At 36.4% G+C, this 288,358-nt stretch overlaps 3 protein-coding genes across 3 annotated transcripts; 1 reads left to right on the top strand and 2 right to left on the bottom strand.

Moving 5' to 3' along the window:
• Positions 1–78,932: 78,932 nt before the first annotated feature.
• LOC149090241 (uncharacterized) lies at positions 78,933–82,901 on the bottom strand. Its single transcript, XM_089247017.1, has 2 exons — positions 81,585–82,901; positions 78,933–79,079 (listed from the first exon to the last, which is right to left on the bottom strand). Exons 1-2 carry the CDS (start codon positions 82,899–82,901, stop codon positions 78,933–78,935), a joined length of 1,464 nt encoding a protein of 487 aa, XP_089103143.1.
• A 151-nt stretch (positions 82,902–83,052) lies between these two features.
• LOC149090240 (uncharacterized) lies at positions 83,053–99,057 on the top strand. Its single transcript, XM_089246040.1, has 3 exons — positions 83,053–83,080; positions 83,191–84,795; positions 98,999–99,057. Exons 1-3 carry the CDS (start codon positions 83,053–83,055, stop codon positions 99,055–99,057), a joined length of 1,692 nt encoding a protein of 563 aa, XP_089102166.1.
• A 10,417-nt stretch (positions 99,058–109,474) lies between these two features.
• LOC149090239 (RNA binding protein fox-1 homolog 1-like) lies at positions 109,475–268,036 on the bottom strand. The gene is made up of 13 exons (XM_089245298.1): positions 267,982–268,036; positions 266,760–267,052; positions 159,304–159,459; positions 156,599–156,619; positions 145,434–145,643; positions 142,261–142,314; positions 140,425–140,517; positions 131,439–131,493; positions 129,556–129,691; positions 129,370–129,442; positions 125,232–125,335; positions 117,019–117,103; positions 109,475–110,976 (listed from the first exon to the last, which is right to left on the bottom strand). Exons 1-13 carry the CDS (start codon positions 268,034–268,036, stop codon positions 110,932–110,934), a joined length of 1,380 nt encoding a protein of 459 aa, XP_089101424.1. The 3' UTR covers positions 109,475–110,931.
• Between the last annotated feature and the right edge of the window lie 20,322 nt (positions 268,037–288,358).

Raw genomic sequence — 288,358 nt, 5'->3', positions numbered from 1 at the left:
AAATATAATTTCCTAGAATGTCAAGCTCTTCAGTTTGATACTTGGAATCTTTCACTGAAAAACGCATGATCCGTAAACGTAGATTTCTTTTTTCCCCTCCCAATGAATGTACAATTGATTGAATTTTTCATTTTACATGAAACGCTATTGTAATATTGTATTATTGTAATGGTTGAATCTTTCATTTTGCATGAAACGATTCAGTGATGTTCAAAGAGAAGTGGAGGTACATCTAAGAAAAGATTCCGAAGTGAGCATGAGTTAATCGGGCTTGAATGACAATAATTCTGATGTTGATTGGTGCGAAAGCGTGTATTTCAGAAAATTGAAAATGCTAAGGAAGTGGACATGAATTTAAATAGTTGTTCATAATACAGAAGAAATCGGAAAATTGGATGAAACTATTTATCTCTAACAAAAAGATACGAGTGGTATATATAAAATTTCCAGACAAATAGAAGTACGCACGCACTGGAAATTCGACAGTTGTTTGGGACTGTAGTCTGTTTCAGAAGTAAGAGAGACGTTTTCGGCACATCACTTAATAATAACTTCTAGTGGAGAAGTTGCCACACGTACAACCCTTTCTGTTCAGCTTACGTAGAATGGCAAGTATTTGTTGCGACTGGTAATTAAACGCGCATTTGCAATTGAAGCTGAGCTCTCTCTCTCTCGGACGTCGCTTCCGCCACATCTTGTCATTCTGTCAACTATGCGTGAAATAATGAATTAGTCTTCAAGCAGTTGTTCAATGGCCGCTTCTGAAACTACTACTACCACTACCATCATGCATCCGTGCACAAACAGACTTCATTTTGTGTGCGAGAGAGAGAAGCAACATTTACCCGACAGCAAACTAAAACTTTTGAATATTTTTCGACATCTTCGTTAATTTTGTGACATGTTGATCACGGTTCTCTTGAAGGAATTCGCGGGAGCATGAATTCCTCAAACTCCACCCTCAACGATTTCAATAACTGAGATACATACGTCTCTTTATGAGGAGCAGGAGCGACACGTTTTCAAAACATCCAAATAAATGAATTATAAGCTCAGCTGAAAATGATTCATGAGACGTCCATTTAAATGGACGACGATGAATTGCGAGTGAATCGTGTCGCAAAGTATAGAGACACTTACTTGCACGAGTACAGCAAATAGAATTCGAGTTGTTGGTGACACTTCTGAATTATTTGGCGTTAACGCAAGACGTTCCGTTGTACGGTTGAAAGATACACGGGCTTCCGAAAGTTACGGCCCCGACGGCTTATATAACATAACGACAGCATTTTAAACGTGTCACTCTGGATTGGACGGTTAGTGGAACAATTACACGTGTTACCCGGGCGTTCAGTCACTTCAGGTAGAGCTTCCGGCGCACAGTACTGGCAGATATTGTGACGCTGCAACCATGAATGCAACAGTTGTGGAGGTTGCTCGTCGATTCCGTTTGGCTACTACGGGAATGTACCGATTATGGAAACAATTCCAAACAAGTCAAACAGCTGTCAGGAGACCTACGTCCGGTCAACCGGGTGGTGGAGGGGGGCATGAATTGTTCTTGCACCATGGTGTATCAATCTGCTTAGGGGGCGTTCAAGTATTACGTCATCATCGATTGGGGGGGGGAGGGGGTTTCCGATTTGCTGACTTTTGATGACAAGAGGGGAGGGGGGGGGGTTTGGATAATGCTTCCGTCATCAACAACCCTTTATGAAAATATGAGTTAGGAATCAGAGGGGCAGAGCTGATGACGAAATTTTACTGACAAGGGGGGGGGGAGTGTCAGCGTTTTGCTGACTTTTGCTGACAAGGGGAGGGAGGGGGTCAAAAATGGCTAAAACTTTGCTTACGTAATACTTGAACGGCCTCTTAAGTCCACTTAAGGACAGAGCGGGGATCATGTCCTTGTCTGGTTGTGGTCGTCAACCCTTTGAGTTTTTTTTTTATCTAACTGCTATGACCCGTCCCTTACTATCAGTAAAATATAAAAAATTTCTTCGTTTATTTCTTTAGCACGAGTCCGGTCAATTCAGGGCTGTTCTTATGAAAAGTGGGGACCCGTATGAAAACGATTGAGGGAGATCCCTTCGTCATACATTTGTTTGATTTCTCACATTATTTAGATTTTTAGAAACGTTTTCATAATTGAAGAGCAGTTTGTTTTGTTCTAACTAAAGAAGAAAAATATTATTCATTTTTTGGCCTCTTCTATTAAAGCTAGTGTGGTGCCTGTTACTGCCACGACAACCTAAGGGTGGCTCTGGGAATAATCACAGTCAATTTCGGTTATAATACCATCGAACATTCTACGAAATTTCGTCGTTACGATCGAGGTTAACATGTCCTTTTAGGTATGAAGAATATAATCACATGCAGTAAAATATTAGGCAAAGAGTTATTATATCACTATGGTTAGGGTGACTGTATTTTATTTAGAAATTACTGAAGATTGGGATCATAAATTGGGATGTTGTCAGTTCTCGACAAAACTGTTACCATTTGTTGACAGAAACGTCACTAAACATGTCGTCCTTAACACTTTAACAACTCTTCTCCGATTTTTGAATTCGAATATCTCGACGAATATCGCATTTAGAAAATTTAAACTTTTTTTGTTGACCATAGGGGAGACACGGCAACAACTTTTCAATTGGAATTTAGAAGACAAGAGGACCATATAAATATACAGAGTTTTTATTTTGTTACACACTGTATTTTCACTCTCAAAACTGGTACAGGGTAGTTTTTGTACGTCTTTCAGCATTTGGAGAATTGAAACACTATATTTCTACTAATGACGGTTGATGAGATGAAGGTCGCATTAGCACCCCCCCCCCCACCGTGCATATACGAAAAAATACGGGAATGTCCCGTATTTGCAAGAACAACACTCCCAACAAAAAATTGGGAGTTGTCAAGCATGTACTAAGATGTCCTTTTCTTTATAGTTAGTTATTAACAGAACAACAGGCAAATATTGCCTCAATCTGATGATTCTCTGATTCTAAATTCAAGGTGCTCTGATTCTAAAAATTTCTTGGGAAAACATCATGAAACCGGACGCAGAATAGTTGAAAAAGTGTTACATCCGAGGTTGTCTGCGTTTACATCGACGTTACATGCAAAGTTCATTAATAATATTATCTATAGGAATTTATCCCAACCACCAACTATTGATGTTATAGCCCAGGTATCTACAACCATGGCCATTTTCTCGCATGGGTAAAGAAGGTACGCTTCCCAAGTCCCCGAAATTGGCTACCTTTCAAATTCCAGGTACAGCCCACATGACTCCATCCTCCTGCGTATGCTTCTGCCTAGAAGAACACTGTATATAAGGGGCAACAAAAATTTATATTTTCCCAGGGCCAGAAACCATGAACAGGCTCTGGTTACAACCGAGGCCGTTATAACCGAGTTTGACTGTATTGGTGGGTAGTGTATGTTATATAATCAGCACTATTTTCAAGGGGAATTGGGAAAAGAAAAAAAAACTGGCAAACATACATTTTCAGTTCTTCAAGTATTCGAATGTCTTAAATATTTAGAATAAGAAATGAAACAAAAAAAAAGAGGAATATTTCCCATTTCGCAAACATATGCAAACATAAAAATGTACATCAGATACGTTTTTCTCCTCTGTTCGACTTAAAAGCCTGCCCTGCATTTCTGAATGCAGGCGAATATTTTGTATTTCCTTATTTTTCGTAAAAACACCTCGTTTACGTAGAAGAAGAAAAAAAATGCTTTGAAACATATTTCCCGAAGGACAGAAGATGCCTATGAGGTACGTTATGCCTTTCCTAGTGAAGATTTCCAGGAACAAATGCCATGCCATTTCCAGATGCGCACATATCTTTGCATCTGAATTCAAACTGATCAGATTCCAGAATGAAAAAAAAGAAAGTTTCCACCCTTGTCCAACGAGCGTCGTGATTTGCAAGAACATAAGAGATGAGATTCGTCGTATATGTATTATGTGTTCCGCGGGGTTTTTCACATTATTTGAGGCTGCACTCGAATGCATTGCCCTGAATGTAATATAACAAATTGTTCTCTTCAGACGGAGAGAAACTTTTTCCCTGGTATTAGGTTTCGTCGTTGGCTCTTGTATATGGTGCAATCCTCGGGGGAAATTGGACTCATGAAGAAAATTGCCTTGTTTCAAACCGTAATTGTCCAGCCTTAGAAAATTGTCTAACCGATGCAGAGACTCACAGACACGAACATTTACGTTTTCCTGTTCCGTTTCACCTTCTTTATTGTTTTACATCCTTTATTATGTAAATAGCTGTAGAGTGCATCAAATAACAATTTGCAATCATTTTGCAGAATTTTCACATAGACGTCATAATCATTATAACTAGGGGGGTAGGATTTTTATGACCTAAAAATCGACAGAATATGCTCCAAGTTCGAAAATTTCTCTAGTAACCCTACTTTAACGCTTTCTCCTGCATATTGGCACGTCAATAATAAATGAAGAGTGCGTCACATTGGAACTTTGGCAAATATTGAAATATAAAAAATATTTGAAATACAAAAATAATAAACATCAGCCAGCTTTGAAATGCCTTCCGAGCCGAATAAAAATTTCTATTTCGGTGGTACCCCAGGGGCGTACGTAGGATTGACCTTTAGGAGGGGCACGATGAATTTCTTCCAGAGAATTCTCTGCATATAATTGCATTTTTCTATGAATGTTTTTATCATTTTACAAATATATTTAAACGTATTTTCAGCTTTTGACCGTCTTACGGGGGGGGGGGGGGGCATGAACCACCTGCGTCCTTACTTGCGTACGGCTCTGTAACTAGGGTCTTTTTTTTTTCAGATAACATTTCCTTTGGACACTGCGTTGCATAGTGCCAAAGGCGGCTCAGTTCCACTTTAGTAAGATGACACTCTTATACCTTAGCCTGGAAGATGAGGACCCTTCGTAGTCCTACGAACTTCCGCCGCCTGATAGCTCTTGTCAGGTTTCTGGAGCAGAACTTGCATCAAATGCACGACAAAACCAGAGGGGCACGCGAATCGAGAGGTGGCACCGACCCGACGTATGTGCCATCAAGGGAGTTCAGGAGTCAGGTGAGGGAGTACGACTTGCGGCCAAGACTGAGAGGAGTTACTGACGTCACATACCCCTGCCCTCGCGAGAGTGCAGCAGTCAGGGACCGTGCTCTGTGACCATAATCCACCTTCCACAAAAAGGGCAAGTTTCGTAAGACAGGGACTGTCGCAGTCCTAAAGCAGATTCAATTATTTCGATGTGAATTTATTAATCTAACGTTAATACGTTACTTACACCACATAAAATTTAAATATAGTGTGTTATGCATGAGATATTCACAGAGTCCTGCGATAAATTTATAAATTTATATACGAACGTATGTTTGAAATGAAATTGGATTTTCGGATAAAGAGCACAGACAAAAAAAAAAAAATAGTTGGAAGTCTTTAATACTTATATTACAGCAGAGAGAGCATCTCCACAGAAAGAGCATCTAAATGCAAATTTGGAATTTTTCCTGTTAACTTGGAGAATCCCCCCGTAGAAAAGGAAAGAGAACAGTTCCTATACCGAACAAAGATTTCAGTGTAAGTTTATAGTTATTTTCTATAACATGATGGAAAAAACATTCGTATGAATCTTATAGAATTTCAAATAAAATCCTAACGAAAGCTCATTCAGTTGTTTCTACGCAGTCGAGTCACATTAATGTAATCATCAGCTTATATGTAGAAAAAGGGTTTTGCGCAGTCCTGGCGGAAATAAGATTGTCTGGGAGTGGCACCGTATAATGCTGGAAGGTATATCACATTCATCTAGACCTGTGATTCCCAACGTAGGCGTTAACGCCCCCTTGGGGACGATGGAATGTTCCGGGGTAGGGCGGTGGAAGCTACAGGTTCAACATAGGATCCTATGGGTTAGATTGCGTTCGGGGGAGGGGGGGGGGGTGATGGAAGGAAAAAATTTCTGAAGAACGGGGCGATGGGACAAAAAAGGTTGGGAAACTATGATCTAGAGTCTAGATCATAGTCTCCCAAACTTTTTGCTCCATCGCCCCCTTCATCAGAAATTTTTTCCTCTCATCGCCCCCCAACTCAAGTAAACCCATAGGATCCTATAAGTAGGTTCACCTTCCTATAAGTAGGAACCTACCAAGTAGGTTCTATCGCCCCTTGTACCAGTCCATCGCCCACCAGCAGGCGGTATTGCCCACTTTGGGAAACACTGATCTAGATCATAGTTTCCCAACCTTTTTTGACTCGCAGAGCCCTTTTAAGTAAAAAAATTCTATGTCGGAGCCCCATAGGCCAATTTTTTATTATTCATCAAAGTTACTGACTTATTTTTACTGTTTGAAAATATTTATAATTATTTTTTTTTAAATGTTTCTGTTTTTCTTAATTTCCCTCGAGCGGCCGCAGAGCCCCTGGAGAGTGCACAAGGAACCCCAAGAGCTCCGCGGAGTACCGGTTGAGAACCACTGATCTAGACCGTAGTTTCCCAACCTGTTTTGTCCCATCGCTCCCTTCTTCAGAAATTGTTTTCTCCCATCGCCCCCCACCGTAATCTAACTCATAGGATCCTATGTTATACCCGCAGCTTCTACCGCCCCCCTGGAACTTTCCATCGCCCCCAAGGAGGCGTTAACGCCAGCGTGGGAATCAGTGATCTAGACTATACAGACTGTTTACTACTACGTACCTATACATGCAACTCGCGAACATTCGACTGGTGGGGAATTTCTAACGAGTTGGTTACATGCAGGAACGTGTTGCGTGTATGTAAAGCATGTGACCCCCAACGTATATTAATGTTATTAGAGGTATGAAAATTTCGTATTATTACTCGTGCTGCCATCTGCCATTTATATTATTCAATGAATATGGAAAATGCTTGAATTTTCGGCTCATAGTCCTCAGCTCATTCAATAGCCGCTATGCGGTCACGTGGTCATAGTGAGAATTCAAGTTCGAACACCGTTGGCGGCACAGTGGTGGTCAGCTGAAGTTGGTTTTCTATGGTTATCCAACTTCGAGGAGTGAATGAAAGGTCTTCATTTTGAAAAAGTCCGTCCGCAGAGAACAGCCAGACATCCAACATGATACTTACGTAATAACAAAATTCAAGCACTTATCATTTTTACTTGAAAATGTGGAAGCCAGTTGGCAGCACCAGTATAACACGGAATAAGCATAACTCCGACAACAAAGATACGGATGGGGCTATGTATATAATATGACAAATGTAAGATAACAGATGTGAGATGGCATGGACCCCCCCCCGTTTCTAGTGCACGACAGTCTCCTCTCTTTTCTATACAATGGAATCAGTCTTGGGAATAGACAACTGCGCGTGACATGTTTATCGTCTCAATTGGCTTCCAGTGGACGACTGGGCTGGAACATTCTCAGAATTTATATCTGTATATGTGCATCAAGTCAGCTCTCGTGTTTGTTCTTGTTTCAAATGTTGCATCCAGTTCATGTCAAAAACAGGAAACTGTCTCGACAATGTGATTCGACGGTGTAGATATTTCTATAAGATAAATTGATCTCTAATCAAACGCGAGTTACAGTGGAGTATCTGCGCCATCATGCACATATAAGCTGCCTATAAAACCGAGAATTCGTATTGATTATTAATTATCGGTATTCAATAATATACGATATAGTTATCGGAAATAACGATCTAGAACCAAGGTAAACAAATTATTTAGTCGATTTCCGTATAAAATAAGGAAAAAAAAAGACTATTTTTGACGAATTTACAAGATTCGAGGGTGGGGGGGGGGATTACATTCTCTGCAGATAAGCGTGAAAAGTGAAGTTCTTCCCCGGAAAGTGAAATCGCGATGGGAAAAATTGATCCGTTGGTTCGTCTGAAAGTGCACAACTCATTAGATGATGGATTGTTTATCCAGATCACGAAGAGAGAGAGAAGAGCTTGAATCCCGCTTCTGGAAAAGTTCTCGAACGAACGAGATGTTTTTGGTTGATTTCGTCATTTATATCGTAATTAGCAAATTAATGACTCGAGATTTCCATAAGTGACTTGAAGTTGGCTTCGATGATCAAGAACTTAATTATAAATACCCTTGAGACGCGAGGTTTTCCCATGAAGAAATATTTTCCTTATTTTTCTAGCGTGGAAATTATTCTTCAAATATTGATCCTTTGAAGAGTTCAACATGTGCATAAATTTACTATATTACGGAAATTACTGAAAATTGCGGAATAATAATAAATCAAAATTAACTGGAGATTTAACTTTTCTTTCCCGAGAAGTGAGACAGAAAGTCGTTAAAAGTCGTTTCGGTGGACTTAGTCGTGGTAAAAGTTATGATATAATTTATATAAATTGAACTTACTTCAGCTGAAGCGCTACTTCATTTCAACATTTACTCTCGAAGATATAAATTGTATTGATGGTAGAATGGCATTACTTCACTACTATGTATATATTCCGTTTCTTCTCACATTTTCTACAATTTAAGAAAATAATTACCCTCGATCATTCATGCTCAACCCATGGCCCGCGGGCCAAATGTGGCCCTCGGAGTAATCTGATGTGGACCGCGACCTCAAACTTAATTTTATGAAAACGAACTACGCAGCTCATAATCACACTCACTTAAGTGACCCGCGGCACATTTGCAGCTCACTTAATAGGCTTGCGGCACATATCCAGATCATCACTTGAGTGGCCCGTGGTATGATCCCAGATAACTTCCCAGCCAGCGTAACCTTTACAGATCACTCAAGGTCTCCAACCAAAGAAGTGACCATCCAACCGAAGTTGAGCAGCCTTGGCTTAGACCATATATGATCAATCCATAACCCGTGGGCCAAATAAGGTTCTCGGAATTACTTGATGTGACCGATGACCTCAAACCTAATTATGTAAAAAGGAACTCATTACCAGATCACTTAAGTGGCCCGCAGCAGAATAGAACGATTCCAGATCACTCGAGCAACTTACGACGAACTTACAGATCACGTAGTGACCGACGCCACATTTACAGATCGGATAAGCAATGTTCCACATCACTTAAATGGCACGCGGTACACTCACGCTTCAATTAAGTGGTTGGCGGCACATTTCTTGATCACATAGGTAGACCGCGACGAATCTATAGGTCACTTTAATTCGAATATCTCAGCGAATATTGAACTTGTAAGGTAACTTTTTTTCGACAGGACAACAACTTTCTTATTCGGTTTTTGAGGACAGAGTGTCCGTATAAAAAGTTAAATTTAATATTTTATTAGCCGTTCAAATTATCTTCCAACATGAAAGACGTACGCGCGTTCTGCACGAAATTTGGACACATTTTCTAATTGGAAGTATTCCTCTAAGACTGCGGTACCCAACCTAATTTCCTTCCCGCACCCCCAAAGCAATGCGATTTACCTTTCTGCACCCAGTTTGATAATAAGTTTTTTATTTGCTGGAAAAATTAGTTTTTTTTTCTGCAATTGATTACATTAATTATCCAATAATTAATTTATGTGAATTATTTTACTTATTGTTTAATGTCTTTTCAACTACGGCCAATATTTTATTTTGGCTTCATTTTTTTTTTTTGAAAAGTAATTCAGAAACGGAGCTAAAAAAATCCACTATATTTTAACAATTTTTTTGAGATTTGGAAAAAAAAAAGATTCTCATTTATTAGTTCGTCACTTATTGATTCCAGCCGCAACAACTATAAATTAATGTTTCTTCGACAATTGACTGAATTTTTTGACGTTTTTTATGAGTCACGTGCACACTACAGTACCAAATCTAAGCACAGTATGTGCTGGTAACACGAGGTACGAATGTAAACAAACCACGAAATAATTTAGGTAGGCTAAATAATGGTATTTTTTCTCAACCGAAATGAAAAATAAGTACAATAGCCAATCGAAAAAGAAACTTTCGCAACGCAAAATTTGTACGTCACATTTATGCGAGCAGAAGTCAGAATATTGGCATGATTCATATTTTTTTATGAATGAGAAAATTCAATTTTTACCATCATTTTAACTTCCGTGAATGGTTATTCAACATGTTGTAATTTTTTCCCCCATCTCGCACAGCCAAAAATGTCTCCCGCAACCCCGATTGGAAACCACTGCTCTAGGATCAACGGTTGGCAAGTAAAATGCGGCAGGGTGAAACTATGGAATCACCCTGTATATGAGAGGACATATATCCGCATGCATGAATCTCTGTATTTCGAATGAAAGTCAAAGTTGGAGCATGTGTTAAATGCGAAATTCTGCAAAATAACAAAAGAAAAGAAAACTATCAGTTGTAAACACATCTGCAGAATAAAAAACTTTAATTACAAAAGCTAAATAAATCCAGAGACAGGTAGAATAACGAATATAAGAAAAGACGACTCTTTTTAATCCAAAAGAACGAACGTAAACCCGGTTGATTAACAGAGATGTTAATCCGCCATTTTCTTCCGATAAAACACCCGTTAAATGACGTTGGAGCTTTAACAGGCAATTAAGTGAGGATCTATGAGACCAATTTTATTTTATTCATTTGGATTTTTTTCTTTCGGACCCTCCCCTTCTTTTATGCTTCTACTGCGATGGAAACAACAATTAGAAAAAAAAAGGGAAATAAAACCTTTAACGGAATAAACAGTTGTCTCACAGGAGATTAAAATACGCGTATATAATTCAATTTCAAATAATTTTCTCTTCAATGGGGAAAACGAAATTGATGAGGTTCTTAAGAATTGAAGTTCCTCATACATTTATATAAAAGTTGGATGCCAAACACTAAATGTATTTGAACGATTGCTTATCATCATTCTTCTCAGCAGAACTTTAAAAAAATGTTTCGCCAGTTTATAAGGAAACTACAGACCCTAGAACTTGTTGTTTTAGGGACTTGGACGGTTTTTTTCCCCTCAACTCAATACATCAAGAAAATGGGTATTATGCCGGTGTGAACTCTGAAAGAAAAGTCATCTGGTCTCCTTCTTGAATCGAATCCATATCCTCTTGCAAACCGGACTATGACTATCATGCTACTATATACACCACTACTACAACTAAATCACACATACACCTCTTCCATATTCTTCTGCGGAACTTCTAACGAATTGGCCATATACGCCACTGGAGACACGACGTTACCTTTCTTATTTCACGCAGTATAGCGTTAAAAGGGCTATACAATAAGGGCTGTTTCATCTATTTGGTGATGAGTTTGCCACCTTGGCTGAGACAGCCCTTGTCATATGGCAATGGGCTTGAGCTGCTGAAGTAGGAGCATTATGGCCCTGGGCGTGAGGTGCTGAAGTAGACGCATTAGTAGCCACTCTCAACTTCAGCAAATGACCTTCTGATGGAACGATGGTAGAGAGGGTTAGTCCCTATAAAAAGGGTTGAAGAAACATCCGCTGAGCAAACACTTTGGCACATCCTGTATAAATGAACGTAAGATTTTCAGCAACAAAAATCAACATGTGAGATGATTATAAAAATATCCAAAGTGAAACAATGTAAAGGGAAAATATAAATGAATGGGATAGAAAATAGTTCAGATAAATATATGATAATATTAAAAATGAATATAAAATAAACGAATATATAAGATAGAAAATGCAAGTATATCAAATGAATACATGATCTTCAAGAAAAGTTGCAATATATCAGATGAATATGAAAAATAAATTAAAAATGATTAAAATAAATGAATAAAATAGATGATATTCAGATGAACATGAAAAATATTAAGAATGAATAAAAATGAATTATGGGCTAGTCCAATTATGGGCTATAGTGAGGGTCACTAATGTGAACTTCATATAAAATTTGAATACAATCATTTTTATTATGAAATAACTTATGCATATATATTGTGACAATCATGCCTTCTATTGTGACAATCATTGGAGTGAGACTTGTTTTTTTACATGAGATTGTTAAAGACATCCCTACAATTATTACCGTATTTACTCGCGTACAGGAAGGGGTTTTATTCAATTTTCATTGTTTCAAAAACCTAAAGTTATCTTAACAACGAAGCTCTAACAAAAAAAAAAAAAAAATGCCACTAAAAGGTAAAAAAATTAATAAGTGAATGGGCGTGTGTGTGTGTATGTGCATGAGCGAAAAATATTGGGATTAACTTAAGAAATCCCTCCAGAACACTAATGATAGTTCTGACCGACAATGATATGATCGATGACAAAATGATAATTCGGGATTTCATAAGTTCTGATAAGTCAGAATCTGGGAGTCATATAATTGAAAATCAATTAATAAAATAATCGGAAATTCATGATTCGAGAAATACTTCCAGAATTAATGAAAATTTATCAAACAGATAATTTCAGAATTTGTGAAAGCTTCCAATACTTTTGGGGCCCCCTGTTTGATCCAGGGAGCCTGGACCAGATATAAGTTGCCCAACAGTGGGGTCTGTGGGAAGCAGTGGGTGTCAAAGTATCTAGTATTTTGTAACACCATTCTGAATGCCCCAGAATTTATTCAGAAATCCCCCATAGAATAATACCCGAACTTACGTCACCCTACATTTATCGTCTCGCTTCGAAAATCTTATGCTATTATCTGTGAATAAACAAATAAGGAGTGAAGTAAAAAAAATCTATTTTTTCTTGTTTTGTTCTCTAAAATCATACCTCGTCCAATAGGCGAGACCATCCTATATTCAAGTAAATACGGTATTTTTGCTTTGAATTCCTGAGACAGTTGAGAAGAAGAGGAATCGGAAGACTAACAGCTAAAAAATATATAATTCAAAAGCTTTCAAAATAATACACGAAAACTTTCATTTTTCCTCTTCTCTTGAAACAAACGATTCAAGAATTGCAGAAAGAAAGATAAACAAGAGCTTCTTTTCTAACTGAAGCATCATCTTTTCGTTTCAATACTTGAGCAATCATTCGTCCCTTTTTTTTTTTTTGCCTTCTTTTATTCGCAAAAACATACAAAAATGCGAAAAACAAGAAACTCATTCAAAATCAAGGGGAGAATTTACTTGAAGATTTTAAATAATTTCGGTTGAGAGGAAGAAAAAAAAATGGCATCCGAACAATGTTATGGTTCGAACAAAAATCCTTGTTCATCGCTATTCTTCTGATGCATCAAGTGGAAAAGGAAAAGGATGTCGTGGATACAAAAGAAAAGTGCCTATCCTTTGAAAAGCCATCGAGGAAAAAAAAAACAGATAAAATAAACTCTTTTCCTGCTATTTCTTCATCGAGAGTATTTATTCCTAAAAAAAAACATCTTATTTTCGATGAAGTTTTGCTTAAATTCATATGAAAGAGCCCCAGTTTTTGTTTTGAATTTTTCTATTTGAAATATCTTTCTAATAAATTTCTATCATCATAGTTGATACAGAAAACCTCTTATCATATAGTTTAACTGTAATACCTATTATTATAAGAATTAGAAAAAAGACAATGCAATGGTTTTCTTTTTAGTTGTTGATATTTGTGTATTTAGTCCGCTGGGGCATGCTGGAGAAAAATATCTTTTAGTTATGATTTAAAATTGGAAAAAAATCAAAAAGACATGATTTTCTTTTTCTCAAGAAGAAAGCAATTTTTACACGCATGCGTTTATAATGTTGAAGACTACTGTGTGTTTTCAGACACGTCGGTATTTTGCACGAAAATAGACGCTAGTTTGAATAACGTCGACAGTGCATGCTATTTTGTGTCGGACAGTGGAAATGTGTAAGAAACGCCATCTGGAGATGCATTTTTGAGAGAAATACTGTCCTAATATTTAAACCAAAGGAAATTTATCAAAAAGAATATGTTCACACAACATAGAATTTTGAATTTTAAAACGTTTTTACGGTTTTCTAAAAACTTAAAAATATGAAGCACATCCCATTTTTGCAGCAAACCATTCAATTATCATTTAAAGTTGTATTTATGCTATTAAATTGACAATTTCAAATCACAAACTGTGATTCATAGTTTCGATTGTGGACCACAATCATCCGTGTTCTTTGGCTATATCTAGCACTCTTGTAGTAAGTTCTCAGAAAAAGATCTTCACTTCATTCACACTGTTGATAAAGTCCCTTTAGTGTAAACAGACTAATCTTTTCTAAAATATCCAAGAGACCGAATCTAGATCATGCTTCATACAACAAAATTTCTGTATCAAGGCTAGTATCCACATCACATACACTCGACTAAAACGGGTGCAGAAAAATCCATTTCAGTGTTTCATTACAATAGAAAATATATATATACATTTTAGACATTCTTTTCTTACTACGGGCCTCCACACAGCCTGGCCCTAAAATAAAACTTTTTTTTCAGGTCTGACTTGTCCCTTTATTCATTTTTTGGAATTTTCAAAATGTTTTCCATTTTTGACACAAAAAATACATTAAAACATAAATGTTATCAAATCTTAATTTTTACAATTTTTTTGCAAAGAAATAATTCACTTCGTTCAAAATGTTTCAACCAAGATGATGTAGGGTATATTGATCCTTCACATGCAACCTTTTCCCCAGAATTTTATTACTAAATCTCATGTAATAAATCATACTTTTCCCAGAGAGGCATATTCTCCCAAAAGTCATCTTAAAAACCCTCTGAAAAATCAACTTCAAGCGTTGCCCCTCTGGTGAAAGATCGCTAAAGTTCATAATCACCATATTTCTAACTCATACAACCCTTTAGCAACACTAATACAGTCTCTTTTTTAGTCCTTCACAGGCCTTCATGAACAGTTCTTATGCTGACAGTCGGACCAGAGGGCTGGTCATCGGCTCCAACTTTGATTGTGGTCTAGTCTGGTGAGGTTTAAAAAAACACGTTCTGCAGTGAGAAAAAAAAACAACCACCACATTTGTGCATGCAAAGCCAGAAAGAACTATAGTAAACACGCTAATCCTTTCAGAACCATCCAAGAAACACCGAATCTAGATCATGTTCCATACAACAAAATTGCTGTATCAAGACCATTATCGGCCCGATATCCACTCGGCTAAAATGGCTACAGGAAAAATCCATTTCATGAAACGGTGGAAAATAGAAAAAAAAAAAAAAAAACATTTTTGAGATTCTTTTTCCACACTGGACGCTCAGCGTGACCCTGAAACAAAACCCGTTTACTTCGAGTCTGACTTATTGGTGATGCGGAGAATCAATACGAAAGGGTAAAAGGAAGTGTAAGCTAAAAGAGAAATTAATTAATCACTTTTTTTTTTGTTCAGTGACAAACTTCTAGACGATTTCACGAGAAACGTAGCACCTGTTCAAACAAAAGCGTGCACACACACACACACACCCTGAAATGTGTTAATTGAAGACAGAGGGGAAAAAAAAAATTGAAACGCTTGAATTTGTGACGGCAAATGCAAGAAAAGTAAGTAAAAAAATCTAGGCGATGACGTGAGAGAAAAAGACTAAAAGAGATTAAAAGAAAACAAAAAAGAGTCTCCAGAATTTGTTAAACTTTAATTTGCAGCCTTTCATTAACGTGACGGAAATCTCTTCGGGGACCGAACCGAAAAAAAAAGAAGAAAATAAAATGGACCGTCAAAGCAAACAAGGACCTAAACGAATGAGAAGGACCTTTTTAAATTCCGTGCATTCTTCCCCCTCTTCTATTGTCTCTCACGTGTCACTTACATTAACGTCACGTCATTGGATTTTTATTCAAATTGCCGGTGGATGTATTCACAGTATTTTGGTGTTCGTAATTCTCTGTAAAATAGTGATGGAAACACACGAATGAGTATGCGAGAGCGCCTTTACTCCTATGTGTGCTTATTGTAATTCCATACCAAAAAAAACAAAAAAAAACAGTTGTAATATTCATTAGAGGATGCTTTTGAGATAATGCATGTGTCTTTGTAGTACAAAAATTAAACGTGTAGCTTAAGAATTTGCAAAATATTAGCACTAAGGATGAATATATATTTCATAGATGGCAAAAAAAATGGGTCTTCGAGTCCAAAACGATTTTGGACCATTCACTTAGCAGAAATACAAATACAAATACAACGCCACAACAGGCAAATTGCCCAACGAGGTGGCTGACTTAAGAACATCATGGATCCCCGAGCCATTTTTTGGAGGCCCTACCTACTACTGCTACACCACACTTGCACCCCGCCCACACCCCCAACCCCCCCGCGGAACCCCCAACGAATCGGTACATGCAGGAATGTGCGTGTACGTGTAGTGAAACCTGACGTGAAGTTTTTTGTTTCTCGGTAATGCTTGTTATGTGTAGTGCTGCTATCTGCCACCAGTTTTTCTAACTATGAGTGAAGTGTTATGAATGAATGATTTATCGTTGTAGGACTGTTGCTCTCTGTGGCGAGACTTTTTAACGGGGAGATCGGCTCGCATTTGCGCCTTGAAGTTGGGAACCACAGAAAACCAACTTCAGCCGACCACCACTGTGGGGTTCGAACCCGGATACCCTTATAGCCATTGGATATTCTGCTATACACTAGAACCCCTGGATAACAGACACCCATGAGACCAAACATTTTGTCTGCTGGGGAGGGAGGGAGAGATACAGCGTAACCCCGTTTATATGACTTTTACATTTATTCGACGTTTGGCTTCGGTCTCAATTGAAACCTATACATTCAATGTTAAAGTGTATAAAATGTTACTGTAAAAATATACTGTGTTGGTTATGTAAAATCATCAATCGTCTCGATGTGTGTGAAGAACATTTGATTAAACTTTACTATATTTATCACTTTTGGCGGCGATTATGCATAATTCCCAAATAAATTTGGAAAGTCTGATAAATACGGGAAAAATTTCTAACCTACCTCCTCCTCATTAAACCCATTAATTATTTTTAGCATTACATGATACGTGCACTACACATATTTTGCAATAAAAATTAAATTAAGTTGAAATAAATGTGAAGAACATAAAAACACATTTTTTATCAGTCTTGTAATGTTGGCTTTCTTCCCCCGTATTTCAACAAACAAAAAGACCACACATACACACACACGTAGAGGTATATAATATACGAGAAAATACCCATGCATGGGACACTTATTTCAAACTGTTGCGCAAAATAATAAATTTCATTATTTAGACATCATAATTTTTCTTAGTTTATTGATAATTAAGTTAGTGTGATCTTTCCATTTCAAGTCGACGAGATAACTAATCCAAGATATTCATAATTTATAATTGTCTCTATGTTTATAAGCAAAATTCTATACGTCTATAAGCCGAATTACAAATAGTAACAGGATGAAAATCCCCACATTCATGAAATTTAATTTCAGTTGTCTGTGCATTTAGATTTATTAAATTAAAATGCATCCATTTGGTTTTACTTGCGTTAAACTGTTGTCGGAGACTTTTAATTCTTTTATTTATGGTGTGAATGTCATTTTCTAAATTTTTTTATTAAATCTTTAGTTGTGTCAGCAGCATAATTTTATTTTATTCATTCATTTATTTCTGCAATTCTGAAATTATTCCTTCTCTGTATTTTGAAATTATCTCCTCAATATATCTTGGCATTATTTGATTTAAAAAATCTTGAAATTCTGTCTTTCTTTTTTATTTCTTGAAATTGTCTTGGAATTATTTCTGTCAGTCTTGAAATTTTTCATTTCAATTAATCTTGCAATTATTTTTTACAATAATGGTTAGTGGTCAGCAGGCTCAATAAAAAATTATTATTATTACTTTAATTTGATCGTATTTAAATATTATTAGCCTTTTTCTTCCGTTTTGTTATTAAATAAATTTCCAGGTGCACCCATCCGTCGGGAACGCTTCGACGTCAATCCGTGATGTGCAGCAGGGTGTCTCCAGTCTTTCTATGTTCAAAAAAAATTTGAAAATTATTTTTGGGCCACACGTTGCCAGCAGGTTTATGCGCTAAAAACCCCTGCATTATAAACTATTATTCCCTTTTTATTGTAAATGATCAATTATTTTTGGCATTAGTAACTTCATGAGTATACTGAAAGGATGGAGCTGATCGTGACAAAAGCTGCAAGTATATCGATTTTGTTATCCTTTTTTTTGTTTCACGCTCAAAATCACAAAAAACGTGGATAAAAAAAAGATGTGAATAATGGTAATAATAGGAAAGTATAATATATATTTTGCCACATAATCTTTGCCAACAGCAAACATATTTGGCAATGCGCCAACCAACTGGAAAGTTTCGAGTCTATTGATGAAACTCTATCGCCATGATCTATCTGTGATGATCAACACGAGCAACTCACAGTCTTTTATACCAGCTTGGAGCGACAATCATTATTATCATTTTTATTTTTTTGGCTCACGGTATATATATATATATATATATATACACAATATGTATATACTGCACTGTAATGGGGGAAAGTGAAATTCTATCATGGGTCGATCGATCGATCGTTTTTCTCCTCCTTCCCTCAACGCAAACCTTATCGTAATTTCCAGGATGGAAGAAAATGATGATTGATTATGACTCGGTGTATCTGGGGGTAATATTTCTAATATTTTTACCTGGGATCACGGTGACATGATACACGGCATTTGAGGCCCCTTTGACAGTGAGTGGCGTGTGTGTGAGCTGTGCATTTTTCTAACTTCCTCTTTTCTTTTGGTACTAGGGGCAATAAAACTCTAATATTTTTCGGTGACTCTTTCTCTCAACCTGGATGAACTGGTGGATTAACATACGTCGATGAAGGAAACAGCACGTGTGATGTATTATTATGTGTAGTTTGGGTACCATTCAAAATAAATCATTAGCATAACGTGATTTCTTTACTAGCAGAAATACCGAGCGCTGCCCGGACTTACTCTATATTCTCGGAGCATTAAATAAGTGACAAATAATTTCAAAGAGGTAAACGCGTTTGAAACGCATAATTCAAGAACAATTTTAACCAAAGTGAAAATTCGCAGCAAAAATCATTACTGATTCCAAAAAAAAACATTCTTAAGGCCACTACACACTACTCTGACATCCGAATTCACCCCGTCACTGATATGATGAATTATGATGACGTGGTCTCACGTCACGTCTGCTACAAAGTAGTGGCCTTTAACTCTTAATTGGCAATTAGAAATATCCACGAGAGCAGAAAGTTTTAGGGGGTTATATTAAGCAAATCAGAGGTACCCTGAATATCATTTCATGACAGAAAAAAAATTAGTTTTAGTATTTTAAAAAAATATGGTGTATTGCATTTTAAGCAACACACTGCATTTATATGATTTTCATATACTTGAATGATAGATATAAAAATGTCGTTTATTGTTTGCCAACTTACTTTTCTATTATTGTTGAAGTATCTTGCACAGCAATATTTATCCTCCACACGATATTTCCCTCCAGTATGCAAGGGTGAAAAATCGTTCTTGCTGGGCTTGTCAAGAAATAGGCGTGTGTACATTTGAGCCATTCTGCTGGTAATTATAGAAACTTGATAAACAGCTCACAAGTAAAATCGAAAGTTTAGAAGTTGCCTAGAAGCATCAATGCCGAAACGAGCTCAAAATATATAATTTCTTCATTTGAAAAATTCAGGAAAATCACGCTGTGCTTGTGAGAGCAACATTGCCAAATAAGGGCTTACGGGCATTTGTAACCATTTCTGACTTTGAATAACTCTGAAAAGATTTATATGCAGCCTATTGTTCATCAAGTTTAGTGCTGTTTGATCAATACAAAATTTTTGCAGATTCCGCAATTCTAGATTTCTACTGAGAACATACACAGAGAGACAGAAAATCAATTTTATATAGTTTGATAGATACCGTACAAGTATTTTTCTCGTATATTCCTTGTTGAACCTGAAGAAATACAATGCAAGCAGTTTAAGCATATTGTGAGTGTATTTCACTAAGGTATGAGACAAATTTTTTTATCCTGTTACGAAAATTACGTAAATAGTCATTATTTGTCGTTATTGTGTCATTTTTCACCTGTAAATAAACATTAATGCATTTCCGTCTAAATCTCGTCAAATTGACGACATACTTGGCACGTTTGGCAACAGCACCGATAAGTTGGCGACGTCACGACGCCAAGGAAAAGAATGGGAGCACACGAGAACACGATAGAACTCTCTCGAACCTTTCTTCGCCTGTATGTAAGCACCACCACCGGAGAACTAAAAACAGAATTTTGTTGAGATGTATTATTTGTAGGTCACTCTATGTTTTTAGCGTGCTTTGTCGAAATCACTGCTTGCGAATACGTGTAATAGTTATACTGTAAAATAAATCAGTGTTGTACGTGATAATGCTTCGCGCTTTGCCATCTTGCGAGAGACATTACCCGGAACAATATGTATCTTCTCATTACAACCTGAGCAGGGACTAAGCGAGGTGTGAAATCAGATCCTTATGCACCCTTTACCTTTTTAATCGTTAGCGATAGAAACATGCTGAAAATTGACAAGATCTCGAATCTATTATAAGCATTTTAATTCGGATACGTGATCAGAATCCTCACGTGACCAAGTGCTCTAGCTTCCAGGACTCAAGCAACCGACTCTACAGGCTGTCCCAAATTGTTTGTACAGTGGATGTCTCTGCATCCTTTGACTTTAGAAATATACTTCCGATTGAAAAAACGTTTTGATATGACATGCAGTTACTCTAAATTTCAAATTTTTCTCGAGAGGTCGTATGCATAAAAAAACAAAGAAATTAACTTTTAATATACAGTTCCAGTGTGCTAAAAGAAAGATTTAATAACAAAAACACAAGTTACATTTTTGACCACCAGATGAAAAGGTGGAAGTTTTTTTATCGAAGTTATCTTTTCCCCTAATGATCTTAACATACCAAGTTTCAATGAAATACGCACTCCATAGGTCGGAGTAGTGGCAGTATAATAAAGCTGAGTAGTGTTTCTACGTTGTGGGTGGATGTGCTTCATTGAAATTTGGTATGTATGTTATTTAGACAATGGGGAGAGGAAGATATCTTCGATAATAAAGTGCCACTTTTTCACCTGGTGGTCAAAAATTGAACTTTTCTTATTGAATCTTTATTTTCAACGATGGTCCATATATCGTATATACCAACTACTATCAAAATACTCCATCAGAAAGAGTGCTGCATACGTCTTAGTATGGTTTCAATTTTTAACCATCCTGTATTACATGTATAAAATCACTATGTTTTGGCAACTTGTCGCTGTGTTGGCAAGTTTTCATTGGCTCAAAAGTTTTCATTCATAAGGACTGTACAGAAAGAGAGAGAGAGAGAGAGAGAGAGAGAATGATCTTAATCATTTTATTTTTTTATTCACAATAAAGAGAAAATACATTTTTTTCACAAATCCAGACTTTTCAGGACTTTGCATTTAATTTACGAGTCACACGTTATGAACCACACAACAAATGCTAAAAACTTCAAAGTCAAATACCTTCGCAAATATTGCATTTAAAAACATGCAATTTTTTTCTAAATGACCTCTCAGAACTGCATTTTCGTCTCACTATCCAGAAGTTTAAGCACACATGGTATACTTAAAAAGTGTTTTTCTATTTTTCCTTGGGAAATTTAAGATATAATCATACGTCATTTGAAAACTTGTAATCGAAATCATGTTCCCAAAGTAAACGGCTGCAGAGATATATCTGCTGCACAAACAATTTCGTGTGACAGCCTGTAAATAAAATTCTATGAAAATCCGATTTCTTTGAATATCGTCACCGGCTGAACACTTTTAGTCCTATTCTGATAGCTTGGGCAGCGTATGTCGACCACCCGTAATACTTTCTCGAAATATCTATATCTATATGATGCCAGAGCTTGCAATACGACTTGCTCCACATAATATTTCATCTGACCACCCGTTCTCTATAACACGATATATACTTAAACCGATATACAGAGTAACAACATCCCCGGAAAAATAAAACCGAATATATGCGTTGGTCACATGGAAATGCGTTTTATTCCGTCTCCATCGGCATATGAAAAATCCAAAAAAAAAAACTTGCAAAAGAAGTATCGGGAATCCTATTTTCGAATGGGAATTTCCTGGTGAACCGAATTTAAAAATAACATTTTTTTCCTGTTTTTCGATTTCTTTTGTATCAGTAAATATATCCACGGTGATATTTGCATATACATTTTGTTCTTTTTTGACGAATACGTTTTACATCCCCCTTTTTTCCGTTGCAAAACAAATAAGCAACTGTCAAAACACTTTTTTTTGTTATATTTTATAAAAGAGAATATTATATAATGTATTTCTTTTTTGTTCCTTTCAAATAAGAATATTTTCAGCGAGTGATTTTACGGAGGTTCGTTTCTGCGAGAAAGATAAAAAGACGACAAAATACGTTCAGGAACGACAAGGAACTTTATTGCCTATCTTTGGGAAGTTTGTCTTAAGGAAGTAAAAATGGATTTCACACGCACCAGCGGAACGGATTCCGCTTCAGTTAAACGACAAAGAACCATCCTTAAATTATTCGCCCCCCTCTTTTATGCAATCCCAATATGTCACAATACGATATTTTAAGGAAATTTAATGCCCCGGCGGGTGAAATATCGGAAGAACATTCCGCATAAGAATAAACACATTCAGTATGCAAATTTGAGCGAATTGCTCGTGGCTAGAGTAAAATTACCGAGACAAATTTATACGACAGAGATAGATTCGAGTGGTTAAAAATTTTCATCAAGAGAGAAAGATCGATTTTGTATGAATATGTTGCATATAATATTGCGACTCGTTGTACGTGATATTCTGTTGAGCTCGGAGTTCGAGTCGGGTGAAATGTTTTGGAGAGACAGACGAATGTTCTGATTGAAACGAGTTGCATCCCAAGAATTTGGTAAATTAAATTGAAAGGGTTCGTGTATAAGCTCTTATCTGGAAAAGTCTATGGAGTGCGATACATTTTTACTATGGTTTTTTGGGTCTCACGCGAACATCGGACAGATAATTATGCAAATTTTTCTGAACCATTGTATCCGATGTACAGCCAATACAATGACATTCGGTCATAATGGCATTCAAGCGGCTACGAAATCGTGCCATTAAAATCGCGGTTTTAAGATGCTCTCCCTAACTAGAACATGGCCCGCCGCGCTGTCTCAACGAAGAGATATAAGGAGATGGTAGGTTTGAAGACACTGGTGTGAAATACGTAATCAAATGCCATAATACTATTGGTCATTTCACCTCTTGATATAAATAACGTAGAAATAAACAAACAGCATTACCATCACGGCCTTCGTATTAAAGCAGAGGGTTATTAACCAATCTATTTGCTTCGTGCTTTTACTCTGTGAAGCACATGAATATGAGCATACAATTTTAAGTGATTATTTTCATCATTAATTGGTAGCCAAGGAGTACGTCGCCCTATCCGCAGTATCGGTCACATTTGCTGTAAGTATTACAGGAAAAAATTAGGGCTGGGATTGGATTAAAATTTGTAACTGGTTAATCAATTTTTTTTAATCGATTAATTGACTTATTAATCGAATTTTAATCTAATATTTTTCGGAACCACAATAATCTTAATTGATGCTATAAAATACATTTTATTCATTTCATGCACCTATTCTCCCGATGTAAACAAATGTAGTAATACAATCGACGCTCGTTCTAACGACCCCGCGTTATAGCAAGCATTCCATTACAACGACTGGTAGGATAAGTCCCAAATATTTTCATAAAACGATTATCATAAGAGGGATTCACATCCATAGTAGACCATGCCCATTCATCTTTATCATGGTCACTAACACTTTAAAGTTTTTATAAAAGCCCTGCGCTTTTAAAAACTTTGTAAAAGCAGGGCACTAGAAAATGATAGTTTTAACTAAACTTTGACATATTTAATTTCTTCACATCACTTGAACTGAATTATTTATTTATTATTATTATCCATAACAAAGATAAATGGTTGCGAACCCCTCATATCTGTTTTGCTTTCGATATTACGACCTTTCCAATATAACGCCTGTTCTTGACGGGAAAACGGGGGGGGGGGTCGTTATATCGAGTGTCCACTGTAGAATATGAAATTAGGGCAGCTCAGTCAAAGCCATTGAATATATGCTAAACATATTTTCGTCAAAACCTAATTTTTTTTCATTTGGATCTTTCAGGTTAGTATTTCAGGTTAGTCACTAAAACTACTTCCGAATATACTGTTTTGCTTATCCTCCTAGAAACTCCTCCCAAATGGTAGGCTACTTGTTAGAAAAAAGAGCTCATGCTTCCAAGAATACGGAAAACTATTTATAGAGGAGACAATAAAATTTGGTCTTATCTTCTAAAACTCCCATCAAACTCCATTTGAAGCTGAAATCACCAGTTGCCGTTAAATCCACTTGTATATCCTCATACTGAAAAATTTGAACAAAATATTGATTCAAATATTTTGAAATATGGTCACTTATGAATACGTACTTTATTTAAAACATCTATCGATTTTGCTGAAAAAATTACAATAAATTGCAAACTTTTAACGGATTTTTTAATCCGATTAATCGAGTCGATTATCGCAACTAAAGTTTTTGATTGCGATTAATTAACAACTGATCGATTAACCAACCCGATTAATCAATATATCGGACCGGGCTTAGAGAAAAATTGGAAATTCAAAAAGTAAAAACTTGCCACTTATAGGAGGCTCCGTCTCCTCTACATATAAATAGAGATCCTCGGTGATAACAAAATATGCTCCTATGAACAACTGATGGAAACTTTGACGATCGTGCAAAATCCTATTCTTATTGTTATAGTTATCGATAGAAAATAAAGACAAGCATTTCATCAATGCGTTGAGCTAAGATTCTGAGAATCCTATTGGAGAATGACACAAAAGTGCTGGTAAGTGTGTCGTTATATCGTTGACGTTTAAAACGAGATTCTTTACAATTTTATTCATAAAGAATCAACCAAGACTGCGGGTCATGGCTAAGTTTGATTGTACTTGTGTCTCAGAAAACATTCTTGGAAGAAAATATAAAGTTTTAAAAAAGGCATCCCCACAGAGAGCGTATCGATTTTGTGGAATCGTGTGCCGTTCACAAGCCTATTAAAACAGCAGTTATGTACATATTAGAAGTAGTTGTTGTCTCGAGTGATGCGACTGATGATGGTGTCAGGTAGGGGAAAAAAAGCGTAAAGAGCCCAAATTTCTTGACAGCTGAGAATGTTCTTGTTGCAAACAAAAATGTAAATGATGATGATGATACAGCCCATCAATTATCTTCGAAGGCAAAGAAAAGACGTTCCGAAAGGGGAGAAACTGACAGCATTTCCATTTTTTTCTCACCGTCTCCATTGCATGACAAAGTGAAAAATAATATAGTAAGCGTTATTTATGAATGAGAGGGTAGAAATCTACTTTAGCGAGAGACTGGTTATAATCAAAACTGTCAGGGTCCATTCATTTTATTTAGTTAGTGTTCGTATAGCCCGTATAGAATGTGGATTCTGAAGTGATTGATAGAATCATCAGTGACGTCGAATTTCCTGTGTAAACTTATCTGTATTTGCTTACACTGGGGAAATTAGAAATTGGGTCTGTATTATGTGATTTATGTTACGCAGAGTGACGCGTATTGTATCTTTTAATTTGAATTAGCAACATTGTTGGAAAGCGCGTGCTAATGCGAGGTATATTTACATCCGTTGATAGTTGAGAAATCAGCATACCAATGACTTTGAGTCTCAAGAACCAATTACATTTGGATTCTTATCTCCCAAGAGATATCAAACAATTCTCTAAATATAACGTGGACCGTGAAAATTACATCAACATTCGCATTAAAACCCTCACAGACGAGACAAAAGGTCAAACATATGTAAAAAGGTTTACCTTAGTTTATGTGAATGATACTCTATCCCTTCATTTGACTGTACATGTCAACCAATATAGTGTGAAGTTTACAGAATTCACTCATTCCAGAATTGTGGGAAAATGGTGGATACCAATTGGTTCCAACAGGACACGAATTAGACTTTTCTGATTTCCCTCTTTGGTGGTTCGACTAGTATAGCGTTTCTCAACCTATGGTTCGCTTAAGTGGTCCTGAGGAAAAATTTCAAAGTTAATGAAAAATTATTCAATCATATACCGCAAATATTAATCATATTGGCATATGTTGAAATAACAAATTTAGTTACATACGCTTTAATTTGGTGGTCTTCCGAAGAGTTCTCATTTTATTGGTATATTCAGGTTCAGAAAGGCTAATAAATGCTGCAGTAAAACTCATTATACTTTTCAGACTAATCAGACATGGATTACCTCCTCCGAGGTTAGATGGAAGATAGATTCATTGCAAGTTGTTTGCACTGGCTGTCAACTTAAAGATTGCCTTAAGTTGTTGCAAAACGCTCTATATACCGAAAATAGAACATTCAACGTGCATTAATGTCTGTATTGTCTATATTATAGGTTTTGATTATCCATTTGCGCAATATTTTAAAGTCATATACATAAATTTATGACAAGCATAGCCGTATCAACACCCTCGTGTGACTGCAGCTCGAGAAGAATAGTTTTGTGACTCCCAGTAATTGCCTAAAAATTCCAACCTACCAATTTGCATACAGTATACTTGCTTTCTAGAATCATACCGAAAAAAATGCATTATCGTGGAGCTTTATTACTCGTTAAAGTCTCGTGAACTATGCTTGGATGAGCTCCGCGCCTTAAGACGGCACTGGCGGCACTACCTCATCGCCTTTCTGTTTTCATTTGAATTCTGTGGATGTGTAGAGGATATAGGTACCCTCTATATTTGAGGATTTTCACTCATTCAATCAGTATTTGCACCAGCTGAAAGTCCGCTACAGACTACTCGGAAATTGCATACACTCCCGATCATGGGAGTTCAATGGATGCGACTTTGTTGATAAAATCCGCGCAACCCTATAAAAAACAAGTTTAAGTTTAAGGCAAATAAAGTGATAACACTACCCGAATGATAACATTTCCCGTGATTGTAATAAGCTGTGTCGACTGTAGTTTGAATTTCACGTTTGTTCTTGCTGCTATGGATGAGGATATATTGCAGACGTCGGATACTAGCATATTCGTTGACGTAGATTATACATACAGTAGATGAGCCAAAAAAAAAAAAAAAAACTGGTGGACTGCGAAGTGCAGTCGGCCCCGCATAATCGGATATCCACGATTCCAGCATTTAATACCCGATTAAGCGGGGTGTCCGATCATACAGGGGACAATTCAATTGCCATTTCACAACGTTTGTATAGTTTGCATATTAAATAGTGAAGAAGGAACAATATTAATAAAGCTTCTCGATTAAATCATTAAATCAGACATCGAAAATGAAATGAAAATATTGAATTCCGCTACACCTAAGATTTTTTAATTTTGATTATAAAATTAGCGCTCTCTATTGACTCAACATAGAACAAAAAAGAAAATAATTAAATTCACGTATTTTAGATAACTTGAATATTTGGGGGGGAAGCTGATACCTATTCTAAAATGCATTTATCTTAGCCTATGTAACATGTTTTGCATTAATTCCAAACGTTTCATTGAATAAAAACATTATGTGTGTAGTGGTTGATGTGCATTAACCGTTGACGTGTGAAGCGCAATATCCGATCAAGCTGGGAAAAGTTGAAATTATCATATTAATCTAAGAACTTTATCATTGTCTCTATGGGAGAAATTTTGGGGCCGGAGGAGATTATACGTTTTAGTGGGGTATCCGTTTATTAAATTAAGCTGATCATTCAGTTTAATTATCCAATTAAGCTGACTGACTATAAAACTGGTGTCACACTTTCGCTCGAAGGTGGTGGATAAATCAGTCTGGGGTTTCAAGCAGTTTTATACGATTGCGACACTGGTCGTGCTCGGTTTATCCAGCTTAGTCTTACGATTGATTGCAGCACCAATACTGTTGTCAAATCTTTGCTTAAATATGCGGATGAGTTAATCCAGGGGGTTTCAAGGAACTTTAGTTTCTCTCTCACATATCGACATTGACTCCTTAACATTCAGGGACGAATCCCTGTGTATATGGAAGAAATACATTCCCTGAATTCTCTCGAGTCTCTACATTGGTCCACCTTTTAAACGGTAATTATTTTATTCCATTTTACATCAGCAATAACTTTCATATTCTATCTTTCCGGTGAAACAAAGTTGTTTTTTTCAAATTTGAAATCCCCATTTCTCTATGTACGTTTACTTAATCGAAAGCAGTGGTTCTCTTAATCGGGAGTTTTCGGTGAAACTTCGGGGGGGGGGGGAGTGTCTGTGAGATTGGATGGCAAAAAATTATCTCATTGTTTTTAAATTGCTATACAAAGAACATACATCATATTTTTAAGGGATTTCGTGGACTTCGATTTACTTCCTTTTATTGGCACAGGGGTTCCGTAGAGTTTATCTCACCGGCACAAATGTTCAGTTGAACACAAAACAGTATTTGAACCACAGTTCACAGAACAGAACACAAAACCACAGTTTGCCGCTGTGGTGGTCGAGTGGTTATAGTGCCGGACTCGTGATGCGAGGATCCGGGTTCGAACCCCACAGTGGTGGTCGGCTGAAGTTGGTTTTCTGTGGTTCCCAACTTCAAGGCGCAAATGCGAGCCGATCTCCCCGTTAAAAAAGTCTCGCCACAGAGAGCAACAGTCCTACAACGGTAAATCATTCAACCATAACACTTCACTCATAGTTAGAAAATTTGGGGGCAGATGACAGCACTACACATAACAAGCATTACACCGAAACAAACTTTACGTCAGGTTGCACTACACGTACACGCACATTCCCGCATGTACCGATTCGTTGGGGGGTTCCGCGGGGGGGGGGTTGCATGTGGGGTGTAGCAGTAGTAGGTAGGGACTCCAAAAAATGGGTTGGGGATCCATGATGTTCTTAAGTCAACCACCTCGTTGGGCAATTTGCCTGTTGTGGCGTTGTATTTGTATCAAGTAAGAACCCTTAGTCAAAGCCGTTCCATTGAAAGAGAAATAAAAAGGGAAGAAGTCATCAAGACATCGTTCAAAAATTAAAAATTTGAACTGATAGAAAAAAATGAAGGGAGTTCAGAATGTTCATAGCAAAAGTCAAATTGCCCCCCTTAAAAATCGAATTGCTCTGACGTGGGCCATGGGCCCCACGTTGGGAATTACCGGTCTATACGTAAAAAAGACAGCAGACTGAAACGTCTAGCCAAATAAGTTCAAGTACCCTGACTGCGCACGTGCGGCTGCTTCGGTCATACACGATCTTATTTTAGTCCTCAAAAATTAATTTCACTCCGCCACACTCAACTCCATGAATGATATAGATATTCCAGACACATGCGGTATGATATTTCAACTCAAAAACTTAGTACAACATCTCACTTGACATACCAGTTATCGATCAAAATAAAGTCACTATAAAAATGCGATATCATAATTGTAAATTAAAATATCGATAATTTCACGGCGTTGGGGCTTTGATAGGTGTAAATGAGCGCCGATGAATATGTATTATGCATTATACCTCATTATCCTGTCTTATCATATTTACGAAACCATACGAGGCGAAATACATAATTTGGACGCGCAATTAGCCATTAAAAAAAGCAGTATCTAATATTTTCACTCGATGCGTGAATTTACGTAATTAGTGACGAAAAGGACATGAGATTTTGAAGTTTTTATCCTTAGTGGAAGGGGGGTGATGGATTTTATGATAAATAATAATAATTATGTAACGGAACAAGAACCAAATGCCAAAAAAAGAGAACTAATAAGGGAATAACCAATTAGTGGAGACAGAGAATGACGTCATCACCTAATCACTGGAATAACAGATTTTTCACTGATTAAAATATCAGCGAAAAGCAAAAATTAAACACACACACACACACACGCACACACACACACACACACACACACACACATAATATTATACTTCCATTAAAAGAATAGAAAAGTTTTAGGACATTAATTTTTAAATGTTACGTCTTTTACTTGGAAATCCATTTCAATTTTTTCGTGATAACAAACGCTATTTTTGTGAAAAAAAAACATGTTTTGTTGGCCATTAAATTTTTGCTTTTTTTACTGTTTTATTTATTAATAATCGTCCAATGACCGTAGATGCTCCATTTTGCGTCGATCATTACGGCTATTATGATATTGATTGTTTCTCCAGGAACTGGATATTTGAGATGTGACCTTTGCTGTGAGTTTTATAGAAAATTCAGGAAAGTCAATTTGATGAAGAATTAGGAGGGGGAATATGGGGGGGGGGTGGAAACGATGTCTCTCTTGGATAATTGGTAATTTTAGATTATGTTCGGATTAATATTGACGTCAATGGATGATTTCCACTTGCATTTTGAATCGCTTATTTATGGGATTTAACGAGAGAATTCGTTTTAAAAAGACGAATTTTCTATGGAAAGCGATGTAACTGAGAGAAATAATCGTTAATTTTCTAGTATGTTATCATGTTATCACGCAGCTAGGAAAATTTATTAACGGCTGGAGTGTAATGGTAGCAAATTTCCTCAATGAATCTGTTCACGAACAGGGGTGAGAAATCTCGACCTGGATCTGATGGAAAAAATACATTCGAGGTCTCGCTTCTCTCTTTTTCTCGTATCGAGGCGCTTCATTGGTTAATCCCGTAAGAGAATTGTCGTTGTTTTTTTGGAAATGTTTTTTTCCAATTTACTCAGTATTATAATTATTTTTCCCCTTTTTTCTCTCTCGCTATGGTTTGACGAGTAAGAAAAAAAATTATGGTATTACATACAGTATAGGGCTCTTTGAAACCCTAGGGTGGGGCTTAAATCACACTTCGCTCAAAGATGGGGGTGAAATGTAACACCAGTAACATTGTCATAGCCAATCGCTGTTTCTTATTAACGTTTACAGGACGTAAGTGATACGGCGATACAGGCAATTCAGTCATCAAACTTCAACTCTATATTTCTTACCTACTAATGAGAAGAAGAACTAGAAGCTCTAGTTCATAGTCTCCCAAACTTTTTGTTACCCATCGCCCCCTTCATCGAAAATGCTTTCCTCTCATCGCCCCCCAACCCAACTAAACCCATAGGATCCTATGTTAAATCAGTAGGTTCTACCTCCCCCTTGGACCATTCCATCTCCCCCAAGGAGGCGATATTGCCCACTTTGGGAAACACTGCTCTAGTTCATGAATGTCCTCTTCCGTTTCACCAGGAAAATACAAGTTGCAGAAAGGATGTTTTTTTTTGTTTTTTTTTTTCAAATTCTTTATGCATTAGAGGAGAGGATTCCCTTATTTCCGAATTTACGTGTAATTTACCGGACACCCAGGGCCATCTAAACACTCGAGTCCCATCCATCCACACGAGTCCTACTGTGTAGACACCTTCAACAGAGTAACATTAAGCATCGAAAATCAAAAAATTCAAAAATCTTGAATGCAATTTTATTTATTCATCTCCAAAAGGCGACGGCACACTTTTTTTTTTCCTTAACAAAAGCTGAATATTCTTTTGTTTTCTCGTCGCATGATCTTCCTCGTTGTTATCTCTAAAGCTCATACAATCCTAGAAGATACATGACTCGAAGAGTAAAGAGATCTCCGGGGCACCTTCAAACAAGTGCTTGCGACAAAGTGTTTCGAAATCTACCTTCTTCATGTACATGCACGCGGCGAAAACTCAAAGATACACATGGATGAAAAAATAAATAAATAAATAAAACCAAAATCCGAGGGGGATATAACATAGGAAAATCTCCGTAAAACTTGCGAGAGATAAAATGCAAGGCATATACTATTTATTTACATACATCTTTTCCGGAAGAAATACACACGCGTTTTGAAGCAGAAAAAAACATGATAATAAGAAACAAATGTGGATCAAAATTGGATCGTGTGATGTCCCTGGAGCACGAGAATCGCATTCAGGGATATTCTCCAGTGACGTCGCAAATCACACGGAATAACACATATTTTTAGTTCAATAAATTTTGTGCAATATGCATACGATTATGTTTTAGTTTTTAAATGTTTTAACAATTTTTGAAGTATTCGATTGACTTTTGTGAATATCATGTTATATTACTTTGACCTAACACGTATTAGGCGACATAGAGAGGAGACCACAGTGGCCCATGAAACGTCGACCTAATGTGCCAGAGGGTGATTTGAGGTTTAAAGAATTCGATTGATTCGCACGTTTATTCACAGACGCCCATTGAAACGTTTATTCACAGAAGTTCGTCAAGACAACCGTTCATAACCGTTTGATTCATACGTTTATTTTCAGCAGTGATTTATTTCATTCTTTTTCCATACGTTGATTCATATGTTTATTCACCCAAAAGTTAATTTATTAATTTGTAATTCACAAACGATGATTTCATTTTTTTTCACAAATGTTGATTTGCACGTGCATTCATTTAGAAGCTTATTTCTTCATTTTTTTATTGACGTTTTTCCACAGACACTGAGATTAATCATTTTTTTCCATTGCATTGATTGATTTCCACGTTATTTTAAACCCAAACAGTGGTTCACGCTTTTTTAATACACAAAACTGATTCCGTTTTTTTTTATACTCAAACTGATTCACACGCTTCTTCATACGCAAACTGATTCACATGTACTCATTTTTCTTAAATGTTTATCTACTCATTTTTTTAATGTTTATTCATTCATTTTTCTCAAATATTTCTTTATTATTTATTTTTCGCATTTTCATAGTACATTTTGATTCAGACGTATTTTCAGGCGTTTATTAAGGGTGGATTCATGTCTACAGACACTCATCACGTCGTGTTAGATACGGCAAACATTCTTTACCGCAAAAATGTCTGCCTGTGCGTGCACAGCCACGATAAGATAGATATGAATTCGTTGATTGGTTTAACGTTAAAGAATGTGTTCGCCTTGTCTCACACAACACGGTGAGTGTCTGTAGACATGAATACACCCTAACACGTTCTTTTTATAACGTTGATTCATCCGCATTGTAATAGGCATCGGTTCACACGTTTTGTTTCACAGATGTTCGATACACAGCCCAATTCCTCTGGAGGAAGCGACAACCAAAAATACATATAACTACTGAAAGAAGAGTGTTTACCACACAAACGTTTTAGCGAAGGAATAACAAAGATTCCGAACGTATTACAAACTCCATTTTGCAGTCTAATAAAACCTCTCGTGCTCAAAAATACCCCATTGGGACAAAAATAATCTCTAGCGACTATAAAATATAAGTATTCCCAAAACTTTCACCGTCCATGGCACACTTGGGAATGCTATTGTAATATGTGTATAGTATTTTGCAGAGCCCATGCTTCATAGTGAGTCACTTCGACGGCACCACCCTAAAGTGTCGTGACACACGGGATCCGGAAATTTCGCCCCTACATACCCTGGTTGTATGAGTGACCGAGTTAGTGACCAAGTAAGTGATTTACTATGTGAGTATCCGTATGAATGGCCATATGAATGGGTGAGTGACCGTATGAGTGACCGTATGAGTAACCAACAGCGTGACCGTTGAGTAACCAAGCGAGTGATCGTATGGATAAGTGTGAGTGGTTGCATGAGTGACTAAGCAAGTGACCGCATCAGTGATGGAATTGGTGACCGTATCAGTGACCAAATGAGTGATCACATCACATGAGTGACTAAGTGAACGACAGTTTCCGTTGTCAAGTTACTGACCATATGAGTGGCCGCACTTCTCTCACAACGTCACATACTGTCACTCACTCATACAGTCATCCACCCACTCACTTGTTAAGTAATATGGTCCCTCACCCCTTCAGTTAGTCACTCATACGGTGGCGCAACCACTCACATCTGGTCGCTTACCCACTCACTCGCCCACTGATACGGTCGTTCACTGGGTCATTCACACAATCACGCACTTCGTCACTCATGCTATCATTAACTCGATCACTCACACAGACATTCACTTGGTCACCCCCCCACCCACTTGATTAGTCTTACGGTCATTCACTCGTACAGTCACTCACCCACTCATACTGTGACTTATTTGGTCACCCACCCACTCACTTCGTCCCTCACACGGTCAGGGCAGGCGAAATGTCAGGATTGCTATGGCAGGGGGCGAAGTGCACCCTAAAGTGCTAAATATTTAACCGAGAGTAATTTCAATGTTGTGGGCGTATATAATTTTCATAACTTTCCATTTTCTGAAATAGATCAAGGAAGGAAACAACTTGCTTCCTCAGTCCTCCAAGAGGGATTCCAAACTCATTGTCGAGCTTGGTAACAATTATTGTAGGGAAAAGAAATATCCCATCGATAATATTGTTTCTTCCATTTATAAAACTTTTTTTTATTATAAGTCCAAAAAAGATTTTGTTCCATTTTTTTTCCCTATAAGGTCAGTATGAGATATACGATGGTCATTTTCTATTTTATTTCAGAAATAAAAGACGTTGGTCATCTCGAGAGGGAATAGATAAAATAGAAATGTTTCCTCATCCGAGTTGATTGCTGTTTCCCTGAAAAATGACTCAAAAAAAGGGAGAGAAAAGTTAAGGATTTTCTGAGAATTCCTGCTGACATATGAGGCAAGAGAGAAATTTATAAATCTGTAGGATTTTTCAAACGGTATTACATAAAACTATTTCTTGTTTCGAAATAATTCCAGCCGGTTCTAGTATTTTTTTTTAGCCTCGAAATATCGTAATCTCGGCCATATTATACTTCTCTACTGTTAGGCGTGGCACCTTTTTTCCCACATGGACAAACGCAATTTCGATTACTCGGAAGAATCACCAACGAAATAGGCAAATACAAAACTCCTAATGCATTTCGACACGCTATGGGTGTCGTGTTTAGAGGATGAGAAATGCTGAACGAGGATCCCACTAGGATTGGTTAGCAAATCTTAATTCTCGGTTGCTCAGCGGGAAGAAAATAACTGTACGCCTGTGCAGACCAGAATCAAAAGTTTACACCCCCCCCCCCATGCCGAGCACGATGGCCGATTATGGGATTACGAACAGGCCCAGGTAGGCCTGTGAAAATATACGTCTGTCCAAGTCAAACGTCGTGATCAGAGTGAAGCTGAGCACCTGCGTGTGTCTTCTAGAACGCCTTGATTGGTTGCTTGCAAAATGGAGCTATCTCATTGGTTTATTCGAGTTTTCTTACAATTCAGGAACTTCAGTCACGGAGCTGCGATCGGTGGTGTTTATTTTTTTTCGTTTATTAATTTATTTTTGAAGGCCCGATTACAGTAAAACCCTTCTTAACGACCACTCCACAGATGCGGTCATCCTTCTTTTACGGCCAAATAATAATTTCCCCTGGTATAATAAAAGTTTTCATTTCAAACCACTGATTGTCGTGGTCACCCTCTTTCACGGACGATTTTTTTTGTTCCGCCGATGTCTTTAAAACAGAGGTTTTACTGTACATGCGCGGGTGCGGTAGTCCAAGTCGATGAGATACTAGTGGTGCATAAAATAAAGTAGCATTATTGTACTTTATTTTGTACACCACAGGTGTGTTGTAATCATGCTGTCAAATAAATGTTTTTTCTACTTACAGTATTATTGGCCTTTTTTCCCCACTTGATGTCACCCCCTTCATAGGTATTTTTGCGATCTTCACCGTGGTTTTATAAACGTGGTTTGCGATACCATGCTCTATGGCAATGTTTGTTCCTTTTGATTCCTAACATCACCCCTCTGAGTTTTTCGGCGATTTATGGCAATACCCTGCATATATGATGTTAAAGTCCAAGTGGCGGAACCTGGTCCGACGGCAAAGAACAGAGAACTGAGGGTCCAACCGGACCATAGTAAAGTCCCCGTGGCATTAAAAAAAAAAAGTAGTGATTTTATTGCCCGTTATCGGGGATTGTAATACACTAAAACCTTATTCAGCGGGACCGGGGATCAGAAAAGTGTTCGTTAACGGAGAATGTCCATTCCGAGCGGTTATACACACACTGTATTATTTTTATAGCTCACGTAGAAAAATAATAAAAAAGACCCTGAAAATATATATTTAAAATGACATCGAAAATGTGGATCATGTCGTCGTAAATGAGGATGTCGGATAACCTTATAACAAGCGCCACACAGTTTATTAGGAGAGAACCGTAATCAAGCGTTGCACAAACACAACAGGTCGGAAAAAAATATATATATATACAACAGATGGTGCCACCTCCATTAAAATCCTTTAGGTTCACTCTCCGAAAATAGATACAACAAACACATTAGATCTTCAGGTTTATCGAGCGGAGAACATTAAAAAGACAATCAAGCGTCTTCTTGATAATAAATTACGGCTATTACACATTTATGAAATCATTTACCCATCCCAGCCAATCTACAAAAAAAAAAAAAAAAAATGATGACCACAACTGCCATTAATGAAAGAAAAAAAAATCGATCGCCAGGAAAATTCGGATGTTAAAAATTGTAAGTGATTAAAAACTAGTAATGGTTTCCTCAATAACACAAAAGGATACGTATGATTAGATAAATGAAGAAAACGAGCAACACACGCAAAACAATTATCGTTAAAAACCTCTCAGACGAGGTTTCGGATTCCTTGAATTCCGATTCCATTCCATCGATGAATGGAAAATACCGAATTTTATTCTCCGAGTGAAGAAAAAGGGGGGGGGGAAATTCCCAAAAAGACTTATTTTTCTTTTATCGTTTCTTAGCTTCTTCCCGAATTTCATGGTTGATTTATTATCTCAGGATATAACGAATGCGATTTCTAAGAAGAAAGAATCAGAAATGAGAGAGAGAGAGGGAGACAGAGATAGAATCACATATATGTGAGGGCGTTGTTTACTTCTCTCCAACATCATGATGGATTTTTTATATTCCACTAAACCTTTTCGTCGTTCAATTTCCCCCAATTCTGATTACTTTTACATGAAAAATGATTATTTCCGTGCCGATACGATTTCCCGAGTGTTTTTAGAGAAAAACATAACTAATACCCAGCTCTCAATATCACTGAGTATAAAAATTAATTGGTTCCTTTCAAGTAATTGGTTTTGCAACCAGCTGATTGATTAACTCTATGTCAGTGTATTCAAGGTTTTTTATTACTTATGTCATGAAGAAGAGAGATGTGTTTTTACAAGTTTTCCTAGAGAGACTGGTTATTTTTGGATATGATGTCCCCACGAGGACTCGAACCCGGGTCTCTCGTATGCCGGACGAGCGCCCTAACTAAGCTATGGAAACAGATCGAATGTGTCTCCTTTGAAGCGTATATACTGTATATGTAGAAAGGCTCCGTTGATAAACGGCGGCAGCAATCAACTAATAGCTCTCAGTTTTTTAGTCTAATAGTTTTTTTTTGTTGGTTTTGATTTATCTTTGTTATCCCTAAACTAAACGAACCGATTACGACCAGTCTCTGTCACACCAGCGATATAAGCTCTGTACTCCGGAGGACACGGTCGTGTCGGAAAAACTCCAGCACCTAATCCCACCGTTCAAGCGAGTGAACAGGAAGAGAAGAAGAAAGAAAAAGGAAATAATAATACGAAATAATAGAAAATAATTGTAAAAAATAATAGAAAATAATTGTAAAAAATAATAGAAAATAATTGTAAAAAATAATAGAAAATAATTGTAAAAAATAATAGAAAATAATTGTAAAAAATAATAGAAAATAATAGTAAAAAATAATAATAATGTGTATATATGAAATTGGTTTTGTGTGTGTGTATATGCTCTATATACAAATCTACAATTTTAGACCTATCGTCGTCAAAGTTTGCGTATATACCAAATGGAACCCGACTTGAACGACAAGCTGCTTTAAAAGTTCGTCAGAGCAGGGCAAATGTCCAAAATGGGCGGAAAAACTGTCGGGCAACAATGGTTTTTGGTTAACAATCACTTTCGGAACGTTTACTTTGGTTATCGTGGTTCCACAGCAATGCTTTCCTGACATGCGTATGCCTTTATAATGGCTCGCCATTACTTTAATACTTCCAGTATTACGCATGCCAGTTCATGCTTTTGTAATGTCACTTTTTCACTGCTCTATTGAAAAGTTAATGCAATTGAAGGAAATCCGGGCAGCGCCGGGTATTATAGCTAGTAATAAATAATAAGAAAATAATAATGTAGGGCTAGCTGTGGGCTATTGGCCTTGTTGCAGCTAGTAAGCTTTTAGCCTCTTTTCCCTTTTCGTATGATACAACCGGATCATGGGCTCTCGGCCACTATTGCTGTTCTGTCGTATGGGCTCGTCGTTTTGAGCAAATTAAGCTAACTGGTGGGTGATTATAACCGTAATGGCCAGCGGGCTTCATGGACAGTTTTACTTTGACCGATCTGAAACTTTGAAGACACTGGTGTAAAGACTTTTTTCGCATTATCCCCATTTTTCTCAAATTCTCCAACAATAAGATTGGACTTTATAACAACCATTGATATTGTTTTGGGGATTTTTAAACTATTATGGGGGATGGGGGGAAGATAGAGTAGAATTATCCGAGATCTCTAATAAGATGTCTTTGCTCGAATCAGTTTCATGACCGTGGCTTCAAAGTCAATCTCTCGTAAGGACTACAAGGTGATTTAATTGGATGCCAAAATAGTGCTGTGGGCACTGAATCTGAGAAGTTTGATGCGATGCCACTATACTGATAGCTTCAATCTTTACTTCTCAACGATCAATGACGAGATATCTCGAGTAAATGCAAATGGAAGAAATTCATTCATGCTTTCCTTTTTATTTTTTAACTCGTCCCTCGTCATCATAAAGCTTCATTGGCTATAACTCTAAACAAGAATGATTTTGGCTCGTTTGAACCCCTTTTTGAACCTAAATTTATTATCGTGCGAGTCAATCGGCGAAACAATGGGTGAAATAATCAAGTTAAGTAAAATTTACATAAATATATATAAATAATACAACTATATATAAATCCCTCTGACAAAAAGTTATTCCAATAAAATTATAACAACACTATTAGAATAAAGTTTTATTTTTAAATTTCCATTCCAAATAAAAGAAATGATTATAATTGAAAGAATATTAACCAAGAACTAATAAGTATAAAATGATGATAACGTAAACGTTATCTCTTAACTGTAAAAAAGTATTTTTATGCCATTCTTTATCATTAAATCGAATGGAATCGTGAAAAATTTCGAATAAAAAGTGAAAATTTCCTTGAAAATCGAGTCTTGAGAGAATTTTCATTAATTTAAAATTTTTTTTGTTAAAAAAAAAAGTATTTTTTCATTCTCTAAAGTTGATAATTTGCTGAAATTAGAAACATTAGCTTCCTCTTGGAACTCTTTTTCCTGTTGAAAACATTTGATTTTTTTTTTCAGTTTCGATCAATTTTTCAACGTCAATTTCAATAATTACTTTAACTCTGGAACCAGAAGAAAAAAAAAATGTAAGAAATCGAATATTCATTACACTAAGTATAATGATACCGACTATATAAATTCGATGTTTCTCCGCGATAAAAAAAAAATCGAAAGAAAGAGTTCATTCCGACTTTTTGTATAAAAATCAAGATAAGGAACTCTTATATCTTGTATTTTTCTCTTCAATAACGAAAGGGATTTTAAAGATATTCAATTTCTTTGAGATATTGCTATTTTTTTGATATTATCTTCGATAGATTTCGTTTCTGATTTTCAGAAAAAAAATAGAATAAATATTTCTTTTTTGGAAGCATCAGTGACAAATGAAGCTAATTAATAGAATGGAAGTGGCTTTGATTGATCAATTATTATGCTTTTCTTCTTGTTGCGTTGATTGTGAGTTACCGTGAACTGGGGTGACTTTGGGCAGTTTTAAAAAAAATTGAAATAAAATATTTTTATTTAATCCGTTGGTTAAAAGTGGAATTTTTTTTTATGTTTGGCTCATGGTTCGCAGATATGATTTATGTAGTTTTAATTTTAATGGGTCCCCCCCATTTCTTTAAGAAAAAATTAAAACAGGGTTGACAAATTCACCCGGAATAATGGGTCGATTTTGCCCACCATACAAGGATGTGAGTGCATTTAAGGGAATATGACCAACACCAGGTGTCAAGAGAGGAATTGCAATAACAACAATAATAATGCAAAAATGTAATGAAATTTTATTTTCAAAACATATGACTATACGAAAAGGATGTAAACTTTCTAGAAAAAAAAAGAATTTAAAATTCGAATTTCGAAGAGAACGAAGGAGAAATAAGGAAATGTCAACTGAACCGATAGTTTCGCTGCAATATCAGTTAACTAACGCAGAAAACAACTTGACATAGTTCAAAGCTCCAAGCATATACTATTTATAGAAAATACGTAAAATCTGATATTGAAAGAGTTAAAAAAAACTCAGGAACCACAAAATGAAAACTTACTAGTTCAAAGCAGTAAAAGTTACAGGATGAATGGTTCCCACAGAAACTTCATGAGTCCGGCCTGAAACAAATCATGAATAAAGTCAAGCTATTTTCTCTTTACATTTGTTCTCATAAGAGTGAATCTCGTGTTTAAATAAACTTCTGTTTTTTTCGGTTACTAAATAGTTTAAATTAATTTTTACGTTATAATATTTTATCCTGCATTTATACCTTTCAAGTTAGTACCCGGGACGATAGTCCAGGCCGATAAGATATTCTCCTAAAGTAAAGGATGTTTAGAGGTGTCGCATGTTTGATACCCGGTTCATCCTTGCCAAAACTTTCCTGACACAGGGGTACAACAGGACCACAGAAAAAGATTTGCTTTGCTATCGCAGGGAAACCCACATCGCTTTGTTAGCGCACCAGCCTCTCGGTGAGTATTGCCAAAAAAGCTGCCGTACTCGGCATTGACAATAAATTATAGGTCCCGGTCTAATCAGCCCTCGTGTGCAAAAAATCACCATGGTGCGACAAAGAGGATCAAAATGATAAGTTGGCACTCTGATACAAAATAACGATTAGAAAGTGACCAAAGATACCGCGAATTTCCTATGCCATCTAGGGTGACACATTGTCCACTGAAATAAAAATCTTCCGGTAAGGAACAAAACCAAAACACACAAATTGCTTTATAATCTTCATTGCATCTCTTCACCCCTCAATCCCGGAGATTTGAATGAATCCTATCTCGTAAGTCGGAGGACATTAAAGTGGAATCGCCGCCTTCTGCAGATTTTTAGTTAAAAAATTGTAACTTTTAAACCAATCATTGAATTATTTTGATTTTTTTGTTAATAAAATAACGTCTTATCTATAATCTTATATAGTATCACCTGTATATATATTATTTAATTTTTTTTTATTTTTTCTTTTTTGTAATATTGTTTATTTTTGTACCACGACCCAAAAGTCAGATTTATAACTCAGCCTCGTTGCTGTAACAAAGAACTGCTAACTCAATTATACAGGGCGTTTTAGCTCAACGGGCTAAAACATGCTCTTTACAGTAATATCTCGGATCCTCACGTGTTAAACAGCAAATGCCCATCCCTCACAATAAAATATGAAAAGTGAAAATAACATAATGATCACATGATTGTACAAAGCCTCATTATTTCTCTTTCGAATAATACCAAACATACCGGGATGGTGAAATAATGGATTAAAAAATTGTAAGATAATCAGTTGGCCGCCTCTGGAATATGAAGTCCGGGCCTGACGTACAGAGTACGCCGCTCGACGTTGAGGGGTTAGTAATGATAATGAACCGATGGGACTCGCGTGGTTATCAAAAGGCTGCACAAATGAAAGGGTCTTCAATTTTTTTCTCGATATTGAACCTCATCGAAAAAAGGGTTATTCGCGATATCATTTATCAGCATACCCCCCCCCAAACCTCAGATCTTCTCATTTACATGTAAAGCAACTGCCTTGATGACTGCAGCACCACAAACGATCAACCAAGAAAATTTTACACCACCAAAAAACAATTTGTTTTTTAAAACTGATCAAAGTCACCCAAGTTTACGGTATTTTTTTTTTCTGTGAATCATTGACTCGTTTAATATTAAGTCGTGTGTGATGATGAAAAATATTGAAGCAAAGTTTTTAGAAATTAAATATTATTGGAATGATTTTAATTGATGATCGTAATAAAATGGATGATTAAAGCAAAGCTGCGACGCTCTTGTTGAAAGAACTTTGAGACGAGTATTTCCATAGGAAAAATAAAGTTGACACCATCAGAAGCAAGAAAATTTCGAACTATCCCTGTTTACTATATTGGTGGAAAAGACTATGGGGGGGGGGGGAACCAGGTGAAAAATTGTTATTTAAAAATAAGTAACGGTCAGACATTTTTTACAGAGATGATGACCACGATGAGAAATAATAATTATCTTAAAAATTATTCCTAAATTCGCAACTTTTGTTTAGAAATTTTTTTTCTCTCGCTAATCCACCCTATTGCAGTTGGAAAAAAACTGCAGCCGAACTATATTAATTCTCTCGAAGTCTGAAGTGTTACTGGGAAAAAGTTCAAACTATAAAAAAATTCAAATTATCCAATTAATATATCGCAGATCTGTAAAATGGCTACAAACTGCAACTTAATCAGCAGCATTCACATGAGGGGGGGGGGGATAATAATTATCACACACAATTTGTTTTCACATTTTATCATTAACTACGAAACTTTAGAAAATTTTAATAATTTATAATTGCAATAATCTCGATCTTAGCTTCTATATTACTTTAGTGTTCTGGAATCAGAAACCTTTTGACCATGTTCAAATCCTGATTTGCGGAAATAGTTCATGATCATCCGTTATGAAACTGTTTTACAAATTTTACTTATCATTTTTATGCTATCAAAAAAATATACTTCCATTAACGTATTATAATCTGCTCTCCGATACTTTCCGTTCTCCTCATGACGACAAAAAAGATTCAGATTTAAACGTTACACCATTACTATGGGCTAAAAAGCATAAGGTATTAAGTGATGCACAGTCTCAATGCATTCCAGCTGAACAATGTTAAAATGGACGTTAAATTATCAAAAAACCAGCAGAAAAAACATAATCTTCAAACTTTTATTTAGTGTTTTTTTTTTGTTTTAACAACTTGATCGATAAAAGCAAAATCTGGCATCTTGTAGAATTTTTCCAAACTAAATGTGCAAAAATCAGTATTTTCTTCCTTCAAGTTTGAATTATCCAAAAAATTCGAAAAAATTCGAATCAAACAAGATATTTTAACACTTAATTAGATAAAAACACTCCAGGGGAGTTGTAAAACGTTCGAATTCTCCAAAATTCGAACTAACCAAGTTTTACTGTATAAGGTCAAAACCGTTTTCTCGCGTCACATATTTTATTTGCATATCCTTATGGCTAGACATCATTTGTAAGAGTTTCTTGAATAATTTGCATTCTTAGTATTCAGAAGCTCAATTCATAAAGAAGGGATAAGGCAAAAGGCAATCTCTTACATAAAAAGTTAAGATTCTCGTTTCAAAAAAGTGTGGATTAATTTAGCGAGAAGATGGATAGAATATCAATATGCCTAAGGCCGCCATTACACTATAAAAGTTCGAAAAAAGTTATTTTATAAAACTTGAAAATGCAACCAAATAAGATCACCAGCTGCATTTTCTCGAATGTAACCGATATGCTTATTGATTGGATTTCCTCAAGTTTTATAAAAGAGCTTTTATTAAACTGAAAAGACTATACATTTTTCCGTTCACCCCTCTTAAATTAAGTACTTTTTAGCAAATTCTAATCTAAACACTGTGCACTCGTATGGGATGGTAATTAAAGGCAGTCTTTTCACTTTCAAACACACTGTATGTGGATCCACTTATTTTCTATTGTGGACATTTCTACTGGTACAAGAGAGTTTTAAATCATTCACAGTTTTCTCTGAGGACGTTTTTCTGTTCATATCTCGAATTATTACTATATTCTCCTCTGCCAATCTGTTGAAGAAGATGGCCTGACCGTACCTTAGTATTCAGAATAAAATTATCTGTTCGTCAAGACATTGTTAACCGGTATCGCAGGCATATTAATATTCCATTCAGTTTCTCTAGACGTTAATCTACAGTTTAAAACAAGAATCTTACATTTTTCTACAAGAGGTATAGTCTTTTGCCTCTTCCTGTCTTCATCGCAATGTGATTTGACTCATGTTCGCGAAGGACACTTTCCCCTAATGCTTAGAAGACATTGCACTAAGACTGCGGCACAAACGTTGTAGTTCATTTTATAAACCGGTGCATTTAAAATTCGCGTGCCCATTGAAATGAACCACTGGAATCATTGGAATATGAAAGAAACCACTTCTTTCATATTCCTATCTATCACTGTTTCAAAGTTACGCCATTTGAAAGGTGGGGGAGGGGGGGGGGAGTCCTTTTTGAAACACCCTTTACTATATGATTCAATTGCCATTCGGAATGAAAGATAATAAGATAACGCGTGAAAATGTAATTTGTTGGAAGAATGTTTTCAACAGCTACAAAAATAGAAATCCTCAAACGAAAAACATCTTAAATGAATGTGATTTTGGAGGGAAGTCAACGCCAAAGAAAATGCTTCCATCAAGAAGACAGAGCTCATTCCAGAATTTATCCGTGAAAGTGAAATGAGATTTGGTGAATCTTTTAACAATTAAGAGCGGAAATTAATGTTATAAATTCCAACGGCAAATTAAATACCGAGAATACTGATTATTGTGTGGCATTCCTAGTCCTCTTCTTCTCCACTTTTCTCCCTGTGTATTCCTTTGTGTTTAAGGTGGCGGAAAATTAAATCAGCACGGCGACGTCACCTGCTGGTTGCTTCTTTTGATCATCCATTGAACTAAGAATTAGATTGAGAAGTTCGTCGACGACGTTCCGAACTCGAACCTGATTTTAAAAGAGCCATTCACACAAACACGCGGAAACATCAATCCCGAAAAGAAGGTCCGGAATTTTTGCTGTGCATTTTTATAAAGATGTTTCTCTCCTTTTAAATGCATTTTCGCATTGAAAGTAATTCATAAACAATTCCATGTCGAATGGTTTTCAAATAATCAAGTTCGATGTGAATGACAATGCAATAATAAATTAGACGATAAATTTAACAAAATCGAATTTCCGGTGAATGGTGCGTATACTTTTATTTCACCGGAGCTTGTTCAAGATTTCATATTATTTCTGGATTTTTAATAATATTCACGCATGATTTTCCAAAAGCAATTGCAATTAGAAAATCACTAGGAAGTTCTAGTATCTTGTTTTTAAGAAACGCTACCCGTTTCTGATTCGTTGTGTGCCTTATTGGTTATGGTTTAGCTACATACCGAATTTTATGAGTTTTCAAAATAAAATTTTTCGCATTTGAAATATATATCGTGTGCAAGGTTGATTCCTTTCAAACATTTTAACTTTTAAACCATGCATCACAGAAACGTACTTCCTATTAGAAAATCTATCCAAATAACGCGTAGTTTTTAAATGTGATATTAATTTTCCAAGTGTTCGCACTGTATACATACCGTAATACCTCGAAGTTACGTGGTAGGCGCGACTGACAATGACAAATTTCACTCGAGGTGAAACTTTGTATACAAATACATTAAATATCAGTTAACTGGAACCAATATATTCAAAAATCATCACTTTATATGTAGTTGAAAAGATTACGTAATTTTGGTAAAACTACTCCGAAATATATACAAACGAACATCATATGTGAAGTATAGATGAGTGTATACCAAGCAAAGATAACTGGAAATAAAAGTCACGTTCCTCTGTGGGGAATCGAATTACCAACCTCGTACTTTCTGCCCGCGTGCGCTACCATTCTATCGTGCAGCCCCGTTCAGCACAAACGAGAGAACACAGTGTTTTTAAGAAAGAAAATATCTGTCCTCTCTGTAGCTTAATTAATGGTAGAGCACGCGCGGAAAGTACGAGGTTTTGATATGGTTCTATTCCCCCCCACAGAGGAACGCGACTTTTCTTTCCAATTATACTTCGCTTCGTATTCAGTCATCTGTACTTCGTATATTAGCGAAGAGGTTCGTCGCGTTTCGAACACATTATGATGTGCTGCCATGTTTTCAATGTAGTTCTCAAGTCTCAAATCAATTTCAAAATTCCTGGCATGGTTTAGATCTCAATTGTTTTTCGGCGTTAAGGTTTTTGTATTTCCGGTTTCTATTTTTAGCACGTTAAAAAAAAATCTGCACAGAGGTTGGCTACATTTGTTATTGTGAATGAATGGACAATTTTCTCCCATCTGATTATAATTTCGTAATTAAAATATTGTTTTGATCCCAGCTGTATACCCAGCCCCAGAGTGGCATAGTGGTAAGATGCTCGTCTTCCACCGTGAGGGTTTCCACCACGGTCCCAGATTTGAACCTGGGGAGAATAAAGACAAGATATAGGCCTATATATACAAGGCGGGCAAAAAGTCCGTAGGAACTTTAAAACTGAATAAAAACCGGAAAAATAACAGAAATAAAAAATAAAAACTGTTTGCAGAGTTAGTACCGCTAGGTCACGGGAATTTTTTTGAAAAAACCTCAAACAGCCGATAGGTCGCGCTGACGTATACAAGTAGAAGAAAAGAGCAGAATGACTCCAAATCGACTTTTTGCCCGCCCTGTATATAACGAGGTTGAGGCGACCACCGATAGATGGTACCTTCGTTTCCAACCCAACTCATTAATGGCAGTAAATTCCAATGTAGGGTCAGAGTTGGTGTTTGGTAAAGTAGCTATAGATCCATAATGTTAACGAATTCTGATTATTTAAGAACTATACATTTTTTTACGGATTGTTCTGCACGAAGAAAGATATAATTTATTCCTTGCTTCTCATGTTGACAGATTCTTTGTCATCGTTTTCGTCGGCGTCACTGAAACGAGTGGGAAGATTTTCTGGAGGGAATCTGTGCTGTTTATACCATGGCACAAACGGCGATATCTCATTTTACGCGCGCAGTCACAAAATTGTTGGTTGCTCATAGAGGTCGTTCGTTCATAAGATCATTTTTCGGGTATTTTATGCATGATAACGTTTTACGTTTAGTACAGAGCTTTTTCTTGTTTTCGAATTGGAAACGGCACCCATGAGTGCCGAAACATATATCGATGTCTTGAAATTTATCATTTTCCTAATACATGGTGTACGTCCTTTTGTATTTTCTTCACTAGTCTCCGTTATTGATTGCAATCACCACCGTCTGATTGGTAAAGGCTAAACATTTTTCAGCAGTTAAAAACCCTTCTATGAAGATATGATCAGAGGTTTGCGAGTCATGCACGGTTTTTATAATTCAATCAGTTTGAACATGCATATCTTAATTATCTCACGGAATGTCCAAAGATGTCTCTAGGGCTTTCATGTCGATGTCATTCGATAAACTAAATCCTAGTAAAATATTACACACACGCACCTTTACTTTTTTTTCTTTCATAAATAATAACTCTCGAGATTGACTTAAAAAAACAGCGCAAACTGTTAAAATATATACGTCGATTTCGTTCAAAGGTTCGGGCTAATTGATAAAATCCAATCAAGCTCAAAAAAAGAAAAGAATTCACATAAATTAGTACTAAATCCTAATGGCACGTGCGTGTGTATGAACAAAGCTATCCATAACCCAGGGTTTCCAATTACAGACTCATACGGATATCAAATTGAAGGAAATTCAGATTTCGTCCTTCATTCTTTTCACGAATTCCGCACGAACAAAGAGATAATTCATTCGTGGCTTCTCATCCGAGAGGTTCTTTGTCATCGTCGTCACTAAAACGAGTGGAAAAATTTTCAAGAAGGATTCTGTTAGTGCTGTTTATACCACGGCACGAGCGGCGATATCTGATTTTACACGCGCAGTCACAAAATTGTTTGTTGCTCGAAGAGCTTGTCCGTTCGTACCATGATTTTTCGAGTAGGATGAAGACGAGGAGGTAGAGACATATGCATTGCCATGATGCATTAGTTCAGCTTCAAGGGAGGCGAAAGTTCCTTTTTCATCGCATTTTCGAGTTCACTACCACCACCACCACCATCTTGCTCTTCCTCAGCGAGTTAATGAGTCCGGTTTTGTTTCGCTGCCGCCTTGCAATTAAGTAATTGCTATTCGCGTTGTTAATGATCTTGGAATTCTTTTTCCTTTTTTTTTTTCAGTTGCGAAGAGAGTTCCATCTTCTTCTTATGGTGGACTTATTTTAATTAAACGAGTTTTGTTGTTGATGGCGGCGGCGGTGGTGGTTCTTCTTCGTCCTCCCACTTTATCTTTTCGCCATCATCAGCTTCTACTCTTTCCAGCGGTAGTCATTTTTAAGCTTGTATCTCTCTGTTAAAAAAAATGACATTTATTTTTTTTTTTTTTTGAACTCGTTTCAGAAGGCAATTGACTTTTATCTTCGTTTCTTGCTACATACTTACTGACAAAAATAGTATTTTCCTAGTTTTTAATTAATTTTCTACAGTTTCTTTAGATATCTTGTAACGTTTGTCGAGAATTAATGAGAAAAATTGAACATGCTTTTCCTAAATCAGTGTTTCGTAACACTTTTTCGTGCATTGCCCCCTTTGGACAGTGTTTTCTTCTCGTGTCCACCTTGTCTTATCAAAGGACTTCCCTACCTTTATCCATTTGATGAATTGGATTTAGTCAAAACTAAATTAATAATGTATGAAAATTTTACCTATCAGATCAATCTCTGGAACCCTTGAGCCACTCATTGATCCAAAAGCGGGGTAATCATCCCTCTCAAAAACCGTATTATATGAGAAGAATAGATCTGTGTAAAATACGGGGCGATCTCCAACAAACCTATACTATAAATCGTTCCTCATGACAAATCACGCTGTGTCTGCGCCAACCCACGTCGAGAGTTTAAAGTTTCCTTCTTGTGTGGGTTCTATGCATGGCCGTCTCAACATCATGGGTCGCCGGCAAAATCATGCTCTGGAACCGCATACTTAGCTGGAAGTAACAGCTTGCATACTTACATACATGTGCTTGCACTTGAAAATCATCGTTAGAGATTTAATCATGTTGGCTCTCCTATGGATATAAGACGTAAAACAGTCCTGGTTCTATGGGTATCTTTCCTGGATTCTGAAATTAGTCACATTTTTTTTCTGCCCTATTTCATAATGAAGCTTTATTACTTCTCACTTCTCCTGTGGCACCCCTTTCATCTTATTTTCACCCGTGGTTCAAAAGAACATTCGAGAACCGCTGGGGAGGGGGAGGTGGTTGATGTGAAGACCAACGATTGAAAACCACTGTTCTACATGACCACTCTCTCTAATACATCATTTTATTATTCAAGTTGCAGAGATTATTTATCCATTGGTAACTTGATTGTTGAATGACATGAACATATAGGACAATAAAATAATGATTTTGTGAAAGTTTATGTCACGGCACAGTTTAACCCTTTCGGACCGGGCCATTCATTTTTTTTTTTGCAATTTTGCGATGGTTTTTGCATTTTTGATACTCAAAAAATACGTTAAAAATATAAAATGTCAGCAAATCTATATTTTTGTCCTTAAATTTTCAATTGTTTTTCTTGAACTTTTGGTGATATTTTTGTAAGCAAATAGTTCAACTCAATTGAAATTTTTTCAGCCAAGATGATGCAAGGTATACTCATCTTCAAATACAATTTTTTCCAGAATTTAATTGCTAAATTTTTTGCAATGAATTGCACTTTTCCCGGAGACACTTACATATTCTCAAATTCAAACGCATTTTACTCCAATACACTAAAACATACATACAAATTTGAATATATGTTACACAGATAAAACATTTAATACACAAATGCAAACTTATAATACATATAATATACAAATAAAGGGTGGCCTGTAAGTCATAAGGCGGCCTTTATCTCATCAACCGTTTGTCGTAGAGGTAGGTTCAAAAATGCTCACAATGTGTTCCAAAATTTACCTGTACTTGTTTTGAGAGTAAAAACACAGTGTGTAAAAAATTTAAAAAATATATAAATTTTTATACGTTCCTCTTGTTCTCTAACTTCAAATAAGAAAGTTGTCCCGTATTTCTTGGGGCCAACAGAAAAAAACTCCACGCGTCCAAGTGCAATATTCGCTGAGATATTCGAATTCCAAAAATCGGAGAAAAGGTGAGCAAGGAAGGGCAGCATAAATGAGAAAGAGGAGCGTTGTCCGTTTGTTTTTGCTGTTCTTTCATAACTTTTCTCCGATTTTTGAATTCAAATATCTTAGCGAATATTGCACATTTGGAAACATGGAAATTTAACTGTTGGCCTTAGAAGATACAGGGCAACAACTTCCTAATTTGGAGTTAGAGGACAAAGGGAACGTATTAACATTTCGATTTCTTTTTGTTACACACTGTATTCTCACTCTGAAAACTAGTACAGGGTAATTTTTGAATGCCTTTTGATCATTTTTTAAATTAGAATCATACCTTCTAAGACGGGCAGTTGATGAAATAAAGGCCGCATTAGCACTTACATGGCACTCTGTATAATACACAAATACACACATACTCATAATACAAACATACACTTCGTAGCCTCAAGGAACTTGAAAATCCTTCCAGCAGGTCTAAAGGAATTGACTTTTGAATATTTTTTTAGCACAACAGCATTATATTAATTATATATGTTTCAATGTATTTTCATTTATATATTTAAAAAAAATAGAAATTATCATGCATGATTTCTATTTTTTTTTTTAACTTTTAAAATTCACAAAATTTTAACAAATGATCCAATCTCACTCAAAACTTACACGATCCTTCAAACTAACTGAGGTAAAAAAAAAAATATTATACATTGAGGAAAAGCAACTAGTACATTTCTGTACGCAGGATCTGAAAGGGTTTGGGGGTGTTTTGTTCTAAGGCTTCAAAAAGTGAATTTTTAAAAAAAGACTTCAAAAAATATTTCACTTAATCGCAAATCAAATGCAAAATATTTCGTGTCAATCGCTTAGTTACTTGTTCATTCAAAATAAAACAAGATGTGAATGAATGATACTGTGTTAAAATATTCAAATAACAAATGCTCGATGTTATACATGAATAAGCCTTTACAGTCACTTATAGATTCTCGATATACACATTCGAGGTTCATTTTAATCCCTCATGTCGTACAAATATTCCTACAAAATTCCAGAAATTTCGGTGCTGTAATTTGTTTTTAATCTTACGATTAAGCAGCAGAATGTCGAAAGTCCTTCACTCGGATACGTTCACACTATCAGTCATTTATGCTTTGATTTATTTTGAGAGAAACAACCAATTGACACAACGTTTTTTGCATTTGATTTGAAATGAAATGAAAAAAAAAGTGAAATACATTTGCGAAAAATTTTAGGAGCCACCAGAGTTTGTGACAACCTTAACACTGAGGTTTGCATCTATCTTTTCTTCGAAAGTTTGGCGTAAATCCCCAGAAAGTATGATTCTTAATTATTTTCACAAATTGCATTGAAAATAATAATTATATAATTCATTCAATAATTTCCTTCCAGTAACTTCAATTAATTTTCTAAACAGAAATTTTTTTTTTTTGAAAGGAAACGAATAACATGGGTAAATGTACAAAACGAGCTCAACTTAACATCATGCAAAATAGCTGTGGAAAAGCTTTTTTTTTTAATGCGAAAAGTCTCTTCAAAAAGCTCAACATCAACATTAATGCCAAAACCATTAAAGTACGCATTGAGAAAAGAAAAAAGGAATGCAATGAAAAACTTGTTTTTTGGATACACATTTAACGTTTTTTTTCTTTTTTCCAACTTTTCTGGAAGATTTTCCTTTTCTCATTCCAAGTTTTAAAAATTTTCTCGAATATTCACGTTTTTGTTGAAAGTTTACTTTGAGAACGGAAAAATAAACTTATATATTCGTTTCATTCCTTTTATGTACCTTACATAGAAATGAACAGCTAGAGAAAAGAAACAAAATATTTATATAGTGTTTGAACCATTAAAATAATGAAATACAAGCACAAAAAAAATGGGATTTCTGCATAAGAAAAGCGTACCACATATTTGCCAACGGTGCCACCATTTTTTAGACAATGGCTAAAAACATAAAAAAGACGACCAACATTGATCCCATAGAATGTTATATTGTACCACCACCGGTGTTATACACCATTGAGTGTAGAAAGTCATAATATATATACTTCACGGCCAGGGCCCAGTATGACCGCATCTGCAACACGACCATGAAGCGTCTCTGGTCAATTCAATCGAATACTAAATATCTAAATTTACTTCCCATGGCTGTTCGCAGTGGATTTGTGGTGTAAAAAAAATTAAATTTGCCTCTCAACTCCTGGGTGAGACAAGACGTTAACCTATACAACTCATGAGACGTTGAATGGAGATACAAATTTCCAAGCTCAAAACATTTATGAAGTTTTAGAAAATGTAACAGTTGAAACCGAAAACCGTAGGTGGAACGGGGTTCCAATGGATAGTTATAATCCATCAAACCCCCTTCATCATGACTGCCAATTCCTGCGCAGTAGTGCGCTTTGCAATGATAGTTAGATTCTAATAAGGTGGGTAAAGACGTAGGTTCACCTGAGACCCAAGGGTTTTTTTTTCAAATGTTCATAGACCTGGCAACACAATTCGAGGCATGTGTAGAACATTTTTTGGTCTTTTTAATCGTGCTTTGTGTCTACTGTCGTATGATGAAATCTCCGCAAGGTGTGGAAATTCAGAATCGTTCAATTTATCAAATAAGTTCCTTGCCAGTTTCTTTGCATATGACGTTACATCAGCCACTCCGGAATCACGTCTGATATTAACGTTTCTAACGTACCAAGGTAGTCCGGTGTATCTCCTCAGAGTCTTGTTCTGAAATCTCTCCAGAGCGATGATATTCATTTTCTTCGAGAACAACCAGACAGGCGCAGCATACAGAAGAATCGGTCTAATTGCCATCTTATACAGAATAATTTTATTTCGAATTGAAAGACTTGAGTGTGGCTTAGTCTGTTGAGCATGACCGAGGCCACGGTCGCCCTACGGATGGCATCAACACACTGCCGGGAGAAACTGAATCTCTTGTCCATTATCACCCCCAAATATTTATTGTGAATGACTGGGTTGATTATAACTCCTTGTACCTCTATGTGTGCTTGTTGTGGTAATGAGGACTTGTTAGTGAACCACATGAATTTGGTTTTATCTGCATTCAGTTCAACACGGGTTCGCGCACACCAGCGCTCGACCCTTATCTGTGCAACAAAGGGCACTATTGTCGGCTTAGAGAGCGGTCAAACCCTTAGGGGCAACTGAGAAGTCACTCATACGAAAATTGTGTAGGAGAGTTACACATGAAGTTGCCTTTTTCCCAATTATTCATTCCATTATACTCTATAAGTGAAACAACCACTTACAATAAGGTCCGAATATTGCAAATATTGTGCCGGAAATGACATATTTCTTTTAAACTCATGTACCTAAAAAAGCGATACATGATTAAAAATGAATTTTGAGATTAAAAATCGCGTGTTTTTCAGACAGCCTGAGAGGTTTTAATTACCGGTTTTGATGGAATCATGTAGTGATAACTTTCGACAACAGATGGCAATACAATCCTCTTGCCTTCGTCTTTATTTTCGTAGGTTGATGTATCAGCTCAGCACCGGATCAGTTACGGGTGCAAACAGTGCGCGCGTTTCCGATTCTCGAAATCTTCATTGGTGATCAGTTGAAAATCCGAATTTCACTTTATTTTTTGTTTTCAGGTTCCGGACGATTAACTGAAAAAATTTCTTGATGTTTCCGATATTCCGGCGATAGGACCAATCGGAATGGGTGAAACGCTCCGTTCATTTGCATAGCGTGTCGCCGCTTTGAGCGAGGTGGGTACGAGAAGCCGAAACGATTCCGCGCGTGTCGAACCATTATTTGAACTATATGCATAGATATAAGCGATATATATATATATTCTATATGTATATATATATATATAGAATATATATAGAAACTGATTTATTGTATAACATAAACTGATATTTATGATATTTATCTAGGGTGACCATACGTCCCGTATTTCCCGGGACAGTCCCGGTATTTTCTGTTTTTTTGGCTGTCCCGACTTTTTAGCAAAAGTGTCCCGGTTTTTCCCGTATTTTGCACGAAGCCTACTTGAATTTTTATTCTTTATTGAAATCGAAGATTTAAATTATTTTCAACTTATAAATTATATTATGATAACTGCAACTATAAATGAGTATATGAATCTCCCACATTTGTCTTGGTGAACGTTTTTTTTCGTGGAATTCTTTTCAATCCACAGCAATTTGCAGTAATGCTGCATTTCCCGCCATTGTGATTTCTCGTTATTTCAACAATATTTGGTGACTTTGTTCGGTTTTGGCGTCATTTTTGGCGATAATTGGCGATGTCCCGCATTTTCCCGTATTTGGAATCCCAATGTCCCGTATTTCTCTCGAGGAAATATGGTCAGCCTATATTTATCAATATTTTCAAATTTGATAAATTTGAAAATATAGAAAGAATCGTTGAACGTCAGTTAGTAGTTAAAAGAAAAGGCGATATACATCAGAGGTATTTTTTATTGGTTAAGGAGAATACAAATACAACGCCACAACAGGCAAAATGCCCAACGAGGTGGCTAATAAAAAGATGCCCATAAAAATATGGATGTCATGTTTCAAAAATACAGCAACCCCATTAAAAATGCAATTAACACAAATTATAAACAATATATACACATGATAAAATATTATACAACGCCCATAAAGAATACTTATGGTTGTCTTATTCTAAGAATGGATAGCTTCTCGATTTACCCCAACATGTTTATCGTATTTCTTTTTAAACGTGTCAATTGTGTTACAATTTACTACCTCCGGGGGTAAGCTATTCCATTTATTAACAACCCTATTGGAGAAAAATTCCCTGCGACACCATAGCCTTGCATTGTCCCTCACCAATCGATACTGGTGTCCCCTTGTAAAAGCAGTTGATTGGCGGTGTACTAAAAGTTCGTGGTCCATCCTATCCATCCCATTGAAAATCTCATGAAAACTCAATCGAAACATATTATAGTTGTGAAATGTATATACTATTTGGTTTTTCCAAAGATGGTAAAACCCATCAAATGTAAACATCATACCAACCCAACAATTCACATGCATCCATTTTCTGATCAGAAGGGATTTTCAATCCTCCAGATCCATCCAACAGACTGATTATTAACTATAAATATTATTAATTAGCGAATAAAAAACTGATTATATTAACTTAATTATTATTATTTATTTAACTGAATCTCTTCCCGAGCAAAGTTTACTGAGCCCAGAGTGGATGGGGGAAATAATAAATTTTTTTGAGCTTTTTCTCTCTTCCCTATTTCATACTTTATGGCAGGGGTGGTCAACGATTAAATTCAATTTTCCGACAAATAATCCCGGCAAATCGTCTAAGCACAATTTACTGCCGAATACTTTTGCGGGGAGGGGGGGGGGGAGCTAATGCGAGTTTGTCTTTTATTGTATATAAAAATATTTACAGAAAAATACAAAACAAAATATATATGTTACTACCAAAACCCGAAGTGTGCGGCCAATTCACGACGGGGCCGGCCACTTCGCGAATTGGCCAAGAGTTTCGGTCAAAGTTCGAATGGCAGAAATGATTCGGACTTTGGCCGGCCATCTCGCGAAGTGGCCGGAGATTTCTTGTAAAAGCTCGATGCAGTATAGCCTGGTAGGACTCAAATCCATTTTTTTAATCGCCAACATGCCCATATATAATGTATACAGCAACTGTATTGGATTAACTCTATGTACCAGAGAAAAAAGGTGAAATTTGAGGGAAAAAGATTTTGGAGAAAAAAATAATTACCGTATCGTGACTGCAGTTTAATAGATTTGTATAACTAACGTGGACATAATTATCACGAAAAAATACGCCAACTTGACGATGATCCCGAATCATCGGACTTTAGCCAGAGATAACCGACCACTTCGCGAACTGTTCGGCCAGTGTGTGAATTTTGGACATTGGGTGGGCATTTTTTTAACTAAATTGGCCAATTCACGAAGTGCCTGCGACCTGTCGCAAATTGGCCAATTCCGAACTTTGGTAGTAACATATACCTAAAGACACGTTGCAGCTATGTAAACGAACGGTATTTGTACGTATTCATATCATAGGGGTGACCCAACAGCTAGCTAACCCTTGGGCCCCCGACAAGGTAAAAATAAATTATCAAATTTAAATTAATAATTAGCAAGGTGTTAAGTCAGAAAATGATCATTGTTGGAGCTATTCTCGTGCTCAACATCCTTTGTGACAAGTCTTTAAAGAGGCCATTCGTCCGCATAATTTGTGCACATTTCTTTGTGAAGCCTTTATTAAAACTCTCAACTTTTCCTGATGGTCAAAGGATAAAAAAAGAGAAAAAAAAAGAGAGAAATAAGTCAATATGGACAGTATCCAATACCATCCGGTGCAATTTATAGGCCACACATATTACCGCTGCCTGCCTGCACGACCCAGCTATTTACGTCGGGATGTATTACGCCACTGGGCAGAACATTTGTCACGAAAAAATAAAATGAGAGTAGCAGGAAAATATTGAGTTAACGGGTCGTCGGTTTTTAGTTCCGTGCAGATGGCAACCGATCGCTGACCCAATAGACCATAACGAATGGGTGGTGGAATGAAACATGTATTTTTAGACGCTTCTCACACACACAGACATTACGCTTACTGAGAGAGAGAGAGAACACTAAAAAACAGATATCAGGTTCTCTTGTGGAAGTGTTGGCACACTTTTTTGACAGTTAAGGAGACGAAGAGTTTTTCGGGTGAGAGGTCAGCTGACCATTAAAAGAGTTAAGACGTCGTCAACTGAATGCTGAGTCAGGCCGATTCTTTCCTACATTTCTTCCGAATGGACATTTTTGTCGAACAAAGAAAAGAAAGTATTTAGTATCGGAAATAAAATGGGGACTAAGCATTAAAGCACATACACTGCTATTTTGCAAGTAGGGATTTCGAGTGACTTAACAGAGGACATGATAATATGCAGTTAAAGAATGCAGTTAAATAATTTCTTTGTGCGTAATTCTGTGGTGTTTGGTCAGAACATGATATCTCCAAAAAATGACTTCTTGACGTAAAAGTAAGTCTTGCTAATTATAACTAATTGGAAGTGAGATAAATGCACAAATATGTGCGTATGGCTAAACAACATGCTGATGTATGATATTTTCATTTGTATTTGTGTGTATGCTTTATTTTTGATTCTTAAATGACAATGAGAGAAAATGTTTATATCTCAAAAATGTGATTTTGGAGTTATCATGTTCTGACCAAACACCACAGAATTTTTCTTTTTGAGGGGCTTTCTACCTTTTGACGTAGTGAGAAATTTTCTTATGCAGAAATATTATTTATCCATTGATTTATGTATATTGTAATATTACAATTATCAATAATTATAATATTGCATAAATAAATAAATAAATACATTTATTTCTAATTTTTACCGCATATATTTGATTGCATATGCTATCCTGTGCCAGTACAACAATTTCACATATCTCTAATACTTAATATTTTACAAATTCTCGAAGAAATGCATTAAAAACAGCTCGTGTGTATGATTAAATAAGTATTAGTGGTACAGTGATTCCTCAGCTTCGGCTTACGAATTTTCCGGTGAACGAAGATTGTTTTGGTGATTTTTCTGCCTCGGATAACGAGTACGGATATGGCCAACGGACAGTTTAGTTGTTTAGTTGATATGGATGCACGCGCTAACATAAAACAGCCGCATCGTGAGATGAATTTTAGCACCAATTATCATCAGAATTATTCTCACTCTCTATTCTGATTAACTCACGTCCTTCTCAGAATTTTTTTCCAGGTTTAATTTCCTTTCCCTTTTTGAAAGTTTTTGAACCACTTCATGTGAAATGAAAAATTCATTTATAAAATAGAAACTGCATTGAAAAGAAAGAGCCCTTATTTTCAGAGCACGCGTTATTTCAGTGCGATAACTGAACCGTTTGAACATTATAGGAGGTTATCTTTTCCATGCAGCAGATACAGAAATTAGCTGAGTAAATCAGAAATGTGGATGGGGATACCTACGAACTCAACTAGGTTATGTTAGCAAAAGCCGTTAGTGGAGATAGTTCGAGTGGGTTAGTGGTACGATGCTCTTCTACAACAGTGGAAATTGAAGTCGGGTTCAAGGTTCGAATCGGGGGAAGAATGTAGATAACAAGATAAATTCCCCAACGAGCTTTAGGCGACCACCAGTAGATGGTGCCTTCATTTCCAACTCGTTGACTGTAGTGAATTACAGCATAGCGATGTAGTTGGTGTGTGGTGAAGTAGCCTTTACTAGACTAAAGCTGGTGTTGGTTGCGTACACAGCCTGAAATAAAAAGATCTCAATTATCTTATATTCTTTTAAATTGTCATTTATCCAAATTTGAAGCTGTTCATTTCAGCCAACAGTCAGTTTTTGTCTTTTTTATAGCGCTCTTTGGTGTTTTGATAAACTCATCTTTTTAAATTTTGGGCAGTAAGCGAAACGAATCAAATGACTTTCCATAGAAACGTTTAGAAAATAACGTTTCGGCTAACGAAGATTTCGGCAAACGAACGTAATTCCGGAACGAATTGTGTTCGTTAGTCGAGGTATCACTGTACTTCTCTTTTACATTCATTTATCTGATCAAGAAGAGAGTAATACAGTATTTTCTACTCCAAGTCCAGGATTACACTATAAAAGTTGCAACCAATAAGAGCATCGGTAACATTCAAGCAAATGCAATCGATCACCTTATTGGTTGTATTTTTCGAGTTTTATAAATGAAACTTTTATAGTGCGATTGGCCTGCCTAAGGCAAGATGGTGGTTCGTCTTGATTTGACACTGCCTGTAGAGGAGTCAGACAAAATCACGGTATGAAAGAAACTCTCAGTTTTTGATTTTAGTCCTTGAAGAAACTTATAAATACGGAATAGAACAACATACAAATCCACGGGAATAGAATCGCTTAAAAACGTGTACCAAACACAGAATTTTCTGACACATTCAAAACTTCAAGCGATTCCCAGCATAAAAAATATGATTAAAAAGAAACACTTTCTTCTTTTATTGCGGAACATTTGGCAGTGACATTTATATCGAAAACTTCGTTGTTGCTATCAATGTTGCCAAAGTCAGAATCTTTATCAATACGAGTTTTCTCATTTTATACGGAGATGTAAGAAAAAAAAAAGGGCGGCAGATGGCGAAAAAATGAAATATATCCTCACGAAGATCAAGCCGAAACTATTCGTCATCACGAAAACTATTCGTTTCTTTACGATCAGCATCTGAGCCCCAGGATAAATTTATTTTCCCCACGCATCCTCGAATACGTATGGTGATGAAGATGGTTCTTCCCATTGTGTGATAAGACTAATCTATTTGTTATTGACGCATCAGTAAACAGTTACCATTACAGGAAGAAAAACGTTTAGATTTACTTCACTTGATACTTAATACTTGGCGTCTGTGATACTAATCTCATACAATTTCTCATTTGTTACGGTGAGAGGATTTTGAGACGCTATGTATGTATACTGTCAAATCTCATTCACATCTACAGATAACTTCGATTGTAATTTGAACGGATAAACATGGTAGGGAATCTACATTTTTATGGAAAATCTCACTTAAGAGAAAAAGGACCGAGTTTAAAAAAATGTAAAAAAACCAAAACCAAATACATTCGTTTTATTCAAAATTGATTTAAAAAAAAATACACCGAAGCCAGGCAATCGCCTTAAACCGTTGAGCTTTTTCTTGAGCAAACTGATAATGGCGAGATGCACTCGCCAGGAATTATTAACTGTTGAAACTTTTCAAGAGAGAAGTATATGTAAGTCGTGACGAGTTTATTGCTTTGGTACATTTGTTTGCATGCTTCTAGTAACAGTTTGAAAACTTTCATAAAAGATGCAAACGATGCCACAAATAGCACTGCATCTTCCGGAGCGTTTTGAGAAGTATCATGCACTTGATGTTTATTAGTATTTTAAAATAAACCCGAACATAGGTGAGGATTAATATATATGTTTATATTGTTTGAATTTGTTGCAAATATATTAGCATTATGTTGAAACACGTACTTTTCCCATTAAAAGACTAGAACTGTGATATTTTTGTTAAACATTATTAAGGAATATTTCGACACTAATTATGATCCATTACATATATATAACAACAAACATTCATGTAAATGTATGAAGCAAATATTATTTCTTTCTAATTGAAAATTATTTTAGCAACAAAACCGTAAGTTTCTATATCAGTCCCTCCTTTTAAAACGAATAAAATCAAATTGTCTGTGTGAGCAGCGCTGTCCGAAAATAAATTGCAGTTCAAGGGGTTAGGTCTAATTCAGATAAATATCTTGTAAACTGTTGGCTATAGAAACACACTCTCCATTAGAATAAATATCCAAATAACGTGCCCATTTTAGGTATGTAATTTTTTATTACTAAGGGCATATGCACAGAATTTAAGGTTTTAATACGGTCCTCTCCTGCTCTTTAACTTCTTTAGGAAGCCATTAGACTTTCTCCATGTTTCTAGATGCAATATAAACCGAAATATTCTGATTCCAAAAAGAACTCTGTCCTTAAGTGGTCTTTCCTCTTTTCAGGGGCTTAGTTCGTCCTGGACTGGAATATTGCCATTGTGTTTACGAGTCCATACCTACAAAGGGACAAAGACTTGGTTTAGGGGGTGCAGGGAAGAGCCATGAGCGTTCGAGCACGATGGGGGACTTGATTTTGAGAATATGTTTACATTGGAAGAAGGCAAATGTCGTGGGATATGATCGAGAGAGAGAGAGAGAAGTGTTTGAAATTTTCAACGGGAGCGATAAAATGGACCATGAAATATTTATACACCGTCAATCGACTACTTCGACAAGGCTATACCATCGTTTAGGTAAGGGACAATTACAGGTTGTGGTCCAGGAAGGGTGGGCTAGAGAAATGCTCCAGGAATGTATCAAAATTCAAAGTTTCCAGAATAGTTAGAAAAATCCAAATAATGAATAGAAAAACACATATGCTTTCAGTATAAACTACACACACTAGAACCTCTCGATAACGGACACCAAACTGAGGATGAGGTTTTGCGATTCTTTTATTCTGCTATCAGAAATTGATGTCTTTGAATTTGAACGAATGTCTGTCGCATATTTTTGAGTGATTTTTAATGGAAATGTGGCCGTTCTGGACTAATACTGTACAGTAGAACCTTCCGTAATGGACACACCCCCGTTAACGGAAACTTTTCTGCTCCCCGACCCCCCGGAAAGCTTTTCTTCTCTTCATTAAACCAAATAATTATTTTTACCCATGCACTGTATGTGCACTATACGTAACATGTATCATTAAAAACAAAAATAAATAGCTACCGTTTAATAAATACGTACAGTTTAAATTAAGTTAAAATAAGTGTGAAAAGATATGAAGATATGAAAAGATATGAAGATATGAAAAGATATGAAGATATGAAAAGATATGAAGATATGAAAAGATATGAAGATATGAAAAGATATGAAGATATGAAAAGATATGAAGATATGAAACATAAAAACCATTATCAGTCTTGTATTGTCGGCTTTTTTTTCACACGCATCAGGATGTGCAAACAAAACTAACATTACCATTCGTGTCCGCTAAAGGGGAGTGAAATTCATTGAAGCCTTATTCCGCGGGGCCGGGGAACAGAAAAAGTTTCCGTTAACGGGGTGTCCATTAGTGGAGGTTCTGCTATACAGTATTTTAGTCCAGAACAGCCACATTTCCATTAAAAAGCACTCAAAAATATGCGACAGACACTCGTTCAAATTCAAAGACATCGATTTCTGACAGCAGAATAAAAGTATCGCAAAACCTCATCGTCAGCTAAATATGACAAAAGCACTCGTCGAGTCGATGTCCGTCATCGACATGGATGGTACTTTCGGAGGGTGTTGTCGTCATCTAGAGAGAGAGGAAAATGAATCACCTGATAATGGCGGACGGACGATGGCTTGATTACCACAGGAAGCTCATCATTAATGCAAACATAGACGAGCAAAAGAAAAAAGTAGTAAATAATAATTTTTTCCTCCTCTCCATTTACTAGATATCGTCTAACGCTGATGAAGTAGAGCCGAGGATGGCATGGAATCGAGAGAGAGAGATCAAGAGGCGGACATAAGTGAGAGCAAATGTAATATCCGGTCACCTAGGCGGAAATTACTTCGCTTATTGCCTGTGGGTTACGGAACACATACGTACGTAGGCACTTTTAGGCAAGGCAGTACTGAATAAGAAGTAATAAACGAACCATAGGTCAAAAAGTAAAAATAAGTAAATGGAGGTAAATCGTAGATGTCGGATTCCGAGAAAATTTTGTTATGAAGATGCTGTTTCGGTTTTGTTTTTTTTTCTGAGGAGAAAAGCGTTACGAGAGAAATTTCTGTAATAAATAAAATGTGATTTTTGTGCCTTTGGGGCAATGAATAAGTCCCTTTTTTTCCCGTTAGAAGATGTCATTGGGAAATAATATTATTGAAAATCCTCCTTCTCTCGATATTCGCTACATACGAGAAAAAACGAGTACACGGCTCTCTCAATTATGAGAAGAACGTTCCATGTCATTTGAAAAATCTCAAAGAGACGACATCGACAAGGCAAACAGCAATTTAATTACACGAAATGACAATTACATGTCTTAATGACACTCACTTGTGAGAACTTAATATGTGAACTCGTATTTACGAATTTATTTTCTTAAAATCTATCTTGGATTAGACAAATTCTAATTCTGTTGAAGTGTGAAAAGTCACATTTTCTCTCTCTAATGACAGATTATTTTTCATATAGAAGTCTGTAATTTAATGTTTTTATTGCGAAATATATTCCTCAAAAATATAAAATTAGTAAATATTAAAATTTTAAACATTGATCATAAGTATAATTTCTGTAAGGGGTGGTCATAGAGAGGATGGACGCTCTAATATTTTAATATTCAATTAAAAGGATTATTACTATTATTATTGTCGGAAGGGGAATTGCAAGTAGTATTTAGTTTCATGGATTATTATCATGTATTTTTGATTTTTGGAGTAAATAATGCTGCTCAAAACAATTAGGGGAAAAGCAGTTTTTATTTTAATTGTGATTTTTAAACATTCTTATTGGTGAAATATTGACAAAGAACATTGGTAAGTGTTCACAAAGAGTTACAAGAAGTAATCAACTAAATTCTAATACAATTAAATAAATACGTTTAATTAAGTTTGAATAAAAACTACCTCCTAATTATTTTGAAGAGTGTATAATTATCGCATATGTGAATTCTCAGTCAGCAGGCCGATACTGATGTGATAATCCACTTCTTGCCTAAAACAGTTGTTATGAGAATTACTCGCAAAAGACTTCCCCTCGAATCTTCTCTTACTCTATCAATAATTCTCTGATCAACGAGGTTTCCTATTATAAATATCTAGGTGTAAATATTTCTGCCGACCTCCGTTGGAACCTCCATGTTGATTACGTCTTTCATAAGTATCTCCAAAAACTCTTTTTTTCTTCGTCGAAACCTTAAAAACATCAGACATCTCAGCTTCCAAACCTATATCCTTCCTGTACTCTCATATGCCTGTGAAAAATCTCGGACCCCCATACTCTCTCTCTCCAATATAGGCAAACTAGAATCTATTCAAAATAAATCCGCCCGCTTCATTTTAAACTGTTGGTTATCCTTCGTCTGCGTTACTGAATTGAATTGCCAATTCAATATCCAACCGCCTTCCACCCATAGACATATCTCTCGATTAACTTTCCTTTTCAAAATCCTTCACAGTCTTTTTCATATCGACACTTTCAATTTTCCAACTCCAGCCTCATACTTTCCCAATAGAATTAACCATTCCCATAAATTGAAACCCATCTTTGCATCCAGAGATTGTTTCAAATTTAGTTTTTCTCCTCGAACAATAACCGATTGGAACAACCTCCCATAAACATTATTGATTGCACAACAATTTCCGATTTCTTTTGTAACATCAACCGTCTGTTATGCCAAACTTCACCACCGCATTCCCTTGTATAGTCCCCGGCCAAGCAATATTGAATAAATAAATAATAAACATTAGAATGAGATAAACTATGAGCAGTTTAAGAACCCGAAATTCCAATTGCATTCTTAATGACACTCGCTTGTGAGAACTTAATATGTGAACTCGTGTTTAAGACAATTAAAAAAAAATCTTTCTTAAAGCAAACTAATTCTAATTCCGTCGAAATGTGAAATGTCACATGCACTTCACTTCCGAAGTGCTTCTATTTAATCTACTGATTTCGGTGATAATTATCGTGAGTTTATTAACTAAACTATCTCTTTCAAGTGACAGATTATTTTAAAAATAGAATTCTGTGATTTAAATTGAATAATTTCTTTGCGAGACTTCTTGTGAAAACGCACAGCAAAAATATAGAATTGGATGATATTCTGGAACTTCAAGCAATTTCTGTAAGGAGTGATCACAAAGGGACTGGATGCTCTCAATATCTCATACAAAATGAATATTACAGTTTTATGCCGATTTTTGATTTCTTTGGGAGTAAATTATAAATACTATACACGTGAATTCTTAGTCAGCAGGCCGATACTGATGTGATAGTCCACTTCATGCCAAATACACTAGAATGAGATTAATTAAGTTCACTTTAAATCAATCCAATAAAAGTTAAATAACGCATGTGATTCGACTGAAATGGATTCGAACAAAATATCCTTAGTGGGCGTTACCTCATAAGCTACGGCAAAATTTCTTATTTTAAATGTTTAAATGGTAGAACGAAGCAAGCCCAAAAATATACGAATACTAATAACGATAATCAAAAACAGGTAATTTTTCAATAAATAATCAATAAAATTTATTTTATTGATTATTATTATTAATTATTATTAATTTATTAGGGGGGGATAATCAACATCCTCCACACGACTCGCGCAAGTGCATTGCGCCAGGCTATGGTTCACCCTGATTCCAATGGTGGCACTACTTAACCACTGGATTTTCTGTGGAAGAGACATCGCTTTATCTTTTCTTCTCCAAGCATCAGATTTCAAGGCCGGATATTGTCCATTTCTTTGCAAAAAATAAAAAAAAACCCAATGTTTAGCCAAGTTCGGTCCTTTTAATGGATTAAATGATATTTACTTGTCGTTATATTGTATAAAATAAAAAATGGCAGAAATATAGGAAAAAAATTGGGACCGTTGGTAATGGTCGTTATAAAGGATGTTACAATGGACGTAATAATGGTCGCCATGACGAGTGTTGACTGCATTATCAAGAAAAAACTGTCAGCAGCCTCGTTCTCCTATTATAGGAAACGATGAGAGTGCCTGTTCCTGTGCTTATTTTTAAATGTATTTCATAGGAAAAGAAATAAATCAAATTGAAGATACACATAAACTAAGTTCTTTCCTTTTTTCTTACGATACCTGAAATCGTTCCATGAAAAGTATGTGTATATATTTCTACGTTTTCTTTCGGATCGTGTATCACTGTATACTGTACGTATATCCTGACGTCAAATTATACTTTGACTTGACAGAAGAATCTTCTAATCCACGTGAGGATTTCCTCGCGTTTTTTTTCCTACACATTTTTCTAACGTCTTGCGTTACTTTACGTCGTCGTCGACGTCTTTTCAGTAGTAAGAGATATTGTCTCTCTCTCTCTCCCTCTCTCTGTGTCTTAACATTTTTTCTCCTCTCTCTCTCTTACTTCGGTCTTGAATTATTCATGGCCGTTTGATATTTTGTTTTGAAAACTTCGCAGTGTATACTTCACAGATATCTCGTATATTTATATATTTTTCATTTCTCTCCTCTTTGTCTTTGGGACAGTATTCTTCGCGTATCCCCCTATTTAGATAATTCTCTTCTCTCTCCCCCCCCCCCTAGAAAAATCTCGACCGCCTTTATTTCTGAAGTGACATTTTTAAGTGGTAAAATTCACAGAGAGGAGGAGGAGAGAATTCTTCATTTCAACAACGAGTAGCGCCTGAAATTTTTCAGGAGTTGCTTGAAGAAGAAATTAGCGCAGGTATGACTGAATTTAAGATTAAATGTTGTTGAAAAAAATATTTAATTATTCTTTTTGAATCGTAGCTGCTAAGCACACATACAGTCTCGCGAACCAACTTTGAGAAGATCGTAGTTTGAGGAAATTACCAAGTGACTTTTAAATCGTATTTAAATGCTTTAACCTTTTAAACGACATTGACGAGACATTACGTCTCCTTAAAAGACTCTTTATAAAGCATTGACAAGCCCAGACATTTTACAAAGTTGATTTTTGTTAATAGAATAAACTTTCCCACACTCCTTACTTTACACCTGCTGAAAATTGGAAGAAAGCCTATTTAAATTGAAAAAAAACGAACAAACAGTGAAATGTGAGTATAACAATACTGTGCGTAACTATATATTTTTTGGGTCCTGGAGGAATTTATATTTAATAGGAAATAACGCAAATGCTCAAACTGTCTACAACGATAGGTTTTCTAGGCCCCTACTACTAAACCTCGTCCGTATTCCTCTGCGAACTTCTAACGAATTCGCACATGTTGGAATGTGCGTGTACATGTTTCGAACCTAACGTGAAGTTTGTTTCCGTGTAATACTGCTGCCATCTGCCATCAATTTTTCTAACTATGACTGAAGTGCGATGATGGAACAATCGTATCGTTGTAAGCATGTTGGTCTTCGTGGCGAGACTTTTTAACGGGGAGATGGACCCGCATTTGCTTCTCGAAGCGGGGAAACCACAAAAAACCAACTTCAGCCGGCCACTACTATGACGAGGTTTGAACCCGGGTCCTCGCGATGCCTGTCCGTCACTATAACCACTCGACCATCAGAGCGGCAGACGGTTTTACTGTATGTGGCATTTTATTGGGGGGGGGGGTTTAGTGATTTTAGTTATACTGCTTAAGAGTTAAAAGAATACGTCTTTATAGAACTGCATACGCTGCTCTTTGACGGAAAACCGACTAACATAAAAAATAGGCAAATTTTCATTCTTAAACACCTGTATTTATGACCCATTTTTTGTTCATGGCCTCTTTTCGACAACATTTTTGTTGTGGTCCCTTGTGTTACCCGGGGAATCTAGGAGTTAGACTCTCTCTAGTTAGATAAGGCAATTTAATTTATTCATTTAATCACAGAAATACACGCACACAACTTTGCGGGACTAAGCTGGCTTGTGAGCCCCAGTAATAAATTGATAATTGAACAAATTTATAGCGTATAAACATTTCATAAATAAGGTGGAGAGAGAGAGAGAGAGAGGTTCGGACCTCTACCCTGTATACCCACATGTTGATACTCAACGGCCTGTGTCATCTATACCAGTATACGGGAAATTACTAATACCTATGACCAGTGTTTCTCAACTTTCCTGAAAACAAGGACCAGTCTGAAAGAATTTGACGGACCACTTGTGTCCCATATTACAGGACATACCTGTAATTATTTTTTTTGCCTACTTTTAGCAATGTTTTTGATGGTAATTAGAGATGTCCCGTATTTTACGGATTATTATTTAAGATCCCACTTAACCGTATTTTTCCATAATCGTCAGATCATCTGAATATTTCGGAACTTCTGGAGATACTGTATATTTTTATTGAATACGAGTTTTAACAGCCCTTTATTGCCACACACCTTCGGTAATTTTAGCAGTGATTAGCAAATTGCATTTAAAGAAACAAATTGCAATTTTTGACAAAACTTAGTGATATCCCATATTCCAGACAATAATTTCCTGAATTGTCCTCCATGATGTGCGGTGAACCCGAGCATGCAGGTTTAGTTTTATTAGAACCCATATAGATAATATAAATTACAACGGGTGAATAATTCTATGAACTCTGTCCGTGGACCATAGGTTGAGATACGCTGCTACAGACTTGTTGATATTCAATATTTGGATAATTGCAAAGAGCCTAAAGTAGACTCGATCGATCATTATGCTAGTCATTATACAAATCATTATCAGCCATCTATTTTGAACGATACTGATCATAACTTATTGTTAAAATAATATTATTAACCACAGTTATACACTGTAATTTGATGGTTAAGAAAAGGAAAAAATAGCTCGTAATTCATTCTTTAGTATAGTTGTAACATGATTTTAATGATGGTCTTTGGTCTTGATGGCCGCAAGCTAACCGTGGGCGTTGCTACTTTTTTCCCAGTCTGCTGTAAAAAAAAAAAAAAAAAATCTTTATTGCACTTGTTTCCATTTTCATCCATCGTCTCCTACAGGATATATTACGTATATGTAACAAGAAGGAGAAGAGAGGGAATAGAAGACGGGGGAGGGGGGGGGGGATAGACAGAGAAATGAAATATACCCAAGAGAACTTGCACAAGTACCTGCCAGGAGCCATTCATTTCTGCTGCCATCAACGTCTTGGGCGGTTTCTTCAGTTAGAGCTGTCATGAAGTAAAAATTGCAAAAAAAAAAAAAAAAAAAAATTAAAAAGGAAAAAAAGCTACAGGGGTTATTTCTACTCCTTTTTATGACAAACGACTTTTTTCCTTGGTGGTAAAAAAAATAATGTTAATACTGCTGGAATAGGAATGGATAGGAATGGAGGGAGTTGAGAGAGAGAGAGAGACAGAGAGAGTACTAAACCGAATGGAAAAAAATGAATTTTCCACAAAAATGTTAGGTAGTTCCCGTTCCGAAAATTAGATCGAGATGTATAAAAAAAAACCTGTTAGACGTACATTTTTTTATTCTTTTCTGGAAAGTGATTTTCCATATCTGAACCTTATTCCGTTTTTTTTTTCTGATCTGGCGGAAAGGAGGAAAAAAAAATGTTCCGGGATTTTTCTCCCGCAGGATAAATTATTCGGTAATCCCCGTATATTTATCTATCGCATCAGTCGATTCCATATTCAAATATTTTCTGTTGAAGAACGTAGTTAATACATAATAAATGCGTACAGGGTGATACAAAACTACTGCCAAACTTTTAGGTTGTTGGTGATAAAGCATACCTGGAAAATCGGTTTTTTACGTGCAGGAGGAGTTTAGGAGTTCGAATGGAAGTCTCGTGTAGACTCCGCACTCATCGCACTCTTCTGATGTCCACACGGAAAGTTCGGGAAACGCTCTTGTGTTTTTAGATTCATGACGTTCATGGGTAAGTGCAATACAGGCTGTGCCAAACAGTTTGCACAGAAGATATCTCTGCAACCGTTGGCTTCATAAGTATACTTTCAAGTACAAAAGGTTTTCATATGACGTGCGTTTTCGCAATATGTCTTAAATTTCCCAAGGGGTCGTATGCTGTGAAAAATTACCTTTTCATGTTGACTCTGTGTGCCAAAACTTCCAATTATTGAAATATAAATGCGGATCGGAGAAAATATTCACAAGAAATTCCATACGTATAAAATGCAATATTAACGGAGATATTTGACTTTTCAGCATTTATCACCAATGATTGGGGTGGGGGGGGGGCGTGGGTCCAAAAATTACGAAACGTAAATTAAATTTAAAGTTGTAAAAATTCTGCGATTTTCAAAATAATTTTCAAAAAATGTAACTGCTATTGATTGCGAATAAAAAAAAAAATTAATGAAAAATGGTTGAGTTCTTTCTATTTGTGTACAGTCCCTAAAAATTACAACTTTTGAGCCAATGAAAACTTACTAACGCAGTGATGGATGAGCTGCCAAAACATAATGGTTTCATATATTTAATTTTTCATTATCGATAAATATTTCATTTTAAATATGAAGTTTCTACCGAATAACTTTTCACCGCGGGTATTAAGTGTTCAATAAATTAGAATTTTTAGCAAAATAGGACAGTATAACAATTAAATTTCCTCAATTTTGTATGTATAAAACCTCTTCCTCCAGACCAATCCCTCGAACAATTTCACCCCTCCCTCTCCCGCACCCACACTTCCCCCATTCAATAAACATAAAATGGCATATCAAGTACATAGATATGAGGGAACATGGGCAGGTGCACAGATGCTAATAACCTGCAGGCCACGAGTGGGGCCCACGAAAAACTAGTTATACATATACAACCTTCCAAATAAATTCTGGAGATTTCAAGTAAGTGAACATTATATTCGAAAACCTTTTTTTGTAATTGAAATTTTCTCAATTTCTTTCTAATGTCTGTCAACAGTTAAAAAGACGTTCTCTATGCAAACAATTGGGGAAAGCTGTATAATACAAGGAGATAATGCCTCTTTGCTGCTACAAAACGAAAAAAAAAAATTGTAAAAATTTGTGTGCGTCTTAATATTTTTGTAATCTTTTTGAATAAATTCTGATGTTTTTTACTCTCAATTCTCACTGAAATCAATGGGATTGAATTGGATTGTCACAAGATAAAAAAAAAAATTGGGGCCAGAATATTACAGATTTGTGCGGGAATCTTTATTTCGCACCTTATGCACCTACTGTATTTGCTTATAAATGGAGTATCGTTTACTATAAAAGACCTATCCGTAGAACGCCACTAGTTCCTATCTAGAGAGTAATTACTGATATTTTTGTGTTAAGGAAAAAAGACGGTGGGACTTATGTTAGGATGATCAGATTTCAATGCGTGAAACGGAGCATCTTGCTGATAACGAACATCTTAGCGTTGCATGTAGCTAATTATAACTAATTAGAAGTGAGATAAATGCACAAATACGTGCGTACGGCTAAACAACATGCTGATGTATGATATTTTGACCTGTATTTTTTGTGTATATGCTTTATTTTTGAGTTTTAAATGACAATGGAAATGCTTATATCTCAAAAATGTGATTTTGGAGTTATCATGCTCTGACCAAACACCACAGATTTAACCAAATATTTGCGATTTTTGCAAATACAGGTGGTCCCGCATGAACTGATTAACGATTCCCGCACACAACATCCGACTATGCGGGGAGCAATTCAATTGCAATTTTACAATATAAGTATAGCTTGTATATTGAAAACTGATGGAAAGGATCAGTACTAATAAAGCTCCTCGAATAAATCAGACATCAAAAATGAAATGAAAATTCTATTTAATTACAATGGTCAAATTACCTAAGATTGTTACTTTCCATTAGAAAAGTCAGCGCTCTCTATTGGCACAACAGAGAACAAAATAAAATAATTAACTATACGAATTGACAAATTGAATACTTGGAGGCTGTACCTACTCCAAATGAATTTTTTTGTTAAATCTTAAATTAGTGACATATTTTTAATTAATTTCAAATGTTTCATTCAATAACAACATTATGTCTCTGTAGTGGTTTATGTGCATTGACAGTTCAGGTGTGAAGCGTGATGTTCGATTAAGGAGTTGAAATTTTCATTGAAAATTCGTTGAAATTTTCATATTAACGGGGAACTTCAAACATTGTGTGGGAGAAACTTTGGTACCGGAGGATTTTATCTGTTTAACGGGCTATCCGTTCAACCGTTATCCGATCAAGCGGGGCCAACTAAATTACCTAATTACGATCAGTCGAACAAAATTTTAGTTTCCTCACAGGACATCTCAGAAACCGTCCGGGACACTGTCATACGCCCTTAAAGACAGACTTACGGTAAAAAACCGGGCACTATTGCAACAATCAAACTTGAAATACTATTCGCATGAATTGGTTATTGTGGGATTCCTAACAAGATCTGTCCTTTGATATTACTGATAGAGTAATACCAGAAATTAGTTGCAGCGTCTTCCTTTTTTGACCTAACTTTTGAAGTGGAAACTCTATTTTCTGTAGCACATTCAGTCTGATACCTGAACTGGAAGATGGTAATCTGCATGGAAAGTCATCGGTTGTGATTCTTCACACAAGGATATCTTCCTATGTATTTAACTGCTGAACAACCTGTGGAGAAGGGTCACTAGTCCCGACGTCGACGCCTGTTCAGTGAGATTTCATGGTCCGTTTTTTCTCAAAACTATTTTTTGTATTTCTACTTTAAGACTACGTCCATTGTATGGCGAAACGTACTCAAGCACATGTATTTAAAATTAAAAAAAAAAAAAAAAATTTTTAAATTTGCTGTTTTCGTCATTCTTCGTGTTCCGAACGTTTAAAAAACGTTAATGGAAAGTTTGGCATAAATTATGTTAAGGTTTAGAAGTTTAGCAAAACCAGGTTTAGGAAGAACCACAATATGAGTTTAGGCAATTCAATGATTTTTCGAATAAAGATATTCGAGAATTTTCCAGAATCTCTCTGTTACTTGAATTTCTCGGCATGCGGCAAAATACGGGTATTTCCAAGCATGGTCTTCCTCGCTGTTTCCGGCCTGCCTAATGGAGGACGGGGGGGGGGGGGTTACGGCATATGCGATTTTATGTTCTTGAGACATAGAAAGACATATGGGAACAATTCGCTTAAAAAGTTTACAATTTCTAGCTAAATACATTCAAACTCAATTGATACGATTTAGATTCAGTATTAATAATAATTCAACGCACTTGTAATATAGATTTAACACTTCACGTAAACTGTACGTACTCGTACTTATACACGTTCGCATTTATGGAACTGGTTTATATGAATGGTTGTGTTTGTATAATATTAATTTAACAGAGCGTAATAGAGTCGTTTCACGGCGAATGACGATTACGGTGGTCTCTCTCTCTAACACAGAGAAAGGCTCTATGTCATATTCAAATGACGATTATACAGAAATTAATGTTAACGCGGCCGTGTAGTAGTAGTAGTTAGTGCATAGAAGTGTATGTGTGTGTGAATACCTTTCTCATTTTCTCGGAGTGTACGTTATTTTGCTCTACGAAATAGGCAACGTGATATTCAATTTATGCATACATACACACACACACACACACACACACACACACATATATATATATATATATATATATACCGTGTATATAAATGTATATGCATTCAACATGCTGGATGCAGCGACAAGTACCCGGATGAGAAGATTAAGTCCAACAGTAGACGTAAATGGTCGAACGATTCACTATTAGGATCGATTACGAGAACAACATATTTAAGTACAGTCAAAACTGGGTTATAACGACACTATTACTACTACAGTCGAATCCCATTTTAACGAACATTTTTTGTAGGAGACGAAATTTCCGGATCCCCATTATTTCCTGCGTTTCATTTTGGGAAAACCTTATTCACCTTTTCAATCAGTTGAGACACTTCCCTATTACAAAGTGTTTTCTCTCTCTAAATTGTAGTGCTCACACTTTTACAGCTTTCAAACCGGATACAACTCCGGTCAATCACCATGGGCAATTTACTACCGAATGAGTTGGGTCGGAAGTGATCATGTATACATAACAGTTTGGGTGCGTAGTTAGTGTTGCGTGTGAAATTTTAGTGCCGCCATCTATTTTTCAAACCATGAGGGAAGTGCGATGTTTGAATATGTGCGTAGACTAGTAGAGTCTGTTGCTCTCTGTGGCGAGACTTTTTGACGGGGAGTTGGATTTGCGAATGCGAGACTGAGAAGTTGGGTACGAAAAATTTTACTAAAAAAAATTCTAATGACCATATTTCATTGATCATTTTTGTGACACCACTGTCATTTTCTTCACACGAGAGCTAATTAGACCGGGACCTACAATTTATTGCCGACTCCAGGCTTGTTTTTTATACTCATCGAGAGGTTGGTGCGCTAACTCCTCGATGGGGGAACTCCCTGAGGTAGCGATTTTTTCTGTGGTGATGTCGCCGTTTCTGTTGTACTCCTGTGTCAGGAACATTTTCTGACAAGGACGAAGTGGGTATCGAACTCGCGACACCTCTAAACATCCTTTGGTACTTTAGGCGAGTATCTTATCGACCTGGGCTACCGCGCCCGACCATATTTCGCATCGAAAAATGAGCGGCATTGGAATCCTAAATGTGGTAAAAAAAAGAGGACCGCCAATTTTGTCATCGTTGCCATAAATCACTAAAATCCCAAATTGTAGTTAAAATCCCTGAAATATCGAAGGAAAAACTTTGACCCTGACAAATATTTGGGATGAATATTTGCATTTATATAGCCATGAGTATCAAGAAAGTTATGAAAAACGCTGTTTATTCATTATTTTAGCAAACGTTACAAGTTCAAATAAGCATAGTTGGCAAAACGGGACAAATGTATTAAAAACTTCGCACACTTAAAAATTAAAAACACTTAAAAATACAGGAATGTCCCGTAAAACGGAAAAACGAGTGCTCCGTAGAATTATTTCAGATATTTTACTGGTTTTTTGGGTTCAGAAAGGTTGAGAAACACTCAAACGGCAATTATAAACATTTTAGCGGAGGTGGCATTTACAACCAAGATCGTTATATCCGAGTTCGACTGTATTTTCCCTCAATTACTTAGAAAATATGTTTTTTTTTTTCTAGCCGTATGACTGATTCCATATTAGCTAGTAGAATGAAATCGATCGACTAAATATAAGATAAATAAAGAAAAAAGTTCAATACACAACGACCGAATAATAAGCTTCAGTTGAGATTCTTAGAGAACGTGATCGGTTAAAAGGCACCAGCGATTGATCGATCGTCGTCGCCGCTATGTTTTAAAAGGTAGAGACGACGACGACGGTATCATCCAGGAAATGACCAGTCATGCGATGCCTTCATTAAATTTTCCTTTCAGCAGTTAAATTAGTTCTTGCTGCTCACGTCAAGCTTTAATTGGTATTTATCTGCGATTTATTGCTACGAATAACGGTTTTGTGCAAAACGATCGCAGATTTTAACGAGACGATCTCTCCCTCCCAACTCTCTCTCAACACATATACAGTACACATATTCCTTGTTCTGTGTTATTATTATTAACAGGTCGAACGTAGAACTTTTTATTTAATTTTTTTTAATGACTGTTATTATTATGATCATTGGAGAGGAGAGAAGTGTCATGGGAGGAAAAATCGTGAGAACACAGTGAGTAGTGTTTTTACTGATTTCTTTTTCTCCTTGTTAATAAACGGTATCTGGAATGTTTTTAATAGCATTTAAAGCATCGCGATTAAATTCTCACTTAATTTTGTCTAACGATTTATATTCGCGTCGAATTTCTAATGTTGTTTCTGGTGGTGTTTTGTTTGGAGCTTCGCGTTTCCTTTTAATTGGTTAACGTTAAGGTGAAAAATTTCATTAATTCGTTTTTTTCTGGTTTTTTTCCTGTTTTCTTGAAGACGTACGAAACGATTAAGGCTCGTATTAACACGATGTTGAGAAAAGACAGGTTATCGAAATGTATCAGTTAAACTGGAAGAAGTAACGTTTTTTAAACGTTGACGCTATTTCAGTCTTTTCAAGTGATTTCGAAAACTTGAACACATGCGTCGTCTTCGAATTGAGTGTAAGGCCGGTATTACAGTATAAAAGTTTTTTAAAAGTCCTTTTATAAAACTTGAAAAATTCAACCAGTAAGCTTATTTGTTGCATTTGCTCGAATGTAACCTAAGAGCTTTATTGGTTGGATTTTTTTGAGTTTTATAAAAGGGATTTTATCAAACTTTTATAGTGTAATACCGGCCTAAGAGGATTTTATGGATGTTTGGAATATTAAAAACGAGTGTGTGTGTGCTATAACTGTTAAGCCACGACCAAACGCGTGTCCAGACTATCCCAATATATTCTAAGTATGGTCATGGGAGAGTGGTGTGTTCTCTCTATCACTAGCAATGATCGTCAAATGATAGAGACTACTACTAAACCACACATTGTACATCTTGCACTCATTCCTCTGCGGAACTTCTAATAAATTGGTACATATGGGAATGTGTTGTGAACCTAACGTTAAATTAAATTTTTGTGTGATGCTTCTTATAGTGCTGCTATTTATTTTGAGATCTATGAGTGAAGTGTAATGATTGCATATTTGTAACGTTGCAGGCCGGTTGTTCTCTGTGGCGAGACTTTATAACTGAGAGATTGGCTCGCATCCACGCCTCGAAGTGGGAAATGTTGGAGGCTCGAAGTAATTGGAAGGCAGGTCGAAGTAATTGGAAGGCAGGTCGAAGAGAACGTTTCAGCTTCAAGTCAGAGAGAGAGAGAGAGAGAGAGAGAGCCTCCTTCCTTCCCGATTTTCCAATTAATCTGGCCACACATTGGTCGAAGAATGCCAGCGGTCACAACACGCGTTGGGGTATTAAATTGTTCTGGAAGAAATTATTTGCCAGGGAACATTGAGCCAGGCTGTGTGTAGCCAGCATATGCCGCCGCCGCTTCTTTGCATCAGGGGAAGGCAAACATTGGAAGCAAAATATTGGAAGCAAAACATTTGCGAATGACTATCGGGCTAGGCTTGACATGAGTGTGGCAGTGGCTTTGCGGAAATAAATATGTGATTTATGATCCCATGTATAATGCACTGTGGTTAACTAGTGCCATCACTGGAAATGAGGGGTGGTGTCCTATTTTATTGAACGTCCGCGATTATACGAAAATCGCGGATAGCGAGGGCTGACTGTAATTTCAGAATCAATGAAGATCCACATTTAATGAAAAAAATAATTTCCGAATTAAAGAAATTCATATCGAATGAAAAAAAAAATTCACAAATTATTGAAATGTCATATTTACGGATGAAATAATTGAAGTATCAATCAAAATTCACATTTAATGGAAAACGGATCTAGAATAAGTAAATTTATCCAATAATTTAAGGAAGCCCTATTTGCCCACGTATTATATTCTTCCTATTGTATCACCTACATATTCTCATCCACGTGGATTCTCGGGTGGGTTTGGGGGGGGCGAACATGCTAATTTAGGGTTTCGGAGTACAGAGAGAATCTGTGCGAAGAAATGTCGAGTTTTTAATCTTCAAAAAGACTTTTTAGAAGATTAGAATTTGTTTTTCAATATGTTGCATTTTTTGTCTTCAATTTTCGATTATCTTGGGGAGCATATCCCCCCCCCCACTTGTGTGTGCCATTTATGGGGGGAATCAGGATTTTGCAAGATGCTTACGTGGAGAGTTACCACCCCCATGGGGGAGATGGAATTTTCCGGGGGTGTGGTAGAAGCTGCGGGTATAATATAAGATCTTATGGGTTAGATTGCGTTGGAGGGCGATGGGCGAAAAAAATTTCATTTCTGAAGAATTAAGTAAAATTTTAATTAAAATTTCTGAAGAATTGGGGTGATGTAGGACAAAGAAGGTTGAAAAACTATGATTTAGCGAAAGAAGAACCGATGTGTTCAATATACTGCATACATTTCGTATCCATTTCGCAAATCAAACAGGTTCAAACTCTATTTTTTGAAGTGAGGTCAAATGACTAAATGTTATTGATGCCTTGAATGAATCGCCAAGGAATTAGTGCAGATGATCGACGCCCATGCTGTTATCTTCCATCTTCAAGATAACAAACTCTCTAAATGCATCGAATCGATTCTTAATGCTTGGCTAATGCACGGATCACACCCTCTCGGGAAATATAGCGCGTACATATTTTACAGGGTATCATACCTCTTCTCCCCATCGTTCCGCTTAAACATACTTTAACGAATATTAATATAAACGTCCAGATACGGACGTTGGTATTGTTCAGAGATGTCGTTTGCCCTTCCTCTTTCGCTCTGTTGCCGTCCCATTTAGATGATGGCGTGGCGCGATTCTCAAGGGTCATGCATAGTATTGAAGAGAGAGAGAGAGAGACGGAGGCAATTCCCAAGAGACAAGGATGGGTGCAGTCTCGCCTCTCCTGAACCAGAGTATGGAAGATCTGATATCTCTTATCCGTTGACGGTGACTTGATGCCTGGATGGGCACATAGAAAAAGTGGCTAAAAGTCATTGCCACCATTAGGATTTTCCCAAATCCTGGAGGAAATAAGCTCACCACCGCACATTATACGATATATGTTTACCGGTATATACGAGATTCTGCTTTTTATTTTTCCACTTGCTATACGTCAAGTGATATTATTATTACAAGTCAAAGTCATATATCAGAAATATAAAAGTTTCAACAAATATAACTATTTTTATAGTGAAAAAAAATGTCTTACTTAAAATATAATTCAGTCTTTCTATAAAAATTGCATGGATATGCCGTTCAAATTATTTGAATGTTCACTTTTTCTGTTTCTTTTGAATCACTTAGTAGATGGCAGTGATGAACGACTGTTGTGTTCGGTAAAAGCAGAAGTCAGCACCGTTTTAAAAGCATCACTTCTCTACCTGTTGAAAAACTATTTAAAAGTCCATTGACTGGAGTCCACGCCTTTTATTCACCGTGACAAAGATTTGCGTACAGGTTACATTTTCAAACATGCATGGTGTTCTTTTTCTACCGATAAATTTAAACAGGAATGCCGTTTTAACGTTTGTGGAGCGGCCGTTTCGAAACACGCTTGTGTTTCACGTTAGACCATGACAATTATTTATATTAGTGTGTATTATCACCTCAAACTTTTCCCAATCGCCTTGTATATCCAAACTATATCAAAAATACAGAAACCCAATAAGGGGAATGACAAACAAATAATTATGATGAAAAATAAATACACATACTGCCCATAAAAAATTATGGTTGTCTCACCTAAGTATGAGTAGCTTCTCGATTTATCCCACTATGGTTATCGAACTTCTTCTTAAACGTGTCAATTGTGTTAGAATTCATGACCCCCGGAAGTGAGCTATTCCATTTATTAACAACCCTATTAGGAAAAACTTCTTTCGACACCACAGTTTGGAGCTGTCCCCTACCAATTGTTACCAGTATCCCCTTGCCGAAGCTGTTGACTGGCAGTATATTAATAACTCATGGTCCATTTTATCCATCCCATTAAAAAAAACCACTTCGCTCATATCGCTCGACACCTGCGCTCAACCAATCTAAACATTTTCCAAAAATCAAGTCTCACCTCATATCTTAAGACCCGTGTGCCATCAGTAGCACGCGTCTCTTAGCACCACCTCGACCAAATCAATGTTCCTCTGTAAGTATGGTCTCCAAACGCTAACTGCATACTCCAATCCAGGATGAACTAATCCCCAGAAAAGTGAAAGGATCACTTCGGGAGAACGCAAAGAGATCTTTTTGAGAATAAAACCGAGCATTCTGTTCCCATTTTTAACAACTGCTAAACACTGTTCAGAATACCTAAGCCACTCGTCAATGAGGATTTTCCATTTGCATCAGGAATGATACCACCATTCAACTCGTATGTGAAACGTGGGTTGTCTGAACGAAAATGAGCGACCGTGCACTTATCAACACAAAAAGTCATGCTCCATCATTCATTATTACATACTGCAATCATATTCAAGTTTGTTTGGAACAAAAGGAAAAATATCATCTGGTCCTGGTGCTTTGCTTGCACATGCATTTTTTGGAAGTTTTAGGACTTCTACAACTTCCACTTGAACTTCGTTGAAGACTGTGTCACTCCATGACACACAGGTACTTTGAATATCACCTTCACTATTAAAAATTGACGTGAAAAAGCACTACGCATGCCTATACTGCTCTCGACCCTAGACCCTCCTATCGAGAGGAACAATTATTGACGTACCTGAAAAATGGTTTTGGGTAAGAGCCAATGTTATCTGCTAACCTCGATTCAATTTTCATTTTTACTTTGCCTAATCACCCTTTTCAATTCCCTTCTTTTTTCAGTAAAAGTTGACAGGTCACATGTTCCACTTTTGTATTTAATGAATGCCATTTTTTTTCTTCTCAAGATAAAGATTACGCGCATTATGAGTGAACCAGTGGGGGTGCAACAAACAAGCGCGCTTTTTACGAACAAAGGGGTATGATGTCAGGAAAAACAGATGATAGTTTTGTCCTAAATTCTTATCACTGACGTACCACACCCACTGAGTCCAAACGGTCTCTTTGAAGACTGCCGCTAACCTTTCTCTCAGAGCATCAAAGTTGGTTCTTCGAAAACAAGGAACCAGTCTTTTGTTATCAACGTTACCAGAAGAAAAGTTACAGAGAAAACTAATGACACGATGATCGCTAGAAGAAAACTCGCTAGTTTTCCGAAACATGCTCAACAGGATCCTCGGAACTAATGTGAACTAAATCCAAAATAGAAGTGCCCTCTAGTGGCTTACTTCTGATACCTGCCGATGCCAAAAAAATTATCGAGCACCTACTTAAGAAAGCCTTTGTGCAATACAAAGCACTAGTACTTTTCTCAAAGAATAGTTATGTTCCATCAACAAAATTGCATACGAAAGGAATTCTATAGCCATCGAAATTCCCTTACGTATACTTTCATCAAATAATCATAGGACGTACTTGTATATAATCGAGATGCATATAGCTTCACGTGCGTTCTGTGTTATAAAGGTAAGGTATGTGTGCACACTAAAAACTATATTTGGTACTCAGAGTACATACATATACAATCAGGTGAGTGCTTTTATCTTGACTACAACAAGGAGGAAGAGGCCAATATCGATGCCATCGAGCGTCTCGGAAAACATCAAACGAATGTATTCACGGGTCCAATGCCGTCTCCGACGGACGATGAAAACTCGTCCGTGTAATTTTTTTATCATCATCAAAATAATGCAAATAATGTAGGGAAAATGTAAGAGAAGCAAAAAGAAAAGAATTTAAAAAAATTCTACAAAAAAGAAAATTTTTTTTCTTGACTTTAACATGTGAAAGTGCCTTTACATCCAAGACTTTCATTCTTTATTCTGTAAATATATACATACGTATATATCCACAAAGAGCTGTATTTGATGACTTTGAATCCGGGAATTTTGAATTATTCATAATGTTACTTTAAACATGAAAAAAGAGAGAGAGAGTGATTTTTCCCCCTTAAAAATTGGGATTCGGACAGTGTTACTTTTTTTTGTAGAAGTATCTTATCAGAATTGAATACGAAAAAAAACTTATTGAAAACGCATAAACAGAATTTTCGAAGAGAATTTATCTCATTCTTTTTTCCATTATTTATACTGACATAAATAATACATAGATTTCTGAAATTTTCATACAGGAATGTAAATATTTCATAGGCACCGTCCGTGTATATATATATATATTATTTATTGATTTATTGCATCTATGATGACAGATGGAAACCATAAATAACTTCGTAAACACTTCTACTTAAATGTATAGGGTACAGAATATAATTTTTAATACGCACATTTGTAGTGCCATAAAAGCCTCTGAATTATGGGACTTTTTCGTTATGGGTTATATATATTATATATAAATCTTAGTGAGTATTACCTATTTATTTTTTTAAAGTTCTCTTAGAACCCTTTCAAGATATTCAGTCTAGTCACATTAGTGCAAATACCCGCTACAGTCTAACGTCCGTTATAACGAATCCCCCTTTGTTCTCCGGATAACGGGTGTTATTATTTGGAAATAGTTCTATCGAACGACTTGCAAACGGTTTCCGGGTTATTAGGCCATGGTCTAGGAGATTTTCTTCCTGACGTTTCGCCCACATCTGTGGCAGGCATCATCTGAGGTCAATCCGACGTAAGTCTCCGCGGCAAGCGAGAAAGGCTTCGTACATCTACTGTCATCGACTTGTTCTCTATATGCATTTCTGAGACTTGATCGGCCGCAGAAGAACCGCATTGGTTGGCTTGTGTGGATGTGTTGTGCGCCGATTGGCTGCAAGTGGTGTCTGGCGACGATTGGCTGTCGAGGTCATTTTCTCTCTGGCATTCATCGGGGGCACATCTCAACTCTCTGCGGCGCTGAAGTACCGGGACCCAAGTGGGATGCACCTTCATCGTCTCCTCCTTTCGATTCATGTTGTGGTGCTTGAATATTTCAATGGCTTCTCTATGAAGACGAGCATGGTAGTGCACCTCCGACGATATTACCTCGGTCTTTTCAAATTTAATTTTGTGGCCGGTTTCCCACATATGTTCTGCAACGGCTGAACTTTCCGTTTTACCCAGGCGGCAGCTCCTCTGGTGTTCTTTTATTCTTGTAGCAGTACTTCTTTTTGTTGTTCCTATGTATACTTTTTCACACGAGCATGGAATCCTGTAGACACCTGCCATGCACAGCGGGTCTCTCGGATCTTTTGCCGAGCGTAGCGATTGTGCTAAATTTCTGGTGGGTTTGAAAATGGGCTTGACGTTGAACTTTTCCAAAACTTTACCGATTCGATCGGTGACCTTCCAGATGTAAGGTAAGTAGGCTTTGGCTCGGGGTTCCCGATTTCCTTCGTTACTATTGTTGTTACTTTCCAGGCGCGGTCGTATGGCTCTTTGAAACTCTTTTACCGAATAACCGTTAGCTTTGAAGGCCTTCCGTAGATGGATCAGTTCTGTGTCGAGATGTTGCGGCTCACAGATACGGTTAGCACGGTTTACCAGTGTCTTTATCACGCCTCTCTTCTGTCTCTGATGGTGGTTGGAGTTTTTGTGGAGGTACCGGTCGGTATGCGTCGGTTTCCTAAAAACGCTATGCCCTAAGCGGTTGTCGTCAGTTCTGTTCACCGGAACATCCAGAAACGCTAGTTGTGAATTTTTCTCCGTTTCCATTGTGAACTTTATAGCTGGGTGAATGCTGTTGAGATGTTCCATGAATCTTTGTAGTTCGAGGTCCCCATGCTGCCATAACACAAATGTATCGTCTACGTAACGAAGCCATACCAAAGGGGTTAGTGGGGCAGACCGTAAGGCTTCAGCTTCAAATCTCTCCATGAATAAATTGGCCACCACCGGACTGAGGGGGCTGCCCATTGCTACACCATCAAGTTGTTCATATATACTGCCATTCCAGATGAAGTAGGATGACGTGAGGCAGTGGCGAAACAGGTTCGCTATATCATGTGGGAACATGTCATTGATATGTGAGATGACGTCCTTGAGAGGGACTTTTGTGAAGAGCGACACCACATCGAAGCTGACCATACGGGTTGATGGAGAAAATTGGAGATCCTTTATTTTCTGGATGAAATGTGATGAATCTCTGATGTGCGAAGAAGTGTTGCCCACAAGGGGTTGAAGTAGAGTGGCTAGATGTTTGGCCAGAGTGTGAGTAGCCGATCCTATTGCACTGACGATGGGACGCAGCGGTACATCTACTTTGTGTATCTTGGGGAGCCCATAATCAAGTCTTTAAGTAGCTTCTTGTAGGTGTTGGGCTCAAGCAGTTGCTCGATCTTTCCAGAGATCTTTCTCGATCTTTTCCTTTCTAAAGACCCGACTGCAGGACTAGTACGCCGTACTAACGACTTGATTAAAAAATCGGCCTTAGACAATGAGATCAAATTGCGCTTGAGACAGTCTGAAGCCTTGCCACCTCGACTTTATGGGCTCCCCAAGATACACAAAGTAGATGTACCGCTGCGTCCCATCGTCAGTGCAATAGGATCGGCTACTCACACTCTGGCCAAACATCTAGCCACTCTACTTCAACCCCTTGTGGGCAACACTTCTTCGCACATCAGAGATTCATCACATTTCATCCAGAAAATAAAGGATCTCCAATTTTCTCCATCAACCCGTATGGTCAGCTTCGATGTGGTGTCGCTCTTCACAAAAGTCCCTCTCAAGGACGTCATCTCACATATCAATGACATGTTCCCACATGATATAGCGAACCTGTTTCGCCACTGCCTCACGTCATCCTACTTCATCTGGAATGGCAGTATATATGAACAACTTGATGGTGTAGCAATGGGCAGCCCCCTCAGTCCGGTGGTGGCCAATTTATTCATGGAGAGATTTGAAGCTGAAGCCTTACGGTCTGCCCCACTAACCCCTTTGGTATGGCTTCGTTACGTAGACGATACATTTGTGTTATGGCAGCATGGGGACCTCGAACTACAAAGATTCATGGAACATCTCAACAGCATTCACCCAGCTATAAAGTTCACAATGGAAACGGAGAAAAATTCACAACTAGCGTTTCTGGATGTTCTGGTGAACAGAACTGACGACAACCGCTTAGGGCATAGCGTTTTTAGGAAACCGACGCATACCGACCGGTACCTCCACAAAAACTCCAACCACCATCCGAGACAGAAGAGAGGCGTGATAAAGACACTGGTAAACCGTGCTAACCGTATCTGTGAGCCGCAACATCTCGACACAGAACTGATCCATCTACGGAAGGCCTTCAAAGCTAACGGTTATTCGGTAAAAGAGTTTCAAAGAGCCATACGACCGCGCCTGGAAAGTAACAACAATAGTAACGAAGGAAATCGGGAACCCCGAGCCAAAGCCTACTTACCTTACATCTGGAAGGTCACCGATCGAATCGGTAAAGTTTTGGAAAAGTTCAACGTCAAGCCCATTTTCAAACCCACCAGAAATTTAGCACAATCGCTACGCTCGGCAAAAGATCCGAGAGACCCGCTGTGCATGGCAGGTGTCTACAGGATTCCATGCTCGTGTGAAAAAGTATACATAGGAACAACAAAAAGAAGTACTGCTACAAGAATAAAAGAACACCAGAGGAGCTGCCGCCTGGGTAAAACGGAAAGTTCAGCCGTTGCAGAACATATGTGGGAAACCGGCCACAAAATTAAATTTGAAAAGACCGAGGTAATATCGTCGGAGGTGCACTACCATGCTCGTCTTCATAGAGAAGCCATTGAAATATTCAAGCACCACAACATGAATCGAAAGGAGGAGACGATGAAGGTGCATCCCACTTGGGTCCCGGTACTTCAGCGCCGCAGAGAGTTGAGATGTGCCCCCGATGAATGCCAGAGAGAAAATGACCTCGACAGCCAATCGTCGCCAGACACCACTTGCAGCCAATCGGCGCACAACACATCCACACAAGCCAACCAATGCGGTTCTTCTGCGGCCGATCAAGTCTCAGAAATGCATATAGAGAACAAGTCGATGACAGTAGATGTACGAAGCCTTTCTCGCTTGCCGCGGAGACTTACGTCGGATTGACCTCAGATGATGCCTGCCACAGATGTGGGCGAAACGTCAGGAAGAAAATCTCCTAGACCATGGCCTAATAACCCGGAAACCGTTTGCAAGTCATTTAACGCCGGCCATGAAAGCCTCAGACAGTTCTATCGAACGTTTTCAAAAAATCAGAAAATTAATCTTGTCTGCTTTATTATCCCAACTGTTGGAATCTCCTTTCCTGTGATCGAAGAAGGGAACACAAACTATTCTACTTCCATAACTCAATCACGGTTTTTAATTACGGGTGAACAAAGTCAGGGCTGTATATTAAGGGGGGTTGTCCATCTTTTTCTTTAAATGTGCTCTCCGCCTTGGCTCAGATGGGCGTGGTCTCGAAGTCTCTACTGCGTGATTTCACTGCTCAAACACTTTGTCTCGTAGACGACATCAGAGCAAAGGAACGCACTGTATTGAAGATTATCTTAAATTTCAGTTGCTTATTTTACTGTTTCAAGTGACCGATCTCTCGTTTATGGTGTTGTTTTAGTATCACGGGTAGGCGCTTGTGTTGTTTTAATATTTTTTTGTGATTCTTGAGAAAATGAGTGACGAACAAATGAATTGTTATGTGATCGCAACGTGTAAGAACTATACTCGGAGGACAAAGATACATATATAGGATTCAACTTACTTATCATACTTTCCTTAAAGACCCAGAGACTAGAAAAATATGGGTGTTCAAATGTAAAGATCGATGACGTGAACTGTTGAACTGTTAAGTACGCTCATACTTAGACTCATGAATAAATACTTCATGCTGTGATGGATTAACAATGTCGTGTATGTCGGAGACATGGAGAAGAACGGTCAATATCATCGAAAGAGTTTTTAAATCTCTCCATGGGGTGATCAGGAGGCATTCAATCACCAAAAACGTATCATAAAAGAGTTGAAAGAGAGCCTTATATACGAAGGAGTTCTCTCATGCACAAGCTATACACATTTATTCAAGGATAAGCACTTTCATAAGTATTAAAAGTTTGAATAGGAATAAAAAGTGCCAGCCAATAAATATACAAATACTAATGACGATAATCGAAAAGATAATTTTGGAAAGAATTCAATAAAATGAGCAGTACAGCGATTGCGAACTATCGTAATTAAGAGGGCAGCAAAGCGGGCGCACTCTCGGTTCTGCTTGAGCAATGACGTCAGCTGGTACCGACGCCAGCGTCTCATATGAGACAGCTCTTATTATATAGCCGCTGTGGTGATCGAATGGTCATAATGACGGACTCGCATCGCAAGGACTCTGAGCCGTCCACATCGCGAGTACCCACAGTTGTGATCGGCCGAAGTTGCTTTTCGTGGTTCTGGACTTCGAGGCGTGAATGCGAGCCGATCTCCCCGTTAAAAAACCTCGCCATACAGAGCAACAGGCCTACAACGTTAAATCGTCAATCATTACACTTCACTGATGAAAAAATTGGTGGCAGTTGGAAGCACTACACATAACACACGCATTACTCAGAAATAATTTTACGAAGGACTTTCGCAACGAGGACACGCACATTCCAACATGTACACACCTCGAAGTCGAGAATCACAGAAAACCAACTTTAGCCGACCACAACAGTGGGTCCTCGCAATGGGAGGGTCATGGCCGGTATATATTCATTAGAAATTCCGCAGAGGAATATGGACGAGGTGCATGTGTGGTTAAGTAGCAGTAGTAACCCTTATCATACACTTAGGGGAAATGGTAACGACTGCTAAATTTTCAGAATGTTTGCAACTCACCCCTTACACATTCGACGACAAAAAAGCCCCCACCCCATATTTCCGTCGAAAGCGGACTACGTATCGGATGGTGGTGGTTGTTATATTGAAAGGAAATAAAAACAAAATGAATTGTCTCTATATGAGTATGTTTAGGACGTATCGTACCGGTCGTTACAACGAATAACTATAACCCATGGTCGTTATAACAAGCATCAATCGTGCTCAGATTAGGCAAGCTCATGGTACGTGTTTCATCTCATTAACTACATGTAGTTGCAAATGCCTGTGAGTCCTACTACAGCGAGAAGCAAACACGCAACATTTAATCACACGCTAGAGCGGGGTGGGGAGGGGACTTCAAAGCATGGCCCATGTCCATATCTGGTGATAGGAGCTTTCCGCCTTCGCTTGCCGATCATATAAGGGAAATAGATAAAAAACACTGAAAGGCGATTAAAACAAGAAAATAATGTCCCTTATTGACACTGTAATGCACAGTGTGCGTATGACTCATTACTAAGGCAGCCTTGGGGTGGGGAAGTCGGATCCCGAACACTATTTGCGGGCCTTAAGTGCGGGGCCCTTTTAATATATCTAGAGAAAGAGCTCGTCATCCAGGAAAACATACATTTCTGCACAATTTGCAGAAATGCTTGGAAACCCTCAAATAAAAAAAAAAGTAATTCTATAATTTTTGAAAGAAGTAATTTCAGAATTAATTTCAGAAATATTTTCAGAAATATTTTCAGAATTATTTTCAGAATTAATTTTAGAATTAATTTCAGAAATATTTTCCGAATTAATTTCTAAATAATTTTCTAATAATTAAAACATTTAAAAATTATTGAAAGAAAACATTTAAAAATTATTAAAACAAATAATTTCGAGAAATATTGAAAGAAATAATTTCACAATCATGTAAAATGTGTTTCAGAATTGATGAAAGTAATAATTATCAAAAAAAAAAAAAAAAATTGTACTTTCAAAATTGGGGAAAGAAATGATTTCAGAATAAACAAACTCTCGAATTATTAGCGAACTCCCCTTCTGTTTTAACTCAGGGGCGTGTTATACAATCCATTAAGACACCACTGTACTCTCAAGTCCTTGAAAATCTTATGTGTATCTTTAAATGGGTTCTCTAGCAATTATAAATGCTGCAATTATGATTTTATATGGTTCGTGGGCTTCATATAAAGTTTAAATTTGGAACTTAGTAGCTCTCCCAAAGGTTGAAGACCCCCTTTGCGAGAGAGCATTCACTCATTCAATTAGTCAGTTTCTTACTTCTGATTTTGAAACAGGACGGCTGCACTTCCTGGACACACATACATGCGGAACTAATAATTCACAAAATTTCGACAAAACCCACCTCCAGAGGTAAAAATGGTAGTAAATTTATGGTAGACCAGAATTGGGGGACGTTTAGTGAAGTGCATCCGCATCAACCAGCTTTTCGAAACCTTCGTATTGAAGTGTAGTCACAATTGTTACAGCTGCTAACAATAATGTGACTCGACTGTGTATATACGCGGCAACTTCATCGAAGCCGAAAATAACACCGAATTCCAAAAAAATGTTCTCTAGGAAAGACAAGACTTCGATACTCATTACGGAACTAAAATATTCGAGGAATCTAAGGTATGATAATGATAACAATAGCGATCAAATCAACCGTGAACTAATACTTCGATACAACAATTTTCTTCCAGAAACAATGCACATCATTAAGGAGTTATTATTTTATTTCATATTTTTGTCGGATATCCTTCAAGGCTTGTAAAACACGCGATAGATCATCGTCAAATTTTTTTTTTTTTAACATAATGTGTTCCGCTGTGCATAAATTCCTTGAAGCCAAGTTCCCCATCATCACTTTAACGCTCGGATGCGTTACTTTTATCATCGTTTCACGCAACGACGCGTCCTTGCGAAGTCTCAGAAACGCGAACAATCTTAATATCTACGTAAGGAACAGTCCGGATGATTATATGGTGCCTTTATCCAGGTGGAAGGAGTGTTGTTACCTTTACCTCGTGAGAGAGCGAGAGCTAACTCTTTTAACACGTGTCTCTCCAGATCTCCAGAGGAATTAACTGTGAAATGAGATTATCGAGGTTACACACCCCCAGCACTATTTTGTTTTCTCCTTGACGTTCCCGATCTCTTTAATTGCTGCGACGCCGCCGTCATCGGTATTTTCGACGCCGTATCTGATAATTGGAGAGTATAAAAATTGTGGGTTTTTCGTTTCGTGAAGAGATTCAAGCTTATTATCGTTGTAATGAAACCGTGAACTTGAGACCAGTGTCTTTGAGAGAGGAAAGGTAAATTTCTGTTATTTTTGGATAGAGATGTGACAACCGAGTTGTATATAAACGACTCTAGTGATAATTCCTCATTTTTAATAAGTTCACAGTAAATACATGAATTACGCTAATGGAAATGTAACAGCCACATGGCTACTTCGAAAATAGAAGTCATTTAAAAGTAGGAGCCCATTTGAAATAAGATTCGTGATGGTGGCATCATATGTGCCAGTCAAGTGGACATCATATTGACTTAAAAAGCCTGGGTTTGAACCCCCACGACCATCATAGAGGTCGTCGGCTGAAACTGGTTTTTTAACATCGAGACGCGAATGCCAGCCGGTTCCACCACAGCGATAGGCACACACCCGTAACATTCAATTAAACGTAAAATAATATTTGATTTCCTAGTTTTTCATTAAGAATTTCGTAGGCAGATGGAAACACTTCACGGACACATACATGCATTTTACAAACAACCGGGACTGTTAGTTTCCACAATTCCGGCACAGAGTCAACCTCTTTTCAGAGGTTGAATGGTATTTATTTATAACGAATTTATAACGGTATTTATTTATAACGAATTTATAACGGTATTTATTTATAACGAATTTATAACGGTATTTATTTATAACGAATTTATAACGGTATTTATTTATAACGAATTTATAACGGTATTAATTTATAATGAATTTATAATGGTATTAACTTATAATGAATTTATAATTTCATTTTTTATTATAATTTTTTTAATAATTAATTGTTTCTATGATAGAGTAAACTGGAGTTGTCGACAGCGTCCTTCCGAGAGTGAGTAAAGTATGAGTACGAACATAATGCACGCTGGTTTGCAGTTCTGCGAGTCGGCACCATTACTGACTGGTTAAAAACCTGAATGAGAGTACGAACACATAGTCCACGCTGGTTTTCGATTACGCGAGTCTGCGCCGTAACGGATTGATAAAATCAGCAATGGTGTCGACTCGCAGAATCGGAAACCAGCGTGCACTATGTTTACACCATAAGAGGGGAATGCGAGCACGTCTCCCATTCAAAAGAAATCTCTCCGAAGAAAGCAGGCAGACATTATTTTATTTATACATTGATAAAATGAAGTTTAAAGAGCTCTCCTACCTTTTAACATGGTGAAAAACTTTTCTCTAGTAGAAAATCATCAAAAATATTATTTAACCACTCATTTATTTCAAATTTCTTACACGTATTTTTGATTGTATGTGGTATCCTACACCAAAATAATATTTTACTTAGGTTCAATATTTTGTTTTCCGCAAAATTAAAAAAAAATTGCATTGTTAACACCTTGTGCGCATGGTAAAATAGCATGACATCAACATAATTGAATTAAAATTGATTCAAAATAAAGGAAACTGTTCAGTTCATAAAATTACGAAAAATATCCGAGATTCATTCATAAATGCTTAGGTATTAAAAAAATATCTAATATTTTTCAGCTCTGAAATTTAATTTTACATGGGACTGAGAGGCAATGAAATCTTAGTATTTTTCATCATTCTAAGAACGCGAGATGCTTCTCTTCATTTTGAATCAATTTTTATTCAATCACATTGATTTCATGCTGTTTTATCAAGCGCGCAAGATGCTAATAGTTAACTCTTTTTTTTGGAAAATTTGCATGAAAAAAAGGATTGGAGATGAGATTATATTGGCATTGCGTAGTATATACCCATAAATGTACCATATTAGAAAAAAAAATGAATGATTAAATAATATTTTAATGATATTCCTTTTATAGTTTTTCACCATGTTAAAAAGGTAGGAGATCTCCCTTAATGGCTGAAGGTAATTTCCGACATAAGTTCACCACGAAATACAATAGCACGGCGACGGAATGTGGATACTCATCGGCATTTCGCAAAAGTTTAAAATAAACGAAAATTATTTTTACGATAAATCTCATTCCCATCGCGTAAATCGATGGCAATGTACTCACTATTCGCTTCATTCAACATGCCATGCGGTTCAATGACTGATTTCGTACAACTTAGCTATTCAAATTTAGTATTTTGTAATTGATTTATCATCTTGCTTCCCCCGTCTATTTTCTAAAACAGGAAATTTGGAATACCAGCGATGGAAGATTTAAACTCATAACGACGTTACGCCATCGATCGATCACATCATGCCAATAACATCAAAATCGCCAAATAATAATAAAAAAAATCAATTTTTTTCGTTATTTTTCCTCCATTTGGCCAGCGGAGTGTATCCAGTAAATGGTTTCGGGCTCATTAATGATGCACGACAAAAAAAAATATCATTATGGTTTCTTCATAGAAGAATTGACTAAAGCACTTATCAATGAGATGTGAACATTCATGCATACAAAATCGATAAATAATGTCATTTAAACTGTTACCAAATTCGAAATTTTGACGTCAATACGTCTTTTAAATCGCCTGACGATACCGGGAGCATTCACAAAAAGTTGCGTGACGAGATTTTTAACCCTTTCAGGCACGTTAACATTTAAATTTGGAGTTTTACCAAGAAAATTTGTAGGCAGTCTATTCGGGCCTAGAGGAGTATGCAGGTATAATTTTGTAAAGTTTGCACTTACCGTTTCAATTTCGTGGGTGTGCCCAACCTTGAATTCGGGACTCGATTTTAGTTCAGCTTTGAATTTAAAAAGTTAAAGCAATTTTTAACTCTTTAAAAAAATTTTAAAAGTTACAAAATAAAGAGATTAGTGTACACCCAACAAAATAACGTAGATTATTTTTTAGCAAAAATCCTTTTCATACCCAAAAAATAAAAATAATCGTTGAAGTTTGAATCAATTTCGTTTAAAAATAAGGGTTTTTCTAAAAAAAATAAATACACAGGCCAACAGTATGGACCGGCTTTTGTGATGCTGTTATTTAGTGTCAATAAGAAGGTTCAAAATAATCCCTAAACTGGTTTTCATTTTGTTTATCGCTTATTTTCAGTGTTTCAAAAGGAGATTTTTAGGTTTTCCCAGACTGCACACACCGAGTCGGAAAGAGTTAAACACTGATATCTCAAAAAATGCCTAACGCATGTCAAAAGCAATGATATCGCCAGATGCACATGGCAAAAGTGCTCCCAATATGATATCACTCCGGTTTCAATATCTCTTTCGTCACCAAGTCCGTGGCCCTGATTCGTAACAATTTCGTTTTCCTGCATATCTTGAGCAGTTCACATCGAAAATAGACAGTATTGGTATCGTTTGTGTTAGCTATTGCGAAGGCAAACGTGTCCGGTAAATTCACCGCCAGCAATTCACCGACAACAATTCACCGCCGGAAAATTCACCGACCAACAATTCACCGCTAGGAAAATTCACCGACCAACAATTCACCGCCATGCTATTCACCGCTAGGAAAATTCACCGACCAACAATTCACCGCCATGCAATTCACCGCTAGGAAAATTCACCGACCGACAATTCACCGCCATGCAATTCACCACTAGGAAAATTCACCGACTAGCAATTCACCGACAACAGTTCAATGCGAGGGAGTGAGCGATTGAGTTACTGAGTGAGTGACTGAGTGACCGAGTGAGTCAGTGATTGAGTGACCGAGTGAGTGAGTGACCCAGTGAGTGAGTGACTGAGTGATAGAGTAAGTAAGTGATTGAGTGACCGAGTGAGTGAGTGACCCAGTGAGTGAGTGACTGAGTGACCGAGTAAGTAAGTGATTGAGTGACCGAGTGAGTGAGTGACCCAGTGAGTGAGTGACTGAGTGACCGAGTAAGTAAGTGATTGAGTGACCGAGTGAGTGAGTGACCCAGTGAGTGAGTGACTGAGTGACGAGTAAGTAAGTGATTGAGTGACCGAGTGAGTAAGTGATTGAGCGGGTGAGTGAGCAATCCAGTAGTGACTGAGTGACCGAGTGAGTAAGTGATTGAGCGGGTGAGTGAGTGACCCAGTAGTGACTGAGTGACCGAGTGAGTAAGTGGTTGATCGAGTCAGTGATTGAGCCAGCGAGTAAATTGGTTAGTGAGTGAGGGAGTGAGTGAATTGGTAAGTGAGGGAGTGAGTGAATTGGTAAGTGAGGGAGTGAGTGAATTGGTAAGTGAGGGAGTGAGTGAATTGGTAAGTGAGGGAGTGAGTGAATGGTCAGTAAGTGAGTGAGGGAGTGAGTGAATTGGTTAGTTAGTTAGTTTTTAACGTAGTAGTGTCACAAATGATTAAAAAATCCGATTGTTCCGAAAACGTATTTATGATGAAGTGTAGATTTGAAGACACTTGGATCATCGGGCGTCCTCTTCGTCGTGGTGGTCGTCGTCAGCCGCGCTTTGACATCGACATTTGGAACTGCTTTCAAGGAACGCGTAACGATTTCCCTGATACCAACAATTCTATAGAAGGATGCCATCGAGCGTTCCAACAGCAATTATCTGCTCACCACCCAGATATATGGAAGTTCATCATCGGTGCTATAAAAAGAGAACAGAGTTTGAATGAAGTTCGGATGGAGCAAATTGTAAGTGGACAAAACCATCACATTGATTAGGAGAAAGAAATACCGGGACTCTGCGCAGAGATTAAAGAATTTAGTTGATAAGTATCATCAAGGATGTGACATTAAAGACTGTTTGAGAGGTATAACTCATAATGTATCATTTTAATTATGATATCAATATTTGTGAGAAATGAATATTTTTCTCCCGTTTTTTCTTACATTTGCGTGTTATCTGCTTTTCTAGATTAGTAGATTGGAACCCTTTAATTATAAATATGTAAGGAAGGAAATCATGTCGAATATTGTTAAATAAATACTGTATGTTTTGAATGAAAATTTTGTCAGATATTACTAATTAAATATTGTAGGTTTTGATTGAAAATTACCAATTAAATATGTATGTAATGAAAACTGTGTGAAAATTATCCTTCTAAAATACTCCTCTAACATTGCCCAAAAAGAATGTCATTTTTTATATCGTTTTTTGAAGCTGTGGTTCCGTGAGTTTCAGTTTTCGAAAATTTTATTTGTCACCCAAGAGTCCACTTATGTCCACCTTATGTCCAAGAATTGGATGTTTAAAACGAGATAATTTCATACGATTTTTGAGCTCACGCATATAATTTTAAACAATATGAGGCTATGGCTTTCTTTTACCAGTTTTGCTGATTGAGAAAATTAAACTTATCTTTATATTCACTTTATTTCATTAATTTGTTTTCCAGCATCAGTAGTAGGACATAATTATATGGCCTCTACAAAACGAACTGCGTCGTAGTGAACTAATATGAGGTGGGGATCATACATAATCACCGGTAAATGTTAGAAAATAACTAAAAGAGCTCTAGAACAATATTCTAAAAGTGAAAGCAATACAGCCAGACTCGGTTATAACGCCGAAATCCCGCGAAATCTTCGATGTCGTTATAACCGAGTTTAACTGTATTTAAAATACTGGTTTTAATAGGTGTGGCATCATCAACAACCAATTTCAATCCACTGCTGGATGTAGGTGCTCTCCTTAGATTTCCCCTCAAACGAAATGCGATATTTTATGAAATTTTCGGAACTTCTATATGGTAATATTGCAACAAAAAATTCAAGAAAACTTCGACTATAAACGAGTAAAACCGTGACATTTTTCAAAAGGTCTGGATGGAGAAGAAAAAACAGAAAAACCGAACTGTCACGGAAAATACGAGACAAAATGCAGGACATGTGGTCACCGATGCCTAGACTAGATTTTTAAAGATTTGTAAAATCACCCCTACCAATAGCGAGCTCTAAATCCACCCCCGTCTTCAACATATAGGCTTGTGTCATCTGCGAATGAAATTATTTTACCGTTCTACTTAATTTTACATAAATCATTAATAGAATTACTAGAAATAATTATGACCGATCCTTGTGGGACTCTTTTCATTATATTTCAAATGTGCTGATTTTACCATTTATTATGGCAGCTTGTTTCCTATTGTAGTAATATGTTTTAAATCAATATAGTACATTGCCTGCTGAGAAGTGTTTTTATTTGTTAGAATATTTAAATCAACATAATCGAATGTTCGTTTTAAGTCTAAGACTGTAAGTCAAATGTCAAAATTCAATCCCCCTAATAAAGGGGGGGGGGGTTCAAAGGTTATATGGAGTAATCATCACTGAGCCGAAATCCCTGAAGCCATAAATATAAAATTTAGTAAGCATTATATTTTATTACCAGTTGTTATCCGCGGCTTCGCTCTCGTGTGTTTTTGCAATCTCAAAATTACTCTCACCTCATAACCCCCATGGGTGATGAACTTTCAGAAATCCTGTCTTAGTGTGTATGTACATTATAAAATATAATACTAACTAAATTTCATATTTATGGCTTAAGCGACTTCGGCTCAGTGCTGATTGCTCCATATAACTTTTGAAACCCCACTTAGGGGGTTGAATTTGGAAAAATCCCTTCTCAATGAGTCTATATTACAATATTGATCTAATGTCATATTTATAGCTTCAGCTGTTTCGGCTCGGCATGATTTCAACGTTGACCGCCCCCTCCCCTCTTATGACGCCCTTAGGTTGTCGAATATGGAAAAACCATTTCTTAGTGAGTAGTGAGTCTTTACGTCGTGAAAAAAACTATTCACAAAATTTGATATTTACAGCTTCAGCGGTTTTGGCTCGGCGATGATGAATCAGTCAGGACATGGTATTTTATATACAGTACTAGGGGGCTCTGCTCCCCTACCACCTTTGGCGGCCAACCCCCCCCCCCCCTTTTCTCTTCATAACATATCTTGTTTATTTCGTTTCACTTCATCAGCGTGCTATGGAAAGGGACACGTGAAAGCACCAGCTTACAGAAGAAGCGAATTTTATAATAATAAAGCAACAAAAAAAAAATGTGATTCATCAAGTAACCCCAGAAAACTTCCCCATGGGGGTCCCCAAACTCCAATTCGTTGAATTGTAGTGGGGGCCCTGACTGTATTTATCTCGGGCTACCGATGTCTTGCAAATTTTACAATGTTAAACAACAAAAATCAATGAGATTCATCCAGGGACACCCGAAATGAAACCTGTCAACTTTTCCATGGGGCCCCGACCTGAAGGCTTGTCGGTCATACCCCCTGTGAGTGTCCACAAAAATTTTCAATTTTTATCAATTTTAAAACGAATAAATCCAGGGCCCACATCTAGTAACGGGGACCCAATACGCAGATATTTAGTGGGGCACCCAGACACTGGATTTATCTCGGGCTTCCGCTGTTGAAAATTCTACAATGTTAAACGACAGAAAAGAATGAGATTCATCCAGTGCCCCCAAAATGAAACGAGACCCCTGACTCGGAAGCCAATCGGGCATCCCCCTGTGAGGGCCACTGCAAATATTCATTTTACCAACGAATAAAATCCAGCAACCCGAATCCGTATCATCTGAATTTCTTCTCATAAAGTCATTATTTAAACTTTCCGCCATATCTTTAGGATATGGCACTTACTCACTCAATAGATCACTCACTCACTAGATCGCTCACTCACTTAGCAGCTTGCTCACTCACTCACGGACTGACTTACTCGCTCATTGAATCAGTAACCCACTCGCTCACTGAATCACTTACTCACTCGGTCATTCAGTCACTCACTCGGTCACTCAGTCACTCACTCGGTCACTCAGTCACTCACTGGGTCACTCACTCGGTCACTCACTGGGTCACTCACTCGGTCACTCAGTCACTCACTGGGTCACTCACTCGGTCACTCAGTCACTCACTGGGTCAATCACTCACTCAATCGCTCATTCCCTCGCTAACTGACTCGCATCGAACTGTCGTCGGTGAATTGTTGGTCGGTGAATTTTCCTAGTGGTGAATTGCATGGCGGTGAATTGCATGGCGGTGAATTGTTGGTCGGTGAATTTTCCTAGCGGTGAATTGCATGACGGTGAATTGTTGGTCGGTGAATTTTCCTAGCGGTGAATAGCATGGCGGTGAATTGTTTGTCGGTGAATTTTCCTAGCGGTGAATTGCATGGCGGTGAATTGTTGTCGGTGAATTTTCCGGCGGTGAATTGTTGGCGGTGAATTTTCCGTAAACCGAAGGCAAAGCCGATGAAAACGACATAATTTCATTACGTCAGTACCTAAAATGAGACAAGGCACGAAAAATATATTCACGTCAGAACTTGCGGCCGTGTCTATGACGCAGCCTACCCCAATTTTTAACTATATTATTGAAAATGTGTACAATAATGAGTAATATCGAACATGAAGGGAGAGGCTGTGTTTTTTAAAGCAGTGTTATTCAAGCTTTTTGCAACTACGGACCGGCAGAGAATTTATTTGCTGACCACCAAAAAAAAAAGAAAAGAAGATAAACAGAGCTCATTTGTAGACAGGTGAAGAATAAATAAATGGGAGAAATTATTTATGGACCATGAGAAAATAAATCAATAAGGAAATGATTTGTGGACGGGAAAATTATCTGGTGGACCGGCGAAAATGAATGAATAGAAATGATTTGGGGGGGGGGTGAGGGCAGAAAATAACTAAATGGGAGATAACGACAAACAGAAAAAAAAGCTAAATGAGAGAAATATTAGCGGACTGCCCAGAAATAAATAATTGGAAGGAATAGATTGAGGAGTGAGACAAAAAATAAATATCGTATATATAATCAGAAATGTTTTTATGACCGACAAAAACTAAATAAATGGGAGAAAAAATTTGAGGACAAGCCAAAGAGATAAATTTATTTGATTAACAATTTGAGGACACAGAAAGATAAATAAATTTGATTAACAATTTGAGGACAAGCCAGAAAAATAGATCAGGGCATTTCTATGCCCTTCTCTTCGTGGTTCGACTGTACATGTACAGTTTTTTGTTATATTGTTCAATGCTCTCACCTGTATCAATAATTATACAAGTTTTATAATGCACTGTAATATTCATGTACGGAAATAAATTGGAATTGAAATGGATAAATAAATGGTAAAAACAATTTGAGGCCAAAGAGATAAATAAATGGGAAAAATAATTTGACGAAAAATAAATAAATGGGGGAAATAATTTGAAAGCAAAAAAAGTTATATAAATGGGGGAATAATCTAATTATTCTAGAAATAATTTAATAAGAAAAAATAATACTAATTAATAATAAGATACTGCCCTAGTATTGTATCAAATGCACTATATTGGGCAATCAATCCCCCAATTTTAAATATTCGAGTATAGCTCTCACTGACCTTAGGGCTTCATGGATTTTTTTTTATCTAATCGTTTTCCAGCGTTAAACAGGTACTTTCCCAAAGCATCGTGGGCCGCATCCAAAAGCCCCAAGTGCCACGCATGCCATGCGGGGGAAGAAGCATGATTGGAATGCTCATGGTTGAAGAACCACGAGACCATTCCAATCAAGTGATTATGGATTTCACTGAATGGAAACTTTTTTAGGATTTTTCTTTTTCTGCAACAGAAAGAAGGAAATATATTTTGAACACCTAAAAAAGAGAAGTTTTAGGATTATAAAGTTTCATTCTTCGTTCCAAAAAAAACACGTCAAAGAAGAAGGAAAAGTTCTATAAATGATAAAAGCATGAAACTTTTGTCACTTGCGCCATACATCATGTCTATCGAACAAAAGCTTTCAGACAGTATGGAAGAATATTCATGTATGTGGTATATATATAAAAAAAAGAGAGACAAGGTTGAAGTTCTTTGATGATAGTTGTTTGCCGAATATTGGCTCCGTTGCTTCTGCTGCTGGCTCCATGCCATCATTATTTTTTGACGTATACGACACATGCTCATACGTACAATAGTCTCTTTGATACTAACTCTGTTTCCAAGTTTAATAATACGTTTTTTTTCCCCTCATGAATATATATCTTGTCTCAGAACGTCTTCCTCCATTCGTTGAGAAGAAATTTATTTTTTACTCCCACGTTCATATGTAAATACCCTGCCTAAAAAAAAAAGTGCGCGGTGTATAAAACGCAACATTTTCACGATAATTTTTGGGAACTTTTTCGTTTTGTGGGCACATTGTATTTATTTAGAGTTTTCCCTCATGCTTTGTTGCAGTGTTTTCTCAAGCGCTGGTCCGTGGACCGGTTCCAGTCCGCGAAACATTTCCCGATTAGTAGAGCCACTGTGGAATTATTGATTTGATATATTATAATATATACCTGGTACTATACATCTGTATAACTCTCCCTTTATATCTAGTTTTTATTCCTGTCCGATAAGGTCAGCGGATCATTTCACATTTCACCATTTCATTTTTCGCTGGTCCGCAGCGTGATGAGTGCTCTCCTCCCCAATATCGAAAGTATTAATTTAAAAAAAACCAAGGAAAGAAATCCTATATATTTTTCTGTTATTTATACTGCACAGACAAATTCTCCGAATCGAAGGGGAAAAAAACCGTTTCTCTTCTTCTGTTATCAAACTTGGAACAAAATCTAACTCCGTCGACTGGCAGTTGATCTGGCAGGTTCAGAGGGGGGAATGGGAAAACACGTTATTGGGTAAAGATTGCCGTACTGAGCTAGCTGGACTCGGAATTATTGAATATAGAGTGTTTTAACCTTTAAACGGGTTTTTAAGTTCAACATTTTCCTGATACGTATTTTTACTGACACAGTGGAAATCACTAAACCTTCTAGAAATTGCCACCTATTTTCGAGAAGAATGTTTTTTCTTAGATTGCGCGAGTTAATAAATGCATTTCCTAACACAAAATAATGAAATGATAATTAAAAAAATAGACAAGGAAGATAAAAAAAACAGAACTGAAAAGGGAAAGGAAAAACATCCTTTCTCTCCCCTTTTGTTTTCAGAAATTGAAGAAAAGCTTCGATTGACAGGACGGCGGAAGGGAAGGAAAACATGTTTTACGAATAAGAGGCCTTTAAAGGGCTGTGTGGGCTCGTCATTGTCGAAGCAAGAGGATTTTCGAAGACGAGATATTTCGGAATTGCCGAAATAAGAGGGTTTGAGGAAGACGAGATATCTCGGGATTTCCGCTCTGGGGATTAAAGAACGAGATGACTAAGGAATCGCGAAATAAAAGGTATCAAGTTACGTGAAATATCTCGTGACTGCCGCTTTAAGGCTAAAGTGATTTCTCTTATGATATCTTACACAGCATAGTTTTTGAGGCTTTTGATTATGTAATTTTTGTTATTTTATTTGTATTCCGTGTATTTTTTATTTTACTGCAAGCGATAATTGGTTTTCAACCTGTTGCTTTGTGTTTTAAATAAATAAATAAATGTTAGAAGATATGAGACACCCCCCCCCCATATATAAAACACTAATTTATCCGATAATAAGATTACTTTTCTTATTTTCATGATATCAAAAGATGTCTTCTCAGGAAATTATTAAAAGAAATCTTTTTTACGCTAGATTACTCTTGATTCGCAAGAAATTCTAAATCATAACGTAATCCTGACTTCGTACATTTTGAGACGATTTCCTTCCGTAGTTATGGGAATACAGTATTCATATTTTATAAATGTTATACACTCAAGTATAATTAAGAATTGGATTTTTATCTCATTTCAAAGCACATTACGATCATCCTCCCATGGGGTTATAACATCGTGAATTAAAAATTCAATATTTATCTTCGCCGGAATTTAATAACCTGACGGCCCGGAGAGATACGACGACGATGATGAAGATGGTAGTTATGACAGTGTTTGGATGTGGCATCTCGAAACCAAATTCACGGTTTATCACAAGAAAAGAAGGTATCGTCGTTCGTTTCCCGATGGCACTCGGAAGGAAATAATCGGAGCGTAAAATGATGAAGTGCCTGTCGAATATTCACCGAGAATTCTGACGCTGATGTATCTTTCATATCACTTGATGAGAGGGTGGGAATTGGGAAAGAATTTTCTGGAAAAGACGGGATTTCTCTGAGAGGTAGAGTGGGTAACGTTATACACACACATAACCACCACCACGCACGTCACACCATATTCCCTAAAGATGACACGGGCATCGATTGCTGCTAGCTATAAAAAAAAAAGAAGATATTTCTAATTCGACGAGAGAAAGGGAATTCCAAAAATGACTTGATATTCAATAAATGATCTCTGGGACGTCACTTGAAAGAAGAAAGAGAGATGTTAAAGTCTCATGTTGTGAAATTTTTGGCTTGATAGTAAAATATGCGTTTCAGAAAACAACTATACGGTACAGGATGTATTTATTATATTGAGAAACATCATATTAAACTGTGTGTGAAACGCCTTCTGCCATCTATCAACTGAAAAACACAACTGTTATGCTTCTTCGATTGGAATTTGGTGACTGGTTTTTGATTAATGTGCCGCATGAATAAATCAATGTAGTGGGAAATTGATAAATATTTTAGAAGCGATAACATTAGTTACATTTTTCAGTCTGCTTCTCTTTGCAAGTGTTACTAAAATTATTATACTGTACACAAATATCAAATTTTAAATTTTTGAAACAAACTGAACAGTTTAATTGATATATTATTGCTCACAAATATTTACTTTTTTTCACATTACATTGATTTTTTTTATGCGGCATAATAATCCAAAACCGGTCACTCAATCCCAATCGAATAATCATAACAAATGTGTTTTTTATCTGATAGGTGGCAGGACGTGTTCCAGTTTAATAATGTCCTCAATATAATACATCCTGTTCTGCATAGTTTTTTTCTGAAAGGCATATTTTAGCTCATAAAATTTTATTTTTACGCATTTGTTGGTTATAGAGAAAAGCAACTAAGAATGGCATCATTTTTTCATGGTTAATAATTTTACAAAATATGGACGACGTTTAGTGTCTGAGAATGACTAAGAATGAGAATGCTTCCATGTACATGAAGAGATTTATGTACAGTAGAGAGAACCATCGTGATGCCATTTTCCGTACATAAGAATTATATACATATAATTATTTCTATGATGCTTTCGCGATGGGCAATAAGATTCCAAATGATAATTCAAAATAAAAATAGATTCCGGATCAAAAGAAAAAAAATTGTTTTCTTTTTTTTATTTGAAACTTATTCAACGTTCACAAACACGTACAATACACAATATTCTAATATACACAATGTATTTATATATTATCCTTTGAATAAACTTGTACAAAATATTCAACCTATAAAAATTCAAAATTAAACGTTTGTTTTAGCATGAGAAAAGAAAAAAAAAAAAGAAAGACCAAAAAACGAGTAGACTTCAAATTTTTGAAGACAAGTGACTCGTATGTCGGCAAAGCACACACGCATCACAGGGATCAGTTTTTTTTTCTTTTTTCACATCATTAAATATTCACTAACAACAACCACAACAATATTAATATATAATAATAGTCAATCATCCACAATAATTGTGTCTCCGTTGTCCACACGTTAAAAGGCCATAAGAGTCGAACAATATCCAATTTTTTATCAATACAAACATTCATTATATAAGAATTCTTTTTTTTTTTTAAGTTTTATACATAGATATTATATAATATATATATATTTTAGATTTATTTAAATATAACACGTCATACATTTTTAGATTTTAAGGTATTTTTGTTTGTTTAATGGTTATTATTATTAATAACAATGTGTTAACACACAATATATGAACACATGGAAGGTCTGAATATATATTTAATAAAGCGTGTGTGGGAGTTACGTAGGTTTAAATTTTCATGTGTGACATTGAATTAATGCGCATATTATTATTACGCATGCTAAACGGATTCAACAATTTATTCGCCATCATCAACAGTAATCATCAACCAATAACTAATTTCTGAATGGGTAACTGAGGAGTAGTACTATCTCGTATGGGATAAATGAAGCATTTACACAGTGCCCCGAAATGGAACGACTCATATTTAATTTTTGGCTAATTAAAAATGTTGTACCTGAGTCCATAGAGGGCTTCCCAAAGTCTGGTGAGTTCAGTGCACCCTTAAATGAAAGTCAGGTGCTGACAATTGGGTAAAAACCATATTAAAAATGATATGCGGCTTTTTTTTTCCAAAAACGATACGGATGTTGACTGAATAAATATTTTGAAACCGTTATATCAAACTAAAATTTTGTGTGCATTATGCATGCGCATGTTAATGTTGGTAATTGTAATTGACCTATGATTGAAAGAAACTGATACATGATATTCACTTTATTTAATGGAAGAAGAGCAAAGAAAAAGATAGGAATGTTTTTTTTTTGTTTTAGAGTTCAATAAACCAAATGATGTGTTTACGTAAAATACGTTTTAAAAACTAGCAATAATATTTTACTGTCTTTTTCCGAATTGATACGTTTTGGTTTTGATATGATTGATCAGCGTGATATGCTATTGAAGGATATTAAGTCAATTTTTGACTTGAATCGATGTATTTATGTTTATAAGAATTTTATTTCGAGAGATATGGTAATTTATTTGATGATATGAAGAAATATCACATCATATTCTAAAAGGGTGGATACGATTGAAACTTCCTCTTTGCAGATATGTAATTCATTACTATTTGTAATAATTTTAAATTTTTATATATTTACGGTGTGTGTCGATCACTGAGTTTTTCACTGTCTGTTTCATTAAGCGTGAAACCATTTCTTTGTGTCAGATGAATCGTATGCCACAAAACTACTTGTATTGTAAACTATTATTTCTGGAAACAAATGTGAAATACCGAAAATTGCAGCGCATATATATATATATATTGTATATATATATATATATATATATATTGTATATATATATATTGTATTCTTCGAATTTGAACCGTCTAGGTTTCAAAACCAGATAGATAATTTTTTTCCCCAATTTCCAGATTATTATTTTTAATTTTTCATTCTTACAAAGTAATATATTTATACAGAGCTAAAATTCCGTCCCGACACCTGTGTCTCTATTTTCTTTCATTCTTTCATAAATAATGCTATTAATTAGTTTTGTATTTCGCTTGAAAAATTTGTCAAAATGTTCTAGTAATGCAACTAGACGGTTCATTTTATCTATCAATTCAGATTGGCGGCCACCCTGCCAGAATGATACTGTTCTCCTTCATAAAGAGCTGAGATAGATGTAATTACAGTGAAACCTCGCTACAACGATAGTCGATACAACGAAAAATACATCTACAACGATGTTTGTGGAAATATTCTTTGGAATTTTTTATAGTCTTATGTTAAACTCCTCTCTATGCAACGATAAATCTCTCTATAATGGTATTTTTTGGGGATAAGGGTATTTTTCGGAACTGCTGCAACGTTATTTTATATACTTCAAAACCACCTACAATGTATTAAATACCTCAAAATTTTTCGTTCTCTCGGGGCATTCAAGCATCGGTATTTTGCACTATCTGTCCTCCGAATGTGTTGATAAATTTTGCCGTGGAGCTACTTTCTGTGTAATACACAATCTTTTTGTGCAATAAAATACTTTGCAGATTGAAACAACCAACTGGATTTTATTAATCAATTAATTAATTCTTTTGCTTTGAATAATTCTTATAAATATATTTTATGGTGGTTCCAACAGTGCAAATTCAAAAGATATGCTAAAAACAGCATAAATTTGGCGGCGCCTGATGATAAAAATGCTACTTCTCAAATATAACGATAAGCCCTCTGCCACGACATTTTCTCTTCTTCCACACATAATCGTTGTATCGAGATCTCACTGTACTACCATAGACCGTTGGCTGGTGCAGATGCGAATATTGCGAACATCTTAGGAAAACCCTCAGACGTTGTATAATGTATGATTTGCATGAGTTGAATGAATTGGTCAATGCATTTTTTGAGGACTATGCCGGACGTGAATCTGTATTTGAGGTACAGTTGGTAGTTCCTGTACATTTGCGGGACTATTTAAAAAAAATCAGGAATAGATAAACCAACGAAATATTTAGACAAAGTTCCGTAACTTTTTCCTCCTCATCTAAATGATTTCACTTGAGGTTAAGAAATTTGAAGCAATCGGCATCGGCACCAACCAATGTTCCGTGACATTACTTATGGCCTAGCTTACATTTATCAAACTACAGCAAACTACGCGTATTAAGACAAATAAAATTTATAGATTCAATACTCGTCACCTAAGGGAGAATTATAGCAATAATTTTTCGATCTCAATTCATGAACCGGTAGTAGCTGCAATGATATTCATCATGGAATATTGACGAATGACAAATTGATGGAATCATGGGAAATTATGATCTCATTAATTTCAACGTTGAATATTTTTTCCGATTTATATGATTATTTCTCCGAGAAAAAAGGATTAATTTTGTTATGCGTCATTCAGGCAAAAGAATACAAAATGCCTACGTAACTACTGGACGGCACAAAAGCAGAAAAACAAAACGGAATCTCATGATTAACTCTGTATAAATTCATTAATGGTTTTTCATTCATTAAAACATATTTCATTAATACTTCAGGTTTTTTTTAATGCAGATACTACGTAAATAGTTTTTTTACGCAACTTCGATATTAATCGCTTTACACAGGTCAACGGAGACGCTATTTATCATAATTAATCGCGTTAATTATGACCATTTCCATAAATTTGCATGCAAAACAAACATAATAAGAACACTGCGAATAGCCAGAGAATATTTTGAAATCAAACGTTGCTAAATAAATCAAACTGGAAAAAAAAATCGGTTATTCATATTATTTTATTTTTTTAATATTAAGTAATATTTATATATTCTCATGAGTTTAGAAAGAAATACGAAATAATTTAGTTTTAAAATTCCGGAGTTTATAATGTCTATATATAAAAGCTGAATGCTGCTCACGCAATTTATCCTGATATTAGAGTGGAATTAGTTTATATTTATAAAAGGTTACGTAAAAGCATTTTTTTTATATTCCCCGCTCGTTTTGTGTATCGTCTTGTAATCAAGAATCATTCCTACGACGTTTGTTTCTCAGGAATTCAGAACAATCTGGAAATGAAAAGACATCTGTCAGATGCACATGTCCAAAATTAAAGCCCAAAATTTGGTGCCGCATGGAGCGGTCCGTGGCAATTTGCTACCGTTCCACGAAATAGAGGGAAAAAATGTTTCTGTTACTATATAAATATTTATTTTTCACCGCACGCAAATTATTCTTTCAATTTCCGCCAGTTCGCAAATTTTTCATTTAGTTCATGAATTACTTCCTTCGTTTCCGCCGGCCCGCTAATAATTTTTCGCATTTTCCGCTGTTTCGTGAGTTATTTTTTCCTATTTATTATTTTTTCCCATGTTTTATTTTTTGCAGTCTGCAAATTACTTTTTTTGTCGGTATGAAAATTATTTCTTCTACTTATAAACATTCATTTCGAGAAATGGTACGAAATCAAATGGTACATAATGCATGCTAATATTCTTCTGAAAGATAAACCTGCTTGTTTTCCCGAAACCTACAACTCATAATTGCTAAGAATATTTACTTTTGAAGACTGAAATTGCTTGCGAGTTGGATGATGTGAAGGTTGATCGATATCTTCATCAGACCACCTAAACCAATATGAATGGAATAACCAAATTTCTAAGAGGCAAAATCAGGAAATCAGTCAGTTGTTGCCACATTCCTAACTAATAGAGCAACCGAATTCATGTTCATGTTCTCCTAGAACAACTAAAAATCAGATATGATACCGGAACTGCTCTGGTTGAATTGTCAAGTCTGACCGTACATGCACCTCGTATAGATTCCTCTGCGAAATTTCTTACGAACAGTACATGCCGAAATGTGTGTTCTGAGTGTAGGTGTGGCCTTAACGTATTTATGTTGTCGGGGGTTCTGCTTGTTTCACATTCTGCATGATGTTGTCACCTGTATTCCATATTTTGAAGTAAAGATGGTAAATGCCTTCGATTTTCATGTTATGTGAGAATCATGTTGAAGACCTGCCTGGTTTCTGTGAAGAGACATATTCATAGTTTTTCAGTGTGATAGCACTACATTTTAAAACCTTTCAAGCTGTGCAGTATTTAGTTTTTCTTTCTTCTATTTTTCATGCAAATGGTCATATTTTGTAGCCTATAAGTAAGTGTAAAATACGAATTTCGAGTAATATTTCCTTCTCACGTGTGGGAGAAAGAACTTCAAACATTCACTATTTTATTGGTATATTATTTTACTTTTTTTTTGTACTAAATTAACGTTCAGACTTTAATTTCGGACGTGTGCAAGAGTCATTATTTAATCAATAATATTATTTTTCAGTGCAATCGGCTCTGTCAATAATAATAACAAAAAAGGGATATACTTTAAAAAGATCATATTTTTTGTATGCATTGTAAGAAATACTTGATTCTTTTATGTTGGCCGCTTAATATAGACCGATATAATTATTTTCATCAACAATCACACAAACACAAATATTTATATTCTAATAAAAAATTAGTTTTAAAGAGTCCGGTTCAATTCGAAAGAAAAAAAAAACTCCAATACATTCAGACGTTTGGCCATATATATACTATACGCGAAGTTAATAGAAAAAACGGATATACTCAGTGTAATGGTCCTTATTGTAATACGGCATTCTGTTTTGAAATTTAGTGTTTCATGAGATAGATATGTCATAATCACATTTGAACTACCACCAGATGACGCTGCAACCATTTCCATATCATTGGATATATCCGTTCTAGAAAAGATTAATCCGACATTACAGCGAAGATTTAAAAATCACATGACAAATTCCGGACTCAACCGGATAGTTTTTTTTTATATCCGAAAGCTCTATATGTATTTATTATACGAATATGTTGGGACACATTTATTCACGAAAATTAATGAGGTACGAGACAAACATCTACACGCGTTTTCAAGTAGAAGCGGACAAAAACAAAAATCAATGCGATTTTATTAGTGAATGGCGACAAAATATTTTTGTTTTAAATTTTACTCATTAATTAATGAATTGATCACGTGACCCGCCTTGTGAAGCGCATGATGAAAATGAAAATTTGGACACAAATAAGATGTAGATATTCCCGTATATAACCGTAGATCAGGGGGTGCACAACCTTCGGTCCGCTGGTCAAATGCGGTCCGTCGAGGGGTTCCATCCGGTTCCCGAAAGTTGTTCCGATAGAAAACATCAATGCAAGCGAATATTAAATACCCGAACTGACCATATTTTCATTATAAAAATACGGGCTACAACCAAACAAATATCAAAAGCAGTAAATTTGCCAGATACAGTCAAAAAAAAAAAATTGTCAAATGCGAGTAAGTTACCAATTACAGTTAAAAAAATTATCAAAGGCAAGCATGGTTTTCAATTACAGCCGAAAAAATGGCCAAAGGCAAGTGAAGTTGCAATTTACAACCAAAACAAAAGGATCAAAGGCGAATAATGTTTCCATTTACAGCCAAAAGAAATCGATGAAGGCAAGTAAAGTCTCCAGTTGAAGCGAAAAAAAAGGCAAGCGAAGTTGCCAGTTACAGACGAAAAAAATTGTCAAAGGTTAATAAACTTACTTGCCATTCACAGCGAAAAATTTTTTTCAAGATAAGTAAAGTTGTCAGTTACAGCAACAAAAAAAAACATTGTCATAAACAAGTAAAGTTGCCATCTACTGCTAAAATTGCTGACAAATTGTTCATGACGGAAAAGCAATGGACACTGAAAGTCAAATTTAAATTCATCAAAAAAACGTATACATTTGACAAAATATGAGAGATGAATATTTATTTGACTGTGATCAATTACAATAGTAAGTAATGAAAATAATCTTATATAATTCCAGATTTCAAACATTCAACTGAGCCTTATAGAAAAAAAAACCCAGAAAAACGAGACGCATTTTATGAAAAATTGGGGCCACCAAAATTACCCGAATATCCCGTAAAACACGGGTCATACGGTACCCCCTTTATAAACAAGTTTCTGTTTCCGCAAATGGCAGAAATACCGCATATCTGGCCCGCCGATCGAAAAGCTTGTGCACCCGCGCAGTAGATCGTCACATTCGTCTCTCGATGTTGCATCTTTCCAATATAATTATAATAACCATAATAATCATATAGATTTTCATCACATGATAGATTCATATATATATCAAAAAAGAGGCCTAATACCTACGAGCACATATACATAATATATATATTATTTATTTCACGACGATTAAAAATGTTCACTTTGACACACCGGTAACAAATGGAACACACTTTGAAATTGACATATGGAACCAATTTTTAAGAGAAACATTAAATAAATAGAATTGTTTTAAAAAACAGTTCCATCTTTTTGTCATCCATATGTATATATATATATTTATATTTTTCATCATTCTTATATATTATCAACAGCCATAGTTCGAGTCAGTTACCGGATGAGGTCACGGTAAACCATTTTGAGCCTTAAAACGTGATATGCGATTCACAATCAAATATACATATTATATATATATATTTTTCTCATATATATATTCATTAATTTCCATCGACAGGATCCTCTCTTATTTTTTATTGGTCCGTCTGTACGAAAAAGAAATAAATATATATAAAGAAGAAGTAATAAGAGATGGTATATGTAAGTGTTTTATATTACATACAAGGTGGTCATAAAATGACTTTTGCGATGTACAAGCCTTTAACGGCCGGAAAAAACGACGAATGTACATGAAATTAGAGATATAGGCGTGTTTCTCAACCCTTTTTCAGCCCATGGCTACCTTTGGACCATATTTTCTTCTCGTGTGTCCCCGCTTGTTAAAACTTAGGTACAGCACAATCACAACTAAAAATTCAACTGCTTAATTAAAAATGAATGCAAGCGTCCCAAAAAAAATGGTAAATACAAATACAACGCCACAACAGGCAAATTGCCCAACGAGGTGGCAGACTTAAGAACACCATGGATCCCCGAACCCTTTTTTTACCCTACCTACTACTGCTACACCATACATGCACCCCGCCCACAACCCCCCCGCGGAACCCCCAACGAATCGGTACATGCGGGAATGTGCGTGCACGTGTAGTGAAACCTGAAGTGAAGTTTTTTTTTGTTTCTCTGTAATGCTTGTTATGTGTAGTGCTGCCATCTGCCAACAGTTTTTCAAACTATGAGTGAAGTGTTATGATTGAATGATTTTTCGTTGTAGGACTGTTGCTCTCTGTGGCGAGACTTTTTAACGGGGAGATCGGCTCGCATTTGCGCTTTGAAGTTGGGAACCACAGAAAACCAACTTCAGCCGACCACCACTGTTGGGTTCGAACCCGGATCCTCGCATCGCGAGTCCGTCACTATAACCACTCGACTACCACAGCGGCTGGGTGGTCGAGCTAAACAATGTGTTGATAGTTTTTCTCTGCTCCGATCACTTAGTGAGTGTTGACATTCGAATTTTTCTCGAAATTTCGTTGCTGCAATCGTAACCGTATGCTCTATTTTGTTTTTTTTTCCTTCATTGTTGAGCCTACTCTGAAATATCTATATCTACTTCACTAAACACCGACTCTGGCCATATTGCTATATTGCAATTCACTGCCGTTAATGAAATGAGTTGGAAATGAAGGCGCTGTCTATCGGTGGTCGTCTCAACTATCGGCAAAATATCTTATCTATATCGCACCTCGGGTTTTAACCCGGGACCATGACAGCAATTTTCACGGTGGTAGACGAGCATCTTACCACCACGCTACTCGTGTGCCAATACCTATATTTGGAATTTCATACGCGTTCGCGAATTTCTGTGGCCAGGTAATGTCTCGTATATCGGCAACGTTATTTTCTGACCATCCTGTATATTGTGTGTGTGTGTGTGTTGTGTGTGTTTTTCTGTCTCCCTCTGTCTCCATTAAATTCTCGTGAAATATCGAATGGTCCCGGCAACATGTCCGGGGTCCATATCAGAGCAAAAACAGAGAAAAAAGCTCGTCAGGTGAAGTACATTCCTGATGGTGTAGATGAGTAGTCGCTGGTGTTGTCGACGTCGCCGTGGTGTTCAGTGGCGTCGACCCAACAACACTTGTCCGTGAGCTCTGCTTTTGTCAGCTAATACGGTGTGAACCTGTTGTAGCCGCTTCGGTAAACGGCAGCCTGTGCGGGAAATAATTCTCAAAATTATTATGTTCACTCTTCTTAACGACACCATTCTCATTCTCGCTCTCGTACACACGCACGCAAGCACAAAAACTTACTCACGGAATTCAAAATCAGACTTAATTAGCTTAAACCATTATATACTAAAACTCTATTATTAAACTTTAAAAAAAAACATTTTATAATAATGTGAATGAAATATGAAAGGACAACAGTTTGAGAAAAAAGTTTTATTAAATTAAAATTTGCCAATTATTAATTAATAAATTATTATTTATTAAAGTTTTTGAAATATTTTCTCAACGTTTATAGCAGCCAGTTCAAAACTCAGAGGTTTAACAATCAAAATTAAAAATTTCTCATTTAATAGAAATTAAAAACAGGCTTCCCAAGAAAGGAACAATTATAAAGCATAGGATTATGAAATTTACTAATTAATTAATGACATTTCTTTTCAATTTAATAGTAAAAACGGTAAAAATTTAAAACTAAAAAGAAAAACAGTCATCGATGAAGAAGTTAATATATTTTTTTTCAACTTTTTTCAGGTAATTAATGTTTCAGCATTATTAAAAAAAAACTTTTATGGGCTATAATCTAGCATATATACGAGATTCCTTCGATAAAAACTTGGAGCAAAATCATAAAACTCAAGAAATATTAGGTGCAGCAAAAAATAATTCATTCTTTTTCAAAGTATCTCCCCACCGATGAGGGTCCCATCGTTCAATCAACTTTTCGCAGCAAGTAGAGAAGGCTTTTTCTGAAAGTTCCCTCAGAATGAATCCCGCACAGCTTAAGTAACTGATAATTAATCGTGACCGGAAAATTCACCGACAACAACTCACCACCAAGCAATTCACCGAATGGGAAATCCATCGCTGGGAAAATTCACCGACAACAGTTCGACATAAAATGAATGCACAAGTGAATGAATGATCGGGCGAGTGAATGAATGAATGAGCTCACTCACTCAATCATTATAGGTAGCACATTCTATCACACACTCTCACTTGGTCCACTCATTCCGTCCACAACTCACCAGGTCGCTCACTCTGCTACACCCTAAATCGCTCATTTTACCATTAACTCACTAGGTCGCTATTTCTATGTCACTCACTCACTAATTATTGTATCATTTACAGACTCACTCACTAATTATTGTATCATTTACAGACTCACTCACTAATTATTGTATCATTTACAGACTCACTCAATAATTATTGTATTGCTTACTGACTCACTCACTCGGTCATTCCTCGCTAACGCACTGGTTCACCGACTCGTGTTGAACTGGTGTCAGTGAATTTTGCGTCGATGAATTATTGGTCGGTGAATTTTTCGTAAACAAGAACTACTTCTCCACCATGGCTTATTCTTCAACGTCGGAAACAGCCAGAAATCACATGGTGCAAGCTCCGGACTGTAAGGGATTTGTATTATGATATTTTAATATTTCATTTAGTTTGCGACAACATATAATCGATAAAGCTTCGTGAACTGGTAGAAACTTCAGTTGTGCTGGATTAACTTGAGTCAGATTCCAGAAAAAGGCTTCTACGCTTTCTTTAAAATGAGTGGATTGAACGATAGAACCATTGCATATCATCTGAGGGAAGATGCCTTGAAAAAGAATAAATTATTTTTTGATCGACCTATATAATAAAAATGTATCATAAAAATCAAGAAATATATATTTTTTTGATTTTTTTATGATTTTACTCCAAGTTCTTATGGAACACATCTTGTATATACTTGTATATTTCGAACGATATTTTCAAAATACAAGAAGAACTTATCAATATCATGTTTCTTTGTGTAAGCATAACATGGCCGTAGACATCGCAGTTGGGGGAAATATCATAATAAACCCTAGCGTCACATCTTTCCAATATAAAATTCAATAATACAAATGTATGTTAAAGAATTCTTTCTAAATTCAAAGAAGTAATTCTGAAATGTTTGGATGCAGTTTAGTTAGTTCGATCCTTATAAAAATAATTTTCAATTTGAATTTCTGAAAGTGCCCCAAGTCTTCAATGTTTTTTAAAAACTTTTATCATCAAATTTAACGTCAAGAAATACTAATCAAGAACGAAGTTTTTACTATATTTGGATAAATATTTTTGTATTTTTTGTGAATATAAATTCAAATAATTGATTTAAGAAAAAAAATCAATAAATCTATGTGATTCTAGATCACCGCTTCATCTGAAATTTACAGTAAAAGATATTTCTTGGAGTTTCGAGACATAACTTAGTTATCTTTACACATCGGGAACACTATCGCATAAGCAAGCGCTTTAAGGCGGTGATTCGGGGCATTCTGGGATGACATTTCCATTTCAATGGAAGTCTTCTATAATATAATTTTACTCGTATTATAACTCTTTGAAAAATATACGTATATATAATTTATTTTATACAAAGTAAGAATAGATAGCCTATTTCAATGAAATATAAAAAATAGATGAAACTTAAATATAAAATTTTAAAAGTCACTCAATCGTTATTAAAAAAATTATATATGTTGTCTTATAGCTAGTTGTTGGATTTATAGGTTGTATATCCAAGATTTTATTATCTAGTCAATTTTGGAATCTGCAAATTTGAACGCATAGCTCGAATTCATTAAATGAGTAATATATGTGAGTAGCATGCAAATCATATATAATTTGCAATTTTATACTATTTATTTCAAGTGATCTCGTCCGCTGATTTTTCAGAAAAAAAATATTATGGTAAACTAAGTAAAAATAGTAGAAATTACTTTTGAAGAAATTTTTTGATAAGTTTCATTTCATGTACGTGTACAAAAATTCAAATGAATACGTACGAATATAATCACATGTGAAACGATATGAACGGTTCGTTATTTCGAATAATTAACAAGCATTCGTTATAATTACAACACACTGTATGCAAACACATACTCTTGTAATTCATGTTAAAATTTTCATCTCGTATCACTCTGAAGAGATGTTTAAAGGGTGAATTTTTTTTGTTTTCCAGAAAATTTCAGAAAAAATTATATTATGATTTCTCAAATATATATTTTTAATTTTCTATGCATATATATGATATAACTCTTGAATAATGTATACATTCATTCAGATTTTACTTGGAGCCTCGTCCAAAAATCTTCATTTAGTAAACTTTTTACATATATGCATATTTTCCGAAACGAAAACAAAACTGTGTACATATCGTTTCACCCGCTAATTCATCTAAATACACACACACGACAATAACATGTACAGATTACACTGCTGCAATGCGAAAATGTTTTCAAGAAACTAACCTTTCATTTTCAACCAGAATTATGGGATCGGTAATTACATTTTTACATTTGTCACAAGTTATACAAACACTATATGTATTAAATAGAAATAGGAAAAAAAAATATGTATAAATATAATTTTTGTAACGTGGCAAATACGTGTAATATTCACTATACATGAGCAGTATTTATCTTTTTCCTTTGAAAACTGTATGACGAATCGAATCATCACAACCAACAATCTTCCAAAATGCACAAATGCAATAGATTCTCTTTTTTTGTTGAAAATAGCATGCACATTGTTTTCTGCCAATGTGCCCAATATGTTTATTATTTATATTTATGTATATATATATGTATATGCAAAATTCATAACCACATCTACACAAACATTTTTGCATGCATAGTGTAAACTTGCACAAAGTGCAGCATATATATGTATGTATGTATTTGGTGACTTTTTCCTTAAATTTACATGTATAATATTTACACGAACATCTTTCGAGTCGTATTTTTAAATGTTTTAGAGTCGAGTTGTTTTCGTACTTGCGAGGAGATTAAGAATTAATATATTTTTCATGTGAATTCTTTAATTATACATACATATCGATGCTTCGAGACAAAAAATAAAAAAAGTTCTTTAGCATGCAGTTTACAATAATAGCTCAAAAATATGTACTATATATATTGCGGTGTGCTCGTCATTTGCGAATTCTTCTGCAGTGGGGCTGTATTAATGTTACGCGTAACCGCTCCATAACATCATAGAGATAATGAACGGTAGTTAATTAAACAATACAGGGTGGTTCGAATTATATTTGTTCAGAGGACTACCTTTGCAACCGTTGGCATTGAATGAAATGTACTTCCAATCATAAAAAGTTTTCGAATGACATGCAGTTTCTTAACCCTCTGTGATTCACTCCCACAAAAACATACCTAGAATTTTTTTTCATGTTTTTGCAAAAACGGATGCAAAAGGATGCTGTTTTAGCATATTTTTAATAGAAAAAATACTTCAAGACAGTCTTTTAATTCGTTACAGTGGATTTTTTGATTAGGTAATATTGTTAAGTTAGGTCGAAAAAAGGGCTACTTGTCCTACTTTCAATGTTATCTATAAACAGATGAAATCTTCCTTAGCAAAGTTGAATATTTTCACCCTGAATTTCATTTCTAGTTCCCTCAATTTGGCGCGATTTTATAAATATCTGAACACGTGAAAATCCAGCAACTCTCTTAAATTAAAACCGAAAAAGAATTTACACTTAAAAAAAGTATTGCACTTATATAGTCGTATTTTGCATCGAAGATTAAAAGATGCACTTTCTAAAACTGTGAAAAAGAAACTGGTATGATAAGATTTTTTTGCCCATGTGTATTTAAATATACACGGGACCATACAAGGTTAAAATACATTTTTGAGGGGTCGTTTCGCTTTCAATCAGTGCTACCCCTAAAAGCCATTTGCATAAAATGTAACATCTTTTAAATTCAATATTTATCGAGATACCGAAGATGAAAAATTGCTATATTTTAGTGACATATCATTGTGTTGGTTAGTTTTCATTAACTTGAAACTTTCCGCTTTTAGGGCACAAACGGAATGATTGGTAGTTGGTAATTTTGGTGAATGATTAAATGATTGGTAGAATGAATGGTTGTGTATTTCAAAGACAAATGATTTCCATCGCTTACTGCGCCAGATACATTTGCTTACTGTGTTATTTCTCACTCCTGTACAGAGTTATATAAAAGAAGTAATTATTCAACCTTTGAGGACCAAGAAGTGTAATAAAAAAATAAATAAAATGTGTTCTAATTGTTTCTTAAAAGAAGATGGCCAATGCAATAAATGTTGGTTTCATGACCGGTCACCAGAGAAATGAAAATGAAAAAGTAGAGGCTTTGATTTTTTTTCAAAATGACTAAAATCTGTATTTATTTTTTTTTGCCGCAGTGGCAGTTGCATTTTTTATAGAATTTTTTACACCTGGAAACTAATTTATGTTTTCTCAATTAGTGAACCACACCCACAATCATTACCGATAAATATGGAATTTTTCGAAAACGACTTTTTTCAGAGCAGTACTTCAGCATGCGAAGGCAACGAAATAAGTTAATTTGCTGATTTTTTTATGTATACGACCCCCTGACAGAAAAAATCCCGACAATAGAAGAAACTACATATCATTTATAAAATTTTGTAATCGGAAGTATATACTTCTAATTCCAACGCTTACAAAGATAGTCTTGTGAACAAAAAAAGAATCAGTCTTTATATTATTGGCAATGAATCCACGGCTCTGTGAGGCGCATCTAAAAGAGTTATATATAAATTAAATTGTGCTCACGAAGTCATCGCTAACTTTTATTCACTATGGTTTCATGTACATAAGATTTTGATATAATTTTTATAATTGTTATTTTTTTGATTTAGAATAAAATTACTTAATTTCTTATTACTTTTAAAGTGCTATATTTCGCATCTATTTTGGTACAAAATAAAAAGTATTAATTACAGTGACTTGTATATTTATTTTTAATTGTTTATCGAGTTTATTTATTATTTACTGTTGTAATTTCGTTTCATGTGCTTCCGAACGTCTAAACCCACTGCAGGAGAAAAAAAGCGAAATTTAAATAAAAGCTCAAATCTTGCACTACAATCTATAGGTTGTTTTTTTGCATATAAATTGACCTTTATATGTCCTTTATTTATTTATCTTTTTTATTTTTTTGTCGTTGGTGGGACTTACCCCATATCCAGCAACGGGGCCTATGCTATGGCCAAGATAAGGGTCAGCATATTCACGCCCATAGCTGTAATACAATGATGGAGATCTGGGAATGAGAAACAAGGAACAACAATATAGATGCTGCAACATGCATATTAACATGCTTCTCGAATTTTTTTACTCTCATGTGAAAACATCATGAATGAAACTGTGAATGAAGTATGTTGTGAGTGGAGGGTGTGCAGCACAGAGCTTATGAACTACATGCAGATGGAATCATGGAAGTCGATAGGCGTTGATGTGTTCGCTACTTGATACGGACAATTGAGAGTTAGCTTTGTTTATTGTATCGTGGAATAATTAATGGTGCTTATAAATGAGGAATTATGAAATTATTAAAGTGTTGGAAGATACAAAATCTCCTCTCAGAAAAAATCGTTCGGATCCAGAATGACGATGCACAATCACTCTTATGAATCAGTTAAAAAGACTGGAAAATATGAGATTTGTCGTTCGTCTGCGCTTGATGTGAGCCGTGCGTGCATGTTCGAGCCAGATTGTAGAAGTTGGAAAGAAGCCAATGACTTATCGGAAACGTGTAGAGAGAAAGGTTTCGTGCTTGAGAAGCGTTGTCACATGACGACATGCATGGTTAAACTATTCGGCATGGCACACTGGACAAAGTTGGTAGCCATTTCCGTGAGGAAAATAAAGAATCAATCGATGGTCCGTTTGGTTTCATAAACGTCACGTGGAGAGATGGATAAAAAAAACCAATCGTATAACGAGACATTAAATGAAAGACTTGCAACAAAATTAGCCTTAGTCAAAATCTGGAATTCGGACGTGTGAGCAGAAAATCAACGTATCAAACATCATTTTCTGATAAAGCCCGGAATCTGCATTCATTTTCCAGAAACCAATATGCAGTCCTCGGAATAATACATGAAGATTAAAGGGCGCAAAACTCAGTGCAATTGTAAACAACGAGTCGATTACAGTAGGGGCGCCGCACCCACGATTCAAAAAATGACACGCATCCGCATTGTCCAAACATTTAATTCATAAGTTGTGGCGTAAAATTTCTCAAATCCTACCTGGATTTTCGAGTAAAGCTGAATTAATTCTTTGAGAGAAAATCAGTGCAAATATACAGCATTTGTTTTGATCGGGTGGAGCAATCGCCTTTTTGATTTATAATGTTTGCAATTTATTTTATTATGTTTTTTTAAAATATATTACATTTAATGGACAGAATGTCTCACAAATTCGGGAATAGTTTAAAAACTCATAAAATCCTGATGAACTGGTATATTTGAATGACGTATGTGAGAAGGTTATTCTCATAAAGGAGGGGGTATTGTTTTTTTGCACAAAAGAAAATTTGTTTCCTTTTTTGTCGATCGAGAGTTGCATGAAAGCAAATCAGGAGTGATTACACCTGAACCGTTCTTGAATCGCTTCTGTGTCCGAAGCCTGGGCCGGTGATTCGAGGGTAAAAACGACCCACTCCACCAACAGTGTTTTATCCACCAATATCATAATGACAACCTTATGTACGCGGTAGTAACTGAAAAATTCAGAAATGACCGGTTAATCGTACATCCTGCATTTTATAGGACTGTGATTTCCATATTTAAAGGTAAATCACAGTCCTATTCGTACAGCGTCTTCTACACTGGTGAAATGAATTAAGAGAATTTGCATATTTTATCGAATTTCATGAAAAGAACTGAACTGAATGTACAACCACTGGTTCTAGACAAAAATGCAAATCAAATACGTAAGCGTACACGTGTGTGTGGGCGGAGCCAGTAGAGAAACAGGCTTTATAAGCCCGCGTAAGTTAAGACGCATTTCGTTCGCTAGCACACCTCGGCGAATTTCTTGGTGTTATTTTGCAGCAATCGGTTAATTTCAAATTGTAACAGTAAGAATGAGTAACCACTAACGTTTAGATGATGGAATGAGGTGGCGAATTGTGGGGAGGCCAATCTCAATTCCAGATTTGTAGAGAGTTCAATTTAACGCCCAGCGTCGTGTGTAACCTATGGAAACAGTTCCAGGATACCGGATCCATCGAGAGAAAGCCTGGGCAAGGTCGTCCAAGAGCCACGACGGCCAGAGAAGATCGCCATTTGTCGATTATAGCGAGGCGTAACAGGAGTGCTACAGCTTCTCAGCTCTCTCGTGACTTGTATGCAGCCACAGGAACCCGTGTATCAAAGGTGTATGGTTTTAGAATGGGAAGATCGGCGGACGAAGCACTCTGTGACGTTGTCGACAACATCAAGGAAGCCAGGACACAAGGAAAGCACGTGGCGCTGGTGTCCATCGACATCAAGGGCGCATTCGATGCACTTCGGTACACCAACTTGAGAAAGATCTTTGCCCAGATTCCCGCACCACAGGATCTAACACAGACTTTGATGCATCTCCTGAAAGACAGGAAAGTGGGCATGGAGCTGGGAGGTGAGCTCGTGGAACATGACCAAACGAGAGGTAGTCCGCAGGGCTCGTGCCCCCTTATGTCACGGTCGACGGCCTACTTAAACAGTCCTGGGAAGAGGGAGTACGAGTCCAGGCCTTTGCGGACGACATACTCATAGTCATGGCCACAGAGAAATGGAAAGAGATGGAAGGAAAGGCCACCAGGACTCTGGATCAGATGGCCAATTGGCTACACAACAACGATCTGGAGCCGGCAATCGAAAAAAGTTCTTACCTGTGGTACAGTTCAAGAATCAAGAGACCCAAGATAAGGATGAAGGGAACCAGGATCCCATGGAAGAAGACGCTGAAATATCTTGGGGTAACTCTGGACAAAGACCTGGACTGGATATCACACGTAAAAACCCAGGGAGCCAAGGCGAACGCTAACCTTCAAACATTGGCGAGCATGGCAGGCCCAAGATGGGGACTAACGCAGAAGCTCAGAAGGATATTGTACGACCAGGTGGCTATCAAGATAATAACATACGGAGCTGCTTGGACCCATCTGGTACCAGGACCCATCAGAGAAGCTTAAGAGGCAGCTGGACAGCCTGCAGGGAGGTTTCCTGCACCTTCTCACAAGAGCCTACCACAAGACGTCAAAAGCAGCCATGCAGGCCATCGCAGGAGTTCCCCCACTGAGTCTTCAGACGGAGTATGTCGCCAAAGCAGCCATGGTGACAAGACTCAAGAGGAACATTAGTCTGGGGGAGGCCCAATATCAGTGGAGTGAGCTAGAGCAGAGAAGGATAGGCTGGGATATGCACCCCGCCACCGACATCCAGGAGAGCCAGATCATCACCCTGGAAGAAACGGGCCCTATCTCATACGAAGGAACCACCATATTCACAGACGGTTCTAAAATCCAGGATGGAACGGGTGCTGCCTTCGTGAGATACGAGGATGACGTAATAACCCAGAAGTGGAAGCAGAGGATATTGACAGGGTGCACGATTTTCCAGGCGGAGCTCTTCGCTCTAAGAGAAGCGGTAAGCAGCTTGGAAAACACAACGACCCAGTCCAAAGTATACACAGACAGCCGATCCAGCCTGGAAGCCATAAGAGACCCCCTCACGAGACACGAGGACGCCAGAACCGTCCGCAGGGCTCTATTAAAAAATCCAAACATCCAATTGAACTGGGTTCGTGGCCATGTCGGAGAAAAAGGGAACGAGGAGGCGGACAGATTGGCCAAGGCAACAACCTTGAGCCGTACGATCCTCCTGGAAAAGAAGATTCCAGCAGCGACTGCAAAAAGGATAATAAAGATTCACATCCTTGGAGAGTGGCAGAAATTCTGGGACCACCCCGCCACACATGGGAAGTTAATCCATAGGGTCCTGCCCAAAATACAGTGGAGAGAGAGATCTTGGAGCAGAGAGAAGACGATATTCTTCTCGGGCCACGGGCCGTTCCCCACCCACTTCCTCCGCTTCGGGATCTCAAACAATGACAAGTGCCTGTGTGGAGGAGTCGGAAGCCCATTGCATTACGCAACAGAGTGCGAAAAGACCTCAGATTTCCACCTGGTTAAGCCGCTCCCTCAGTTGGAGCATGAATGGTTCAAAAGGATGGAGAGAGATGGAAAAGCAATGGAAACCATCAAGGACCTGGTTAAATTCCTAGAGGCCAACCAGGAACATCTCCACACAAAGAGGGATGAGACCATCCAGACTCCACATGAAACGCAACAACTGAGGAGGAGCGAAAGACTGAGAGCAAGGGCAGAAGCCGAAGATAGCGTCGATAGGGTACTCTCCCAGGAAATAGAAGAATTAGAAGACGAAGAATACGACACAGAGGGGAGCAATCGGAGAGAGAAGAAGTGGTCGAAATATGGGAAGACTCTGACTCTGACTTCAAATAGAATGATCCAGTGAAAGAGTAATCAAGAAACAAAGTCCCAATGATCAGTGTTTAAACTGTGAAGCACCCAACCAAAAGCTGAGGAGCTTTTGAATAATCGAACAACCCCCTTCCCTCATGCTGAAGGACCTGGCACCTGGTTGGACCAATGTGACACGAAGGGCTCACACTAGCCAACAAGCCAACGAGGGAAGACATGGGTCCAGGACCTGGCGCTTGGCCACAGAGAGGAACAGGGGGCTCGGGCTCAATAAAGCTGGAAAGGACATCAGAACAGCTCATCGGAATAAATTGTATAATAGAAATATTTAAATCTGTATATACATTTTTTTTATGTGTTTTTATATTCAATGTTCATGTATTTTATATTTTATATGCATAATAAAGCACCCGACATCGCCCAGCCCCTCATCCGGGCAATGGCTAAAATTGACAATGGTCGATAGAGCCTGGGCGGTGCACGGAATGAAATGAAATGAAATGTATCAAGGGTGACTGTTTCCAAAAGACTTCATGAGAGAGGGTTGTTTGCAAGAAGACCTGCTGTTTGCGTCCCGCTCACTTCTACGGACAGGAGAATCCGTTTATCATGGTGCAGAGAGCATAGAGATTGGAGTATGGATCAATGGGCGACCGTTCTCTTCACTCATGAGTCCCGGTTCAGCCTAAGCACCGATTCTCGCCGTACGTTCATATGGAGAGAACCAGGGACCTGCTACCTGCCCTCCAATGTCCGCGAAATCGACCATTATGGCGGAGGAGGTTTAATGGTCTGGGTAGGCATCATGTTGGATGACCGCACACCTCGCCATGTCTTTGAAAGAGGCACTGTGACTGGTGTGAGGTATAGGGATGAGGTCTTGGAGCCCTATGTTCGCCTTTTCAGGAATGCAGTTGGCCCTGAGTTCATTTTAATGGACGATAACGCGAGGCCACATAGAGCTCTTCTGCTCGACGATTTTCTAGAGTGAGGAAATTCGCCGGATGGATTGGCCAGCCAGATCTCCAGACCTTAACCCTATAGAGCATGTCTGGGACGCTCTGGGGAGGGCAATTGCAACTCGCAACCCCCCTCCGGGAACCATCCAGGGAATGAAAACAGTGTTGCTGAACGAGTGGGACCAATTGCCACAGGAAATAATAAACTGCCTTATTTCAAGTATGAAATCACGCTGCGAGACCTGTATATCTGTAAGAGGGGACCATACCCCCTATTAACCCATCTATTCACCCATTTTTTTGTTTATTCTGCAACCGCTGTTTCATACCTTCTGACTCCAACGAGTGTTACGCACGATCATGCGTGTGTATTACAATTATTGAATGATTATTGGTTTTGTATTGTATCAATGTATGTACATATCAAATTTCATTAAAATCGGTGCAGTAGTTCTAGAGATAATCGACTAAGTCTGCAAAGTCTCTTAATTTCTTACACCAGTGTATATAGGCGGAAATTCAAAGTAATTTTTTCCTGCATTAAAATATTCTTATTCGTTTGGGAATAAATTTTTCACATACTGCAATCTTATAATACATATACTTACATTTCTTTAATTTATTGCAAATTTTTGAACTATTTACGAAATTATGGGATACCCTGTATAAAAAATATTAAAATATATTTGATATCATACATTTGTTTGTTAATCAATTTGATATGACTGCAAGTCTGATTACAATTAATCTCTACTATCCACAGCGGAACATATTTTCCACTGATGCGGCGGCCCTACTAACACGTACTCAAATGATCACTAACACTGAAAACTATGCATTAGATGCCGCTTGAAAATGATGGCTATATTATACTTTCATTCATAAATTGATCTCCAAAATTGACTTGCCCTTCTAGATTCCGACCAATAAGCAATAGTAACAGAGTTTTGGTGCAAAAAAGAACAAAGTGTAAGCTGCAATCTCCTCGACTTCCATGCCACAATTTCATTGGATGTGGAGTGAATTATATTATTTTCTATTGAAACATTTCTCTACATACTGTCACTACACACGAAGACGACATCTTAACAAAAGATATACATATATACCTGTACATCGATGAATCAAAAGGTGGGCGATAGGTGTTCGTGAGATCCCATGGAAACTGGAGGTTGATTGATAATAGCAGGATGGTCGCGACAAAAAGCCTCGTACATGCAAGGTGTTTGTAATTGCGGTTTACATGTTTCGAGCCGTTTATAGCATTAACTATCACTACTTAACTGTACAATGTACCACGTACACATTCCCCCCGAGGAATTCATAACGAATCGGCATATGCTGGAATGTGTTGTGTGTGTATGCGTGTCCTTAACGTATTTATGTTGTTGTCAGGGTTGTGCTTGTTTCTTGATCTTGTTTGTGCAGCCATCTTACTTCCGTATTTGGAATGGAGATGGTTAAATGCTTGAGTTTTTATTTTATGTTAGTGTGATGTTGAAGGTGCCCTCATTTTCATATGGGATACTGGTTCGCATTCACGCCTCAGAGTTACAAACCGCAGAAAACCAAGTTTAACCAATCACTACTGCGCCGCCAATGGAGTTCGAACCCTCGAATTCTCAAGATGAGAGTCCAGAACGATGCCCACACTACCTCACAACGGCGGAAGCATTAATGTCTGTTAGATATCTAGGAAACTTTCGGAACGTTTTAACGATAGAACCGAGAAGAAAAAAAAACTCACTCTAGTTCAGAAATTCATCACTAGAGGGTGATTCTCATGCAAACTGTATTGCATATGCTAATTTTTGGTGAACATGTGACCCAACGTCTAAAACTTAATGGTAGGATGTCGAAACATCTCCAGCAGAACTATTTCCGTTCTTATTTCTTCACTAAAGAGCATGACGTTAAATTTACAAGAACGTGCTTTGCTGTTGAAACAATTTAACGAATAAGGGGATTTCTCACCAAAATCTGTGCATAGATTTTCGGTCTTCAAAGACGCTTCCAAAATTCCCCATGTCCTTACATCAAGACGTCCCTTGAATTTCATTATTGCCTGATGGGTAGTTAAGGCTTTAGACAGCTCAGAACACGCCAACTTCAATTATAGACACCTTGTATTGTGGTGAATTTTAACCAGTGAAAGGCCAACGATCATAGCTTTGGGATGACATGGATAGTTGGACTGAATCATGTGAGGAACATGGAAAGCACCACAGTTAAGAAAAGCTTTGGATTTGGAAAAGCACGGATCGTTGAAAAATTTCTAAATTCTTTCCATCAAGAAATTTGAGTTCAAAACGAAAAGTTTTTTTTATGTTCGGAAGCATTGAAAGTCACATACTATTTCGTTCAACATAATTATAATAATATTTCGAAGACAGTACTAATGCTATAATGACAGTAATAATACACGGATACACATCAATCATCATATGAAAAGTTTATTGAAAACTAGCAAAGTCACATGCGAAATCATCATCATTATAGTATATCATTACGGTATTTCAAAAGTGAGACTATATTTTTGAATGATTTTTATTCGCTCTGGAGCATGCAAAATATTTGTCCATGATGCACAAATTCACAATATACAAGCAAAATGCATCTCGTACATTATTTATTTTAAAAAAAAAGAGCACAGTCGAATCATGCATTGAGATATAAAAGAGAAGTAATATGTTTGAGAAAATAGTGACTATACAAGATACTTTGGCATGCACGTGATCTAAAAGAGATAAAATAGAGTGTAAAATAAACGTACGAGGAAAATGCGCTTTATAAAAAAATCTTGACAATATTTCGCTTGCAAGAAAAAAAATCAGTGTAATTTTTTTTCCTCAAAAAAGAATCAAGACATACGCAAGCATGAGCTTTTTCCTCTCTCGTGAAATCATTGAATTATTGTGACGGAAAACGTAACTTACCCCGCCACTGCAGCGTACGACGCGACAGGTTGAGCAGCTGCTGCCGCAGCGGCGTAACTCCTCGCTGCGGCCGCCGTATACGCTGCGCTTGCGGCGTACGACGCCTGAAAACATGCAACATTACATCATTATATTATTAAAATGGTCCTATACAGGTTATAGACCGAAATTGACTAGACTTTTATTAATGAATAAAAATACAGGGTTAGGTTTGCATCAAAATTCATGTGATGGATTCAGATTTTATTTGGCAAGAAAAAGTTAAAAATTTCTCCTATAGGCTCTATCATCCTATTTTTCGGTAACATTTTAATCTGCACATCAGTGTGAAAATGTCTTGAAGCTAACACAGCTGATTCCTGCGTTCAGGAAGAACAAAAAATATTCCTTATCCACAAAACTCATTTTAAGAACTGCTAAAATCCACGAAAACAATTTCTCTTAGTAATATTTGATATTTCTCCCAGTCAGTAACCTTGTGGCGCATTATTTCTTTAGGAACGAGCGAGTTTATTTAAAAGATGACTATTGTGGGTTATGATCTGAATTAAGGCTAGAATTCGGTATAATATTTCAGTGAAATGTTATACCAAAAATCTCTGGAAATTCCAAAATCAAATACATCAGGTTTCTACGCATCGTGGATTTCTAGGGTATTACGCGTATGTTGGTACTGGTTAATAGTGAGTTTCCAGATTATTATTTCTAGGCAAGTTGGCAACATCTGTTCCTGCGAGTTGTCATCCTACGCTAATTCTTGGTGTTAGTCTCCTGCAACCAAACTAGGGTCAGTGGTATTAAAGAGCTGTCGTAAAAATTTTACTTCAATTTTGCTGCGAGGAGGTTCATATAAGGTGCATGCAGTGTAATGTTATTTTTTTCGTTTATAAAGGCCTTGATAGCAGTTGCTTCAAACTGGAAAGAAAAGAAAGGCAGATTTGCTTCTACACACACTGTAGACAGTCTTTCTGATACAGTTAGCTGTATCTGCGTAATTTGAAGTTGACACTCGGATTAAATCTTTAAGCGGCACAGCAGAAATCACTAAACGTCACTCAAAAGACCATATGTTTTTTATTGAATAGGTTTCCTTCCGATTTTCAGCAGGTGCTAAGAAGGGGGGTGCAGTGGAAAAAGTGTTTCGTTGAGAAATCAACTTCCCCAAGCCTTGCCGATGCAGAAATAAGAGGTCTTCAAGGAGTCGACGTCGAGTTTTTTGTTTGTGTTAAGTTCTCCGTGAGTGGAATTTCGAACTACGTTTTCAAACTCATCAAGATAAAAAAATTTGGAAAAAACTACGCCATGATGCGTATTTTAGTGCTCACTTTTCTTCTATCAATTAGGCAATTTCTTATCAATTTTTAACGCATATTATTTTGTTATTAATATAGTTTGATATATTATTATTATATTATATATAGTTTGATATTTCAAGTTTTTGCGATTTGTATAATTATGTAAATGTCCATTAAGGCACAGAAATCACCATACGGTATAAAAATGGTGTTTCCCCAATATTTTAAAAATAAATAAATATTCAACGGCACGCGTCACTAGTTGAAAGTCGATGATGACGAGCGTATAGCAAGAAGAAAATTGTCATTAGCATAGTGATTAGTGCGGAGATTATGGATAAAAGTGACGAAGAAAACATATCTGGCGCATGGTTTTTCGTAGAGAAATCTCCAAATAATTTGCAAGAAATCAATAGATGGAGTTTGCACGAGTGAATTAAGATCAGACGGGAAAAAATTATCAGTCATCGATTTCACTTAATTAATGAGACAATTAAGCAAATGAAGTGTATCGCGGGCTCCTCACAGCAAATGTTGGCTGCTGCATATGATTCTTAGTTTGATGGCGCAAAAATGGTTAAATTGATGGGGAGAAAAAGACCTGTTTCAAACATATTATAAGACGTAAATGCGTGAAAATTGAGAGATCGGTAGTATCAGCGAAAATGTTCACTGATGGTTCTAATTACCAACTTGAAGCATACGCCACTGAGTATAGAAATTTTGCATAACTTGCAATCGTAGAAACCGAGTTGATATCCATTAATAAGAAACCTAGCATAATAATTATAACTGAAGTTCCCATTCCACACACAACATTCCTTCAAAAAGAACTCTGGCCAGAGTTTTACGAAAACTCGTACGAATATTTGTGAATAAATTTGAATTTTGTTTTGGTAAAGGGAAAATGCCGTTCTGAAATTAGTTAGTAGAGTCAAGATTGGATCTGTGTGGAATTTTTTCGAAACATTTTTATTGACCAGAGAGAGACCAACCGTAGCGAAATTCGCACTCGGCATTGGACCGAGATACATGTAAATCTATCTATATACAGGGTTGGCAAAAAGTCCGTAGAAAGTTCATAAATTCATAAAAACCGGAAAAATAACCTAAATGAAAAACGTTTTGCAGGGTTAGCATCGCTAGGTCACGGAAATTTTTTTGACAGGAAAAAAAAGTAACTCAAAAACAGTCGATAGGAGGCTGGTGCTGACGTACACAAGTCAAAGAAAAGGTACGCAAATAACGAACAGTATGTCTCCAAATCATTTAGTACAGCAGTATGTGTTCCACATGACCACCACCACACACACCGGTGATAACACATTATCACACATTATACAATACACATTATATACATTATTTGTTATCCCCTGTTGTTGCGGTCATGTGGAGCACACACTGCTGTAGTAAACGATTTGGAGGCATTCTGCTCGTTATTTGTTTACCTTTCCTTTGACTTGTGTACGTCAGCTCCTCCTATCGGCTGTTTTTGAGCTTTTGTTTTGCTGTCTTAAAAAAATTCCCGTAACCTAGTGATGCTTACCCTGGAAACCGTTTTTATTTCGGTTATTTTTCCGGTCTTTTTGCACACCCTGTATATATAATAATATGACCTGACTGATTCATCATCGCCGAGCCGATACGGCTGAAGCTATATTTATGGAATTTGGTCAGTAGTTATATTTCGTGACGTAAAGACTCACTAGGAAGGGGTTTTCCGAAATTCGACCCCTGAGTTTTTCATAAAAGAGTTCAAAGGTTATACAGAGAAATCATGCCGAGCCGAAACCGCTGGAGCAATATTTATGAAATTTATTGAATAGTTTTATTTTAGAATGTGAAAACTGACTAACGAGGGATTTTTCAGAATTCATACTGTAGGGGGGGGGTTCAAATGTTATATAATGTATGAGGCAATGATCGCCAAGCCCGAACCACTGGAAGCTATAAATAAGAAATTCGGACAGTATTATATTTTATAATATAGAGACCCGCCAAGACGGGATTTTTGAAATTGCAACACCTCAGGGGGATCATGAGATTCAAATATTATTAATAACCATAATACCAAGCGTGGCGTCGGTGGTAATCGTATTGTATGATGATAATTTATACTTGTATTGTATCAGTATATCGGGGTACGATCGTAAAATTTGTTATCATTATATCGGGGTACGATCGTAAAATTTGTTATCATTATATCGGGGTACGATCGTAAAATTTGTTATCATTATATCGGGGTACGATCGTAAAATTTGTTATCATTATATCGGAGTACGACCACATTCATCACACTTACTAGACTCATTTGGAATTTTTTTCATATTTAACAAATTCAGTAATTACACCAAGGCAGTGGTTCTCAACTGGTACTCCGCGAAGCTCTTGGGGCTCCATGTGCACTCCCCAGGGGAATCCGCGGAAAATGAAAAAAAAACAGCAATTTTGTAAAAAAAAAACATAAATATTTTTTAATTATGAAAATGAATCAGTAACTTTGATGAATAAGTAAAAAATAGGCCTATATGGGGCTCCACCACAGATATTATGTACCAAAAAGGGAGTCAAATAAAGTTGAGAACCGCTGCACTAGGGTGTTATGCATAATCACAGAGAGAGAGAGAGGCGACAAATTTCAAGTATTTATTGAATCTACCAACGACGTTTGGATATTATGCATATTCGACGGTAAAAGTGATAAAATTGTCAAACTTGTTAAGACGATTGGTAAGCATGAATAATAACCGGCACAATAACAAATTCATAAACGATTTATCGCATTTACCATAACATATGAACTGCACGGGTAAGTTTTGTCTCATTGAATAATGTCAACTTACGGGAAGCTGATATCTCTCGGCTCCGGCATAAGCTAAGAACGGGTCTTGGTACACTCCTCTGTGAATCATCAGCCTGTTAGGGAAAAATATATTTGACATATATTTAAGGACTTTGAGGTTGAAAAGAATCATCGATAAAAGACAAGCATGAAGTAGTTTATGACGAACAGTCGACTGGTTTCTTACGGGGTATATCCGTGGAGCGCAGTGGCAGCTGCAGCAGCCGTCAGTGGCGAAGGGTGCCTCGCGAAAGCGGTGGTAAAAGCTCCTCTCGCTCGACCTCTCTGGATAGCGACACCTCTTAGTGCGGCCACAGTAAGATCTGCATGACATTTAAAAAGGAAATAAATAAAAATACATAAAAATCACACAGAAATTAGTTCAGAACAGAATATTACAAATACATAGAGTATTATTAATGTTTCCGTACTCTGTACATTTTTTTCTTAAAAACTGCACGTTTTTAAAGCACATTTCAAAATCCAAATGCAGCCAAATTTCAAGGACATCTTAATGCGACCATGGGTGAGAGATTTACGAAATAAAAGAAATAGTTCGATTTTCGACCACCAGTTTAAAAATTGGCACTTTTTCCCATTCAATTTTTTACATTTTCCCATGGTCCATATAGCGTATATACCAAGTTTCAATCGCATACGTCTACCAGTACGGGCGCTAGAGAGATCTGAGCAGTATACTGACACTATTCCGTTCAATGTAGCACCCGTCAGTATACTGACACTATTCCGTTCAATGTAGCACCCGTCAGTATACTGACACTATTCCGTTCAATGTAGCACCCGTCAGTATACTGACACTATTCCGTTCAATGTAGCACCCGTCAGTATACTGACACTATTCCGTTCAATGTAGCACCCGTCAGTATACTGACACTATTCCGTTCAATGTAGCACCCGTCAGTATACTGACACTATTCCGTTCAATGTAGCACCCGTCAGTATACTGACACTATTCCAACCTTTGTAAAGCACGTTCTGCAGGACGTATACATTGAAACGTGGTAAATACGCTATATGGGCAATGGGAAAATGTAAAACATTCATTAAAAAGCGCCACTTTTTCTCAAAAACTGCTAAAAATACGGGGACATTAATTATTATCATCCTGTATTTTCAAATCTTGTTTGGAATTGCCTATAGTCTAATGTTAAACTTCTCTCGAAACAACCGTGTCCTTTACTCGATATAACGATATTTTTTGAGAATATTTCGAAACAGCCTCAACGATATTTTTCAAATTTCACTCAAAATCACCTTCGATACATTTTTTACAATTCCTCACCTGTTTTTGTTATTTCTAGGGTATTTAATGTAACATTGGTATATTTTCACTACCAACCCTCCGAAAGTGTTTTAATGAAGTTGCCGTGAAAAGCTATTTTCCGTCTAGGATACCATAACGATGTGCGGTAAACAACTTTACAGACTGAAACAACGGACCGAATTTTATTAATCAAACAGTTAACTCGAATTTTTTTGCTGCGAAAAAAACACTTATAAATGCATTTTATGATCGTACTAAAAACACTAACTCGAAAGAGATGCCAACAGCAGCGTAAATTTGGCAGTGTGTGACTGATTTTAATGATATATTGATAACATTGGTAAAACGATAATCCCTCTACAACGATATTTTTCCTTGGTCCGCAGAGCATCGTTATTTCGAGGTTTCACTGTAACTCGATATACCCAAAAATTTTGCTTTAGAACATTTTTGTTGCGGTGGACAAAAGCTGTGAACTAGCCTGAAAATATTTATATTGAATTTAAGTCTATATTCAGTACAATCTTTCGTATTAAAAACACAATTTGCATCAAAAATTTTAGATTTGTTTCGATTAATAGGCCAATCCATAAAAATCTAAATGTCTTGCGTATAATATTTCATCCATCAATAAACTGTATACATCAATATTTTCTCGTGTATCTGTTCGGAATAACAATAATTCTCTAAAAAAAATCACCTTTCCCACGAAATAAGATCATCGTTATAAGACACATTACCTTTACAATTTTTGGGGAGAAATGATGTCATTGTTTTAAACTTACCATTGGGAATAGTGGGCAACTTCTTCGTTTGGACCCTCGCAGTCGCGTTATTTACCTGTTATGTAAAAATAATAATCGCCAGTTTATTATACACAGCAAACGCGCACACACAATAGAAAAAAAAAATACAGATTGATAGCTTTATAGGTTTTCTGAAGTTCAGCGGTGGTCAAAAAAGTGAATGGAATGCTAGGTTTTATTCTTAACCACTTTACTATCAAGGACGTAATATTGCGTCCAAACGTCTTTGGAATACAATCAAACAAGATCAATCTGTTTTCTTTACTCTCTCATCACCGTCAGGCTTTGTTACGTATACACGGAGTTAATATATTATATATATATATTACCTTCCTTTTATTTCTATACAATTATTTTAGGTGGCTTTTTCCCCACATATGATGTATCCTTCTACTATATACGTATGAGAGCAAAAAAGAAGTGGTTGGGTGAGGGTGGATAGAGAAATCTACTTCGTACATATAACTCTACACTCTTTTATCTCTATCTCTTATCTGCACTTATGTTTATACTGTTTTCTTTTCCTTTCTTCTTTTTTTTCGCCTTGACCTCCTTTACCTTTCTCTAACGTGCGGTTAGGTTAGGACGAGGTTACCATATTTTCGCCCATTCGCCAAATCATCCAAATTTCTCACCGAAACCTTGTAAGCGAAGTGGTTAAAAATATCCCTTCACGTTCTCCTGAATTCATTCTTCTGATTTTCAGGGAATTAGTTCGTCTTGGACTCGAATATGCCGTAATGTTTTGGACCCCATGCCTACAGATGGAGGACAAAGACTTGGTGGAGGAGGTGCTGAGAAGAGCCACGCATGTTCTTGTTGCCACACGGGGCTTGAGCTATATATATAACCTATAGAGAGAGACTTGCTTTTTTTTTTGCCAATGCTTACATTGGAAGATCGCAGACGTCATGGGGATACGATCAAAGTGTTTAAAATTTTCGGGATGGTAGGATGGACTATGAGTTATTAATACACCATCGATTAACTGCTTCGACAAGGGGACGCCAGTATCGTTTAGTAAGAGAAAATTCCATGTTGTGGTGTTGTCACAGGGAGTTTTTCTCTGATAAGGGTTCTTAATAAATGGAATAGTTTACCTCTGGGGATCGTGAATTCTAACACGAATGTGGCACGTTTAAAAAGAAATACTATAAACTTATTGGGATAAATCGAGAAGCTATTCACGCTAATATAGTATAACCACAATCTTTTTTTATGGTACTCTATTCATATATTATTAATACAGTCAAACCTCGTTAATGCGTCACTCTTGGAAGAGCCAAAATATGACTTAGTAAGCGGAGTGATTCGTTAAGCGGTGTAAGCCATAGCTGTGTCAATTCCTGCCAGTGGACAATTGTGATTCCAGAAAGTGACCCGGTAAGCGGAGTGACGTGTTAACCGGGTGACGCACTAACGAGGTTTGACTGTATATGAATAGAATATATGCTCTTATGATGGATTGATGGAATTTTATTTCATGAATGTTATACTTTAAAGAAATTAAAACTTTTTTCTAAGAAAAAAGTTCCGCACAACCATCATAATCATCGTTATCTGTGCGAATTCGCAATGGAGTTATAGTTTTTGAGTTTTATTTGGCTCATGATCATATTCCCGTATCAAAAAATGTAATAATTCGTAGTATAAGCTTACATCTCAATATTACTCAAATCATTTTTAATAGTGATCCATCAGAGTAAAATGACGAAATAAGAGACCACAGTTAAGGTCATGATGTGCAAATAATTCATGAAAATAAAATTAAATTTCACAGTGACTTGTGCCGAGTTATAAGACGATTAAAAACTTGTTTAAGGGGTAAACGTAAGCGTTTCATAACGCTTGGATCACGCCGGCAGGATATGATATGATATTTTGATTATTAGCGATTATATCATCCAGGCCCTGTATCCGACGATACAAAAGAAATAATCTCTGTCTCCGGAGGTAATAAATCATCCTTTTGCCAAAAGAGACGTGTACATAGACTGCTATACGCCACTGTCTTTCTCTTGGCGAGTAATACGTCATCGTAATTATTGGGAGAAAAGGTTGAGGTGTCTAAAGATTTGGTTACGTCGTAACGCTGATATCTAGCTCTGCCCACAGATGGCCCTCGGCTCTTTCCTTTTTGTTTTCTTATCCTTCACGAGCAAGATGATTGATGTTCCCACCCTTCCTCAGACATCATAACGATGAGGCAGGTATGTAGCCATGCCAGCCACACACAAACGGCCGAATGAAGGACTTGGCCAGCGTTGTATAGATGTCTGCCGCTCGCTTATATATTTCCATCATTATTAGCTCTATAGAAAAGGGGAAAAAAGAGAGGAAGGCTATTTATATATAATACGTTAATTTATTGTGCTATGTCCTGCTTTATTGTATCAATTTACGGTGTGTTTATACGCATATAACTTGGCTAATAGCCGGGCAATGAACTCACAAGGTAAGGTTCTCAAGGGGTGACGTCTTCAAACAGTTTCGAAAAAATTACTCCTGATTCTACTCGTTTAAATATGTATAAAAATGTAAAATAATAAACATAAAATTACGTCGGAATTATTATGGGTCACTCGGAAAAAAAATGTAAATATTAATATTTTGAACGCCTATGGGGGGGGGCAAGAATGAATTTTAAAATCCCGCAATCTTAGAGTGTTAGAGTGACGTCATTCAAACAACGAATGATCAGACAAAAATGAGGAAAAGAGGAAAAACAAAGAAAGGTCTATATAGTTTCTATAACAGAGAAGCTGGAGGAACGAAAGGAAAAGAAAGTGAAAAGAAGTTTTACATAGGTATTCGCCAAAAAGCGCAAGAGGCAATGAGTAGCCGACTGTTATGACTTTTAATAATTTTGGTGGCTTCAATAATTGCACTCCGCCGCTAATTTTTTGTTTTTATGTGTTTCTGGGTGAGTTGAAGTTAATGAATTTTTTTCATAATTTCCGGAGGGTGACAACCTGGGACACTTTCCTTGTCACTACTGTTTTTTGTGCAAAGGAGGAAATGTTCAACGTTTGGATGCTTCTCAATTTCTGGCTTGGAGTCCACGCAAGTAAAGCTTTTGAGAGGAAAAAGTTATCCCATGGGCTGCCAGGGGCGTTCGCTGTTGGGAAGGGTGATTTTACAAATCATTAAAAAAATTAGTCTCACCATCGAGTGACCATATATCCCACATTTCCTCTTGTATTTTTCGAGTTAAGCGAAAAGTTTTATTTGCTGTTGTTTTTTGAGTCATCACTGTGTTACTCAATTTACAATAGCACTATAACACAGTTCTCTTCCCCGTTTTCTACTAGCAGACCGGTGAGATTAAGTGAACGATTTCTTGGACCGGCATAAATGGGGGAACATAATTTGCTAATCGGTGAAAAGTAAATAATTAATAGGAGTGAAAATTTCCGAGCTTTCTTACTTAAAATTATATTTTATCATGCAGGAAACACAGTTGAGCTAAGACCCATGATGCTACCTAATCAAACAAAAATAAACCTAGTAAGATAAAATTCTTTGAAAGACGTATGAAAGAGCTCTACCAACCGAGCAGCTTTTCAACGAATATTCCCGCAGCCTAAGGGTTTATCATTGTATATCTAGGAGAAGGAAGGAGAGAGAGAGAGAGATGGGATTTTCTTATAGTTTCTGGAAATTCTTCAAGTGAAGTTGGTTTTTCGTTTTAAATCGGTGTGCGGCATGCAAACTAACAATGTATGGTATGATGCCATACATTGCTTTTTATTTTTATACACCGCATTAGTATCATTAGTATACATATACCGTGCAGCAAAACCGGTTACTATGTTTTTCTGTAGACATTTTCGACACGTAGCAAAAAAAAAGACAATTGTGCTGAGACTGCTGTTGCCACCTATCAAATAAAAACAAACTAATTGTTATAATTCTTCAAGTGAAGTTGATTGTTCGTTTCAAACCAGCGTGCGACATGAAAAAATTAATATCCGGTATGATACCTCGTAATTTTTTAGTCTCATGCTACTCAAATGTTGTAAATTCTATGGTCCATTATATATACCGGAATCTAGGTTTACCACAACATGATTTTGCGACGATAGAAACCGGCATCAAACGCATAAGATTTACATAGATATGCAGCGTGAATATGAAAAATATCATATCACATATTGTTCATTTTCAAGCATCACCTATATAAGCCCAACAATAAATTTTACGTGAAAATTTTTTAACAAATAATTTTGTTCGAATTTTATAGGTGGCAGCAAGGATCCTAATGTGCAACGCTTCTCTATTTCAAGCAATCGCTATGCCTATTTCTCTTCTATAAATAATTGGTATTGTGTAATCGTACAAGAACTAAATGCGCGTTTATAGTCAATTGCAGCCATTTCAACTTCTCATAGTCGAATTCATGTTCAGCGCACACCAAATTACATGAGAAATAACTGTTTCTTTTTCGGACGTAGTAACTTTGTCAGAATTTTTTGTCTAGTTCAATCGTCACGAAACTTCAAGTTAATTTTTTTTAACAAGAAAGAAGCTTTAAGATATCACGGTGCTATTGAACAGGTATTGTAAAAAAAGAAATCTTTTATATTCGCATCTACGTATAAATGCGTCATCTGTTATTATTAAATAAATTATTTTTCATGGATTATTTTTTTTTTGATACAGGGTAGTCATGAATAAACTGTCATTACTCAGACGTATGTAACTCCCATTCTCATGGAAGTATTTTGATGGTATAGGTCATATAGACCACTTGAAAAAAAAAAGGTTTCATTAGAAATGGTTAAAATTTTGACCATTTCTGGGTAAAGCATTCTGCATTTTATCACCGTTATCTTTTTCCCATGGTACAAATAACATATATACTAAGTTTCAACGAAATACGTCCATCACAACGGGCGCTACATAGGTCGGAATACTGACACCAATCAGCTTAATTATACTGACAGTACTCCGACTCATTTAGCACCCGTCGTGTGGACGTATTTCGTTGAAACTTGGCATATACGTTATGTTGACCATGGGAGAAAGGTAACCGCGATATAAAAAGCGGAATGTTTTGCCTCGTGATCAAAAATTTAACTATTTGTTATTTAAATTTTTATTTTCCTCATGCTCTATATATCCTATATACCAAGTTTCATGAAGAAACCTCCGTCAGAATGAGCGCTACATACGTCTGAGCAGTGACAGTAGTTTATTTATAACTACCTTGTATTGAAATATATGTTCATTTTCAGTCAAACCTCTCAGGAAAAACAGCACCAAATAATGCGCAGTAGCGTATAATCCGTACTAAAATATTAAAATGTTTTTGAAGTAAATCCACTAGTTATACTCAGAAAATCACGATACATTGATTGGCCGTAGTATCCTGTTCTCTTCAATACGTGTTTTCAGTTTTTATATGTGACTAATGAAAGCCGTACCATTTCATGCACCGCACTCGCCCCCCCCCCACAATATTTCAAATCCGTGTAGAAAAATCGTCAGGATCACATGACCGATGCCAGAAACTATTAAAATAACCGTCTTTAGGTACCCCTTTCGAATTGTGCCTGAGACTGTACGTATCGATAATCAGCCTAAGCCAGGGGTTCTTAACCTTTTTTAGCCGTGACGCAAAATCAATAACAAGATCAGCTTCGTGACCCATGGAACTGTTTGTTTTTCAAATGGGAGTAATGCAATAAGTACAATTATAACAGGCTGTAATCGGATTCGAATGACTCATCTCGAAAGGTCCTGCGAATCAATTTCGGGTCGTGACCCAAATCTCTAGAATCTCCGGCTATAGGAGGATTTGTATAACCCATTTAAAAAGTCATTGTGAATCAATTTTCGTCGTGACCCATATCTCAAGAATCTCTGACTGAAAGTAAATTTTTGTGATTCATTTTGGAAATACATTGCGAATACACATTCCGTCGTGACCCATAGCTATAGAATACTTCGCTGCAAGTGGGTTCGTACGACCCATCTCGGAAGCCCTCGCGACTCCAGTTTGGGCCGCGACCAATAGGTAAAGAACCCCGGGCCTAAGCTATCGCGTAGAGTAAAGTAAAAATTGAACTTTTTTTTAATATTGCGTGTTCGTGTTTTCTGTAAATAAAGGAATTCTTGTTATATTTTTTTAGCTCAATGTAATCTCAAAATATCGATTATATATCAACAAAAAAAGATCAATTATAAATGGCGGCGAAAAGTTTTTTTACTAACTATCGATTCTATGTGCAAGTACACACATACTAACGCTAATGACGTGCGATAACATGCAGATAGAGGCATTTATGGATATTCTCATACAGAAACTCTCGATGACCGACACGCACGGGACCAAAAAATTTTGTGCACTAATCGGGAGGTACGATACATGACGTAACTTCGTTTATACGACTTTCACATTTATACGACGTTTGTATTTGGTCGTGATTGGTTCCTATATATTTTAACGTTAAAATGTATATGCTACTGTAAAGTTGATACACTGGTGGTTAAGCAAATCATGCGATAATGTGTGTACATTAGCAAATCATGTAAAAATACACACATTATCAACATACAAATCCAACATCCTGGACCATAGTTATATTCAGTTAATTAAATAATTGATTGACGATTTTCTATTTTTGGCAACACGAGTTTGGGGTTAAACATAATCTTAGTTGAATATGACATAATCTTGGTTTATGACCAAAAAACCAAGAAATTAGAGTTCGCCTGATTTTACTGTCCGCTATCGAGAGTGTCCGCTCTAACAGGGAGTGAAATACATTAAAACCCTATTCTACGTTACCGGGGATCAGAAAACTCTCCGTGAACGGGGAGTGTCCGTTAGGGGAGGCTCCACTGCACTAACATTTTTTTTTTTTGTTTTAACCGAGTTTAATCATTATCTACCTAGAGATTAGAATTTTCTTTAAGTTAAAATTAAAGTTCAAAATTATCCGGTGAACCCAGCCAGAGTACCTTGAATCTCAGTCAGTGCATCCTACTTCGCACTTTGATCCGAAACTTCACGCATTCGTGAATTTGAAGCTGTCATCCTAAAAGTAATCTTCGGATGAATTCAATCGAAAGTTCAGTAGTAACATGGCTGGAGGCATTACGGCACTTTTGGAGTGCCCCGAGATGTTTAAAATTTCCATATTTCTCAGAGAAATCGTTTTTAAACTTAAAAAAGTTGGAAAATCACTGATTTAGAGTCTGCTCACTTCCTTTCTCTCAATCCCGTACACCGCCCAGTCTCTATCGACAGCTGAGGATTCCACCTGAATTTGCATATTGATTAATGTTGCAGGTAGTCGTATTGGGTTCATGATCTTTCATACATTTCAAGGTTATATGGGGGCGAATTTCAATCATTTCATTATTTTTGTCATACAACGATCACAATATGCACTCAAAGGCTCATAATATCTTATTCGAATAGCTCTATATGACTGGTTAGTCATTTTTCCATGGTGGAAATGTTTATCATAAAACATATGGTGATAGTTCGCGATGAAGACATTCATGCCATTGGAGAGTGGTGCAAGACATTCATGCAGAGAGTGGTGCTCCCTGCCGGCTAAAACAGAAATACTTAATTTTTTTGGTTTCTTTTGTATTTCTTAGGTTGTTTCCACCCAATTGTGTTTTTATTCAATAGCTCTTATAGAGGCCGCTAGAGGAGCCTCAACGCGTCACATGTTCCTATGCATTATTTGGTAGATCCTTAAGGTATATTTAACATTTATATGATAGGCATGTACAATATTTATATGTGCGCTTCTGCGCCACTTATCGGCAGATTTTTTTGTATATTTTTTTTATTTGATAAATGACAAGCGCATTGTTTGAATTATCTGTAGTACAAAATTTGACCCATTTGGAGCAATGGAACGCTAAACCCTGTTTTTTCATTTATACAGGGTGTCTTGTAAGTGGTGATGCGGCATTTATCTCGTCAACCATCCATCGTAGAGGTACGACTCCAATTTAAAAACTGTTCAAAATGCCTTCAAAAATTAGCCCATGCTAGTTTTGAAAGTGAAAATACAGTGTGCCACAAAATAAAAATGAAAATCTAAATTTTATAACGTCTCCTTGTTCTCTGATTTCCATTTAGAAAGTTGTTGGCCTGTATCCCTTAAGGCCAGCAAAAAAAATTCCATGTTTCTAAATTGAATATTTACTAAGATATTTCGATTCGGAAATCGGAGAAAAGTTATCAAAGAGCAGAAAAAATTAAAGGAAAACCCACACACACGTTCCTTTTCTCTCATTTACTCATTTATGCTTTCATATATCCTTTCTCAACTTTTATCCGTTTTGAATTTGAACATCTCAGCAAATATTGCACTTAGGAACATTTTTTGTTGACCAAAGGAGAGACAGGGCAACAGCTTTCTAATTGGAACTTAGAGCACAGGGGGATCGTTTAATAATTTAGATTTTTTTTATTTTGTGATACACTGTATCATGAACGCAACTGTATCATATCGCAAAACTGGTACAGGGTAGTTTTTGAACGCCCTGTGAGCATTTTTTAAATTGAAATTATACCGCTACGACGGACGGTTAATGAGATAAGCAGTTACAAGACACCTCGTAGAATGTTACAGGTACATCTATGTATTTGAATTTCTCGACATCATATGGCGAGCGATTTAATGAGTGATTTTAAGTTGCCATTTCCTAAACGATTCACTTTTCTGTAACGAATGGGAAGCACAAAATGCGTCTCCGTCCACGATTATGAGACGTTTCCTCCTGTCGTGAAGATGAAGTCAACCAAAAACTATTTTGTATGTATTCGTGTATTTCGTTTAAAAAGCACACAATTTATTTTCTACTAGAAATGACTAAAAATATGCTATATAACATGAATAACATACATTTATGAAATATTCTAAAAGGAGTTTGGAAAAAAGAAAAATTAAAACATGATAAAAAAATTAAAAAAAATACAATATTGAACATGCACCTCTATTTTGCGTCCTTCTACAACTGTGCCGTTGAGTTGCTCACGTGCACGATCTGCATCCAAACTATTTGCGAACGTTACGAAACCAAAACCCTGCATGCAAGAGAAAGAAAAAAATAGAAGAAAAAATAGAGAAAAATATGGAAAAAGTGGTGGAAAAATGAATCGACACACGTTCACAATGATCCACCAGTGAGATTACAGAGCTTAATGGATGTCGTGTCATCTTAACCATCACCTTGACACCTTCACATTGGCGAGATATCTCGCCTTCTTGAAAGTGTTTTTTATTTTAGCATGTACAACCCCCGATATTGTTTAGAGCTGGTTTCTCAATGGAACGCATTTTCGTATCCCTCCTCCCCCATACTTTGCACCCACTGAAAATCGGAAAAAAACTATTCCTTCATGTAAAAAGGAATAGCATTTTACATGCGGTTTAGATTTTTGTTATGCCGTTTAAAGGTTTGGGATCAGTGTGAACGTAAACCCGATCCTTGAAGAGGGAAAAAAATTGAGCCAGTGATGATAAAAGTGATCATTTTCACTAAGATAATGAATAATTTGAACCATGCGAGAGCATACTTGAACACTACGTAGCGTGCACAATAAACATTTTATAAACACTGCCTATACAACTAACTTTGTGACGCATACACCGACTGATAGTATGTCATTTAACGCAGACACATTCAATAATAAGTTCATACATTTTAAATTTCATGATGAGATATGATTACTTCAAAAGTTACAGATTACTCACACATAAACATGAATAATTTATTTCAATCGAAGATAAAATCTGGTTATGTATCGGCTATTAGAATAAAATTTCCATATATACGGCCCTTAATCTAAATAGTAGTAATTATCAAAATTTGTGCCTCCCTCCTACTATTGTACCGAGATTCACAACTGAATGAGGAAAAATTCTCTGAGGGTAAATTATATAAGTTCTCTGATTGAAATTCTGTTTTTTTTTTTTTTTCTTGCTACTTTTTTACTTACTAAAACAATCAAGTGTCAAAAATGAGATTCGGAAAACAATTCAGAACCTCGAAAAAAAAAAAATCAATAATTTCACATTCTGTGAAAATTTTCTGATATTATTAAGTGGTGATTTTTTTTTTTCGGTGAAACAAAAAAGTCGCTAAAATTCACACTGACAACTTTTTGATCGAGAACCGCAAAAATTTCTGTAATTCACCTCACAATCATTTATCAACAATTTTCATAAAAAATTTTCCTTTTTTTGACCCTGTTTCCTTGTATTTCTCGAATTTTAAAATCAGCCGTAAAAGTTCTAAAAAGTGTTCTAAAATTCCTTTAGAACACTTTTGGTGAAACAGCTTGTTACAGTATTTGATTTATCAAGGTTATGCAATTTCAAACTGTGAGGCGAGCCTAAATGAGTAGAACAAAATTTTCTTTCGGGGAGGCACAAGATCTTGCTAAGCTTCAAATCTATTCTGTAATTAATACGTTTTTGCCTCTTATCAAGGACTACCGTTTTGAATGCACATTATATGCGGTGGCGAGTGCAAATTTTGAAAGCTTAAAGGAACCACTACAACACGAATTTTAATAGATTTTAATCAATTCATTCGACTGATTTTGCTTGTGTAAGATCCAGTATTTTATAGTGAGGTATTACATTTTTTTTTTGTTGAATTCAGATTATGGTAAAAATTAGTTTCAATTTACACAAGATGGAATTTTACAAGTGGAAATAAATTAACATTATGGGATGAAAACATAAAATGCGAAATTGCTAGAAAGGATGAAGATAGGGTGCTCTATAGCAAATAATAGATTTTTAGCCGTTTTAATACTTACCTTTGATCCTCTTTCGTTGAAAATTATCTCTACGTCAAGTATCGGCCCATATTGCTGAAAATAGAAATTATTATGCCTTAATTCAATTTATGTACTAGAAGTACATTTTTTATATTTCGCAGCCCACAACAAAAGAACAAGAATATTACCGAATTCATCAAGTGAAATGTTTTTTCGTAATGCAACAACCTTTTTTTTTTCAATTATTCAATAAAATTTGGTTTAAAATGTTCATGCCTCCCAACAAAAACACGATGCATGTTAAGATCAAGAGGTTCGAGATAAAACCTGTGGCGATTCTTCGATGGTCATTGCTTTTTTTTCATCTTAGCATTGGGTAATGAAAAGATTTAATCACACTTTGACATAATGTTGCTAAAGAAGGCACGACGCCTAGGTCATGACATCGTATGGCTCCGTATCCAAAAATGTCACACAAATAATTGTAATTTTCCGTAAACATAGCAAGGGAACTTGCGGATGAACCACGGGTATGTAAAATTTTGAGTCTTTCAATTGCCTGTACATAATAGGCATCCGCATCATGTATAAATTTCCGCAGAGGCCTATTTTTGTAACCGTGCCTAAACTTCGATCAGAGTTCCTCCGCAAATGCAGCAAGGGAAATCCCCTTGCAGAAGAACTGCAGGCGTGCGTAGCTTTGTGTATTCGAACAGTCCATACATTTTGAACTTCGTAGTTTGTATATCTCTATCCCGTTTGTCTTCGTATTTACCGGTAACAGCATCCAAATATGTCACACAAACACTTAATTTTTACTCCGCAAATATAAAGGTACTCTACAGGTAACCCAAGCAGGTACAATTTTTTGTACTTGAATAGCCTGTATGTTTTGAACTCCACCTCATGCTTAAATTGTTTTCAAATGGTTCTATTTGTATCTGTATCCAAAAAATGACGCGCAATTAATTATATTTTTTCTCAAACATAGCAAGGGAACCCGTTACAGAGGGATCCTAAGTATGCAAAATTTTTTGAATATTTGAATTGTCTGTATATAATAGTCATCCGCATCATGTATAACTACCCGCAGAAGCCTATTATTGTAACGGTGTCTAAACTGTTGGACAGCGACCAAAGTTCCACCGCAAATGTAGCGAGGGAACTCCTTGCACACTATGCCTATTAAAAAACTGGCTTTTGCGTTAGAGGAAGAAAATTTGTTGGTTAACTGTTTGTTAAAAAAAAATGGAGGAAAGATTATTTGGATTCGCATCTTACGATCCGAGAGTGCCTTCTTATCAATAGGAAGATAAACTGGGTGAAAAAACTCACTTTTTCTAAGAAAAAACAAATTGCTTAACCGACGTTAGCCGATAAAAAGCACTATGAGTACCCAAAAGTACTAGGTATTCCATCTTGCCGCACTTTCTTTGAGTATCCTCTCTGTAATGTTTTTTAACGTAGTTCCTGTCTCTCGTACTGGTTTCATGAATTTTCAACTCATATCATCGACGATCTTGGTGTTGGACTCTCTGTCTTTAGCAATTGCTACAAGTTCACTGTCTAATGTGTTCCGATCTGAGCAGATATTAAATGCTCTCGCTATACATATGTACGAAGCACCGACAGTTAATTGGGATGACAAATGGGAGATCGAAATGGGGTGGTAGTGAGACCGAGAAATAGTTTACGATAGACGAAGGTTTGTAAATGTGACTTTTGTTTTCTTATTAATACGTCTAAGAAATATAATTAATTACTTATTTGAAACTCCGTTTGAAATGAATAATGATACCGAGTAATGATATCACCGATAGTTTAATAATGATACCGAGAGTAGAGATTTGGTAACCAACCGAAGTGGGAGCCTCGGTCAGCGCAATGTTTTATCCTAAGAGACGACACCCATAGCTTGTTGAAATGCATTCAGAATTTTCTTTGTATTTGCCTTTATCGTTGTTTCTTCTTTTGTGATTCTTTCAATATCAGGTCTGACTCCTCTTCCATCCGTGAACAAAGGTGTCCCGTCAATATTATCGCTATAGCCAATCCCTGTTCCTCTATTCTGCTACTTTTTTTTATTGATTTCCGAGACGTGGCTTGGAGCCGGTTCATTGCCCAAAGATGGATGATGACTCTACTATCCTTTATAGGTACAAGATGGACAAAAAGTCCGTAAAAACTTTAAAAATGAATAAAAACCGGAAAAATAACCGAAATAAAAAACGATTTGCAGGGTTAACCGTTAGGTCACGGGAATTTTTTTAAAACAGGGAAAAATAATTTGAAAAACAGTCGATAGGTGGCGCTGGTACGAGCGACTTCGGTGGAAATATGCAAATATACTAATCCACAACCAGTTCACCGTTGTTAACCGTGTATGTGAATAAGCAAATGAGACGGTTATAAGAACTTACGCGCTCCTAATCCTCAACCAGTTCACCGTTATTAACCGTGTATGTGAACAAGGATGCTGAGTGCGAAGGCTTAAGCTTTGTCGGTGAAGTTGTTTTACTTGAACCTATGGTGGTGGTCATGTGGACCACATACTGCTGTAATAAACGATTTGAAGGCATTCTGTTCGTTATTTGCGTATCTTTCCGTTGACTTGTGTGTGTCAGTGCCACCTATCGGCTGTTTTGGAGTTTTTTTATATCTTAAAAAAAGGTTCCCGTGACCTAGAGATACTAACCCTGCAAACCTTTTTTATTTCGGTTATTTCTCCGTTTTTTATGAATTTTTAAAGTTTCTACGGACTTTTTGATCACCCTGTACTTTTTTTAGGTTTTATCGTACAGATTATTTACTCGAAATATACGCACATATGCTTTTTCAGAACCATAAATTTTCTGTAGTTTGAAGCATGTCTCAGTTGTAGCGATTACATTCTTTCATTAGTTCCGAACGAATCGATTGGTCCGCTACTGTGGAGTCAACAAAAAAGCGGAACGGCAACAAAATTATCTTGATCTCGAAGAGACTTCTCTAAGTTGATTTGATGATTCCAGCCAAATGAGCATCATTGAGTTACAAATACAACCTTCTCTTGATATATAACAAGTCTTGAACGATCGGGAAAAAGCCGCCGGAACCCCCCCCCCCCCCCCACAAATTAAGAAGACAGACAAAAAGAAAAAGAAAATGATGACGATATAAGGAAAGAGTTCCTTTAAGAGCTGAATTTCATTGGTGGAGCGTTTGTTACTCACGCCGAATAATTGCCTCAGATCTGGATCCCTGAAGCGGAAAGGTATGTTGCTGACGTGCAACCTCTTCGGTTGAGTTCCCTTCGTGGATTCCGTCACCGTCACACCAGCCGTGGTCGCTGACGATGTCGTCGATGTCGTTTGAGTGGCCACTTGACCATGTGGGGCGCCGCACTGTAACTGGACACCCATGTCCTGTTCCAGGTCTGTTTGCTGGATAATCGGGGAAAAAACAAAAATTACAAAAAAACTACAAAATAAAAACAAGAGAACAGACATTAATTTACAATCACAAATAGATAACAACGATAATGGCGAATACACTGGAATATGCGAATTTCCTAATTCATTTCGACACAATATGGATGCGGTCTTCAGAGAATAAATATAAAAACTTTCGCACGCAATCCGGGGATCCCACTTGGACCGCTCAGAAGAAGTAAATATACGTCTGCTCAATTCAAACGTTGTGATCAGAATGAAGTCAACGGTTGCATGTAAGTCTAATACAGAGTTGAGATTGGTTGCCTTCGAAATGGAGCTATTTGATTGGTCTTTCCGTATACTCTTACAATTCCCGCTCGTAACGGGCCTAAGACTCAAGTATCTGGACCACCAATCATGCGGAAATAGTAAGAAAATTCAAATAGACCAATTAAATAGCTCCATTTCGCAATTAACCATCACAACAATGCCTCAGATTTACATACAGATGCTCAGCTTCATTGTGTCTACGACGACTGAGCACTTGGGAGTCAAGATTCTGTAACGAATTTAAGTGCAATCCCCGGTCAGCGATATGGTAGTTATATTTATCCACTGAGGACCTCATCCATAGTGTGTCGAACTGCGTTAGGAATTTCGTATTTTTCCGTGCTTTCCCTTTTATCGTTGTTTTTCATTTGTGATTACATCAAGCAAAGAGTTATTTAATTTCCAACTAGGAGAGTGTTATTTATGAGCGACTCTATATCTCTTTAAGTACACAAAATAGACTTTTTCAGCCGAACAAACGCGATCCGGCAATCGCGCGACATTAATTAACATCTCGCTGATTCAGCTCGGAATAATGGTCTTCATTAATCACCAGGAAGAATTATGACCACACTGTAAACAAAACGACGATTAATGCGCGCACAGAAAACTTCATTTTATCACCAATAACAAAATTCGAATCGGATAAACTCGAGCTCATTTATTTCCGGACATTTCCATTAAAACTGTTGCCAATTATTTTTCCCGTTTTTGGCTGCGAGACTTCAGTTTTCTCATTGCACATAATTAATTACGAGGCTAATTAGCTCATTGGAAATAGCGTGTTTGTACCAATGGAGAGTTGTATTTTAGAATTTTCGCAAGAGACTGAAACGTCCTCATCATTTCGATGTGCAGGTCGCATAGGAAAGCTCCACTATCCTAGAATTATTCGCGAACCGTTGATCCTAAGAAGCCTACTTCCAATTGGGGGACAAAGTATCCAAATAACGTGTAGACCTCAGACACGTCATTGATATTGCAAGACGTTGTATATTTATCAAAATAAAAGAATTAACTTTTTATTCGGACAACCCTGTCCTCAGAAGTCCAATTAAGAAGTTGTTGCCTTGTCTCTCCTGAGCCCAACAAAAACCACTTCCACGTTACTAAGTGCAAAAAGGTACTCACTGAGATATTTGAAATCGAAGATCACTGAAAATTAAGGAAAAACCCGCATAAACTAACGGGTATAAACCCATTCTACTCTTAATATGCTGTTCTTCCCACCATTTTGAGAAATTTTGGAATTTAAATATCTCAGCGAACATCACACTTCAAAAACATGGAGTATTAAGAAAAGTTGCGAAAGAACGGCATAAAAAAACGGGGGGGGGGGAAAGATTATTGTCTGTTGATTTATGTTTATCCTTTCCTAATTTTTTTTCCGATTTTTGAATTCAAATATTTCTGCAAATTTTGTACTTGGGAAAGCTGAATATTTTTCTAATTCTGCATTTAATAATTGCGATTAGCTTTCTAGTTGCGTTTGTGACGGCAGGGTGTCTCCGTATAAAAAGCTAGTATTCATACAGTAGATTATACAGATCGCGACCAACCCGCCTCTATATACTATTCAGCCTAGTTGAAAAGTAATTATAATTCTATGTAAAAAAATGAGCCACTGTGTGTGTTGTTTGAGTGGTCATAGTGACGGACTCGCATCACGAGGACCCGTCCCTATAGGGGATATAAGCTGGTCACCCAGAGGGTTTGGGTTATGGTGGAAGAGCGATGGGACGCCCGGAGCACTAAGCACCAAGACAGCACTAATGACAAAGAAAAAAACATAATCGGGGTTACACTGGGCATCACGAGGAGCCGGGTTCGAACCCCACCGTCTGTGATGGTCGGCTGTAGTTGGTTCTCTATGGTTTCTAACTTTAAGGGAGTGAATGTGAGAACCGATCTCCCCGTTAAAAAGTCTGAACAACAGAGAGCACAACAACGGCACTATTGTTCAAGTATTACACTTCATTCATAGTTTGAAAAATTGGTGGAAGATGGCAGCACTATACATGCATTACAATATAAATGTATCTGGCAACTGCTTAAATGAGTCAATTCCACTTAAAGAGTGAGAAGTGTATGTTTCCATACAATACAGTGTACATGATTTTAGGTCTCCTGCAACTATACATAATTGCAGGAGACATTATTTCTTACATAAAATTTATCTTAAATAAGTTACAACATATTTGTTCTTGGACTTCTCTTTTTCCTATAATAAATCTGTAAAACGTACAGTACATAACATTTATAAAGCACTCGCTTATGCTCAGAGGTCAAAAAATATGAATAAGATTGGATTTTGGAATGAGAAAAAGGGCTGCTTTTGATACTATAGATGGGGGTATGCTATGAACTGATCATTTGTAGACTTTTGGCCTATCCGGCTCTTCTGTTACCCGGCACAATTTTCCGCCACGTTAGGCCGGAGAGTCCAGATTCTACTGTATTTCCATAACTACGCGACCCCTTGTAATACGAACAATATGAATGACGTTCCAAGAGGTCCAAACGTTTTTTACATACTGTTTGTATTTGGGAATATGCCTCTATATAGGATCGATGGCTCGTCAAGAAAATGCGGTAAGAGGAATTACGTAATCACCCGGTGTATATATATATATATTGGGGGGGGATTTTTTTACTATTTGTTAGTTATTAAATAGTTAGCTATTAAACTGACTGTTAGTCCAATTTATTATCGTTATCATTCGAACTGGCAGAACGGCTTCCACAGCCCTATGAGCTGAAGAGGTTTTATTCCAATAACGATGCGAAGAAAACTTAGATATAAGCCCAGGCCCATATTATACCTTAATCTAGAGTTAGGTCGTCGTAAATCTCAATGAGCAAGTGCTCACGCCATTTTCAACCACTTCCCGAAACAACTGTAATGGTTTTTAACGTCCAGTCAATTCGGAAGAATAAAGAAATTCTCTTGAGAAAAGGGTAAAAATCGGAAGTGATTATTCTGTAATGTTTCCTCATCACTTGGAATTGTTCTCGACAGTTTCTTTACGTTTCATTTCCGTGTGTTTTTAGGAACCATTTTCCTCGCAGGTCACAAGATGTTCTCCGATAACATCGAAACTGACGTTCAACTTCTGCCAAAAAATATAAAACCTTAGACACAAATGCTCCAAAACTTGTTATCCAAATTCATTTTCTACTACTTCCACTGCCTCTCTCTTTTCATTTCCCTTGCAAGGAATTTTCCTCGTAAAATTGTTCCTTTCGAATACACACCACTGGAAGGAAAGTCCTCCATTATATATTTATCGGAAAGAGAGAAAAGTCTCGCTTTCTTTTTTATTTTATCCTTATTTTTCCCCATGTACCGTTTACTATTTGTTTGAATTCATGAGAGGAAGGCCCGAATGAATTTTTGATATTTTTTCGTTGTCAATTGAAGAGTTTTCTTCCATTTGCGTTAAATTTTAATCGTTGCCAAACAAAGCGGTCCTCTGATTTGTATCTTTTTGATGGATGGTAATCCTTATTTCATTGGAGCTTAATGGCAAACATCCAAAGACGATGTTTAGATTTGATTTCGCCTTCTTACTTATACGGCTTTGTATGCTTTCAGTTATTTATTCGTTCAAATTTTTTTGAGCCACTTCTTCTCGTAATACCTTGAGTATCGAGAAGAATCCTAAAGACATGTTGTTCACATTTCTTCATTTATTCACTGCCTATTCTCGACATTTATTCTCTACTTCGAAATTCAAGATTCATCTAGGTCCAAGGAGACATCCAGGAAATGACGCATGAATCATGCATGAATCCAAATACTATTTACATTTTGTGTGAATGTTTTTTTTTAAATGAAGAGGGTAAATATTATGTTACTGAGTTAGTAATTTGAAAGTGAATTTCTTTTAAGTATGGCTGACTCTCGTGAGTAGTTGGTGATTTTGTGTTAGCATCTGAAGCACCTCAGTGTATTTTGAATATTTTCAAAAGGTTTTCATTCAATATGGCTGATGAAAAGTTTTGGGTTCTTGATTTTACAAGAAAAGAAAATCCAAAAATAAAGGCAATGCTCTTCTCCAACTGGTAGAGTTATTTATGACGTCTGTGAAGATGATGATGATTTTGCGCGAATTCGAGAATTTAAGACCTTAAATACTTTTGTGCAGCCTTTTTCATAACCAGGTGAGTCCCACCAGTTATTATCATATTATCAGTAGATATAATGAAGATTGTAAAGCGATTGGAGTTTTAGTTTTGCATCTTATCGGAAGATTTTTATTTTTGGGGGCAATGTCATCCCAGGTTCCATAAGAAATTCGGGCCACTTCATCCACTTTCTAATTGTTATTTTGTGTATCAGAGTACCAACTTAAAAGGTATAAATGGATAAAATCTTTTAACGTAAATATGAATTGAAGCTATTCAATGGCTTGAAAAAAAAAGTTTATTTTAAACACGAGATTCACTTTTATAAGGACATATATACGCAGGAAGTAGCTTGCCCCTTTATTCACGAGTACTTCCAGGGCGCGCGGATTCATGAAACCTGTGTGGGAACCATTCAATCTGTGACTTTTAGTGCCTTTACTCGAATGCTTCCCTTCGGATTTCGGATTTTCTTTAAACTCTTTTAATATTAGATTTAACGTTTTTCCCCTAAAGATAGTAGGCCCCTATGTGTTTCGAGCTTTGAACTATATGCCAAGTTGTTTTCTGTGTTAGTTAAATCACATTGCAGTGAAACCACCGCTTCCGTCGATCTTTTCTTTCTCCTTCGTTCGCTCCGAAGTTCGAATGTTGTCGTCTTGGCACCCCGTTTTTGTCACATTGTCTTAAATCCACCAATAGCTCTGTTATATACACAAATCAGGTGGTGTTCGAAGTGTCCCTCATGTGTCAGGTGACTTTGCCTATATTATTTTCATCTTTTCATGAAAAGGAGGAGCGGCGGGGTCACCCATGAAAATAAAATGCACACAAATCACATGTACAAACCATGAACCGAACATAAAAATTTTATTTTGACTTTTAATCAACGAGTGTCACGAAATTTTTCCATTTCAATTTTAAAATCAAGCAAAGTCACCTCAGTTGACGGTACGTCGGATAGAACATAATAAATGTTGTTTTTCGTTTTATTACGAAAATATAAGGCGTGAAAACGTGGTTTTTTTTTTTTTGTAAGCATTTCATCCGCTAGCAGTGATGATTCCTGGATGGTAGAACTTACGTGAGCTTGAAATCGTGGAAAGTTCATGAGTTTGTGTCAGCATCTTGAGCTGATCCGATGGATTTTCAAAATACACTCCAGAGTACGAGATGGCAAGTGCAAAAAAAAAAGACTTTTCAAGTAATGCTACATACAAAGCTGTTAAGAACTTATTATACGCAGTGCCGTGACTAGGCAGGTGTAACAGGTGCACCCGCATAGGGCCCACTTGGAAGACGGGGGGGGGGCCTAAATGGGGCCACTCTGGACCCAAGAATACGACACAGATGGTATCTAAATGCAAATTCTTGCACAAGGAACAGGAATGGCTAGTTACGGCTCTGATTATACGCATGATACATGCTCGTATTCTTATCGCATGGTATATTCGAGACGGTCTTCGCGTCCTTGCCATTCACAAAATTAATCCGTTGCATATAAATCGAACTCGTAAATAACGCTTTTCATAAGATCATCAGCATTGTCACAAAAATTCGCCCAGAAACGGGGTGAGCTCGAAAAATGAGGCTTCGCTTGGTCCCGATTTAGTTATTCAAGTGTAACACAATCTGGACAGTGCGCCACAGAAATAATCCACACCATCGAAGCAAGACTATTGAACGACACCTTCACGCGGTAGGAATTGAAATCCTAATTTCATAGGAGAGGAAACTAATTAGATTCCAATTTTCGCTTTGGGGGAGACGATCCTCCATCAAGTACAACTGATAAACAAGCCGAATGGTTAGAAGAACAACCCGGTGCCAGAGTAGATCAGTCCAGTTATTCAGAAAGTCATTCAGTCAAATTTACGAAAATTCCGGCTGCGTACCGATGCAATGTTATTTCGCTCATTTGAATTCATGATGCGAAGACGTAAAGATCCAATTAGGCTCTGCCTTACTCCTGATGCAAGAAGAGAGAAATTCTTTGTCGGTTTCCTCAGATTAATGAAATATGCAATAGGGTTAACATGAAATAAAAAAATAAATAAATAAAGACAATGTTACCTCGTGTCTCATTAATATGCAGTTTCATGAGGAATAGTGTGATGATCTTCTCCTCAATTATGCATACCCTGTCGTCCACCAAAGGGAAATTATCACAACAGGTGACGCGACTCGCATGTTAACATGTTAATATTCAGCTCTGAGTTTGTATCCTATGTAGATAATAAATTTCCAGATGGACAAGCGATAATTTCAACGTCGAAAAAATTTCTGTCTGACGTCTGGGGGTGGGGGGGTTAATGAGTGTTCAAAAACAACTATTCCCCGATGTTATCATTATTATTATTATCATTTGTTTCGTTTATAAACAAAAATGCTTCATGTGCAAAGCTTCCGCATGAATAGTTAATGAACATTATAGAGAAGACACAAATCCACGGTTACATTCTGTATCTTTTTTACGAGGCATTCCCGTAATTTCCCAAATTTTTCATATAGAATGTTTTCTCTCCTATTTACAAAGGGGCTTAGTTGAATTCTTGGCAATTAATAAATAAGATTATATCCATAACTTATAAATTATGTTGTATAAATAATTATAAATATATAACAATTAAATACGAATTAAATATGTAGCACACTGTATTTGTAATTTTTTTAGTGAATTGCATTTTTATTTTACACCGCGATTTGGAAGAGCCAATATTTTTCGCCATTGGTGATTTTACAGTAACTTTAGCGGTAGTTATCACCTTTCTTTGCAATTGAAAATATTTTTGGCTGTAATTGGTTACTTTACTTGCGTTTGAAAAATATTTAGCTGTAATTGACAACCTCTTTTGCCTTTGAAAATCATTTTTACAAATTACATAGCAAAATCTTTTCGGCTGTAATCGTCAACTTTCTTTGCCTTTATTTGGATATTTTTTTCTGTAATTGGCAGCTTTCTTTGCCTTTGATAATATTTTTTTGCTGTATTTTGCAATTTCCTCTCCCGTTGACAACTTTCTTTAGCTGTAACTCGCAATGTTACTTGCATTTGGCAGGTTTTTTTTTTCTTTGAGTTCTTTGTCAGTTTCGTGAGAATAATGTAATATATCGCTCACAATATCAATGCCCAGGCTCACAACATTGAATGGGGAAAAATAGAAGCTCTTACCTTCTGTGTATTACCTACCGTCTTATTAGGAATCACATACCCTTTCCACTGGGGGGGAAAGTTAAAATATAATTAAAAATACAATTTAACCATTGATTTGTTAGAAAATTTTACATGTCTAATACCAAATGATTTAAAAATTTTCAAAAAATACTATAAATACAGCTTGCGCGCATGATAAAATGACATGACATCAATGTAACCATACGATAATGAAACAAATGAAGAAAACGGTTCAGTTCATCATCATAATGAACAAAAAAATTTCATATTTCATTGACTCATTATTATTTTAAATTTAATTTAAAATTTAAATTTTCAGACATTAAAAAGAAATGGTTTTTTTAATTATAAACCGAATATTTATGTGTATGGATCTGAAATATTTCAGTTCATTTTATGAAAAGTGAACCGTTTTCTTCAGTTTAGTTTCAATATTGTATGGTTACATTGATGTCGTCATTTTATCATGTGCGCAAGCTGTTTTCAATGCATTTTTTTGAAAATTTTTAAAAACGTTAGTATTAGAGCTATGCAAAGTTTTATACTGGCACAGGATAATCATATTTATTCAAAAATATGTGAAAAAAAATTCTAATAAATCAATGGTTAAATAGTGCTTTTAATGATATTTTAACTAGAGCATAGTTTTTCTCCCTCCATGTTAAAGGGTGTGCGACCCCTTAATATGCTGTTTCATGAAGAATAATGATGATGTTCCTCTTATCACAACAGGTGACGAGACTCGCATGTTAACATGTAACATTCAACTTTTCCCTATTTATCTTTCTTTCGCGTATGTCGTCCAGATAATAAATTTCAGTATGAACAAGCGGTAGTTTCAACGTCCAAAGAATTTTTGCCTAATGTCCATGGGAGGTGGGAGGCTTAATGAGTGTTCAAAAACGATTATTTCCCAATGTTATCATTTGTTTTGTTTATAAACAGAAATGCTTTATTCAAAGTTTTGACATGAATAGTCGGTAAATATTATAGAAAAAACAACTCTACAAAGAGTATTTGAAACGAAAGAGAGAAGAAAAAGCATAAAAGTATTCATTTGGTTTTCAATGACGCCATGAGAGAGACCCTTTGTGTCATTCATAAGTTTCTAATCTTTCGGCCATATTGGTTCCCCGTTGGGAATTTCCATTTAAGGAATTGCCTTTTTTTTTGTGTGTGCGTTCGCCCCCACAAGAGACGTTTACATAATAATCATTTACAGAACTTTCTACAGCCATTTGGCATTATGCCAAGTCCAACTAATAACCGAACCATGAAAGTATTAAAAAGAAAGAATGATAAAAACGGATATTGAATGCCGAATTTTACCTCCTCCCGTCGAGACACAAAATCATTATTTTGTTTTTGTTTTGGTTTCCCTCCGTTCTTTTCAGTACAAAACTCACGATAAATGTTATTTCAATAACTTTTTTGTATATAGTTCTTTGTTCGCCGTCAACCGATATCGAGTCACAGCTTGAAACCTTCATGCAGTCCATTCGATTGACCGCAATAACAATTCCACTCGACGTTATATATGGATTGATCGGGATCCTACTGGTTTTTTTGAAAGACACGCGCTCGTATAGCATCATGTTGGAATGGATTATTGTTATTTATGCATCCCCTTACAGTGTGTCCAAAAATGACTGCTAAACAACTCTGAAATAAGGAAAGTGAGTAACAAATGTTTATTGATAGAGAGCAATTCTTTTGGATAAAGATGGGGATTGAATATGCTGAGATACAGTCGGCTCCACTTAAACGGGTATCAATGATAAAATAATATCCGATTAAGTGGGGGAATCTGATTATATATTCGGGGAAAACAAATAGATACATACCGTAGTTACTGTGGTGGTTCAGTGGTCATATTGATGTACTCGCATCGCGAGGAACCGAGTTCGAACCCCACCGTCGTCACAATAGTGGTCGGGTGAAGTTGGTTTCTGTGGTTTACAAATGCGAGGAGCGAATGCGAGTCGATCTCCTAGTTAAAATGTATCACCAGAGAGTGTAACAGGCCTACAACGTACAACCATTACACTTCACTCATAGTTATAAAAACTGATGGCAGATGGCGGCACTACACATTTCAAGTATTACACGGAAGCAAACTTCGCTTCAGGTTCACTACAAGTGCACATGCATTCCAACATTCGTTAGAAGTTCCACAGAGGAATTTGAACGAGGTGTATATATGTCATTAAGTAGTAGTAGTATAGGTTTTATATTGAAAAAAATATATATTGTATATACAGGGTGGATGCTATCGACCGCCCAATAATTACATACGTGATTCCTTGGGAAAAACTAATGTGGGAAACTGTTTTCGTTCTGATTGGCCAGTTTTACAGTTTTTTGATTTGACCAATAATTATGGAGTTGTAACGCATTAAAAATTGATGACGTCCCTTTCGAATTCTGCCAGAACGTGCACCAAATGTATATTTTGGCGTTTTAAGACTGATAGTAATGATATAACCCTGATAGTAATAAAGAAAACTAAAGCTGGCAAACCAGTTTTTTCCTTGCCTTTTCCGTCAACAGATTTGACTTTACAGTGAAGGAAAGAAAATTACCGCAGTTTCGCAAAAAAAGTGCTAATTTTGGGAGAACAATTTTTTTTTTCAATAGATCTCGTTTGGCTAATACTTTATATACCTGGCGAAAAATTCGTCAATACAAGTGGAGGGAGGATAACTCTTAATAACAGGGTTAACGTCACTCTACACCAGTGTTTCCCAAAGTAGGCAATATCGCCCCCTGGTGGGCGGTGGAATTATCCGGGGAGGGGGGATATAGAAGTTATGGTTATAACATAGGATTCTATGGGCTTTTTTTGAGTTGGTGGGCGATGAGAGAAAAAAATTTCTGGTTAAGGGTGCGGTGGAACAAAAAAGGAATTGGGAAACTATGCTCTTACACGAAGAGGAAAAAGACGCCAACCGTGAACGATAATAACTGATTTTGGCTTCTAACGGGATTGAATACTTCATATTCATTTTCAATTAGCGGCAACGCACTCGTAGGGATTTTTTTTTCTTTTGGATGTTTGGCGCGTAGCTCACCATTAGAAAACTGACACGTTACAAAATTTCAAAATGTTATAACTCCCTTAATATTTGTCCGATCACAAAACGAAGAACACATTTCTATGCCAGTTTACCACAAGGAATTATTATTAGGCGATATTGTGTAATTATTAGGAGATCGATAGTATCTACCCTGTATAGTTATCATATTATCCGAGCAGAGAAATATATCACAGAAGAATGAATTAAATATCAAATTTCAAGTTTAAAAGAAATATATATTTATAATAACATACCAATATCAGCGTCAAAGGCAGCTAGAATATATAGTGTGATATATATAGGAGGGAATGAATTCAAAAAGCAAATTAGCCCAATGCTGAGAGAGAAAATCAACAGAAATGAAATTTCAATTTTAAATTATAATTATCATGCTATATGTTTTTATATTTTGGGGTTTTCAAAATATTTGAGCGATTCCCTCTAGTCATGGCGAGGTTCATCGATACATTTTTGTGTCTCCAATTAGATTTTCTCTTCCGTTTTCTGATCAAGTTTTCCTTCTTTCGTAAATTTTCTTCAATTTCATCCATTTTTTAAAAGAATTATTAATGCCGGAATGCCGGATACCCGAGCTTGTGAGAAATTTCATTACCTTGGCAATGCCAGTTTGAGTATTATTATTATTATTGCATTCAAAACTTTCAATCGGTTTACAAACAGGAATTTTTTCTTCGCGTAAGTTTTTATAATTTTAAGACATTGCATCTTAAGCAACTGCACATTAAGCAACACTCTTCTGCACATTAAGCTATGTCGTTTGTGCAGATTTTTTGATATTTTCTCCTTTTATATGAAAAGTTAGCGTCCTCTATGGGCTAAACAAAGAACAAGAATAAAATAAATAATTAAATGTACTTTTACAGAGCACTAATTCCGGATTTTTCACACATTTCAACTGTTTACATATTTTATTTAATTTTTGAATGCTTCATTCGATAAAAAGATTATGTACATAGTGGTTGATATGTATTTATAGTTGTGTGAACACCAACATTCGATTAAGCGGGACTACTTAAGTGGAGCCGACTGTATTTATTGTCGATGCACACTTTAGGTGACCCCAGTCCAGCCGGAAGGAACCGAATTACAATACATTCATAGTACGGTTTAATAAGGCTGGACAAATCCCCAAAACATTTCATAAAATAATACATGCCCCTTCGCTCATGGGCGATTTAAGTTTCGGAATAGGACTTGTGTGTGGGCAGGTGTGGCACCAGTCCGTTACATATTGGGGGGCGGGAGGGCATGGAAAATAAAATATATTAATTGACTACATATATATTCAACAGCAACTGCTTTGTAAAGCCTTAGCTGGAAATTCTTACAATTATTTAGGAGTTATTTCATAATTATAGGAGTTGGTAGTTGGATTGCCAAAAATTATCAGGTGTTCTTACTTGAAAATAATGACTGCCCGGGCATGTCGGGTAAGTATTTGTCCAGCCCGCCAGTAAGTATAAGCGCAAAGTGTCCGGTGCAAAGGTATCCAAAAGCAATGTCTTGTCCATGTTTAGATATGAATCCGAGTTGCATTGAAAAGGGTACCTCCTGGCGTTTATTTGTAGGTTAATAAAGCCCAATGAGATGTGAGCACCATTAATTGGCTCTGCAGATGTCCAAACGGTATTCGGTCTCATGCCAATTGTTTATTAGCATTCAAGGTGCATAGATATAACTATATGCCCCTTCCATAGGGGTTTAGGAGACTCCACATTTTCTACTCAGTTCATACACATACAGTCAACCCCGCTTAGTCGGATAACGGATACCCCGCATAAACGAATAAAATTCTCCGACACCAACATTTCTCCCCACACAGACGATATTGAAGTTTCCCGTTATATTTGGCGGGGCCGACATGTTATACATGATACTTGTTAACCGTACATGCCCCTCGTACACATTACTCAGCGGAATTCCTAACGAATCGGTTCATGTCGGAACGTATTGTGTGAGTGTATGTACTATAAATGCATGACCCTAACGTATATATGTTGTTGTAATTGCGGCAGTTTCGTGTTCTTGCTTTTTCTGTTCAGTTCATACACAGCATTAACGCTAATTTAACTTCAGCGAACCAAAACTCGCACAAATCTTCACGATGTTTCGCCCACACGCTCAATGGCAGTTGGTGGGAGACTGCTGCCCCAGGGCCATCATTTCAACTTTTTCTCGGGGGGGGGCAAAGCACATGCACTCAATGTATGTACATATATATACTATTTTTAGTGTATTTTCGAAAGCCAGCCCGCCCCCCCCCCCCATTAAATGACGGGCTTGACTGTTGCGTCTGTGCTGCGGTCTATACTTCGCATCAACTTCGAGGTGCAAAGTCGAGCCGACCTCTTCTTTTAAAATGTCTCGCCACAGAGAACAACAGACGTACAACGTACAATTATTCAATCATTACACTTCTCATAGTCAGAAAAATTGATGGCAGATGGAAGCACTACACTCACAACAGGCATTGCACATAAATAAACCTCGTGTTAAATTCACTACACGTACACACACACACATTCCGGCATGTACCAATTCGTTAGAAATTCCGCAGAGTAATCTGTGCGAGGTACATACATGTACTGTTAAGTGGTAGTAGTCTCTCCCTCACATGGGACTGCTGCGAAAGTGTGACCTTGCTGGAAACATTGGATAAAAAAAACTTGGAGCAATCCCCCCCTTAAGTCATAATTAAGTATTTGTAGTTCTTTCAGCCATTATTTTGAGATACCTTTAGTCCGTACATCACATATTTATGACCTTTATATATTTGTATTTGTGACTTTCAACGGGAGTAGCAACGAATTAGATGCAACAGTTAATTGACGCAGTGTGTGGCCTTATATTGGGGAAGGATGTAATTTTGTTTTTATGGATATGGATAAACACGCATATGAACTCATTAATAAATGGTCACGAATTCAACGTTTCTTACCGTTTGTTGCTCGACTCCATTGGTGGTGACAACTGGTACATTGAACGTTGTGCCGTTCTTCGTACTCGCTCGTATCTGCTGTTGCTGTGTCGGCTGTTGCTCCCCATTTTGGCTGAATTGGGGATATGGCAATGGCATCTGTGTCTGGACCATGTGCTGCGATATAAATAAAATGAGACATCAATATTGTTTCAAGACTATATGACGTACATTATTATTATTATGAATAAGTATATTGACACATAATCCGTTTGATTAATGTATCGATGTTGTGTGTGACGTCAGTCGTTGATAGTTTTACCTTTATAGCTCGTGAGCCAAATATGCGGTGTTTTTGCCACTTGCGGACCAGAAATTGTGTACACGGAGTAATCTCATGACCCGTATTTTAACGAGGCATTACCTTAATTTCAGGTATTCCAACTTTTCTATAAAATGTCCCGTTTTTCCTCTTATTGTCGAAGGTTACTAAAATTTCCACTTAAAGGCGAAAACGTTGTCACAGGAAAGTTGTCAGTTACAGGGGAAACATTTTCAAAGAGTATTGTCAAGTTACCAACTATCGATATTTTGCTGGGAAAATTGTTAATCACAAAAAATGACAGGTAATCCCAGAAATGTAATTTGCCAAAAAAATTATATATTTGACAAATACGTGAGATGAAAATACAGTATATTTTTAAAGGACTATAACTAATTATGATAAGTAGAATCATAATATAATTCCTAAGTTATGAAAATAATCTTAATTCTTCGTTTCAAAAATTAAACTACATAAAAACCCTTGAAAATAAGGGGAATTTCATAAAAAGGCCATTTCATATAGGCCTAACAGGCACAGGGTGGTTATAAATAAAAGTGATACTACTCAGATTTATGTAGCGCCCATTCTGATGGACGTACTTTGATGAAATTTGGTATATGAGATATGTGGACCACGTGGAAAAGAAAGTTGCAATAAAAAAAATTAGTGCACTTTTTGATCACCAGGTGAAAGGTTGGGCTTTTTATCGCAGTTATCTTTTGCCCATGGTCTCCGAACCAAGTTTCAATAAAATACGTCCAACACAACGGGCGTTATATAAGTCGGAGTAGTATCAGCATAGTTCAACTGACATTACTCCGACTTATGTATTCCCCGTTGTGTTGGACGTATTTCATTAAAACTTGGTGTATACGTTATTTGAAACATGGGAAAAAGATAACTGCGATAAAAACGCGCCATTTTTTACCTGGTGGTCAAAAAATAAACTAATTGTTTATTGAACTTTTGCGCATAATCCGCATATCTCATATACCAAGTTTCATCAAAATACCTCCATCAGAATGGGCGCTACACACTTCTGAGTAGTGTCATTTTATTTATAACCAATCTCCTGTATTTCATATAAAGGTTGAGGTGGATAAAACAACTGGAATACCCGGTAAAATACAAGTCATGTGGCCATTATACAAGTTTCCGGGCCCGCTAGTGGCAGAAATGCCATGTATCTGGAGTGAAAAGGTTGTGCAGTGTGCACCCTTGCTTTAATATTTCACATGTCGTTGTCTTCCGCTTCACCGTCTGAATCAAAGTTTGGAGGAATAGAGTTGCAAGATGTAAGAGTTGAAAGTTTTAAGAGTGTTTAAAGTTGTTGTGTAGAGATAGAGTTGTAAATAGTAAGCACTTAAAGATGACGATAAATAAGTTTGTATCTCCGCAGTGTTAATCGTCATGAATGTTCGTAATTCCCGCTAATTCATGCCGAGCAAATTCAAATAAAATTACTGAAGCATTCGTTGTCGGCGTAGATTCACGCGTGCGGCAGCAAATTGGGTGGCAAACGGATCAAGTACTGGACGGAATTAGCGCGTTGGCATAGAAAAGGTAGATAAACACGCTCATACACACACAAACTCGCACGTCTCTTCGAAACGTCTAGCCCGCGCGTTAGCCTCTCTAGTGTATTGGTCTTCGCCGAGCGATGTTCACCAGTGTTAATGAGTTGAGCATCAGTTCTTAACGGTCATCGAGTTATTTAATTAAAACCGAATTCGGCATTCGGAGAACGCTCAATTCCCCCCCTTCCCCAGTTCTTCATGTCCGCCTGAATGTCCATCCGTCCGTCCGTTTACCAAAGCGTCAGCCAACCATTCAAATACTTTCCTCGATGCTACAAAAGCCCCATCGAATTATATTTGCTCGTTTAAATACGGGACGTGTTTGTATCCCACACATTCGGAAGTGAAGCGAATAACCCCCAATCTGAATTTGAGATACTTAAAAGGCATCTTATTTTAAGCAATTTTGGACAAACGCCCATGATATTCTACAAATCCCCTTTTCTAAGAGAAGGCAAGAAGTTCGGTTCCGAAATCATTTACATCTGTAAGATTTTCATTTCAAACTGGTAATAAATTTCGATTCCATTAGAACATGAACGGCGAACATAACAACAAGTACTGCATTGATAAGGGTTTCGCGGCCGTCGTCAATTGAGACAACAGTTTCCTCGGAGAGAAGAGTACTCATCGAGATCATTGTTGACTCCGGCGTGGTTAGTGCCCGGCATCCTAAAGAGATGTTGAATGATAGATAAATAGGTAGATGGAACTTCTCGCAATCCCGGACTGATGCAAAACAACTTACTTCGAGTCGAATGGGGAACATGTCCTCTCAGGAAGAAATTACCCTCCCAGTTCTGTTGCCACCAACGAAATCAGCAAGACAACTGATTATATTACTGCACACCTCTTGTTCAAGCACATGTTTCTGGACTTACTGATAACCTTCATGGGATAACAATTCAAGCCTACGGTAACTAATCGGAACAAAGTAGCGTAGCAGCATCAGAGAGGCTGGGAAAAGCGTAAGAACACAATGTGATTATAGGGCATCAGTTATTAAAAATTCTTTGGCTGGTAGCTCTGCTAATTCAGCATCCAGTACCGCAAATTAGACGCATCCTGATGATGTCAGTCTCAAGAGTTTGGGAAACGTTGAGGAGAAAATGAACTCATACTGATGCGACGGCCTTTTTTTTTTCTCGACAAAAACTCTTTCAATAAATCAAAACTTCGATATCACGTGAGCTGGAAAGAAAATAGCTTTCTGATAACATTGGTTCCACGACACATAATATAATGAAAGAGCGCTACGGTTCCCAACATATTTAGAAGAAAAATGTAGCTGTCCAAAATCTCATCGCTCATTGTGCTGTGCCCTGTCCACTCACGGTGCATGGCTCTAGCACGTGGGCAGACTGAGATAAATTCCTCAACTTGATACGGTGAAACTTGACTGCTGTAATTAACAAAAAAAATCAACAAAAACACGTGTGTGATGGATTAGAATCAAAGAGGTGAATGACAGAAGTATTCAAAATCGTACTGAAGTTCGATAAAAGTTTCGAAACCGGTTGTGTGAACTCGGTTGCATCCAGTTCTTTAGGTGTTCGACAAGCCTTTGATAATGTAGCCCTGCCATCTCAGATGATACCTGTCAAGTAGGTCTGGATTCCCGGCATGGCAGTGTCACAATTTTGCTTCTGTTCAGACACCTACAGCAGTAGAAGAATTAGAAATATTTGAATATCCTTCCTACATTCACACACGTGATTTTTTTTATTCCTTTCACAAGTCCAAGGGACCTTTAAAATACTCACCATCTTCTTGCTAGAGATCGCGTCTTTCTCATATAGACTTTAGAGCACGGGTCTCCAGCTCATGGTCTGCCGGTCTCTTTGAAAACATGTGCATAGTATTGTTACGAAAATTATGCAAATAGTCCTTATTTATCATTGATTATGCTTGGTGAATTTAGCGACAGCTCCGATAATTTGGCGATGTCATGATGCCAGAGGATTTTTGCAGAAGTTTCCCGACTTCTCTCCGGCTAACAGAAGCGCCACCAGATTAGATCTACGAGTAGTTTGTTGAGTTTTTGAATGCGAGATCTCTTGTATATCAGAGAAGAAGTTCCCCAATTTTAGCATGTTTCGTCAAATCAGTAGTTGGGAATATGTGTAAAAATATCTGTTCTGTATAATAAATCTGTGTTATCCTTGAAATTGGCTTCTTGCTTTGCCATCTCGAGTGCTTGTGAGAGACATTATCTAGAACAGTATAGATTAGTGGCTCGCGGGGTCTCATTAATGCTGCCTTCGAATGTCGCAGCGATATTCCAGCGTTAGAAGTTGCTTGCACTTGAACACCCATAAAAAAAACAGCACTGCCACTGATGTCTAATATCTCCCACAGCTTAGTTTTCTGCGATTTTCCAACTTCGAAGTGTGAAGGCAAGACAATCTTCCGTTTGTAAAGTTTCTCCGCAAACAGCAGGCAGATCTTCAAGATGATACTCACTTTAATTGAAAAGTTATTCATTTATCACTTACATTTCACGATAAGGAAGAGACGGCAGCTCCAGCAAGAACTTAAAACAAGCACAGCTTTGTCACAACACAAATACGTTAGAGCCATGCATATACTACACTCATTCCGACATGTAAAGATTCGTTAGAAATTCCGCAGAGGAATGTGTACGAGGTTGAGTAATAGTATCTCAAAGATCTGTTATGGAGAGAAAATTCAAGTGCATATTTAGATTGATTTACATCAGCCGAATTTGCAATGGCATAAGAAAAGCATTAATGAATCCGGCAAAATTAATGAGAATAACTAAAATATTTCAGATCATCAATTTAATGAAAAAAGAAAAAAATGCTTCCAGAGAGCATGGTAGACGTGGGAAACTTACCATGCACTTCGAATATAAGGCTATCAATTATATATTATATACAGAAAAAAATTTATTTTGCAATGGCGGATCCCACATTTTTTTCCATTAAGTAAATAGTAGATGAGAAAGAAGTATCTCTCTTTAAAAAAAGTAATAAAGATTTCTCTAGAACATTAGGATATATAAAACTTTTGAAATTTTTATATGAAATCCACCTCACGAGTATGTTAAAAAATGAAACCATTTTCTTTTGCGGTTTAATAGTTTATACTATAATTTTTTTTTTGGTATCTATTGTCGTTACCGTCACGCATCTCACAAAATTTGAAAATCCATCTCCAAACTCGGAAATTTCAGTGATAGAAATATTGTACAGATGAGCGTCGGCCGCAACAGGAGCGTACGCAAGATCGCTCTTTGCAAAGGGTGAAACGGATTTGTTGGAGGGCACAAGGAAATTCTTACTGAAAATAATTAATTTTCAGTTACTAACCTTCATAAAACATTTTAAATTAGAAAAAACTGATCAAGATGCCACATAAAGGGATTTTTTTTCTAAACATAAAAATATTTGGCATTTTTGATAGTACCCCGTGCCTCTCCCTGCGTACGCATCTGGGACGCAGAGGAATGCCAATGATGTTTGGCATCTCCTAGAGCAGCTATGGGGCGGGGGGGGGGGGAATTTTGGTACATACTACATTTCCCAAATTGATTCATATTAGCTGAACGTAAAACAGCGTAAGAAAAGTATCAATGAATCCAGCAAAACTAACCAGTAACTAAAATATTTCAGATCATCAATTTAATGGGGAAAAAAAATCCTTCCAGCTTTGTAAACGTGGAAAAATTTCCATGCCCTTCAAATATATATAAGGCTATCAATTATACATTACATACAGAAAAAAAGTATATTTTGCAATTGCAGATACAGTATTTCTTCCCACTAAGTAAATAGTGGATGAGAAGCATCTCTCTTGGAAAAAAAAACAATAATTTCTCTAGAACATTAGGAAATATCCAACTTTTGAAATTTTGATGTGAAATCCACCTCCAGTGTATGTAAAAAAAGGGAACCATTTTCTTTTTGCGATTTAATACTTTATACTATATATATATATTTTTTTTTTGGTATCCATTGTTGTTACCGTCACGCATCTCACAAAAGACGAATTTAAAAATTCATCTCACAACTCGAAAATTTTCGTGGTAGAAATTCCAAGGGATAAGCTTGACATTCGTCGGAAGGAACAAGATGGAAGAGTAAAAAAATCGTATTTTTTTCCCCATATTGGTGAGATTTTTCTTTCCCTATGAGGATAGAAGAAAGGTTGAATTCGGTATTTTTTCTGCTTTTCTTCGGACTTCGAAAGAAGAGAAGAAGAAGATAAAAAAAAAATCTCTAAATAAATGTAAGCGCATATATACATTCTGAATGCCAATGTTAATCCACGTCTTCCAGACAAGTGCAATGTAAGAAGAAAATGTTAAAATTCAGAGTATTTCCCTCAGAATAAAATAAGAGCTTTTTACTTTTTACTTTAAAAAAAAAAAGAGAAATTCTTAAAAAGAAAACAAAAGTTTTATGAGAAGTGAAACTCGCCAAAGTGAAAAACAAAATTTGGCGAGTTTTTTCGTCTCTTTCGGCTCCAACAAAAAAACATGAATATATTTTTTTGTGAAAAATTAAAGAGTCAGAGGGTGTTTTTTTGTTTGCTATTCCCTCTCGTGAAGGGGAAATTACTCATATTTGTTATTACGACGATGTCTCAAGATGTCCGGAATTTTTAAAAAGCTGGTGCTTGTAAAATTCGATTTGATAGCCGAAAGGTTAGTCATACGGAGTATAAAATTATTCTTTTCTACAGGCGTTGATGTGTATTTATTGTCTCAAGAGTAGGTAGATTGGCCAGATGAGGTACCTGCGAAACCGGGAAAAAAATCCCGAAATTCGTTATTGATAACCGGGATATTTTCAACACTTCGTTTGATGGATATTACAGTGTAGAATTTCCAACTTACAATGTGGCACGGAAATATTGTCACACTACTTCTACACAGCTTTGCCAAAAAGAGTAAACCATCGCGATCGGGCTATGATAGTCATACGTTCCGAGTACGCCATGAAGTGGCGGGAGGGTTGCGTTACCCAGTTATATAGTTACCTAGTTATACTCTCATAACTAGGGGGTAGAACTCAATCACACAAGTACTCTGCGATCTATGACGAATGTCTACGCTCCCACTTATTTAATTACAGTGATACCTCGCTGCAACAACAATCGATACAACGACAAAACCCACTTTCACATCATTAATTATCGTTTCATTCATCCCCTACTATCATATACTTTTAGGATCTCATTTTAAGGTTATTTTCCACTGTTGTCACTTCTGGACTCCGACTTCAAATACCTTTTTTTTATAATAATGGAAATCTGACCTTTTTCTAGCGCAAGAGAAATTCCCATCATCGGGAATTGATGCAATGATTAAGTGAAGTAATATTTGAAAATATAACTGTGAGATACTTTGGCCATTTCGCCTGTTGTGGCCTTTAAAATATAGATTTCACACACAATTCCACGTTCCTAAGTGCAATATTCGAATTCGAAAAACGGAGGAAAATTGTGAAAAAGACAACTCTAAATTCGGAAAAAAACATTTTACACGCATGTAACGGTGTTTTTTTTTTTGGTTTTTTTTTAATTTACTCCGTTTTTTCGAATTCGAATATTTTAGTGAACATTGCACTTAGAAACGTGGAATTATTTTTAGTTGGCATCAAGAGAGACACGGCAACAACCTTCTAATTGGGTTTTGGGGCACACGGGGACTGTATAAAAAGTTACATTTTATTTTAGTAAACTATACAACCCCTTGCAATATGAATGACGTATCTGATTACTACACGTTATTTGAAAACTTTTTCTAATTGGAAGTATACTTCTAGGATCAACGGTTCGCCGGTGAAATGTCGTAACCCCCGTTTGCTATGCACCCTGTATAATGCACATTGTCTTCGTGATGCAATTATACCTCGTATAGCCTCTTGCCCGAGGTTATATTCTCGCTGTGTACACATATAATGACGAATAGAATCGCTCATGCATTATAACGGGAAAAATGTTCAAAGGTAAATTTCATTTGGAGTATCGCGATTTCCACAAAGCCGTTGTTTACTTTGGCTCTTCCCACGCGATTATACATTTTCCTCGGGTAAATATGAGCTCGCATAAACACGTTATATTCCTTTGATCTCATTATAGTGATAACAAAGGAATTAAGGGCTCTATAACAACAACAACAAAAAAGAACAAATTCGCAACACTGGAATCAAAAATTGTTTCTTCAGAGAGTATTGTTTCTTCAGAGAGTATTGTTTATTCACGCTTAGAGGTATGAAAGATTATATTTAAAAAAAATATGTATTGACTGTTTTCTTTTTTGTCTTAACATTAGTGTTTGCGAATCCTGCATTTGTTTACACGTCGGTGAATGTCTTCGATCGTTATAAGACCGGGATTACACTACAATAGTTTGATAAAAGTTCTTTTATGAAATTTGAAAAATACAACCAATAAGCGTATCGTTTACATTCAAGCAGTATACATTTGTGCGAGTGTAAAATGGTTATTAATTGATTTTTTTTTTCAACTTTTGCAAAACAAATCAAACTTTTACAGTGCAATTCCGGCTTATAAGACTGTTTTCAGAAATCAAATACACGAATAAAAGTACATATTCTAATGTCCCAACAAGTGCATTGATTACCCAGAAAGGTGACTGGAAAAAATTATCCCAAATAATTATCTAAATATTGGAGAAATTCGTTCACGCAGGAAAACCTCATTTTCTTCACAGCCATCCGATAATAACAGATTGGAGTTTTCCCTTACTATCAATGCGAATAATTATAGGTAAAAATATAAATATATCTGGTTATTATATGTATCTAGGTATCAATCTTTTTGAGGGATCCCTGTATTCGAAATTGCTTAGTGAGTAAATGATTGATGATTTCACGGCGAGCACAAATTTGTATATTTCGTCCGCGTAATGCATTCTTAACTTATGGGTCGTGATCCAAATTGGGCTCCATAGGGGCTTCCAACATGGGTCGTACAAATCCACTTATAGCCAGGGACTATTTAGATATTGGTCACTCCCTTTGGGCGCGCGGTAGCCCAGGTCGATAAGATACTCTCCCAAAGTACCAAAGGATGTTTAGAGGTGTCGTGAGTTCGATACCCGGTTTGTCCTTGTCGGAAAACTTTCCTGACACAGGGGTAAAACAAATCGGCGACATGACCGCAGAAAAATCGCTACCGCAGGGAGTCCGCCATCGAGGGGTTGACACACCAACCTCTCGATGAGTATAAAAAAACAAGCCCATCCGCAATAAATTTTAGGCTCCGGTCTAATTAGCCCTCGTGTGCAGAAAATGACCGTGGTGCGACAGAAAAATGATCAATGATCACTCCCTTAACTTGATCCGCGGGGAATTTTCCAAGGAGGGCCATACAAATCCAGTTATAGCCAGTGATTATTGAACCATGGGTCACGAGACAAATGTGGTTCGCAAGGTTTTCCGAGAAGGGTTCGTACGAATCCATTTACAGCCAGGGATTCTCGAGCTGTGTGTCACGACATGACATTTTATTTACCTATAAATTACCCAGGTACCAGTTTTAAGAGTGCACCGATAGACAGCTCCTTCACTTCCAACCCATCTCACTAATGGCAGTAAATTGCACTATAGCAATATGGCCAGAGTTGGTGTTTGGTGAAGTAGTAGTTTTGAGAGTGAAAATACTGTGTGTAATACTTCCGGCACAACTGAGTAGGTAGTAAATTGCCCATAGATGGCGATAGACCTGAGTTGTGCTCGGTTTAAAAAGAAAGAAAGTATGTAACAAAATAAAAATCTAAATTTTTAAAAGATAATCTAACTTCTATATTTTCCTAACGATTGTATATTGTGCCCTACGAAAGCCCCCTCCCAATATCCCTTCTTGTGTTTCAGAATTTTCTCCGGTACGACCGCGCTATCCGGGGCAATGAGCTAAAATCGCGTAAGCGACAGCAGAGCCTGGTCTTGCTCGGTCTGTTCTGTTCAGGCAACGGGAAATGCAATATTCGCTGAGATATTTGAATTTGAAAAATCGAAAAGTTATGAAAGAACAGCAAAAAATGATGGAAACTGCTCCTTTCCCTCATTTATGCTGTCCTCTCCCAACTTTTCGATTTTTCAATTTACATATCTCGGCGAATATTGCACTTAAAACCTTGGCATTTTTTCATTTACATCAGGAAAGACAGGGCAAGAACTTTTTAATCGAAAGTTGGAGGACACGGGGATCGTATAAAAATTTAGATTTTTTTTTATTTTGCTACGCACTGTATTATGACTCTCTCAAACCTGGTACAGGCAGCACCTCCTAGAGATAGAAGTTCTCCGCACGGGTTGCCATAAACGTCATTCACACTACCTTGCAAGTTTGCCACATTTTGAAACACAGCATTCTATTTAGTTTCTTCTTAGTTTGGAGTAGAATCTTCCTGATTGGCTCACAAATACCGCATAGCGATTGGGCGTGGGGCATAAAAATCGCCAATTCTGAGCCCGATCATCTCTTTTCCGCACAACGATGATACTGGCATAAGCAGGGAATTTTTCCCCTGAATATTCTGAGGGAAAATGGACTACTTACTGACGTCACAAGCAGCGTGCAAAGGCCTTCTAGGAGGTGCTGGTACATGGTAGTTTTTGAACACCTTCTGAGCATTTTTCAAGTTGAAACTATACCTCTTACGATGGAGGATTGATGAGACAAAGGCCGCATTAGCACTTCCAACACAACCCTATACACACTGTTACGTTCACAATTCTCTTCTAGCGAATAAAAACATCCGACAAAAGAATATTCTAGAAAAAAAGAATCTCATAAAACTAGTTCTTTTCGGGGACGAAACAAACGCAACAGGAGCGACCAAAAAAGAAAGCATTTCTTAAACATGAAAAATATTAAATGTTCCGTACGTATAGAAAGAAAATACATTCACAAACATAGTGAGTTACTAAATAAACAAAGGTAAGGTTTTATTTTTGTTTTTCCTCCTTTTATATGACGCGGCTGAATCTAAGCTGAATATTTCGCTGACACTTCATAAAAAGAAATACACAGAAACTGAGTTAAGGGTTCGAAATAACTCCAGGGTTTTCACTTTTCTGAAATAAAAGAAAAAATTGAGTTTTTTTTTTCTCTTTTCTTTTTCTTCTGGTAAAAGGGGATTTTTTTTGCTGATTCCTTACAAAGGGATTTTTTCCCCATTCTGTTGACATTAAATGTATTGTACTGAATATATATCTTTGGACACCGTTTTTTTTGTCCTTTCCTCAGCAATTGCCTATTTGTATTTTCATTTTCCTTAACTGAATAGAAGACATTATTGTAATTGTTATAGTTGATTTATTTGTTTGTCTTTGTGTCGGCCTGGATTTAGTCTTGAGTCGGCCCGACTTAGACGGATATTAATGGTTCCAGCGCGTAATATTCACTCCTGAGTGTGGCGTGGTTGTAGGATTCTCGTCTACCACCGTGAAGGTTGCTGTCAATGTCCCAGGTTCAAACCCGAGAGAGAGGGAGAATATGAATAAGATACTTTTCCCTAACGCGCTTGAAATGACCACCGATCACTTCAAGCATCCTTCATTTCCAACCCATCTGATTAATGGCAGTAAATTGCAATATAGCGATATGGCTAGAGTTGGTGTTTGATGATGTAGCACATAATATCCGATTATAAGAGGGGTATTCGATTATGCGGGGGTCAAATTCAATTGTTATTTAACACCATTAGTAGTGCTTGTATATTAAAAACTGATGAAGGCTCAAAATATTAATAACGCTTCTGGAATAAATCAGACATGGAAATTATATTGAATTACAATGTAATCACATTACCTGTGATTTTTACCTTTAATCTCAACGTTAACGCCATCTATGGGCTCAACGGTTAACAAAAATAAATTGTAATAATAATGTAAATGAATAATTAAATGTACGTACTGTAGACAACTTGAATATTTCAAGGATAGTACCCACTCTCAAGTCTAGGTGTTGCGCGAATCGTAATATTCGATCATGCGGGGAAAAATTACTGAACTTATTCGATTAGGAGGGGTAACTTTAACATTGTGTCTATGTGAGAAATTTTGGTTCCAAAGGATTTTATCCGTTTAAGGGTGTATCCGTTTTCCCGTCACCCGATTAAGTGGAGACGACTGCGTATGTTTATCAAATGTCTACGCCAGAGTTCTTTGAAGCATTGACCCGTGGGTCTAAAGTGATCCTCCGAGCTTTTTGCCGTCGTCTACGCCTGCCTGTGCACAAGAGCACATTTTAGCAGAGGTCAAGACAATTAGAGTACTCTTGTAAGAGCAGCACTCGCATCGCTTTTATAAAGGTTGTTCTTCTCCGACGATTGCAACGACTAATTATAGACATGGAATTGACAGATGATTCAACAGAGCTACAATTCATTTTCAAAAATGTGTTGTGCATGCGTTTTACAGCCCTCATCAACTTGGGTTCGGACCTCAATGACGCATAGCGTTGGTCGACTGAAGGCGTGAATGCGACCCGATTTCCCATACAAACATAAATACGCTAGGGCCCCACATACACTCAAGACACATTCCGGCATGTACAATTCATTAGAAATTCCGTGCATGAATGTGTACGAGATGCATGTACTGTTTAGTAGTAGTAGGCCTCATCAACCTCCCTTTCGATCACTCCTAAAATATTACATAGATGTACTATCAGCCACCTTGCAGTTCACCCCAGCTATAGTATTGTCTGTCAAAAGCATAACCTTGTCTCTAGCTATATACTCGTATATTACTGCCAAAGCTGGAAATTGGCCAGTTTGCGAATTGGCCATTTTCGTTAAATATTGGGGTGGTCGAGTGGTCATAGTGAAGGACTCGTACCACGAGGTCCCGTGTTCGAACCCCACTTGCACCACTGTGGTGGTCGGCTGAAGTTGATTTTCTGTGGTTCCCAACTTCGAGGCGCGAATGCGAGCAAATCCTCCCATTAAAAAGTCTCGCCGCAGAGAGCAACAGGCCTGCAAACGGTACAAACATTCAGTCATTGTACTTCATTCACTTCACTTTTGAATTATAGATGGCAGCACTGAAAAATCAGACACAACACTAAAAAGGCACTCAGACTGTTAAGTACACGCACTTACACTTCCAGCACAACTCACTGGATAGTAAATTGCCAGTGGCGAAAGACCGGAGTTGTGCTCGGTTTGAAAGAAAAGAAGAAGCCAGTTTGCGAAGTGACAGAAGATCCCTGCCCTAATTCTGAAGACATGATTACTGAAGACATGATTCGAGATTATCGCCAAGCGGTATGCTAGGACTTAAAGCATCATTATGGAAAAGTTGGCCTATTTTTTCGAAATCACACCAAGTCCACTATGGCTATGGCAAACAGCTACTATACATAGCCATGCATCACACGTTGGCGATGAAAAAATGGATTTGGCGCATACTGGACCATCTTACATCAGCAAATCGAATTTTGGCGAGAGATCTTCGGTCATTTCGCAGATTGGCCAGCCAAAGCCCGAATAATTTCGAAAATCAGATTTTGGCCAAACCTCTCGGCCATTTCGCGGATCGGCCCTAGTCAACGAAACGTTTTGAAGTCCTCATCAACTTCCCTTTCGATCACGCATACTGTAGACGTACTATACGCAGATGGAATCGGACACCCTTACAGTAGTTCACAGTAAGCTACATACTGCAGTGTAGTGGCATGTAATGAACCCAAGCGATTTTTCTTTCCTACGCCACGGGAAAGAAAAACGTTGATGTTCCAGGACTAGGAGTTCACTCCTATTCCCGAGGCCCCTCTTCTTCTTCTTCTCGATTCAGCTATTCGCTTCGGTTTATTTTATTCCTCTGAGAGATAAAGAAGGTTCTAGTTGCGGTGAAAACAGCCCCTGGAATTTCCTCAGAGGAGTCACCAAAAAAAACTCCCTGATTTTATCCTATGGAGTGAGTGAGTGCGGTTAAAAAACAAAAAAACCGGAGGATTTCCTCTTTCTCTACCGAAACCATCTTAACGGGATACCAGACAAAGAAAGAGGGAGAAATCCTTGTTCTTATATTTCTTATTTTCCTTTATATAAAGCTCTTTGTGTTGCTGCTGCGTACGCATTGCTTTTTTTTTTCCTGTTGTTTTTCCAACTGCGAAAACAAATTATCGGGAAAACGATGTTCCGGGTTCATTCCAAAAAAAGAGGAAAGGGGGATAGAAGGGAAGGGGGCATCGATTCATTTTTATTATTTTTATCTAAGCACTATTATTGGCTGACATATACGTCATTGTTTTTTTTTTCTATAACGCGATGGGGATACGAGGCACTAGACCAAAATACCGTCAATTCGCAATAACTCGAACTCCGATAGCTCGAATATCTGTTTTAGTCGAAGTTTTCATTAAGCCCTAGAACTTTTACTGTATTTTAGTGTTAAAATTTTCCCTTAACTCAAAAATTTCTTAATTTAAGTCGAAGTTTTTGAGAATGAGGTAAATTTAAAAAAGTAGCATTTAGCAATAGCATTTTTAGCATTTAGCAATAGAATTAAGCATTTAGCAATAGAATTAAGCATTTAGCAATAGAATTAAGCATTTAGCAATAGAATTAAGCATTTAGCAATAGAATTAAGCATTTAGCAATAGCATTAAGCATTTAGCAATAGCATTTTTAGCATTTAGCAATAGCATTTTTAGCATTTAGCAATAGCATTTTTAGCATTTAGCAATAGCATTTTTAGCATTTAGCAATAGCATTTTTAGCATTTAGCAATAGCATTTTTAGCATTTAGCAATAGCATTTTTAGCATTTAGCAATAGCATTTTTAGCATTTAGCAATAGAATTAAGCATTTAGCAATAGCATTTTTAGCATTTAGCAATAGCATTTTTAGCATTTAGCAATAGAATTAAGCATTTAGCAATGGAATTTAGCATTCAGCAATATAATTAAGTATTTAGCAATAGAATTAAGCATTTAGCACAAATGAAATTCATCATTTAATAATAGAATTTAGCATTTAGCACAAATGAAATTCATCATTTAATAATAGAATTTAGCATTTAGCACAAATGAAATTCATCATTTAATAATAGAATTTAGCATTTACTAATAGAATTTAGCATTTACTAATAGAATTTAGCATTTACTAATAGAATTTAGCATTTACTAATAGAATTTAGCATTTACTAATAGAATTTAGCATTTACTAATAGAAGATTTAATAATCAACTTTAGAATTTAAGATTTAATAATAAACTTTAGAATTTAAGATTTAATAATAAACTTTAGAATTTAAGATTTAATAATAAACTTTAGAATTTAAGATTTAATAATAAACTTTAGAATTTAAGATTTAATAATAAACTTTAGAATTTAAGATTTAATAATAAACTTTAGAATTTAAGATTTAATAATAAACTTTAGAATTTAAGATTTAATAATAAACTTTAGAATTTAAGATTTAATAATAAACTTTAGAATTTAGCAATAGAATTTAGCATTTAGCAACATAATTCAGCATTTATTAATAGAATTTAGAATATGTAAGTGTAGTTTATTCCTTAATGTTTTCATTCAATAACTTATCTTTTTGAATTTCTTCATCTTCGGTAATTTGATGTGCTTTACCAAAACCAAATTCGTAAATAGCACTGTTATTTCAATATTTTTTTCTTTTTCCCATTCTGAAATCGGAATTTCCGGTAAGTTGCCGGTAAATTCTGTCGGCTGCTGCACATTCAACTTACGAGATTTGACTGTATTTAAAACGTGGATTGTACGTCTCCCATTCAGGGACTGGAAATAAGTGTTATTGCTGACGAAAATACTGATCTTGTCACTATATCAGCGTTTCGATTGCCGTAATTTCCTGCGTATAATCTGCAGATGTAAATTTCAGTACCTTGAAAAGAACTATCATCGTATAGTCTTGATTACGAATTTGTCGTATTAAATTTCCATTCGTCAGGAATGAAATTTTTCGAAATTTTAAGGCATGACAGGAGTTGTTTGATCCATTTCTGTAGATAAAATGTTGATTTTTCTACCCATATCGGTTCATTGTCTACACACTTTTTCAAAAAAAAAATTTTTAATATTTAAATTTTATATATTTTTTTCTATATTCGAACCTCTCAAATAAAAATAACTGCAAACAAGACGCAACGATCCAAGCTTATAAATTTGGATGCATTTTCACGTATCATCCGCGGAATATTATATATGCGATAATATGTATACAGTTATACGTTGCTGCCCAGGTTTTGTGAACTATCCGAATTACGATCAAACATATGTGATGAAAATGCTTCGAATAACGAGCATGAAACACGAGAAAATTCATCAGTCAACATTAGGGCTGTAACTACGCTCCCCCCCCCCCCATTGAGGCTTTAACTACGCACCCCCTTTCCCATGAAGTGATCAGATGTAGAATGTTCAGGGCTTGAATCCCCTCCCATGGAAACATACTGAACATTTTTTTCTTACAATTACAGATGTACATGGGTGCCCTTAGCATTTTTATAATTAAAACAATACATCAGCACAGCAGTTTAATTAATTAGAATCAAAATTTCTCTCATAAATCGAGATATTAATATAGTTATTTTTAGATTTTTTCTCATTTGAATAACAAAATTATTTCCAATTCTGAGAAATATTTATTATCTTATAAAATATCTCCAGTTACGCGTTTAATTAGTTTCGAAAAGTTATAAGAAATAATGAAAAATTCTTATTTGTGAAGAAACTTTCTTATGACAAAATGCAATCAATCGTGATAAACTTATTACAATAAAATGATCATGATTATATCTCGGGGTGATTTTGATTTAAACATCTTCCCATCCAAAACTGATTTATTTGAAGTTCCGTTCTTCCGATTCATTGTTCCGATCGTATCAGATGTTTTGTCCTATAAGCAACATCCATCATCTTCATAGTTCCGTAGACATCGTATTAGAAATTCGACCGGCCCCGTCTGATCGACGGAAATTAATAACCAACTGATGAGCGGAACCCCTTGGTACGTATCTACGTCTGAAGCTTGAAACCCACAGCCTTTTGGACGTTGTATATTCTGATATTAGAATAATTACGGATATAGAATTGGCGGCGTGTGATTCGGATTTCCAAGTGCCTCGGGGGAGTAATAAATCCTCGCGAATCGCTTCCAAAGCCGTAAAAATCCTCTTTTCGGTTACATTTCGATTTAGTGTTTGACTTTGACTCATTGTCATTGTGTAACTAAATATCCGGAAATTGTGTCAGCCGTTTCAAAAGTAAATAAGAGTATTTATTGCTAAGGGAGGGTTTTCATTAGAAAAAGAAATATTTATATACAGTGCGTGCAACCCTCGCTACAACGATACGCGATATCACGATAAATCATTCAAAAACAATATACACGTATATATATTTTCATATCTAATTTGGAATCGTCGGGAGTTGTTGTCCATGTTAAAATCCTCTCGATACAACGATAAATCCCTCTATAACGATATTTTACGAAGGGCTTTTGAAACAGCTATAACGATATTCCTTTATAAATCTCACTAAGATTTTCTTTCAATATATTTTAAACCTAGATACCACTGTTCTGGTTCTTCTGATGGCGTGAAGTTGTCAGTTCAGCTGTTTTCTATGTACTAAACGGAAGGGAACATCGGCTTGTAAGTGTGGCCGCACAAAATAAATTTTAATTTTGTGCGGCCAATACATTCTTAAACCTTTCAAGGGCAGACATTTTTCCAAAACGCATAGAAGATAATGTCAACAGGTGAGCCCACAATGAGTACTCTGTGCCGGAAAGGCTTAACTGCATTTTCTAATGGTAACAACAACGGCTATTTAGAAGATATATCTACAACAGCATAAATTTTTTTGGATGCCGATGATGATGTTGCCTTCTTCGATATAACAACCTCTCCACAATGATATTTTTTCTCGTTTCTCAGAGTATCGTTATATAAGGATTTAACTGTCCTGGAGGTAAAATTCTTTCAGATTGCAGTACTATCTATCTTGCCATAGAGATAAAAAGACCCACAATGGCACAAATATTCATTCTTGCACTTCCCCCATTGTTTGAAAATAGATGGCAGCACAAAAATTCATGCGCAACACTAGATACGTACTCAGACTGCTAGGTACACATGCACAACTGATTTGGTGGTAAAATATCCATGACGAGAGACCAGAGTTATGCCCGGTTTGAAGGGGAAAAAAATTACCATCACTCGAAAGTTGTATATTTAGACATTTGCCATTCTCACTTCAAAATATGAAAGGCAGATAGCAGCACTAGTAGAACATGAATAACGCACTACTCGATCAACATAAATATGTTAGGGCAACAAACACATTTGGGCATGTATACCGATTCATTAGTGAAATTCAGCAGAGTTTACCAGTTTCATGGCGCGTCATTGGCGTACGCAAAGGGCGGGGGGGTTATAATTCCCTCCCTTCAAGCCGAGATTATAATGTTATTTTGCAGGAAAAAATGTTAACCTCCCCCCTTCACAAGAAAAAAAATGTGAACCCGCCCCCCCCTCGAGAAAATTCTGCTTACGCCTATGCTTGTAATAATATATCATCGCCGACAAAATTGCTACCAACTTAAAAATTCAGCATGGTTAAAATTCCCCTCTTAAAATCAGCGTGAGGATCTCGCGCAATAGAAGTGAGGCTTTTAGGTATGACATGACTAGATCCCCCTCGTCTCACATCTATGCCAAATAAAGTTTACAAATGCATTAAAAACAGCTTCCACACATGATAACATAGGCCGACATCAATGTAATTGAACAAGTATTTATTCAAAATAAAAGAAATTACCCAAGCAATTCATGAAATGTAGAAAAAGGTTGAGATTTCATTGACATAATCTTATTTGAAATTGAATTTAAAAATTTGAAATTTAATTTTAAATAAGATTGATCTTTCTGACCCCTTACCTGTCTTAAACCTTTCCCATTCGTAAACTTGACCAGCTTGATCTAATTGTCATTGTTGATAGAATAGTTTTGCCAAGTCGCAGATCCATGAGGAGAGCAAAAGTAATTATTAAAGCCATCTCTCTCACAGTCTTTCCTACGTATGCTACAACTGTTTTTCTATCAATTGAAATGGTGTTCATCACTGCATGTTTCCTAAAAACAGTCGATGACACAGTGGTGCAAGTCTAGTGCAAGAGTGAAGAGTGAGAAAAAAGAATAGAAGCGCTCTGGATACATTCTGCATTATGACAGAGCAGCCAACTTTGAGCTGGCACGGTGACGTCACAAAACTTACATTCACGTGTGAAATATACTCTCGTGTAGCTGAGGGTGCGGCGTCAGGAAGGGGTTGGTTTAGGGAAAGGTAATAAACTGTCTTTATCCGACATAAACCGTCAAAACCAACCCTCCAAAACAATTTTATTTTCTTAGGAGGCCATTTTTTCTTACATCCCCTCCACAACCCATCTGCCTCTCGCAACACTTCATCGCATAATCAGTTATTCTACGGAGAACATTTTAAGCAAAAGGAAAGCGTTTCGCTTTCTGTGATGAATGTCCTTTCCCTCACAAAAATCCACACATTCCCCTGGCTAAAGAAGTTTCACTTGAAAAATGCATTAAACAGTCCACTTCCAAAACGTTATTCATTTTCCGAAATGTTGTCATTTTCCGAACATCCTGTACGAGTACATATATTTAATTTTTGTAAATATTTTCTCATGATATGCCATAAGCCAGTAATTGTGCCGAGATGAAATATTTGCTTGTCACGACACCCGGAATTTATGATACTTACGCTATCATAAAAATCCAAAGATAGTCATCCCTGTCCTATTTTTAAGTGGATAATAAATTTTCAACTCATCGTATATGATTTACAAAAATATATTTTTCTTTTATCATTAGATATAAGATGATAGGCCACTACAAACCAATAATAATACTTTGATTAGGGGGCTGTCCGATGGTCGTGAAGTGTCCCGAAAAGGAGCCGATCGATAAATAAATAAGTAAATAAATAAATAAATAGGTAAAGATAGGAGAGAGACTGTAATCGAGTCGAGAGATTGACTTCGCCCGAGAAGCTTTTCAAACAATTAAGGACATTAAAACCGGCGTTTCGTTTACCGGAAATAAATGGCCGCCCTCTTTGGCCCTGGAGAGGAAACCGAATCTTGCCGTAATTTACTATATTGGAGGGATTAATTTTGCTTCGGGATCGGAGCTGGGATTTCACCACACCCAAGAGATTCGCCGGACGGAAGATTTTCTAATGTATCTACTCTGCAAATTGTAGATATTGTGCGTATACACACACACACTCTCTCTAATACTGTATATATAGAATTTGTGATAGTGGATCCCATTCATAAGTGGATATCGATACTCTATTCTCGTCGTCATGGAGGAGAAGTAATCATCTGTTATTATGAATTCAGCTGTGTCTTTCGGAAATTAACCTAATTGCTTTGCGTTGGAAGACGATGGAGATCGAACTCGAGGTTGTATCATCCATTGAACTCTCCGATAAATAATGTTTGAGTTTACAGATCGGTTGGATATGATGCTACTACAACTGTTTAACCGTACACATTCCTCTGGGGAGTTTCTAACTAAATGGTTCATGCCGGCATGCGTGTGTTGAGGGTATTTTTGGCACCTAACGTAGAACGGACTCTCACCTATCCGGTCCTTGTACTATCTGGATAGTTAAAAATTAATGCATAATTTTCTGGAAGAGTAGACAAACTTTGCCTAATAATGCTAAGAAAAATCCCCAACAAATAAGGCAAATACAAGGAAAATACAAAACTCCTAATGGATTTTGACACGCTATGGATGCCGTCTTCAGAGGATGAAAAATACCACGTTTCATTCATCAATAAAGATAGACATAAAATAATTTATCCTAAAACCTAAAATGTGTATCCATTATTTTCATTCTTGGATAGTAGGTCAGAAAACATGAATAACAGCGGATTTTTTTACGTAAAAGAGTATGTAATTCTGCAAAAATTTTTTGAAACGTACAGTTCAGTACATAGCATTATTAAATGCTCGCCTGTATTTGGAAGGCAGAAAATATGAATGAAAGCGGGTTTTTGGTATAAAAAGGGTGTGTTTGGTGTTATGGTTGGAGGTGGGAAGTGATCATTCACAGAGCTGCGGCCTATCTGGATTTTCTCTCATACGGCCTGCCTTCCCGCCACATTAGACAGGATAGTTCAGAGCTCTACTGTATTTATGCCGTTACAATTATGGAGTTTCGTATCATAATGGTGCTGCCACCTGTCCTCAACGCATAAAAGCGAAAGTGGCAGATGCTTGAATTTTTATGTTATGTAAATATCGTGTTGAAGGTCTGCCTGCTCTCTGCGAAGAGACTTTTTCAAATGGGAGACCGGTCTCGATTCACGCCTTGAAAAGGAACCGGTCTTACCACTTACCAGCGCGCCACTTCCTGCCCCACTTTGCTCCAGAAATGTCCCCCATGATGGAAACAGACGCAACTTGTTTTTATTATACCAAACCGGCATCATGCACCCCTGAAAATGTGAAAACTAACGTTTGTCCTGACTCGTCATTTTGAAAAAAAAAAAAAAGTTCCCTGAAAGAACTCTACTGTATGGCCACAAAATTATTTTCAACGTGCAAGAAAAAACAACATAAAAATGAAAAAAAATAAAATAATAAGAACCACATCATTCATTCTATGGTCATTAAACATTCTTCAATCAACGAGAGGAAAAAAATAAATTTCTTTCGCCTTTTTGAATCGAATAAGAAATAAACAGCAACAGTTTGCTGCCATATTCGATAGAAAAAGAAGGGGAAAAAAACCGAATATATACAATTTTTTTAAAGAGAATCCACGTATTCAAATTCAAACTTTCTTTAAATACTCACTCACTCGATACCGGAAACTCAAGAGAAAAAAAATAAATACTCTAGAGCATATTTTTTTTTTTAGTTTGTTGAGTTTGAAACTTAACGTCGACTTCTTTTGCATAAAAGCACTTAAAAATCAGAAGTTTTTGTCAGATGAAAAATGAGGACCACCTGGACCTCGTTAGTGAAGATTTATGATTAATATACGAACGAACGGAGCCAAGCTTCATTTAATAAAGACTGTCTACTTTTATTTCAGTTTTTTTTGTTTTTTTTCTCTTGAAAAATCTTTCTTCGGATGTATATATATACATATTTTCCAAAAAAAAAAAAAAAGTTTTCACGAGCAAAAAATATTGTGTCGGTTTCCTGGTTTGACAGGTTAAGACGGCAAAAAATACATACATGTGTATGGGATTAAGTCGCCCCTAATTAATAATTTTTTATACGCGTTTTAGTTTTACGCCGAACTTCAATTAAAGTGAGACTTTTGATGAAGTTATAAGCGAAAAAAAAGGTTATATTCCACATGGGTATATTAATTCACAGAGGTGATCTTACACGGGGTGCTGCAGAAAGGTTGTCCTGATTTGGTGTAGGGGTTGCAAGGCCTGTAGTGGGGATAGGGCGTGGGGATGGGAGTGGGCGTGGTCACTTGTGGTGCGTGAGATCGTGCCATTTTCATACAGCGTTATGTTTATCACATTTAAAATGCCCGATCGAAGTTTCCGCAAAAATTTTACACACTTAGCAAGCGTCTCTATAAGATCCCTATACGAATTTCAAAAAACCCCTCTTTTCTAACTCGTTTACAAACTTATCATTAAGTGATATAAAATTATGCGAGCACTTCGATCGGACATTTGCAAGTGTGATAAAAATACTGATGTTTGAAAATGACATGATCTCCCCTTACGCATCTAAATTTAATCTCACGCAAGGACATAGGCTGTTGCTATGTCCTTTGCAAGGCAAGGCGACCATTTTGAATCCATAAACCTCTCCACCAAATCAGAGCATCCTTTTCTGTAGCACCCTGTATATGTTTATAGTGAAGGCTGCTGACTCGTGGAAAATCGTTTCGTGTATAACGTATCATTGATTTGTAGATTTATTTGAGACGAAGTTTTTTCGGACGATGTGTATTGCCATTAAAGTTCTTTTACCATTTTATTTTCATTATTTCGTTTCCATTCTTAGAAAAATTCGAAATATGGAAAACAAAAGTCAGCCAAGGGGTCAGAAGACCCATACTGGTTGACACAATGCAAATTCATAACTGAATATTAATAAACACACACATATAACAATAACAAAGAAAATTTTGTACTGACAATATATATACAGCAAGGGTGTTCTAGGTATGGCCCGCTGGTCACAGTTGGCCCTCCTCGGAGCTTTTTGTTCGTGGCTCGCCGATCATTTTCAGAAAATGGGGGAAAACATTGAAAAAACTATTAATTCCAGAATTAATGAAGTAAATAATTTCAGCATTGATGAAAAATGTAATTCAGCGGTGATAGAAGAAATAATTCTGGAATAAACGAAATATTGATGAAAGCTCAGAATTTTTTTATATGTCTAAAATGGATCAAATAATTCCAGAATTGATGAAAACTCAGAATTAATGAAAAAATAACGTATTTAAAATAACTTGAAATAACAATTAGAGTAATAACGAATTTCGAAATTTCTGATAGAAATTATTGCACAATCCAAAAACTAATTGTATGATTTCTGATAGAAATTATTTGAAGATATATTGGGAAGAGAAAAATAATTTACAACAACTGAAATAAATATAATGAAAGAATCATTTATAGTGATTTCAGATTGAAACTAATCTCAGAATTAATTATTTTAATCAGTAATTAATCAAATCTTTTTCAGATTTGGCCGGTAGCCCGGTCGATAAGATGCTCGCCTAAAGTACCAAAGGATGTTTAGAAGTGTCGCGAGTTCGATACCCGGTTCGTCCTTGTCAGAAAACTTTCCTGACACAGGGGTACAACAAAAAATGGCGACTTGACCTCAGCAAAAATTGCTGCGAGTCCCTGCAAAATTGCAGGAAGTCCCCCATCGAGCGCACCAACCTCTCGCTGAGTATGAAAAACAAGCCCAACGTTCGGAATCGGCAATAAATTGTAGGTCCCGGTCTACTTAGCCCTCGTGTGCAGAAAATGACCGTGGTGCGACAAAAATGATCAGAATTAGCAGAAAAATTCTTTCAGAACCAATCAAAATAGGTAATTGATAAAAGAAATAGTTTCTTCAATTATTTAAGTCTTCTGTTACTTTTTTTCCCGTTTAAGTCAGGGCCCATCGGCCTTTTCTATTAAGAAGTCACTAAATTACACGAGTTGGAGGCCCGCGGGATTTGTGGAAATTTCCAATGTAGCCAGCTGTGAATGAGAGGTTGGAGGCCCCTGGTACGCAGGGTGATTCCCTAATATTTTACTGGCCGCATTTTACTGGCGAAGCTTTGATCCTAAAGGCATACTGCCAGTTTAAAGTGTATTCAAATAAAGCGTAGAATGTGTAGTTGAATAGTTATTAAAAAATATAAAAAAATATATTTTGTTATAGAGAGACAGCCTGTACTCGAAAATCCAATTATAAAGTTGTTGCCTCGTCTCTCCTGAAGCCAAGAAAAATTCCACGTTTCTAAGGCAATATTCGCTGAGATATTTGAGTTAAAAGACAGAGCAAAGTTGGAAAGAACAGCATGAACTAACGGACAACGCTTCTTTCCCTCGTTTTTATGCTGTTTCCTCCCAACGTGCCCGAGTGGCATGGTGCTCGTCTACCACCGTGAAGGTTGTTGTCAGGGTCCCGGGTTCGAACCTAAGGGAGGATATAGATAAGATATTTCCCCTAAAGAGAGAGAGAGAACTCGAGGCGACCACCGATAGACAGCGCCTTCACTTACAACCCATCTCACTAATGGCAGTAAATTGCAATATAGCGATATGGCCACAGTTGGTGTTTGATGAAGTAGTAGTTGTTTCCTCCCAACTTCTCTCTGATTTTCAATTGAAAAAAATATCTCAACGAATATTGCACTTAGAAATATGGAATGTTTTTTTTTTTTTTTGTCCTCGGGAGAGACAGGGCAACAACCATCTGATTGGGCTATTTAGCACAGGATGTCCGTAAATAAGTTAATTTTTTATTTATTCACTATCTCACCCCCTTGCCTTGTAATATGAATGACGCGTATATCTGAGATCTACACGTTATTTGAATACACTGTAATGGGAGTGCATCACGAGGATCAACGGTTCGCAAGTTCAAGGTATGAACATGCAAACTGTCCATAACTATTGAAAGTGTAGCCCAATATACGGAAGAAGATTTTAACTAAAATTTTTTATATAAAAAATAATATTTCGAATATTTATTAACAGAAAAAAACACTTTGATGAAAGGCTAATGATGCAGAATTTTTAAATTAATAAGAAAATAAAAACACGAATAATTAATATTTTAATATATCTAAGGTTGGCTTTCAAAACCGGTTCCTAAAATAAGTTGTAGTTTAACTTGTATAGATGGCGCTACAACAATTTTTTTTTTCATGAGTTCAATCTGCGTGACCATTCGAAGGTCATTGTTTAGAGCAGGAGTCATCAAACGCTGTGCCAACTTGGACGGTTCATCTAAAACTGTTTCATCTTTCTGTCTACATTGTATACCCACGCTGAGTTGGCCTCTAGCTACGTCATGAAACGTCACGCGATGGGTGATTCCATTTATCTTCTTTCGGTAAAAAGGTCGCAGGGAAAATGAGCAGGTTGGTATTTTCCGTCGGTGAACCCTCCCTTCGCGCGTCAAGGTCAGAGGCCAACTTAGTATGGGCATACAATAGCTGTTTCCATGTTATGTCATTTCGAAGTAATGAAGTCCTTCCTGAAACAGGCTGTAAATACAACGTACCCCGATAAGCTTATCTTGTTTGTTTCTGCATCATTTGATTTGATAACACTAGAACTAGCGGAATTTCCACACCTCTAAATCGGCAAATCCCAAATATTTTTAGTCGTGAACCCCCAGAAAATTTTGGTGTCTGCCGTGGATCCCCACTTTCAATAGTGCACTCCTTCTCTGAAAATCTTGGTGTCTGCCATGAACTCCCATTTATAACAGAGCACAACTATACAAATCTAACAGCTTGAATATTCTCGAACAATGAAGAACATTCTATCCAGTACTACTACTTTACCGCACACCAACTCTGGTCATATCGCCTTACGACAATATACTTGCAATCGAGTCGGGTCTGAATAGAAGGTGTCATCTATCTGTGGTCGCCTCGGGTCCATTTAGGGGAAGAACTTGTTATCTATGTTCTATCTCCATCATCGAACACCTGAACTTGAAGGTAACCTTCATGCGAAAAATATGTTGCGATAGCATTGCCCTCTACTTGGACTGTAAATAGAACTAAAACAGCATTTTATACTCCTACAGAGAGATGTCATCACAAGTACAATTTCTGTCAAATCATAACAATAAGACCACTGCAGTGTAACTACGTTGCAGCGGCGCTTTTACGCGTTGATTTAACTATTTTTTTTCTGTTTGATAAATTAATTTATATTACTTTACTTTCATAACTTGGCATTAATTTTATTTTATAAATCTACAATGGGGTCGTGAACCCCTGGGGTCCGGGTGCTCCGAATTGAGAACCGCTGCATACATAATAATTATCTGTGATGTGTGTGAGATTCCAAGCTCCACAAAGAAACTGGTTTTAGAGAGTAGCTACGCCAAATATACCATCAAAATCTCCAGTGCTGGGCTAGTCACACCCTAGAACTACGCTGGTTTTTTACGCAGATTAGGGCGTAAGGCAGAAGGACATTTCGTCGCAAAAGAGGGCAAAAAGGTAGAAGCCCTCAGTCTTCTCCATCAAGAACTTTTAGAAAACTAAAACCTGAGAACTTTGACATTTTCCACCGTAGGCCTACCTTTCGACATTTGCGTTTTCATTTATCAAGAAGAGTGACGTATATGTTCAAATAACTTTTGTAGCAATGAAACTATTACGTTTACTTTACGTTTTACAGTAATGTTTGATTATTTTAAAAGCTTACGGTATGTGTTCATACAACACCACCTACAGAACAAGGCCTCCGCACGAGACTCGTGACGTCATTGAAGAAGGTCATTTCTCCTATTCCCATTGGATATTCTGCAAAAAAAGGGTAAAGATATCGCATGCGTCGGTCTGCTATATCCAATGACAATAGGTGAAATGAGCTTCAATGATGTCGAGAGCTTCGTGCGGAGGCATTGTTCTATAGGTGGTGTTGGTTCATACTGTACAGAGTACATTAGGCTGGATAATACTGAGTATATTTAGATTTTGGTTAAGCAACGAAATTTTCGACTCGGTTGCGCTAGTGTTTAATAAAGAAGTTCTTAACCCATGGGTTGCGACTCGAACCTGGGTCGCAAGAGCTTCCGAGATGGGCCGTTCACTGTCGCTAACAGCCAGGGATTTTCGAGCTATGGGTTTCGACCCAAACTTCATTCGCAGGGGCCTCCAACATGGGGGAAAACAAATTCCCTTACATCGAGGAATTCTTTTGCTATGAGTCACGACACAAACTTGATTCCCCGGGGCTTCCGTGAAAATCCACATACAATCAGGGAATCTTGAGCAATCAGGACCAAAAATTGATTCACGTGGGCTTCCGAGAGGCATGGTTCGCACAAACCCACTTACAGCTAAAAAAAAAAACCAAACAGTTCCGTGGGGGTAGGGGGGGGGCGGTCACGAAGCTGATCTTATTGCTGTTGTTTTTTGGCCGTGGCTGAAAATGGTGAAGAACCCCTGACTTATAAGCGATACCGCCTTTGCATCTTAACGTCGCACACCTTATCTACACTTTTATTTATTAAATATTTCCTCTTTTCGAGCCACTCAAAATTCCATTGCGCAATAAATTGCTGTGTCGTTACAACTGACTTACTATTAATTAGTTGAATATTACTTGGTTAGTAATATTGACTAACTATTGAATTCGTAAGTTGACTTGGTTACGATAGTGTCGGGGAATTAAATTTCGGAAAAATTTGTGTGATGAAAAATGTGAAGTATTTCACAATCGAGTCTCACTCGGTATAATCAGGAAAAGGGAGTCTCGCCTTTTAATTAAGCAAAGAACAAGAACTGAGAAGAATTCATCTCGAGGGGGAGGATTTATTTGCTTACGGCGTTTGCAGTCGGCATTTAATGATGGTATGTGTTTGTACGCGTATGTGTACACACATGTTTGGTGATTACTACCAGCATGTAGCATGTGTACACTTCCTGGTCTTTAACCAAGTGCGCAGTCTATTCCTCTTTCTTTTTCGTGAACTAAGTGCTCCCCAACTTCAAATACAATATAGTACTATGTACCTATTTGTACACACACTTACACATCTAGATCAAATATATACTTATGTTAGTACCTTAATTGTATCCACTTGTTATTTGTTTTCGGCCACCACCTTGATATATACTCTTGTATATCGTATATCAATTATTTTTATACGTGAGTAAATTTGACGCTGTATTCTTCTCTATCGATTCCGTGTAAATAATACTTTTTTTAAAATCAAATGAGTACGATAATACTTTCATCAAGTATGATCAGAAGTGATCAGAGAGATTAAAACCTATCAAGCATGACACGTATGTGGTATGAATATCAAGTGTGTTCACAGAGGGGATCAAATAGAATATGCGTTATCTCACAATGCCGCTGTGGTGGTCGAGTGGTTATAGTGACGGACTCGCGATGCGAGGATCCGGGTTCGAACCCCACAATGGTGGTCTGCTGAAGTTGGTTTTCTGTGGTTCCCAACTTCAAGGCGCAAATGCGAGCCGATCTCCCCGTTAAAAAGTCTCGCCACAGAGAGCAACAGTCCTACAACGATAAATCATTGAATCATAACACTTCACTCATAGTTAGAAAAAAAAACTGGTGGCAGATGGCAGCACTACACATAAAAAACATTACACAGAAACAAACTTTACGTCAGGTTGCACTACACGTACACGCACATTCCCGCATGTACCGATTCGTTGGGAGGGTTCCGCGGGGGGCGGTGCATGTGTGGTGTAGCAGTAGTAGGTAGGTAGGACCTCCAAAAAATGGCTCGGGGATCCATGATGTTCTTAAGTCAGCCATCTCGTTGGGCAATTTGCCTGTTGTGGCGTTGTATTTGTATTGTATTTGTATTGTATTGTATAAGTAATCAAGTGAAACCAGGATAGTTTGGAACAATCAAGCACAATCAGAAATCACGCGTGGTCAACGTGACCAAAAAAATCGAGTGTGATTACACAAATTGTAAAGTATGTGATCCCGAAAATTATTAAGTATGATCATTAGTATAATCAGAACTTATCCCAGAAACGACAGTGTGATCAGCTTAATGGGAAGTTATCCCACAGATGACAAAGTGTAATCAGTGTTTCTTATTTATTTACATTATTTGTGAATGGTAGGGTGACACATACATCCCAAAGAGTGGAAAAGACGCGCAAAATATTAAAACGAATAAACAGTCAAATCAATAAAATAGAATATATCAGCAAGTAATATAAAAAAAATTAAATAAAAAAGCAATATATAATAAAAAAAATCAAATTTAAAAGATGTGCATATGAAACTACCAATTACGTAAAATAATTCAATGGTAAGTTAAAACCGCAACGACATAACTGTAGCTGGCTCAGAAATGATAAAAACAATACAAGACTCTTTGAGAAGAAAAAATAAAATAAAAAAGCATAAAACATCGAAGATGTGGAGACAGATTATGGGTTTTTAAGGTGGCCTTGAGCTGATGGATTGTAGATTTAATCAGAAGTGATCCGCGTGATCAGAAGTGAATGATAGAAGTGGGCAAGTGCGATCAGAGTAATCAGAAATGATAAGAACAAGTGTGAGTTGTCAAAGAGATCAGAAGTAATCAAGCCTGATCCGGAGATCAGAAAATCGGGAGTGGCCAGCACACATTATCAAAAGTATCAGAAGCAATAAAGTGTGATCACAGCGTTGTCAAAGAGATCAGGCGCAAGCAATTGTGATAACTGTTATCAAAGAAATCAGCAGCAATCAAGCGTGCTCTGATTATTAGAAAATCAAGGGTGATTCATGGTTATCAGAAAATCGAGTACGATCAGCGTTACCTAGAAAGATTAGAAATAATCAAGTGTGACAGAAATTATCAAGTGCGATTAAAGCGATCAAGTGTGATCAGAAATAATCAGTGATCAAATGTCATATCAGATAAGAAGTTAACCATGATGACCAAAAAATGCAAATAGGTTTAGATATTTAAAACAAATGACAGTAATCTGAAGAATAAGACAAAACAAATCGCGAAGTCTCAAGTCATTTCGAACTAAAAGGGCCGCCATGAATCAACGAAGATTTAATTAATGGCTTATCGATACTTCCCAAATACCGTCAGATTCTTCGTTAAGCGATTAATCACATATCCGATGCAAGCGAATTGAACAACAGGCAATTGATTTTGCAAAAAAACCAATTAATTAAATCAGTAATTGTTTCAGATCAAATTGAAATTCAGGGATGATCACAGAAATATATAACAACTCAAATTAAATTGATTCCAGTGACATTTTAGTTACTGTTATTGCAAAAGTTGAATAAGAACTTCTGGAATGCAATACCACTGACTTATTTTTTTACCATCTACCGTATCTTTTCAGCTAGGCTTCTTTATTGCACAGGTGGAGCGTCAGGGAGTTACATTGAAAAAGTTGGTATATACCGATAGAATGCCAATAGAATATATAGAGAAAGAAAAAATCTCGATGAAAAAAATGAGCCACTGGCATCAGAAGTGATCAGCTTTATCAGAAGTGGTCAGAGAAATCAAGTGCGTGATTAGCATTATAAAAATATATCAGAAGCGATCAAACATGCTTTGCGTCGTCAGGAAATCGAGTGTGGTCAGTGTCATCAAAGATATCAGGAGCCACCAAGCGTGCTGTGGCAACACCATCTGACACCATAGATGGTGTTGGCTGTGATCGCAGAAATGATCGAATGTGATTGCGGAAATGATCGAATGTGATTGCAGAAATGATCGAATGTTATTGCAGAAATGATCGAATGTGATCGAGTTTGATCGAAAAAATGGTTTGAGTGTGAAAAGTGATTCATTGTAATAGCAGAAATTATTCGAGTGTGATTGAAGTGATCAAGTGTGATTGAAGTGATCAAGTGTGATTGAAGTGATCAAGTGTGATTGAAGTGATCAAGTGTGATTGAAGTGATCAAGTGTGATTGAAGTGATCAAGTGCGATCGCTGCAATGATCGAGTGGTTTCGGTCTGAGGCCGGCATCACACTATAAAAGTTCGATAAAAGATCTATAACAAAATTTGAACGGAAAAAAAAAAAGCAACTAAAATTGGCCTATTGGTTATTTCGTTTACATTAATATGGTTTACGTTATATTACATTACATCAGCTAAAACTTAACCAATAATCTGATCAGTTGCATTTGTTCGAATATAACCGATAAACTTATCGGTTGAATTTTTCAAGTTTTATAAAATAGCTTTCACAAAACGTGAAAAATCCAGCCAATAAAGCTCATAGTTTACATACATTCGAGCAAATGCAACCAATAATCTTACTGGTTGGATTTTTTAAATTTTATAAAATAACTTTCAAAAAACTTTTATAGTGTAATACCGGGCAAAGACAAAACAAATCACTAAGTCCCACATCTTTTCAAACTAAAAGAGACTTCTTAAATTAACTGGGATTTAATTAATAGTTAGTTAATATTCAAATAAAAGTTGCTTTTTGTCAAACTAAATCGAAAAAAATCCAGGAATGTACCCAGAAATATAAAATAACTCAAACTAAATAAAACTGATTCCAGCAAGATTTCAGCTATCGTTATTCCAAAAAAAGTCGAATAAAAACTTCTGGAATTCGATACCACGAGGCCGCATCTTTTTTTCCAGTATCTCTGTCTCTTTCAACGAGGTTTCTTTCATTCTTTATTACACCGATAGAGGGTCAGGCAGTTACATTGAAAAAAAAAAGTATTCCACAGAAAGAAAAGTCTGGTACATACCGATACCAATAGAATATATAGAAAAAAGATAAATCTCGGACAAATGAGCGACTCGCATCCAAAACGATCCAGGATAGAAAAAAAAATCGACGGACGTCATAATTTCAGTCCTAAATAGACGGTAGATATAACGTCACTTTTTTCCCCTCCTATATATTCCGATACCCGAAAGTATCTTAAAAAGGAAAAAAAAAGTATTTATGTATCACGTATGGGTATCACGTTCTCCGATATACTTTCCTCCATACCAGCATCAGCGATGGAGTGAGTCTTCCGTAGTGAGTTACGGAATATCAATGCCCGTTCACAAGGTGAGCTCCTTTTTTTTTTCTATTATTATTTTCTTCTATTCTTCTACATAGTCTTCTATCTTTTTTATACGAGTTTCTGCAGTCTCTGTACGAATTCGGATATAAAAGGAAAAAAAAAAGAGAAAAAAATCCGATCATGCATTTGTTTGTATGAATTTAGAACACCTCGTGTGTGTGTGTGTATGTGCGTTGCGAGGAGATAGGAATTGCGTCCCACGCGATATCTATCGACGACGACGCATTTCTTCGATTCGCGACGTCGACGTATTTGTACGCTTATCTCTCCGGAGGAAAAAAATAAAATGCTTCAGTATAAGCTACGGATTTGTTTCGGTATTTTCTAGGAAAAATAATAGGGGAAATCCAAGGGGTTTTGGAACTGTGCTGTTATACTTGAATGTGGGACCTTTTATACAACCTGACGGACGAGAGGCGACGCAACCTGCTATGGCAAGGTTACATTTAGTATAAACAACTAGAAAATTTGTTTGTAGTATTTCCCGAATCTATTTCAATAAGATCAGGAGTCTCTAAACATATAATAATTGTGGGGAAGGCATAATAAACCGTCTAGATATTAAAATATACATTGCATTAAAATAATAATATTTTAAAGGAAAAAAAAAAAGAAAATAGCATTTTTTGTTGCGGAAAATTGCGTTGAAATGTTTTTAAAAATTAATAAAAACCGAAAAATTGGTATGTTTTTGAATGCTGTTTGCGGAAAAAGTTGTTCTCGTGAAGGCGAGGATTTTTATTTTGGTACAAAAAGTTCAGATTTTTGTCGGTAGAGAGCACACCACTAAAGCAAGTCGCGGAGTAAATCACTCCTGAGTCCAAAACGTTCGTAACTGCTCAACGAACCGTTCAACTGCTTCGACAAGGGGACACCAGTGTCGTTTAGTACGAGACAACTTCAGGTTGTGGTGTCTCGCAGGGAGATTTTCCTCTAAAGGGTTGTTAGTAAATGGAATAGTTTACCTTCGGGGGTCGTGAATTCTTACACGATTGACACGTTTAAAAAAGAAGTACAATAAACATATTTGGACAAATCGAGAGAAGCTATATCTATACTTGGAATAAGACAACCAAGTCTTTTTTAAGGGCAATGTTTTGATTATTAATCATTTTCGATATATGCTTTTACATTGGGTGGCTGTATTTTAGTTGTATTTGACACGCATATATTTTATAGGAATCTTTTTTCAGCCACATCATCGGGCAATTTGTCTGTTGTGGGCATTGCGTTTGTGTTTGTAAAGCTGCAGCCGGTGATACGTGGCTGAGACATAACAAGTTCACCAACAGTGCTTTATTAACCAATGTCATACACAACATCACACAATGAAAACCTTTTGTAACTTCCAGTAACCGGAAAATGCTCAAATGAGCTGTTAACCGTACAACCTGCATAATATAGCACTCTGATTTACATATTTCCGGAGATTTTCTTTCTTGCAGCGCCTTCAGTCAACAAAAATTTAGACAATTTTTTCGCCAAAAAAGTCCTTCTACGTGAGAATAACTCTTTTTCGCATTCAAATATATACCTATTACTTTAATTTTTATGAATTCTTCAGCTGTTTGCGAATTTGTGTGACACCCTGTATATCAATGCTGTTTTCCACTTACCCTTGGTAGGTCACATTTTGCAGCTGTGCGGTTTGAGATAGACTTTGAATGTATTTTGCTGCTAAAATCAAAATGGAAAAATTGTCTTTTAATGAATAATCCACGAATTATATGCATGAAAATACGGTAATTCTACCCGATATCAATTAATGTTTGTCTACTGGCAATCGATTTATTATTTTAATAGCAATTTGACCCTATCCAATAGCAATTGGTCTTACTTCCAAGTAGGAGTATTACTCCAAGTGCGAATTATTATTTGATTAAATAAAATAACTTCGCCCAGGTAGCATGAAAAGAAAAAGAAAATTACTTAATAAAATCAAAATTCAAGAATATGCAGCCCACATGCCCCTTCCTCAAAGGGCATTGTACCTAAGGAGCCCCAGAAATTCATATTTGCCCAGGTCCCGAACTCATAAAGAACAGGCCCTGTCAATAGCAATTGCAGTTAGCAGGGCTCAATAACGAGTGCTCCTCACTTAATACCGATTTATCCCTACCCGACAGCAATCGGTTTTACTTATAAGCAGAAGTGGGACTAGTCCAGGAAATTGCGAGATTAAATGAACTAATTTGGAGCAAGTAGTATAAAATGAATTATAATTAATAAATAAATTTATAACTCAAAATAAATTTATAACTGAAAATGTATCATCTTGAAAGTTTTAAACATTGAAATATTTGTCTCCACACACACACACACAACCAACATCATTCAATATAATATTCTCTTTTTTTTCTTTCTTAAATTTTCGTCCATGCGTTTAAAATATACGAAAAGAAAACCAATATTCGATTTCACTTTACTTCAATTCATAGTTTAATTAATTTTAATTGAAGATTAATTAGTTAATATCATAACAACGACGGTTGAGTTAATGAAAATATCACTCATCAAATTTGATCGACGCCGGAATCTCGGAAAACAAAAATTTCTGAAATGAACGAAATTTAATTAAAAGCATGTTTAAAAATTCGGCGATTTTCTTATTTTTTTTTTTACTCGAAAGCAGGAATTACTTTCCAGTAAGAAATGGTGACTTTTTGAGAGACGAGAAATTACCGACGAGAAGCTCCAATGAGTGGAAACAGCCATAAAAGGAACGTTACAGGAGAAAACCCTCTCTCTTTCTCAGCCTGAGTATGTCTGAGAGCTGAATACACACACAGGCAATCTGAGAGAGATCGATAAATTCTCCCTCTCTGTGTCTTACTCTAGAGAGCGATTACTCAGCAAACAACTTTTCCGACGTTTCATCTAATCAGTACTTTAGCCGAACGTACCTATAAAACCGAATAAACCACGCGGGCGGGTAAATGAGTCGTAAAACTCAGTGACCTTCCATTACTGACATAAACAAATAAAAAAAACAAAAAAAAAAACAACAACCTTATTTGGTTATCGGCGTTTTTCGAGATCGACGGGGACGTGTATGTTTAACGCAGGATGCTGTCTGCCTTTTCATTGAGAACGTATCAAGGATGTCGGTGCCTGTAATTTGAATTCTGGGATTCTTCTCGCAATGTTTGAAGGTTTCGTGCTCATTACTGGTTCTCAATATAAGTACCATAAACACGGGTTTCTTTGACTCATTTATATAAAACTTGTAATTTAATCTTATTGCAGAAAACAACAATTAAAAATAGAGCGAGATTTTTAAGGAATATTTAAATAATTAAAACCTTTCTCTAAAAGATTGCGGTATAACAAATCCACTTACTAATATTTTAATGAAATTCATTTATTTTATTTTGGGCCGTAGTAGACCATATGTTAGGGTAACTTTGTCTCACATGAAATATTCAAAATATATTTCGAAGCACTGTAAAACACGCTTGGAGCTATGGGACTCACTGGTTTTGAAGAAAAAGTACTCTCATATATCAATAAAGGATACACCTTATTTATTCTTATTTTACTCTGGCACTTTTTGTCAACGCAATGTTTACAAATTCATAAAGAAAAAAGACTAAATAACACCAGTCTTGGCGCGGTAGTTGTGTGTCTTTTACAAGTTCAAAAACAACTTTCACAAGTCTTGGAAATACAATATTCACACAAAACAACCCTCTTTTCAGTAATTTTGAAGGCTTAATCACTTGTGCAATGTTAGATCATTTATAGTAAAAAGATGTCTTTTTTTCTGTTTGCCAGCAGAAATTGGCGTTATTGTGGATTATATGGAGCCCACCAAGCCTTTTTTTTTGTAGGCTCCATATAATCCACAATAATGCTACACAGTAATAATCCACAGTGCTACAGCCTGACGGATTTGCCGACTATTAAATGCTAAACTAAAATAAAGCCTGAGCTAGAAAGGTGAACGATCAGAAAAAAAATTCTTCAACTTTGATAATAGAGGCTATAGCTCAATAAGATATAGGGTTTTGATTGTGGGTACGTACTGCCTTTGTCAATAGACTCTTTAGATTAACCAGTGACATGATGCAACGAATTTCCTTATTCTACTTATTGATATGTATAACTTGTGAGTATGTGTTGTGTTGTGCGTGCCATCAGGGAATGATAGGGGATAAACCTAAAAGCTAAAGTATACATCAACTCCCAACCACAAGGAGAAAACATAAACATATGCAATTTACATATAGCAGTCAAAATGACTGCTCTTGGCAGTTCTAGGTATAAACGTCGATATCTCCCGAACAAAACCTTTAATGTCTTCAGATTTTTGTACACAGCGATAAGTACAGAAATAATGAGAAGTCACAAGAAAACGGAGTGTGTACATCAAATACTGCCGAGATTATAGCGTTTTCAAAATCAAAAATCGTCAAAATAGAAGAAATAAAGAAGATGAAAAACAAGAAAGAATAAAACAGTATGGTAGATAAGCAGGTAACAGAGTAGGTACAAAGTATATTTCTCTTTTCACGGTCACCCTACCTATTCTCTTTCACTCATATGTGTAGAAAGATATATATATATATATATATAGTACAAGGATACACCATGTGGAAAATAATCATCCTCAGGATATAAAAAAACGAGACGAAAAAAATTATAGAATACAACAAAGCTTCACGATGATGAGGAGAGAGGGATTTGTTTCAATTTATTCCACTGGCGTTTGGACGCAATATTACGTCCTCGATCGTAAAGTGGTTGAAATACGGTTCCCGCTTTTCTTCTGTCAACAGGTAGTGCCATATCAAAATTCGGCTTTTTCAAACGACGGTTTTTTCTTCTGCCGAAAACAACAGCAACCGTGAACACTGAGCCAATATAGATATCTCCAGCTTTTCAGCAATTCACGAAATGGCCAAATACCGAGTTTTGGTGAAGTTATTGCCTAATGCAAATACAAATACAACGCCACAACAGGCAAATTGCCCAACGAGGTGGCTGACTTAAGAACATCATGGATCCCCGAGCCATTTTTTGGAGGCCCTACCTACTACTACTACACCACACCCCCCCCCCCCCCGCGGAACCCCCCAACGAATCGGTACATGCGGGAATGTGCGTGTACGTGTAGTGAAACCTGACGTGAAGTTTTGTTGTTTCACTGTAATGCTTGTTATGTGTAGTGCTGCCATCTGCCACTAGTTTTTCTAACTATGAGTGAAGTGTTATGATTGAATGATTTCATAACCTAATATGGGTCCCTGTTTTAAAATATCAAATACCACTGAAAAGAAACTGCGCGAGATCGGTACAGGCATCTCCATATCCCACTTTCATGAACTCATGCGTTTTCGAAGTAAAAATCTGTTTTGAAACAAAATCAGATGGCAGCCGTCACTGCTCGTATCGAAACAAGTGATAAGGCGAAAAATCGTATCAGAGGAAAAGAAAAAAAGACAAATAATTCAATACACCAAAAACACGCCCGCGAAAAATACAGACTGAGAACTTTTTTCTTAGACAGTATATACATGTTCGTTAAAGGAAATAAATGCCCACGTACTTTATTTTGACGTAATTCTCACAGATAAAGAGATTTCGACTATTTTGTAATTTCACCCTCTTATCTGAGGAATTCCCCAATTTATGTCTTGAAAGAGAAGAACGAAGTCTCAAATATATCCCCCCAATATCCGTGACCAGAAGTGCCCATTCCGTGGAGAAGATTTTGCTTAACAGCCCTATAACAGAGACTCCTCCAGAGTTGTAGATTCCTGCTAAATAGCGAGGAAAGAGAAACAACGAAGCGAATGGGAATTCCAAGCCTTATATCAGCGATAGTGTCATCGGTTCCTTATGCACTGAGCTTTTGGCTCGTCTATTCATGCAGTATTGCTGGACTATGATGCCAACTCCAAGAGCCCTGCTTTGTATACTATTCAATGAAACACGATCTTTTGAACAAATGAAACATTGCTACGTAGAGTTTGCTATAGATGATTCACTCCTCACCCCCCAACACCTCCTCAAAAACGTTGGTGCTGACCGTTTTTGATATCTACTATATTTTCATCCACTCACACTAATGCCAGGACAAAACACACCTTTTTTGTACAGTTTAAGACATTGTCACACCATTTTTTCGTTTCCCGATCGTGATCACAGATCGAGAAAATGTGACGCTTGAAAGACGATCAGTGACCGAAAAAGAAATACTGGCTGAAGAAACAGCAAAAGCTATACAAGCTGTCCCGAATTGTTAGCACAGCAGATATCTCTGCAACCGCTGACTTTAGAAACGAATTACAAAAAGCTTTCAAATTACTTAACTTTCAAAATTTGTTTGAAAATTCGTATATATAATGCATAAAGAAATAATGGAATTAACTTCTTTTATACCACCCCCCCCCCTCCCCCATATGCTAAAAATTCCAATTATTGAAATGTAGTTCTCGCTCTGAAAAGTCATTTCCAAAAAGATTTATATTTTTTAATGCAATATTTATCAAGATACATTAAACATATAAAAGCACTATGTTTCGGCAATTTATCACTGTGTTGGCGAATTTGTTGCCAACACAGTGATAAATTGTTTTAATTTGTTTGCATTGACTTCAAAGTTACCATTTTTAGGGAATGTGCACAAATAAAACGAACCATTTTATTTTCTTTTATTCACAATAAATAACAGCTACATTGTTTGAAAATTACATAATTTTTAGAACTTTGAATTTAGTTCAGGTTTCGCAATTTGTGAACCAGATCCTCAATCACTGACGAATGCTGAAAACTTCAAAATGTTGAAACTATAAAAATAAGATTTTTTTTTTTGAATCACTTCTCAAAGCCGCATTTACATTTCACTAAATTAAGTTCTAGTACACGGGATTAACATAGAAAGTTGATTTTTCCTTCTTTTTTTTTACGTAGAATGACCACTTTTGAGAAAATCAAGACATTTTGACTAACCGCACGCCATTTGAAAATTTTTTGTAATTAATAGAATACTTCTAAAGTCAAACGTTTGTAGGGATATCGACTGTGGAGAAAAGAAAAAAAGCTGGGACAGCCTATATTAAGGAGGGTAGGTAGGCAGGCAATGTAGGTATTAAGGCAACGTAGGCTTCCAACATTTCCTGATTAAGCTGTCTCTTGTCTGCAAATTTTGAAAGTGAGTCAAAACTTTCGATATTTTTCACCATACAATGACAGTTGCATGTGGAATAAACTATCTCAGCGTTATTATTGGAAAAACAAAGCTCAAGAAGAAGTCACACTTGGTGATCAATGACAATAGATGAATCAATAACAATGAAGGAGCTATTTTTGGATCATTTCTAACTTATTCAAAAACAAAGGACTCAATTAAACTGTCACGAAGACTCGATCAACCAACCATCTGGCATGCGACACGCAAATCATTATGGCTCAACACTAGTAGACAGAGACACTGTGAAATCATCCTGTCCATTACATCAACTTATAAAAAAACCAGAAGAAAGTTGTCATATCCACAGTAGTGACTCCAGTGTCACGTCCAGTCAAAAAGTAACACGCACACAGCGTCGCAGTAAAAAAAAATAATTTTCTCATTCTTGAATGAGAAAATTCCCCCTCAGTTCTTGAATTATTTTTTCATCGATTCTGGATTTTGGGTATATTTCTTCCAATTATTTTTAACTCATCAATTTTAAAATTTTCATTAGATCGGGCATTTGTATCTCGCATTAGTTTAAAATTACTTTCAGTGCTGAATTTTAACCATTTATGTGTTAACATATTTAATTGTGTGTTCAAATTTTTTTTTTATGGATAATTCTCAGCATTCCTGTATCAATCATATATATTGCTGTCCCGCCCCTAAAGGCATACAGCGGGTTCTGAAGTTCAATATTTCAATCAATCCCTCTCAGCACAAAGAGTCCAATTTTCTCAGAGATGTCTAAAAATATATATATATATATATACATATACACACACATATATACACACACACACACACACACATATATATTTTATTTTTTTTTTGGCTATTTAAGCTTCCCATTTATTCCATTCCATTCCCCCCCCTTTCCGTTTACTTCAACTCTATATCAAAAACAACGAATAAAAGTATAATTACATCCAAATCAATTGCACAACAATAAGCAAAACAAGTAAATAAATAAAAATAAATAACAAAGAATGGGGGAATATGAAAATCAGGGCTTCGACAAAATATAGATCATAATTCCGGACCGGAGCTTCCAATTAACAAATCGCCGGAAACAATATTAAAGATACGAAAGATCACACGAGACTCTATACGGTTACAAAAACACCATCAGCATTCCTGTATATTCTGAAATAATAGATGCCCACCTCCTCCACAAAATAAATGAAATGGGGGCAAGTGGGAGGGTTCTAAGCATTCCTGGTGCCCCGGAATTCTCGAGATTCACCTGGCCCCTCTGTGATTCCAGCACCGGGCCTCGCTTCTGGTAAGGGCGACCCTGACCATGAGCGCATGCGCGAAAGCCTGAGTTAGTGACACACGCTAGTACCGGAATCAATACCACAGAGTTATCAACTGTTCGGATACATATCACGTCTTAGAACCATTAATCATCGTTCGGTTACGTACATACCCATGTAAAAAATTGGTCTTTGTGGATCAACTCTCTTACGACGACGTCACAATCCACGTCAGGTTTTCTGTTTGATCTTAAATCTTGGGATGAAAAAAAAAACCGTATTCTCCACTTTATTGTTCAGAGGAAGATCTTCCGAAATAAGAATTTATAAAATATCTTCCAAAAAGTAAACTATCAAGAAAACTACGAATGAAGAAAAACATCGAAGTTTTTAAAATAAGAAAATATTCCCTTTAGCATTCGGTTGGGTGAGAAAAACATAAAAATGTCAACGGCGTCTCATAATCGAAGACAAACAAGAAAATGCACTTAAAAAACACTTTTTTTTTCCTTTCATCAAAAATAAAATTCACTTTTTTTCATTTTTTTCCTTTTTTTTTGTATATAACGTGTGTGAATAAATTTATTTTATTCGTTTGTGGTCTTATTTTATTCTATTCCTGATCCTGAAAATCCGTATCCGGTTCTTTGTGTGGAAGAAAAATCCACGTTCGTGCTCGGTGAACACAAAATAGCAGAAATTTTCTCTTACATAATTTTCTTTCTTATTCTTTTTTAAAAAAAATAAATAAATATACGTGTTGAATTACGAAATACGTACTTTACGTCAAAAAAGTATAAAAACTTAAGAGGATTTCATGCGTTTTTTTTAATACATATATCTTTAGATGAAAAAGATTTTACGTCTTTGTAATCATTTCATTTTTTGTTTATGTTCTTATTTCTTATTTGTACAAATGACAATAACATCTGGTTACGAAGTTCTCAGAAAACAATTACACAATATCATCGGGCCATTCCGAAAGTTCTGAGTGTTTTTCTTAGGGTGGCATTCACCGACATGATTTAAATCAGTGTTTCTTAACCTTCTTTTTGCCTGTGGTCACCCCCTCGCACAGTATATATTTTTTTCCTTGTGGCTTAACCGAAGTCTTCGACCCTCATCCAGAATCGGGATCCTTTATACGTATTGAATTCATTTTTTTTTCAGTGAATTTGTACTAAAGGAAAATTTTGTAAATAAGGTTGGTCTCCAGACCGCTGGGCTAGAATTTATTGAGCTCCCCCCACTAGTCCGAGTTATATTCAGTGCCATCTGAACACCATGAACCCCCTGCCCCCTAGAAGCAAAGTGATGTTATCGTAGTCCCATACTTTGCTGGAAGTAATAGCCTACATATTTACTACTTATTTTCAAAATTTATTGTACTATACCAAATCTCATGGGGTGGGGTCACTTACGGACATGAGATTCCCTCCCCCGGGGGGGGGGGATGGTCCCTCACAACAGTGCTTCTGCCCGGGGGCCCGACATGATTCTCATCATTTGTTTTTCACACTATTTCACCCATTTAAATATAGAGGGGCCTGTGAAAAATCTAAACAGGCCACCTGTGAAAGACCCTATTCTAGGGAACCTGTTACAAAATGTAGAGGAGAGTCCGGTCTAGGTGAGTCTTTGCCCGATGTTGGCCCTGGTTTTATGGGTGGTTTTGCTAGAAGTGTATAGCCATATAAAAGCTTTATTTCTTCACTCTCTCCCTCCAAATCACTGTAATGGCCACCTTCTGCTTCCTTTGGTCGCGTGGCCCCCTTGAAATACCTCAATATTTTTCCCCTGAAATAAATTCCCATCACTTCATGAAGTCCTCCACAAAATTTCACAATTTTCTGATGTCTGGTTTTGCCTGTAGGTTACTTTAAAATAGGGTCTTTTGTGTGTGTGTGTGTGTGTGTGTATGCGCGCGCGCGCGTCTGTGTGCTGTATAGCTCCGTGAGGGCTGAGGTGAATTTTGCTTTACTATAAACATTAATATCTCTTCACAAAGTCAGTTTTCCGTATGTATTGACTTAATTTCTTCTCTTTGAAGTGTCCCATTTTTTTTCTTATAATTTTAAGCAATTTTACGGTAATTTAGAAAACTCCGTTCCTATAGAGTTCAGCTCATTCGCGAAATAAAAAAATAAATCTTTGTGGGCTCTCATACAATTATGCCAATAATTGGCATTTCATTACAATTAATGGCAAATGGAGGAATTAAAAAAAAAAGGTATTTGACTAAACAAAAACTACTTAACCCTATATGCTGTTTGTACTCGCTCCTCTGCGGAATTAGTACATACTGAAATATTTGTTTCGAATGTAAATGTGGTCCATAACGTATTTATGTTGTCAGAATTATGCTTGTTTCGTGTTCTTCCTGGTGCTGCCATCTGTCCTCCACATTTTGAATAAGGCAACTGGCTATGTTTAAAGCATATTTTTTCAAAGCAGCGTAATTTATACAAATAATATGTCGTTTTAATTAAGATTTATTATTAAATTAGAGAATTGATTAGAAATTTCTTAGTTATTTAACAGTTTTTGAGGTATTATATATCAAATTATAAAAATTAGTAATATACTTGAAGATTTAATCCATGAACGTAAATTTTATTGCTGTGGTTGTCTTGTTTAATTACCTTACGACTGACTAATATGAAATGGAAAAATTAGTGTAAAATGGAAGCACGACTCTGACAACATAAATACGTTAGGGCCACACGTATTTGCACACGCGACATGTTTGTACATGGATTGATTCGTTAGAAATATTGAATAGGTGTATGTATGGTTTCGGGCTCTGAAGCCGTGAAACGTGGGCCTCTCCACGGTAGGGTAGAGGGTTCACCGGAGCCGCCGAGAGGAGATATGTGGCAAAACATCTGGGCTGGCCACAGCGAAACGAAAGGCTCGCTCAAATCGCCGAGAAGCGAAGACATGGTCCGGGACGCGTAATTACAGTCCCTACATTCTTATTAACACAAGAGGCATTAGCACGGCGGTGATTGGTTACTACGAGCATGAAAGATGAGAAAGCGTCACGGTGGGGGGTGGGGTTTGTAAAACTTAGCACTTTCGGAGAAGGAATTTCAAAGTTCATTAACGGAAAATGAAAATTTTTTTTTAGGGAATCAGTAAATGATAGCTTCGCGTTATTATTATCATCTTGATGCACCTGAATCGTATTTGATTAAATCAGAACAAAAATGAAAAAATATTTTAAGGAATCACACAATAAATGGCAACAAAGAGGGGAGAGAATCGAACACGCAAACTTCAATATCTTAGTCCCGCGTAACCACTGCTCCAACTGCAGCTGCCGGTTCCAAGCACAATTAAGTATATGTATTGTTGAACGTCACACCAGCAAAAATTTCACTATGACGTAATGGTTCAGCACTAATTTCGGCCAATCACGATGCGCTGAATTTCTATGATGTAGCTAAGAATGTAGGGTTTGTTTATAATCGTCCGGCACATTGCCTGGCCACTGTAAACAACAAAAGGCTCACTAGAGTTACAACGCCATAGACATCAATTTTGAATATTGTGAATTTTTTCCAATTGCAACACTTTTAACTTTTTAAATTTTTATCTTTTTTTTCGATGTGTTTTATATTCATATATTGCCTACATGCATAATAAATCATTTGACACTGCCCATTCCCCTCATCCGGGGCAATGGCTACAACTACAATTGACAATATTGCCGATGGAGCCGGGGCTGCTGTGCAGGTCGTTACACACATCAGTAGTTTTGTAGTTAACTACATTTTAAGTCGTCAATGCTTTAAAATGTATGCAGACGTTAAAGGTCGTTTACAAGTAGATAAACTGGATTCTACTTTTTCGGTTAAGTATGGGGGTGGGGGGGGGGGCCCTGTGTACATGCGCCAGTGTGAACGGCATCGTATTATCCAATGAATGTTGAATATCTGATTATTTACGTTGGGGCAATTTTTTGAGTTCTGGACTTGAAATTTTAGGTAACGACTGAACTTCTTAATGTGTGTGTTGATCGTCTAAAAAGGTATGAGTAGCAGTAGGAAAAGTTGTGTGTGTGTTGATGAGCATTGTATGAGCTAGATTTCTTTCCCGCAAGTACTCTATTTTCGGATCACTACTCATACCTTTGTTGATAATTACGGTATTTATCACAAATCTCCGATGCTGGTATTTTTTCTAATGCAACCGGGAAAAAAAACAAATCATTCGATGGCATTTCGATATAAACATGAAGCCATTATTCTAGAAAAAATAAAATTGCCTTAATACCCGGGCAATCCCAGGGTTGCATTATGTGATATCTATATCATTGATGAGAATATCCGATGCATTTACTAGTCTTTTCTGTTCTCCGCCGGCCAATGAAAGCCGCAAATGCTATTTAATACACAAACTGGGTGCCATTTATTTTCTGTTTTTCATTCCCCTACACAGGGAAAAAAAAAACCTTCCACGTGGAAGGAGAAATAAGTCTCTGATGGATTGGGTGGAACGAAAAGCTAGTGCGATCTTGCTATCTGAGGGAGCTGTATGTATAATCCTGAATTGCGTCAACAGAAGCGAGAATTGGCTTCAGACTTTCGCCGTTCCCGGGGGACCGTCTTCTTTAGAAAATAATAATAATAAGGTTAGGCTAGAAATATTAAGAAAATAGGCGGAAAATGTCCGCCCTAGAAAAGGCCTCATCTGCAAAAATAAGGAAAAGGTATATATCGGGAACTGCGAATCTTGTTTCCCAAAAGCCCTCCTGGCGACATTCCAATCTCCTAAGGTTGGATGGAAAATAGGAGGTTTTTATGCTTTTCCCTATGTATAGCATCTCCTGCGTATTTTTGTTTTTTAGATGCCCTTCGTGAGAAAGGCATCTAGAGGAAAAACAGTACCAAGAGGAAAATACCCTGGACTTAATGCCATTAGCTGCTCATTTCCGGCTCCGGGGCAAAAACGCGGAATGTATTAGAGGGCAAATGAAAAGCTTTTCGAATCTAGCCGGCGCCTCTAATATGGTGCTAGGAAAAAAAAAATATATGCATCAACAATAATAATAAGAGTTTTCCTATTCATTTTCCCGCCACTTGTAGATTAAGGTGTAATCATGTTTGCATGCTAAAAATAATGTTATAACACCGCTTCTGGCGAAATTATTCTCATATGCCCGAAATCACTGCGGTTGTTTTTTCCTTCCAACGGGATGTGAAAATCTACTTACAGTATTATTTATTTCCCTCCATACATTTCCATAATTGGTTAATTTTTCCCGAATTTGAATATGTTGATATACATCCCACGGATCGTCTTATGATGCTTTGATAAAAGTCGTTATCATGTACATCTCTGATTGCAAAATTGGGAATTGGGAAAAGCTTAACATACCAAGGTTCTGCTGAAAAAGAAACATAACGTGTTTTCCAGCGAGAGTGGGAGGAATTTTTTTTTAATTTTTTTTCCAGCCCAATGCAATGAAAGGAAGACTTTTTCCCTTGGATATTATGCTGAGGTGAACCAGCAGTATCATCGTTGTGAGGAACAGAAATGATCGGGCTCAGAATTGGCGATTTCTATGCCCTACATCCAATCACTATGTGAACCAATCAGGAAGATTCTACGCCAAAATAAGAAGAAACGAAATAGGAAGCTGTGTTTCAAAATATGGCAAACTTAATACGGAATCTGAATGACGTTTATTGCAAACACTGCAGAGGCCTACTATCTCTGGGAGGTGTTATGTTGAATTGTCAAAATTCATCATAACATTACATTAACTCAATCTTAAAATAGTTTTAATTGTAGAGAAAAGAAAAGATTATTATATTGAATAGAATTTTGCCTCATGTTTTATTTGTACAGTGGAATCTTGCATAATTAATCATTTGATGATACCTATATTTAATTGTATATATTATGGTACATATAATAATAATAATAGTGGAAAGCAAAATCTATTCTATAGAAAGTTTAGGCCTTAAGATACAGTTGTACACGGTACTGCTGCCTTGGGGCCCCAGAGGAGAAACACGGGTCGAATTACAAAGGGTTGTAAGAGAGTGAAAGAGATGGTCATCGAGCCATATAAGGTAATGTTTGTTTTTCAGGGGATGTGATTAAGGGTCCTTGGCGAGAAGAATTTCTCCGAAGGTCTTAACGGTCCCCTTAAGTTTTCCCCTTTTTTCTGTTGTACCTCGATTCCCCCTCTCTCTCTCCCTTCTCCGCCAACTGTAAATTAAAACGCCGAAGAGTTCCCTTCAGGACCTGTACTCAGTACAAATTCATATAGTTTTGGATCGCCAAGGGGCCTTTTTAACATACCCTCTGGGAAAATTCGCTCGCAGTCTCGGGGAGATGATTTCTAACAAGGTTTCTAGAATTCTACGCTACTGTCGGAGGAGAGTTTTTTGCTCTCGCTTGTAATTGAAGCTTGCGCGAGTTATATATGTTCACTCGCTGGTGATTTGAATTTACTATGTGCCTCGAGTATTCACGACTCCTGTGTTCTCGAGTAAATCGCGTGCGTCTACCGCTATGTGTTAATTAACGATTGTACGAAAGAGCAGAAATCATATGGATGGAGGGTATGGATCAATGGTCATTCCAGCAATTACTATGATAGAGGAAAAGAGAACGGCTTCGCCTTCCAAAAGGCCGATAGTAGCCAGCTAGCGATAGTAGCCAGTCGGTGAGTGCCCCTACCAACCTGTTCCTGAGAGGTGCTCTTAACAACAGGAGTGCTCCTACGAACCTGCTCCTGAAAGGTGTTCCTAACAACAGGAAGGATTCCTAGCCGCCAGTGACCTGCAGAATATGCGGGAAAATAAATTCCGTCTTCATTATGTACAAACCTCCATGTTCACCTTTTCGAGTTTCAACCGTAGTTTGCATAAATAGACAGAACGATAATATGAACGTTTTTTTATTTAAATCATTGTAAAGCGATGTTGTTGTTTTTTTTTTGTCTCGGAAAATCTAACCTTCATTTGGTAGATGTTTACATTTATCTGTATAACCTTTTTAATTGTTAAAAGGTAGCTACCTACACCATTATTTTCTATTGTTAAAAATTAAATATCTTCTTTTCCTTAAAATTTGACTCTGATTTACTTGCTCATGAAGGTGTTGTGTTGTTTTCTTTCATCTTATGGATTGCTTAACCCCTTGTCTTGATCCTGCAATATTTATTCGAACTTGGGTGAATGGATTCCAATTTTGAATCAAAGAAAAATATAAATTAAAGAAGAAAGGATCAAGACAGAGGTGCTGATCAAACCCAGTCCCCTTGCCTTACAAAAACGCCGAGGGCGCAGTCCGTATACACTATATTAAGGAAAGGATGGTCGTGTCCCCTGTGGTGTATACGGATAGCGCTCTTGCTCTGTGTCAAGAGAACTTTGTAGAAATTCATAGATAATTTTTTTTTTCAATTTTAATAAATTTTAAATGATCGAATGTAAATTGATCGTTTGTAATGATCCGGCCGATTTTTCGGCGTCCACACGGCACGCGTTCAAACGTCCTACACCTGGTATAAATAGAACAGATTTACACGGCTTTATTCATCACTATCCCCACCATATTTTCATTTCCTAATTTAGCGGATTGACCACATCAACTACAGACCGATTTACTCATTCGTAGTCATACAGGTATCACGTCTACACCGTCATGAGAAAGTAAATTATTACAAAAAATAAAATTAAAAAAATAGGGTTTTTTTTTGTTTTGTTTCTGTAGAACAGTGGTTACCAAACTTATTGTAGTGCGACCCCACTTTTGACCAAAAAAAATGTATCGGTCACCCCCTACATTACGATCTTTGCCAGTAAATGTGCTGTCCCGAAATCACTTTTCGAAAAGCTTGTTTTGGTTTTAACTAGGCAATATTGACTTTTTTAACGATATTCAACATTATTTTAAATTTTATAAATATATATAAAGCTTTCTGATGTATTTAGCAATGTTAACAATGTTTTTTGATGTTATTATGTAAGATGGAAATGAAGCGAGGTGTATGCTCCTTGATTTTCGTATACAGGGTGATTAAGAAAGATTGTACACTTGAAATTGACCATTAATAAAAACTGTTCACAAAACGTAGACGTTTTCCCTCTTATAAAAAGTTTACAATATTACTTATCATTCTGTGTTTTCAATTTTTTAAGAATTGTACAATTTTGTGATCAGGTGATTCTCTCTGAGTCACCCTGTATAAGTATTAACTTGATATATTGATTACTGCTACAAGTATAATTTGATAAAATTACATTACATGATAAATAGTTATTAGTTCAGCTGAGTGTGAAGGCATTTTTTGGTTTCGACATATTTTCATAATAAATATTAATTTATTATTTTGGAGAATCTCTCGCGACCCCCCTCTAGTGCATTGACGTGATCCTCCAAGGAGTCTCGATCCACACTTTGGGAACCACTGATCTAGAAAAAGGAAAAAAAACAGAAAGGAAAAAAGAATCCATTCAAGAAGATGAAGGAAAAAGAGCATTCCCCGCGCATTTTTCGTGTTTTTTTTTTTTTTTTTGCAGGACAAAAAAAAAAGTCATTGCAATCACATTTTCGTGATCATGTGAAGAAAAAAAAAATCACTATATACTATATACACACACATGGAGAGAGAAGATGATCAAAGCGAAGGACTATTTTATCCACTGAAACGCGCATCAATCAGGGACTTTTGAGAGCTGAAGCAGCAAGTTGAACCGTGAAAGTGCAGAGCCCAGATCCAGAAGCCCGTTTCCCCCCCCCCCAGTCCCGGAAAGAATGGTGGTGGTTATATGTACAGAGGGAGAGTGAGTCTTGGCCCGGCTCTGGATCATTGCCAAACGCGTTTGCTATGTGTGTGTGTGTGTGTGTGTATTCGTGCCGAGTGGAAAAAATCGATTTTTTGGCCTTATAATATATTTTTCCCCCCCATTATTATCATTTCTCTCTCCTTTTTTTGTATTTCCATTGCCGGAATCTCATCTCTCTCCAGTAGCACCCTAGTAAGTGCATCGAATATGGAGATTTGGAATCGGGACTCCGTTCAATATTTGAATTAAGGTTCGCATAAACTTCTATCGTTGTCTTTTCCTTTAACTACGAGGATCCACGCTTAGATCTTTTTGCGTTCTTAAATTCTTTTGCTTTCATCATCACTTTGAATTTGTGTGTACGTTTCGTAAATACCGTTTTTATTGGAATAGCCACCGTGGAAGTTACGTTTTTAAAAGTGTAATTTTTTTTTTTTTAATAGTTTCTGGAGCTCACGTATTTAAAAATATATATACAGTGTGTGTGCATAGCAGATAGGGGTATGGCACTTAACTGGCGAACCGTTGATCCTAGAGGTTTACTTTCAATTAGAAAACGTTTCCAAATAACATGTAGTGCTCAGATATGTCATTCAGGTTTCAAGGGTTTGTATAGTTATTAAGATATATATTATTTTTAGTTAAATATTAAAAATCGTTATTAAAAATAGTAATACAGTTATTTAAAAACCTAACTTTTTATACAGTCAAAAAAAAAGAAACTCTCATGAGTTATTTTCAATAACCTCATGTTGCGTTTTGGCCATATCATTAGGAGATCTCCTCTGCTCCTTTTTCCTTTAGAAGGGTAACGCAGATAGGAGCAACCTCCTCAATTATTTTAATAAGGAACCATATCGGGGTTCGCAGTTATACCACAATCCCACTCAAGGGGCTACACAATATGGTAACAGGCACCATACCTCACACCCCCCTACGCCGGTTACAAAACTTTTGGGAACTATCAGAATAATATCTCTTCACAAACGAATGATTCATAATTCATATTACACTATTTTGTGCTAGAGTAAATGGCAAAATTGCCTAAGCTCTTCCTACATGGGACACCAAAGATGATGATGATGAAAATAAAAAAATATATTTTTATACAGTCCCCGTGTGCCCCAAAATCCAGTTAAAAAGATTTTGCCCCGTCTCTCTTGATGCCAACAACAGAAAAAAAAAAATCCATGTGTCTAAGTGCGATATTCAATGAGATATTCGAATTCGAAAAACGGAAGAAAGTTGGAAAAACAGCATTATATATGCAAAAAAATCGGTTTAACCCTTCTTAACGCTGTTTTTTCCCAAATTTCCTGTTTTCTGATTTTGAATGTCCTGTTTGGCACTTAGACACACGGATTTTTTTTGTCGCCATTAAAATTGACAATTCAACAAATTTTCTTACATAGTCTTTAACTTTCTTGCTTGACTGTATAGAAATTTTTTTTTTTTAAATTTTGATAACTATACAACCTCTTGAAACACGAATGACATATCTGACTGTACTATCCCTATACTGGAAAATCTTTCTAATTGGAAGTATACCTATAGGACCAACGGCTCGCCAGTAAAATGTCATGCACCCTGTATAATTATAGAGGTTGCACGTATGAATCGTACGTCCCCAACGAATCGGTACATGCGGGAATGTGCGTGTACGTGTAGTGCAACCTGACGTAAAGTTTGTTTCTGTGTAATGCTTGTTATGTGTAGTGCTGTCATCTGCCCCAGTTATACAAACTGTGAGTGAAGTGTTATGGTTGAATGATTTACCGTTGTAGGACTGTTGCTCTCTGTGGCGAGACTTTTTAACCGGGAGATCGGCTCGCATTTGCGCCTTGAAGTTGGGAACCACAGAAAACCAACTTCAGCCGACCACCACTGTGGGGTTCGAACCCGGATCCTCGCATCACGACTCCGGCACTATAACCACTCGACCACCACAGCGGCAATGGGTGCCGCATTCTTATGGTATATCTCTTATGGTAAAGGGTGCTGTATATGGATATGATTTAACGACCCCTGCGTAATTTTATGCACATTATGAGAGAGAGATCTTGACTATGCACATTATGATGACCTCTACACTCGTTATCATCAACCAGCAGTCAATTTGCAACTTAATAGCCGGGTGGTGACTAACAAGTCCCAGTGGGAAAATACGAAAAAAAAATTATTTGATATTTAGACAGAGCCGCTAGGAAGAAAAGCCGCATCACATATCAGCTATTTGCTGGAATAATCACTTGGCAACTCTCGAATATAGTGTCTTTTTTTTTTACCGCAAGTACTCGATATTTCCTAGAGTGAACCAAGGCCTCAGAAACTAAAGGGTATTTGAATGACCGTTCATCTCTCAGATACCGATTATTAATAGACTTAAACAGAATTTCAAAGCGATAATCGGTTATCTGAGGTCACTAACTCTTACAAATGTTTCCATGTTCTATAAAATGTAAGTAGTTCGAAAATTCATTTAAATTGAAGGAATTTCTATACGTACAGTCGACTTCCGATATAACGAACTCCAAGAAAACGGAGAAATTACTTCGTTATAACGAAATTTCGTTACAAAGCAATTCCGAGTTTTTGCACTGTTCATATGTAAACTTATCTGGGGATTAGTAAAGTGATCGTTAAAACGAAATTTTCGCTATAACGGCATTTGTTAAAACGAGATTCGACTGTATTTAACTGCTGTTTGCGAAAAGTTATTCTCAACGAAAGGAGAATTTTTTTTGGTACAGAAAAAATTTCAATATTTTTTTATAGAGGGAACTGCCCGAAAATAGAATTTTGGACCTGAGCCTTTCTTCAATCTCTTCTTTCCGAAAAGTTCGTAATCTTTTAGCCGGCGTTTCGGGGCTCCACGTGGTAAAACATCTTCATCAATAGTACATTATCCACCAATGTCAACATAATAATGAAAACTTCTGTAAGAGCGGCCGTAACAGGAAAGTTCAGAAACGTGCTGTTAATCGTACATCCCGCGTTTTACACGACTCTAATTCGAATATTTACGTTCGTAAATGAAGAGAGAGTTTTTCATGCAGTGCTCTCTATCGACAGAAAATTGAACTATTTTCTCTGTATTCCTACAAAAAAAAAGGGGGGGAAAAAGCCTTCCTGAGAATATATTTTTGTGAACCACATTCCAACGAAATTCTTTAACCACTTCACTTACAAGCAAATTGGCAAGAAATTCGGATGCTCCCTATTTGACGAATCGGCAATAAATATAGTTACCTTCAAATATACTAGGTGTAAAGTTAGTTTTTCTTTTCACCTTCATCCTACCTGTTGTTTCACTCATAAGAAAGATACATCATATGTGTGATATATCATTTGTGACCTAATGGATGTCTTATCCATGGCCCCGAGAGAATATATTCGGAGGCAGATGGAATGTTATTTTTATAAGACAAGCATAAATACATTTTATGGCAGTGTATATTTTATCTTGTATATACAAGGTGTTCTGTTAATGGACCGACAAACCCATAGGGTTGTTAGTAGACATCAAGAGGAACCAAAATTGCAATGGAACATGGTGTCGCAAACGACGTTGAGAGAGTGAAAATCGCGAGAAACTCATGCAGGTTTCGACGTCACGCTGGAACAACAAAAAGTACAATAATAATTACAAAAAGATTTATTTGATTAATTATTACAAGAGTTATTGGAAAAGTGGCGACCGTTGACGTCATTGCACAGTCTACAACGATGTAAAAACGATTCCCGGACGCGCTCGAAGATGCCAGGTATGCTTTTGATGTCTGCCGCAGTGACGACAATCCGTGCTTTGAGATCCTCCGGTGTGTCCACAGGCGTCGCATAAACGAGTGATTTAAGGTGACCCCATAGGAAAAAGTCCCATGGATTGAGATCCGCCAAACGTGGAGGATACTCATTGAAACCGATACTCATTGCTTACTACCGCAATATCGCTAATTTACATCGTCCGCAGCGCGTGATCCTCCCCCAGCGCATGCGTTTTGCGACCCTGCTTACTGTTAGATTTGGTGAGCGAACAAACGAACGCATTCAGTGATCAACACATCCATCTTTCGTCTCCTCTGGACTTAAGAGCCTGCATGCGATTTTCGCTATTTTCACTCTCTCAACGTGGTTTGCGACACCATGTTCCATTGCAATTTTTGTTCCTCTTAATGAGGAACATCCATTAACAGAACGCACTGTTTATAGTTTTGTAATTGAAATTTTAATGGGTTCCTGTATTTTAGAAATATATGACATCCATATTTGTTATGGGCATCTTTTTTGCAACCACCTCGTTGGGCATTTTGCCTGTTGTGGCCTTTGTATATGTGAGGGAAAAAAAATCACTATAAGGGTATACAAAAAGTCAAAAGGAAAAAAAAAATTGTAAGGTCGCAAAAAAGCTTCGGACTGATCAGGAGAGAGGAAAGGAAACGGAGTGAACTTGTTTGAATTCATTCCGCTGGCGTTCGGAAGCAATATTACGTCCTTTGATCGTAAAGTGGGTAATATTTATGAACTTTTAAACTCGTTACGCATTTATGGAGCACCCTTTGATTTATTGCTCATCAAAGAAAATAGGCAAAAAATTAAAATCGTAAAATCTAGGAAATCGATAATTATTTTTGACCCACGAAAACCGATTACATAGTGTTTCACTTTCGTATGTTAATTCGATCAGAAGTTGAAACGGCCTTCAATCGATATTTTGCTGCAATATTTGGTCAAATATATATATTTTAATGAAAACTCCATAATACCCTAGAAAAAAAATGTTTCATTTTTATTATGAATTTCTCCAGCTTAACAAGTGAACTGATAATTATGAGAATTGTTTTCTTGTTTTTTCCCTTCCTGCACCGAATACGTACCTGATTATCAATTCTCCGTTAGCCAATATGGACGCAATTCACATTAGCAGAAAAGACGTAGCAATTATACTAATTGCTTCCTTTTAAGAGGAAGGAATGGGAGGATATTCGAGAAATGACGAATAGGACTTACGCTCATCATGATTTTGAAAGATTACTCCCGATTTTTCTACCCGTTAGAAAATTTTGAATCCCCCTGCTTTCGCCATTAGGCCGATTGGGAAATTAGCGCATATTGCATTGCGATTTTCTCCCGAATACGTTTTATCTACGGAAAGAAAAATATTCACTTCGTACCGTGGAGAAGGTACCGTATCAATCTTGCAAATGCTTCCATGTTTTCCTTTAATGAATAGATTTTCTTCGTGTTCGTTTCCGGAATTTAATACTAAAAAAAATTTCCTTTATTAAAGCATCATGAAATATTTTTCAAATATTTTGTGTGAGTATTTGCATAAAAACGATTTTCCTGGATAAGTTTCTATAAAATAAGCATCCTGTTTTGTTTTTTTACATAATTCAGGTACAGTAGAATCCGGCCTAATGTGGCAAAAGGGTAGCCGAGTAACAGAACAGCCGGGTAGGCCGGAGTTCTATAAATGCTTATTTCCTAAACCCCCCCCCCCCCAAATACCATCAAAAACACCATTTTAATACCAAACAGCCCTCTTATGTTGTGAGCTTTTGATACCGGTCAGTACTTTACACGTAAATGTATATATAATGAACATGTTTGTTATGTACTGCAATGTACCTTTTAAAACTATTACAGAAAAAGGAAAACCAAGAATATAAATATCGTTACGAAAATTATGTAAATAGTTCTTATTTATCATTTATTATGTCATTTTTTTTGCCTGCAAATAGTCCTTTTCTTAGGTAAAAATTACACTTGACGCAATCCGCTATAAATATTGCGAAATTGGCATCAAGTTTATCAAAGTTTAGCGACACCTCCGATGATTTAGCGACGTCATGGCGCCAAGAGACTAGGCCGTATACTACGAAGGATGGATAGTCGTGAGCCGGATAATCGAAATTCTACTGTACTTCCATGGTTTTTTTGAGCAAACCTAAAATCCGTCTGTCTTAGTTAGTTAGTTATATGAAAAGAAAAAGGAAAAAAAATTTTTGCGTCGAGGTACAATTACGTGTGCGTGTGATACGAGAGTACGAGAAACCACGTGATAATTTCGCCAAAAAATATATTAATCTACGGCCATCTTTGCCTTTAATTATGAATTTTATGAATGAAGAATTGAATCTTGTCCATGGCCCTCGTTAATGCAGTTGTAAGTCATCAATTCTTAGCTAGCTATCTATTAGGATGGCAAAACAATGTCTTAACCCTTACGTTCATGAAAACCGGAAAATTCGTTAAAAAAATAAATTGTTTCTAATTTTACCGGTTATACGCTTCCCCCTTCCCCAAAGAGGACTCACGGTGCCTCAAAAGTCGAATATAAAATAAAAGTGTTGAAGTTATATAACATTCCAAATATATACCTACCTCCTGTGTGATTGAAACTATAGTACGAAAAAAAATTGGGTTGCAAACTTCAAGGTAAAAAAATAATAAAAAAGAATCAAAACATTCTAACAAATTAGTGAAATCACAGTGTTGTTGACTTAATTGAGACATCAACCAGCAAATTAAAAATATATAAGGGGAAGAATATGGCCTCACGAGAGAATATCATAACATAGGAGAGATTTCGTAAATACTTGACAGGGGGTTTCGGTTTCAATATTTTTTTTTTCGTCAGAAAAAAAATTTCACGTATTTTGAAACTCTGAGGTTGAGCCAGACAAATTTTTTTGCCTTAATCTATAGTTATCAACCTTCCGATTTCATAAAATAAGATTATTAAAGACTACGTAGGAGGTCAGAGTGTGTACTCTTAGGGCACGTAAGTCACACATTGGGACAGACGGGACGTATGGTCATTGCTTCTGGGTCTCTATTTGGAAAAAGTAATCAATCGTTATTGTTATCAGAAACCATGAGTTCCGATGTGATCACATTAAGCGACGTGCTCTGTATCCTTATTGATAAACATTTCCATTTCCTTACTAGGTTAAGAACATCCTAATGATCCATGTACAATGGTCTTTTTTGCGAATAGTCTTTCTACAGTGAAGGCAACTGTGAGGTGCAAAAGAAAAAGTTCCTTTCTTTCAATTGACAAGATTTGCAGTTAGTGCTGAAAGACTTTCTCAACGGACATAAACAACGTACCGGAAACTGAATTGCTAATACTCATTAGAAAGTTCTATTCCATCTCCTGACAATGGCTGAATTTTATTACAGGATTTTATCTTAAAAGAAAAAATATTCCGTTTTACAACAATGTTTGTAAAGGAAAAACTTCACGATTGAACATTTCGCAACTAGTTACGTGGGAAAGAAAAATGTAGTTATCCCGTTCGAACAGACGGGACGTATGGTCATTGTATCTGGGTTTCTATTGCAAAAAGCAGTCTGATAAGTCATTGTTATCAGAAACCCCGAGTTCCGATGTGATCGCATTAAGTGACGTGCTTTGTACCTGAGAAAGAAAAAAAGAAACATTCTCTTCTCTGATGGGTGATGGTTGATGAAAATGAACCGCAGAAAAATAAGTGCCTGGGAGTTTTATTTTTATTAAGTTTGTCCACAACGGGAGTTAATTATGGAATCTCCATAAGGCAAGCTCAGCCGAGAAGTGGCTTAAACGTCCCATTGATCAAGAATGTCTCGGAAGAAGCAAGCTACGAGAAAGGAGTGTCGACTGACGCAACGTGGAGTGCAACTCCCTGGAAACAAGATGGAGCGTCTGACTGAACAAGTTGAAAGTCGAGGTAACGAGGATTGTCTGAACGAATCAAACGACGCTGTCTTGACGGCTGTCTGGAAAAAAGTCAAACTATACGGTGAAGTGTGTCAACTCGAATTGTTGAGACATTGTCTACGTTGGAGAGCAGCTTTCTTTCTTTTAGTCGGAGCTACGCGTAACCTCGGTCTCATGAGAGCACGGAGGTCTATGGGGAGTGGGGTGATCGGGATGATCGCCCTACCCCTCAAGCGAAATGCGATAAACTTCTATATGATAATCTGCAACAACAAATTCAACTAAACTTCGACTAAAAAACGGGTAAAACTGAGACATTTTTCGAAAAAAGTCGGGATGGAAGGGGAAAAAACATAAAAACGGGTTTGTCAAGGAAAATATGGGACAAAATGTGGGAACGCATGGTCACTCAATCCTGAAATTTTTTTGGCGATTTGTAAAATCACACCTCCCCACATCGAGATCTTGATCCGCCCCGCACGAGAGCAGCCCCGAGAAAAGCTTCCCTGCACTTTTGTTGACTTGATTTTCTTAGAAAGACCAAATAATCTTGTATTTATGATTGTATTGTATCTGTGAATAATCTCACTTCCATAACAGGGACGTTTTCCAACTTCTTTTTCGGCCCCGTCTTCGTGCGAGAAACGATTACTACCGAACGTTACGTTACAATTTTGGAACAATTTGTCAGCACACATGGCGCATACCGCAGCCCATGCAGTAACTTTAGGCGAATGCAGTGGTTTCTCTTCACACAAATGAGGATTTTCGGAACCCCAAAATCTCTAGTTTTTCTTTTTTTTTTAATTTTAAAAATTAAAAAAAAAAACTAAATTTTCGAAATTTCTGTACAACATTCTTACAGTTTTGCTAATAAACGTACCGTTTACCGCATAATTCTATTGATCTTTGTTGTAGAGATATTTAATTTTGAAATAAGGGCTTATTCGCTGATCACCCTGTACTAATCAATTATAATTTTTCGTGGTTAATAAATAATTAAAAGTGTGCACTTCTTTTCGGAGGTACTAACAACGCCGACTCAGAAAAGAAGATGCCAACAGCAGCATAAATTTGGTGGCACCTGCCTATTCTAGCACATGACCCATGTCTTTGATCACCTGCGTATATCTCTTCGTTGAGACAGAGCGGTGGGCTATGTTCTGATTAGGAGAGGGGGGGGCATGTGATGATAACGTAGCCTCCCCATATAACGATAGTCCTTCTACAACAATATTTTTCTTGGTCCGCAGAATATCGTTGTATCGAGGTTTCACCGCAAAATGCTACCCTATACAATACAGGGAATTTTTCCTCTGCTCTGCAAGAAGAAACTCAAAAACTGTGCACAGGGGAGCATTCTCAGTCACTCCTAGACTCTAAATGTCCATACTTAATAAACTTATTCACCATGAAAAATGGTGCCTTTCTTTGTCACTTTTGTCCATGACCAATAAACGGGTTTATCAATAAAAATTTACCTTCTACAAAACATTGAAAATAAGTGTACAGTATATATAAATAAATCGTCAAACTAGAACTACTGTTGTTACCTATCAAATCAAAAACACAACTGTTGTGATTTGTTGATCGAAGTTGATAACCGGTTTTTGATTAGTGTACCGCATTAAAAAACTCAATGAGTATGATATTGTCAAGTATTTTTTGAGCAATAATATTAGTTGAATTAACAAATTTACAACGAAATTTAAACAGTTGCTGTTTGTGTGCGGTAAACTAACATTAGTAAAATGACCAAAAGTAATCAAAAACATCTTCCTTGGCATTTCGAAACAAACATCAACTGTTAAAATTTTTTAGCAAACTTGACAATTAAACTGTTGGTATCAGTGTTCAAAAAATATTTATCTCGATATCATATTCTATTTATTTTTTCTATGCGGCGCATTAATAAAAAACCGGTCAACATAATTTAATCGAAGAATCACAATAGTTTTATTTTTTGTTTGATAGGTGGCAGCAGTAGTTGCAGTCAAACCGTTGATCCTAGACACATACTTTCAATTAGAAAAAATATTCAAATAACGTGTGGAAGTCGGATACGTCATTCATTTCAGCTATTAAAATATAAAAATTAGTTTCTTATACTGGCACCAGTCTTCAAAACCGTATTCGAATTCAATAAGTCGCAAATTCGATACCCGGTTCGCCCTTGCCTGATACTTTCCTGACGGAGGGGTAAAACAAAAACGGCGATGTGACCACAGAAACAATTGCTATCCAAGGGAGTCCCAATCTAACAAAAATGGATGAATGAATAGCAGAGAAAATAGTTTAAGTATGTTGGAGAATGTCTCGCCACAGAGAGCAACAGACATACAACGGTACAAATACTCGACCATCACACTTCACTCAAACTTTGAGAAATAGATGGCAACACTAAAGTTCAAACAAACCACTATATACGCGCTATGACTGATACGCGAACGCTGGCTGAAAGTAGGAGTATTTTTGGTCAGTTCACATGAAAAAGTGAATTAATCTTCCGCCAACTGTGGACCCTCCGAATTTATACGTGCAATGACCCCCTGGTGTTAGAAAATGAATAAATAAACACTCATTTAAACATATGCGTAACGGTCGATAGAAGCTAATCAGATCAGCCAATACGTGGCAGAGAAAATGCCGATAAATAATTGCCAAGAAATACATAAAAAAACACGCACAAATCTCTTTCCCTCACACAAAATTGAATATCAAATATTGCTGTGTATCCGTCGATTGCCGCACACAAAACGAGGAAACGGCGTCGGGAAAAGAATAAAAAAAAGTAGTAATAATCATTTCGCTGTCATCGATTTTCTTTATCACCAGATGTCACGTGGCACAGAAAAAAAATAATAATAATAAATAAAAAAAACACGAAATAAAAATTACTATGAATTTTTCAGGAAGGCCATAAAAAAATGAGAGAAAATCACGGGCGGAAAAAAATCGATACATAGCAGGTCACAAGCACCTCTTTGGAAATATTGAAATTTCCATTTCCCAATCGAAATTGTTCTCTCACTGACGCTATTAACTTAGTTGGCCTATCGAGGCATCAACTAATCATTGGTAATAGCGTTTCTGTTGGGTATGGTATTAATATTTGGCAATGGTTCGATTGGATCGATTGGACACTCGATCGTTCTGCATGTAGATCATGGATCTTCAATCTTTCAGTCATTGCGGGCCAAAAAAAAGTAATTTCCATCTAGCTCGATGGCCTACACGTGATATCCAGATTCACACAGTGAGGTCTTAACGAGTTGTCCCTACGAGACCCAATGCTCCGAGTCAAACACGGGAGCCCTACATTATTAAATAATTTTATCTGTATATGCTGCAATATTATTCACGTCAAAAATGTTGTTGAAGTAAGCGCCGCATCTGTGCATCTTTGCAGGATGAAATTTTATATTCATGCAATCACACTCCCGTTTTAACACGAGGAAGACGGGAATTTCCAAATACCTAGAAGGACTGTAGCTGTCATTTTGAACGCCATAGGAAAAAAAATTAACATAAATTACTTTTCTTTAACAAAATGTTTTTAAAAAAAACAGATTTAGTTTCTTTAACCTATTTTTTCAATAAACCCTTATTAATGTCCAATTTTTTTTGGAATTTTGTACTAAAGACTTGTTATGCCAGACTAATTCCACGTTTGATTTCTTCAAAAAGAGGTGTGACTATGATTTTTTGAGTTGACTGGTTTTCTCGTGTAACTCGCGGCTTCATTTTCACCTGACAGTCCACTGACAACGTTTGAAGTATAATACGGTTGAGAAACGGTGAATGAATTCAATAATGTACGACAACGAGCTTTTTCAAAATTGTACTTTTGAATGGTACAAAATGGGTACTGGAGAAATGCAAACACCGTGAGATATAGAACTTCTTTCGCTCAATATTAATGTCCGCATAAGAAGACTTTTCATTTCAACATGTTTTGCAAAAGTATTAGTTAAATATAACTACAGTTGTCATTTTGACTACTACCATCGTTCGGGGTAGAAATTCGTGTTACCACTAAGCTAAGAAAATTCCAACAACCTGACAGACAAACCGTTTGAGTGCAATCACATGTCAAAGTAACTTTGCTATAAAAATGACCGCATCCGCCGTTCTATAGTTAAACAATATTTGTTCATAGAATACGAAGCAAATTATTATTGCATGAAAATTGAATTTCACCCTTGGAAAGATGCGCAGAAGCGGCTCTTGTTTGAACAGTTTTTTGACGTGAATACGTCTTAAAAATCGGAAAGGTTTTCTAGTTTCACGCAAATAGGTCAAACTTCTAAAGACAAATACATTTTATACAGCACCTGTGAAGACAATGTTAAATATTTCGTTGGAAAGATGAAGATTTGAAGTTTCTAATGAAAAGTGTTTGATCTCTATAAACACAAGTGTCTCGAACATGAAGTGCGAAAAATATCGTGTCACACGTCAAAAATCGGTATAGCTTGCGACCCCGGCCTGTTATCACCTTAAAGCCAGGTTTTCCTAAGAGTAGATTTTTTGCGCTCCGTTCAAGCGTAAAAACGCTGATTTGTTAAAAAACCTGAAATTTGCGTTTTTAACCAATCAGCGTTTTCACGCTGCACGCGACATGCAAAACATGCTCTTAGGAAAACCCGGCTTAAGTAAGATGTTGGATTCGTTTCAAACAGTTCCACAAAGATTTAGTGAAATTGAAAATGAAGACAATAAGGAGCATTTGAAAAAAAATTATAGTCCACAAATCGCGAAATTTTTGTTTTTCCCAAAATAACGTGAGAATATTTTGAAACATCGACAACGATTTGAGATGATGGAATGATTATTGGGGTAATCCAAAACTCTAGGGCCTTTAACAATTTACTTCATGCTAATGGCTTACCAGTTGTTAATTCACGTTATGGACTCGCAGCCGTATCTCGGTGTAGCCTACCCAAATTTTATTCGATGATTTTTTTTTTTTTTTGCCTACAAGATTACGACTAGGTAATGGATTGGCCCAAGAAATGCGGTATTGTTCTTTCCATTTACGTGGGGTTTTTTAACTTTCATTTTACGTTTTTCGTTTATTACCTAAAATAGCTCTAGTGGGTTTCATCTCAACACGTTCTACACTGAAAGGGTACTTTACTATGACCACCTGACCGTTTTAAGCGAATGAGCTATCGCGTCACACTGATGCCGCTAGAGGGATGTTCTAGTATAAAAAAAAGGAAAGGTTAGTTCTCCTGAGAGAGGAGTAGTACAAGGTGAATTGTATGGGAAAATTTTTTTTATTTTTGACAAATTTTGAACGTGTGGTGATTATAGCAGCAATGAAGTGTGTATCAGTAAAACCGTCGCATTTGTTGAATGTTCAAGAGCAACTGCGGTTAAAATGTTTAAAGACTGGACTGTGTCATTCAAAAAACTAGATCTCAACATACAGCTTGTTGTCGTCACCGACTGGTGGATGCTCGGGCGGAACGAAGTCTCCAGACTTGTAAAATACAATAGAACGATAACAGTAGCATATAGCAAATAGCAGCGCAAACGACCTAGAAACATCTCGTAGATTCCATGCCGAAAAGAAGCAATGCTTTATTAAAGACAAAAGGTGATTCAACAAAATATTGACGAGATTGTCGTTATAAAGTGGCCACTCAGTGTATACGTCTGTTTAAGAACGGTTCCACCATATGCAACACATTTAATTTTCTTTAAATGAATGGATTTCATGTGCCTTTCATCTTTACAGAATCGAACGGAAAGTAAAAAAGAGCATTTTTTTTTTATTTCCATCAATATGCATTTCGTGCTGCGACCCGTTTCTAATTGTCTCACCACAAAAAGTAGTTATACAGCATTACTTCCATGTTAACTCCGCCACCACCTCATGTTGAACTAATCTCTCTCTCTCTCTGTGCATATATGGATATAAAAGTGTTTGCAAAGAGGATTATTGCTGATGATTCAAAAAATCTATTGACATTGATGGTAAATTTTTGGATTGCGTGTCCACCACTAATTAAGGAAACGACGTAAGGCTCCATGGTGTGGTGGTGGTAGTATATATAAACGTGCACACACACACATGCGTACGTGCCGTATGTGTGCAGTAAGAGAAAAATATTATCACCGAATAAGTCGGATCCGAACGAAAAGGTAAAGCTCTCGCACGCGTTGGTACAAGTCCCAAGCCAGATATTAAGGTAAGGGTGTGGTGACCCAAGAGCGCGCGCGCACACACACACACACACAATACGAGAATATAATCCATCCGCAAATGGACGTAATAAATTTAGAATAGTGATAGAAAGAAAATTTACTTTTGTGTGTGTGTGTGTGTGTGTGTACCGGGGAAAAATTACTTCTGCAACAGATATGAATCCAGGAAATGGAACAACTGTGTATTTTCAGTTGCAAATATACAGTAACAGACGGTTTTAACGACAATCCACAATCAGAGGGAAAATGGTCATTTTTACGAACTACGCGTTATAAACAAATATCAGTTTTTTGAAGTGTACAAACATAAATAGAGAAAATACAAATTACATGAATTTACTTTTCATTTTGCACTATGTTTTATGAAATATGCATCTATAGTAAACTGCTTATGTATACACAATGTTGATTACATACAAAATTCTGCATTTTGTGGAATCCGGTAGTTTCTGCAACTGGAGTATTCTCTGTCTGAAATGTTATTCGATACTATAAAAGTGTCCAATAACATTTGAGGCAGAGAAAATGATTAAGAACTGTTTGTTCCGTGTCCCGTTTTGGAAGATTACAAGAAAGAGTAAAAGTGGGGGGGGGGGTGGAAGGATTTTTCAAGGGAAATAACAACGATGTCAAAACCAGAAGTCGCACTCCACCAGCACCTCCAAGACATAGAAGGCCTCCGCAGTCTGCTTGTGAAGTCAGTAAGTAGTCCATTTCCCCTCAGAATATTCAGGGAAAAGAAATTCCATACTCGTGCCAGTATCATCGTTGTGAGGAAAAAGAAATTATCGGGCTCAGAATTGGCGATTTCTATGCCCCACATCCAATCACTATCCGGTATTTGCGAGCCAATCAGGAAGATTCTCTACGCCAAAATAAGAAGAAACGAAATAGGATGCTGTGTTTCAAAATGTGGCAAACTTGCTAGGTAGTCTGAATGACGTTTATGGCAAACAGTGCAGACACCTTCTCTCAAGGAGGTGCTGGCTCCACCTGCTCAAACAACGTATCTACATACAAAATGATGCGTCTTCCCCATCCTATATCTTTCATTCATAAATAACTCGCTGTAAACGAATATTTTTTTGTATCTTTAACATTAGCTCTTTGACAATTTGACAATCACTTGCAACCTACTCGTAATAGTGAGATTCTCGTTATATGCCTACCCGTTATTACGGACATTTTACTGTATTTGAATCACATCATAGCGGAGAAGGACTAGTATCATTATTATAGTATAAGATTATTTTATTATTTTTTGTGTTGAAAGATAAAATGGTTGTCGAACTCATATGACGATATGTGAATGTATATCTACAGTGTGATAATTACAATGTAGAATATAATACTTAAGTGAAGTAATTATTATAAACCCCAGGGACACTAAATTGCTGCTCGCGAGTTGTTAATGGTTGCTCCCTGGGGTAAGATGTAAAGTTGATGATGATTTTTTTTTGTTTTGTGGAGAAAATAAATGCTCCCTTCTGGGAACCCCGTATGGCGAACTATGTTTGCTGGGCCGGGGGTTAGTATCTCTATTATAAGATTATTAATTATATAAACTGCAGTATCCAGGGTTTGGATTTGAGATGAGTATACATTATAGGGGGCGTTTCACGCGGGGGTGTCCGAAAAGAACAAAATATTGTAGATCCATCGAACGGATCATTCTTTTACCATTTGTCCTACTTCACTTCAATCTTTCCAACAATACGCTATTTCGTGCCATCAGTGTTACCAAATTTTCAATTCCCAAAATCATGGTTGAGACCATATTTCATTGAGAACAAAAATAGAACATCTCGCCAATTATCGGCATTTGGTGTCCATTGCCGCTGTGTGTTTGTGTGCATCGTGCTGGACCCTAGTCGTGAGGATCCAGGTTCGAAAGAAGTGTGTTCCAACTTCAAAGCACGAATGGGAGCCGGTCTCCTATTCAGAAAAAAAACATTCCTGCAGAGAGAAGACAGACCTTCAACATGATATTTACACAACATGAAAATTCAGACGTTTGTTTTGTTTTTTTTTCAGTTTGAAATATGGAAGCCAGATTGCAGCTCCAGTATAACTTTAAAAAAAAGCATAACTCTGAAACATAAATAAGTTTAAGCCACATCCTACACGTGCGAATTCGTTAGGAATTCCTCAGAGAAATGTCCACGAGGTGCCTTTACAGTGAATTAATAGGAGCAGTTGACTCTCATTGCCAAAATCTCAAAGCAGAATTGCATCAGACAAATTTCTCCAATTCAGTATCAAAACAGAGCAAATTATTTTCGTCTAAATTCAGAGCTGACTTTTTGCTTCTTCTTTTACAATATTGCAATTCACAACAGCGTTGCTTTCTCTTTGTTGCTTTCGTGATCCATTATTCAATAGGGTTACAATATTTTCAATTTAAAAAGCACGGACGTCCGCATCGGAACTTCTTCGATCGGAACAGAAGTGAGACATCAATTGAATTATCGCCAATTCGTGCCTAAAATTAAAATGAGTTCATCGTCGACATAACTATTATCAAATTCAAATCCTGACTGAAATACGAGTACGTTACGAGCACGGACTGAACTTCCAAAATACGAAATGCTAGTAAACTCTAGCACTCCTGAAATATAGATGGCAGCACTGAAGAATCATATAAAACACTAGATACGCACTCAGACTGTTAGGTACATACACTTACACTTCCGGCACAACTCATTAGGTGGTAAATATAAGTGTATGTATGTATGTATATATAGTAATACCTGGCAATAGACCTAAGTTGTGCTCGGTTTGAAAGAAATAGAGTAAACCTAGCAGTAGCTAATCAACGATCGTACATAATTGAGATCAAGCTCAAGTTTCTATTCCTGCTTCACTGATGAAAAAAATATCTGAGCGATCGATAAAAACAAGAGAAAGGCATGGAACCAATCAGAAAAGTTTTTCCTTCGTTACACAAACAGTGGTGCCCATATACAAAATAATAACGTCCACCAACGACATTTCAACAATAGGATTGTCTCGAAGCGTTTATCGCGTAAGTGAAATATAAATTCGGTATGTATACTTCCGAACGAGCCGGTATCAAATCGTGCGATGACGAAGTCGCCGCTTAATCTTTTGCGATCATCTCAGAAAACTAATTAAAATTGAGGAACTGCGGTCCCTACTCCAGTCTACAAGAGTTCCATTTTGGATCAACGCCGCGGCACCTTCCGGGCATATAACGGCCGGTGAAATGTTTGAAATCTCTTTGCACTTGGGATTAAGCGCCATGATAATTGCATTAGCCTTTAGGAAAATCGATAATTATAATGGAAGATGATCGTGGCATATATATATATATATGCATATAAATAATAATTGAGTGGAAGACAGTGAGAGGTAGAGTAAAGGTTTACCTACCCGGCTCTGATCAATCGAGTGAAATGGAATTCTCATCATTTGAGTTTCCCCTTATCTTCATCATGGACAGACAGTCTTTGGACAATCGTTGCGATTCTCTGTCTCTTTCTGTCTAAATGGACGGCCGGTCATCAGATTATTTCTTTATCCGGACACCCATCTAACGACAAGTTTCACCGAGAGAGAGAAAGAGGTGACTTGTGTCAGGAAAGCTTTTAGAGTTCGAGTAATTTGATTGAGGGGAATTTCTCTTCTCCAACAGCTTTCGATTCAATCGAATTGAAACGAGTCCTTTCCGAATTTCGTTTCTCGCGTTCGAAACTCCCGGATGACGTTCATTCCGGGACAATCCCAAGCCTATGTAATATCGAAAATGGGAACTTATGAGATAATTCGATTCGGCACTTAATGATTCGTACAAGGTGTTTCATGAAAAGGGTCCGAAAGGAATGAAAATTCTACGATTTATTCTAGAAATTGAAGTTGAATATCGCGAAATATAGGGTGTGGATGAAATGAAACGGAACAGTTGTTGTAATTTGGTTTATCTTTGTACGAGTGTGGCGAAACTTTGTATAGAGGTAAAGCGGGATATGAGGAAGGCCACATTTACTGCCGAATGGACTTTCCCTACGTAGTCGCGCGGAATCACATGATATGTACTGCTGAACCACACGATATGTACTGCTGAACCACACGATATGTACTGCTGAACCACACATGCACCTCGCCCATATTCCTCTGCGGAACTTCTAACGAATTGGCACATGTTGGAATGTGTGTATGTGCAGCGGGCCTGACGTAAAGTTTGTTTCTGTGTAATGCTTGTTGCGTGTAGTGCTTCCATCTGCCAACAATTTTTCTAACTATCAGTGAAGCGTAACGATTGAATAATTGTGTCGTTGTAGGCCTGTTGCTCTCTGTGGTTGCTCTACTACGGTGACGGTGGGGTTCGAACTGGGCCCGGACGATGTGAATCCATCACCGTGACCACTCGACCACCATAGCTGCACGTGTTATGTACTAACAGTGCTCCGACAGTATCGTCCAACAGCCAATCGGTTTGTTTTTCATCGGCGTCTGCGGAATGTTTGCTAGTGAGAAGAAGAAGAGCAACGTGTGGTGTTATTCGTTTTTTATTGGCAGAAGGAGTTTGATTTCGAGCAATGCATCGACGAACGAAGGCAGTGTACGGAGAGCATACACTGTTATTGACTCATGGGGTTTCCACCAAAGTTTATATTTATTCAAAACTTACTCAATCCTTTAAGTCAGGGCTTGACTTCCCGAGGTCAAGAGTCCTAAATTCTACAGTGAGAAAATGCAACCCACACATTTGTGGGACCAGGGTCTAGTGAAACCTATCGATGCTCAAATACACGAAATAATCGTTTCTTCTCATCTTATTTTTCTCTTTCAATGCAAGTTTAAAAACGGAACTTAGAAATGCTTTCAGTTGATGCATCCGAAGAATAACGGTGAGCAAAGATTCGGGTTTAAACCGTAAAATAAAATTCAAATACCAATTTTTTTTTTCTTTTATCACGAGAAAAGTCCGTTTCATCTTCTTTTTTCACCGGAAATTATTTTAAATCTTTATTTTCCGTCCTCGAATGAATTCTTGTTTCGCCATTTTATGTGATTCACGATGAAAAATGCAAGGAACGAGAGGAACTCTTCGGCACATTGACAAGATGATGCTTCTTTAAAAATGGAAGCTGGTTCTTGTTTCTGTTATTTTTCCTTCTCGTATCATCTGTTTCGAAAAAAAAAAAAAGAAGATTTAAAATGAAAGTGTCTTCAAGAGCTTTTATTTATGTATTTTATTTTACGGGATTTTTTTTTTTCCTTTCGAGGAGGGGCGGGGTGTTGTTGCTTTTACTTGTCGGTTGTATCTCGATTCATCTTCTTCTTCTGAACTGTCAAGACTCCTGAAAAACAGGAGAAGAAAGGTACCAGAGATTGTCTGTACTCATCATCAGCCTACGAAATAAATCAGACTTGATGCTCGTCGTTCAAAGAATAAATGAAAGGGACACGAATTCCTCTAGGATCTCTGATTTAAAGGGAAAAACTACGAGTGTATTTATCCTTTATAAATATTCATGATAAATCGATATGATTTGTGTCAGTTTTTTCACTTGGTACCGTCATGTTTTCGGTAATAAAAACTTTTTTTGGCTTCTGAGAATTATTTGCAATTTATTCTCAGATGTAACTATAGGTATGGTACCATTTGAGTTATAGATTAACTTAATATTAAAACCATACATGATCATAAAATTGCGATTAGCCGTGTGCTGCTTGACTTGAAAATAGCTTGTCTATACATCAGGGTTGGACAATTCTATTACCCGTCATGCCCGAGGCATGTAAAACCTTACCCGGAGATGTATTTCTTACCACGTCATGCACGACGCGGGAATAAAAAAATTAACATTTTTGTTTTTAATTTTTTATTTTCTATTTACACTCCAACGTATGGAAAACCTGAGAATTTCATGGGTACAAACGCCGGTAAAAGTTTTGTATCTAGGTAATCTTTCAACAAAAAGCAAAATTTGCTGTTGACGAACAAGAATAGTGAACATTAGTTTGGTAACGATAAGTATATGCAACGTTTTTAATGGGAAATAAATTTTTGCAACAAGTGTACATAAGAAGGAGCAAGTTTTGTACTTCCTATCAGAGCTTGTGATAGGAAGAGGGTTTTCTAGGTGCTGAAGCAAAAATGTTGAATGTACTCACACCTGGAACACCCATTCAGAACTTTACAAGAGTTCCTCAGAAACTAACAACATAATCATGAATAAACAATAGATCCTTCATGTCTACTAGTGTAACTGCAAAAAATTCCCCCACGCAGAATTTTCTCATGAAAAACTTATCAATCTTGCCGTTAAAGTGAAACCAATAAGAAGACCTTCAGAAACTTCACTGTATAAAAATTATCTAAACAAATAAGAATAATAATATCCGAGGATGATGCCGCGCTCCGCTTTCCATACGAAGGTTTCTAACAGCTGGCTGATGCGAAGATGAATTTAGGAAAGAGAGAAAATTCAACTGCCCTTTCGGGGAATCGAACCCGCGTCCTTTCACTTGCAGGGTAGCGCTACTAGGTTACAAAGGCAACGAATATCTCATACTTTACTTAGAGCTCGTGTGCAGTGAACGGGACTGTACATGGACGGTCGGACCTAATTCAGGACAAAGCTCACGATTGCTGACACGGCCACCAGATGGCGACTTATCCGAGGATGATGTCACTCTCCGCTATCCATTCGATGCACACAAGCTCTAAGGAAAAACAGGGGTAGTCGTTGCCTTTGTAGTCTAGCGATCTATGGTGCTCACCCGGCAAATCAGACGATGTGGTTTCGATTCTCCGCCAGGGCAGTTAAATTTTTCATCTTCCCATTAGCCAGCTGTGACAAACCCCCATATACAGTGTGGGCAAGAAGTCCGTAGAAACTTTAAAAATTCATAAAAACGGAAAAATAACCGAAATAAAAAATGATTTGCAGGGTTAGCATCGCTTGGGCACGGGAATTTCTTGACAGAGAAAAAGTGACTCAAAAACAGCCGATAGATAGAGCTGACTTACACAAGACAAAGAAAAGATACGCAAATAACGAACAGAATGTCTCCAAATCGCTTATAACAGCAGTATGTGTTCCACATGACCACCAACCACCACAGGGGATAACACATTGCAGGCGAGTCACAAATCGAACAGCCGCAGAGTGTAGCAGGTCCGGATATATACATGACACGTCTCGGAAATCGCATCTCTCAGTTCCGACAGATTGAATGGACCGGATCGATACACTTTTCTTTGACAGTGTACGTCTGTGCCACCTATCGGCTGTTTTTTTTAGCTTTTTTTTCCTGTCTTAAAAAAATTCCCGTGACCTAACGATGCTAACCCTGCAAACCGTTTTTTTTATTTCGGTTATTTTTCCGGTTTTTACGCATTTTCAAAGTTTCTACGGACTTTTTGCCCACCCTGTATATATATGAAATATCTCGTTGTTTGTTATTTTCATATATATATATATATATATATATATATATATATTAATAAATTTCCGAACACACCCATCTACTGGGAACGCTTCTATATCTCTCTGAGATGGTAAGCAGGGTGTGTCCAGTCGTTTAATGTAGTCTGATTTTAAAAGCGATTTTCTTAAAGATTATTGAATCGTTTCCACATGCATATTTCTGAGATTTAAATTTGATTTAATTTCAATGGTAATGCAGTCGATTTTTTTATTACACTTTTTTCATAGGTTAATACACAAATTGTGATTGCGGAATCGTGTAAAACTGTTATCAAAAGCAATGGAAAAAGTTCAGATTATATTATATGTAACAAAAAATATAAGAATAATTCGCATCAACGTGCTTAAAAAGATACGTGTATTCAGACATATTTTGTAAATACATTCGTAATGCTATTAACTTCTTTAATGGCTTTTACGTCTTTTATCAAAGAATATTCTAGAGATTTATTTTATTTTTAAAAAAAACAAGATCTCCGTCGAGTTTTGACGCTTTTATAAAAGTTGATTCAAGGGAGAAAGAAGCTCTCAAAAGCATCATTTCCTTTAAAAAAATAGAAAAACAAACACCAAAATGTTTTTGTTATTTTTTCCTCCTTTCTTTAGAAATTCCTAAGAAATTATTTTATAAAAATAGCCAAAAACACACACAAAACAAAATATATTCTAGAATTTTCTAGAAATAAGTATATTCATATAAACAGATATTGTCTGTCTTTAATAGGATGCCCCGAGGGGGAGCTTTTCTCTACTATACCATATCCATTATGTAGATTGGATTTCTTCATGTTTCTCCTTCGACATAAAACTAAAAAAATTTTTCCTCACAATAATATTAAGTTTATAAAGTTTTCATGTGAATTTAATTCGATTTCAACGTATTTGAAATGTATATATATGCAATATAATCTGTGTCTATACGGATGCATACGTCAAGGGTGCTTAACCTTTATAAGAGTGCGGGCAACTTTATTGATTTGAAAACGTGTTGCGGGTCACTTAAACAAGTGATCTGCAACATCACCGCAGGTCGCTTAAGTGATCTGTAAATATGACGTGGAGCCCTTGAGTAATCTCGAACTGTACCCCGGGTAACTTAAATGATGTGGACCGACACAGAGACCCGCGTAAGTGCTCTGGGACCGTGCCTAAGGTCACTTAAATGTGCCGCAGGCCGATTGAATAATTTTTAAACGTTCCGCCGGTCACTTGAGTGGTCTGTAAAATGTACCGCGGTTCACTTAAGTGCTCTAGAACAGTGTCGTGGTGATCTTTTAACATAACGCAAATCACTCAACTGTGCTGTAAATGTGCTGTAGATCGCTCGGATCACTTTTTTTAGGTGATCTGTAATGTGCTGCGAATCACTTCTTAGTTTATAAATTAATGCTAAAAACTATTTCTATTTTATAAATAAACACTAGATGCATCCATCCCTTGCAAACGCCTTCAAATCTTCAAAAGATGTGATCGTGAACAAGTGATACAGAGCGCCAAATCAAATAATATTTAAATTTTAGATCTATGTGTCCTTCATCATGGGTATACACTACTACCGTGAAAAATTTTAATTAGACCTTATGTTAATTTCTTATTCAATTTTACCCATCCACCCCCCCTCTTTTTTCCCCCAGATAATTGCGGCCCTCAGATTTTCAAAATCTCCTTCCAGCGAGCCCTTCAGCCATTACGCAGGATCGGTCAATCATTATTGTAGCATCATTCCTATGGTTATACAATCATGGTTGTTTTTTGTTTTCCTCCATTTCTTTTTTCTTCTTCTCCCCCCTCCCGGCAATGTTTTCAATCAAAATCTGTCCTTACTTTTTTATTATCAAAATCTATGATAAATTATCAAATCAAAAAATACATATGTTTTCTATATGTGAAAATAAAATATACTTAGATAATATAGTAATTAACTTTCTTACCACTAAAGAAAAGAATATATGTTCTCTATATATGAAAAATAAAAGACACAACATTCCATAGTAATTAATCTCATTTTATTAACTAAAAAATTGCACACCAGTAATATGTACATTTCTTGTACTACTTAAAATCAATCTTCATCAATTGCAATAATTCAATTTTAATTACAAAACTAATAACAAAATGCAAATTTTATATCAAATAAGAAATTCTACTGGTCGATTATAAGGTGGCTAATGTTTTAAGTACTATTTATAATATGTACAAGAAATATTCTGAAATACTTACTTCCCTATTTTAGTGGATTTCAGAACTCTTTTCTATATTCATTCAACAATATATTCTTTGGTCTGAGATGAGTCAGTCTCTCATATTCATTGTATCTTGCTATTTCGCTGAGATGATGCAAATTTGAGTTTTCAAGTTTCTCGTAAAAATTTCTTGGAAGTCCTCTTGATGAACTTGAATACTGACTCGATACCCTATTCTTCATGTAGATCTGATGACTTGAGAAATTTTGGGGCAACAGAGATTTTTCTAAGAATCTTATTCTGGTATATTTGTATTTGGTACATGTTACCCTTGGAGGCATATGCCCATGCAGGCGCTGCGTAGAGAATTGCTGGTCTAATAGCTTGCGTGTATATCAAAAGTTTGTTTTTTAAGCTGAGCTTGGATCTCTGATAGCAAAATTTCATGATTTGATTCAATGTAATGGTTGCGGATTTAATTCTGTTCACTGTATGATTTCTGAAATTTAGTCTGTTGTCAAATGCTATTCCCAGGCATTTTATTTCCCGAGATGGTAAGATATTATGGTTCATTATCATTAGAGATGTATTAATAGGTTCTTTCTTTGTGGCGAACCAAATAAGTTCACACTTGTCAGGATTTAACTTTGCTCTATTGAAGATATTCCAATTTTGAATCTTGTATATCTCATTCTGCATATCCCTAAGAATGATTGTAGGATCTTTATTGGAAATAAGTAGTATGACATCATCGGCGTACATACCTAATAATCCATTTGTCACAGTGGGAAAATCCTCCATAAAAATGTTATGGACATATGGACCAAGGTTCGAGCCTTGATTTATGCCTGCTGTAATAAATCCAATTCTTGAAATATGTTCGCCTATTTTAACTTGAAATGCCCTGTCTCTAAAATACGACTCCAGAAATATAATTATCATTGGAGGAAAGCCCCTTGTAATCATTTTATGTAATAAGCCTTCTCTCCAGATACAGTCAAAGGCCTTACTGTAATCCAATGTAACTGCAAAAGATGTAATGCTGCATGTGTCTGCTCTTATCGGGTCACCTCTTAAGGGATTTCTGCTTCTCCTTATGTGCCACTGGACGCATGTGCAATTTTTCTTCCTGGTCATTGGGTTCATTTATCCAGTTTTAGTCAAATGGCTTGTACGTTACATCGACTTGATAGCTGTCTTCATAGGGAAAACGACGTGAGTGATTTGATAATTATGAGTACGGGACAAGGAGGGGGGGGGGCACTACTATTAATCTTTGCTAATTTTTCCCAACACAACCCTGTCTCTTTTGAGGTAACGGAAGTAAATTGCTTTGCATCAGTCCGGGGTTGTAAGCGGTTCTATCTATCTATCTATTTTAAGGGATCTGTAAATGTGCCGCGAATCACTTCTTGGGGGATCTGTAAATATGCCCCGGATCACTCAAGTGCTCTAGACGGTCCCACAGTGTAAATTGTGACGCAAGTCATTTCTTAATAAATCTTTAGATGTGCCGCGGAGAGATCACACTTCTTACAGGGTCTGTAAATGTACCATGGATCACGGGCCCCTTAAGTCATCTAGAAATTCGCCGCTTAGTTCGTTTAAACACAATGGTTTGAAGTCATGTGCAATATCAGATGAATCCGTGGGCCACGGTATGAGCAAGCATGATTACAATCCAATCCTCGTGTGTATACGGAATACATACATCGAATCATCTCAAGGTAAAAAATATCGGTCGGCAATAAATCGTCCGGTCACTTCCAAACCTAACTTTCTTTTAGCCACACGGAAAAAAAAATTATATATATATATATATGTATATATATGAGGTTTTTTTGGGTTTGAGAAAACCCAAATTTTTCTTTTCTTTTCTCCGATGAAAAGAAGAAAAACCTCCTCCCAGAAATATATATTTCCTCAATTTTTTACTCTTTTTCGTTCTGAGAGGAAAAGGAATGGGGTCCATAGTAAATACCTTGTCAGAAGTTATTCAAGATGTCTTGCTTGCTATTCGAAAGCTTTAAAAGGGAACTCTCACAGAGTCTATATACGGCTTTCAGGCAATATATACGGCCCCACATACATATCCAGCGTGACATATCCGTTTAGTGCCCGTGGTTTTGAGAAGTACATTTGCGAAATTCGACAGCGACGTACGAGAGCACTTTTTTTGTGTGTGCATGTGTACGTATATATTTCTGTATGGGAAGTTGAGTTTATCCAGATGAGGGAATGATATTTTTCCTTCCAATCTTCTGGAATGGCTTCCGGCATGTCAGTTTTTCCTATTGAGACTTTTTTCGATTTTTTCCCCATTCTCGATCCAATCAAATTCTACCAAGCTTATACTCATGATAGTGGTTTGATTTTCTACAAATAACCAGTTTTGCAAAATTCATGGTTTTTCCAGAAAGTATATATGCCCCCTTTTTTCCTCATCTCACTAAGTTCAATATCTTATATGAGTTTTGATTTGGATTGGGTTTGCACTTTCCTACAATGTTCGGTGTTTTCTTCCTGGAAAATTCGAATAATCTTTCCATACACGGTAAAAATATCTTGATACTTTTCGAGGTAGAAGGTTTTGAGATTTGTAAAACACAAACTTGATAGGGTCATCGTTACAGGTTCAAGTCTCTATAAAAGTTTTTTTCTGATTGATATTCAATCGAATCGGTGAGGGAAGAAGAACAGTGCTCTTCTCCAAAATGCTCAATTCAAGATAATCCACTTTTGAAAAAGTCGGGTAGGGTTCTTTTACTAATTCAAATGTACGTAAAGCATGCCTGGAACTAATGGAGGAAAGGCTGGTATAAAACTGGTATTACACTCAATTAGATCTACATTCATCAAACCGATTCATGGGAAAAAAACGGAATTTCGAACTTGTAAACTTTCGTCTTCTCACCGATTCAATTATTATAGTGCTTTCCCGTTGTCTATCACAAGGTTATTTAAGACCGTTATACTGGCGGAAGGGTGAGTTGCGTCAGAATGTTTGATTTCCAAAATGTAGAAGAATTGGTTTTATTAGATAGTTATTAGACAACATTGCTGTGGGAATGCAACGGAGCCAGGGAATGCTGTCCGTGTTAAAAGCCAGCTATACTAAGTATACTGATCGAGCCTTAGAGCAAATGGATTATTCCTTCTTACCTAATGTGGATTGCAAGAACAGAAACTATTGTAAATGAGAAATATGATGTAGTACAAATTCAATGTTTTCGGATCAAAGGCAGAGGAGGAGTTTGGCTAGAGATAACAAAACAGTGTCATCAAGGTCCCAAACCTCTTTGAGACCTTGATGATTCATTACTTAGTAAAGAGCTAAAATTGTATTAGTTCCTGCACTTTCTTCCTTCTACTTTTGTATTGTATTAACGACGTTGTTGATACTAGAAATTTCTCTCAGCATCTCCAATGTTAAAATACCAGCTATTTTTTTCCATAGAGTTGGAAGTCTGCATGTTCCATAAAAAGTTTTCTTAGTTTACTAAAGTTCTAGTTGTTGAAACCAGAGCAACAACCCTGTCTAGTCCGGCACCCGGGGCATCAGACGCGCCTGCTCCCCCTTAGTTGCAGTCCTGTTTGAAGCTATCGTGAGTTACCCATCGATGAGCCTGAATGAATGAACGCCAGAACTTTGCCACTTAAGCCATCGATGAGCCTGTCTTGATTCGACTTTGAAAAAAAATATTTTTTGGTGAAGTTCATTACTAATAAATCTGTGATACAAAGATAATGTAGGAGTTGAATTTCTATATAGAGATTCACAGAATGCTTATATGCTCGTAAGATACATTCGTTGCGTTGGATGCGCGAATGGGTAGTTTGATTCTTCCAAATTTCCGATCAGTTCCATAATTTCCTAACAGAAACGAAAGTAAACTGTGAACTCTTATTCCACGAGCTAGAACTTCAAATTTCAAAACCGAAGGAGGGCTACCGGAACCCTTCACATATAGGGTAGTGTAAATTATGCAGGAAAATATCGGCTTCTAAGTATATATAATAGGATTTCACACTGCGTAAGTAGTGTGCAAAAATACTACCAATTTTTGCTCTAAAAAGTGTAAATTACCAAGATTCTATGAACGTAGTAATAATCAAATTTTCGCATTTGCTTATTTATTTTTTCGTCAAAATTTCGAAGTTCGCATTTATCGCATTTATTTCGTAAATACGAAAATTACGTATCTCAAGAATATGATAATGATGCATTATGGATGTTTAGTGCTCTATTCGCATAACCGTCAGATCAGATGGCGATTACGTCATTCATGTCTTGATAATCCACATTGGACTTTGTTGCATCTCAACAGGTTGAACACAACCACCATCAATATCCACCATGATAATAATAATACTATGAGTTGCGTTCTAGAAGAAGGAGTGCAAACAGTGATTCATCACCTTGAACAAAGACAAGTTATTCTCAAGAACATCGGTCGCAAACAAGAAATAAGAGATTTTTTCAGACGCGGCGGCAACTCGTTACAATATCCATTTGCCATCTTTTGTTTGACGTCTGTTCTTTTTCTTGATATTTTCTATGTGTCCTCTAAGGGCTCCTCTTTTTTTGTTATTATATATTACGGATCATTTCTTTTCTTGGCGTGTCCATTTCTTCATTTACGGGGATTAGTTATGATCTGTTTGGTCTTTCAGTTACGGGCCTCACACGCCATTTCTTTCTTATTTTTTCTTGTGTGTGTCTCCATCTTATATTATAACGCGGAGTCTTTTGTTTAAGTAAGCCTACACAATGGAAGTGTTTGTCTTTGAACCTTGTTATTATTACTATTACTATTATTATCATCCACCAAATATTTTCACGTACCATTTCACCGTGTTTCTCAATTATTTTCTGCCCGCCCCCCCCCCCCCACAGTAAACATACATGTATTTATTATACGAAACTAACAGAAAAGAACTAAAAAAATATAAGTATTCTTGGTTAATCCACGGATTTATTTTTCGCTCCGTGATTTTTATACCCGTTAATGCTCCAGTCACTATACAAGGATGGATGAAGAACAAGAAAGTGTTTCCTTTGAAAAGTACTACATCAGAAAGCTGTTTAAATAACTATACGTATAACGTAAATCCTTTCGGAACAAACGTAAATGAGATTTTTGCTCAAAAGTTTTCTAAATATTTTTCTTAATTTTTGTGTATTAATCGCATTATAGACGTAATGTAATTACGTGAGTTTATACTTACACCTTTCAAATCCTTTTATTTTAAATGTTTGCCCTCTCTTTCTCTCTTACTAGAAGAGCTCACTTGTAAATATTGAGAATCATATACGCGTAAGCGGGGGTAAATTTTGTTTCGAGATGGATACTAATGTTATTAAAATCTACTCGTGAAATGATATCCCTGGAAATCATCCATACGTCGTATTTGCATTATCAATACGTATAATCTTGTATAAATATTTATCGTTCTGGAGATTATTTGTTTCGAATTGGTGTCTTCTTTTGTTGTTAAATTTGAAATTTTCCCGTATTATATGATAAGTATTGTTTCGAAATGAATGTTCTTGTTTTAATTCCGGTGTATAAAGGTTTAAAAATGTATGTATGTATATATATTATCACACAATCTATTAAAATCAATGAAAAATAATTGGATCTATTTAAAACGCAGTTTAGTTTGGAGTAATTTCAAAATTTATTCTAACAATAAGCAATTTTTTATTAAATATTTGAATATGCATGACACAAATGCATGGTCAAAAAAATCCCATCGTACCAATTTTTTTTCTCAATTGTTTTGGCATTTTAGAAATTACATATTTTAGTGTCACACATTTCAATACAAAACACAGCTATGTAAGTAAATTTTTTTTTTATCTGGAAAGAGTTCATTTTTTGCCGTTGTCATTTCTTGAAAGCTCTTGATATTTTACGTATTTAGAGATATATATAATAACATCGCACCAAAAGTCTCGGGGAAATTATTACAAATATAATTCAAGGTCAAACCTATTCAACTTGGTTAAACAAGATATCATCTGTCTATACTTAATAGTAAAATAAATGGGCCGCTGTGGTGGTCGAGCGGTCATAGTGACGGACTCGCGTCGCGAGCTCCCGGGTTCGAACCCCACCATCACCTCAGTGGTGGTCGGCTGAAGTCGTCCGTTTTCTGTGGTTCCCAACTGCAAGGCGCGAATGCGAGCCGATTTCCCCTTTAGAAAGTCTCGCCAAAGAGAGCAACAGGCCTGCAAATGTGATTCAATCATCACATGACTCACTTTACTTCTGAAATATAGATGGCGGCACTGAAAAATCAAACACAACACTACATACGCACTCAGACTGTTAGGTACACACACAGTTACACTTCCGGCACAACTCACTAGGTAGTAAATCGCCCATAGATAGTGATAGACCTGAGTTGTGCCCGGTTTAAAAGAAAGTAAAATGAATGGAAAACTCTATATATTCTCTACTCTTATAATTGGCCACCATAAATGATTAAAAAATCCATTATGATCAATCTAGTTGCTGCGTCGATGTATTGTTTCAATTCAAAATATGCTTATAGAGCACCTATGTCCATATTTTTATAATAAAAAAAACTTTTTCTACAAAATTTTTTTATGTAATTTTTTGCAAACTTTTAACTTTTTTACAAACATTTTTTAAAGTAATTTTTAATACTTTGGTTTTCTTTTTGCAAAAAATAATCACTTTTGAGAAACTTAGTAGGTATAATGAGTATTATCGTGAATTTAAAAAAAAAAACTGACAAAAAAATTAATTTCTTTTTTCGTTAATAATGGCTGAATTTCGTTTTGGCTGAAAACACGGAAATAACTGGATCCTTTTTCCAAAGAAGTCAGGACAATACAATTTCAGCAACGCCGCGCATATTTGCCAGTCTCCAACCCGCGAGCGGTAGCATATTGAATATCCAAACCCGTAGACTGAAAAAAGTTTGCGCACCCTTGCTGTATAAGATGGGATAAATTTTCTCCGAATCCACTAACAAAAATGGTGTTTTTTGACGAAAAGGAAAAAAAAAAAAATCCTTATTTTCAAAAGAGAAAAAGGAAGAACAGAAACAAATATCATTTGTATCCCGAACAGTTTCCTCAGTTGCGTCTTTCTTTCATCACCGCGATGATCATTGGGGCCTTTGATTAAACGTTCAAACTCAGCCGCGCACACAATAAACGGGCTTCCAGTTTTAAATGGAACTTTTCGCGAAATTTATCGTTTGAAGCAGTACATGCAGCAAAACCGATTGTACTCATCGAAGTGTAATTCAATTTCCTCGGCGATTTCTCTTTTTCGTCAAAATCGATTACAGACGTGCCTGCCTTTGCCTATCGGTCCTTCTTTCTTATAAAACGTCTAGGTCTCTCTTTGTCTTTCTTTTCTCTTAATTTCTTGAACCGAAGGCGTGAAATTTTTTCGTCTTTTCTTTTCCTTTCTCTTAATCCAATAAACCGATTTCTTTTCTTTTATTATGCATGATCAGTTAAAGAAATACATCTGTAAGCAATATTTTTTCCCCGAAAAATTCATAATGATTGCGAGATATTTTGATAATCTTTTGGGGGTATTATAAATCTAGAGATGTTGTAATACCGACATTTTCTCTTTCAGTGAAAATCGATGCTCTGAGACAATATATTTAACTTTTCTACGGTTACGAACCGGTGGAAGTACTTTTTTTTTGAAAAAAGTTTCGCGTGCCGATGGAAAAATGAGAAATTATTTAAGAAACCGGAAAATATGGAAAGAGAAATGATTTGTGCACCGGCAGAAAAACAAATACCGTATGTAGGAGAAATATCCTCTCCACTTGTTAATACAAGATTCATTGAAAGACGAGATTCATTTATGGAGCTGAAGATTACAAGGAAGAAAATTCATCTCTGCCACCACGGGAACTCGAAAAACGGTCTCTCACTTGCCCGACGAGTGCTCTACCATCTAAGCTATGGAAGCACATCGAGCATTTAAACCTTGGAGAGTATATATATATATGTGTGTGTTAATATGGCAGCAATCAACTAACAGCTCGTGAATGACAGGTCACCAGATGGTCACATTGCATATAGTATTAACAAGTGAAGAGGACATTTCTATATACGCTCCAAGGTTGAAATATTCTGTTTCCATAAATAACCAGTCTTTCAATGAATCTTGTATAGGAGAAATAATTTATGTGATGGTAAAATATAAATGAACGGAGAAATAATTTGCGGACCGGCAAAAAATTAATGCTGTAAATGATTTCCGAACCACGGTAAAAAATAAATAAATGCGGAAAATAAGGAATTAAGTGATTTGAAACATGCCGCGGGACACTTTGGTGATCTGGAAATATGAAGGAGGTCACTTACGTAATCTAGAAATGTGCTACAGGTTATTAGAGTGGCCTATAAATGTGCCACGGGTCACTTGATGATCTGTGAATGTGTCGCTTAGTTAGTTTTTAGAAATTTTAGGATCGCGGGCCGCATCAGATGACTCGGAAGGTCACATTTCGTCCGTGGGCCATGGGTTGAGGATATATATGGTGTACGATAATCAGATGTTGCAGCAACTACTGTACTCCTTTTAATATACAATACAATATAGCACCCATTCTAATGTAGGCCTACGTATTATCATATCTATCTTTTTGGCTCAGAATAACATCGCATTCGCATCACCAAAAACCATAATTATTTATCCGTTTATAATATTTAGTTCCTCAGAAAAGGAAACTATTATCATGATAATAATAACAATTTTCAGGAAAATAACAGCCTTCTATTCAGATTCCCAAGGAAAATTACTGCCAAAGAAAAAGCCAACCATTTTCTATGACTTTGTGTTTCCATTTTCATCTCATACGTATTTTGTTGTGTGGTTTTTCCAGAAATTACAAGGAGGGGAAAAATTCAGTTTTCTTATGAATATGCGTAATTTTTTTTTTCTCTCTCTCTCTCCTGCTTAATATTCCTCATAGAAGAAAAAAAAATAATGAATTCCGAAAACTCATTTTGTGCCGCTCATTTTATTTTTCTTTTAATAAACGCGGAAGGGAAACTGAGAAGTAAAGTGAAAATCATCATACCACACACTCTGCAAGGGTCCATGAAAGAAATGACTGGCCATTTTCAAGCGGGCAAAAAAGGCATCTTGAGGCCAACCAATGGCGAAATTCGATTAACTATTTTTTGCGCCTTCTTTTTATAGGGTAATTATTATTATTTATTTGTCCTTATGCATTAAGAAATTGCGCGCATTATTTACGGAAAACCTGTGGAACAAAAATCTCAAATAAAATGTAATCATTAGGGATAGGATAATATGCAAATGCATACGTGATTTTATATTTTAGCGCTTTTTGGTAGTTAATGCATATAAATGCATAAAATCTCCGGTGTTTTAGAATAAGTGCACGTGTTTTTAGCATTTTTTCTATTAATCGCGTTGTATTAATGTTTCACAAAATTATTTTATATCTATTTTATCTTAATATTTAATTAAATTTCTCTAATTTTTTCTAGAAAATAATTTGCCGTTGAGTAACTCTTCAGTTTAGGGCATATGTTTGCATTTTAAAATGCATATCTTGCTCATATTTTTCAGTTTTACTGCATACTACTTTTCTCTCAGGCATACTTCAGTGCTTCTTATATTCATTTTTTTTTTCATTTTAGTGCCTATTTTTTAGGGCTTAGGCATTTGCAAATGCAAATTTTTTTTCGTTTTTGATGGATATTTTTCATCTTCAGAAAAACTTTATATAGCATATTTGGATGCATATCTTTTTAATTTTACGTATATTTTTTAATATTCCCATGAGGCATAGCGAAAGAATTTTTAAGGCATACTTTTTATTTATGCATATTTCATTTTTAAATGCATATTTTAACAATTTTTGATTTTTATTTCATTTTTCGATTTTTCTCATACTTCAGCATTATGAGATGGATTTGTTTCCACTTTTCCGTGCAAATTTTTGATGTCATGTCATATCTCGGCATATTTCTAAATGCAGATTTATCTTTATTTTTTGTGAATATTTCAGCTCCTTTTAATGCTTATTTTTCTACTTTTTTAGCACATGTAATCCGGATTTTAGTAGTTATGAAAAAGATGAGAAATCTTCGAGATTATTTCAACTAGAATTTATTCAGTTTTGATGTTTATTATTCTAATTTGAAAATTTTGCAATTTAGCATTACATTTATGTGAGGTTATCGGAGGGTACACATACGGGAATGATTGACCCGTGTTTTCATTTTTTTTGGAGAAGAAAATAATGTGATGAAATTTATAACTGTGAATAGACATTTGATGTCTCTATGAAGCTTACCATTCATACCATGCTTGTAGGGTTTGTTGAATCTCGTATATACGGGATTGTTCCCGTATTTCCGAGAAACGTCACATGTTTACGAAAATATGGTATATGCCAGCAACCACATTAAAATTTATGGTTTTACTATGACAATATTCAGGATCTGTTTCAGTAACGTGTTTTAGAGCACTGTCTACAAAAATTGTGTGCATTTGATGGGTATAAAGGACGTTTTTTCACCAGATTTGGAGTTCCATCGGCCAACCTTTCTGTGAGCATATAAAAAAAAGTACCGTTCAGAATCGGAAATATATTGTAGGTCTCGGTGTAATGAGTCCTTGTGTGTAGAAAATGACCCTAGTGTAACAAAAATGATCAAATTATTTTGAAGAAATATCTAATTGTATTGCCCCAAAAAATTTGCGAGCCTCTTAGTTACCCCGTATTTTGTTTTTCATACAGAGCATTAACGAAATAAACTTTGAATCACAAAAATAAAAGTTTTATGGAGTTCAAATCACTATAGTCAATTTTTTCTTTAATTTTATAAATTTTAATGGACAGAATTGTCCCATATTTCACAGTAATGTTCCTCGAGAAAAGTTTTAAGGCTGCTAGATGACTAACTAGAGCCATTTTCTGAGGGCGTACCGAGTCTCTATAGTTTCCCATAAACTTCCCTGTTTGATATTGCTCCGTACAAGCTGGATGAAGAAGATAAGAAATCGTATGTATGTATGTGATTGTTGCGTGTGTTGTACGCGTGTAAGATGTGTGTTAATAAAAGATTATAAAATTTACAGCTTAAGTTGTGGTCAGAGAGTCAGTTTATACCAAACCATTTGAAATCATTTTAGAAAATAAGTTATGTGGCTTACTTATCATAGAAATTTGGAATTTGCAGAGTCAAGTCCGAAGGAGATGAGGTGTTGTCAAAATTCAAGAACGCATTTCATATGCAGTTCAGAATCTAACTGTCAATTATCTGAGCTAATAATTGACAAATGTACGTGGAATCCTCCACCTAATGGTTACAACAGAGTATATAATACGTTCATTGCAATGAATTGCGTGATTAAACGCAATATATATATGATTACATGTAGATGCAAGATTGAATGCGATAAATATAAGTAGTAGCGTTCAGTATATACACTGAAGAGCCAAAAAAACTGGTCCACCTGCCTAATATCGTGTAGGGGCCCCCGCGAGCACGCAGAAGGGCCGCAACACGACGTGGCATGTACTCGACTAATGTCTGAAGTAGTGCTGGAGGTAATTGACACCATGAATCCTGCAGGGCTATCCATAAATCCGTAAGAGTAAGAGGGGGTGGAGATCTCTGCTGAACAACACGTTGCAAGGCATCCCAGATATGTTCAATAATGTTCATGTCTGGGGATTTTGGTGGCCAGCGGAAGTGTCTAAAGTCAGAAGAGTGCTCCTGGAGCCACTTTGTAGCAATTCTGGACGTGTGGGTCCTGTCACGCATTGTCCTGCTGAAATTAACCAAGTCCGTCGGAATGCACAATGGACATGAATCGGTGCAGGTGATCAGAGTCGTATCTAGACGTATCAGGGGTCCCATATCACGCCAACTGCACACACGCCCCATACCATCACAGAGCCTCCACCAGCTTGAGCAGTTCCCTGTCGACATGTAGGGTCCATGGATTCATGAGGTTGTCTCCATACCCGTACACGTCCATCAGCTCGAAGCAATTGGAACCGATACTCGTCAGGACCAGGCAACGTGTTTCCAGCCCTCAACAGTCCAATGTCGGTGTTGTCGGGCCCAGGCGAGACGTAAAGCTTTGTGTCGTGCAGTCATCAAGGGTACACGAGTGGGCCTTCGGCTCTGAAAGCCCATATCGATGATGTTTCGTTGAATGGTTCGCACATGACTCTGCCTTCCTAATTTCACGCACTGTGGCGTGAGGCGCTGAAGTAGAGGCATTAGTAGCCTCTCTTAACTTCAGGAAATGGCCCCCGGGAGGGACGGTTTAGAGAGATATAGATGGCTTCTTTCTCAGCCCGAGATATCGAGGAAACAGTTATTTTCCGGATATTATGCTGAGGTGAGCTCGGAAAGAAAAGCCATCACTCCTCCGCCGGGACCCGAACCCAGGCCCTCTTGCATACCGGGCAAGCATGCTACCATCTACACTACTGGATGCAAGAGGGCCTGGGTTCGGGTCCCGGCGGAGGAGTGATGGCTTTTCTTTCCGAGCTCACCTCAGCATAATATCCGGAAAAAGAACTGTTTCCTCGAACACATATTTTGTCTGCGACTTAGGTTGTATTATGGTGTGCCCCACTGTGAGTGGTGTTCGACGAGAGTTGCCTCCTTGCAAACCATATGAAGTTATATTTGCTCTCGTTTAAGACGACAACTGCATGTAGTTGGTACCAGGTCTCGACCTTCCTGACCATTTCTTGCAAGTTCCTCAGAGCTTGCTGAGTGTACCTGAAGGCAATCAGGATTATCGGTTCTCAGCATAAGAAGCCACAAAATCGTTAACAAAAAATTGAACATTTATTGGGTCAATTACTGACCCTTGACATAGATTTTTTAATTGAAAATTTTTAATTTCCTAAATCCTAAATATGACATAGTGGCCTGTGGGTTCCGACTGAAATTGGCAATCAGTGCATACCCCTGAGTCATTTCTTAGCCATCCTGGACTAGTAGTGCTATTTTCGCCATGGTTGTATATGTTTTATTTTTTAAACTACTTAGAGTTTAATATTACCCATATTGGGTTATTAATCTAGGGGGAAAAGAAAGCTTAAGTAGGCTGGAGGAGAAATAGAAAGCAGAAAGTGTCACTCAACAGGGCAGTGACAGAATGTCACTTCATCAGCCTGTTAGGACGTCATTAAGTTATAATTAATGCTATTCTTTTAACATTAATCATTCATCATAATGCATATATTACCTACTCTCATTTTTATATTCAGCGTCAACTATAGATCATATTAATAAATGCGATTATATGTTATTAAATGCAGTTAATTATGATTATTTGATTAAATATATATTATCTACAAATTTGATATTTTGCAGTTGGTCTAATTATTTACACTATATATAGTTGCTTATATACACTTTTCACAATCCCGGTACCTCCGGTCTTTTCATAACCAGAAAGTTTTTGGGTCTGGAAAAAGCTGATATCTGATCTTTTGGGTAAGTGGATATTTCCCTAAGATGTTGGTATTCTGACTCTTCAAGAGTTTGGAAGAGATTATTAGCCAGCTTTTGAGCAAAGGCGTGTATGGTGGGCATTCCTATATCGTTTCTTATACTTCTATTCCTGATGAACCAATTGGCTCCCAGCATAGCTCTTATTGTTTTGTTTTGATATTGTTCTAATTTAACCATGTGTTGATTGCTCGAGTAGAGCCACACTGGTGCAGCATATAAAAGTATGGATCTGATAGCCATTTTGTATACATTTAATTTGTTCTTGATTGTCAATGTTGATCTGCTTGCAAGTATGCGTTTTAAAGTGTGTTTTGCTACGTCTGCTCTTCGTATTACATAATTGCGTTGTTGCACAAATGTCAATCGTTTGTCAATTATTATTCCCAGGTATTTAGTACTTATAACAGGTTCAATGAATTTCCCCCCAACCACTATTCCGGCATCTGGGGGTAGATCTAGTTTTCCTGTGATCCACATAAATACTGTCTTGTCTGCATTAAGTTTAACTCTGCTGTTTTCGCACCATGTTTCGACTTGATCAATTAATTCTTGTAAATTACTTAATGCCTTCTGTGGTTTTCTATCTGTACAAATTATCATTGAATCGTCTGCGTACAGCGCAGTAATACCCTTAATTGCCACTGGAAAATCATTCATGTGATAATTGTGGAGGCACGGTCCTATAACACTGCCTTGCACTATAGATGATCTAATTCGTCTAGTTGTAGATATTGTGTCATTGATTTTTACATAAAAAGTTCTTGCTGCAAGATAATGACGTACAATTTTAATTATGCTAAAGGGTAGGGCCATTCTAACCATTTTATAGAGCAACCCCTCATGCCACACTTTGTCAAGTGACTTACTTAAATCCAACAGTGCAACTGCAGCTGTATCATGATAAATTCTAGCTTCTTGGAGTGTTTCTATAACTCTTAATAATTGTGTGGTTGTAGAATGACCGTCTCTAAATCCATGTTGTTCGGGCCCAATTGTTGGATGAGACTTTTCGTAAGTGTTGATACGTGTTACCACAACTCTCTCGAATAACTTTCCAAAATTACTAAGCAATGAGATGGGTCTCCAATTGCTTGGAAAGTGCAAATCTTGGCCAGCTTTTGGTATAATTTTAACAATTGCTGTTTTCCAGTTAGATGGGAAATATTTGAGCTCCAGCAATCTATTAAAAATTTTGACAATATATTCTAAAATATTATTGGGCAAATTCTTCAGTGCCATATTTGAAATTAGGTCATGCCCAGATGCTTTCCGAATTTTCAAATGTTTTATTATTGTTTTTAATTCATTGATATCTGTTGGAGTGAGAGCTGTTTGTGTTTCAGGTGGAGGATTATCAAAATATCCATTAATAGTTCTAAGCACTCTCTCGACCTGAACATTTGAAGTATTAGTGTTTGGTGAGAATTGCAGTTCAAAGGTATCTGCAAATACTTCTACCTTATCTTCATCTGTATATACCAGTCCATGCGGGCCATGTATAGATGTAAGTCTTTGGCTACGGGGTTTTTGTGCTCTATAAATTTTATAGAACGACCCATCCTCACAATTAGCATCTTCTAGGAACCTTAGAAATCGTTCACTTGTAAATTCCCTGATTTCTCGACGTGTATTGTTTCGTAATGTTGTATATCTGAGTCTATGTGTAGCATCTCTGGTTCTTTGCCACCTTCTTCTAGCTCTATTCTTTTCTCTTATCATTTCCCTCAGATATCTGGGGAGTGCTAATGGGTTGTTTTCGTTTGACCTTTCCCGAGTGGAATTATTAACAGTGTCCTGCAATTTTTGTGTTAATGAGTTTATTTCATTTTCTATATCTATGGTACACTCACTAGCATTATCTGGTGTTACAATTCCTGTAAGCACTTGCCTATATAGTGGCCAGTTTGTAACTTTTTTGATTTTTTGTTGTATGGGAATTTCGAAATCAACATCAATAATTGTTGGAATGTGATCTGATGTAAGTGCTGATATTACCTCTACTGCTAAAGGAACACTGAGGTTTTTGACCAGTGTAATATCTAGGACGTCTGGTGTTCGGTTGCTGTCATCCGGATAGTGTGTCGCAGCACTTGGCCCGTATGTAATAATATTTTTATTTCTGCAATACTGCTCTAATATACGTCCTGCTGCATTGTAATTATTTGAATTCCAAATTGGTGATTTAGAATTTAAATCACCGCTAAGAATTGTTGCATAATTGCAGTCAAATATATGATTTAACAGAGAGATATCAAATTGATTATTTGGTGGTTTGTATAAAACACAAATTCGGATTTTTCTAGTGCTAGTGAGGTGCAAATCCACTGCCAACGCTTCGCAATCTCGGGAATGTGGGAGGTCAACAATGTCATAATTTAAATGCCTTTTGATATATAAGGCTACTCCCCCTCCTCTTTCGTGCGTTCTATCTTTCCTTATACAATCATAATTTGCTATCTTAGCTGTATAACATGGTTTTAAAAATGTTTCGCAAATTAACATCAGATCAAAATCTTCATCTGCAACAATTTCTCTTAATTCTTGGAGATCACGAATAATACCTCTGGCGTTCCACGCCATGATCTTGAGATATTTTATTTGTTGTGAACTATTATTGAACATTGGTGAAGTTTACCGATAATAGTTTCATAGATATTTCAGTAAAGCTATCAATAAATACTGAGTATTTTTCTTGATATGTCTTAGCTTGTAATATGTTATTAAAACATTTTCTCATTAGACCCATTAACTCCTGTAAGGGGAATGATATCTCATTATTACCGGTATTCACAATCTGGGACACCTCCCCATCTATCCTGTTGGGAGGGATCTTTGCGGTTACCTCATATATAGATAGATACATAGATTTTTTAATTGAAAATTTTTAATTTGTAAATTTTTGATTTTGTGATGTATTATATTTCTTTAAATTTATTTTATTTATCAAAATAAAATTTTGAATTAGGATAACAGCTTTGATATCTTTTTTATTGTTTTTTTATAGTTATTTTAGTCATATAATTGAGAAATAAAAGTTCTTAAGAAACTAGCATATAGCTACATAATAAAGATCGTACTCTCGATCGACAGATGGCGCAAACATCGTTAAGTCAAACAATCGTTAATAGGAGAGTGTCACTCGAGTGAATTCGCCTCCAAATTGTTCTGATCTCATTGGTTAATATTAGAAGTGTAGAGAGACTAATTTCTTATCTCTAATTCACTTTTCTTAATTACTTATGTATTTATACTACTACCACTCCACTGTCTTGTAACTCGTAAACATTCATTCCAAGAATTTCTTACAAATTGGTCGGAGGCGTGCTTGTTATTTATTCGAAGTACTGCCATCTATCACAATGCTAGTACTAAAGAGCATCCAAAGTTTATTTGTTGTAGATTGTTACACCATCCATTGCAGATAAAGGCGAGCAACTTTCAGCTAATGTCCTGACTCCATCATGATTATTTACGTGTCAGTAAATGCTTCCATCTATCAATGAAATTAACAGTCCGCCGAGACAAATGTGTCCCGTATGATGAAAACGGGAACTTACGGGACTATTTGACAGTGGTGACTATTTGCGCAGGGGCTCTTAAGCTTTTTGCAGCCCCGACCCAAAATCAAGCACACGAGCAACTTCGCGATCATCCGTGAACTTATAATTTGAAAATTCCTGTAAAGTATTCCTAATTAATGTTGATTCCTGATAAATTTCTGATAAAGTTTAGTTTTCGTGATTGGTGAAACCAGTCAGTGGGACTGTGGCCAAAACAGTCCGATAAATTCTTGTTTTCCATCATTGGATGCGAGCCGTGAAAGCCTTCCACAACGCATGTATCCCGTGTACTTTATTAATTTGGGAAATTAATAAAGTAGAAGAGATATATATACATGAGTATACTTTATTAAGGTTTCCTACTTTTTTTTCCTTGTCCCTTTTCTATAGAATGGAACTGGAGTGCACTTTTTTTAATGAAATTTTTCGCTAGGAACTGTCTGTGAGTCACTGGTCCCACGGACCAATAAATATGAGAAACTACTGGTCCGCAGACATCATGACTGGTCCGCTAAACGAAATTCTTTTCTTAATAATAATAATAATTTATTTTGAGCAGACAGGTTTTTCTAAATATCTTTTACAGCAATAAGCGTTTGTCATTCGACATTTAAATGACTGAGACAACATAAAACTACTGAGGATCGGTGATTCTCCCATAGGAGATTCTTCCTCCGCAATGAATGCATTACTGGGGGGTGGGGGAGGGGGGTGCATTCTCCCACCGTCTATTTTTCGTAACTGGTTCCGTGGACCGCTACAATTATTTTTTGGTGTTCCGATTGTTTAGTCAGTGGTCTCGGACCAAAGGACCATCAGTGATTCCGAACGTTGCTACCTATGCCATTTTCTATGGAAAAGTTATTATGTCAAACATTTTCAGTAAAATTCATTTAATTTATTATGCAAATACAAAGCCACAACAGGCAAAGCGCCCTTTGAGGTAGCTGAGAAAAAGATGCCCATAACAAGTGTGGATGTCATGATTGCCATATTCGAAACATGAGTGAAAATATTCTATATGAATGAGATGTTTTTTTTTCTTCACAGTTAGATTTAGCTAATGGTGATGCATATTTGATACCGAAATTCAAAGGATTGTATGGTATGCTTATAAGTTACAACGAAATCTACATATCGTTTATAAAGCACTGTAATTAGACAAAAATATGTGATTGACCTTAGAGATTTTCTTACAAAACCTCAATAATATATGGAGAAATATCATGCAGTCCAAGCCGTTTAATGCGATCACATCAAGACTCGGGGTTTCTGGTAACAATAACCGAATGATAACTGTATCCGAAGAAATAATATTTGAAAGCACGGTGACCATACATCCCGTTTAGTCAAATGGAATTTATAGTATAAACAGGTATATTGGTAAAAAACATGACAATTCTGTTTTTCTTTCCTATGTAATTCGTTGCAAAATGCCTAATCCTTTTAAATTCTAAAACGGGACTTCTCTTGTCTCGGGCTAAGATCCTGGATTTTTTTTTTTATTCAGGAATTGCGAGGCGTTAAAATGAAACTGCCTGATGTATATATAAAATAACTTTTTCTAATGTAGTATAATGCGTTTCATAGATCCCCTTGAGAATGTCTCTCAGAAAAAACAAATTTTAAAACGTTCAAATGAAAGAAACTGCTCAAGGACTGAAGGAAAGGGGTTTTTATTTTTTTGTTATACCTTACTTGCATGACATTTTGACTCACGAAGCGTACTGAAATGGTACGCGGTACGAAAATGATGTTATCGCTTTGATCAAAGAAGCTTGTGTGTGTGGAAGATGATTACATAACTAGCTATTCCTGACTTATATCTATCAATGACATCCCGAAACAGAAATCTTATAAAGAAAAAAGGTGTCTCTTCTGATTCGAACTAAAGTTTTGTGCATAATTTATGATTGTCCTCATACTTTTTCTGCAAATTTTGACTTTTACTATAATTTTTAACGATTTTTTTCTGAAGCAGTGATCAAAAGTTTTTGTGGTGGGAGACGTTTAGTTCCACTAGTAGTTATCACTCTACAAACTTCACGCACCTTCATGCACAAGTTTTCAAGATATAGCGGTTTTTTTTGGTTATCCTCAAACTTTTTTCAGTACCTTAGGGGTCATTCAAGTATTACGTCAGTATCAAGGGGGTGGAGGGGTTTCGGATTTGCTGACTTTTGATGACAAGGGGGTGGGTTTGAAGGTTGCTTACGTCATCAACCACCCCCTTTTTGAAGATATGAAATATTCTAAGCTGCTGACGAAATTTTTCTGACGGGGGGGGGGGGGAGTCAGTGTTCTGCTGACTTTTGCTGACAGGGGGGGGGGAGGGGGTCAAAAATGGCTGAAAATCTGCTTACGTAATACTTGAATGGTCCCTTACTCACTGTTGACTTTCATGTAAAAATGCAACACTAAAGCGAACGTAACTTCAGTTCTAAGCTTCGTTGGAAATAAAACAAGGCCGATTTTGAAATCACAAAAAATGGGGTTTCAGAAAAAAATATATATAAATCGATGTTTTCTTCCAAAAAGAGGTTCAAACGTAGTCGGATACCTGAATTCCGGAAATCTTTTAATCATACATTGGCGAATAACAGTGTCCTTTTAATCTACTAGAAAAGTTTTCCAAATCGTATACTGGCATCTCCCGTAAAAAACAAATCTAATTTTTCAAACTTCACGTATCTTCCACAAGACAGAGCAAAAAAAAAAAAAAAAGTATTGGAATACTGGATTAGTGTTTGTTAGAGCAAAACCATCCATTGGCCATCCATCTCTTATGCATATTGATGGGCTATGCCTCTGCGGTCTTCGACATGCTCCTTAGTTCTTATCCTTTGCAGTATTAAGAAAAGAAAAAAAAGAGGAGGAATCATTGGCAATAGCGCATCAATCTTATTTCGGTTGTTGTTTTTTTTCTTTCCTAGCAGGAATGTTGGGATCGTGTGTTCAGAGAAATGAGAGGGTAAACACACACACGGTACAGTATGGCCTTTATCTTCATTCATGAATTATTCCACCGATTGCTTATTTCTCTACCTCTTTGTTTTCCTACCTTTACTCCGAAAAGCCTTTCTTCTTTCTTTGATATTTCGTCTCTTGTAAGGATGTCATGTTCTTATATGGAAATGTATACGGACAATGGCATCTACACGCAGTCCCTTTCACGTCTTATCCGTATTTATTTTCCATTCTTATTGCCATTGCGTACCGAAGACAGAAGATATTGCTAATTGAATATCGGTGGTATTTAAGTAGAGATCATATATTAAAAGGAGTATCATGACATTTATAGTTTCATCTACACGTTTATATCGGAATAATGTTCATTTAACCTCGGAATGGGAGGAATCCCACAAACATCTTCAAAAGTTATCGCGCGCGCGCGCGCGCGTGTGTGTGTGTGCGCGGTCCTTTTTACTTAAATTATAATTAAAATTTTAGTTTCATTCATTCTCCAGGTTCAATTATATTATATACATAGGAGTAAAATAGGGTTAAATTTCAATAAAATAAGAGACAAAAACACACAACACTTCAAAAACTCACGAGTCCAGAGTTTTAAGGGAAATAATATTTGATGTTAACAATTGCAAGTACTACTAAAGATACAAAAAATTTAGGTAGCTACCATAATATAAATAAAAAAAATCGTTATATAGGTTGAAATTTAAGACATACATATCATCGATTTCTGCGTAACTGTCCTTCATTAATGAAATGACAATGAAAGTTTATGAACGATTTATAATGTCCGAAAATATGATGTGAAGAAACCAAGAGCCGGAGAGTTACCTCTTGTTAGCTGTCGATGGTTGACATGCTCACTGGCTGAAGAAAACATCTCGGTCAATGACGGTGATTAGTACCGCGGCCAAGACTCGGTAGTAGATACTACGGCGAAAGAGACTCCAATTCTCCGAGATTCCGATGACTATGGTCCGCTATCGACCACTTGACGAAGTCGACTTTTGTCAGAAATGTATGCATTATAAGATGAACATTTTTATTATTACATTATTAGTGACGTACTTTGCTTCCGTGGCACCAAAAAGTGAAAAAAAAATAACAAATCAACATCTCTCTCTCTCTCTCTCTCCAGCATCATCAAAATTTTCAAGAAAGTGAATTTTCTCAGAGGTTATGCTAAAAAAGCCCCTTGGAGAGACAAAACCATATTAAAAGCATTCACTACAAGTCCTGAAGGAGATTATTAGGCATTGTAATTTAATGTTGGCGGAGGAAAGAGAGAGAAGGTAAAACAGCAGTATATATAGAAGTGGGAAAGGGGCGGGGGAATCTTAAGGGATCTGTCAAAGATTCGGAGATTTTCCTCTCGCCAAGGGAACCTAATCACACCCCGTGGAAAACAAACGGCTTGACGGCCATTTCCTTTACTCTCTTATAACCCTTTGTAACTCGATCCGTACCGTCTGGAGCCCCAAGACAGCAGTCCCATGTACAAATACTGTATCTCAGGCCTTTACTTTCTACAGAATATGTTAGCTTTCTAACTTTTATTATTATTATACGAGTTAATACGATTAAAAATATAAGCATTGCTTAATTATGCAAGACATGCCTTTGTACAAATTAATAACCCCAACATCCATGAATCCAATCTATTCAATATAATGACCTTTCCTTTTTTTCTATAATTAAAACTACATGTATTTTAATAAGTAAATGTAATGTTATGTGTGAATTTGACGATTCAACATAACAAAAAATTATATCATTTAGAGAGCAATGCAATGCAGGGAGTGGTCATTCCAGCCAATCTTCCCTTAAGTGGTGTACTCTAAGTTAGCAAAAGCATGGGGGTCATTGCACGTGTGGGTTGTTTCGTTACTTGCATTGTAAAATATACATGGGGTGAAATTTCACTCATAATAATGTTTACGTCATTCTCTTAGAGTCTAACTCTATATATATAGGCTATATATATAGGGTTAGACTCTAAGAGAATGATATATATATATATATATATTTTTTTTTTTTTTAAGTTTTATTTTGCATTATTTCCAAGGTCATAACTATTTATATGCAAATTATATGTGTAGTAATGAATAAAATGATGATAAGAAAAACAATTTTCCGATTCTCGGAAGATATTTTAAAGATATCAGAAGAAGTGGTGGCGAATTTTTTGTGGCGAGGGTAATGGACTTTCTCAAGTATTCTGTTATTACAGGTGGAAAAATTTGTCATCTGAATTGAGAAGGAAGATTTTCGACACCATGAAGGCTCAATACAGCTTTAAGTAATTGAACCAGAAATAATTAAACGCATATCCGAGAAAGGGAAAGTGTCTCATGTGTCAAAAAATGACAAATAATAGTGTCAATTGCATCATTATGCATTTGAGGTATGGGTTATTTGCGTGTAGTGATCATGAAATATCATCTCCTCCGATTTTAACTAGAGATTTATTTTGTACAAAACATTTTTTTTTTGTCTGCAGTTTACAAGTTGCAATAATTTCACAATTTTTATTTGAACGAAAGCACTTTTTTCCTTATCTATGGTTACTATAATTTGGCAAAATTACACATTATATTTATTTCCTTCATTCATGAGCATACTTTTCTACACATGCAGAAATATCATCTGAATAAATATGAGAAATAAGTTGAAACTTATTTTAAAGTTGCAATTCCAAAAAAAAAAAAAAAAATTGTAGGGTCGAATCTCTTTACGCATGATAATGTGTGAGCCAACAAAGGAATGGAGCATGACGTTTAGCGTTGATAAGTGCATGATCGCTCATTTTGGTTCGAACAACCCACGGTTCTCTTTTGAATTGAATGGTGTCACTATCCCGGATGCAACTAGGGTCACCGATTTGGGAATTCTCATTGACGAGCGGCTTAGGTTTTCTGAACATTGTTCAGCGGTGGTCAAAAAAGCGAATAGAATGCTTGGTCTCATTTTCAAAAAGGTCTCTTCGCGTTCTCCTAAAGTCATTCTTCCGCTTTTTCGAGGCTTAGTTCGTCCTGGACTGGAGTATACCGTAAAGTTTTGGAGACCATACCTACAGAGGGACATAGACTTGGTTGAAGGGGTGCAGAGAAGAGCTACGCGTGTCCTTATTGGCACACAGGGCTTGTGTTATGAAGAGAGACTTCATTTTTTGAATATGTTTACATTGGATGAACGCAGGTGCCGAGGAGATATGATCGAAGTGTTCAAAATTTTCAATGGGATGAATAGGATGGACCATGAACTTTTAATACACCGCCAATCGGCTGATTTACAAGGGGACACCAGTATCGATTGGTGAGGGACAATGCAAGGCTATGGTGTCGGAGGGAATTTTTCTCTAATAGGGTTGTTAATAAATGGAATAGCTTACCCCCGGAGGGAGTAAATTGTAACACAATTGACACGTTTAAAAAGAAATACGATAAACATGTTGTGGTAAATCGAGAAGCTATCCATACTTAAGTTATCGTTATCAACCTGCAGAACTAGTAGGAGGTCAGAAAGGATCGCTGATTGACAGAACTTTTCGCACACACTCAGTTCAAAATTTCTAATCGGGCCGTAATAACCACAAAGATCTATGCACGTGTAACGATTTTTTTAAATTCCTTTCCTATAATGAAGGCACGCGTGAGGTAAAAAAAACAAGTTCCTTTCTTTAATTCATGGTCAGTCTTTTTAATCTGACCACATTCACACTTTTTCTGCCGATAAGACTTTCTCTGAGCATCCATAGATCATAGTATACATTGAAAGAAGTTATCGTAATTCGTATAAACACATTAGACAATTCGATTCTAACTCCTTAAAATTTCTCTGAATAAAAAAAAAGGAATTTTAGCTTGAAGGAAAAATATCCTGTTTCAGAAAAATTGAAGGGGGAAAAAATTCATGATTTAACATTTCGAATCCTGTTACGTGGAAAAAAAATGCAGTTGGCACTTGCATGCATACCGTTCGACAAAATGGGACAAATAGTCATTGCACTTATAGCAGGGTTTTTTTTCCCCAATATAGTTATCAATCGGTTACTGTTATCAGAAACCCTTAGTCCAAGTGTGATCACACTAAGTCTCATGCATAGTATATCGCCACAAAGGTTTTTAACAACTGGCAGTTGCGAAGATGAATTTTTGGAAAGAGAGAAATTTCAACTGCCTTTGAGGACGAATCGAACCCACTTCCTTTCACATTCGTGTGAACGCACTGGACTAGAAAGGCAACGAATCTCTCAATCTTTTGAAGATTGAACGCTACATACGTCTGAGTAGTGTCAGTTTATTTATAGCCGCCCTGTATTTCAATTTAATGTTCTTCAACTGTTAATGGAAAAGAAAAAAAAAAGTATAAAAATTTGAACGGAAAAACTTCGAAGTTCATTACCATTTCTCTTTTAATATATGTAATTCTTTTCTCTCTTTTTTTTCTGTTATGAAATCACCGAATTGCGTGTTTTGAATGCAAGTAAATATCGCGAGAGATTGTGGAAAAAGTCCTAATGGTTGTTCTTTGCAGCTTCCATACAATGTAGAGTAGATGTTAGGATAAAAACGCATATGTATTTTTTTTATATTTTGTACACATTTTCAGTATTTACTAATAACAAAAGTTTTTTTAAGGTATTACAAAAACACTTAAAATGCTTTTTCTTTTGTGCGTTTGCGCGGGAGAAAAAATTTTCGGTTCTTATGTTATTTTCTTATTCCTTGGAAAGCCATTTTTTTTAATATTTCATTGCTCATATCCAATCCTAACTGCGTTTGTTGCTTGTATCACAAACGTCGACGTTGTAAGATTCCAGGCGAAAAAAGACGCAGTGCTAAGAAATTTTGATTTCCAAACGTAGATATCTTCGAAAGCATTGAGTGATTATCGGAATAGTTGAGATCATGCCGTCATTTTTACTTATTTATTCTCATTTATCATTACATTCGAACTGCAGAAGTGAATACAACCATAGTTAAAGAAAAATAAAAGATACAAAGACAAAAAACTAATTTCAAAAATTAGCACATAAAATACATACGATACTTACAATAATACACATATTACAAATAAAATATAAGATTAACAAATAAATTCATAAAAACAAAGCAATATTAGAAACAGAAATAAGAAAATAATAATTAAAAAAAACGCTTTATATACAAAGATTCTCTAAGTATATGTAGGATTAGTAAAACTATTATGCATTTCAACAAATATAATTTGAAACGTTTAATATAAAGTCTTGGCTGATAATGAAATTGATAACGGTTGTTTTTAGGTAACAATCTCCAGGTAATCTCAGATACACAAGATATTAATTCCCATACTGTATAAAGATTCTCTAACGTCTAGGATTAGTTCATGACTATACACTTTTCCAAAATATAATGTTCAGAACGTTTTATATTTACTTTTTGGTTAGTCACGAATGCTTATCATCGAATAAAAAAACTCGATGGTTTCAGACACAAAAACCATTTACACAAGAGAAGGTTATTTATCATACTATATAAAAGTTCTCTAACCTACGTCTAGTATGGGTATCACAGTTTCGTAAGAAGTATCAGACGTAACGTGTATCAATTTTCCGGCTGCCCATGAACGGGATAACGATTATTTTCAAATGAAAAACTCGAAACGACTTAAATCTCGATGGTTCAGATACAAACGATATTCACACGCAAGGTGTTAATTGTCATGCTGTATGAACATTTAAATATTCAAGTTAGATGGCAGCATCAGGGAAAACACGAAACAAGCGCAACTCTGGCAAGACAAATACGTTACGACCCACACTTAGAATATTTTATTTTGGCATGTATCAATTCGTTAGAAATTCTGCAGAGGAATGTGTACGAGTTGCATATACGTCTAAGACAGGGGTTCTTAACCTTTTTCAGCCGCGACCCAAAATCACCAACACTACTAACTTCGTGAGCCATGGCTCTATTTCGGATATAAAAATGCTTAATATAAACATTACATATTAACAAAATGTTCGGTTTTATACACGACACATCTCGAAAGCCCTTGCATCCCACAACCCATAGGTTAAGAACCTCTGGTCTAAGTAGTATAAACATTCTCTAACGTCTAGGATTAGTATCCATGTGACTACAATTCTTCAAACGTACTGATGGAAACGTTTTACATTGGTTTCTCGGCTAATCTTGTGAACACCATGTTATTTTCGAATAAAAAACTCAGTTTCACTCTAATATCGATGGGTTTCAGATAAAAATAAATAGTTACACAAGAGATGTCAAATGTCTAACTGTATGAAGATTCTCTAACGTCTAGGATTAGCATCACGACGGTGAACTTGCCCAAATAATATGATTAAAAAACGGGAGAAATATTACCGAAATAAAAACTGAAACTGGCGCTAATCCTTATGGTTTCAAGTACAAAAATTAGGTACCAAGATATAAATTAGATCATTTATATGATATTACATGAAACAGTACATGATCCTTTGTTATCACGTGGATCCATAAAACTACTTTTGCATCTGACGTGATTATAACATGACACGTCAGGGAAACGAATTCAAAGTTCAATCATGTTCATATCGTTTATAATTTTCAAAAGAATTGAAACCCCCGTTGCCGATACAGTAATATAAATTAGGTTTAATTCGTATCCGGCGCGTGTCACAGTCTTTCTCGAAAAGAATTGCGATTAGGATTGAAAGACTCCGTCTGTATTATATTACGTATCAAATGCTTCCGAAGTGATTAAAACGGGTGATAATCAAGTTCCTGTCATTGAAAACGCGTTTCTAGTCTGCAATAGACTTACTTCCTGCCCGCCTGAATCAGGTATAATAATGACCAAGGGAAAAGAAAGAGGTGCGTTTGGAATATGAACGTGAGCGCCTGAACGCCCAGTGATCGTCACGTAAATGTCTTTTCTTTTTGTTCTCAAAATGATCAATGTGACCAGAGTTCCGGACCTCGCGTGCTAATCTCACCAACTGCTATGTGCTGCCTTTTTTCATTATTATTCTCTCCTCTTTTTTCTTTCCCCCTTTTATATCGTTAATGTTGCGTCCATTCCAAAACAGCTATCGTTGGTAACTTCCAAAATCAACGCTGTCTCTATTTGTGAGAATGGCAGTCGTAGTTATTGTTGTTGCTGCACAGCAAAATGGATCAAACATGATCGTAGAAAGAATACGAACATTTGCAAGTTCCTAAGAATTCTGCGATTAACTGTGATTAAAAAATAGTTTCATAGTTTCGAATGGTCATCCGACAACATGCATATGCCATACAGACTGAAATAATTACCTAATGCTGTGAACAGCTTGGTTCCTCGCCTAACATCGGTGCTGCTGAATGTCGGACGGAAAATTGAACAATTGTAAGCCGAGAGTAGGTCCTATATAATGCATAGCAAGAAGAACTGCAGCGCCCTCTGTTAATCGAACCAATTTCACATTATTATTATTAATTTGACAATAAATCTGGCTTCATGCCCACCCTTTCTATACAAACAGAATTTTTTAGTTTCATTGGTTCACGAATTACCAAGTTTCTTAGTTATTCTTGACTTTTGGATCACCTTGTACTCTTAACCGTACACGCATCTTTTAAAATTCCACCCGGGAGATAATAACCTATCATTTTAGCCCAAAACAAGTTGTGAGTATATGTTACGGTAAAAATATGTGATAATCCCTCTCTCTCTTAATATTCATAATAACCGGTTATTACACATACTTACTAATCGCTATGGTAGGTTTGATAAATTTATCACTTTTACCAGAGATTATGCATCATACCCAAGCGTCGTTGGTAAATTAGATAAATACTTTAAATTTATCGCCTGTATCTATGATTATGCCCTGGAACCATATTTACACTATGTATAATACCCTGGTGTAATTGGTGAATTCGATAAATGTAAAAAAACAATAATAATAATAAAACCTAGTGAGACAACTATGTGTGATGAATATAGTCGGACTCCGATGTAAATATAACAAATTTTACTATCTTGCCCTGATATAATAACACAATACATGTGTAGTATATCACATATGATTTATCATGTTCACCAACGACGAGAAGGCTTGGGTACTGTGCATAATCGCCGGTGAACGTGATAAATTCAGGGAAATTTATCAAACTTACCAAAATGTTCGACTATTACGCATAACAACCGGTTGTTATGTGTAATATCCGGATATTTCACATTTTCCGCGATATATATATATATATATATGCGGGGGAGGGATCTCAACGTATTTATGATGTCAGAGTAGTGCGTGTTTCACATTCGAGAAGTGCTACCTACTGCCTTTCATATTTTAAAGTGGAAATGGCGGATACCTGAATTTCAATGTTATCAACTGTCGTGTTGAAAGCCTGTGCCTACCTGCTTTCTTCAGAGAGTAGTGTATTTTCGACTACAAGATGCGTGTATGATTTCAAAATGTCATGATAAAAAAAAAAGACATACACGTTGCATCCATTTTCAATTTCGTCGTATTTCACGCCTCTCTTTACGGTGTGTGTCGAATATTCTTTGCCAGGTAGTGTATATAAAAAAAATACTTTCGTGAATATAAAACGAGTCCAAAGAATACGCGATCAAGGAACAGAAATCTTCTTTCGGGCAAAAAATAGGAAAACCTCGACGCCACAGAGCGGTCATTCAATGAAATGAGAAAATAAATCGCCGCGTTTCCCATCGTAGATATACCGCGTATACTGTACTGTATTTATCATAGAGTAAGTCTTAGAGAAACTCGCGAATCCATGACAGAAAAAAAAAATCGATCCTTTTTTTTCGAGGAGAAAAGAGTAACTGAAACCGACGCCGATTCGATGGGATATACTTTCTCGCGTCCTTAGATTTTATCGCGAACTACTTTTCTACCCTCGGGGAATTGGCCGCTTCTTCTTTTCCAGCGGCCATATACTTGTATGCACGTAGTGGCGCAGAGTTCCTCCACCTTTTTGAGTCCAAGAACCAGTAAAATGCCCGAAACGTTTCGACGGACCACTATGATAAGTGTAACCAGACGAGTTATGTTTTTGTTGGGCATTTTTATTTGGATCGCCTTTTTATACAACTGTCCCGTTTCCTCGACGACGTCGGCATTGATTCGTTATCTTTACTAACATTGTAAATGGCGATTAATTTTATAAGTAATAAACTATGTTATATACAGGGTGCATAGGGATAGGGGGTATGGCATAGTACCGGTAAACCGTTGATCCTAGAAGTATACCTCCAGTTAGGAAAAGTTTCCGAATAACGTGTAGTACTGAAATATGTCTTTCATATTTAAAGGGGTTGTGTGGCTATTAAAGTGAAAAATGAATGAATTTTGGTGCAGTCCCCTAGTTGTCCCTCCCCCCCCCCCAAACCCCAATTAGAAAGTTGTCGCCCTGTCTCTTATAATGCTAACAAAAAAAAAATTCAATGTTTCTAAGTTCAATATTCACTCAGGTATTCAAATTCTAAAAACAGAGGAAATTTGGGGAAAAAACAGCGTTAAATGCGGTGAAATGGTTCTTTCGTTTGGGAAAAGCGCTATTCCTTGTTTGTGTAATTCTCATTATGCATTTTAAAACTGTGCAGAACGGCTGTCTGGAAAAGGGTAACCGTGATTTTCCGGCTATCCGTAATCACCTTCTCGAAACGTTAGCTCGGATAATCGAGGTTCTACTGTATTTCTGCCATCAATGAAACCCAGTATATATTAGTAGTGTGGCTATCTTTTAATAAGCATGATTTTTATTAGATTTTTTCCACACTTTCATATTATTCATATAAATACTTTTTTTTCAATTTTATCATTTTATAAATCCTTTTTTTTTTACTCCCGACTGTTTAACCACATTTCGATTATCCGTGTTAACCTTCCCCCCTTCATTAACCCAGTGGTTCTCAACCGGTGCTCGGCGGAGCCCGTGGGGCTCCTTGTGCACTCTCCAGGGGCTCCCCGGCCGCTCGAAGAAAATAAACAAAAACCAGTAAAATTAAAAATAATAATTATAAATATTTTTAAATACGGAATGTCAAAATAGAACTTATGCCGGACGCAATTATGTAAACGGGAACGTTTAGAAAAAAAAAAATAACTGTCAAATCAATAATAATCTAATATAACAATTACATACTAATATTTACTCTTAGAAACCTTATAGTCCTGTAAGGGTTAAAAGGGCTCCGCGAGTCAAATAAGGTTGAGAACCGCTGCATTAACCTATATATAATCGAGGTTCTACTGTATATATTATTTTCTTCTGAATATTAACGTGGAGGTGCATCTGGTTGTTCTGTATATCATATATTAGCGGTGTATATCATTCTCCCTGGACGGCGACAATATCTCCACTTATCTATCTGCACACGGGGCGTACCGAAACATGGTAAGAAAGTCAGAGATTGCGTGATGCCGGCCAATTAAGTATGATTGATTAACCTTCAGATTAGTGACAGATTATTCTCTTAGAAATTAATCTCACGTCACCGATTTCCCATGCATTTTGTGTGTGTGGGTTAGCGGTGAGAGCAGAGACAGCCCTTGTATCGTTGCATTAATGGCTGGGCTCCTGCATAACTCGGACAGGACCGCAGCACGCGTAAGAGCCTGTGTAAAAGCTAATTTATGGACACTCACAAGCTGGAATATCAAGATGCTTTCAGGACGAACAGGTTGAAATACTTGTCGAGGGTGACTAAAAATTTTTTGATACCCGAATTAATGAATATGAGAGAAGAGAGAATTTTCTTGATGTGTGAGGTCACGTGGTTTTCAGAGAGTTTAGTAACACATGGGGTGCTCACAAACAGCTTGTAGGACTTATTTCACTTTTTACAATCCGTATAAAATCTGAGTTATTTTTTCCAGGCCTGTCGAAAACCTGTGTTACTAGAGGGCTTACAAAAGTTGAATTATTCGTTAGAGAGAAATACAGCTTCATTTCTTCTCGGATAGCCGTATAAAAGCTGATCACTTCGCGAAAAATACTGAATAACATCTTTGAAAGCCAAAAAAAAGAGAAAAATCAATTCAAAAGCAAATACAAGTTCAAATTCAAAAACCCCAGCAGGCAAAATGCCCAATTATTTGGCTTCTAATGTTTGGAATTGTTTCTTGAGGTAAGCACAACTCTCAAACAGACCAAAACAGACCTAGGAAAGAGCACAGGGCCGTTTACAGAACGTCTTGGGCTTCCCGGAAATATTTATTTTTCTAGCCCCTCCCCCTATAGTTAAAAATGTCATCCTATTAGAAATGTATATGCTTACACTCCAATATTTTAAACAGATCTCATTTTCATGAAATATTTTTGCACTTAAGCCCCCCCCCCTCCCACCGGGGGCAATGTCTGGGTGGGGCAAATAGTTAAGACGGCAGAGTTTGGGCATTGATGCTCAAACACGTTAGAAGGGATATGTTTCTTTTTGTGAAGTTTTTCTATAGAATATAATTCATCTTGGACCATGATTTCGTTTCTACGGAACGCCCGACTCTCAGACCCACATCTTCTTCGTCTTGGGGAATGTTAAATAACGATAGAGATTTAGAAGAGGCATTTCTCTAAATGTTGTGACAGCATTGGAACATCACTGACGACATCACCAATATCAAACTGTTCTAGGGAAAGATAGAATCACGAGTTCGCTCAAGTCTTTTACAAGGAAAACTGTAATTTTAGCTGTATTGTCTATTGAAGCTAACTCCAAAAATTACATTTTTATGACATTTTCAATGACTTTGTTCATATGAGAGTTGGAAAAAAGCATTTAGTGTAAGATATTTCGTGGAGAATTTTATATTACATTTATTGTTTAAAATAGTTTTGGATATCCTTTTTTTGTGTTTACAAACAACATCCACTGTATTTTTTGACGTACCAAATCCCGTTAATCACAGTTAAAGTCCTCTCCCCCCAATATCTATTTTGCCTAGAGCCCCATCAAGTCAAATCGGGCTCTGTTCCTATTGGAGATCTAAACGAACTCCAAAAAAATAGTCTCATAGCACTCCACTATTGACAATCTCCATCAGTCCGACCTGGGTTTTCCGCTCTGTCTCCTTAAAAAATGTAAGCAGTATTTGAATAATTACTATTGTTAATACAATATTCTCTAATGCCATTCAAAATAAATATGATTTAAAAGACTTGAAAGTGAAGTTTGGTTAATAAGATATCTTAGTATCCGAGGAATTAGTTTAACAATTTTCGGCATTTATGCAGATATGTCGTTTGAATTCTGTATGCATGTGTCCGTGCAGCCTTTTGTGATCAGATTTATATGGATGCAAATCTCTACTTATCTGGATCGCATAATACCAATGCTATGACAAAATGAACGAGCAAATCATTTAGGTTGTTTAGCTGTGAACAAACTAAATTGTGCCAGTTGTGCAAAATAAAACTTATCCTGTACGAAATTGCAAATGAGCAATTGATTCTGTGCGACAGCGTTCTTAAACCTTTTGCCTTTGTGGAACGCTTCAAATGACTTCAATGTTCTAAGTAACCCCTGGAAAAATAATATCCATATTGTAAGAATCATTTGGAAGGTTTCCATGGTCGCGAGATCAGTGTTTCTTAACCTTCTATCACCCATGACCAATTTGGACCACATTTTCTTGCGCATAACATATTTTCAAAGCATAGCCCGCGGACCAAATGTGGCCATCGGAGCTTTTGTCATGCACCCCCCCCCCCCCGACAATAGCTAAAAACATTTTAAATAAAAGATACTCAAATTAGCTGAGAGTTTTATATGCTGCGGCATTACTGAAAGAAATTATTTCAAAATTTATTGAAAGAAATTTTAGAAATATTGTGAAGGAATAATTGAAATGATGCTAAGATATATAGAGGCCTACTGAGAAGGAAATAGTTTCAAAATGTTGAGAGAGGAATAAAGTCTCACAAATTACCAAAATAAATAATTACAGAATCATTCAAAGTGATTTAAGAATTAATCACAGAAGCTTCTTCAGAATTAATGAAAAAAAAATATTTCAGAACTAATAAAAAAATTTATAATTAATAAAAGAAATAATTTCAGAATAAATAAAAATCTTAAATTATTTTTGCCCATTTTTTACTGGAGGCCCCATTCACAATCTGTTAATATGTCGCTGTAAATTGAATGAGCAGCGATTTAAATCCGTGCGGATTCTTCTTACAATTATAAATGCCTTTGATAGAGTCCTAGACTCGTGCACGGCGTAAATTCTTTTCCATTCGACATTATAAATACCTCAGTACGAGGTGGTGGCCCACTGGCTACGTAGGAAGTTTCATTTTCTCTCGAGATGTCTGAAAAATAGAAGACCCTTGCCATAAGACCACAAAGCGACCATACGGCCCTTGGTTGGGAAACACTAGTCTAGATCAGAAATCTTCAAACGTATCTCTCACCGAGTCGTGAACACCATCAACGAGAATCATAAGAACACCCATATGGCAACTCTGACATGAGGGTCTCCCCAGCTCAAAATCAACATATTGCTAATCCTCGAATGTAGTTTAAAAATGGAATATTTATTTAAGAAGTTGGTGTATATCCTAAGGAATAAAAAATTATACGTATATGAGCATCAACCGCTCTAACTGTGGTGCTCGCAAGCAAGGAAGACACTTTGTGTGGAGAACTTTCGATGTATTATCTACTTATTACCTACATCCCGTCTCAACACAATTATCAATTATTCATTACTATTTCTCGCGGAATCCCTTGGTATTTCTCCGGGAACCCCTAATACAGCTATATGGTAATGAACTTCAAGAATTCAAATGCGGGATTTGTTGAACATCAACTGAAGTTTTCGATGCTATCGGTATTTGATTCGTGTCAAGTCTCATTATGTGTTGCCACATCTGGTATTTTCAGTTGAGTTTTGGTATTAAGTTTAAACGCTTTAATCAGCAATTGAGATGTCTCTCGTCTTCATAAAAGCTTGTTATTTTAGCATTGACATGGCCAGATATTTTGTATAGTTGATTTATCAGTAAAACACTTTTCCCCAAAACCCACTTGGTTTGCGCCTCCTGAAAATCAGAAGAAAGCCTACTTTGTTAAAGAAAGATATGAAATTGGTAAAAGGGCCTAGCGATTTTTGCTGTGCCAGTTAAAGGGTTTATATGACTACAAGGATTCCTTAAATATATAAACAAAATGAATTGGAAGTTAAGAAATGTGAGAAATGTCAAATATTTCACATGAACTCAACTAAAAAAAAATTCCTTGGAAACATACAAATTATCCCCCAACAATAAAATAAGTACGATTGAAAAATAATAATGTTCTAAATATTTTTTTTCCAGAACCAGAATAAAAATGCGCGTGACACATTCGTGAATGCAAAAAAGAGCAAAAGATGGGAATTATGCAACTCACCGTTCCCAGGCGTGGCAGGATGACCGCCGTCGCCGGAAAAGTCAACGTAGGCCCACAAGGTGGTGCCGCCGACCAGTGTCCGGACGGCGTGGACAAGTCCGGGGACGTTGGATGATGGTGGTGGTGATGGTGGTGGTTGGCGGGGAACAAAGGCAAAATAGCCGGCGACGCAGCCACCGTGTTCTGAGAAGTATCCAGGATATCCAGTATAAAGTTGAGCGTCGTTTCTGTTGAAAATGATACAATCCTATCGACACGTTTCCGTTGCCGACGTCGCGGATTCTGATGATGGTGTTATACTGCTGATTCCGTGGCACTCCGAACTGGACATTCACCGAATGAATACACAGGAGGAAAACGGAAGGTTAATCTCCTATAAGATAAACCTGATTTTTCTACGATGATAATCTTTCTCAGACCCTGAAACACATATCATCCATTTGAGGCGAACGCTGAAAGATATGTCATATAATTCGGCAGGCTTGCAAATATGTCTGAGTCTCACGTCACGCTCAGGCAGGCATTCAAACGCGAATCCAGCACCAATAAATCCAAAAAATTCTTATATATTTCTTCACTTTTTTTTATTTGTGAAAATATCAAAATTATTCCATCTTTGATCGTCGATATTCACGACTAAAAAAAATTGTTCTAAAATTCTCAACGATCTCTGCGACGTATGATGTAGACAGACATCATGTAGACAACACAAAAATATAGGAATATATTATGACATAGCACCATGAGAATTCATGTTTCTGGGTGATGACAGAACATTACCCGTCAATATAGATAGTTCGCGATATCATAGGAAATACTCGAATTTGTAATTCCCTTCCAATTGTATTAAAATCTTACCAATGTATCCCGATCAACCAAATCAATTCGGCGATATATTAATCATTTCTCTATATATAGTCCAACAGATATATGCTAATGATATTAAAGAATTCTCCTCTCCTCCACCGTAAACGATATCGTCCGTCCTTAAAAATATCCACGTGGTCAATTATTTGGAAAATGTTCTGGAATTATGACCTTGAAAAGCAGGAATCGGCCGAATTGTTTATTAATTTGAAGATTCGAGAACGCAAAAAAAAAATTGAGATAATTTTATCTCTTTTTTTGTTTATTTTTGTTTTAAGTGAGAGATAGCGACGAAGAGAGGATCACACTTGTTATAAGATCAAAAGGTGCGCGTGGGACGGGATACACAACCAACCTGCAGAAACTTCGTCTGGGAGAGAGACCTCTGTCTGAACAACTGTCAGAGACATGGTAGAGAAGGGCAACAACACCATGGATCCTGGGCGCTGCAATCGCTCCTGGCTTGGGAAACGGGAAAAGTAACGGGTGGTAGTGGTGGTGAATGGCAATGGATCTATGATGGATACACGCACGCACGCATACATACAGAAATATAGGGGGCGTGGACGTAATTTTAGCATCGATTTTTCCGCAAGGTGCCGTTGGCAGAGAGAACTGGACCGTTCTTATGAATGAAAAGAACTTCATGGCTTTTCTGACCATCGGGGTCGAAATATCAAAATAAATAAATAGATATATATATATACATAAAAATATATACACACACGGATATATTTATCAAAAAAATATATACTTGAAGTACCATCGTTTCAATCATTTCTGACATTTATAACAGGTTCTTAAATCTTGAATTTTGACTGTTGTGTAGGTAACCATATGGCAATGGAAATGTCGATCTTTAAATCTTCAATATATGCACTCTATTAAATCATACTTCTTATATCAGAGGTTCTTAACCTTTTTCAGCCGTGACCCAAAATCAACTTCTCAGTAAATCGGTGCATTTTAAATTCAAAAAACAAATTCTTATTAAATATTTAGGATTCACAAAATGTTTAGTTTTCGAAATTAATGAATCTCTCCAGCTCTACGTCGCCTTAATGATAGCTTTGACCAACGTGGCCTCCTGATTCCGGGGCCCGAATGAAATTGGGGGAACCCTAATTTATTGAAAGCTTTCGCTAATTCTGAAAACAGTTCTTGCATAAATTCTGAAAATATTTCTTGCATAAATTCTGAAAATATTTCTTGCATAAATTCTGAATTTTCATTCATTCTGAAATTATTTCTCTCACTATTTTTCAATCATTTTCCATTAGTTTTATAGTTATTTTTCATCAATTGTGGAATCATTTTCCATTAGTTTTATAGTTATTTTTCATCAATTGTGGAATCATTTTCCATTAGTTTTATAGTTATTTTTCATCAATTGTGGAATCATTTTCCATTAGTTTTATAGTTATTTTTCATCAATTGTGGAATCATTTTCCATTACTTCTAGAATCGAACTATGTTGTTCTTATTAACTTCTTTATTAAATAATTAAAAACTATTATCACGTATTAATTTTCATTAATTTTTATTTGATTTATTCACATTTTTGTATCGATTCAGATAACTTTCAGCATTCCGTGAAAATATCATGTCATTCCGGATACACATTACTCTCCAGAAATACCGTACGTAAAATGATAATCCAAGAGGGTCCCAAAAATGTCTGGGTCCGATGAAATCGTTATGTAAGAAGCCCCCAAAACCATTAATGCAAGAAAGGAATTTCTTACTGGATTGTAAATGGATCCGTACGACCCTTCCCAGGGGGACCCGCCCGTGTCCCCAAATCGATGTGGTTCGCGACACGTAGGTTAAAAACTCCTGTTTTAGATGGTTATGATGTCAATAACGTATTTATAATTTAGATAATATTCAGAAGATAATCTCAAAAATATCAATTACCATTAAGATAATTTCTCGCAGCTGATGTTATTGGAAATGATCTTTTGACTTTAAGTGTCAAGAAAATAGTTACACTGTCTGAGTAAAATTTTGGATTATTAAATCGCAGGATATTCATAACTGACTTAGTATTTATAATATTCGAACTCATTTGAATTTATCTGCCACACCGGATGATTAATCGAAATGAAATTAATCGATTCTTATCGTAAGCGCTCATTAAGCCAGAGGGGAACTACTAAAGTGCTTTAAAGTGTGTGTGCGCTACTATAAAGTGTATTTTCATTACTTGAGATGGATGCCCTTAATAAGGTAAGTACTGATAATGAATTTTGTCAAATCTTCCATTATTAATGAAATATTCTCACAAATCGTCACTTGAATGAATTACCATCATATATATATATATATATATATATATATATTTTTTTTTTTTTTTTTTTTTTTTTAATCATGATACCAAAAATGTCAAATGAATTTATAATTGTACCCACACTTTCGGGCTGTTATGCCGCAGTAGTAAGGGCTGTTTCATTTCTCTTTGATGGTGCGTTTGCCGCCTTGTCTCAATGTGCGTGGTCTCGGACAACACCTTCTACAGTAGAAACCCTTCGTACGAAGCTCGTGACGTCACTGAAGTCGTCCATTTCACCTACAGTCATTGAATATACTGCAAGAAAAAAGGGTAAGGATTTCTAGCATACGTCGTCCTGCTATATTCAGTGACTAAAGGTGAAATGGACGATTTCAGTGACGTCAAAGCTTCGCGTGGAGGCTTTTTACTATAGAAGGTGTTGTCTCGGAGGTGTTGTGTGACGTCAAATGACCCTGCTACTTTTTTTTTTACAGCGGGCGACATCAGTATACGATTGAAAGAGATTTGTCGTTTATGGTGTTATTTTAGTCAAAGGTGGATATGACGGCTGGCTCACCGGGCGCTTATTCTGGGCCCCCGACTTCTGTATGGGGTCTCGAAAAACCCCAACTTTATACGTTTTTTTAATTTAAGGGGCCCAATATGTTTTTCTGCGCCGGTGGCCTCAACCGATCTTGGTCCGCTTCTGGTTGTAGTGTCCCAGGTATGCGCATGTAGTATTTTTAAAATCTTATTTTGATAAATCTATGAGCTAATAAATGGATTAAATCCAAGAAATAGTTGATCAATAATGATGTGCTTTGATATCAGCATTCTAAATAATGAAATAATAATAATAACAACAAACATTGTGTGTATTAGGATTTTTTTTTTTATATTCACTTCCCACGGGACGGCGGAAGTGTTTGAAACTTATGGGCAGTGCCGTAACTAGGCAGGTGCAACAGGTACACCCGCACGCATATTTCGCTTTCGCAAATGCACCACTATTCCGCGATTACACGATTTTTTTTCGTACATTTTTTCCACACAGCCAATCACGTTTCTTCAGCCTCCACGATAATTTGCATAACTCTACGATATCTTCATTTTCGTATCTGATCGCGGAAGAGTGGTGCAAACAAGGTATGCTTCCACGGATGTTCCGCGAGATAATGCAAATATGCAATTGCGCTATTTTCAATGCAATATAAACGATTTTATCTTGTAAACCAACAAATTTAAACGTTGTGTGTGAAAGCAAACTTAAATATTCAAACAGTTAAAGGAGGATAACGATTTAAAATTTCTGAAAATGTGATAGACAATCCTATTTTAGTAAAAATATTCTCCAATTTATCAATGCATTTTTCGATAGCAGATCGACTTAAAATATACCGATAAATTATAGTAAGAAAAAATATATCGTGCATGTTAATAATCGTAAACAGCTATGAAATATTTAAACATCTATTCAAACATCAGAACTTCAGAAGAGTAAAGATATTTTTTAGGACATTTTTATTGGTCTTAATAATTTTTTCTACACATTTTTTGTTATAATATTGAATCGATTTATTATTTATATACTAAAGTTTTAAGATTCGTCAAAATATAAATACATTATAAATTCGGTACAAACTGAAATGTTCAAACAGCTAAAGGCGGATCACAAAAATCTTTGTAAATTTTAATAAAATATTTCTCGAATTTCTCAATGCATTTTTTGACAGCAAATCGACGAAAAATAAACGGAAAAATTATAGTATAAAAAATATATATATATTATGCACGTTAATTAGTCGTAAACGAGCTATAAAATATTTAAAAATTGGAACTTAGGAAAAGAAAAGATACTAAAAGACAACTACGTTTTTTATAACATTATTAGTCTCGATTTCTTCTGCGCATTGCTTTTGTTATAATATTTAATTTATTTAACTATATGCAGTACTTGTATTTTAAGAGTCCGCAAAATATATTGTAAAATGTATTTCATCAGCAAAGAAAATTAAAATGTTTAAATCATTTTCTGGCGAGGAGTGGGGAAAAAACGGTTAACTTCCACGTGCTGGATTCGAACGTTGGTTCTCAGGTTTAGAGTCTGATGTACCTACACTAATTCGGATGACGGGAAATGTCCCAAGACTGTTTACCACCAAAAGCATATACTTTTAGTTTTTTTTTTTCCGAAATGTATTACCACCTTCATTTCACTCGCTACCATTTACCACGGAATTTTAATCCTTCCCTTACGCGAATTGAAATAAAGAATTTTGTTTGGCATACAGCGTGTTAATCTTTCGGAATACATTCCAGTAATTACATAAAGGAGCTACCTTGTGACCAAAAGAACAACAGATCGTATGATATTAAGGTAGTGGGAATTGTAAGCCAAGAAGAGACGTGATTGGATGAAATCGTGTAATCGCGGAATAGCGGTGCATTTGCGAAATTAGCCACCCGCATAGGGCCCACTTGGAAAAGGGTAAGAATGGCCCAGAGGGTGCCTAAATGCAAATTCTTGCACTGAGTACTGGAATGGTGAGTTACGTACCGTAGCTACGTACCGGTACTGCTTGCGGTACTCCTCTTGATATTACATAGAAAATTTAGCAGGGTACACAGATCCCATACTATGAATTACCGTGGGTGCTCGAGCACCTTACAGCAATCCCGGCTCCCATGCCGCCATTGGCTTCCCATGTTTTATGTTGCAGTTTTATTGGTAATAACGAAGTCAGCACTTCTTAAAGCTACACCTAATTCAAATGAGAACTAAAATATAATCAAAAATTATTGGGAAGTTCAAAATATAGTTGAAATTATCTGTCCCGAGTTGGCTTTCAATCGACCCAATGAAACGTGATTCAACTGCAATGGATCCGAGCAAAATAGTCCTATTGAAAGTTACCTCATGAGCAAAGGATAAATTTCTTATTTTAAATATTTAAATGGTTGACCGAAGCAAGTCAAAAAATAAATATACAAATACTAATGAAAATAATCGAAAAGATAATTTTATAAAGAATTCAGTAAAATGGTCAGTATAGCGGTTTTGCAAATTACAGTAATTGACCAGGTAACAAAGCGTGCGCACTCGGTTCTGCAGGGTGATGACGTCACGAGTGAGTAAAGGATATCGTTGTAATATGATGATAACGCTGACGTTACCGTCACGGGTACCGATTTCAGTGCCTTGTACGACAGCCTGTGGTCCTGGTTACGGTAAGCCGTGCCGAGACTTTTTACATCAGCCCGAAAAGGATATGGATAGTATTATAAATTCCGGCTGTGAAAGCCTGCCCTTTCTTTCCAAGATAATTTGTTTTCAATAACAATTCCAATTTTTTAATTGCATTATTATTATTTTTTTTTAGTTACAACTGCAGATAAACTTGGTTATAACAATATTCGTGTGTGCGGAAATAAACAGGAGTTGCAGTCGATTTTCATAGAAAATAATGTTAACGAACTTCTTTTAGAATGTAAAAGAAAAAAAAAGAGTTCAGATATAACGAAATTTTTTAAGCACTTTGAAGTACGTGAAATTCTTAGATTATGAGCTCAACATATTGATAGAAAGATCGCATGGAAAAAAAAAACTTGACTCTTTGCATGAGTGCCCATTATTGTCAAGTTTTGCCCATTTTTGCAACTGATACATTTTTTTGAATATCCATTGACAAAATATCGCTCCAGGAGGATCGGGACTCAATGTTTTTCAATCAATTTATTTTTTGTGTCATAAAGCTTAGCCTTTCAATTGAATGGGCTTTTGGAAGTTAAATCAGAATATCTATATATGCACTGAAACCTTGCTACAACAATACTCGATATAACGATAAATCCCTCTACAACGATATTATCTCGAATCTTTTTTGGAATTGCCAATAGTCTAATGTGAAACCCCTCTCGATACAACGATATTCTTTACTACGATAAATCCCTCTATAACAATATTTTCTGAGACTGTAACACATCGCTACAACGATAACTTTCATGTTTCACTCGAAACACTTTCAATGTATTTTTAAATTCCCCACCAATTTTTGTTCTTTCGAGGATGGTTAATAACGGTATTTTTTGCGCTATCTACCCTCCGAAAGTGTTAATGAATCTGCCGTGAAGCTTTTTTTCTGTGTACTACACAAAAGTTATGCGAAGGAAGCTTCTTTACAGATTGAAACAACCAACTGAATTTTATTCCTCAACTAATCAAAGTTTTTAGCTGCCGAATGAATGCTTTTCATTTTATGGTGATACCCACAACGACAATTCAGAAAATATGCCAAGAACAGCATAAATTTAGCGGCGCCTGATGATAATGCTACCTCTCGATATAACGATAATCGTTCTACAACGATGAATTTTTATTGGTACGCAGAGCATCGTTGTACCGAGGTTTCACTGCACGTCTTAAAAAAAAGAAAGCTTTTATCACGAATCATTATTTTGAAAGTGTGTTCTGTGCCTCTGAGAGAATGGTGCGGGCATTAATTATTTCTGCATTATTTACGACTTCAATACATCATCTGATATTTCAGAGAAGTTATCTTTAAAAAAAAACACCCATTCAACAAATTTTCCGGTTCCTTTAACGACATTATGACCAAAATTAACCGTGATTAATCATTAATTTTATTTTGGCATGTACCATGGAAGGGGGGGGGGGGTGGGAGTCTCGTTGGAGTTTATATTTGTATAATATTATCATGCATTACGGAACATATAATTACGAACGAAAATCATTCTTAAATGCTAAACATTTTTACTGAACACATTTTCCACACATTATCCTTTGAACATAATTAGACCAAGTCGCTATAATCAGGAAACCCCCATATTACATCAAAATAATTTTCTGGATGGTTTCTATCGAAATATGCCACTGTGTATCCATTGGTAAAATCCTGTATAATAACAGTATCCGTCAAAATAAAATTTCTCATCCAATTACCACACGGCATATTAATATTATTTACCGAATATGATATCTTAATAAAAAATCTGTTTCAGTATTTAAAACTACAGTTAAATAGACATTTTTTTGTATTTTTGTGTTTAAATGTTAGTGTTACGATGACTGTTAATGATATTTCACACAGTACGTATTTAAGGAGGGTCGGTCCACGCAAATTTTCCAAAAACCACATTATCGAATTTTTCAATTTTCAAATACTGTGAAATTTTCTGCGTCAAACTGTGTTCAAGGTTTTGTTTCACCTGTACTATAGAAATATTTTTGAAATATTTTAGTATAAACTGCTGACCGGCATTATTATATATGCAAATTTTTCCCACTAAAATGATAATTTCTTAAAACTAGGTTTTTTGTTAGATACGGAACAGTTTTTCGAACACCACTCATTCAAATGTCTTGAAACTCTGCGTGTCTACCAGCACTATTCTGTTACATACTTCAAAAATGAGGGATTTTTGTGAGAAGTTTTTTTTTTTTTAATTTATGGCACAAAGTATGGGTAAATTTTGATGGTTTTTGGAAAATTTTCATGTTATTGAAATTGAAATTCGAAAAAAAACCAACGATTAAAATCCCAAATGCTTGTGTTAAATTGTATAAAAGTATCCATAGCATTTTAGACAAAAACATTGAATGCTTAAAGAGAATACAAAATTATTAAATGTTCCTTTAAAGGAGATTTTTTCCCATAGGAAAGTATATTAAGCCAAGATCGTGCACCAACCCTCTTAAACTTCCGATATCATAGCTAAGAATGAGTATCTCGGAGCATGATAAATATAAAAAGTCTCTTCAGTTAAAAAGAGTCCAATTTGCGGGACAACCAATCTGTAGTCTCTTCTTAGTTCACATATATTTCGTGTTTCTTCTACCATTTTTTTTTTTTAATGATTTTCTTTCCTAGAGGTAGAGACGACAGGGTGTGGTGTGCGATGAGCAGCCAAAGAAATATCCACGAGATGTCTTCTTTGTTCTTTTGTTGTAGGAGGCGGCAGAGACAAGCGAGTGAGAACCGACCTTGTTGTTCTATTTGTTCTTGGCAGAGAAAAATTTCTGAAACTGAGAGAGTATCAAGTTTTAAGAACCACTGTCACGTCTCATACGAGCAATATGTCAAAGAAACTGGAAAAATTCTAGAAATTTTCCACGAAGTCTGGGCAACGAAACAGACATAATAGGGTCGAAGTGAAACCATCTAAGAAAACTTTTTTATTTTAAATTGATTTTGAGTTCATATTTCTACACTATATTTCCACAAAAAATATATTGTCGGTTTTTTATTGAGTTTCTTTATGGTCTCGATATATTTTCCAATTCTTCTTATATTTTTATTTAACAATCTAAACGCGGCAACTATGTGGCCGCGTGGGTATTGTGGTGGTTTTGAATACCGGGGGCGGGTAAGGGCTGTTTAAATAACTAAATAATACTTGACCTTCAGGTTCGAATTGACTTCTTCGATAAAGAAAGTCCCCTCCATCCATTAGATAAGCAAATCCAGCATCATCTTGAATATACATTCGCTCCAACATTATACGTTCACTGATTTGAATAAAAAATAGATGACAGCAACAACTAATGCATGCATATCATATATAAATATCATGTATAATATCATCTATGTCAATCAGTATTCGTATTGTGTTGAATGCGTTCAGTGATATAATTTATTGCCGTTTATTTCTTTTCATTTTACCTCCAACTCGTCTTTTTTTTTTTCGATAACAACAGCGATAGAGAAAATTTTATCTAATTTTGTTTTAAAGGTGAATTCGAGGTTAAAAATTGAAAAAACTATTTTATTTCGTAAATTTTGATAATGGAAAATTGCGTATTTGTATTTTTTTTGTAAAGATAGTAGTATGTATTTAGGCGTAAAGTAATAGAACTTTCAGGTGCGACTCATCTGTTTAGTCGTTACACTACCACCTATGTATGCTCTACATAACTTCAATTAACTAATATGAACAATAAGGCTGATAATAACTTCAAATTAACATTTATCATATAATTAACAACTGAAACCTCAGTCTACCGGCAGGTATTAAATTATACTTATACTAGCTATAATACCCGGTGCTGCCCAGGTTTAGGTTTTCTTCATATACTGGGAGAATTTCAAAAGTGACAAACCATTGTAAAGGAATAAACCAATAAGAAACGCATTCACGGTAACCAAAGTAAAGATTCCGAAAGTAATTGTTGGGGGCTGAAGAACCACTGATAGCTTTTTGCTCATTTCGGGCATTTGCCCATCTCTGACGAACTTTTAATGTCACCTATCGTTCAAGTCGAGTCCTGTTTGGTATACTTGAAACTTTTTACAGAAATCGGTCTAAAATTATAGATTTGTGTAGAGAATATACGCAGAGATAGAGACAGACAGAAAATCAGTTTTATGTGCATAGATACATGACATGGGTAATCTAAGTTGGCAAATAAATGATATCATACGCGTCTTGTCTCATCTGCGCAGGCACAGTATGGTTGGTTACAATTTTTCGACTCCACTTGCTACGTTTTTTGTTGATTTAATGCTTCGTCAGTCTCTCTCTCTCTCTCTCTGTCTCTCACTACTTTCCAGCTTGAAAATGGAAGCTCATAATTGCACAATTGTGTCATTCATGGGTTGTGATGGTAAGTGGTGATCCATTGTAAGAAATATTATTTATTTATTGACAACACGAACGGCTTTGCCGAGTTTGTGACGTATATCTTATTAAGTATTTACTTGATTAACACAGGTCATCTGGATTCGTTTCTCAAAATTTTCAGTTTTTCAATATTTTTTCAAGATTACTAACGAACAAATTCGTCTGCACGGAGTGCAGTTGCGAATTCAGTGGCGTATAAGGGGCTGTTTCAGAAGACAACGTCAGAAGCCCCTAGTCCCCTGAGCCAATGTCGGCTGTTGTCCGCTCGCTTTGATTGCCGCGTGTTGTCTCTTCCAATAGCCGACAAGCCTAATCGATTTTAAAATCGATTTGAAAATAGATTTCAAAAAGTGTTACATGTATGTCCCGCTGCAGTGTGCGGGGTTAATTTTGAATCTTGAATCTTTTGTTTTTCCTTGTTTTCCTTGAAGCAGGTGTGTTTTTTTTTTTTTTTTTTGCGTATGATTCGAGTCGTCCTGCGCGACACGCCTTCCACTCATCAGTAGGAAAATCAGTATGACTGTTTTCTTAAAGAGTGCAACGCGCCTATACACTGTACGACGGGCGTGATTGGCCGACCGGTTCTGGAGGATTGGAATGCGTTGTATGCCCTGCGTTTTGCTAATCTCTGTATTTTTGTAAATTTTAGTGAAAAAAATTTTGTGCTTTTATTGTGTAATGTGATAAAATTACACACGTTCCTGATGACGCGTAATAGTCCTATTCAGACCAACGCAAAGAACTTGCTCTCATGGAAAATATGAATTCCCTAAAACTTCAATCAAAATTCAATCCATATTCTCTGTAGCCTCGCCAGATGGTTTTTGGAATCATTCAGTGACATTTGACCAGTTTACATTCATTATTAAATGTGTTATCCAAAAATATTTGATTGGTCACAATTGAAGATGTGAATACTCTTTCCTATGTGTAAATGCAATCATTTTATCGGTATAACGGTGCATTGGAGTTTACGTGAGTTCTCCTTCACGAATAAATAAGAAGCCTCACATTTATCCTGTTTTTCGTTATCCAAGAGGGAATCCTCGGGAGATTTTCGCTTTTATCGCGAAAACAAGGGCAAAAAGAAAAACTCCGCAATGATTACGACGAAAGTATGAGTTAAGTTTTAAAAGATCACGTACATAACACGGAGATGTTGTTTTCTTTTACAAAAATCCAGAAAATTACCAGAGATATCTCGTTTTAGCTCTCTCTCTCTCTCTTCAGAGAGAGAAAGAGGGAGTTTTCTCTCTCTCTCTCTCTATATATATATATATATATATATATATATATATATTAGGAGAGAGAGAGAGAGGGAGAGGGAGTTTGCTGGTAATCGGATCCTGAGATTATCTCCTTTTTTTTTAGGTAGATTTCGCAACAAAATCATACTGGTGAACATTCGAAGAAAGTGGAATCACATTACGCTAACTATTTAATCTCCGACTCCTATTGCGTTTTTGCCCTACGCGATAATTATTTAGGGGCTCGTTAGAAGGTAATCGGATTCCAAACACGAAGCAGATTACTTTTTCAAAGGGATTCGGAAACGGAACATTGGAGGGATTTCTCTAATGGAAATACTAAGTCAATATACTATTTGAGATACGATGGTGTTTCGCAGAGAGAATAAAAATTTCAAGGGCTTCATTTCGAAATTTAAATGCAGTCGAGTTCGGTTATAACATGCAGTTTTGGTGATTGGACAAATGCATGTTACAACCGACGTGTATGTTATAAGCGAGGTCTAAATTTGCTTACGTAAGAATAGTATGAGAGCAAAAAATACATTATTCATATTTTCGCAGACAAAATAAGATAATGTAGCACGTAACTGAATGTGATATACAGGGTGCATAGCTAACAACGCAAATTGATGGTGAATTGATCCTAGTGATATACTTACAATGAGAAAAAAATTATCCAAATAACGTGTGAACCTCAGATACTTCAAGGGGTTGTATAGTCATTAAAATTTATAAAAAATAAAATTTTTATATGGACACCCTGTCTTCAAAACTCCAATTAAAAATGTGTTGTCCTGTCTCTCCTGACCGCAGCAAAATAAAATTCCACATTCCTTAGTGCAATATTCCCTAAAATATTTGAATTCAAAAATTGGAGAAAAGTTGGGGAAAAAAACAACAAAAAATAACGTAAAACTTTTCCCCCCTCATTTTATGCTGGTTTTTTTCCTAACTCTTCTCCGATTTTGGAATTCTAATATCTCAGCGAATAATGCAGTTGGAAACGTGGAATTTTTTGTTAGCATCCGGACAATAACTTTTCAATTAGGCTTTTGAGCATAGTTTGTCAGTATAATTTTTATTTTTTATTTTATAAATTATAACTATACACTGACGTATCTCAGTTCTATATAAACGTTATTAAGATAATTTTTCCCTGTTTGGAAGTATGTCTCTAGGGTCAACGGTTCGCCATTAAATTTTTGTGCCAGGTGTTAGCTATGCAGCACCCCATATAGCATGCATATAGTTTTTGATTGATATCTGAAAGGTTTCAAAAATTTATTAGAAAACATGATATACAATAACGTGCATATATTTTCAGAAATGCTAATTCATATCGTTTTTTGAATTTTTCCAGTTAATGTTAATGATTTTGAATTGAATAATTTATTCAGAAAACAGCAAAACTGGATGATTATAAATTTATCATGCCAATTAATACTCTTGAATTAGAAAAATTATTTTCAACACAAACTGTTTTGATGATTTAAAAAGAGGTGTTCCTTTCATTACTATCATCCATTAAGTGATGAAAATAGTTTAAAAAAGTAAAAATTCAATAATTTCAAAGCATTAATTACATTTCAAAAATTAGTTGCAAAACATGATTTACCTAAACTTTTATAGCGCGATCTGCTAGTAACTAATATAACGGATTTCGTTAAAATTTTTAACTACTGCAGTTGGGAGTAAAATTTCTCATTATCAACCACTTGACTCATGGGATTTTAATTTTTTTTCTGCATAGAAAATGTCAGGTTTATATTTTTATTTCTTCATTCTATTCATACGCCTATGACTAAGAATAAGAGACAATTACAGGAAATTGTAATTATTTTTTTTAATTTAAAATTCTAAAAAAATAATTTTGATTCACTTATTATCTTTTCTTTTTACATTAAAGAAAAAATTTGAAAAGCTCTCCTTTCAATTTGTTTCCATTTGATATAAATAATCTAGTTTTTAGATAGATTATGTGACTGAACTAGATTATGTATCTATAAAATTAAATTACAAGATTGTGCATCTAAAGATGTCATTATTACTGTTGCATGAAGCGTTTACGCAGATTTAGTTACGTTTACTTTTCGTTAGTGCCCTCTAGGGGCAAAGATTACTTGTTCTAGGCACGGGCAAGTTAGTTTCGGGAAGAAGCAGATTCCCGGCGATTCAGGTAAGTGGAAAAAGAAGTGTATTTTTATCAAAATACTTCAAAATATCACGAACATACGATGGAATTTGTTCAAGTAACTCTCTTTTGGACTATTTTTCTAGGTTTATTCTTTTTCTGCAGAATGTTACATCGGAATTACTTTATTTTTAAGAGCATATTTTTTTGTTTTAACAGAGGAAAAAGTATATTGAAGTTAATAGGGCAAAAATCGAACAAAACTCGTATGTTTATATCCACGGTATATGTTACATCCAGTTTATGCTACAATTGTACTGGATTGTAGATAATTATCAAAAAGAAATTCATCTTACGCAATGCCATTATCTAAAAATGTTTTAATTAATGGGAATAATAAAAAAAAATTGTAATTTTTATGCGTCCGCAATCAAAGAAAAAATTAGCAACATTAGTGTCTCTTTTTATTTTTAAAAAATTCAACTTTCCCGTAATGTTTGGATGAAAACTTTGCAGAAATGTAGGTAATTGAAATATTTTTTTTTAACAATTTGAAATGGTGTTTTTTTTTTTTACTACGTTTTGCGCGGAAAATTAATTGTTCTGCTCTGTTAATTTGAGAACGATCCCTGAAGGAATTTGAAAAACTAATATGTATATGTAAATATAGTTATCGATATATATATATATATATATTTGCCGTTTTGCCGTTGCTAGTTGATGCGAAGTACCGAGCATTAAGCTCTCGTCTTCTTCGTCTTGGTTTCTCTACTTAGGTAGAGATATTGATCAGTCAATGGCAAAATGGTTGCTTAAAAACAACCACCAGTACATTTTTTTAAAAATTATATATAACCCTTTATATATAAAATATTCTCTCTCTCTCTATATATATATATATATATATATATATATATATATTAGTCGAAATTTGCAATGAAACTTTTTTTTTTTTCACATACAGGCTTTCCCATAAAGTCGTGAATAGTTTATACTTAAATTCATAAAAATTAAAGGAATTGGGTTGTTTGAATGACTTTAAAAAAATCGTTTTACGTTTTTGTCGATAGAGGACAGACACAGCACCAAAGCAAATCATTCAGAGTCTATAAAGTGCAGGATATGCGATTAGCAATTCATTTCTGAATTTTCCTATTACTGGCTTAGACATAAAGCATTTATTATGATGTCGAAATTAGTGGAAAAAGCACTATTGGTGAAAGTCTTTTAACCTCAGCCATACATCGTCGGCTGAATCATTACGAGTGTTTCGGACACACAAAAGATTGAAATAAGGTTCAGGTCCAATCGCATTTTGATACGCTTTGGAGCACCGCACTCTATCAACGAAGGTTTGATTTTCTTCTGTATCAAAAAAAAACATCCCTCTTCAGGGGAATAACTTTTTCGCAAACCGCATTCAAATATGGCAAGTCTTTAAATTTTTCTCAATTTATATACTATTTACAAATTTATTGGACACCCTATGTTTCTGAAAAAACAAACTTTCATCTAATTATAGCTATAGACATATGGGTTGGAGCAAAAATGTATAAACAGTAATATTCTTTTCCCAAAACATTTTAAACTTTTTTTTTACGTAGAAAGTGTCGTAATTTTTGTAACTGCAAGTTTTTGGGTACGGCAGATAGTTGAGAAGAAGACGGCATAGATAAGTACTTTCTAGACACTATATATAAACAAATGTTGGAATTTCAGACTTTTTACTCAGATTTTAAAAAAACTCATCGTCAAAATGTTTTCCTAAAAATCCGTAAGTCAAAATACTGGAATATACAGGAAACAGCAAACCACTCAGACGATCCTCTACCTCGTAGATTTCCTAAACTTGTAATTTTTGTTTCGAATCGAGTAATTATATTTAATTGAGCGATTTATTACTGGGCAAACCTAAAAATATATGCGAAATATCTCGAAGTAGATACCTATCTGTATAAAATTTATTCAAGAACAGAATTTTCTGAAATTTTTTTTTCCTTTTCTAAAATGGTTATACTTATATACATAAGCGTATTGCTTCACTTATTAATGGAAAATTTTTCTTGTATATGCAACTTACAACGGAAACACGGTGCTCTCATTATCCTATATCGAAAAAAAAATCCGGTTTGCTTTTGCAGAAAAAACGGGAAAAAAATGTCTAATGACGTCATTACTGGAACTTTCAGTGCGGAAATTATTGATACGAGCGATGGTTGAGAAACTGTGTTAAATATGGTTTAAAAAAATATTTGAAAAAAATATACATATCTTCGTGTGGTGTTTACTTATTTTTATATATCTCACTCAAAATAGAAAAATTTTCGAATTTTTTCACTCATGTATTTCAATAGGCTTGTTTTTATATAATATTTCATTAGACTACGGGAGGAATGATTATACTTAAAAATGTCATCAATTTTTCAGAAATTTAAAATTTTATTTAAAAAGTAATTTCTATTAAACTAATAGAAACATTTTAGAAAGTAGTTGCGTATCGTGTAGATACTACATCCTCAATCACAATAAAGCTTTTTGATCAAAAAGAAAGAAAATAAATATACGTGCAAAGTTCATATATTGGTAAAAAGTGTTTTCCCTCATACTAATGAATTCTATTCCTAATTCAGTAAGAAGAAATGCATTCTAGTCTCACTTCTGTTGACTATCATTGGGAATCATAATATTCAACCAATTATTCCATTTCAAAAAACAGTCGTTCGTACTACTGAAAATGATCATTCCCGACGCTTTGTCACTTTCATTCACGTGAATGAATTGCTCGTTCTTTTTCATCTTCGAAAATCAGTTTTCTTTAAATATTAACGTATACAGTTCATTCTCTGGAATTAATTCGATCTATTCATTGCGTTCTCTGCATAAAGCTATCAATAGAAAACATTCCATATGCGTGATTCCTAAATTTTATAACTCGTTGCTGTCTAAAATAATTTCAACTGCCTTCATTCTTATAGAATTGTTTGAATTGATTATATTGAATAAATTAGCTGATTTTTTCTGGGATACTTCTTCTTTCCCCTTTACATCTCCTCCAATATAATTGCTTTTATTTAGTATATCATCCTGTTTTCTTATATAACTTTCAACCGAACATTTTTCAATAAGTGTACGTATAACTGATCTCATTCAACTTTTTTCAATGTGCCTTTAGGATTCAAGTTCTCATATTTCGCTTCCGAATTGCAGTTTAATTGCACCACCACCCCTGTTTGCTACACCATACTGTATTTATAAATTATTAATCGCTTATTTGCATCTACATTTCACTTTTTCTTCTTATAAATATATATTTGATTGCTATCAGTACTAACGTCAATTAATAGCTTTCATTTGCTCCTTGGATTCGTATTGACTGGTTTTCATTTATTTTTGTTGTAAAAAATGATTAAAGGATGTTAAAAATGGTAAAACATTGAGGGTTTGAAGAAAAAATAAATTCTATGCAGTAAATTCATTTTAGCTTCTCGAATGAAGAGACAGAGATAACCAAGAAAAACTGTTTTCTAATTAAGTTAGCCAGCAGCACGAAAATGATAAGGAGTTGTTGGAAAATTACAAGAGAAAAGAATCAACCCCAATCATCTCTTCTCACTAATTGGCCAGATCTAAAAGAACATATCAGTGTTGCAGAGAATTATCGCTGGAACCTAAAATATGCATCTTCTGAATTTGTATCTGAAAATCACTCAGAAAAAATTAGTGCTTGATTGACATAGAATGAGCTGACTACCACAAAAGACGGAATTATCTCCATCTTTCACCTTGCAGAGTCATCAGATTTAGTAAATCTTTTTTTTTACTTCATTTTTTTTCTTCTTTTTTATTATTTTTCTTAAACTGAAAAGAGACCCTCTTTGCCCACCCCCCTACCATACCGGAGATGTTCACTATCTTGGACGAAATTAAGCAAAGGGAAGCAGCTTTGGTAAGAGAGAAGAGAAAATCTCGAACCTGAGGAAGAGAACTCTCGCCGCGACCTTTCAGTCTCATTTCTCCCAAGACCGATCCCATCCCACTTGGTGATGATAGGTCAACCTATACATCGAAACAGCCTTCACACAAAAAGGCCATTTCTTTTTTTCTTTCTCTATCAATTCCTTTCATTGAATGGAATTTCTGATCCAACCCACTTTACATGGGGATAAACCTTCGAGTTAAACTCGAACGTTTAATTTGGATCTTGTAGAGAGTCCTAAAATCGGACGTGGAAAGTACTTTGAACAGCAAAATATATATACCCTTTTTTCACCTATTGTTTCCTTCAAAGTCATTGTTACTTTTCTTCGATTGTCGAATCTTCTCAAAGCGAGAATGGAATTAATCTGTTTGTTGTGAAAGCATGTTTTTTTTTTCTGCATTGTTGCGTTTAATTTGAGGGATGATCACAGAACTCAAATAAGATCATTTCTCTTATTTTTTTTACAATTAAGTGTAAATCAGTTGTTTTATTTTTCCTGAGCGGTTCAATAAATACTTGAAAAATTAATAAGTAAAAAAATAATTTTGTCACAATTATACATGGCGTATATGGGGGGGGGGAAATCAAAAATATAGAAAGATACGAGTAAAAAAAATTGCATTGCGAGAAAGTAATTACAAAAATACGAATTTTTACAGTGTGTTGTCTTTTATAAACTTCGATATATTGTCGGTAAAAAGTTCCTCGAAGATGTACTTTATGCATGGACGTATTCAATTTTGTGAATTATGGAATTTGTGCTTGGGGCTTATACGATACCAACACACACATAAAACATTGTAACACACACATAAAACATTGTAACACACAACATATGCATTCTATATATATGTATATCATTCTATATACATATATATAGAATTATTTATTCATACTCATATTTTTAATTAATTTCCTGAGGAGATGAGTCTGGTAACCACTGAGGTTGAAATGAGCCAGGATTATCATTTTTTCTCAACTTTCGCCAACATTTGATGGTATGAGATGACTCTTAGATGTGTGTTCATCATCTCTATTCTTTTATACCAACCCTGCCTTCAACGTACTACAACTTTACCGTACGTACATGCACCTCCTATGAAAAAGGGTATGTATCTGTTATAGTCTCATCCACGGTACCTTGATATACGAATAAAAATTCACGGTTTCATTCTTCAAATCCAAATTCAATACAAACACGGAGGCCACAACAGGCAAAATGCCTGTGGGTGGCTGAAAAAAGATGCTCTTAAAAATTACACATACCGAATATAACTAAAATACGACATTCCAATATAAAAACTAATAATTAATACTATATTGGAAGAGTAGATAAACTTTCCGCAAGAATATTAAAATGTCACAAACAACAACAAACAAACATAGGAAGATCCACAAAAACGTCTAATGTATTTCGATACACAGTGGGTGTAGTCTTCAGAAGAAAATATATTTAACCGCTAATCACTCTGACCGAGGATCCCACTTCGGTTGGATACCAAATCTTAACTCTCGATTGCTCAGCGGAAAATAAAGTACGTCTGTTTTCTTCAAACGTCGTAGTCGTTGAGACGGTTGAAGGTTTTTCCTCTGAGCAACCGAGAGTTAAGATTTGGTATCCAACCAAAGTGGGATCCTCGGTCAGCGTGGTTAGTGGCAAAATGCCTTTTCTTTTGGAGACTACACCCACTGTGTATCGAAATGCATTAGGATTTTTAGTAATTTTCTGAGTTATAAGGTACTGTAACAACTTCCATTCCATTCCTCTGTTTGGTTTTTGTTACTGACTCGGTTGAACAATTTTTTTCGTCGCATGAATATAAATTTCAAAAGCATCTTTTTCACCCCTTCAGCAATACAGTTTCTTTATCATGCAGTTGCATGAAGAATTTGGTGAAATTTTTCGCAGACCGACAGTAAATTATCACGAAATAGCAGGTGAAAAGCACTGTGGGTCTGTATTCCCGAATTCCAAATTTCTATGATGGCCAATAAGAACAAATACACTGTCGAATAAAGATACAAACACTTTCTTCGTCATTTTCGAACAAATACTGCAATAAATAAATTAAAATGATTTTCTTTTATTTTCATTTGTTTATTTGCGAAATTCCAGCGATATTTTATCTGTTTACTCATCGATAGCTCGAATACTCCTTGGAAAACATTCCACGAGATTACAGTATTGAACTAAGTTCTAAATCCGGTTTATCTCTCTATTGCTGCATGCAAACGATTCGGAGCACGAAATATTTAATTCATGGGAAGACATTTCAATTCCGTTTGTCTTAGTCAAGAAGAAACACGTAAAGGCGAGAAATACAATAACATTTGAAATCTCTACGTACGGGAAACGATTTCCATGTTTTCATCTATTGTCTTCGGCATCTGCATTGAATATTTTAAGAGCGACGCGTAACTCAATTTTCCCAACGCTATAAGAACGGGACCAACGTCAGTATTTTCAAAGATTTCAAAAGAGTGAAGGATTTCTTTTCATTATCTGATTCATTTCTATTCAATATTTCTATCTATGAATTTTTCAAGTCACCACAGCTGTTATTGATCAAGCACAAAGATCTATTGTATGTGTACTAATAACGATGTTACTCTTTTTCATTCGATTGCGTCTTTTATAAGACAAATGCTCGTATATAGAAATTGAACAGAATTATTTTCTAGACATTTTCTGTTCTCTTGTCGCAGTATCGCAGTAGTTGTTTTAAATATACACGATGATAGTTATACAGGGTGATATTCAGAACACATGAACAGAATAATGCGTGGGAATAGACCACATCTGATATATACAGGGTGTCCCGCAAAAGACTCCCTGATTTTAACTTACTCTAGCCTGGAGAATATGATTCGCCATACGGGAAAATGGTCAAATAAAACAAATAGCATGTTTATTTTGAAATCCGTAAAAATCTGATAGTTTCGAAATTAGTCACAAATGTTGCCAATACGCTGTAGTTGCATTGCTGAGTCCGAGAAAAACGCAATAAAATGTTCTTTACTTCGCAAGCGGTTATTGCAGTCACATCACAATCGATACAAAATGAGCACCTTTTGCAACACAGAGAGGGCGCAAACGAAGAATGAAATATTCAGCCACCCTCTGTAATGTCTCAAAGGAAATGATGAAATGGACGCACATGCCTAACAGACCAAATCTTCAAGCTCACCGCAAAACAGAGTCCTTCAATTTGCTCCGCAGAAACTAGTCGCAGAGTGTAATACCGCCAGGTATTAATAGGCCAATCCATGCCTGTTCCAATAAATGTGGAATATTTCAATGAAATGACTATTCCCGAAGTGCTACTCAAACAAGACAAAAACTGTTGGGGTAAGGTGTGGTTGCCCCCCCCCCCATCTTGCATGAACCACGAAGCGCCTCGGCGATTTTTCAACCCAGGCCACAAATTGGTTCTAAACTGCAACCTACTGTTCAGTAGTGAT

Source organism: Pholcus phalangioides, unplaced genomic scaffold (genome assembly GCF_987345545.1).
Source record: "Pholcus phalangioides strain wild (caught in Gottingen) unplaced genomic scaffold, Ppha-v1.0 ptg000001l_1, whole genome shotgun sequence".
NCBI lineage: Eukaryota > Metazoa > Arthropoda > Arachnida > Araneae > Pholcidae > Pholcus > Pholcus phalangioides.
The sequence above is the reverse complement of the archived record's forward strand: the minus strand, read 5'-3'. Positions and strand labels throughout refer to the sequence as shown.

What these genes read in the sequence shown, in the direction of transcription:
- LOC149090240 (XM_089246040.1), top strand. Translation starts at nt 83,053, where the DNA reads ATGGGACGCAGCGGTACATCTACTTTGT. An exon ending in CAGCGGTACATCTACTTTGT is followed by an intron (nt 83,081 to 83,190) that starts GTATCTTGGGGA and finishes TCCTTTCTAAAG; the next exon opens with ACCCGACTGCAGGACTAGTA. An exon ending in CACACAAGCCAACCAATGCG is followed by an intron (nt 84,796 to 98,998) that starts GTTCTTCTGCGG and finishes GCTTTGTTGCAG; the next exon opens with TGTTTTCTCAAGCGCTGGTC.
- LOC149090241 (XM_089247017.1), bottom strand. Translation starts at nt 82,901, where the DNA reads ATGGTCAGCTTCGATGTGGTGTCGCTCTTCACAAAAGTCCCTCTCAAG. An exon ending in GTTCTTCTGCGGCCGATCAA is followed by an intron (nt 79,080 to 81,584) that starts GTCTCAGAAATG and finishes ATTCTCAAAAAG; the next exon opens with ATCTCTTTGCGTTCTCCCGA.
- LOC149090239 (XM_089245298.1), bottom strand. Translation starts at nt 268,036, where the DNA reads ATGTCTCTGACAGTTGTTCAGACAGAGGTCTCTCTCCCAGACGAAGTT. An exon ending in TAGAAGGACGCAAAATAGAG is followed by an intron (nt 131,494 to 140,424) that starts GTGCATGTTCAA and finishes TTTACATAACAG; the next exon opens with GTAAATAACGCGACTGCGAG. An exon ending in GCCCCGTTGCTGGATATGGG is followed by an intron (nt 110,977 to 117,018) that starts GTAAGTCCCACC and finishes TTTCCCGCACAG; the next exon opens with GCTGCCGTTTACCGAAGCGG.